Source organism: Peromyscus maniculatus, chromosome 2 (genome assembly GCF_049852395.1).
Source record: "Peromyscus maniculatus bairdii isolate BWxNUB_F1_BW_parent chromosome 2, HU_Pman_BW_mat_3.1, whole genome shotgun sequence".
Taxonomy (NCBI): domain Eukaryota; kingdom Metazoa; phylum Chordata; class Mammalia; order Rodentia; family Cricetidae; genus Peromyscus; species Peromyscus maniculatus.
Window position 1 is genome coordinate 137527371 of NC_134853.1, and position 284171 is coordinate 137811541.

Here is a 284171-nt window from a genome sequence, read left to right on the forward strand (position 1 = left end):
TGCTCAGAATGAGGAATACTTGGGCTCAGTTCTTTGGCTGTGCCTGCCTCATGTCATAGCGTGTGTGTGTGTGTGTGTGTGTGTGTGTGTGTGTTGGGGGTATATGATCTCTTCACGGGCGCCGGGCCTTCTCCTGGCTGTGCTGGACCAGTGGGTGGTCCCTGTACTGGCTCTGAAAGCTCTGACTCCTGGCTGAGCGGTCAGATGGCCTGGAGGGAAGGAGCATACGGGACCCTGTTGACACCCACGTTCATCCCTTCAGCGTCACTGGGACCCCCAGTGGTGCCTCTGCAAACCAAGTGTTCTCCAAAGCGTCCCCTCCTTTCCTCCTCCTTGTGAATGAATTTCATCGAACAGTTTTAGGAGCTGGGCAGGGGAAGGATGTGAATCTTTTAGAGTTCCTCTACAGGCTTCATTTTTTTTTTTTTCTGGCACCACTTCCTTGTCAGTTGTACTGAGTCTGGCCCTTAGTCCGATTAGTTCCCAGATTACAAAGGTCAGAGGTCATCACACTTTAAATGCCCTCCATCCTCTTCCCAAACATAGAGCTACCCACGCTCAATCAAGTCACATGAGAGGGGACACACACAATTTCCGTGTTCACACAGTCCCGGACTTTTGGTATGAGGCGGATGCTGATGTTAGCTGTGACTTCATTCCTGGGCTCCAGACTTGGGTAGCTACCTGCTGAGTGGGCTTCTCCTCTGCTTGTGTGTCTACCGTATTTAATATGTCCGAGCTGCACTGCATGCCCATCAGCCCAGCTCACAGAGGGTGGAAGCAGGAGGACTGTGAGTTTGAGGCCAGCCTAGACTGCAAAAGCAATTCCAGATCAGTCTTGGCTGCATAGCGAGACCCTGTCTTTAAAAGCCAAGCACAGAAACAAATGGCCAGGCTCCGTGTGCTTGCTTGCCAAAAACCCCAGCTACTCGGGAGGCTGAAGAAGGAGGATCACTTGAGTCCATGAGTTTAAGACTAGCCTTGGCAACTCAGTGAAAGAACCCTTATCAAGGGTGTGCGTGTGTGTTGTGGGGGTTGTGGGGGTTGTGGGGGTTGTGGGGGTTGGAGGGGGAAGCCTGGTATAGCAGAGCACGCCTTTAATCCCAGAACTTGGGAGAGAGAGGCAGGTGGATCTTTGTGAGTTCAAGACCAGCCTGTTCTACAAGTATGTTTCAGGCCAGCCAGGGCTACATAGAGAGACTCTGTCTTGAAAGGAAGGAAGGGAGGGAGGGAGGGAAGGAGGCAGGGAGGGAGGCAGGGAGGGAGGGAGGGAGGGAGGGAGGGAGGGAGGGAGGCAGAAAGGCAGGCCTGGATTCTGGCTCCTATCCCTAAACCTGTACCTTTTATTTATTTGTTTGTTTATTTTTTTAATTACACTCATGCTATTCATTAATTACACTCATGATATTAATTACATTTGTGGTATTCATTCAATAATCATATTTATGATAAGCCTGTACCTTTGGTTTCCCTATCTTGCCATCTTTGTGAATGGCATTTCCACCTATACAGTGTTCAAGCCTTAAATATTAGTACTTGATTCTTTCCCACATCCAGTTGACGAGCACGTGTTGTGGCCTGAGTCTGCACACTTTTAGACCTCTCCAGTCCTCCTCCTCTATCCTGTGTTTGGCTCACTGCACCCGCTCCCACTAACTCCTTGGCTCCCCTCTACTACCCTCTGACCTGGAGATCCTGCACAACGGGCAGATGCTGCCCTAAGAATCACCCCTGGGTGATTAAAAAAAGGAATTTTTACTTGTTTTATTTATTATTAGCATGAGTGTAAAATGTGTGTGTTACAGCACGTGTGTGGAGGTCAGAGGACACCTTTTGAGAGTTGGTTCTCTCCTTCCACCCTGGATCTGGCGTTTGAAGTCAGGTCATCAAGTTTCCAAGGCAGGTGCTCTTACCTGCTGGACCATCTCACTGGCCCCAGATTGGTATGTTTAACATGCCTATCCTGTGTTCTCACTCCCGTAGTAAAATCCCCGGACAAGTTCCTATAGCATTGAGAACACACCTCAAGTGCCTCCTGATGTCCCACGAGGTCCTGACTGCATGGGCACATGCAGACTTGAACTTCACCTCCCTCCGTTTTCTTCTTCAATCCCACCAGCTGTCAGGACCTTGTGGTGGCTCTCCCCTCCATCCCATTCCATCTCAAGCTGTTCGCAGCACTCGGTATCCCTCCTTCTGCTCTACAGCGTGGACTTCTCTTGGTTTCCTCCCGCCTCCCATAGCATTCTCTTTGCATTCTCCTGGATCTTCTTTCTCCTGGGAGTTGCTGTTCCCTTGTATCCTTGCTTAGCTCTTTGTGTTGTGTGAGTGGGCATGCCGCTTCAACTCTTTCTATAAACCAGTAACTCCTTAGACCTCATCAATCGTAGTTGCTATTAAACATCTCTGTTTGCTCTTTCTTGGAACTTCAAACCCATCCGGTCCCAAGCAGAACTATTGCCCTCATATGCCCTGTGGATCCTCTTTTCTTACGTTCTACATCTCACATGGGCTACCTAGGCATCTAAGCCTGAAACCCAAGGGTGAGTCTCAAATCTTCCTTCTCCCTCGACTGCATCTAAGTCCCTACCAGGTTCTATAACTTCTCGGGGAGGCAGTACAATTGTGTCACAGGGACGCTATGACTGTCAGAGGGCTGACATGGGGGCCTCTGCTCCCGCATGGGAGGAGGTTCAACTACCTGTCCGTGTCATTGTCCTATCTCCTCTGCGTTTGTGAAACTAGGAAGAGCCACTGTCCCCCACTTCATTTCTGAAGAAAATCAAGCAGGAACTGGCATGGGCATAGGACACAGGAAGCCGTGCAGTTCTGCTTTCTTTGGTTAAAAAGCCCTGCAGGCTCCAAGGTCCAGGACAGAGCAGCAGACTTGGCTTATAGCAGCCGGTCTTTGGGTTGGGGAGATAGTTCAGGAAGTGAAGCTTACCACGCGAGCATGAACACCTGAGTTTGTTCATTAGACTCCCTGTGAGAAGAGCTGGGTGAGCCAGGTATAGTGGCACACACCTTTAATCCCAGCACTCAGAAGGCAGAGGCAGGAAGATCTCTGTGAGTTCAAGGTCTACAGAGCGAGTTTCAGGACATCCAGGGCTACATAGAGAGAGCCTTGAAAGAGTCGGGTGAGATGGTGTATGTGCATGCTTGTAAACCCAGTACCAAAGATGTATTGATAGCAGATCCCTGGGCTGATAGCCTAACTTACTTGGCAAGTTCCAGGACAGTGATAGACCAGGTCTCAACAAAAAAGCTGAGAGCATGTGAGGAGGGACACTCAGTTTTGTCCCCTGGCCTCCAAGTGCACACACAGCTGGTATTAGATGTCTGGGCAGCTATTGCTTGGGGGACTCCTGCAGTTGCTGGTTGTGGATTGACTGAGGTAGCAGCGTGCTTTTAAACCAGACATGAGAGAGGAGGGAGTCCTGTTCGGACCACTTGCTGCTTTTTGTAGCACAAATCCTTCCGCCGCAGACAGTGTGAGGCTCCGAAATAAGAAGCCGCTGAGCAGAAGGTGGAGAAGAGAGCTGGCACTTGCGACCCTGAACCTGTGCTCTTCCTCTTTATCTCCCTATTGGTTCAGATATCCCAACCTCTGCCAGTTTTATCAAATCAGAAAGTCTGACTTTAGGTAGCTCTAGGCTTTTTGGGATTCTCTGTCTCTCTCCCAACATTGTCCAACATGATTCCATTCATATTAGCATATCAGAATGCTTTATTTTCCCTCTCCTTGATCAATGTCATTTTATTTACTTAAAATTGTTGTTTCCCAGGTGTGTGTGCCTTGCGTGCATACGTGTATACATGTTTCTATATGTATGGTTATGTGTGTGTGTGTGTGTGTGTGTGTGTGTGTGTGTGTGTGTGTGTGTGTATGTGTGTAGAGAGGCTCAAACTTGATGTTGGGTGTCTGCCTTGCTCACCTTTCATTTTATTTATTGAGGCAGGATCTCTAGATGAACCCAGCATGCCAATTCCAGCTAGTCCAGCATGCCAGCTTTCTCCAGGGATCCTTGTTTTTGTTTCTTAAGTGCTCTGGGACTACAATAGCCACACTTGCCCAGGCTCTTACATGGGTTCTGGAGATCCGAACTCCGGTCCTCGGCAAGGGTTTTATCCACTGAGCCATCTCCCTGACCCTGTCAACGTCATTTTAAGTTTGCTATTCTGACAATCTACAAATGGTATCTCCTTACACCGTGTCTTTTCTGAGGTTCAAATATCCTTAGATTCTCTGTTTCCTTAAAATCTTTTCAGAGCTCCCCATGGTCTTTTGGCTTGTCCTTCCCTGCTGGAACCAGGGGCCCTTCCCACCTTTGCCTCTCCCATAATTGGACTCTCTTCCTCCTAATGTGCTGTTTTCTAGCCCCTAAATCCAGTCCAGACTGAGGACTCCCTGCATTGTCCTGGCTCTCCCAGGCACAGAACCTCTCCAACGTCTTTGTGTTTCTAGACCTGTTCTCAAGCCCTACCTCTTGGTGTCTTTTCTTATCTTCCACTAACTAGTAATTAGGGAACAGCCTAACTAAGAAAGAGGAAGAGTCAGAGTTAAAGGCCCTCGTCACAAGCCTGGGGACCTGAATTAGATCCCTAGGCCTCACATGGTGGAAGGAGAGAACGGACTCTCACAGGTTGTCTCTGTTGTCTACATGCCTGCTGTGACTCACGAAAGCGCACACACACACAAAGGATTTTTTTCTTTTTTTAAAAGGTTGTGTGTGTGTAGAGGTGGCCCAACAGTTAAGAGCACTTGTTGCTCTTGCAGAGGACTAGAGTTCGGATTCTACCACCCACATGGTAGGTAACAACCATGGGATTGTTCCAGGGGATCTGGTATTCTCTTTTGGCCTCTGAGAACAACCCTCCTACATACAAATGAATAAAAAAGAATCTTTAAAAAACAGAAATGCAAGCTCACACTCCTTTCAGAGATACCCCTCCCCCCCTTTTCTGTGTGGTCTGAGCAATGTGATGGGTCTTGTTTTAAAAGGAGGAGGGCATGGTTTTGATAGGAGGCAATAAGAGAGATAAATTTACCAAACCGGGGAACAGAGGGGAGGGAGAGCCCGGCTGAGGAGGAAGACCAGCATTGAGACATTCCAGGGCAAGCCCCACCCTTCAGAACAGTGGTGTCCACTCCTCAGATTTTAGTTCACTCTGTTCTGTGAATGCTAGCTTCCCTACAGCATGTCCAGCGAGAGTATCTCATGCCCAAAATCTTACATCCTCAGCAGCTTGGGAATAACAGAAAAGACAGCTTGGCACCTGTGGAGCTGAGAGGAGATGGCAGCCTTAGCAACTTGAGGAAGAGGGTGAGTTCAGATTGAGGATGTGAACCCGGGGGAGGGCTCTGGTAAAAGGGAGGGAGGGGCAGAGAGTGGTTCCTCACACAGGTCATCCCAAGTGCTCAGGAGAGCCAAGCGGGAACATTTTGAGTTTGGAGACCAGTCTGAATTACATAGTGTTGTTTTTAAAAACGATAAGTGGTGCTGTTACCAAGTGAAAAGGTCATGAGACACGACAAAACCCAGTATCAGTGCTTTATTAGGAAGGTGTGTGTGTGGGGGGGGACAAAAGAATCATGCCGAGAGAGAGAGAGAGAGAGAGAGAGAGAGAGAGAGAGAGAGAGAGAGAGAGAGAGGAGAGAGCGAAGAAGAGAGAGGAGGAGTCTGTGTCTGGCTTTTTAAGGATTCCTGTGGACATGCGCAAGTAGGCTTATGGAGCTACACCACGCACGCCCTGATCACTCAGTGCACTGATGATGCAAGATGTAAGACCCAAGGCTTATCTGCTGAACTGCGCATGTATGGTCATGCAGCTGGAGTGGCAGAATCCTAACACATAGCATGTTTGAGGTAGCCTGTTTATATAATGAGATTTAAATTAATTTCTACAATTTTTATTTATGTGTGTGTGTGTGTGTGTGTGTGTGTGTGTGTGTGTGTGTGTCTGCCCATGAACTCCAGAAGAGCATGTCAGAGCCCATGGAACTAGAGTTATAGGCAGTTGAAAGCCACCCGATGTGGGAGCTGGAAACCAAACTTGGGTCCTCTATAAGAGCAGCAAGTGCTCTTAACCACTGAGCCATCGCTACAGCCCTGGATATAATTTTGGAGGTGATCTGAAAGAACTGCAAACTTTGAGAACACATCTTTCCCTTTTCTGTCCTCCTTGAACTTTGTGCCTTTGTGGGGAAGGGGAGCGTGTGCTCCGTGCCGCTCCATTCTGATTTCAGTCCTTTGTTGTAGCAACAAATTCTAATGGGTCTTGATAATAAAAACCCAGGGATAAATGCTGAAAGATCAGAGAAGCAAAGGAGCCAGCTGCTAGAGAGACTTCTTACCTTGCCAGCTCCTCAGACCGAAGGAGAAGAAGGCTTGAGCTCCTGTCTCTGCCCAGTCATATCACTTCCTGTTTCCTCCTCCCCAGTGCTGGCATTAAAGGTGTGTGCCACCACTGCCTGGCCTCTATGCTTAACTAGTAGCTAGCTCCGCCCTCTGATCTCTAGGCAAGCTTTATTTATTAGAGCACAAACAAAGTATTATCACAATTTGCCATTAAGATTTGGTGTTCCCTGACTTCCAACTCATTGGATCTTTGCCTGTTGGGGTGTTTTTATATATGGGCAGCCATACTGTCACTACCCTAGCTAGGGAATGTGAGTCCCGAGAAGGGACTCTCCGAAGGGTTGGAGTGGGTGGGAGTGTTCCCTTCCTGGTGACTCCCTCTTTTATCCTTATCTTTCAGCTTCCAGAAACAAACACTTGCTCCCTGACAGCACTATGGTAATGCACATATCATACCATAGCTCTACTGTGGCACCCTTGTCCTTCTCTTTCCAGAAGAGAAGCCAGGCTCAGAAGGAGTAAAGGAGTCGTCTAGAGTCCCTGTGAAAGTGGAGGACTGAGACTTGAATTGAGACCTGTTTGTCTCTAAAGGCTATTTTTTTAAAACAAGTATTATTTTTAATTACATGTAGATGTGTGTGTGTGTGTGTGTGTGTGTGTGTGTGTGTGTGTGTGTGTGCATGTAGATATATACATGTGGATGCAGGTGCCCACAGAGGCCGGAGGCATGGAATCCCCTTGAACTGGAATTGCCAGCTGCCTGACAGGGATGCTGGGAACAGAATTCTGGTCCTCTGGAAGTGCAGCAAGTGCTCTTAACCGCTGAGCTCTCTTTCCAGCCCCCAGAGGCTATTTTTAAAACTCCTACACAGGACTGGAGAGATGGCTCAGCAGCTAAGAGCACTGGCAGCTCTTCCAGAGGTCCTGAGTTCAGGTCCCAGCAACCACGTGGTGGCTCGACAGCCATCTATAATGGGAGCTGATGGCCTCTTCTGGCATGCAGGTGCAGTGCAGATAGAACACTGTATACATAAAATAAATAAATCTTAAAAAACAAACAAACGAACTCCTACACAGATACCTTGGCCAAAGACCACCTTGAAGGGCTTCCCTTCGCTCTACTTACTATCTAGAATTGCAAGCCGGGCACGGGGGGCTTCTTGAAGTTGGAGGTTGAGTCTAAGACCCACCTCAGAAGGGGCGTGGCACTAGTAAGTGGAAAAAGGACCAGCAGTCTCCAGAAGTATCTCCGAGGGAGATGGCTGAAGGGCTGCAACCGGAACAGTGCCCTGTGCGCTGTCTCCTGTCCTCCACAGGACACGCTGGCTCCTGAGCTGCCCTACTTATCGGTCACCTCTGAATCGAAGGCCCAAATCCAAAGAAAGAGGAGACTGTCCCATTACAGCAGCTTCGGGTTGCCAATGGAAGAAGGCCGGGCTGAGATAAGAGATACACAGCCCTGCGGAAGGAGCCTGTGCTGCCCAGAAGGCCTTGCAGGAAATCACCCCCTTCCTTGAGGGCTAGAGGGAGGGAATGACTCAGGGCAAAGTGGTGTGACTTCCGTATTTTACAGCCAGGCCTGTGGTGAGACCCCCTCGACCAGGAGCCCCTGCTTCGCCTTCCCCAGGGGTCTGTCTAATGAGGCTTTTCTTCTGGCTTTTTCCACTGGGTCTCTGGACTCAAGTCAGCACGACTGGCCTGGTCTCTTGTTCCAACTCCTGCCCAGGCCATGACCTGTGAGAACAGGGCCAGAAGTGAAGCAGAGGGAAATGAAGCTGGCGTGGGTGTGGCAGGTGACGCTGAGGATTTATGGCTGTCCTCTGCTTATAGTGCACAGTGGGGGGCTGTGGCCCTTAGAGTCCATAGTGGGAATGTGGGGCTCTCCCATGGGAGAAACATGTCTTCTTGACACCTTAGCATGTACTACGGGCCCAGTTGTTGAATTTGTAAATGTACTGGCCCCAGATCAGTTCTCTCCCGATATGCCAGAGGAGAAACATTGCCCCGTGGCTGAGGGATCCTCTGGAGCCAGGGCCTCCTGTTTGGAATGTTAGCCTTGCCACTTGCTGTCAGGTTTTAAGTCAAGTCGCTTAACCCCTCAGAATCTTCTCTTCAGTACGGTAAGGGTAATGATAACGCCCGCCCAGTAGGCGTGTTGAAGATTGGAAGACTAATGGGCGCTAAGTGCTCGGCACAGCACCGGAAACACCGAAGCGTCATGTGACCGTTATCTGTTTTTATTCTTTTAGTGAAAGACATTGATCCAGTCCTAGCTCCTCCCCCTGCTCCTAGTCTCCTGTCCGGTCCCCACCACCCTCCTCCGTAAGCGCTTCTTCTGGTTCATCACCACCACCCCATCATGTCATCTGTACTCTTGGTGTATGCGTTCACTGATCTCATTGCCGTCACTCTTTACATTGTTTTTGTAATTACAGTCATTTACGTGTTTGTTGGTGCACATATGCACGCACATGGGCCACGGTGTAGGTACAGAGGTCAGAGGACGACTTTGGGGAGTCATTTTTCTCCACCATGTGAGAGTCAGGAATGGATCTCAGGTTGCCAGGCTTCGGTGGCAAGTGGCTTTATTCACTGAGCCATCTTACTGGTCCCCTCTACCTTTTGAGACAGGCTCTCTAACTGGACCTAGTGCTCACCAACGAGGCTAGCCTGGCGGGGCCCCAGGGACCATCCTGTCCCTGCCTCTCCGGCAGTGGGACTGTGGTGTGCACTGCTACATCTGGGCTTTTACGTGGGTGCTGAGTATTGAACTCAGGTCCTCATGTTTGTGCTGCAAGCCCCCCCCCCCCCCCCCCCCGGGGCTCTTAGCTGTGTACCTTGCCTGTCCTTATATCCATACCACAGTGTCTCAGTCTTTATTGCTTTATGGTAAGTTTCGAAATCTGAAATTGTGAGCCTTCTGATTTTGATCCTTCTTCTTGTTTTGGCTGTTCTGGATTTCTTGCAATCCCATGTGGATTCTAGGATCCGTCTCTTTATTTCTATGAAGAAAGCAACCAAAATTCAGATAGAGGGATGTTGAGTCTCTAGATCACCTGGGAAGTGTCATCAGACACCAATATTACCTACGTCCTCCAGTTTTTGAGTCATCGGTCCTTGGTTCTTTACCCAGGTTTTTTCAAAGGGTGCTGGGGATGCTGGAAATGCATCACTAATTAAACCCCATCACTTGCTCTAAGTCCGTGGTTTCTCTCTGCCTGGGAAGTCTCCCGTTAAGTCTAACGGGCAAGCGCTTCACCTTTACTCCTTTTCCTATATAAACCACGTTCCACGGTGCAGCCAGAGTGATGCTTCAAAAAAATTCAAAAATTCATGCAACGAGCCCAGTTTGAAACCTGGGACTTATACAGGGACACTTGGCTCGGTCTGGGAGCGGGGGGGACTGGACCTGCCTGGACTGAGTCTATCAGGTCGATCCCGGTCCTCCGGGGAGACCTTGATCTGGAGGAGGTGGGAATGGGGGGTGGGCTGGGGGGAGGGGGAGGGGGCGGGGGGGGGGGAGAGCATGGGAATCTGTGGCTATTATGTGGAACTGAATGGTGTTGTAAAATAAAAAATAAATTAATTAATTAAAAAAAATTCAAAAATTCAAAAATGCCCATCTTGGACCAGCTGGATGGCTCAGCGGGCAAATGCACTTCTTATGCAATCCTGGCAACCCAGGTTTCATCCCCAGGATCCATGCAAGGTGGAAGGAGAGAACAGACTCCATAAAATTGCCCTCTGACCTTCACACACTTGCTGTGGCACACCTGCCCACACACATACCATGCACACACAATAGTAATAAAAATGAATAAAATACAGATCTGATCCAGACACACCTTTACTGACAGCTCTTAAAGGTTTATTTTTTTAATTTTATGCGTATGTGTGTGTAAGCCATGTGTGTGGGTCAGAGGCTATAAGAGGGCATTGAAAGCTGGGCGGTGGTGGCACACGCCTTTAATCCCAGCACTTGGGAGGCAGAGGCAGGTGGATCTCTGTGAGTTCGAGGCTAGCCTGGGCTACCAAGTGAGTTCCAGGAAAGGCGCAAAGCTACATAGAGAAACCCTGTCTTGAAAAAAAAAAAAAAAAAAAAAAAAAAAAAGAGGGCATCGAATTCCCGGGAACTGGAATCCCTGTAGCTTTGAGCTGCCTTGTGGGTGTTGGGAATCTGAATTTGGTCCTCTGAGCCGTCTCTCCAGCTCCTCTTTTTTCCTTTTCTTTCAGCATTAATTTGTTTCTTGTTTTTGCACTGGCTGCTCTTACTAACAACCCACGTCCTTGAGGCTGCCGCGGGAGCTCAGGATGGCCTGGCCTTTGTCACGACGACGTTCATGGAAGAATGCTCTCTTTGTTCCAGCTCTATGAAACTATGCTCTGATGCTGAACACACCACCCGCCACTGGTGTTCTTTCTGTGCTAGGATCTCTTTCTCCAAGGAACTCCTGCTTCATCTCTGTGTCCAAATTAAAACGTCACTCTTGCTGGAAAAGCTTTCCCGATCCCACCTCTGCCCCATGTTCCCCCGGTCCTCTCTTACAGCATGGATCACTTACCTCTGTATTTTATTGTGTGTTTACACAGTCTGCCACATGTCAAGGGCATCCTCATCTATGGGTACTTTAAAATGATTTTATTTTTGTTTATTTTAAAATGATTTTATTTGTTTGTTTGTTTTTACAACCTAACCATGTTTAACCAGGGTTTCATGAAGCTCAGGCTGACCTCTGGCCAGAATGACCTTGAACTTCTGATTCTCCTGCCTCTACCTCCCAGTGCTCAGATGGCAGGCTTATAATACCATGCCCAATTTCTATAGTGCTGGAAATTGCACCCAGGGCTTTGTGTATGCTGGGCTAGTACTATTAACTGAACTACATCCCCAGCCTTGAACAACTTTTTTTTTTTTTAAAAAAAAAAAAAAGATATATTTTATTTAAAAAATTATGTATATGTGTGTGTCTGGGGTGGAGGTGGGGTGTGTCATGTGAGTGCAGGTGCCTGTGGGGGCCAGAAGAGGGTGTTGCATCCTCTAGAGTGGAAGTTATAGACAGTGGTGAAGGGTCTGATGTGGGTGCTGGGATCCAAACTCAGGTCCTCTGGAAAAGGAGAATGTTCTTAATCATTGAGCTATCTCTCCAACCCTAGGACTGCTCTTTAAGATCCTCACCTCTGGACTACATCTCTGCAGTGAATATAGTTCTGAAGTTTCATTCTAGCACATTCCATCTCTCCTACATTACCTTCCCATTTACTACAATGAATTTCTTCCTCTTAATCCATCTCAGGCTCCAAACATTCATCCCTGTTCACTACAGATCTTGCTGTCTTTGTATATGACACTATCAGCTGCCAGCACTTAACTACGGACAAGACCCATCACTAGTCCCGCCGAAAATCTCATTTAATGCCAGCAACAGTGAGGTATCTAAAACCAGCCCCACTTCGCAGAGGAGAAAAACAAGTTCAGAGAGGGTAAATGATGTGATGAAGGCCACACAGATAATATGTGGCATGCAACCACTTGAGCCCAGGCTTGCGATTCTAGCATCTGTGTTGTTAACTACATTGTCATTCCAGGTTTATGTCTTTTTTGGGGAGGAAGGGGGATGTTCATCTGATTCATTGAAAAAGAATTCCATTTGTTTACAAAGAACCAGAGGGAGAGAGACATCTGTGGACAGTCATGAGTAGTCAGAGGAAAAGCCAGTCACCCTGTCGGTGGGGGTGGGGGATGGGACTCCTTTCAGTTAGGAGAGGAACACCTCCCCCAGCACCAGTCCGAAGGAATCCACCTCAATTGGCTGAAGTTGGAGGGGCCTCTGCCTCCCTCCTTTTAGACCAATTAGCTGCCTGTAAGCTGGTGACCTTCCAGGGAAGGTGGCCCAGAAACTAAGAGAGAGGGGAACACAAAGACCCCCAAGTCCAGCCACCATCTCTTTGGAGTAGAATGTCACTTCAAGCTGAGCCGGGACTTCAACCAGTCCTGCCATGGTCTGTGTCTGGGCAGAGCAAAGACTCTGAGGCTGGGGTGACTGCCCAGAGATGCAGGGAGACACGCTGGTGTGGAGGCTGGGAAGCAGGAGGAAACGGGAAATTGTGATGTGATTGGGGTAGAGGTGGAGACTGGTGGTGTATGTGGTCCACGGGTCCTCCAGAGCCCCCAGCACCACTTCCAAAGGGCTGCGCTATCGGACGGTGCTTCATTTCCTCCCAAGTCCAGTTTTTGCCCTTGGGATTAACTCTCCCCACCTTGGACCAAACACCTGTAAAATGTAGACACACAGGGCTACTCGGCATATTTACTTTTTCTGAGTTCAAGCGGGGGTGGGGGGGTGGGGGGGGTGGGCGGTGTTAGTAGCATGCATCCTGCTTTGGGTGGAGGATCAGAAGTGGGGTTTGGGTGTAGGGAGCAGAAGAGTGGGGGGCACATATGTGGAGGAACAGAACGAGCTGGAAGGAAGGATAAGAAGAGCAGTGGCTGCCGTGAATGGGGACCCGTTTCCCTCAGCCCCTGTGTGTTGGATCTTTTCTTTTGAGTTCAGAGACTCTCTTGAGACAGCTTGGGTCCGAGGTTAGAAGGGCCTGAAGTCACAGATGGAAGCGGTTTGCTCCGGCCAGCAGAGCCAGGTTCTGGTGGGAGTAGCTCAGGCCTCCTCAGCTGTGGCATCGATGCCCGCGTAGGTGAAGTTCTCAAACAGGGACATGTTCACGTAAGCCTGTGGGAAGAACAAGTCTCAGTGGAGCAGAAGCAGGAAGAACTCCGTGAGTTCAAGGTTAGCCTGGTCAATCCAACAAGCTCCAGGACAACCAAGGCTACTGAAACACTGTCAAAAAAAAAAAATCACTGATTTATCACTCATAAGGCTGTTGTTGATTTGATCATTTGTATATATGATTAGTTGATTCTTTCTTCTCCTTTTCTTTCTCCTTCCTTCCCTTTGCCTCTTCTCTTCCCCTCTGCTCCCCATAAACCCTTCCCTTCCCTGCTTTTGAGACAGTCTAAGCCAGGCTGTCCTTGAACTCACTTTGTAGGAAAGGACGACCTTGAATTTGAACTTCCAATCTTGCTTCTGTGCTGAGATTAGAGGTATGTGCCACCATGTCCTACCCAGGGCCTCGAGCTTGATAAGCAAGCACTAGCAACTGAGCTACACCCTAGGCCATATTTGTATTGTTTTTGAGATAAGGTCTCTCTATGTGGCCCTGGCTGTCTTGGGACTTGCTCTGTAGACCAGGCTGGCCTCGAACTCACAGAGATCCGTCTGGCTCTGCTGGGATTAAAGGCATGCGCCACCACCACCTGGCTTCAAGTCATTATTTTCATAGGCAGGTGGTGGTGGTGACGCTTTTAATCCCAACACTAGGGAGGCAGAGGCAAGAGGATCTCTGAGTTCAAGACCAGTCTGGTCCACAGAACTAGTTCACAAAGAAACCCTGTCTTGAAACACACAAACAAACAAATCCCACCCAAAAGCCTGTTTTCATATTTACACATTTTGCTGTATTTCTTCTTTCATTTTTATTTGGTAATTCATCTATTCACAGATTCAGTGATTGGATTGTGTTTATTCATATGATTATGCACTACTCACTAATTACATTTATTTATTCAGCCCTTCCTATATCATTCAGCCACCTCTCCATTTTGGGTGACCCTTCATGCATTTTCTCTGGCCCTGGACCGGGTGGGAAGAGGGGTCCCAGGAGGGAATGGGTTGATGGCTTGGAGGAAGACAGACTAGCTGTCTGGAATTTAGGGGAGGGATTTGCTGTTGAGACTAAGCAATGAAAGCTTTGGAAAGAGTGCATATGGGCCTAGTGTCTAAACCCTGCATGGGCTGAATCCTAAATCCAACCCAACTGTGGTGACAGCCTCAGCTGAGGGAGTTTGGGTAATGTGTGAGGGTGAGAGACACAGTGGCCTCATATGTGGCATCTATGAGATGGTGCTCCTGTGAACTTGGGGGTGCCCATCCCCCCTTGTCCAACCTCTTACCTTCCTGGCTTCTAGCATTCGGCCCAACTGTAGCGCGATCTGGGCAAAGGGGGGGCGCTCATAAGGTCGATCCCGCCAGCACTGCCTCATCAGCTCGTACCTGTGGATGGGAGTGGGGGTGCTGTGAGGTGAGGGACTGTCGGGGGCCGGGGCCACTCATCTCAGAGTTGAGTTCGCAGAGCTCAGGGGGTAGGGAACTCACACTTCATCATCACAGTTTCGAGGCTGCTCCATGCGATAGCCCTGGGGCAACTTCTCGTAGAGTTCAGCACAGGTCATGCCACAGTAGGGCGTGCCTCCTGCAGAGGGTACAAGACTCCCTCAGTCCAGGGCCCCACGGTAAGGTGGGATGCTCTGGAGAACAGGGTGTCAGCTTACCAAGGCTCACTATCTCCCAGAGGAGGACCCCAAAGGACCAGCTGAAATGAGAAAGATGGACATAATCACTTGTGGGAGACACATAGTTTAATCTCTATGTAACCAAGCTGTGTCACCATACCAGGTCCTGCATGTGTCTTCTCTGCTGGCATCTGGCTTTGGCCAGCTACTGTCCCTATTCCAGGGAAGGGCTTTCATAGGCCCTGATCCCCAGACTCAACTAATTAGAGTAACATTTTGTCTCTCTCTCTCTCTCTCTCTCTCTCTCTCTCTCTCTCTCTCTCTCTCTCTCTCTCTCTCTGTGTGTGTGTGTGTGAGTGTATGTAGTGTGTGATGTGTGTGTTCACAGGTGGACACTGGGCCTCTTTAATTGATCTCCGCCTTAGTCTTTGGATGGTTTCCTCTCACTGAACCTGGAGTTTGCTGATTCTGATAGACTGGCCAGCAAGCCCCAGGAATCCTCCTGCCTCTGCCTCCCCAGTGCCGGGATTGCAGTACACGCTACCTGCAGTCCCGTTTTCTTACCCCCTCCCCCCCATGTGAGTGCCAAGAATCTCAACTTCGGTCATCGTGTTTACACATCAGGCACTTGACCAGCTCAGCCAGCTCCACAGTCCTTACGGCTAACATTTTAAAGATTCTTTCTTTCTTCTTCTTCTTTTTTTTTTTTTTAATGATTTTTAGATTTAGTTTTGTGAATGAAGGTCTTGCCTGTGTGTATGTATATGCACAATACGTACGTCCCTGGTACACACAGGATTCAGAAGAGGTTGTTGGGTCCATTGGAATTTGAGTTACAGATGGTTGTGAGCCACCATGTGGGTCCTTAGAATTAAATCCCGGTCCCCTGGAAAAGCATCCACTGTTCTTAACTATGGAACCATCTCTCCAGCTCCAAACTGAGAATATTTTTAACTGACATTTTTATTGAGCACTAACTATGGTCTGAGTACTGATTAATTAACATACATGCCAATTATGGAACTCACGACAGCCCTGTGATTCAGGCTTTACTATCCTCATTTTACAGATGAAAACACTGAGGTCTGAACAGGATCTGAATCCTGACTCTAAAGTCCTCATTCTTTGGTGCATCTTGCCTGGTGAGAAGCTCTGTGCAGGTGCATGGCAGGCCTAAGCCAGGGCAGGGAGTCCTAGTGTGGCGAACTCTAGAGAGTCTTGGGGCAGAAGCAGGAAGTAGGTAGTGGTCAGAGGGGCAGTCGGTGAGGTCAGGTCAGTCCAAAGGGCTCAGGGCCAGGACAGAGCCGCTCAGAAGATAGGGCTGAAAGGTCAGCGGGTCAGGTTCAGACTGAGATGTACATACCTGGAGATAGGGGATGTGAGCCAAGATGGTCATGGTGTGTAGGAAGTGTGCCAAGATGGTCATGGTGTGTGCACGTGTGTACCTATGTGCATCTCTCTCTCTCTCTCTCTCTCTCTCTCTCTCTCTCTCTCTCTCTCTCTGTGTGGCACAGAGGGTCTGAAGGGTCATGTACTGGTAAGAGCCTCAGGTGGCCCTGATCTTACCCTTCAGACAGAAAGGTGGGCATGCTCCTTGAGTATTGAAGCCTATGAAGGTCCAGCCCCTCGATAGCTTTCCCCAGAGTTCCAGAAGAGATGCTACCAGTGGCAAATAAATCTGAGGGATACTCTAGTCAATCTATACACACGAAACTCCTTAGTCCATACACTTTATTCTTCTGAGTCAGTTCTCTCTTTACAAGCTTCTATTCTGCTCTCATGCCTAGTTCCTTTCTTGCCTAATTTCTCTGTACATTTATCTGCTGTCCCCTCTAAGTTCTATCTTAATTCTCTCATGTTAGTTCCGCCCCATCTAGGTTCTTATCCATCTGGTTCTTTCCCATCTTAGCTCCTCTCCCATCTCCTTCTTTCTCATCTTGTTCTTCCCCATCTGTCTCTTCCTCGTCTTTCATCTCATTCTTCTAGTACTCTCTTCTAGCCCTTCAATCTAGTTCTTCCCCATCTCAGTTCATTACCCTCCAGTTCTTACCCATCTAATTCTTCCATTCTCTTTTCTCTTCTCCGTCTTGTCCTATACTCTCTGAGGTTTACAGTTATATACCCGTGCAATAGCAATGTTCTGGCAAGACAAGTCACCAGGCTTGAATTCCCTCAGAGTCAAAAGGAGAGGCAATAAGATCCACACAAAACAGCAGTAATTGCCAGCCATCATCTGCAACCCAAAAGGGAAGTGACTAATGGGGAATAGAATCAACTGAGGACTAAATTCGGTTAATATCTGAGCAAAGGGGATTTTATGTGCTCAACTATATTCTTAGACGTGGTTAAAGTGTTAGGAGTCTATCAGTGACGAGTGAAAATAAAACTGCCTTATTTTCCTTTGGCCCCTTATCTGTCCAAGCAGCCTGAGTCAGCTTGATGTACCTGTTAAGTAGAAATCCTTTAGTTCTGAGTTAATAGTTAAAGATAGATCTAAAACTAGAGATAAGACTTTGGAAAGGGTAAAGTTAAGCTTAATTAGCACATCCGCCAGGCCTTCTCAAACAGATAGTCTGGATGTTTAAGTGTGTTCTTAGAGAGCACAGAGGTATCTCTGATTATCTTATCAGATAAAAGTATCTTCTTTCATCTGTCTGGGGATGGTCCTGGCCGGATGCTGCCAATGACGATAATTACAGGGAGGCTTGAATTGGGGTTCTGGCTGTGTATAGCTGTCAGTGCAGAAGGTTATCTAAATATTCCACTAGTAGAGGGGAAATGGTGCCCAATGAATGATGGAAAAGCTACAAGAGCACACGAGAAATTCATAGCAGGAAACCAAGACTCCTTAAGCCTCAGCTTTACCTCTGGAAAGACTTTTGGCTTCTTCCAGGTATGAGCTTGTCATAATCAGCTGATATCCTACTTCATGTATTTCTGCAGCCTGTAGTACTTGAGTGTTTTCTCTTGCTACCCTAGTGACTACCCAGTTTTTCTGGATCTCACTGAAGAATTCCTTGGTCTCTTACACAAAGAAAATCCTAAACACTCCCTAACCCAGTCTTACCACGAAAGTCACTTCCAAGATCAAAATGCTTCCAGGCATTAGGAAGCCTCCTAGCTTCCCTCTAAGATGTAGAAACTTCTAGAGCATTCTCAGAACTCACTGTTGCACACCTGGATTCTACCTGTTGATACCCACGTCATGCCTTCAATAACCCAAGACATTGTTGCGGTGTATCTAGGCTATGCCTGAGTATTCTCGGGGGCCAAGTCCTCTGCCCCTTCCCACCTCTCCCCACACTCACACATCACTCTTGGTGGTGTAGACACTGTAGTTGAGAGACTCAATGGCCATCCAACGCACAGGGAGACGGCCCTGGGAAGTAAAGGGTCAGAGGGCCAGGATGGAAGAAAAGGCTATTTGAGGGCCTTGCAGGGGGAGGTCCGGGCATGGGTCCTAAGTGGGAAAGGCTGAATGAGACTTACCATCGTCTTCTTCACATATACTTCCTCCCCCCGAGAAAGGCCAAAGTCTGCGATCTTGGAGGCCAGGTTCTCTCCAACCAGCACATTTCGGGCAGCCAGGTCCCTGTGGATGAACTGCAGGCAATGTCAGAAGTCAGGGAAGAGAGGGATGGGGCCCAGGAGCATGGGGCCGGTTGGAGCTCCTGTGTCTTCCTACCCACATATCCCTTAGCTGACCAGCTGACCAGGGATCAGAGGAAAGTCAGTACTGGTTCTCATGCCTCCCTTCCCAACTTGGGCCACAGTCAAGTGCAGCTAGTGTCCCTCTTTCTGGTACGGGGTGATTGATTTACCGCCCTCTCCTCCATCCCCTCCCTCTCCTCCTGTTCTTCTTTTTCTCTTCTTCCACCCCTTCCCCTCATCTTTTGAAACAGAGTCTTGCTATGTGGTCTTGGATGGTCTGGTACTTATTATGTAGCCCATAATATCTCCCACCGCTGTCTTCCAAGAACTGGGATCCTAGGCATTACCTCATCCTACCTCTCCTCTTCCAATGCCTTCTGTCCCATTTCCCCCACTGTCTTGTCCCCTCTCCCTTACTGCTCAAAGTCCATAAGTGATCTCCATGTTCCAGGTTCTCACCTTAGCCCTACATCCTCCTCAGACGTGTTTTCCATCAGCTTCTCCCTGATGCCCCTCTCCTTTCAAAGACTCAAGATTTTGCTGCCTGTACAATGCCTCCGCTCAGGCTGGAGTGGCCCCTCTGGCAGTTGTCCCCTCTCTCATCCCATTTGGGAGCCCACCCCACCCTCTTCAGTGGCTCTCCACCCCCTCCCTGCTGGAGTGGGCGCTGAAATGGCAGCCCCGACACTGTCCAGCCCGGGCCTGTCTCTTGGGTACTAGTTTGGTATCTACAACTTGCCCACTCAACACCTCCGCCCAGAATGTCTCTCAGGGACTCCAAATCCAGCACCTTCTCCCTATATGCCTCCTGTCCTCTCCTCCATCCATGTAACGTTTACAATCACTCGGCACCAGGGCCTGAGCCTAGGCCTGTGTCCTTCCTTCTCACTGTTCATACTTCCCATACCCAATTAGAACCTGCTGATTGGCCACCCGACCAGGTCTGCTCAGTGGCCTCCTCTCTCCCTACTGTGGCCCACCTCACTCACTCACTCACTCACACACACCTGCTTCTCACTCAGGTACTGCATGCCATTGGCTGCATCGCTGGCGAAACGCAGCAGCTGCCGGGAGCTGAGGGTGGAGGCTGTTCCATGCTCTCGAGCAAATGCTGGATCAGTCTCCAGGACCCTGCTCTTCCTCAGGAAATCTAGCAGGTTTCCATAGGGGGCATATTCGATAGCAATATATAAGTAACCTGGGAGGTAAGGAGACACATGGTGATGGTTTAGGTACAGGTCATGTGTTGTTATGAGCATCGCCCGATTGTAAGAGGCAGTCTGCAGCATGCAGGAAAATCCCGTGATGAGCATGGAACCTAGGGATCCCCACAAGCTACTAGTGTGGTACAGGTGATGGCTGATGACAGAGGTCTGGAAGGAATAGGCCATGAACTAGGGGCTCACCTCGGTTCTCACAGGCCCCCAAGAGGTTGATGATATTAGGGTGGTGCCCCAGTTTGCACAGAACTTCGAGTTCGCCTGCAAAGTCTCGATGGTCATTTTCAGAAGCATACTCTGTGTAAAGAAATCAGTGTCACTTTTTGCCATGGATAACTCTGGGAGGGCATGAGTTGCTAGTGGGAGCTAAGGTAGAGCCTGATGTTTGTGGGATAAAGGAAGAGAAAGAGGCTGGGGTCTGGAGTCCCGTCCGAGGACCTTTGAGCATCTTGATGGCGGCGTTCATCTTGAGCCCGTCCTTCTTGATCATGGCCCGGATGACCTGGCCGAAGTTGCCCTCCCCGATGAGGTCCTCAAAGGTGATGTCCTCCCACTCCAGCACAGGGTAACTCAGGGGCTCAGGCTGTGGCTTTGGCCGCCGGGTCAATGTCAGGGTCCCTGAGCTGAACTGCAGGATGGTCTCTTCGCCCTTCACGGGATGGGATGAATAGCAGCCAGTCCACACAAGAGATGTGAGGACAAAAGGGGGATCAGAGAGGCATACAGAGAGAGGGTTCAACGGTTAGACAGACGGACAGAGCCAGACAGAGGATGCCCTGGTGGTCAACCTGGGCCACACCTACAGAGATGGACAGTGCACAGAATCACAGGTGACAGAGTCACAGGTGGGTTCCAGGTCACAGGTGTCTAAGAAGAAAAATACAGAGGCATCAGCCTTGGGGTCTAGTATGTGGGCTTTGCTACAAGGTGGAACCCAGGGCTTGTGGGTAAGTTGCCAAATCATGGATAGGTCAAATGGACCAAAAACATTCTAATATTTAAATAGAGAATTGGAATGAGATGTAATGGGAAAAAGGAAGCTTCCCATTATTGTGCAAACCCTGCAACTAGGCTTTATTTATTCATTTACTTATGCCATCTTGGGTGAATTTCTTGAGTGTTTATTACATGCTAAGCCCTGAGCTGTAGGGGGCGGGTAGACAGATTTTCTTCTTCACGGTAGAAGAAGCAGAGGCGATCTTTGTCCCTCCTCTTGGTGTCTAGACATAGTTCCAATGCCAAGCCAGGACTCAAGGACCATAACAAAGAGGACTGCCCAGCTCCCTCTACTAAGCAGGGCTGTGCTGGTCAGAGTCGATGACAGGAAAAGGCAGCCGCTGATCGGGAGTAAGGGACTGCAATATGAGAACCTGAAGCAAGGTCCAGGTGGACCATGCAGGCAGGGGATTTCCTAAGTGAATTGATGGCAAGCTTGCTAGGGAAGTGCTGGGGACACAGGTCACATGGGTTCACATGAAGCTTGTGCAGCTGAGGCATGCATCAGAATAAACATGTACGGTCTGTGGCTACATCATATGCGGGTGCATCCATTCAGACATACATGTACACGTGAGGACCTACAGGTGTACCAGCACAGGAACACATGCACATGTACATGGGATGCACAAGTGCACTACTACATGGCACATGCAAGAGCATGAATATCTGTGTGCAGGCACACAAGCAGACATCTATACTGATAAGTGTAATGATCACATGTACACTTAAGGCTGCGTTCTCACTGCCTGGCCTCGGCATCTGGCCCTGCTACCCTCTCCCCGCCTCCCACGGCAGTGATGGCTTTCTGTGCGCACTGACCTCAGAGGCAAGGTCAACACAGCCCAGACAAAGAAGCCAGTTGAATCTCTGGACTCTGATGGGATTTTTAAAGGCACCGCAGACACCAGTGTTGAACACTGGACTCTCTATACAAGAGTTAGCCCGAGAGAGAGAGAAGTGTTTCTTCCTTTCTTTTCTTTCCGCCATTCTTGGTGATGCTCTGAGTTTCTTTTAAACCACTCTAAATAGCAAGAGCCCACGCAGAAAGGGCCAAGGCTAGCGTTCTGATTCTGAGTGGGACAGCAGTGGGAAGTTCTCAGAGGGGGTGGGACCACCAGGATGGGTGGACATGACAAGATAGGGTGAGATGCCGGCAGCCCTCCCCATCCCACGTCTGTACCGGCGCGAGGGCCAGAGGGCATGGCCTGTAAGAGGACTAACAACCCAGGAGTGTTTGAAGAGTGAGCCTCTCTCCTCCAGAAGCGCAGGTGAGGCTGAGGCTGCGGGCCTGGCACACTTCTGGAGGGTCAAAGGCTAGCTATGTGAAGGGCATGGCCACACATCGCTGCCCTTCAGGGGGTCTGGAGAAGCACGAGGGAACAGTTTCCCAAAGGAGGCCATGGAGCTTCCAAGAATAAGGGCTGGGGCCGGTGTGGTGGTGGCAGTGGCGGCGGCACATGCCTTTAATCCCAGCACTTGGAGGCAGAGGCAGGCCATCTCTGTGAGTTCGAGGCCAGCCTGGTCTACAGAGCGAGATCTAAGACAGGCACCAAAACTACACGGAGAAACCCTGTCTCAAACAAACAAACAAACAAACAAAAAAACAAAATAAAACGAAACAAAAAAGTGGGGCTGGGATGAGAGCTCACAGCAAGCAGGATTCCGAACACTGACCACAGAAGTGTAGAGATAGAGTCTGGCTCCCAAGTAAGGGAGTGCCTGTGAGGCCAGCATGGGCCCTAGCTGCCCCTCCAGGATATCGCCATGTGATCCAGGCTGATAGCACCCTCAAGGGGTGGTAAGTGAAGAAGACAATTCCAAATGGTGGCTTCCAAGCCTGGAATAAGACCTGATGAAATATGAACGAACTGTCTTCTTTTTAACTGAGACTGCTAATTATTCATCCATTAATATGAATGGGCTCATGAGCTGAATTCAGTTCTAAAAAAAAAAAAAAAAGTTCTATTTTGTACTCTAGAGGGTCACTGAATGTAGCTTTAAACTTGTGGCATGAACAAGCATGTGCATACCTATATGTACTTCCATGCATGTGGGTACAAACACATACACTAGACAGTATCATGTACCCAGTGGGCACGGGACACTGACCGATCCTGACTGGTAGGTGAAGGTGCGTCTCCGATGCAGGCAGCTTCTTCGGATGCACACCAGGGCTAAAAGGGCAGCCAGGATGGTGAGGCAGGTGGCAGAGATGGAGCCTACGACAGCCAGGACCAGCTGCTGGTCAAGGCCCTCTTCAGCCGCCCGGCTCTCTTGAGCTGGGCCCTCGCTCTGCAGCCCTAGACACAAAGGAGGACAGACTGTGGAGATAGCCTGGGTCAGGGAACCCAGAGGCCACCATGGGATCCCACAGAGGGAGAGACTGGAGATCCTGGTACCACGCTGTGAGGAGGCGTCATGGATGACTGGAGTTCAGGGCTTGGGGAAGCAACTAGAATAGTTTCCCAGGTAGGGAAGTCAGGGCTTGCGATGCCTTTGCTCCAAGTTTGGAGGTGAGGTGGAGGGGCGCATGCAGCCTCGGGGGCCTTAGAAAGAGTGCAAGGGTCTGTTTTCTCACCATTGCCCAGAGTGGACTCCTCCACGGTGTTGCTCCAGTCGCCGAGACCCTGCACACTGGCCCGCACACGGAAGAGGTAGCGTGTGCTGGCATTGAGGCCACGGACGATGGTGCTTGTCTCCTCCGGCCTGTCTACATCCATCCACTTTGGGTCTCCTGAGCCCCCAGCCACCTGAATCTCCACAATGTACTTGGATATAGGACCAGATGGAGCCTCGGGATGCTGCCATGTGAGCTGGATCTCAGAGTCTGAGAGGGCCTGGGCATGGAGTTTCCTGGGAGCTGGAGGCCCTGGGGAGGGAAGAGAGGGAAGGAAGGGATAGGTTGAGCGGGGCTATTTAGCTGTGAGGAACGATGCATTTGTTCTAACGTGTGCTCTTCTTTGTGGATCCCGGCACAGGAGCCACAGGCTACCTTCCCCTGGCTGGGCTCATCCCCATCCCCAGGTCACCTCCACCTCCAAGCTGCTTCTTCCCTTGCATCCCAAGTCCTCTCCATGTCCTCAGTAGCTTAGGCTCCCTCCACCCTCACCCATGGCCCTGTTCTTCACATGAGTCATCATTTCCTCACACATCCCCCCCCCACCCCACATGCTCCTGGTGACGGTATATCTTCTATCTCCCCCACGCCTCCTGGGTTCGCTCCATGTCCATCCCTTGTAACCTCCCTTCTCCCTAGCCCATCATTCCCGCAGTGGACCTACCGCTGGGGGGCAGAAGCACGTGTGCAGGGGGTGAGGCGGGGCCCAGGAGGGTGCAATGATACAGTTGCACATCCAGCTGGTAGTGGGTGCCCGGCGTGAGTCCAGTCAGGAGGGCGGTGCGGGCCTGGGGGGATGAGATGTTCTCCCGCCTCTCCTGTCCCCGGGCCGCGTCCCACAGGCGCAGCAGGAAGCCGTCACCCAACAGTGGCACCGAGGGTAGGGACCAGCTCACTCGTAGCCTGTCGGGACCCTCCACGTGCCAGCCCTCTAGCCACGGCTGCAGCAAAGGCTCTGTGGCCAGAGGTTAGGAAGGGTCAGAATCATTCAATGGGTCCTTGGGGGCTAAAGGGGATAATAATCCCCAGTGGGGCAGGGCTGGGACGACCTCCAGTGGGAAAGGCAGAGGTCTTTGGGGGTAGACCAAGACATATTCTGAGTGGGCACGGCCATAAACCCCGGGGGAACAGGAAGGGAAGACTCTTGGCTTCTTACCAGGACAGTCAGTGGTCATTAGGGTAGAAGGCCCCCAGGGTCCCTCTCCTCCTTCCCCTGGCCGGCTCAGCTGCACCCGAACACTGTATCCTGTCTTCGGCTTCAGGTTCATTAACGTCACGTTTTCACTGGGATCCACTGGGGGTGGGGTGGGCCACACACATCACTAGGTCCCAGCCGTGTCCCGGGGCCACCATTCCCCCTTAGCCCCCTCTTCTTTTTGAATGACCTCCTCCCTCCCTTTCTGTTTCCACCCTATCCCCTCACTACTACACACCCCTCCACCACCTAACTCAGACCCCACTCACCCACAATAGCAGACCAGGCGATCATGCTGTCCTGGGGCCGATAGTGCAGGCGGACGGAGGAGATGGGTCCATCCCCACCAAAGGAGACCAACGGGGAGACCACGAGCTGACGGCTCTGCCTGGCCAGGAGCCGAGGCGCAGTGAGAGGCACTGGGGGTACTGCCAAAAAACTGGGGGGAGTCAGGGTCCGGGAGGAAGGGAGCGCTCTGGGATCTGGAGATTATCTAGTTTGGTAGGGGGAGACCAAATTCAGCCGATGACTGGGATGGCCAAGGCTCAGAGAAAGCGGTTCTGGTCTCTGGGAAGCTTGGACCACAAGGACTTGACCATAAAGAGGCATCTCAAAAGATGCCAGGGGAGGGTGTGATGTGACCATATGGAGGCTGGGAAGCAGCTCCCTGTCCTTGTAATCCTGGGTAGAGAGAGGCTGGGATGCGAGGCAGGGACCACCAAGGTGTCGTGTGTTCCCTTCCCTCCCCTTCAGCATTCAACCTATTGATTTGTTTGAAAGACAGAACATGCCAGTGATGAGGTACCTGCTCCACACTTGATGCTTGTTATGTATAACCAGTAATTCTCACAGCCCCTGGGTCACGAACAAAGAAATTGGGGCTCAGAGACATCGCACAGCTTGCCTAAGGACACGCAGCTAGGGGAATTTGAACTAGGTCTGTCTGATCAGGCTACCTCAGATCAATCAGTTCTACCCTAAAGCAGTATTTGTGTTTCTGCCTGGCTTCCTCCACAGTCACTGCCCCTATTCCGGCCTGTTTTTCTCTCTAGATTATCGCATTAATGCCTAAACAGGTTCCTTGGCTTCTTGCAGACTGACTTTCCCAGAAAGCATAAAAGGAAAGAAAGGAGAAGGGGAGGGATGGAGGGAGGGAGTAAGGGAGGGAGGTGGAGGAGTGTGGAGGATGCAGCGTGGTCAGGTGGTAGCAGTGTGTCAGGGGCAGGTACAGATCTGGGGGAGATGAATGTTCAGTTTGGGTCCTAAGGAGGCCCCAGTGCCTATGGCTCGTGCAGGGGATCAGAGTCCAGGCGAAGCGGCTGGTATACGATGGGCCCCTGAATATCTCTCTCTCTCTCTCTCTCTCTCTCTCTCTCTCTCTCTCTCTCTCTCTCTCTCTCTCTCTCACACACACACACACACACACACACACACACACACACACACACACACGAACTTCCGCATTGCCTTCGAGACCAGAACTTGATGCTCACCTCACGGAGGTCCACTACTCGGGGCTGGCATCAGGAGAGGGGTCCTGACTACAGGGACACAGTGGCACTGCCAGAGAAGGGCTGGCACCTTGGCACTGGATGCCACTTTTAGATAACAGCAGTTGTCCTCTGTATCGGGTATACCTTCTGCCAGCCACTGTGCTAACTACTTACACGCATCACCTAGTTTAGTCTTCCCGAGCAGCCTGGCCGCTTTTACACGGTAAGAAACTGGCAGAAGGCTCTAACTTGCTTAGGTGAGAGAACTTGTAGAGAGCGGCTTGGAATCCAAGTCAGAATGGAGGGCTGAAGACAAAGATCTGATAAAAGATTGAGAAGAGAAAAGTGGGGGCCTGGTGGATGGGGTAGTAGGAGGGAGGTGATGAGGGATTGGGAAGCAGAAGAAAAAGAGGAGAGGGAAGGAGAAGGGAGATGAAAACAGACATGGGGTATGTGGGGGGGGGGCGGAAGGGGAGTAGGGCTTGGGGTACGGGACTGCCCAGGCTTATAGTGCGGAAGTGAAAAAATGCCAAGTCCATGGAGAGGGTGCTCTGCTGTGCTCTGCTGTGAGTGCCTGGTAGTTCCCTTCTTATTCATCCAACAGAATCCTGTGTACGTGTCCCTTTTGAGGAGCCGAACAGGTTTGCCTGTCTGCTGTCCCTGTGTGTCCATGTGAGGTGACTCAGGTAAAAGGGCAGCACCCCGAGGTGGAGTTAAAGGGGCCCTGGGTGCGGTGGTGAACAGCGCATGCAATGCAGGAGGCAGGGCAAGGCTGGAGGACGTCCCGTTCCTCGTGTCTTTTCCAGGTGGGACCAAGTTGTGTTCCAGCCTTGACACTGATTGGCCACCAGCCTTCTCTGCCTGGGGCTGAGCTTCGTCCTTCGAAGCCCTTGACTTTCCTGCTAGGATCCCCAGCCTGAGCAGCATCAAGCAGTGCCTGCTCAGACTACCATCCGTCCTTCAGAGCCTTAGAACACCGCTAACCTTTGACATTGACTTTGAAGCGCCGGCTGTCTTGGCCACCGGACGTGGATACACGGCATTCCCAGAACCCGCTGTCCCCAAGAGTCAAACGGGGCACCTCAAACTCAGCTGTGGTCCTGTCGAGCTCAACAATGGCCTTTGTAGACTAAGAGACAAGAGGAGACAGGCAATGGAGAATGCATGCTTCTTGAGGCAGATGGGAGTCAGTACTGACTGTTGCTGGAACACAGACCCAGCAACATCCCCTCACGGGTTCGCCCACCCCATTTAAGTCATGGCCAGGCAAGTGGGCAGGGCCTACAAGTTCTGATGGGGTTAGGGGTCTAAGGAATGAGCTGTCAAGCTGGTGAGATGGGGGAGCAGACAGTAGGTGGGGGTGACAGGGGCTGACCAGGAGCATGGTGCCATCTGGCTTGCGGAGTTCCATGCTGCCCCGTACTGGGAAGGGATTCCCTGCAGCGGCACAGTTGATCCGAGGCGTTGTCCCTAAGTTGAATTCCAGCTCGGTGGCCACATTGAGGATCTGGGGGATCCGGTCTAGAGGGAGAGAGAGAAAAGCCATCCCGAACAATCCTGAGGCAGCCATGCGACCACCAATGTGCTCCTTGTCCCATGCATCTCAGAGAGGGTCCTACGGTCTGCCCTGCCACTTACAACTGAAATCCGCAAGGTCTTGTGTGGTTCCTTCAGGCCCTGGTTCCCCACATCCAGTCAGGTGTAGGGCTCACCTCCCCCGTCTCTCCCATCACATTTCCTACGATCTTCTAAGTCTCAGAGGCAGGCCCCTTATCACCCGCCCTGCTCAAACAGTTCAGGCTGAATTCTCCTCTCTCTCTCTCTCTCTCTCTCTCTCTCTCTTCCTCCCTCCCTCCCCCTCTCTCTCCCTCTTCTTCCTTATTCCCTCTTTCTCACTGTCTTATGCTGTAGCCTAGCCTGGCCTGACACTCACTTTGCAGCACAGGCTGGCCTTGAACTCCAGACAGTTCTCTTGTCTCAGCCTCCCGAGTGCTAAGATTATAGGTATGAGCCATTACACCTGCCAACTCCTTCATTTCTGGCCCTTGGCTTCTGTACTCTCCACCCACAATGAGAGGCTCTTCCTCACCTACAAGTCTGACCATCACACACCCTTCAAGAATTTCTGTCCAGCTCTTCACATTAAGTAGCCACCCTTTGGCTTATATTCAAAGGCCCCATCACTTGGCCCATCCTGACCACTCCCCTAACCCCTCCTTCAGCTCCCTGGGCTTTCTTCACATCCTTCCCCAATCATCTCTCTTTGTCTTTCACATTCAATTCCAGATCTTGGCTCCTCCCCCAAAAGACACTCACACTGGTCAGGGTCTCCCCTAGATCCTGTGCACCCGAGGCAGCCATCCTTCACAATGTGGGTGCCTGAACGGTGAGAATACCTACCACGCCTGAACTCCCTGAGGGAAGGACTTGGGCACCACCAGCGACAGAAAGAGCAGAGAGATGCATTTGATAAAGGATCACCTGTCTTGAGGGGTCTCAGGGGCATATACCTGACTTCTCACAGTGTACTCCATGCCATCCAGAGGGGCAGACACAGCCACTGAACCGGTCACAAGTGCCACCGTTTTGACACTGGCACTGGAGGCGACAATCAGCCCCAAAATGACCAGGGGCACATGCTAGGAACAGAGGAGGTCATAGTTAAAATGGGCCAGTCAGGCCCAGCAGGGTACAGATGGGCACAAGCTATTCAGCAGGCTGGTGTGGTGGTGGTGGTGGGGGCACCGAGAAGGGAGTGGAGGGCCTGGTGTTTAGGTCAGGGTCATAGTGAAGGGTCTGGCACACTTATGCCCAGAGGAAGTGGCTTAGTCCATACCTTCCTGGCACTGGCTTCCCCTCCAGCCAGATCCACAAGAACATCCATAGGGATCCGGGAGGCAGAAAGTGAGACCCCGACAGCCTGCTGTGCCTGGGCACTGTTCCTGGCAGCTCTGTCCAAAACGGCCCTCTCTGCAGGCTGAAAACAAGGTGTGTGGTGTGTAGACTCTGTTGGGCCTCATACTCAAAGCTTCGTCTCCGTGGTTTCAGAACCTTCTCCCAGTCAGTGCTAGCTCTCCTACTTACCTTGCTCACAACGGGTACCAGTGAATCCTGGGGGGCACACACATTCGCCATCATGGTCATGACAGACACCTCCATGCAGGCAGCCTGGGCAATCCTTGACACACCCTGGCCCCCAGCGTCCAGCTCCACAGCCTGGAGGAAAGTGTTTTCAGTAGCTGACCTTCCCCCAGCTGTCCACAGCTGCTGAGGACTAGGGTAGCTCTGGGGACCCTCATGGATCCCGAGACCCCAAGGAAGTACGTATAAGGCTCACAGCCCCCCACACCACCCACGACCTCTGTCTTCTGCTCCTCACCCCGCACGATGAGCCGAAAGAAGGCACTGCCCAGGGGGCTGGCTTCGAGGTAGGTGGCACTGTAGATGCCACTAGATGGTGGCTGCACGTTCTGGAGATGCAGCTGAAACTGCCCATCATGGGCCTCATGCCAGTCAAGGGTGTGGAAGTAGGATCCTGGGGGACACAATTAGGTCGGGACCTCCAGAATCACACGAGAGACTGGTGTTACCTCCCTCTGCCCTGGTCACACCAATGTGGCCTGTGTGCATTGATCAGACTTGGGGGAAAGGCAACCACCAGATACTAGTACCCAAGCCAGGAAGCCGGAGAACATCCTCTTCATGCTCTCTGAGCCTCCCAATAAATCAAGTCCTCCCTCTCCCTCCTCTTCATTTAATAATTCAGTCCTTTTCTCATGACTCTTTTTTTTTTTTCTTCCGGAGCTGAGGACCGAACCCAGGGCCTTGTGCTTGCTAGGCAAGCACTCAACCACTGAGCTAAATCCCCAACCCCTTCTCATGACTTTTATAGGAGCTCTCTGCTTCCACGCTAGCCCTATCTGCCCACCCTCCGCTGGACAGCCACCAGGATGCTTTTATAACAGACTTGTCTGTCCCCTATTACGCTTGGGGCTCTCTCTCAGAGCTCTCCATTGCACCAGGATGGAAACCAGTCCTTTAGCCATTGTTTTCGACAGTTTGGCTCTGCTCAGCCCTCCAGTCCCACACCTCACCACACCCTGCCTGACCCCTAACATTCTTGAATTCCTAAATGCTTCTTGGCTTTCTAGAAACATCTGGTATTTCAGGCCTTTGCTCTTGCCTGCCCTGCCTCCTAGAAGGTCCTTTCTTTCTCTGTCTCTTTTGCTTTTCAGGGCTCTCTCCCGGCCTCTTCATCTAGGACCCAAACTGTTAGACAAGGATTCAACCCCCTCTTGTTTTTGCTCAGAACTCTAAACAGACTGCAGAGATTCAGGTTTCCTTGTCCACTTCTACATTTCTTGTTGGTTCAAAGCCTTCTACCCAATGAAAACGATCTTCTCTCTTAGGAGCCAAGGACCCAAGAGTCAGCCAGAAGATTATGGGGCTGAGGCAGGCATTTTGGGGACTACTCAGGAAAAAAGAGTCCTTCCATGGAGTGGATAAGGACAGGGCAGTGGGCAGGCAGGGCACAGAGCTGAGACCCACATATCTGTGTGGACTCCAGCACATGCCTGCCTTGGGTATCAAGGATCCAAACTGGGCACATCTTAGAGGGGTCAGACTTCCCTCGTGGGCACTTGTTATCAGCTGTCTTCTTTCCCATGGGGACCGCTGCTCTTCTTAGGTGGGCCATGTGACAGCACCTGCTCATTCCCAGGGGAGAGTTGAAGATGAGGGCTTAACATAGTACGTAAGAGGTAGCTGGCCACAGGTTCCTGGACCTCTTAGTACAGGAGGTGAGTGACTCAGAGCTGGAGATGAAATGGGGTCAGGTGCACCCCATGGAAGGACCCTGGAGGTTGTCCAGGAGGATGACGGGTGTATCATAGCCATTGGCTGAGTATATGGAGGGCAATGGAGGCCCTGGAGTGTCAGAACCACGCATGGGTCTACCCGTCCAACCAAATGCCCCTCACCATTGTTCTTCCATATCACGTCCGTCTGTTTTGCCTTGTGCACACGTGCGGAAAGCACAGCTGTGTCTCCTTTGTTCACGGTGTGCGTGACCTTGTCTGGAAACAGGTGGGCTGTGGGCGAAAGGTCAAGTCAGTGATCCAGGATAGCAGCCCTCCCTCCGTCCCTCCACCTCTGGCAGGCTCACCTCCCGGGCTGTTGTGCACGTAGAGGACTCGAGTGCGCCGCGTGCTGGCGCCGCCCACGCAGGAGAAGACCCCTACCAAGTCTGAGGGCTTGGAGAAGCCCCGCAGCGTGACCTGGTGGGAGCCGTTGCGCGCCAGGTTCAGGGGCTGCCCGGGTGGGAAGGTGCGCACGATGCGGTCATCCTTCTCCAGCAGCAGGGGCGGGCCCCAGGCGTCTGCGCCCCTCCCTGCCCCGGCCTCGCCAGACACGCAAGTCAGGAAGAAATGCTGCGGGTCGGTGATGCGCAGGTTGGCCAACAGGGTTAAATCCACAGCTGCACCTGGGACCAGACAACAGTGACTCCGTGGAAGACCCTGCCAACAGCCCCAGAAGCCTGCAACTCCAGCAGTAACTCGGGTGTCAGTGTTTCACTGTGCCCTCTGAAGGCTTCACTTTATCAAGGATTTCCACCCCCATTCTCTTCCCTTCTACACGTGCTTGTCCTTTGCCCTTCTGTCTCTTCATCCTACAACACAAACAAAAGCACACGTCCTTCTCTGGCTGCAGACAGATGCAGCCCCTGACAGCAGGGCTTTCATGGGAATGATCTATGTTTCTGTCTCCTTCCTTTGTCCCTGTCCGGTCCCTGCCCTGACTCCTTTCTGAACCGTCTCCACCATAACTATCCCTAGGCCACTTGTCGCTGCCCCGCCATGGAGGTGCAGGTTAGAAGAGCCACTCAGACTGGAGTGCCTTGCAGACATCCTCCTTGTTACTTAAACAATTGAGAACGATCTGATTGGCTGGGATTGAAGGTAGGCTAGGGGCAGAAATGAAGTTCCTAGCCCTACCTGGCCCAGAGGGACATAGACACAGTCTAGGTCCTGCCTTGGGAAGCTGGAGGACCAGACGTGGATACCCTCCCAGCTGCAGGTGTTGGGACAGAGGGAGGAACACCTAACCAGTGTGGGGGAGGGGAGGGAGGAGGACAGGGGGCGAATGAAGAGAGGGGCTTCCTCAGAGAAAAAACACCAAAGGGCTTTTGAAGCTTAGGCAGGGTACCTGGGTGAGGAGAAGCAGGAGGAGAAAGGTCAGGGGCAGGGAGAGGCCACCCTGCATGCAAACAGCTTGAGAAATGCACAGAATGAGAAATGTTGTCATGTGGGGAGACGGGTTGCCCAGGGCTAGTGGGACTGGAGCATAAAATTTGTACCCCACAGTGGGCAAGACCGAGGGGAAGAGCCTGACTAGCCTGCCTCAGATCTGTGACCCCAGCCCTTCCCAGACCCCTTCTTTCCTGCCCCTTTCCTGCCTGTTAACTTCAATGGAACTTAAATGCCACTTAGAATACCAGCTCATGGTCTTCGGCAGTCTAGCACAAGTACAAGAAGCTGCCATTTACTGGCCGATAGCAGGTAGGTACCCAATGCCCTTTCTCTATGGCATCCTCACGGCCTCCAGTGAAGTTGATTTTCTCTGCTGTCATCATTATTCTCGGGCTCCCTTGAGCACGTTCACCTACTCCCAGAGCTTTAACTGTCACCTTTGAGTCAGTACCTCTGGTGTGGCCTTTCAGCTCCAAAGGCATTTCCATCCGTGTTTCCTAAAGCCTCACCTCTCCCAAGTTCCCTGACTCAGAGGACAACGCCCATTACCTGAGACACCGACTTCAGAGTCATCTATATTTCCACTGTCATAATAATTAATGTTTATTGGACGTCAATTATGCATCGGGCTCTTTAGTGACGTCTCTTACTTTCCCGGTCTGACTGTCCTGGGAGGTGGGTGTTATTATTCCCATTTTATTACCAGGAAACAAAAGCTTAGAACTTGCCCGAGGTCATACAGTTAGAAACTAGCAGAGCCAGGCTGTCCAAGTCTTAAATCCTCATTGCTTAGCTCTCAGGCTGGCACACATTTCTACAGTTTTTCTTCCTAAACCTTGCTGGCCATCCCTGTCTTCCATACCACCCTTGTCCAGCCCACGTTTTTACTTACTCAGACCATTTCAGAAGCCGCCGCTTCTTTCCCAATTCATTCTCCAAAGTGATGCCACCAAGACTCAAAAACACCCTGTGACTCATTTGCCTACAATGTCCCATGGCTCCCAGGTACCTTCAGGATGATGCGTACAATCCTGAGCATCCTCGTGGCTTTCCCCTGGCCCCTCCAGCTTTCTCTGCAGAGCCCGTTCTTCCTATGGACTTTCATGCCCCCGCCCCATCTCGAACTTATTATTCTGGCAGTTTCCCCCTCTTAAGGACATCCTTCCTGTTTTCTTGGCTTACTGCGGGAGGCAGAGTAAACAGTGCTCCTCAAGAACTCTCTGTCTGTCTCTGTTTGGCCCTCATGCCTGGCCTGTGCCCCCCGCTAGACTGTGCATCACTCAAAGGCGGCCTCTGACTTCTAGGCCTCTAGTGGGCAGGCTGCAAGAATTTGTAGCCCATTTTCAGAAACCTTCTCCAAGCCTTCTGTACACAACCCCGTTTACACACAGACAAATCCACCCAGGGGGCCAGCATCATTTGATTTCTACCAAACAGGTTTGGGAGTCTCCAGACACTCAGCCAATAGAATGCTATTGGTTCTAAATAAATGTTTGATATTATTATTATTATTATTATTATTATTATTATTATTATTATTTTGAGACAGGGTCTCTCTATGTAGACCAGGCTGTCATTCAACCCACAGAGATCCACCTGCCTCTGCCTCCTGAGTGCTGTGATCAAAGCCACCGTGCCCAGCTGTCCAATGACTTATTGAATACGCCCAACACAGTTACTCCTGAGGTACAAAACAATGGCTGTTTTCTGCCCTCCCCCATAGACAGGCAGTGGTTTCTAGCACCTGCCTGAGTTTTCTCCACCTTGATCTCATTTTTTGATGGAACAAAATGATGATGATGATGATGATGATGATGATGATGGCACAGTTTCTACTTTTCCCTCTAATTTTTAAATTGTGTTAAAATACACATGCCCTAGAATTTGCCCTCAGAACAATTTGTAAACATTTAATTCGGTGTTAATAAACACATTCATAGTATTGTATAAACATCACCACCCATTTCCACAGCTCTTTTGTTTTTGTTTTTGCCACAAGGTCTCACTACGTCTCTATGTGACTAACATGGAGTTCACTATGGAATCCAGGCTGGGCTCTCAAGTGCTGGGATTAAAGGAGTACACTACCACACCTGACTCTGTAACTTCTTTCGTCTCCACAAACTGAAATGCTACACCCCTTAAACAATGCCTCTCACTTCCCCTCCCCCAACCCATGGCAGCCTCCATATTGTGAGGGCCACTGCTACGCTGTATTAGGGTTTCTTGGGGGAGGGCTGGGATTAAGACTTGGAAACCAGGGGGTTTGGGAGGCACCCAGGGTAGACTTACCAACACGAGAGGCCAAGAAGAGAATGGGGAACAGGAAAGGGGACCCCCACCAGACCATACTCCGGAGGCTGACCTGGACCAGCCAAGGCCAGCTGGGCCTGGGGTCAGTTGCCGTGGGTCTGTATGCTCAGCCTGTTCTGCTTAGTGTGCCTTGGTGCTGGGGAGGAAGAGGAAATGAGGGCTGGGGTGGGAGGGGTAGCAGGGGAGAAGGGTGGGAAGACTCACCCTGCTTCCCAGCCTGTAGTCCTCCCAAGTCCAGCGCCCACCCCCCACACAAGCCTGGGGATGGGTGTGGCTTGGAAGTCCCTGGAAGGGGGCCACTTGAGGTGTGTGTGTGTGGGGGGTTATGACAAGGACAGACCTGGGGACGGTTGGACTGACTTCTCCCATCCCCTCTGTCCCTTCCATCTGTTTTGCTGGAGCACAGGAGACAGGAAAGGGAGGAAGCCAGTGGCTTCCGCCTATTGAGGCATTTGGAGGCAGGACATTGTTCTGGGGCCTCCCCTCCTCCCAGGACACACACACACACACACACACACACACACACACACACACACACACACACACACTGAGGCTCACGTGACTCATGTGCTCCAGGATACAGACAGTTACCCCTGATCCCAGAGAGCAGGTTGCAGAAGCACAAGCCTGAAAGACACAAGGGGCTTAGGAACATGAAGACCCTGCCAGTCTATCTTACGTTCCTTTCTCATTTTACAGGTGGGAAAATGGAGGCCTGTGGTGCTTAGGGAACCCCGAGGCTGTGACAAGGCTGGGACTTAAACTTCCGGTCTGGTCGTTGGTTTCTTGGTGCTGGTTGCTCCACAGGAGACACACTGAAACACAGGGGGACACACGGGCAATGTTCCTCTGGCACAGCTGTTCCTCATCCACAGCGGCCCGTGGGCTTCAGCTCCACATCTGTCTGCTGTTACTAACCATGCCTGTTTCTGGACACCGAGGGAACAGAAGTCTACCCAGGGATGGGCCGCCACTTTTTCTTGTTTCAAGATTGAGACATAGTCCTACGATGTTGTTCAGTTTAGCGTGGAATTCACTTTATAGTCCAGGGTGGCATGAACTCTTTATGCGGCCCAGGGTGGCCTCAGACTCCTGATCCTCCTACTTTCCCTTCCTGAGTCCTGGCATTATAGGCATGTGTGCATACCATAGGACATATTCTCTAGTCAGAGGACAACTTGTGGGAGTCACCTCTCTCCTTCCTATCATTTGGTTCCAGGGATCGAATTTGGGTCATCAGGCTTGGTGCCAGGTGCCCTTTTCTGCTGAGACATCCCATAAACTCATGCGCTTGGAGGCTGACCACACCTGGGAGTAGTCCCTGGCCCTTGGTCTGTCTTACAAAGTCCCGCTGCTGCATTTCTTAGGCTGTCTCAGCAGTTTAATGCCCATGTTCCCACTGCCAGTTCCCAGGTAGAACATGCCCCATAGAACAACAGGGAGGTGCCTTCATGGAGCGGGAGAAGCTACGGGGTAGCCTGGGCTCACTGGTTAAATCTGTGTCCTCCTCACCACTAACAATGAATGAATGGGGTCGAGAGCTGGTACCAGCTCAAGCGACTTGGAGGTTTTAAATTCTCCCCCTGGGGCCGGGACTTTGTTCCCAAGTCACTTCTGGTGAAGGCTATATTCTTTTCTGATCCAGCCAGCGCAAAAACCACTTTTCTGGGGGAAGCTGGGTCCCTGGGAGGTTTGTTTCTCTGGTTAGCCCTCTTCTGAAGGTGTCTGAAAGAGCCCTGGATTGGCTTGACTCCTAGAATAGAGTGAGAAAGAATCGAGGAAGGCAACCAAAGCTTTTGCTAGGCCTGAGGCTGGGAAGATTTTCTGGACAGACTGGGAGAGGGGAGAAATGGTTGATGCCTTTAAAAAAATTTTTTTAAATGATTTATTTACTTTTACTTTATATGCACTGGTATTTTGCCTGCCTGCGTGTCTGTGTGAGGGTGTCAGGTCCCCTGGAACTAGAATTACAGAACAGTTGTGAGCTGCCATGTAGGTGCTGGGAATTGAACCAGGTCCTTGGAAGAGCAGCCAGTGCTCTTAACCACTGAGCCATTTCTCTAGCCCCTAGTTGATGGCTTAAACTCCAGCCCACCTTTGAATCTGGGATGAGCTAGCAGTTGGAGTATGCATTTGTCCAGCAGAATGTTGGCTCAGGATGCTTTTATGGAACTTGCCCTTACTTTTGGAGAAACTTTTAGGAGTTTGGATGTCATTGTGGAGAAGTATGGTGAACACTTTTCTTTTTAAATTATTATTTTTATTTAATGTGTATGGGTGTTTTACCTGCACATATGTCTGTGCACCATGTGTGTGCAGTGCCTGTGGAGGCCAGAAGAGGTGGTCAGATGCCCCTTGCATTGGAGTTACAGACGGCCGAGGCCATTATGTGGGTGCTGGCGATCAAACCCAGGTCCTCTGGAAGGGCAACCAGTACTCTTAACCACCGAACCATCTCTCCAGCCCTGAGAACACTTAGTTCTTGAAAACGTCTTTTCTGGACGGGCAAGTTTGAGAAATTATGACATAAACACATGCCAAACTCCAGGCCTTTTGTCTTCCTCATTTTCAACTGGAAAAAAACCACGGTCGTAATTGTCTGTACATCAACAAAAGGCAAATGTTGCAGAGTTTGTACACAAGCATTTGCATTATAAAACAGTGCCCTGTAAGTGTAAGCACATTTTTACATATGTTGAAAGTAACTTAAATACCATCAGTTTACAAACAGCAAGTGCCAAGTGAAATACCATCCCACCAACAAATGTTGAGTGGGTTGTGAATGCATCTGCTGTTACAATAGGAATATTGAAACCGCGAGGCATAGCTTAAATTTTCAGCCCCTGGAAAATTAGAGGCCCAAAATAATGTGAATATAAACAGACGTTCTACATATTGTCAGGTTAACTCCATAACCCTAGCAAGGTAAACTACCGAGAGAGCAAAACTAAACATCATTTCCCAACAGCAAGGCATGGCCAACTCCACACCAGGCAGATAATTCACTTCTAATAAAGCTGTTCTTCCCCATTGTGGAAATTCCGAAAGCTGTGGGCACAGAGACACTTTTGGGGGCTTTTGGTGTCATTGTGGAGATGTATGGGCTTTTCTGGGTTGCAGGCATCCAGGGCAGCTGGGCTTCCTGGCTGAACACTGACGTGGGGTTTTTGGCACACTCTCCTTACAGGGACTAGGTCTTCCTTGAAGATGAATTTGTTTCCACAATTTCAGGAAGAGATGTGCCTCCTCCTCCAGGATCCAGCACGGCTTGGCAGCCTGAAATAGAAGTGGACTTTTTCCAGGTAGAGACTAGTGGCGTGACTGTCTGTGAAGGTTCTAGCTGGAGAGCCAGGAAGGTCATGAGACCAGAGCAGGGTGGTGGAAGCCAGCACTTTGAAGTATTTATCTTGGAGACTTTTTTTCTCCGTGACTGGCTAATGGGGAAGCAAGAAACACCCTCTTAAGGTTGAACAGTTTAACACAGGTTCTCAGTTTACACTGACCAAGCTGTGGTCCCACCATGCATCCTGAATAGGCAGTTTCTGCCACATATTACTTCTTGTGTGAATTCTTTTTATTATCTCTCCGTGTGTGTGTGTGTGTGTGTGTGTGTGTGTGTGTGTGTGTGTGCCAGTATACACTCGAGCCAGAGGCCAGAGGGTATAAGGTGTCCTGATATATCACTCTCCACCTTACTGAGACTGAACCTAGAGATGGGCTGGCTGGTGGCCATGCTCCTGTCTCCTCCATCTCTCACGGTGCTTGGGTTACAAGCACATGTGTAGGTACACTGGGCTCATGTGGGCACTGTGGGTAGATCAAAGGTTCCTCACGCTGTGCAATAATTGCTAGCCACCGAGCCTTCTCTGTCTCTAGCCCTCTCCTGTGATTCCTTTCTTCTTAAATTAAAAAAATTTTACTCTATGCCATAATGTCAGAAGAGGCCTCAGATCCCCTGAAGTGGTAGTTAACAGATAGACATGAATGGCCACGTGGGTGCTGGGAATTGAACCTGGATCCTCTAGAAGAGCAACTGGTACTCTTAATCACGGAATCATCTCTCCAGTCACACTGTGACTGATTTTGATTCTGGGTTGTGACAAAACCTTCTCTCTAGCCCTGTGATTGCTGATTGATTGGTTGATTGATGATTGATTTATAAGTAGAATAAACATAGTTATTAAGAAAAAGCCAGGAAGAACTCCTTAGAGTGGGAGGGGGCTTCAGAGGATGAATACCTTCTCATTTGAACCCCACCCCTGCTCCCCTGAGCTTTGGAGACAGGATTTCTCTGTGTAACTCTGGCTGTCTTAGAACTCACTCTGTAAACCAGGCCAGGCTTGAACTCACAGAAATCCACCTGCTTCTGCCTTGCAAGTGCTGGGATTAAAGGTGTGTGCCACCACCACGTCCAGCCAGATTCGAATTCTTAAATATCTGGTCTGGTCTAAACATTTGCTGTGTATGCATTTTGCTGATCATGATTTGTATAATTCTGATGACCATGCATTTGAATGTTGCAAAGAGCCAAATCTTTACATAAGCTTCTCGGAGCTTATTCTCAGGCCATCTTTGTAAGTTCCCAGACTGGAGCAGGACCACAGATGACATTTTGGGTGGCTTTTGTCTCGCAGGGTTACAGTCAGAGGATTGTGGGGTAGATGACTGAAGTCACAGTTGAGGTTTAAATTGCTTTTGGAGAGTCTCTATTGTGTTGTGAAGGTGTCTGTGTTGTAGAGCAAGTGGAATCAAAGATCATTGAGATGACATCTCTGTTTTTACATAGAGCTTATGGCATAGAGGGAAGAGACGCATGGGCAATTCCAACAGGCCCTCCTGACGTGTCCCAGTGTCCATAGCAACACAGCGAGATTCTTCGACCCTCGGGATGGAGTTATGTGCTTCCTATGGACTGATTTCAAATTTTAGGTGGTGATAGGAAAGACAGACGTTCCAGAAATGCTAAGGTTGTAGTTTTGGCTTCCTTTGTTGCATGTGACTGTTTTCTGTCCTGGACTCCAGAGTACTTGGAAGGCCCAGATCATGGGACATCTGTCATATGCTTGTTTATTTGGGTCTGGGTCTACTTTTCTTCATGTTAGACCATCCTCCACCTTTAATCTGGTCACCTTTACCCTCCTTTCTCAGCAACTTGTGACTGGGAAGAAGGAGGACCAGAAGAACACACTGTGGCTGGGGAGGAGCTCATGCTGGAGGGATGAGGGATGAGGGATGGTTGGCAAAGGCCTATTGAGTTTGCATGTCAGATGGAGGGGAGAGAGGGTCTCTCAGGTTAACCTGGCCTTCATTCTTATATTTGTGGAGATGTCCAGGATGAGGCTGACAGTTCCTGGCTGGGTTTCCTCAGTCCCAGGGCAATGGGCCCAATGAAAGTAGCAATGGCTGGCACTCCTAATGGCCACAACCTACCAGCTTCTGTGAATTTCATTCTTAGCTGGAAGAAATAGCATATTAAGAAAAGATTTTATAGCTGGGCGGTGGTGTCGCACGCCTTTAATCCCAGCACTCGGGAGGCAGAGCCAGGCGGATCTCTGAGTTCGAGGCCAGCCTGGGCTACCAAGTGAGTTCCAGGAAAGGCACAAAGCTACATGGAGAAACCCTGTCTCGAAAAACCAAAAAAAAAAAAAAAAAAAAAAAAGAAAAAGAAAAAAGAAAAAGAAAGAAAGAAAAAGAAAAGAAAGAAAAGAAAAGAAAAGAAAAGAAAAGAAAAGATTTTATTTGGGGTGAAAGAGATGACTGAGTGGTAAGACTACTTACTGTTCTTTCAGAGGACCTGGGTTCAGTTCCCAGCACCCATAGAGTGGCTCACAACTGCTTGTAACTCCAATTCTAGGACACCCAATGCCCTCTGGCCTCTACAGGCTCCTGCACATACATGGTGCACATATACTCATGCAGGCCCATACACATACGCACAAAAAAACCTTTTCAGGCTGGGCGGTGGTGGTGCACACCTTTAATCCTAGCACTTGGGAGGCAGAGGCAGGTGGATCTCTGTGAGTTCGAGGTCAGAGTGAGTTCCAGGATGTCCAGGACTGTTTCACAGAGAAACCCTGTCCTGAAAAAAAAAAAAAAAGAAAAAGAAAAAAGAAAACATATTTTCAGGCTGGAGAGATGGCTCAATGGTTAAGAGCACTGGCTGCTCTTCCAGAGGTCCTGAGTTCAATTCCCAGCAACCACATGGTGACTCACAACCATCTATAATGACATCTGATGCCCTCTTCTGGCGTACAAGCATACATGCAGGCAGAACACTGTATACGTAATAAAATAAATGTTAAGAAAAAATAAAATAAAATAATCAAAAAGATGACATTAAAAAACCCATCTTTTCAAAAAGGAAAACAAGATTTATTTTAAAAATAGTTTTGGATGGTACAGAGAGTTCCCATCTATCCTACACCCAGGTATCCAATTGGTTTCACTAATATTAATATGGGACAGTTCCCGAAACTTAGGAACCACCGTTGGCACACCATTATTAAAGAGCATCGTTTAATTTGGAGTTCATCTGTTTTCCCTGTGTCTCATTCCACAGAACTCCACACTGCATTTAGCTGTCACGTTCCTTTGGGCTCCTCTTAGCCAAAAGTTCCTCAGGATTTCCTTGCTCAGGTGACCTTGGCAAGTTTCAGGAGCACTGCCCTAGTATTTTATAGGATGTCTCTCTACTGGAATTTTCCTGGTTATTTTGGTCATGTTTAGACCGGATCTGAGTTTCTGGGAGTGAAGTGGTCATGTCATATCAGAGGCGCACAGTATCAACACAGTGCTCGTCACTGATTTTGGTCTCTTGGTTGAGGTAGTATTTGTCGTTTTTTTTTTTTCCACTGTAAAACAGTATTTCTTCTTTCCCACCATACTGTACTTACTCAAGGAGTGGGGATTTGTGCATTTCCTCCTGGAGGCTGAAGTATTTACATAAATTACTTAGAATTCTTTAATTATTAAATTAAATATTTAAATATTCTAAATTATTATTTATTGGCATGTGCGCGCGCGTGCACGCGCACGCGCGCGCGCGCGCGCACACACACACACACACACACACACACACACACTTCCATGAGAGAGAGCATGCCAGGGCCCATGTGTGTAGGTCAGATGGTAACTTTTTTTTCTGTTTTTTTTTTTTTTTTTTCCAAGACAGGGTTTCTCTGTGAAACAGTCCTGGCTGTCCTGGAACTCACTCTGTAGACCAGGCTGGCCTCAAACTCACAAAGATCTGCCTGGCTCTGCCTTCCAAGTACTGGGATTAAAGGTGTACACCACCGCCGCCCTGCTCAGATGGTAACTTTTTTTTTTTTTTTAGATTTATTTATTTATTATACATAGTGTTCTGTCTGCATGTGTCCTTGCAGGCCAGAAGAGGGCACCAGATCTCATTACAGGTGGTTGTGAGCCACCATGTGGTTGTTGGGAATTGAACTCAGGACCTCTGGAAGAGCAGTCAGTGCTCTTAACCACTGAGCCATCTCTCCAGCCCTCAGATGGTAACCTTTTAAGAGCCAGTTCTGTCTTCCGTCCGTGTGGGTCCTGGGGATGAAACTCAGGTCATCAGGCTTAGCGGCAAGCACTTTTGCCTGTGCAAGAACCTCCCTAGTCTTGGGATTGTTTCTATCTACTCAAGGACTTAATATATTGTTTATTTACAGCGCTGTGAACTCACAGGTATTTATTTCATATTTTGGACTCCAGTCCATCACTATGTGATTTAGTTTATCACTCGGATTCTTCTGGTGTCAGCCTTTGGGTGCTCTTTCAGGGGGCTCCTCTGTCCTTTTGACATTCTCACACAAATGTAGAGTTTGCTGTTGTTTGCTCGTTCTTTAGTAACAAGGCACTCCAGGGTCATCTAGGATGCTCCTGTCGCAGTCCCGGAATCAGCCCCACACAGAGGGTGGCGTAGAGGACCAGTGGAAGAAAGAGGAAGCCCGGACCATGTGTGCAGCTTCAGGTCCAACCCCTGGAACTTAGAACTAATCATGCCTTATGAAAATAAGAAAAGGTTGACATATAATATCAGCGGGTCTCCTCAAAAAGCATCAACTTTTGAGAAAGGCTACTTGAAAGTCAAGTTTCTCCAGAGGAGACTAGCCAGGAAGGGGAGAGATGGCCTAGAGGTTGGATGCATGTTCTTCTGGGCTCGAGAGGCAGGTGGCTTAGAGTTTGGTTCCCAGCACACTTATTGGGTTGTTGTGAACTGGTAACTCCAGTTCCAGGGTGTCCAGCGCCCTTCTCTGGCCTCCATAGGCACCTGTAGTCACACGCACACACAGTCACATAGACAGCACACATATACACATGATCTTTTAAAATAGTAAAAAAAAGAACAAAAAGATTAGCCAGAAAACTCTGCGAGAGCAGTATATGATGTGTTCCATCACTATCAGAAAGTAAGCTGGAGCAGATCTTACTTGCCTGACAAATGTTCCTTTTACAACATAATCTTGACCTTTGTCCCACTGACATGTGGAGTCATGTCTCTTTTTGGGCTTGGATGCGATTATGACTCACTTACAGTCAGAAGAATGTAAACAGTGGCTAGGAGAAGGATTCTCTGGTAAAGCACTTGCTACAAAGGCGTGGGGACCTGAGTTAGGCTGTCCATCACCCGTGGGAAGCCTTAGGAAGACGGGTCTGTGATTCCAGCACTGAAAAGGTGGAAACAGGCAGAGCCCTGGTGCCCATTGGCCAGATAGCCTAGCCAAATTGATAGGCACCAGGTTCGGTGAGAGATCCTGCCTCAAAAAATAAGATGAAAGGGCTGGAGAGATGGCTCCGGAGTTGAGTCCTTACTGCTCTTGCAAGCGACTTGGGGTTGAGGTTCCCAGCACCCACATGGTGGCTCATAATCACCTGTAACTCTAGCTCCAGAGGATCCTATTTCTTCTTCTGGCCTTCGAGAGCACCAGGCATGAATGTGGTGCCCATGCAAGCAAAATGTATATACACATAAAATAAAGTAAATAAATCCTTTTTTAAAAAATCAGTGACAATCTCAAAAGGCACTTAAAAAATAAGGTGGGAAGCTTCTAAGAAAGATACACGATGTCTGCTCTAGCCTTCATGTGCCCCTGCATGAACATGTGCACACACACAAACCACAAACATGTACATACACACATCAATGGGGACAGTATGATATGTCAGAAAAGGTAAGGCATCTTCATTCATGGAAGCCCTCCACTGTAACCTGAAACTGCTGTGTAAATAAACAGTCTGAAGCCACCATGCTGTGAGAAAGCCCAGAGAGACAGAGTGGGGGGGGGGTGTGGATGCCTGGCCAGTCCCTGCTCTAGCACCTCCCAATACTGTTTAACTCTGAGTTGTTCTCTGACAATGGCCACCTGATAGTGGTACTGAATGAACCATCCAAGACCTTCCAAATTCCTGATACAAAGATACTATTAGACAATTGCTAGAGTGAGGTTGGTGGCACAGACCCACATATAGTCCCAATACTCGGGAGACTGAGCTTCATAAATCCAAGACCTTCCTGAGCTGTGGAAAGAGCTGAAGGTCAGCCTGGGCGATGTAAAGGGACCCTGTATCAATTTGAAAGTTTTTTGTTTGTTTGTTTTGAGACAGGGTTTCTCTGTGTAGCCCTGGCTGTCCTGGAACTCACTCTGTAGACCAGACTGGCCTCAAACTCAGAGATCTGCCTGCTTCTGCCTCCTGAGTGCTGGGATTGAAGGCATGTGCGTCATCCTCAACCAGACGGGAAAACCAGACCTTTTAACAAAGGTGCCATACACCCTGGCAACTCTCTAAAAAGAAAAAAAAAGTCTTTATATCACCTAGCAAGATAAAGCCCAAGTGTGTTGGAAATTTAAACATATAAAAGTAAATCTGGCAAAAGAGCTAGAAGAAAACATGGGTCAATTCTCTTATGACTTTAGGCTAGGTGGATCTTTCTAAGTAAAATTTACAATTTGACAATCTTCAATTTACTACAAATTGTTGCAGAATATTTGTTTAATTATGTAAAGATGTGTTGCATTTGTTTACCTTGCCTGCCTAAGACACCTGATTGGTCTAATAAAAAGCTAAACAACCAATAGCTAGAGGCAAGAGGTATAGGAGGGACTTCTGGGCAGAGAAAGTAAAAGGAGGAATTTAGGCTGGAAAAAAGAAAGAAGAAAGAAAAAGAGATGCCACAGAGACACCAGAGAGATGCCAGCAGCCAGTCAGCCAGACGTGGAGGAAGCAGGAAAGTAGGACATACAGAATGAAAGGTAAGTGACAGATGAATGAAGGTCCCAAGGCAAAACATAGATGAATAGAAAAAGGTTAAATTAAGTTAAAAGAGCTAGTGGGACAAGCATAAGCTGAGGCTGAGCATTCCTAATTAATAATAAGTCTCTGTGTTTTTATTTGGGAGCTGGTTGGCAACCCAAAGAAAATTCCAACTACAACAAATTTAAAAACACGAAAGGCAAAAAAATAAGAGATAAATGTCAATATATATGTGCACACACATACATACCTTATATTTTCTGCTTGATGATCTATTTTACCTACATGAGAATAAAGTAAACATTAGCATAATGATAACTCCACTTTCCATGTTTATTTTCTTGAGAAGAAAGGCAAGAAGTATTCGCTCTATAGGAGAACATTGAGGCACACTGACTGTAGGATTTAGTTTTACCTTGAAGCATTATTTTCTTGATTTTTTTTCTTTTAGTTTAGAAAAGCAAAAGGCCATTGGCTGGGTCCATTGTTTCTCAAGTGACTGAGTTCATAGGACCAGAGGACACCCAAAGCCAGAATTCCACTCATCTCTGTGAACAGGCACTGAGTAGTACAACATGGTCTTTTGTGAGACTTCTTCTTGTTGTTGTCTTTAGAACTGTTTTAATTTTTAAATTTCGTGTGTGTGTGTGTGTGTGTGTGTGTGTGTGTGTGTGTGTGTTATGTGTGTGCAGGTGACTATGGAGTCAGATGAGAGTGTCAGATCCCTTGTAGCTGGAGCCACCAGATGTGGGTGCTGGGAACTGAACTCTGGCCCCATGGAAGAGTAACAAGAGCACTTAACCTCTGAGCCATCTCTCCAGTCCATCGTGTACCTTCTTGGACTGTCCTTAGGACCTTAACCTGCTTATAAGCATACAAGGGAATGTTTTCCATGTAGAAAAGGCACCCAGTTTTCCTAGTGGTTGAACCGAGAGCCCTTTGGGTGAAGTTGTGATGCAAATTATGCAGAAGAAAAAGACTATTGGATTTGGGGCTGGAGACAGTCAGGGAGAAAGAATGGTTCTCTCCAAATTACCATCCCAAATTGGCATCCAAGGGCTTGTGGATGTGGCTCAGTATGAGCTCAGATGGGGTGAGAGCCTGGGTCCCATCCTGAGCACCCCCAAAACAAAGCAAGATTGGCAGCGATGCCTCTTCTGAACTGGAGCCAGATTGGTTCTCTTCTGTGTTGCTGGAGACTCCGCCTAGGCAAACCTGCCTGGCATCTGTGCTATTCATTTGAATAAGAAATGGAGCAAGTGTCACGTCTCCACTTCTGGGAGAAGCTGAGGTGCACTGACTCTGTAAAGTCCACATGGGAAGCTGCTCTCTTCTGCCCCATGATTTTAAAGGACATGGATAGCTCCCCTGGGTCTTTTTCCCCCTCTCCCCAATTACATTCTTATTTTCTTCTAAAGCATGCCCTTGTGTATCAGCTTCTAGAATATTTTGAAAGGTATTTAAGATATTTGTTTGTGATGTACAAACCCAAAGGTGATGTTTCTGAATAGTCCATCCTTACATTAACTTACACTCTCTCTCTGGCCTGGCGGTGGTGGCGCACATCTTTAGTCCCAGCACTCAGAGGCAGAGGCAGGTGGATCTATGAGTTTGAGGCCAGCCTGGTCTACAGAGCAAGTTCCAGGACAGCCTGGCCTATACAGAAAAATCCTGTCCCAAAAACAAAAACAAAATTCTGTGTGTGTTTACTGATGGCCACAACTGGTGTGTGTGTGTGTGTGTGTGTGTGTGTGTGTGTGTGTTTGGTGTAGGGAAGGAGGCTGTGCTGGGGATTGAACCCAGTACTTCATGCATACTATGTAGTGCTCTATCTCCATGCTACATCTCCAGTCCCACAATTGCTTTTTAAGACAGGGTTTCTTCATGTAGCTCTGGCTGTCCTGGAACTTGATATGTAGACCAGACTGGCTTTGAATTCACAGGGATCCATCTGCCTCTGCCTCCCGAGTGCTAGGATTAAAGGCCACCAATGCCTGGCCCACAAACACATTTTGAAAAGCCAGGTAAATGTTGCCTAAACAACTTCATGAAATTAACTTTACAGTTACAATTAGCAACATGTTAACCAGATGCTTAGGTGCTGTCCTGGCCTGAACAATCTACTTTATCAATAAGGTACTTTTCATTGTTGATCAGCAAAGAAAGGGGGAAACATTCTTGTGAGATGAGAAGAAAAAGAAAGTAATTCCCAAGTCCTTTTGTTTTTTGGTTAATAATTAGTAACAGTGAGACTTTCCCTTAACCTCAAGAAGCAACTGAAAATATAACACCATTGGAAAATGAGTTTTGTTTGTCTTCCAGGAAATAACTATAGAGAGAGAGGAAGTTTGTCAGCAAATGTTCTTGGGACACCAGGCTGAGGCTGTGTCCTGAGGTTAGCAAGGGAGTGAGTGTGGACTGAATGTGTGTGTGTGTGTGTGTGTGTGTGTGTGTGTGTGTGTGTGTGTGTGTGTGTGTGTCTTCATTCTGGTCTGAAAAGATGAGGCAGGTGTTTGTGACAAGCTGTGATGAGGACGTTAGACTACTTGAATCCGTTGTGTGTTTTTCCTTGGGTGGGGGGGGGGAGAAAACAAGCAAGCTAAAAACAAGCCTTTATTTGAAGGAAGCCCTAGTTAACTCAACAAGGCATTGAATGAAGTCCCTATTCTACAAAGTGCTTGACAAAGGCTGTTTGGCTCTGGGAGTCTTCGGAGGCCAGAGGCTGAAATCAACACCCACAACAGGATTCTACTGGTTTGCCTGTCAGAACCGATTCACAGTGCTAGGGGTTAAACCTGAGGCTTGTGCCCAGGAAGCACACACTCCACGTCGGAGCTTCATCCTTAGCCTTTGAGCTCTTTGGGACAGAATCTCTGTAAGTGCACCAGGCTGGCCTCAAACTTTGGATCTTCCTGACTTGTCTGCCTGAGAGCTGGGATTATATCAGCCCAATATAAAGCATAATATGCTTTTATTGACCTTGGTTGAAATAAGTTTACCCAGTAATACAAACAGTCTGATGCTAGAAGACCAACAGACCTTGGTGCCACAGCTAACAGGCCCTGGGTGTTTACAGGGTCACCATGACCTCCTGGCAGGATAGGAGGCATTCCAAAGAGATTTTTCTCCTCCCTTTGGCTACCTGTCTACTGAAATTTTCCTCTAGGAATCCCATGCTAGTGGGAGAGGAAGGCTAGAGCCGTGGTAGAAGCCAGAGGAGGACCTTGCCTCCCAGAGACTTCACACATCTTATTTTTTTTCTCTTTTTAATTGAGGTTAGAGAGTTGGCTCAGTGGTTAAGAGCACTGACTTTTCTTTCAGAGGACCTGGGTTCAATTCCCAGCATCCACATGGCAGCTCACAACTGTCTATGACCCCAGTTCCAGGGGACCCAAAACCTTCTTCTGGCCTCCGAAGGCACCAGGCATGCATGTGGTGCACAGACAATATATGTGCAGGTAAAACACCAATACACACAAAATTAAAATAAAAATGGAAAACGTGTATTTAATTTATTATTATTAGTGGGGGGCGCGGCATGGCACATGTGTGTAGGTCAGAGGGTAAATTTGGGGAGTCGGTTCTCTCCTTCCACTGTGGGTTCTGGGGATGGAACTCAGGTTGTCAGACTCACAGGGCAGATGCATTTATACTCCCTGAGCTGTTTCACTGGGCCCAAGAACTCACACAGATCTCATAATTTGCTGCACCACCTTGTAGGACAGACTGGAGCTGAGATAATGAGAATGTCAGACCACACCTTGACCAGACTCCTTAATTCTACGTACCTCTTTCCTCTGCTCAAACCTAACCCTCCTATCAGTGCCCACACACAGGACTCCTTTCTTTTTCTTTTCAATGTGGCCTCCTAGGATAAAACTTCCCCTGCTTTTACTATTATCTCCTTAATTGGAGTGTTAATTGGACTGGTGTGTATGGCTAGCTCATTGGGACTGCCAAAGCTCAGACTCGGGCCTTAAAACTCCAGTGACGCTGGAAGAGGTGGAGTTTACACCTCGAGGACTCTTGGTTATCTGAGGTGGGGTTCATTTTTTATTTCTCAGATGAGGAAACAGATGGTCCTCAGTTTATATGTAGTGAAACAGCTTTGACCCCAGTGCTTAAATCAACTGCTAAGAGTATAAGTAACTGTGCAGTAGGCCTGTTAGACACTGCTCCGTCCACAGGAAGCGGGTTAGAAGTCCGCCAGCATTCGCAGGAAGGCTACTACCTTCTGTATAGGTCACCCCCCACCTCAGCTCATAAGGATTTCGGAAGACCAATTCCTATAAACCCAGAAAGCATGGGAAATTTTAGTCTTAAAACAACAACAACAACAATGAATTCAGCTCTGGTAGGGCAGAGTGAGGCCCCCAAGAAGGCAAAAGGCAGACCAGGAGAGACGGACTGGCAAGAACTTGAAGGGCATCCTGCCTCTAAGTTATACCAGGTCACTCTGAAAACTTGGAAGCAATAGCACCCCATGGCACATGACACAAGTGACCTATTGTCCTTTTATCTCAAACAACAGCAAGCCTACTTAGCATGCAAAGCACATTTGGTGAGGGAATACTGCCACCAGGCCCACAGTGGCCATGTCCCTTGCAGGATCTGTACGCTGGAGTGCTTTCTGGTCATTCACTCTTACTTGATCTTGATATGTTGTTGGTTTACGGCAAGAGGTAGCAGCAAGACCACTGGAGTTCACGGGGTGGTGCAGGGAGATCCAGAATGCTTTGGAGGCAGCTCCCCAGGTCTACCCTTCCCTTGCTCCCCTTTCCCTGTAGGCACGGCGATGCTTTGTCTACCATCTGGCTTTGCTCCTATCCTGCAGAAGGGGCACTTGCTCAAAGTGTGCAACCTCCTGTGCGCGCGCGTGGTTGCAACCTGCTACAGCATGGGCTTCCTGTGCTCCTGGGGACACCACCTCCTTCCAGGTGTAAGTGGCACCTACCACCAGAGGATTTCTGCCTATGAGCTGTCCCAATACTAGTGGGGGCTTCAGGTAGACATCCCCTTCCCTCCTTTCCTAATGGGCTGCCATGACTGCAAGAATGTGGCAGACATAACTGGTCCCACTGCCCAGGAGCCGGGAGGCGGGCCTTGGGGCGGGGTGACATGCTGGCAGCTATGACTAGCTGGTTTACCAACTGTGGCCACCGATATGGGTTCTTCCCTCAGGGATGCAGGGGGCGGTTCCTGTCAGGATGGCTGAATTCTTCTGTTTCCACTAGGCCTGACTATTGTAAAGGGAACTAGCCAAGGGGGAGCAGTGATGTCAAGAAATGCTATACCAGCCAGGCGGTGGCGGCGGCAGTGACACTCGCCTTTAATCCCAGCACTCAGGAGGCAGAGCCAGGTGGGTCTCTGTGAGTTCGAGGCTAGCCTGGACTACAGAGTGAGATCCAGGAAAGGTTCAAAGCCACACAGAGAACCCTGTCTTGAAAAACCAAAAGAAAGAAAGAAAGAAAGAAAGAAAGAAAGAAAGAAAGGAAGGAAGGAAGGAAGGAAGGAAGGAAGGAAGGAAGGAAGGAAGGAAGGAAGGAAGAAATGCTATACAGTTGCACTGTGCACATTAAAGGTTGATGGTGAATCTCATTTATCAATCACCATGGAAACAAACCTCTGAGTTTATCTGTGAAGACCCACATTAACTCTGGGTGGCACTATTCCCTAAGCTGGGGGTCCTGGACTGAATAAAGAGGAGAATGAACTGTGTGTAAGTGTACATTATGCTCTGCTTTTGGACTGGATACAACGTGATCAGCCACCTCCTCTTCCCTGCCAGGAGGGACAGAACTCCCCAGAAATGTAAGCCAAAAGAGTCCCTCCTTCCTTAAGTTGCTTCTGTCGGGGTATTTTGTAGCATCAAACCAGGTCACTAATACCATCAGTGCTGTTTAGTTCTTTTCCCATGTCAGAGGTGGTGAGGTGGAGCCAGTAACTCCGGATGGAATTGTCTCATGAACCTGGGTGATGAATCTGATGTGGCAACTCCATGAGATAATCTTACTGGAGTTTCAGGGTTGTGTGGCTAGGGACTTCCGAGGCTTAGCCAACCCTTCCTCAGAGCTTCCTGGAACAATAGGATCTTGGGCTTTGAGTGAGGAAGAAAGTCCCAAAAGCTGTGGTCTTGAAATGTTGCTCTGGACTTGGGTCTCTTGGGGGCTTCACTGGGGAAAGATCCTTTCAGTTACCCCAGGCTTTGATTTCTTAGTGATAACCCAGTCAGAGGGCTTCTGGCTTGCTTTCTTCTTTTAAGACAAGGATGGTACTCTGGCTGGTTGACCTGGAACTCTCGGAGATCCCCCTGCCTCATCTTCCCAAGTGCTGCCTGACATGGCAGGAGCCTCATTTTCGCTCAGCTTCAAGCTCAGTCCTCAGTGGGACTTTAGCAACACTGTGAATGCTGGGACATGCACGGAATGTTGGCTAGGGCAGATCAGAATAGGAGTGAGGAAAGGCCAGCCTCCTCAGAACCCTGTGTCATCCTAAAGTTGTTCCCAAGTCCTGGGAAGGCTGGACGTGACTGGACGCATGGAAGCAGACAGCTGTCTTCCGACAGCTTCATCCACCATTCCAAAGCAGCATTACTTAAAAGCAGATCAGAGATCCCTACAAATAGAGTGGAAACTGTGAGTACCAGTTTTGTTTGGTTTTGTTTTGACCTGGTGCCAGCACGTGAGCCCTGTGGAATCCTAGCCATGCATTCATCCGACAGGTTAACCCTGAGCATCGGCCGCGGTGCCAGGCTGATGTGTATGCCTCTGGCGGGACATACATGTTCACTATTTTGCTTTTACCACCTCCTTAAAGCACCCTGCCAGCAGGGCAAGGTGGTTCAAACCTGTATTCCCAGCACTTGGTTGGTGGAGGCAGGAGGATCAGAAATTCAAGGTCAGCCTTGGCTACATAGTGAATCTGAGGCCAGCCTGCATGGGACCCTGCTTCCAAAAAAAACAAAAAACAAAAAACAAAACAAAACAAAAACCCCAAAAAACAAAAAACAACCCCAAAACAAAACAACAACAACAAACCCAGAAACAAGCAAGGGCCTGTCCAGATACTCCAGGCCTATGACTCCCAGATAAGAAGTCGTGGCTGCTGCAAGAGGGGTCAGGTCTAAGGAGAAGGGAGCCAGTGTTAAGTAGGGTGCAGGACTTCTCATCTTTTGCGTGCTCAGCATCCATGCTGAGCTTGGAGAGCACTCTGGACTTCCTTTGGGAAATATGATCATGCCTTGGAAAAGAAGCGATTGCTATCTGCCACTCAAAATGGCTGTGTGGAATTGAACACCATGGGACGATGGGATGTCTAACTCATCGGTGCCGAGGGAAGCAGCTGGGATAGCTGGGATGTAACTGGAAAAGGACTGCACAGAGAGCCAGAAGCCTGGGTATGAACTGCAGCTGCTATTGATTAGGGGTGCTTTTAGAAGGCTCTCCTTAGACCCACGGTTCAGAAGGTTAACCACATGCTTCAGATAAGAGTGAAAGCCCCATTGTTCTGCGGGCCCCGCCTCAGGACCGAATCATGGTTTATAGCCTAGGGACTGTCAGTGCAATCAATAATTGCATCCCCAGAGTAACCCTAATTTCTGGGTGTTACCATCCACCCACCTCTTCCTGTCTTCCACATAACTCCTCTCGTACACCAGTGACTGGCCCTGAAGTGTAAGGATTCCACCGCCTTTTCCGATTTCCCCACCCTCCTCCCTCTGTGCTGACCAGATCGCCTGCCCACCATGGCCATTCCCCTGCTGCAGCCAGTACCTTTGCCCCGTTCTCACTTTGTCACCCTTGCCTGGCAGATCCCCAGCCCCGGCTCAGGCCCCTTCTTCATCTTCTCCCCACCCGCTCTTGGAATGCCGGGAGAATAAACGCAATCTGCCCGTGGTAACCTTCGCCGTCAACTTGACTGGATTAGAGTCACCTGGGTGAGAACGCTAGGCTAGGCACGTTTTGTGAGGCTAGGGAGATTTAACTGGGGTGGGAAGACCCACCCAGAAAGTGGGTGGCATGGTCAGGCTGGAGTTTGGGACTAAGAATTCTGGGAAAAGGGAGACGGCAAATGGAACACTAGATTTCACCTCTCTGCTGCATGGTTGTGGACTGTGTGACCAGAACACAGTATAACCATTGGCCATCACCATGCCTTCCTACCTGGATGGACAGCGTCCCTTTCTTTAAATGGTGCCCCCCAATTAATTCTTCTTTTGTCAGGTACAGTCAGTCATAGCAGTGAGGGAAACCGCGCAGACAGCAACACCACACCGATCACACAGTGAGCCTGTCCTCTCTCCCTTCCCTGGGATGACCCATTCCCACCCTTCCTTCTCTCCTCCAGTTCAGTCTCCCTCCCCACCCTTCCTTCACAACGCTTCCCACTGCACTGGGAAAACAGTCACCAGCAAAGAGAGCTGCCTGAAGCATGCACCTCAGCCCTGGTGTATTTACCTACACAGGTCACCTTCTTCTTGTGACTCAGAGGGACTCTTTCCAAAGCCAGTTCTTTGCACCTGACTCCGCCTTCTCAGGTGACTCCTCAGGGATATCCCCCCTCCCTTCCGTATCATCAAGTTCCTTCCCGTCTCTCCTGCGCTGTCCTGATCAGCAAACACGCAGGGTCCCACAGCTCTTAGCCTTAGAAAGCAACAGCTTTTCCTCCATCGCCAGCCCCTTCCCTCCCCCAGGGTCTGCTGTGTCTCTGCTCCTGTACAGCAGAATTTCCCGAAGTAGTCTCTGGTTTGCTGTTTGCCTGCACTTGCACCCTCCAGTCAGGCTTTTATTCCCAACACACCAGAAAAGCAGCTCTGGTCAAGGTGTTCGGAGACTCCCACTTGCCCGTTTCAAAGGTCGTAGCGCAGCCCATAACCTAGTTGACTTATTTGCAGTATTTTCCAGAGCTAACCAAACCTTGGCCCTTTAAATGCTCTGTTCTCTGGCTGGGACACCCTTGTCACAGGTTTGCCTCTTACCCCACCAGCCACTCGCCAGCTCCCTCGTCTTCTGGCCTGCTTCTCCTCCCCGCCTTGACCTCTACTCTTCGCACACTTTAGTGTTTTCTCTCTCGCCTGCTCCTTGGCTATCTCGCCCAGACACAAGACGTTTTTGCTGGTTCCATGTTTTGTTGGTTCTCAGTCATACATGTTCAGAACTGCTACATCCAGACGAGTTTGTGCTCTGCATACCATATGTGATCCTGGGATGTCTGTCAGGCATCCACTGTGCCCCAGACCAAGGGTCCTGTGGGGACAGGTTCTCCTTATCCTGTCCACCACAGTCTTCCTGCTTTGGGTAAATGGCACCTTTAATCTTCAGGATGAAATTCTGTATTTCTGTTATTTTGTCAAATCCAAAATCTAATAGGCAAATCTTATTGACTTCGCCGTCAAGTTATATCTGTAATGTGAAGATTTCTTTACTTCCTCCTGGCTTCCATGAGGCCATATCTACTTTTTTTTTTCTTTTCTTTTTTTGGTTTTTCGAGACAGGGTTTCTCTGTGTAGCTTTGCGACTTTCCTGGATCTCGCTCTGTAGACCAGGTTGTCCTCGAACTCACAAAGATCCTCCTGGCTCTGCCTCCCGAGTGCTGGGATTAAAGGCGTGCGCCGCCGCCGCCACCACCGCCGGCCATATCTACTCTTGCTTAAACGCTCGCATCGGCTTTCTAGCTGGCCTCCCTGTTTCTACCCTGGCCTCCTCAGGCCCAAACTGCAGTGAATGGACCATGTGTCTCTGGGACAGTGACATTCATTTTTCTCACTTCCTTGCCACACTCCATCCAGCAGCATCCTTGCTGTTGCTTGAGCTAGCAGCCATGTTCTCTGCTGCTTGGTACCCACCATGGCAGCTTTTTCTTCCCCCGGATATTGACACGATCATGGTCTCATTTTATCCAACTTTCCCTCTACAGTGAGCGTTATGGTTTGAACCCGAAATGTCTCCCCCAGTCTCAAGTTTTGAATGCTTGCTCCCCTGCTGGTGATAATATTTGGGGGAGTTCTCAAAACTTTGAGGGGGTGGGGCCTGACTGGGAGGTCACTGGGTTACTGGTTCTGTTGAGTGCGTTATCCCCGCCCACTTCCTGTCGTCCTCTCTACTTGTTGGCCTATGTTGTAAATAGCCTCTGCTGCATTGGTCAGCTGCCAAGAACTGTCTCCTGAGACACGCCTTCCCTGCCGTAGTGGGCAGAAACCCTCTCAAACTGCAAGCCCCAATCAGCCCTCCCCTCTTGAAGTTGTGTTTGTCAGGTAAAGTGGTCACAGTGGTAGAAAAGTAATTAATTTTAAAAAATTAGAAACTGTGGGCCAGCAAGATGGCTCGCCGGGTAAAGGGACCTGCTTCCAGGCCTGATGATCTGAGTTTGATCCTCAGCACCCACATGGTGGAGGGAGGGAGCTGACTCTATCGGGTTGCCCCCTGACTTTCACAGGCTTGCTGTTGCACGCGTGTGTGCCCATGTGCACAAATTTAAAAATAAATAAATAAACACAATGTAATAATTGTTGTTAAATGTTTTAAAAAATTGTATCAGAAGTGGGGGCACCACTCTCCTTAAATCTAACTATGTGGCTTTAAGGCCTTTGGAACTGGTTTTGGGAAGGAATTTGGAAGGAATATGGTGGGGTTTCAGAAGCTGGAATCCTGGCGGCAGTGTGGACAATAAAGGCCGTGCTCATGAAATTTCAGATGCGGACAAAGACTTCTACCGTGAATTAAACTTAGAGACCTTTCCTGCTACATTCTGGTAAAGGATTTGTCTGTGTTTTCCCTGTATTCTGGAAAATTGAGTGAGACTGAGTTCATAGATAATGAACTAGTTGATTTGGCAGAGAACATTTCAAGGTGGCAAAGCATTCAGGCTGTAGCATGGTTATTGCTGGCTGATTTTAGTTTACAGTGAGAACTGGGAGCAAATAGCAGAGTGTGGGTAGGGAGAGAAAGCTTGCACTTTGTCAGAAAAAAAAGAGCTTATTTAGAGTTGTGAGTAAGCAAGCTTCTTACTATTATTAGAGAGATCAGCGCCATTAGAGAGAAGCTGTGGCCAGGTGTGGCCATGTATGGTGTTGCCCACCTTTAATCCCAGTTGTGGGGGCAGAGGCAAAAGGATCTCTGTGCCTGCTCTACAGAGCAAGTCCCAGGATAGCCAGGGTTAGAGAGAGAGACCCTGGACAGAGAGAGAGAGAAAGAGAGAGAGAGAGAGAGAGAGAGAGAGAGAGAGAGAGAGAGAGAGAGAGAGAGAGAGAGAGAGAGCGCTGTGAATGCACAGGAACAAAGATGCCTTGGAGACCTTTCAGGAACTGGTGAAACCCTACCTTTCCTTTGAAAATACAGTGCCACCATGTCATGCTCCACTCTAACGGGTCCATCTAAAGAAGTGTTTTTCCAGGCGTGCCCACCCAGATACTCTGTTGCAACCACAGTCCAATGGGGCGTGGGGACTGCTCAGACTGGTAGCAGAATTTGGTATCATCCATGTAGTGCTGTGTTATGGAGTTTGTAATCACCCCTAAAGGTTTCAGAGAAGAGCCTATGACACCAGGCAATGTGTAGTAGTTGGAGTCCCTACAGCTTTTCTATGAACCTGTGACAGTGAGTTCCAAGTCATAGCAGAGACACTAGGATGTCGGAGATGCCAGCAATGTGGGTGTCAGCTGAGGAGAGGTGTAGGTACCAAATAGAACCAGACCAAGAGAGAGGCCAATGTGCTATACACAGCAAAAGCCACGGACACAGTACTATCTAGGTCTGTTGGAGCTCATGTCATGATGCCATGTCCCTGGATGTTGGACATGGAGCTATAGGATTCAATGTTTGCCTTACTGGCCTGGCTTTGATCCTACCCTTTCGTCTTATACAAGCATTCCTCAATTTTTGAAATGGAATGTTTACTTCACACCATTGTACATTGAAAATTCATAACCTTCTCTTCTACTTTACAGGGAACTCACAGCTAAGAGATTGCTTTGGGTCTCAGTAGAGATTCCAGAAAGACTTTAGAATAATGTTGGAAATGTTAAGATTGTGTAGACACTTGAAGTCGGACTGAATTTTACATCCTAGGATTTTACACCGTAAGCCTTTAGAGACTAGGGTAGAACATTATGATTTGGATGTGAAATATCTCTCCTAGGCTCATGTTTTGAACGCTTGGTCCCCAACTGCTGGTGTTGGTTAGCGAGGTTCTCCAAAGCTCGGGAGGTGGAGTTGACCTGGAGGAAGGTTTCTAAGGCAGGTCCTTGAGGGTGCATCATTGCTGCCACTTCCTACTTTAATGTCTGCTCCTGGGTCCACCTCGATATGAACAACCTCCACCACCCTGCCCCACTCCCATCATGACTTGAACTACTGGCATATCTTCCCCAACCGTGATCCACTGAAACCATCTGAAACAGTGAGCCGAAGGATGTCCTTCCTCCTCTGAGTTGTTTCTGTCAGGGTTCTGTGGTGATATTTTATTTGTGCTCTAACAAATAAAGCTTGCCTAGAGATCAGAGGAAAAAGCCAGCCACTATATTAAGTATAGAGGTCAGGCAGTGGTAGCACATGCCTTTAATCCTAGCATTCGGGAGGCAGAGATTCATTTGGATCTCTGTGAGTTGAAGGCCACACTGGGAACAGAGCCAGACATGATGGCACAAGCCTTTAGTCCCAGCACTAGTTAACCATAGAGGTCTGGAGATCTGTACAGATAGACAGGAAGTGATAGAGCTGGGTGGAAAGAGGAAGTGATGTAGCTGGGCAGAGAGAGGAAGTAAGATGACAGGGCACAGGAAGGTATATAAGGCGTGAGTACACAGGAAGTAGTTCTCTTGGACTGAGGATTTCCTAGCGGTAAGAACTTGTGGCTGGCTTGTTCTATTCCTCTGATCTCTCAGTTTTCACCCTGATATCTGGCTCCGGGTTGGGTTTTTTTTTTTTTTTAATTAATAAAACTGTTTAGCAATTTGAGCTACAGGTTCTGGTCACAGCAACAGTAGAGTAACTGTCAGAGTGAGTCAACTCTTCCTGACTTTCTGAAGTCACGGCCTCCTGCCATGTTCCCATGAAGCTGCTGCGTGAAGCTCTTTTCTTTATTTTTTAAGTATTTACTTTATTGTATGTGTATGGTGTTTTGCCTGCATGTATGCCTGTGTACTAGGTGCATCCCTGGTCCTGTGGAGGTCAGAAGAGGTGTCAGATCCCCCGGAACTGGAGTTATGGATGGTCGTGAGTTACCGCATGAATGCTGGGAATTGAACCCAAGGCCTCTGCAAGCACAAGTGTTCTTAACCACTGAGCCATCTCTCCAGCCCCTGGTTTACTTTCCTCCTAACACTCACCATGATCTGAAATAATCTTATTTCTTTGCTGGTCTGTTGTCCATCACTGCTATGAAAATACGATGGTGGCAACATGCACAGAGCTTCTTCCTCCATGCTTGCCAAGCTGTCTGTGGAAGGTTCTACTGCATCAGCGCTCCTGGCTCAAGAGTCAGGGGGGTTGCTGTGAATTTTGCTTATTGGGTGGCTGTGCCTCTGTGGTGTGCATTCAATAAATATTCTTGGAATAAAGGACTGATGTGGACCACTTGTTTATTCCGTCTGCCAGGACCCTATGTCAGTTCTCTTCTCAGAGTCTCATTGTCTTCATCTGGCCAGGGGATGGTTAACATCTGCCTCATAGGACGGTTATGAGAACCAGACGAACTAGCCCTTTCAAAAGCTGGCACAGAGCTAGGTGTGGTGGTAGCATGCACCTTTTATTCCAGCACTCGGGAGGCAGAGGCAGGTGGATCTCTGTGAGTTTGAGGTCAGCCTGGTCTACATATAGTGAGTTCTAGGCCAGCTAGGGCTACACAGTGAGACTCTGTCTAAATAAAGTAAATACATGTATGTGGCACAGATGTTATTACATCTATACAAAATATCCAGAAAAGGCAAGTCCATAGAGACGGAAAGACCGGGGTCTACTGGAACCTGGGGCAGGGGACAGGAAGAGCGGCTGCTTACTAGGTAAAGACGTCCTTTGGTGTGAGAAAAGGACCATGTCGCTAGAGTTTTCCTGCTTGCCCACAGGGACAAATCTTTGTCACCCGCCAGTCCCACAGCCGCTCAGACCCAACCAAGTAAACACAGAGACTTATATTGCTTACAAACTGTATGGCCGTGGCAGGCTTCTTGCTAACTGTGCTTTTATCTTAAATTAGTCCATTTCCATAAATCTATACCTTGCCACGTGGCTGGTGGCTTACCGGCATCTTCACATGCTGCTGGTCATGGCGGCGGCTGGCAGTCAGTCCTTCTGCCTTCCTGTCCTTTTATTTCTCCTCTCTGTTAGTCCCGCCTATCCTTCCTGCCTAGCCACAGCCGATCAGGTTTTATTTATTGATCAATCAGAACAACTTGACATACAGACCATCCCCCAGTACAGCCAAGTGCAGACCATCTCAGACACCTGTACTCAGGCCCATGGTCCTAATCATCCTCTATGCGGACCTGCTGGGTAACGCCACAAAGAACCCAAGAAGGGCTCCCACAGGACATACAGAACATCCCACAGCAGGACCACGATGACAATAAGCACTGCACAGAATTGTGATCTCCAAAGCTGTGGAATTCCATGCTTGTGAACGGCTGACCATTGAGGCTCTGAGAACTGGGTTATGTTACAGAAATATCTCCATTTAAAAACAAGCGCATGGGATGGGGCAGCAAACAACAACAACAACAACAAACAAACAAACACGGTGCCTGGAACATGGCTGGTGTTGATTAGGTGTCAGTGAATGACATTTTTTTTTTTTTTAAATAAAATACAACCCACTTTTCCTGGTTCCTCCTTGTCCCACCTATGATGACAACTATTTCCTTCTTCATTCCTCATCTCAGGCTTTCCATGTTGTCTCCCCCTTTCATGAGATTCCTGCTTTTCCTCAGCCTGCACCCCAATCCCTGCCCACACCCATCTTCCTCCCAGGCTCCTCACCTGTCAGGTCCCAATTCATTAATTGATTTCAGAAATATTCATCGTTATCATTACAGACATTGGGGATATGCTGATAACAAGATAATAATAAGATACCATATCACAGCTCAGAGCTCACTGAAGGTTTCCAAAAAGAAACCACAGCACTGGGTTGTGGGAGCAAAGGGCCAATGCAATAGAGGGGTGTGGTGATATTGTGTCCCCCAGTTTATTGTGCACCCTAATAAGCTTACCTGGGGTCAGAGAACAGAAGAGCCACTAGATAGACATAGAGGCCAGAAAATGGTGGCACACATGCCTTTAATCCTATCACTTGGGAGGCAGAAATCCTTCGGGATCTCTGTGAGTTCAAAGCCACACTGGAAACAACCAGGCATGGTGACACACGCCTTTAATCCCAGCACTTGAGATCTCATGTCTTGCTTGGGAAAGACACATGCCTTTAATCCCAGAAAGTGATGGCAGGAAGCAGAAAGGTATATAAGGCATGAGGACCACCAGGAACTAGGCGCTTTTAAGCTTTTAGCAGCAGTTCAGCTGAGATCCATTTGGATGAGGACTCAGAGGCTTCCAGTTTGAGGAAACAGGATTGGCTGAGAAGTTGGTGAGGTGAGGTTAGCTATGGCTTGTTCTGCTTCTCTGATCTTTCAGAATTCACCCCAATACCTGGCTTCCAAGTTATTTTTTTTTATTTAATAAGACTGTTCAGCAATTCTTCTACAGAGGGGAGAAGAGGATGCATCACCCAGATCAGGGAGTGGCGGGGGAGTTTGGTCTAAAGGGCTGGGACCCTCAAAGTGAAGAGCCTAAGAGGAATAATTTTCTGGGGAGAAGCTGGAGATAGACGTGGGGCAGGAGTTGGAAGTGTCGGTGGGGAAGCCAGGGTCAGAGTGTGCAGAGCGTAGGAAAAGGGTTCACTGCAGGGTCTGGGCATTGGAAGGTGAGCAGAGCTGGAGCACAGTGTTGAGTGGGAAGGGGCAGAGTGATATGGGAAGAGTAACATGGCAAAAGGGCTGTTCCCGGGACTCCAGCCTAAGGCACTCCAGGCCCTGCATACAGACGTCTATACTTTAGACAGTTTCACCATGCCCCTGCTAAAACAAAGCAAAACAAAATGAATACTCTGGAGACAGGCTGAGTGTGGTGGCACATGCCTTTAACCCCAATGCTTAGGAAGCAGAAACAGGTGGATCTCTGTGAGTTCAAGGCCAGCCTCCACTCATAACGAGCAGCCTAGGTCACACAGAGAGACCCTGTCTCAAAATAAAATTAAACATACAGGCATATCCCAAAACAAAGCAACAGCAACCAAAACCTTCTGAGACCAAGACATCTTGGAAAGGAAACAGCTGAGTGATCTGTTGCAGATGCTAGCCCCAAAGGACTTATGACAGGTTGCCACACCCCCTACCAGCCATACTAGGTAGCAGTTGGGGTGGGGATGGGCAGGGGAGAAGAAAAGCCTATGTGAGCTAAAAAGCCACAGCACTTCATAATGAAGATTAAGACAGGCATTTAAAGCCGAGCTATGGAGCTCGCCTTTAATCCCAGCATTTGGGAGGCAGAAGCAGGCTGATCTCTGTGAGTTCAAGGCCAGCCTGGTCTACAGAGTGAGTTCCAGGACAGCCAGGACTGTTACACAGAGAAACTCTGTGTCAAAAAGCAAAAACAAACAACAACAACAAAAAGACAGGCATTTAATTTAAGGCATTGAATCCACACTGACTGTAGGTAAGAGGGGAGGGATATTACTCCCAACTGGGAAAGGCTTTGGGATAGGCAGGTTGTCTGCACGGAGAAGTAACCATTGTATCTGGATAAGCTTAGGGCTGCAAGCAGGATGTCTGCCCCTCAATGTTTTAACACATATTCCAGAAGGTAAAGCAGATGTTTGCTCTTGTAGGCCCCTAGCCTGTAACTTATTAACCCTTCCCACGCCTGCTGTCCTTCCTTCCAGCTCAGCCCTGTGCCAGTAAACTGAGGACATCTCAGAACCTTATCATCCACTTTGCAGCGCCTCTGGGAAGCCCTCTCTCCAGCTGTGCCCCACTGGTCCTGGATCCTGGCACACCCGCTCCCCAGTAACCATTGCACAGGCAATCCTTTCTCCTTAAATTATCTATTGATCCTGTCCAGCTCCGGGTACTATGCTGAGTACAAAAAGCCCAGAGAACCTCAGAGGCTGTCTTCCACCCTGGGAGAACATCCAGGTAGATAGAGGAGACAGCCTAAGCAGGAATAAGGCCAAGATCCTGAGAAACACCGATACCAGGGGTGTCCTAAGCTGTGCTGGACAGCATAGAGGTGACCCCTGGGCTGTATCTTGAAGGACAATGGGGCACCAGTCCGAAGGATCAAAGGTAAAGGGAAGCTAAGGGCCGGGGAGGTGGGGTCAAGGGAACCATGGGACTCAGATGAAGTTTTGGACCACACACACACACACACACACACACACACACACACACACACACACACACCATGTGCTAGCACTTTGCAGGGAAGTTTGGCACAAGCTTGGTCCCTCAGGCTCTGCCTGGGAAGACAGCTCATTGCTCTCGCCCCATAGAACCATCTGGCTCATTGCCTTCGCAGGCCTGTAAAACTCCCAGCTTCAACTTTGGACTTTGTACCGGCACTAGAAATCCATTTGTTTATCAGGGCTGGTAGCGGTGCCTGCTGAGGTCTGTTCTGTCTCTGAAGGGACAGGCTGGACCCTTCTGCACTCCAGTTGCACTAATCCACAATATTGGAGGAGGGAGCAAGCCTGCTCCCCCTCAGTACTTGGTGAGGTGTCAGATGAGTCTTCCCTGCTGAGGGCGCTGCAAATCCCGGTTGCGGCCCCGCCTTGCCTTCACCTGCACTTCCGCCCCGCCCACCCCGCTACAGTTCCCGGAGAGTCAAGCTTCTGCTCTGGCCCGCCCACCTGTCCAGGTTCAGCAGTCCCAGCCGGAAGCCACCTCCACGGGCTGTGCACAGTGTCTGAAGGTGGGAGCCGAGAGGGGGGAGACCTTGGGGGTGTGGGAACGGGTACTCTGGTCTCTTCTGATCCACAAGGGCTCCTGTGTGCAGCAGAGAAACTAGATCCAGCTGGGGGCGTGTGTGTCTGTGCAGATCAGGAGGGCTGTGTATTGCTGTGTTGTGGGTCCAGAAGTGACAGCTGGAGGGGGATGGGCTGTGAGTTCAGGGGCATTTGGAAAGTGACTTCGTGTGTATCTTTGGAAAGTATTCCAGGGCAGGGCGGGGGAGGAAGGGAGCAGGTGTAAAACCTTTGAAAAGCCTAACTGAACTCACTGCAAGGTATAACAAACTCTTGTTTCTTGAGTACTGAGTGCCTAGGGAGAGGGCCACAGAAGATAACCTAAGACTGCTTGCAAATGAATGAATGAAGCAGGGATGGCTCCTTCCTGAGGCTTGCCTCCCCCCCCCCCCCAGGTACTTCTCTCCTCACCGCCTTCATTCACTCCACAAGCTGTGCGCTGAAGCCCAGCTTCTCCCTGCCCCCAGCCGGTCTCCCGGAGTCCTCTGCCTCAGGGAAGTGTGTGGGGCCGGTGGTGGCCAGTTCTGACTGGATGCTGAGGAGGCAGAGGCCACCTATGGACCCTGGAGTAACCTCACCTGCAGGGAGGGCTGGTTTGGCAATGAAGGATGAAAACTCAGAGAGCTGAGGGGTAGATGAGGTGTGTGTGTGTGTGTGTGTGTGTGTGTGTGTGTGTGTGTGTGTGTGTAGGGTGGGGCTCTGTGGCCTGAGGGCCCCATGATGGCTTTTGAGTCCCCCAACCAAGAACAGGACATATTTGGCCTGTGGGGAGCAGTGAAGGAGTTTCCTCGGGTGATGGGCTCGGAGTTGGCTCTGGGAAGTGGATTGGCGGTGGTTACACACCTGTTAGGAGATCTTGGCTGGGGACTGCGTCTCCAAGGACAATGTGTCGGTAGCTTGGACACGGCTGTGGCGGAGGGTGGGAAGGAGGGCTGAGTTACTGGAGAAAGAGGTGGGTACGTCACGAGTGAGGGCATCCTTTGGGGTGTCACACAGAGGAGCCAGTGTGGCTGAATACACCCCTAAGCTGGGTGCTTCAGTCTCTTGCCTGGCCACTCTGCCCAGGGACACCTCTGACTCTCGCCGTCCTCTCACGGACACTGCCCAGCCTCAGCTGTCTTGCTCTTCCTTTCCCGGCCATGCTTCAGGGTCATGTGCGTCTCCCCATACACTGTTGACCTCCCTCGGAGGTGTCCAAGCCTAATCCTATACATGTGATCTTCTCCAGCTACTCCCTTAGCTCAGATGCTCCTCCCCCAGGGTTTCCCCGCCCTGAGCGCCATGACCCTCGTCGTGAGCTTTTTCTACTCAGGTGGTCCTCTGCAATTGTTCTTAGTATAAGCCCCACTGTGGTGGCAGAGTGTGGGACCCCTGTGGGTAGGGGTGAGTGGACAGGGCACTGGAAGGACAGGGGTGTATGGTAGGGGGGGATCCTGACACAGGAGAGGAGAGGCAGGGTGCCCTGACTGTCTGAGGACGACCTACTGTTCCGGGGTCCACTCCAGAGCTGGATAGCACCCCACAGTTGCTATTCAGCGGCTTCTGTCCTGACTCCTATCAGCTTGCCAAGCAATGTACCAGACTACGCTCTGGTGTCAGAGATCTGAGTTCAAACTCTGGGGCCTCGGTTGCGTCATTTTCCATTTGGGGGCCTCTGTGCTCTCATTAATAAGGCAGAGATAGTGTTCATACTTACGTAGTGGGATTTTGTGAGCACAGTGCTAGTACCTAAATCCTAAGGTGTGCTTACTAAGGGCATTAGAACCTCCTGTGTCTGCCCCTTTTAGAGCTGGCCTCATTTCATGGCAGCTCCTGTTCTCTTCCATGGACCAGTGGTGTGGGCAATGGTCCTGTCCTCAGCACCCTAACCCTGACCCCTGCACCTCTGTATTTTTCAGGACTTGTGCCCCAGGGCTGCCTGGAGCCTGGGGTATCCCTGGATTTTTCTGACAGAGGCCAAGGCTCACCAATGTCCTCAGGCCTCTCCATGACAGGAGCAAACCAAAGTGAGTGGTAGAGAGGCATGGTGGTTGAGGTTGGATCGGGTCCCTTCAGTTTCGCCCGGGGAGCCCCATCTGGGGACCTTTTGTAACCCTGTCTCTTTCCGTGCAGCCGAGTCCTCAGAGTATTATACCGCACCAACCATGGCCCCTGGACTGGGCACCGGGGGCCGGGCGTGGCCCGTGCTGGTGGGGGTTGTGCTGGGGGCGGTGGTCCTCTCTCTACTCATCGCGCTTGCTGCCAAGTGCCACCTCTGCCGCAAGTACCGTGCCAGCTATCAGCACCGCCCACTGTCGGGAGCGAGGAGCGGGAACCACCCACAGGTGGGTGAAGACGACGATGACGACGGCTTCATCGAGGACAATTACATTCAGCCCGGGGCCGGCGAGATGGACACAGCGGGCAGCCGGGACCACTTCGCTCTGTGAGCCCCATCTTTGGACACCCCCCTACTTCCCTCCATGCCCGGCACTTGAAAGACAGTGATGCCTCAAGCCTCAGGGTCAGAAGTGGCCAGTACGGAAAGCTTGACCAGGACTCTGTTTTCCGATACTAGTCGCCAAAGTGACAATTCTGTTTCTCAGTAACTCTTCGGGTGGCTCCCTGCCGCCCCAGGATAAACCCTGACGGTGTATGAATGTGGGGAAAGGCCCCGGGAGCAGGCCTCTTGATTTCCTTGCCTTGCCTCTCTCCCCGCTACTTTAAGTTTTTACTGTAGTCACCCCCCTGCCAGGGCCGCTTTGCCCTTCATCACGATGGCAGCCCTGACCTACACGTCCCGGGATTTCACACACGCCCCAGCAGAAGGCCGTGCCAAATTTCTTACTGAAAAAAATTTTCATGTCAAAATTAAGTATGTGACTTGGTTTTAATATGTCATGTTTTTCACAGGAATTAATAAACCTATTTTCATTTTGGATTAACATAAGAAGTCATTCCTTTTACATTTTCTCTGATTCTAAACGCATTGCTCATAGCTGGAAGACACTGCCCAGAATCCCTCTCCTCCAGGTACCGCCAACGAATATCTCGCTGGTCACAGTTTATTTTACTAAAATGATCTGCTTGCCCCCCAAGACAGAGTTTCCCTTTGTAGCCCTGCTGTCCTGGTCACTCTGTAGACCCCTCTGGCCTCAAACTCACAGAGATCCACCTGCCTCTGCCTCCCGAGTGCTGGGATTAAAGGCGTGTGCCACCAGTGCCCGGCTTAAAATAATTTTTGCTAGGCCAGTGAGATGGCTCAGAAGAGGCTTTGTTGCCAAGGCTGACAACCTGAGTTTCATGCCCAGGAGCCACATGGTAGAAGGGAGAGAACTGACTCCCAAACGTCTTCTGACTTTCATACGTGTGTGGTGGCTCGCTTGTGCCCAGGCACAAGATAAATCAATATAAAAGAACATAAAGATAACTGACAATTTCATACATGTGTGTCATGGATATTGGTTCTATTCACCCCACTCCCCTGCTCACCCCCTGCTACTCCCTCTGACACTCTCCCACCACGTCACCTTCCTTTTTTTTTTTTTTTTTTTTTTATAAGCCAGTGGATTTAATGTTGTAAATGGTTGTATGTGTGTAGATGTAGGATTAGTACCTGGATCATGGGTGTTGTCATAGTAACTACACCCCTGAAGAAAAATGACTCCCAGCAACTCTCCCTCTCCAGTATCATTTTAATCCTGAGACAGCTGGAGCAGACCATGAGCTCTCGGAGGCTTCAGGTTCTGTCTTATTCTGTCATCTCAGATTCTCACTCAAGGTGATCTTAAATGAACACACTCAGCCCTTCACATCCAAGGGTTTTGCATTCACAGACTCGGCCACCTTGGAGGAAAATATCTGGTGAAGATGTCCACAGAGATCCAAATAATTAAGCTTTGAATTTGCCATGCACCGCTGTTTTGTCCATGAAGATGGAGCGATGTGAAGGCGCATTCTATTAAGAGTCAAAGTGGAGCTGAAGAGACGGCTCAGGGGTTAAGACTACTTACTGCTCTTCCAGAAGATCCAGATTCAGTTCTCAGCACTCATATGGCAGCTCACAGCCATGTGTAACTCCAATTCCAGGGGATCCAACACCTGCTTCTGGCCTCTTCTAGAATTGCATGCACTGGAGGTGCACAGACTTGTGCAGGTAAAACATCCATACACCCAAAATTAAAATTAAAGCCAGCAATGGTGGTACACGCCTTTAATCCTAGCATTTGGAAGGCAGAAGTAGGCCGATCTTGGAGTTAGAGGCCAGCCTGGTCTACAGAGAGTTCTAGGATAGACAGGGCTGCGCAGAGACACCCTGTCTAAAAAAACAAAACAAAACAAAACAAAATTTAAGAATGAGAAATACTTCAGAGATGATTTAAAGTAGATGGGAGAATATGCATGGGGTATATGTGAATATTGTACCATTTTGTATAAGGTGCTTATGTATATGGATTTTGGTTCTGTGGTACAAGGTTCCAAGGGACAGTGGCATTTGTTGAATGACTGAGGAGTGAATGTAGAAAGGTGTGGAAATGGAGGCAAATGTGGAGGAGTCATCAAGAATCTTAGTGATGGGAAGGCCGGGTGTGCTGGTGCATGCCTTTAATCCCAGAATTTGGGGGTGAAGGCAGGTGGATCTCTGACTTTGAGGCCAGCCTGGTCTTCACAGTGAGTTCTAAGACAGCCAGGGCTAATGTAGAAAGACGTCGTCTCGAGAAACCAAAAAAGAAAGAGAGAGAGAGAGAGAGAGAGAGAGAGAGAGAGAGAGAGAGAGAGAGAGAAAGGAAAGAAAGAAAGAAAGAAAGAAAGGAAGGAAGGAAGGAAGGAAGGAAGGAAGGAAGGAAGGAAGGAAGGAAGGAAGGAAGGAAGGAAGGAAGGAAGGAAGGAAACTGTGAGGCCCACAAGACGGTCCAGAATGGAAAGTGTTTGCTGTGTGAGCCTGACAGGCGGAATTTGAGCCTTGTACAGGTCCTGCGCAGTGGTTCTCAACCTCCCTAATGCTGCGACCCTTTAACACAGTTCCTCATGCTGTGGGGACCCCCGACCATAAATTTATTTTGTTGCTATCTCATAACTGTAATTTTGTTGCTGTTACGAATTGTAATGTAGATACCTGATATATGATGCCAAGGGGTAGTGACCTGCATCTTGAGAACCACTGGTCTAACGGAAAAACTGACTCCAAAGAGCAGTCCCCTGACCTGTACACACACGCAGTGGCACATCTGTAACCAAAACAAAACGAACAAAACAAAACAACAAAGTGACTGGGAGGGAAGGATGGCTCATACAGGCCACCTTGAGAGGGGAGGAGCTTGAGAGGGGAGGAGCTTGAGGGGGAGGAGCTTGAGGGGAGGAGCTTGAGAGGGGAGGAGCTTGAATTAAGCTTCTTTCATTATAAGCAGTAGAAAGGAGTCTGGGGAAAAGGATCCTGGCATAGAATCAAAGGGACAGCTGATTTAGGAGGCAGGAAGCAGGTTGTCCTAGCCTTGTGGCTAGTGGCTGGCATTGTATCTGTAATGCTCTGTCATTTAAAGGGACGTTGATGTGACTGACTCTCCTCGAACTTCCAAAACCTTGAGGAGTCTAAGTTCCAAGGAATCAGGCAAGACACTGGTCCAACTTGGTCATGAATTCACCACTGATCTAATCAGCTAAGACTTGGGGGATGCAAGGGGCAGGGTCCTGTAGCACACATGAGATTGGGTGTGGGGAGGTGTTGTCTGTTTGTCCCAGACAAGGGGCCATCCTCACAAGTCAGGTAGCTCTCCTGCCTGTGTCCACCCAGTGAGCCTTTGAAGGGAAAGTCCTCAGAGAAGGAAATGGGGGTGGAGGAAGTGGCTGATGCAGGGAGGGGCTTGAGAAAGGCAGGGATTTCAGATGGGCCACAGTGCGTGTCTGAGAGTCCCTAATCAGCCTGAAGCTGGAGTGGACTGGAGCGATATTTGCTCCGCCCATGACCTTGGGCTATATGGCCTGAAGGAGGTGGTGCTTCTTGCCAGTGTACTCAACTTCTTAAAAGAAAGGGAAGAGGCTTCTCGAGGTCCCAGCTCCCTTCTTCCTGGTGTGATTCAACTGCCAGGTGGATTCGCTCCTGGTCAGATCAACGGACGACTGACTTCAGCTGCCTACTCGGTTCTGTATTTGTGAGTGTGTTTCTTCAATTTATAACTTAATAAATTCCCTAATACTCCTTAAGCAGACTCCCATGGATTTCTTGTTTTAGTGGACAATACTGGTTAGGGCCTCAGAAGCGCAGAGAGAGAGAGAGAGAGAGAGAGAGAGAGAGAGAGAGAGAGAGAGAGAGAGAGATCCAGTTTAGAACAGCTGAGGCTCATCTGTGTCTTTTTTCTTCTTCAAAATGATAGAATTATGATAGACAAGCCCTTGGAAGCCTAGTGAGACAACTGTTCAGGGTACTTGACTCATGCAAGTAGGACGCAAACCCGATGATGACCTGAGTTCAAACCCTGGAACCCACGCAAAGGAGGAAGGAGAGAACCAGCCCCACAGAGTTGTCCTCTGACCTCCCTACGAGTGCCGTGTCCCAGCACACACACGGACAAACTGGTAAAATAAATAACTTAAGGCATTGTGGTTGCAGGGCAGAGAGGGAGCCGGACGAGAGACCAGTGCTTGATGAGACTTAGGGCCCGGCATAGACTCCAGGAGCAGGAAGGGGCAGAGTTGACCCAAGTCTCTGACACCGAATCTGGGGAGCTGCCCTGGTGTCTGGCTTGGCATCTGGCTACAGTAACAGGAAAGCAGGTTGGGGAATGGCCATTCCTTGTCAGAGGAAGGATTTCCAGGGGGAATACCCAGGACAGAGGGTTCACCTGAGCGCCGTGCAGCCTGGGGACTCGGGCTTGGAGGCGTCAGCAGTGTGGTCCTAGAGAGTAGCAATGTATGAAATTGTGGGAGAGGGCAACGGAGAGGAGGAGCTGAGGAGGGGTGTCTGGCAGGCACGTTGCAGGGGTTGGCCTGGAGTGGGGAGGAGGAGCTAGAGGAGAGAAGTCCGGCTCATGGGCTCTGAGTTGTCAGCTGTTCCCGAGTTCAGAGATGCTTTGACTCTTGAAGACTTGGGAAGAACACAGGCTTCCGAAGCCTGAGACCCTGAAGGAGGCCTCCCGAAGAGTGGGCCCAAGGGGCTATGGACACATCCCGGCTTCTAACACGCTGTAAGCATGGTTTGACCTCCTCCCTCCCCTCAGCCTCTTTGAGGAGGCACTGCCCTGAGTGTAGTTCTGGGCCTGAGAGTAGGTCAACTGCCCGCATCCTTACATAGGCTTCAGGACATGGGTTGGAATTCCTGAGGAGCCAGGAGGTGGTAAGTGCCTGATTCAAAATTAGCAGTTGTTTTTCCTGCCCGAAGCACTCAGGTTCCCCAAGCCTGGCTTCCTCTCAGAACCTGTTGTGGGATGCCAGGCCTGGCTGAGCAAGACCCTGAAGTCACAGAACCTTGGACCCTGTCCTAGGGCCTCACTGGATTCTCTGGGGGCAATCGGTTCCTGTGTTCCGCATGCTTGGTTCCAGGCGCAGGGGGGAAACTTGACCTGGGTCATAGGCTCCGAGGGACAAAGGTGCTGAACCAGAGAGAGAATCATACCGTTAACCGGACCCCCTCTTTCTCATCCGGCCTCTTCTGGCTTCAGGTCCTGCCCCCAGCTTGCCACTGCCCACTCCTCACCAGTGGCCACTACTTGCCATGCCCCAGAGCCTCCAGATGAGACCTGGTTCTGGAGGAGAACCTAGCTTCTTGGCTGCCTTCAAAGGCATAACCGTGTCTCTTATGCTGTGTGAGGGAGGGGTTGTGAAAGCCGTGGAAGAGTTTAAGAAACTCCCAGGCTGGGGAGAAAGCTTATTCAGTAGAGCTTACTGCACCAACACCAAGACCTCATGTTTAAGTCTGCATCTCAAAAAACATAAAAAGCTGGGCATGGTGGCACACGCTTGTAATCCCAGCACGGGAGAGGCGGAGACAGGTGGATCCCTGGGAATCGCTGTCCAACCAACCGATTCTACTCTGCAAACATCAGGCCAATAGAGACACTGTCCCAAAACTCATGGTGAATGACTCTTGAGGACGCTTGAGACTGATCTCTGTTCCCCACACAAAGGAGCACACATGTGCACCCATGCATGCATAAACACACACACACACACACACACACACACACACACACACACACACACACACACCCTTCTTAACAGCATCCTAGCAGTGATTTGAGAGCACAGGTTAATTCAAATCCAAGTTCTGACACTGAGATGCTGTGTGACCTTGGGCAAGCTATTGAACCTCTCTGTTCCAATTCTCAGTAAGATGGATATTGTAATGGTATTCACTTCATATTGTTGGTGAGACTGAATTCTATATGTAAAGCTAAGAGTAAGTGCTAAGTAGATCCCTGATGATTGGCACTCCACAATAGTTCCCTACAATAGGTAGCCAGCGTTCATTCTCGGGGAGGAGCTTGCTAAGTCTCTTCCCTTGTCATTCGCTTCTTGCTGGAGATTTGAAAGGCGGCTTCCTAGGAAGGACTCAGAAGATCCGGTGAGGACAGCAAAGGTTTAGATGAAAACCTCCAATGCTGTACAAACGTTAAAATGAATAGCAAGAACAGCATCAGTATTGTACTTCTCCCAGCAGCTCTGCTGGACAGACAACCCTACTGAACAGACCGACAGGCTAAGGCTCAAACATCTTAGCTGCTACTTGCTGGCTGCATCCAGCAACCCATGCCATGACCCATAATCTCACCTGGAAGTATGAATAATGCAGACTCGGAGAAGAATACTCTTGGTGGGGGCATCCCTACTTGGCCTTCCGTACTTGGCCAGGGCATGTAGGCCCAGGAGATTCAGGGTATATGCTCCAGGTTGGGAGAACAGGATGGCATGGGAAAACTGGCAAGCCTTACCAGGGCGACTTCCAGGATTACATCCAGGGCACTGAGCCTGAGGGTGTGTGTGGAGGCTTCCTGGTGCCTGAAGGAAGCTCCTCTAGGGCGACCAGGCGGTCTGGGGTCTTGTGTAGGATGTGACTAGACCAGAAGGGGCAGTTTCTAGAGAACATTCTCACAGTGTCCAGATGTCTAGGAAACGTGCATGAGGACGTAGAGCTTGACTGCAGCCCCGGGAGGGAGGGTATCACGTTTCTTTCTCTACCTTACCTGCTGCAGGTGTTTTGCTCAATGCCAGTTTGGATATTTATTTTCTTTCTCTCTTTCTTCCTCTCTTTCTTTCTTTCTTTCTTTCTTTCTTTCTTTCTTTCTTTCTTTCTTTCTTTCTTTCTTTCTTTCTTTCTTTCTTTCTTTCTTTCTGAGACAGAGTCTTACTATGTAGCCTTGACTGGCCTGGAACTTGCCATGTAGATCAAGAGGGCCTTGAACTTACAGAGATCTGCCTGCCTCTGCATCTCCCCGCCCCAACTCCCTTTGGTTCTCTTTGTGCCCAAGTTTGGACTTTGAGATCCATCATGTCGACCTCTCCCCAGCACAGCAGTTTCCCTGTCCATCATCTTCACCATCGAATGTCCCAGTGAAACTCCAGCCCACAGCCAACAACCCCTCCCCATGCCCGCAGCCTGGCCTCCAGCCATGCCCGATGAGAACTCAGTCTATCCTATTCTAAAAAGATGTATAAGATGCAAGAATATGTAGAGAGATTTAAGGCTCCCCAATGTTGAAAAGTTTACTAGGTGAAAAGGTAATAATAGCATTCTGGGCATGCTCTGTTAGCAAGGAAGTCCCTCAGGCTAGAGAGACCAACACCATGTAGTCTTTACATCCTGCTTTAGGGTCTCCGAGCTGGCCCAGCTGGAGGGTCTGTTGTTCTTTATATCCTATTTTGAATCGATGGTCAGTCCCTCCCTCCTCCATAGCAACCCTTTAAAACGGCCTCCACCTTACAGGGAGAATGGCCATTGGCCAGGGACTCCCCCAGTTTTCTGCTTCAAACCCACAAACTCACCTTCATCACACTCTTCTTTATCTTTACCAAAAGGAGTAACAACCCCCCCCCCCCATCTATCCACCTTGTGCCCTGGGGCTGCCTGCCTTGGCTGCTCCAAGGCTGACTTCTATCTATCTTGCATCTTGAGGTGATCACTGCTTAGTCAACCACATCTCTCCCATCTGGGTTCCTCTGTGGGTCCTACTTTCCCAGCATCCCTTGCATCCTGCAGCTTTATCCGACCAGCCTCTAAGTCCCAGTACCTTACATCTGGACTGTGCCTTGATTTCTTAACTAGTTCCCTGGCTCCACTTCTGCCCATTGCAATCCACTATCTGCAGACATGTGCTCACCTGAACACACAGTTCTGAGCAGGCCATTTCTTCATTCAAAATCCTCACTACGGCCTGGGAGACGGCTTCAGTGGAAAGTGTTTGCCATGCAAGGCTAAGCACTAGAGTTTGGATCCCCGGTGCTCAGTGGAGTCAGGGAGTCTCCAAGTCAAGCTGCTGACCAGACTAGCAACCTCCAAGCTCAGGGGTAGACCCTTCCTCAATTTATAAGGTGGAGAGAGATGGAGGAAGGCACCCAATGTCAACCAAATATCCCCATGTTCACGTGTACACATGTACACATGCATCCTTTCACACACGGATGCAAAACACATATGCATACTACCAAACTTGAAACAGCCCTTCCCTAGCTTCCTCTCAGCCATAAGAAAGTGGCCCATGCCGGGTGGTAGTGGCGCATGCCTTTAATTCCAGCACTTGGGAGGCAGAGGCAGACGGATCTCTGTGAGTTCGAGGCCAGCCTAGGCTACCGAGTGAATTCCAGGAAAGGTGTCAAAGCTACACAGAGAAACCCTGTCTCAAAAAACAAACAAACAAACCAAAAAAGAAAGAAAAAAAGCAAGCAAGGAAGGAAGAAAAAAAAGAAAGTGGCCCACCTGTTAAGAGACCCCTGAAGCCCTCGCCTTGGCACCCCCTCTCTGGCCTTCGTCCTTACCTTTCTTCAGCCTCATACACCCTCTCTGCTGTCTCGAAATTGCTAAGGCCCTTTGCTTTCCTGTCTGGGCTCCTCTTCCCAACCCTCATCCCCCAGGGTCAGCTGAGACCTCAACTCAGCACTTCTGGGATATTTACCCATTTCTTCTTTTCCTCCCCAGGCTAATCTCCACCTCCACAGAGGAGCCAAGCCGGCTAACTAACTGGAGCCACAGTCCCCCTGATTAAAATCTTTTCATGTTTTTCAGTGTCTTGAGGACAAAGTCTAAATTCCTCCCTGGGCTCTCAAAAGGGAGGAAGAGCGAGCGGCTGCCTCCCGTAATCTCTTGTAGTGTGTTTGTGCAGTGGCAGGGGGCTGAGTCAGCTGTGGAGCCTGGGGTGGGAGGTGCATCCAGGGCAGATTTCTCCAAGGACTGTTCTCTGCAGGGTGTTGGGTGGGGTAGGAGGTAGGGGCAGGGGATGCAGAGGGAGGGTGGGTTCATCTGCCGAGGAGGTTTTACCGAAAGCAGGGGTGAAGGAACCTGACAAAGGGCGAGAGTGGACCACAGAGTCTTAACCAAAACTCAAGGGAGGTGAAGACAGTTCCGAGTGTCTTCAAGAAGAGACAGCTTTGGAGAGAGCAGAGAAGCTAGTGGGCTGCTGCTGGTGATGCGGCTTAGCAGAGGCTGAGTGAAATGTTTGAAACAAGGCAGTGGCGGGCAAGGACGGGCTGCAGGCCTGCTTTGGTGCTGGAGGCAGTAGATGTACTGCTGGCTGGCTGCATTACTTGCCTCACATCATGGTCGGGTGGGTCGATGGCCGACCTCTACAGCCTTATGGAGCAGGCCATCTGGGGCACGCGCTGTGTTCTCTCCCTCACAGCCTTCCCTGGGAGGCTGACACCATTGCCACATGCTCAGTGAGATGTCTAAGCTGTGTGCCCCCTTCCTGTTTTCCAAGCCTCTGTGTTTCTGAACTCCTTCAATTTCTTCCCCGCCCCCTACCTGCCCAGAGCTGAGGACTGAACCCAGGGCCTTGCACTTGCTAGGCAAGCACTCTACCACTGAGCTAAATCCCCAACCCTCCTTTAATTTCTTAAAAGAAATATTGAAGAGAGATGAGGCCTGTCTCAGCCAGCAGGAAAAGGGACCCCTCCCTCGCTTATTCCAGGTGGAAGGATGTCCTGTGGTCCCTTGCCTCCCAGGAGTTGGCCTGGGACTGCATCTCTTGGGAACCCAGGAAGATTTCTCAGGGAGAGAGTTGAAGGCCTCAGGAGGGAAAGGCTCCGAGCCAGGTGTGCCCTGGCTCTACTTCCCTTGCCGGCTAAGGGTGGGTCTCGCTGACCTTGTGCATACATTGCCATCTGCCCAAGCCGCAGCGCTTCGGTCTCAACAAAAGCACCTGCTGCATGTTAGGCTGCACATTAGGTCCATGTGGGGGACAGGGATCAGTAGACAACCAAAACCAAAACTCTCTGCAGGGAGGAGCTTGACCCTGACTGAGTCTCTCCAGGCACATCATGAGCTCTGGGTTAGCATCGGCAGCTGAGGATGCTTTGGGCTTCAAAAAAGAGCAAGTCACCAATTTAAGGGACAGGGTCAGGGAGGGCTCTCTAGAGAACGTGGCTTCCCAGAGAATGGGGTCTTCAAGGATGAGGATGGAAAACAGGACAAACGCTGGGACGGGTGAGAGAATGTTGAAAGTGTATGGAAATAGTTGGGTGGGGCCGGTCCAGGAGGCAGAGAGAACAAGACCACGTGGCATTAGGAAAAATTTTAAGTTAAAGATTTTAAGGTAGATATTTTTTTCATTTTAGTTTTATGATGATCACTCTGGCTCATATGTGTGTCTGTGACAGAGGTGGACTTGAGGAGTGTGGATAAAGCTACACAACCAGGACAAACACAAAGAGGTCCCTTCTGAAGAGTGTGGAGGTGCGTGTTGTCAAGCAGATGTCTATGAGGGGCTCAGAGGAGATGTATTGTTACTGGCCTTGGGGAGGAGACAATGAAAGCGCCTCCAATGTCTGGGACCATGATGAGGTCTCTGACTGGGATGCAGAGTGATTGGTGGCACCTTCAGACCAGACAGATGTAGAAACCCCCAAGGTAGACCGCAGTGATCCCATTTTGAATGTGCGGAGGGATGAAGCCCCATGGAACATCCAGAAGATGGGTTTCTGTTGTTCTGGCATTCTGGGGCATGTGCTGTCTTCCTCCCCTGGCTCTGCCCACCTTGCCCTTCTCTCAGTCTGTAGCCCCCTTCCCCTTGTCCACCAGCCCTGCATCTCTCCAGGAGACACGGTTTGCCCTGTCTACTGAAAGCTCCGCTGTTAAGTCATTACGAGTTCCATCTTGTCCACTTGGCAGACGTATGCCTCTCCTGAGAGGGCACAGGGGGCTCAATGGCAGACCAGGACTTACTGGTGGTTGTGGCCTGGCCTGCCCACGTGAGCTGCCCCGAAGAGGCCCGTTCTTTGCTATGGGGATGGGTCTAACAGCCGGTGGTCAATCAAGGTTGTCTCCTTCTATTATGGGAATGGAGCCTAATTATAGGTCAATCTTGGTGAATAAATATTAGCAGAAACTTTCTTAGCAAACCTAAACTTCAAGTGTGATACAGAATTTTCTTTCTTACAGTTTCTAAGAAGCCTGGTTAAAGTACTACTTATCTTCAAATTGTACTGCTAAGCTTTATATTGGAGGCAACGCTCCTTAGCTAAATTCTACTTTGTGTAACTTAATATTTCCCAAGCGAGTTTATTAGTAAATCCTTTATAGCAGTGGTACTCAACCTTCCTAATGCTGCGCCCCTTTAATACAGTTCCTCACGTTGTAGTGACCGTCCCCCCCCAAGTTATTTCTTGGCTACTTCATAACCATAATTTTGCTACTGTTATAAATCATAACGTAAATATCTGACATGCAGCATATCTGATATGTGACCGCTGTGAAAAGTTCGCTCGACCCCCAAATGGGTTGTGACCCACAGGTTGAGAAATGCTGCTTTATAGCATCCCTTCTCCTACTTGAAGTTTCTCCTGCATCAGCATCTTTTAGGAGGCAGGTCTCTGGTGTCTTCACAGAATCTGCACTTTGTGTAGCAGGAAGTGGTAAAAGCGGTTACCTATGTTCCTGTTACCTGGAAATGCATTCCACAGGAAGAGAGATCCCTTCCACAGTGACTCCAAGCAGGAAGTAACTTTCTGCCTGAGAAGGGCTTGAACACCTCTTCCTGCCTGGAACCCAGAAGCGGGCCAACTGGTACAGCGACCACACGGATTGCAGGCTGTCCTTGTTTCCCAGGTAGGGGAGGAAGACACACCCTCCAAGCCATCCCTCAGGGAATCACAGTAGGCAGACTATATAGGGTAGGGGGCACATTTCTAGAGAATCAGTCACCAATTCCGGTGGCTAAATCTCCCTTTGACTTAGCAAGTGAACAAATGTGAAGGACTGGATTCCCCTCTCTCCCCGGGTCTTCCCACTCTCCCCGGGTCCCCCACTCTCCCTGGGTCTTCCCACTCTCCCCTGGTCTTCCCAAACCTGTGGAATTCTCTTGTCCCTCCCCCCTTCTCACATGAGAAAAGAAGCCCCAGGTCTGGCTAAAGACAACATCATGGCACCATAGCCTGAAGTGAGTGGGCTGTGGGAGTGGGGAGTGAGGGTCTCTGAGGTGAGCCGGTGAGGTGAAGACAACTGTAGTCACCTTTTTATTGCACATTTGCCAGGACTCCAGTCATCTCATTGAGGATAGCATTTAATCCTAACAAATCAATGGCAACACTCTTCTAAGAACTGAGGCAAGAGAGGCTAAGTCACCTCACCCAGGCCCCAGCTGCTAGGTTATAAGCTCAAAGGCATTTCCGGTCCAGGTCCATCTCATCAGGGAGCCATTTCCCTCTGCTTTGCCAAAAGTCACTCTCTCTGAAGAACAATCACTGGTCTATTCATGGGTATGCAATGGTCACTTGTGTGCAGACCCTGGATGATGTCATAGGGCAAGGCTGGAGTTGTAGGGTCTTAGAAATACAGGTCAAATCTTCAGGAATTCCAGATGTGCCCAGAGACCCCAGAACAAAGCAGAGAGCATGACAGTCCTCAGACACAAGCATTCAGTCCCAAGGAGGCATCCATCACTCACCTTCTCATGGTGTGGATGTGTGGGTGCACATGAACTCTTAATCACATACATGCGTGCAATCCCACGGCGGGGGGCACACATATATGCACGCACCTGTGCACGTCCCAGGTTCTGGGGACACTGAGTCAGGTTCATGGGAAGAAGGGCTCCATCTCCGTCAGATGAGGCTGGCAATGCTGGAGGTGGTCTCGTGACGCTGGCCAGAGGACAACTGTCCCGAGATGCTAAAGATGCTGCTGCTGTTACCACGGCGGCCATTTGGGGTGGAGGGTGCAGCCACACAGATCGGGGGGCAGTGTCCACTCACACCCACCTGATACAGCAGCAAACCCAGCAACAAGACTGAGCCTAAGGAAGCCAGGGTGATGCCCACAGACAGCATGGCAGCCAGCGGCCGAGCTGGAGCCGGGGCAGCAGCCAGCCCAGCCAGGGTCAGGCCGGTGACCAGCAGCACAAAGCCACTGACCAATACCACGGCGGCGTCGGCCCCTCCGCCGCTGCGCAGCAGGGCCACGTGCTGGGCCTGGCGTATACAGTTCATATCCTGCACTGCCGAGCTCATCAGCTGCTTCACCAGAACCAGCAGGGCCAGCAGGCAGAGCACGGTGCCCACAGCTAGTCGCCATTCGCCAGAGCGGCTGCTGGTAGAGGACAGCAGTGCCACACCGCCTGCCCCGCAGCCAGCCACAAGGCCCACGGCCACGGAGAAACAGAGCAAGGAGCGCCGGGGCTGCTGGGACCACCATAGCTCCACCTGCTCTGCCAGGACCTCTGGGGGCAGCCCCCTGTCCACCGAGGCTTCTTGGGACATGGCTTGGTCAGGCAAGGTTAGGTTAGAAGATCAGTGTTAGGGCTCCGAGGATGTTTATCGTGGCCCGGTGTCTCCATCCCCTGGTTGGCTTGGCAGCTAGAGGCCCAGTCTCCTCCTCTCGGTCCGGGCTATGGTTACCATCACCTGCAGGACAGGAAGGACCACATGGTATTTCCCACCCATCTGGCCCTTACTCACAGTCTCACCTGGATGTCTTAGGGAAGAGCCCCGAGAATCTTTGCCAGGGTCCGCAGGACCTGCTCCTGAAGGCGGCAACCCCAGCACTGCACCTTGGGAAAGCACCTCCCCTGACCCCAGCAGAGTTCACGCCATCATCACGGGGTTCCCCCCTCCCCTTCAAGGAATCCCCTTGCCCAGCCCCTGACCTCTCTAGCTCTGGCTGTCTCCATCCAGGCTGTCGGAGGGAGCTGGTGCCACAGTGGATGATGGGCCGGACAGTCAGAGATAAAGCCTCATTCAGGATCCCACACTCACATGGCCTCAGCTGTCACTGCTGGGTCCTGGATGGGAGGAGTTGTGGGGAGGGGAGGCTGGTGACTTAACCCTTCTGGAACCAGCAGGCTGACCCTGACCTTTCTCTCCTAGGGCTGTATCCTTCCTTCTCTGTGGGTTAGCACCTGACCCCTAACACACTTCTTCCTCTAATCCGACTCCATCTCGGTCTGGCAATAAAAAAAAAAAATGCAGGCTCCAGACTTCTCTTTCCCGTGCTGATCTTCCTGCTGGGCCAAAGACATCTCTGATGCAACAGGGCCCAACCCGAGTTCCTCATCGTACCCTAACCTGTTTCTCCTGTGTTGCTTCCTCAAGATGATACAACCATCCCTCAGCCCACCCAGGGCTCCTCAACTCCCTTGGCTGTTCCCATCCGGGCCCTCAGGGGCTGCCTCTCGCCGCCTCTAAGCATGTCTCGATCCGGTCGGTCCTCAGTTCTCGCCCAGACCCGGCTTCCCCCTCCCTCACTGACCTGATTGCTCCGCACTGGTCTACCCCGGCTCTACCCTCCACATGTTCGCTAAGGCAGCCAAGGAGGGCTCTGGATTTGAACCTCAGCCTAGTCCTTCCCACCGTGGGAATGTGGGGAGGGATCTAACAGTGTTACTCATTTAACCTGTTCCCTAGAGGACAGGCAGCATGACTCACACCAGGTAAAAATAAAGCTCGCGCTGCCGGCCAGGAGCCCAGCTTCCTGCAGCAGGAGAGGCCGATCCTGTAGGAACCAGCTGCGAGTCCGGCGGGGCCTGGAGTGGGACAGGGAAGCCCCAGTTCACGTCTTAGAGCCCTAATCTGAAAAGCGAGGAGAGAGGAGTTTATTCTGAGGAGGGGGAGAGCCATCTGACATCTTCCTTTCAGATTTTTCCATGGGGCAAAGGGGTAAAGAGATTCTCGGGGTGAATCAGAGGGGCCTAAGTCCTGGAGACCACATGGACCACACAGCCGAGAACGGGATTTTACTCCAAGGAGACGGAGCTGTCTTCCACTACCCCTCGGTCCTCCGCAGGGGTTGCTCAGCACGCAAAGTGGGCGTGGCAGATGCCCACGCCCCCACGGGCGGTGGGGGAGGGGCCATGGGCGGAGTCGGTCCCATCGTTTCCCAGCACCGTGGCTTGCTGGCCTGCAGGTGCTGGCACAGGCCTACCCGGGAACGACCCCAAGGTGGGTGGAGGTTCCCAGTAGCAGAACCAGTGGAAAGGTGGGGGTGGGGCGGGTGGGGAGGTGTGGGGGCACTCACGAGAAGCCTGGGCCGTGCTGGATCCGATTTGGGCAGGCAGGGCCCAGCAGGTGGGGCGCTCAAGCTCCGTTTCCGGGGAGACGCTTCACCTGCCTAACCTGCATCCAGGTGAGCTGGAAGGAGGGGGATTAACAGGTGCTGTTTCCAGGGCAGGGCCAGAGCCAATTGGCTGACGTGGCCCGGCGCCTTCTGTGGGGCTGAGACATTCCTGGAAAGGGAGGGGCCCTTGTCTGCTGCTGTTGGGTCTGGAACACAATATGCAGACGCGGTCGGCAGGAGAAAAGAATGCTGTCCCTCTGCCCCGGTCTGAGCCCCAACCCACCTCCCCCAAATCCAACCGCACTTTATCTTTAGCCCCTCCCTGAATACCTACCGTCAAGCCTGCACGTAATTACAGTCCAGGCCTGCCCAGTAAACTTTGCACTTTGAGAGGCTGAGGCAGGAGTATAGCCCGAGGGATGCACCACACCTAGCCTGAAACCTCAGCTCCAACTCCTCACTCCAGCGGATTCTGGACTTTAGTTCTAAATCCCAACTGTACCCCCTCAGCCCCAGTCTTGACTTCTATCCTTGAGTCTAGCCCCTCAAAATCCAGCTCTGCCTCAAAGTCAGCCTCAGCACCGTAGTCCAACATCAGTGATACCCCAAACCCTGCTCCATATCTCCATCTTGAGCTCCCCCGAAGAAGACCTTGGTTTCTTTTCCTTGAGGCCTCAAGTGGGTGCCAGGGTCAGCCTGCCCCATGGGTGGGGAGAAACCTTTCAGGTGGAGCTCCCAGAGTAAACACTTCTTGGATCAGTTCCACATCCCTTTCAAGGCACAGGAAGCCCTTGCCCTCCAGCCAGGGTGTCCTTCGGTTTTATGGACTGTCCTCCGCCTGCCCCCCTTTGACCTGGCTGCTTCCGCTGCACTCCCGGCCTGTGCTTCCCCTACAGTCATCCAGGATTGCTCTTCCTTGTTCTTAATTGCCCCTTAGTTAGTTAGCTTTCACCTCCCCAACCCCGTTTTGTATCCCAAGCCAGTTCAGGGATAGCAACCAGTTTACTGACAACCGTGACCTCAGCAGCCAGCACTCTGTAGCCTGTGCATGCAAGGTGATCGATAAACGTTTGTTGAGTAGTTGGTGAAATAATAGTGTGAACTGGTGAGAACACCGCCTGCTTTTTCAGAGGACCCGGGTTCAAGTCCCAGCACCCACATGGTGACCCACAACCGTCTGTAACTCCAGTTCCAGGGGACCTGACACTCTCACACAGACATACATGCAGGCAAAACACCAATGCACAGAAAAAAAAAATTAAAAACAAAACAAAACAAAAAAACCTGCCGAGGGGTAGTGGCAGGCAGATCTGAGTTTGAGGCCAGCCTGGTCTACAGAGTGAGTTCCAGGACAGCCAGAGCTACACAGAGAAAACCTGTCTTGAAAAACCAAGGTGTGTGTGTGTACCAACAGGTGCCTATTTTGAGCCTTGAGTATTTGGGAGGAAACCAGAAAGACAAGTTGGGCCCCGGCTATATGGGCCTGGAATGCCTCAGGGACGCATCTGGACAATGCAGGATATCACAAAGTGTTCTGAAGTGGAACAGGGACATGGTTTAGGCTCTGCTTCTAATTGCCAAATCTGGTTCTCAAATACCATGCCCCAAGTTGCCAGAGGGTGGCTGGCTGCAGGTGTTGGACTGTCACCTGTGTCCTCTCTACTCTAAATATGTGTTAGTATGTTCTTCTCTCTTCTTTTGATGTGTATGAAATAAAAAAAAACTCAAGACAAACAAACAAACAAACAGACAAACTGAAACCAAAAGGAAATCCAAGTTATCTCTTCCCATGATCTGTTTGTAGAATAACTGCCTGGCCTGGCTTCCTCTTCGTTTTGTCCTGTGCAGAACCCGGAGCCTCATAACTCCAGAACAGCGTGCTTTGTGTGTATATGTATGAGGTTATTTATGTGATTTGAGCCTTTCTGATAGACTGTTTCAAAAGACACAGGTAAAATTAACACATTAAGATGAATGTATTTGGGGCTGGAGAGATGGCTCAGAGGTTAAGAGCACTGGCAGCTCTTCCTGAGGTCCTGAGTTCAGTTCCCAGCAACCACATGGTGGCTCACAACCATCCAAAATGAGATCAGTTGTCCTCTTCTGGCCTGCAGACAGAACACTGTACATAATAAATAAATCTAGAAAAAAATGAACGTATTTGCTGGGCTGTGGACATGACCCAGTGGCTGCTCAGCATTAGGTTCCATCCCTAGTGTTGCAAAAATATGTGTATTTGAATTCTAAAATATATTTTATTATGGGAGGTATTAATGCACTCTTTGATAGTCTTTTATTGTACATACAAAGTGTATCTCAGTTCAAATTAGCTACACACCAAGTACCCAGGAACCACCTCTGCCTGGGGCTGTGTCTTCAGTGGGAAGCACAACTCTGGGTGGCTTTCCCCTGAAGAAAAATTTAGGGCTGGCTGACTACTGCAGGGCAGGCTGAAAATGGGGGACATTGTATGACATTGTGGGTGTTAATCCTGCCACTTTGCAAAGCTTTGTAAATATGCCCCCTTTATAAGAAACAGGCTGGGGAGAGCAGAGCTTGCCAGCCTGGATTTGCTCTGAACAATTGGAATATCCTGGTCCCTAGGAAAGTCCAGTCTCATGCTGACCCGATGTCCAGCTGTCCTAGACAGAGCTGGTGCAAGGAATCCCTGAGCATCTCCTTCCTCTTCATTTTCCCTTTTGGAGTCTGTAGAGGAGGAAACAGAGCCCAAAGCTTCCTCAGTTCAAACACTGGCGGGTGGGGATGGGGGAGTCGATGGCTCAAAGTTGGCGTTGAATTCTGTTCCTAAAGCAGCGGTTGTGGGAACAGTTCACAGGGGGCAGGAATGGCAGGTCAGGAGGTAGGGGTGGCAGTGGGCATGCAGGGGGAGGTGTGGGTCTGAGGGGAAGTACAGGGGAAGAACAGACGAGCTAAAGGCCTGTCTCCGTGCCTCTGTGAAGGTCCCACCTTCCCCTGGGCCCAGCCAAAGGCTGAGTGAGCCTGTTATGGTAATGTCGCTGCTTCCTTGAGTCCCTCCCGTGGGCAGACTGGGTCCTTCTAGGATCTTTGAGGTCTTCTTTGATGGCATCCTCCTGCCTCAGAACCTGTGTGCATTGGTGGCTCCCTCCTTCCCTTCAGGAATGAGCTCAAATGTCACCTTTGGCTGTTAAAATCTGTTCCCAGGGGGAGATGTAAGCTGTGACTGCCCCTTCTCCTGAGGTCCCAATGATTCGATTCCAACACAGTTAACTCTAGAAACCAATAAGTTTATTGGGATTACTTCCAGAGCATAGGCAACCAGTTAGTTACTAAAATGTGTGTGCTTCCACCAAAAGGCCGCACTGGAACATCTTTACCCAGCAGGGATGATGCCTTTCCTACAGCTGCATAGATGGGGTCCCCTGTAATAGGTCCCCAGATCTTAGCACAACTGACTCCATGATGGAAGTACCATTCAGTCTATAAAACTCAGCAGGTAGACAGCAGCCAAGATGAAAACAAAGACCTAATCCACCAAAGTCCATTGTTCTGGGAGTCTCTAAATGTCCTAACCTTCCTTTTTGGCTTCTGTAGTTCTGCTTCTGACTAACTGTTCTTGTTAACTGAAGTAGGTCAACACAGGACATGGTTTTTGTGCTTAAAAGCTCACTCTGAGGGCTGGAGAGATGGCTCAGAGGTTAAGAGCACCGACTGCTCTTCCAGAGGTCCTGAGTTCAATTCCCAACACCCACATGGTGGCTCACAACCATCTGTAATGAGATCTGGCTTCCTCTTCGGTGTACATAATAAATAAATCTTTAAAAAAAAAAAAAAGCTCACTCTGAGAAAGGCTTGGGGCTACACTGGGATCCCGAACACCCAGTGTAGTCAGTGGCTGGTTAATAAAGACTTTCTATTGGCTCAAACCCTTGTCTGAGCAGTCTCTCTGGTGGATACCCCACAACATCCTCTTCAGTAGTCTCCCTCGGCCTATGTACTTTGCCCTTCCCGAAGGCCACATGTAATTAGGACAGAGATGCACACATACCAGAGTTGGTGTGGAGTGGCTGATACTCAGGTGAGGGCCCTGTGACTCTCTCTGCTCCCCTATGGGGAGCTGTAAATGGTGAACAAGCCCAGCCGGGTTGATATTTTCCAAGTGGCTCACCTGAACTCCCAAAGAAGTTGGGCTCTGAGGATCGTCCTGTACAGCCCCATTTCAGAAGAGTTCCCTGGCCACCCTGTCTAAAATCACTATCTCCCCCAGCAGTTCTCACCCCATTATTTCCTGCATTCCCCTGTCCTTCCCCTTATCACCCCCGCCACACACACACATTACTGTTAGTTTCCCTTCTAGGTTTCTATGCCTGTTCACAGGTAAAGTACCTGTACACTCACACACACAGCTGATAAACCTTTAAAAAAGGGACTGGAGATTTCATTTCTGCTTGGGGCCTCTAAGGAGCAGTTTAAAAGCCTTTCTGCCAGCTGAGGTTGTGTTGGGATTCCTGTTTGCACAGAGGATCCTGGATGAGAGGAGATAGGCTCCAGCTGGGTCCCGGGCCCTGGCTCAGGTCCTTCTTGAGGCTTGGGTCCTTATCTGCCAAAAGTAAACCTGTGAGACCCTGGCAGAGCCAGAAAACAAACTCCCCCTCTCTTTGCTTAAGCTATCTGGAGTTGTAGCCAAAGTTCTCCTGGAGCCTTCTGCTAGAACGCATAGACCCAATTTTAACACTACTACATTAATACACTCAGCATGTCCCTTAGATATTTGTTTGTTTGTTTGAGACAGGGTTTCTCTGTGTAGCTTTGGAGCCTGTCCTGGAACTCGTTTTGTAGACCAGGCTGGCTTCGAACTCACAGAGATCCACCTGCCTCTGCCTCCCGAGTGCTGGGACCACCACCGCCAGGCCTATGCTTAGGACATTCTTGTTCACTCTTGATGCTCCTGTCCTGTTCTACCACGTGTCACTTAATAGGTGAGCAATAAATACCAGTTCTCGTAAACCTGCCAGACACAGCAGGTAATCAGTAATGCTGGCCCCTCCTGCTGCCTGGTATGCGACAAGGTTATGTCCTTATAAATATGCCCCCCAGTGGGGATCCACTCATGGCTGCCTTTCAGACATAAAGCATAACTGTCTTGAGTCTCTGATGGTCTTGGGGAGCTCAGGGAGGATGAGCCCCACTCCCGATCCTGAGATGTCAGTTCTCTTTCCTTTCTGAATCCAGAGCAATAATTGTCACGAGGTGCTACCTGGTCATACAGCTATTCCCACGCCTGCCTGTGCCCCTCAGTACCTCTTGGGAACAGCTGGTGAGTAATGGCTGATGCACAATGGTTGGCCATGCTTTGTGGAAGCCGTGGGGAAAGGTAGGCACTGACGCCAGCACAGACTGTGGGGTGGAGTCTTTTGTGTTAAGAGGACGGGGTGGCAGAGAAGGCACGTCTGAGCAGTTTCCACTGGCTATAACTGATGCTGAGGTTCTAGAAGAGTGGGGGGCTGGGGGTGCACACTGGCTATCCAAGGCATAGAGAAAAAGAATGATTCTGAAGTCTCTTACATCGGGTGACGAGCTTCTCCCCAAGTCACTAGCTGTCATACTCACTGAATAAGTCCCCAGAGCTCAGTGATGGAACTGCAGTCAGAAGAGCAAGAGCTGAGTTCATGTGCCAGTGGGTGACTGGCTCGGCCTCTCCAGCTGCTGTGGGGGATGGGGGTGCCTGCAAGGTTCAGTCTCCCAGGGAGGGGTCAGCCAGTGGAAGCGACCTCGAGGAGAGGGTGATTGGCATGAAGGAGGACCTTCTGCCTCCCCATGAAGTCAAGACAGGCAAAATGGAGGGAGGTCTGAGATGTGGCGGCCAGGGGACCAGGGCCACCCGCAAGCAGGTATAGGAGCATGGGAGGCAGGAGGCAGAGAGCTAAGAATGAGCCTCTAGCCTCAGACTCTGACGCTATGTTCCTCCCCCTGCAGCTGAGAAAACAAGGCACTGGCTCAGGCTCTAGCTGGGGGTCTGCCTCAGCCTCAGCTGCTGCTCTGGTCTTCCTTCTCTTCGTCTTCTGGGCAGCAGCCACATAAAGCTGCTGCATATGTTAGTTAGCTCCTTTGGGGGCATTTCCTGCCCCTTCTTGTAAGATTTTCTGGGAGTCACATTCCAACACCCCCCAACCACCTGGCCTGTGGGTTTTTACAGGCACAATATATGAATGAACTCTCAGACTTTGGAGGCCACTGGGCAGCAGGGTCACCATCGTGGCCCCGGCTGTGCGACTCTGTGCCAGGCACTCTCAAACTGTCTTGTAGGAGGACAGGTGATGTCTTATTAAGGACATTTCCTGGTGACGTGCTTGTCACTGGAATACCAACCTCAGTGAACTTGCTTCTGGTTGCCAGAGCGCCGCTTTCCTCTGCCTTTTCCTCCTGTCCAGGCCATGCTTCCTCTCCCTTGGCTAACTCCCACCAGTCCTGAAATCCGAAGAGTTCGTTCCTCTCCCTTCCCTCAGCCATCTTCCTGGACCAAGCGACCAGACTCTCACACTTGTACACCTACAACTTCTCCCTACCCAGGCCACCTGCTTCCACTGTTGGATCCTCTCCGTCGATGCCACACATCACACCCAAGGGAGCTTTAGATCCAGGGATAGCAGCTCTCACGGAATTCACTCAGCAGGAGAGGCGGACATGAACAACTAGACATCTGAGGCCTAGTGAGGGCTACGAAAGAAAACAGTATGGCAGGTGTGACTTAGACGGCAGGAGAGGTCAAGGGCTGACTTTCTGAGGAAGTGACATTGAAGCTCAGATGTGAAACTGTCATGGGGACAACAGCATTTCAGGCAGAGGAAGTAGAGTGCAGAAATATGGAGATCCAGGAAGACTGGCCTGTTAGGGAAACCGGAAATAGAGCAGTGTGGAAAGGGCCTGGGAAGCCGAGGGCAGTGACTTCTGGACTCTGGTCACCCTCCTTCATGTGTCGTCAAGGTCAGGCAGGATCTGGCCCTGCTGACCCCTGTCCCTGCTCTATCCCTGTGTCACGTCAAACCACTCTGTCCTGCAAAAGGTGTTAGCCTGGGTCAGACAAGCTTGATTTGCAGAGGATTCCAGTGGGCAAGGGACAGGATGGCTGTCACGCTGGTGTGGAGGAACTGGTGGGTGGGAGGGTGACCAGTAGAGACAGAGCCCCCCAGAGCATGCCCTGGAGTCCTTTACAGGCTTGGCCGGGTAGCTTCCAGCTGGGAACGAGGACAGCAACGTTTCTGGTCTGGCTCTGAAAACAACCAGGAGCAGTGTCTACAGTGATGGCAAAGCAGCCTGGGGAAACTGAGGAGCCTGGGAGAGGCAGGCTTCATGCAGCCGGAGGGGCCCACTAGCGGGACTGTGGGCTCATACACCTGTATAGATAACTTCTCTGCAAGCAGACGCCGGGGATGTTTGAGTCACATGCCTTCACTCATTACCGCATAAAAGGAGTCTCTTTCCTGGTACCTACATGTGGCTACGTTCCTGGGATGGGACCTGGAGGCATTACTAGAGAGAAAAGTCTGAAGTGTCCCCAGAAATGGAGGAACCACTTAAGGTCACACCAAACACAGATGTAAAGGCAAGAGAAAGAAGGGCAGGACGCCCCTCGTTACATTTCAAAAGGAAGAAGAGAGCGGAGGAGACCCTATTTGGTCCTGACCTGGCTGGGAGAGATGATGGCAACAGGTGAGTTACCTGAGATGCGAGCATTTGGCCCTGTCTCAGCTCAGGCCCGTGGCGGGAAGCTGGCCCCAGGTCTCGCTCATCTCGGAAGTGCAGGCTGCCCAGTTCCCACGGTGCCCAAACAACAGTCCCCAGTCCTCAGGCTCTCCTCTCCCTTTCCCATGTGCTCCCACCCGAAGCAGAAGTTGGACGGGGTCGCGAGCAGACACCTTTATTCTGACCCTGCCCCCAACTCTCCAGGAGGAAAGAGGTTGATGGGTGGGACTCAGGTAGAAGTCTGGCTTGGCGACAGACACACGGTGCTTCAGGCTGTGCCTGGAAATAGCTCACCAGAGGTCACTTGGTGTGCATTTCAAAATCTACTTCTGAGTCGATGAGGGAAGGGAGCCGGACTCCAGCTATGGTGTGGAAGCCGGGGACCTGCTCCTGCTCTTGGATCTGGTCTCGGAGGCGGCGGATTTCCAGGCGCTGCATTTCAATGATTCTCCCGGTTTCCTCCTGTTCATTCAGCCTCATAGTCGGAGTGATGTCGGCTGTGTCCTTGCTGACCGCTGTAAGAGACAAAGCAGGATCACTGTGGCCTCCAAACACCCACGGAGCATCCACAATGGGAGAAATAAACAGACTGCGTCCACGTGGTAAGTCTGACCTGCCCATGCCCATGGCCTCACTGAGGCCAAGTACATTTCCCCTGGGGACAATGCTGGAATCCAAGCCACCAGTTCTCGGGTAAAGATGGTGCTTCTGTATACAGAGTCCTCTCCTCCCTTTGTGTGGCCACCTGCTAGTGCTTCCTGCACCTTGGATCTTGCCATAGTCCCTCTTCTGGGGTTTGCCACCATCCTGGGCATCTTCAGAGTCTATGGCTTATCTCTGGCCTGGGTCTCAAAGGGCGGGACTCCCCGCAATAATCTCGGCCTCCACACCATGTCACCTTGCCCTTTCTTCACTACCCAGGGTCCTCTCTGCTGTCCATCTCCCATGCCAGTCCACCAGTCTCTGACCACAGACTCATTGTTCGTACAGCATTTCCACCCTAGCAGAGACTGTCTTTTCGTAATCCCTTTCTACCCACGAGATGGGCTCCTAAACTCACATTCTTCTCTGGCCACTTAGAGCACCGTGAGTCCCCCCCCGCCCCCCCCCCGCCTCCATTTTCTCAACCCCCCCCCAACCCCCAGCCTTCTAATTGACTTGTTCTTCCATTTCATCTATTGGGCCCCGCCCACACCTGAGATAGCCCAACCCATCTGTGTCTGGCCTGCCGTGTGCTACTGAGGAAAGAATCACATGAGGCTCAACACTTGGGCTCCAGCTGATTGTTTATAGCCTGCAAACTTTCCATTCCCCACAGCAGCACATCTGAACTCTGACCTCCACCCCCTCTCTATCAGTCTTAACAAATGGTACTGCCCATCCCACTTCCTGCTGCCAGCCCTTTCTTGTAGCTCTGAGGGAAAGACTAGAACAGAATGGATGTTGGCGACTAAAGGAGAGACAGTTTCCTCAAGGAACCAGTCAGCAGTAGCCAGTGGTCAGCCTCGTCTTGGCCTCTGATTGGTGTGATGGGGTCCGCATTTAAAGAGCAATTGGTTGATCTTGCCCTTCCTAGGTCTGGTCCTGTCTCCTGCCTTTACGTCTAGACTTCCTTTTCTGCAGTCTCAAGGCTCCTCATCTCTTAGTGTTTTTTTCTCCCTAGGTATCAACCCTTTGTCTTCCTGATACTGGTTGTTTCTGGTAACTACTGCCCTCAGAGGCATGACCTCTACATCAGCTCCTGTCTCCAGGTTCCTCCCAGTAGCCTTCAGGTACAGCTACGTAACCAGTCACCATCTGGCTTCCGGGGAATGGAGGTACCTGTGAAGCCATAGTCCTGGAGGCTCTTGGTGTCTGCCTGAGAGATCCAGCACTGAGATCTTCTTCTGGCCACCACAGGACTGGCCACACGAGCACATCCTTTCCGAAATGCCCTCTATGTGTTCTAAGATTCTCGCTCCAAACTGTAACTTTAAGGCCCTCCAGGATGTTTAATCACTGAATGAGGTCACTGGACCTCAGAGGCCGGCAGTGGCAGGCTCTTCACAGAGGCGAGGAAGGGTCACCAGACCCACAGTTGGAGGCTGACCCAGAATAGTCACCTTCTGAAACATGCCTAGCTTGGGCCATATTGTCCCATGAACGTTTCTAGGTGTGCACCATGTGGATGACGGCCCAGTGGACACCATGTGGGGCTTCTGTTACGTCTCCTGCTCTGTCTCCCACTCTGGCTTGTGAGTATCTCTGGGGCCTGGTTTGTGCTTTTCCTGGTTCTTCCCCACACCCCCCACTGGTCTCTTTCCATTTCTCTGACAGCAAATTGCCTGTTTGCCATATTGTGGTTCAGTCCTCCCGGGGCCCCCTTCTTTGGGGTATAAACCCCTGCCTCTCCCACAGTTCCAGAGAAGTCAGCTCTCGCCATGAGACTCCGTCTACCCTTGTCCCTTTCTCACATCCCCATCTCAGAACCTGTCACCTTCCAGACCTGGTCAGTGTCCCTTCTGCTGCTCCAGGGCTTCCTTCCATAGACAGATAAATTGATTTAAACAATTAACTGATTATTGTCACCCCTATTGTTATCCTCAGGGTTGCAGACTGAACCCGGGAGCCACACACGTACGGCAGAGATTCACCACGGAGCTACATTCTCCTCCCAAATCTGACTTGAAAGGATGGAAATTAAGTGGTCAGGGATACAGCAGGACTTCCTCCCACCTCCTCTCTAGACTCTGTATCATGTTTCTTTTCTTTCATTTTTTTTTTTCAAATTTGGTCTATTTTCCCTTTATTGGTTTGGAAGGTTCTCTCTTTCTTTCTCCTTAGCCCTCCTTTCTATCACCTGTCTAGTTTCTAAAAAGTTTAATGAGTTTATATAACACAGAGAATGCATACCAGGGATGGCTAAGTTAGAATTGCCAGAACCCAGGAAGCACCATATGGGAGAGTGAGTGTGTGTGTGTGTGTGTGTGTGTGTGTGTGTGTGTGTGTGTGTGTGTGTAATCTCAGAACCACAGGGAGATGGGACTAGAGACAGGAGAGTCCCTGAGAGCTAGCCTGGCACACACAGTGTCGGGGAGGTTGGGGGGGGGGAGCAAGTCACCCTGTCTCACACAAAGAAGGCAAGAACTGTGAATTGAGTTGTCCTCTCACCCTGACGTCTACATGTACTCTGTGGTGCATGTTCACCCAAAGTCACGGACACACAAAATGGTTCTCCTGTTGTGAAACAACCAGAGACATGGGATGGTTTGGTTCCAGACCTGGCTTTGATGCTTCTGCCCAGTATTTCAGCTCTTCTGATTTGCTCTTTGGATCCACAATTCAGCTGTCATGCTCCCTGTGTTAGGTCATTACTGGGGGCTCAGAGTCTACATTTTGCCTTTGTTTCCCTGGTGATACATATCTGGGGGATTTTAGCCACCAAGCCTCAGCACTCTGAAAGGACTATGTCACCATTTCTGGCTCTCACTGTTGCCATTGAGAAGTCACATGTTACCTGGCACTGTTACTCCTGTGTCTCAGCCCTTGCTCTTCTCCCTGACTGCATTAACCCCTTGTCTTTGGTGTTCTGTGGTTTTGATGTAGGTTTGCTGTTAATTATCCTTTCGGGAACCATTAGGATTCCTGGAGCTGATGGTCGCCATCTTTCATTGATGCTGAAAAACTCTGTTGCTCCTTTGGTAACACCCATCTTCTAGAGACGCCACTTAGACAGTGCCGGCTTGCTCCCTTCCATCCGTGGCTCTCAGGACTTCTCATCCATCCCTCTGGCTGAAACACGGCCACCGTCTTCTTTCTTATATTCTCTCTATATGGGTGTGTCTACCATATGGCTCCATTTGTTCATTGAGTTTCGATTTATAATAATTATAGTTCTCAGTTCTACTAGCTATTTGTGGTTTTTAAATATAATTTGTCTGTAAAATTTTAGAAGACTCTCGCTTATAAAAAAAAAAATCACTGGGTGGTGGTGGTCCATGCCTTTAACCCAGCACCCGGGAGGCAGAGGCAGGTGGATCTCTGAGTTTGAGGTCAGCTTGGTCTATAGAGCGACTACCAGGACAGCCAGGGCTACCCAGAGAAACCCTGTCTCAAAAAACTCAACAACAACAACAACAACAACAACAACAACAACAAATTCCTCTTTCTATTTCCTTAAACATAAGGCATTAAATCGTTTTGTTATATTTTGCTCATCTATTTCTTCATGTGTGTGCACATGTGTGTGCATGCTGAGTCCTTGCTTGCACAGCGTCAGTGACTTGGTCTGGTTGGGGTGACAAGGACTGAAGAAAGGACAGACAGACAAAGAAAAGCCAGGATGGGGTGGGGACTGGGCTCTCTGCTGAAGAAGCTTGGTGTTTACTCTGCAGTTGAACAGAGAGGCTGCATTATTAGCTACGGCTCAGCAAGGAGCAGTCTCCGGGCCGTGAATATCCGGGTGGGCACGGGGAGAAGAAACTACGGAGGACATTCCTTTCTTCTTTGCACACACTGTCAACACTTGCACTTGCACCAGGAGGGAAGCTTTCGCCATTTCCCATGGGGCTGAGGCTTTGGGGTTCTGTCCACATGGACACAGCCCTTGACATGGTCTATGACATGTCCATGTCCATAGCCACAGCACATATTCATTCAGGACTTCACTTACTCAGGGCTTCCTCCACTCCGTGTGTGTGTGTGTGTGTGTGTGTGTGTGTGTGTGTGTGTGTGTGTGTGTGTGTTTCCATGCATGCCACCACACACAATAGAGGTCAGAGGTCAATTCTGTCCTTCCATCATTTGGGTCCTGAAGATCCAGCTCAGGCCAGTCCTTTGACCATCTTGTGGGTCCATTTGAATAGTCTGACTTTTCATCGTCTCCGTTGGTTTTATCCTATAGTTAGCTGTTTTGATAGTTCAGCATATGTTGGTTTTTTTCTGTGGTCTTCATTTTCAGTTTAGGGTTTAGTTTCCTGGGCCTATGAAGTCAGGGGCACTCATCCCAGCTTTCCAGTTGTCCCTTACTTCCCTTTTGTGCCCCCTCTGTTCACAGCCCATTTATGTCAGTTTACCTGGTTTTTAATAGCTACCTTTAGTTGTAAATTCTAGAGATGCGGGTTTAGCAATCGACAAACAAGCAGGCCTATCTGCTAGATCTGTCAGCTAATTGTCTTGCAAATTTGAAAACAATATAAATGTTGTTAAACCTAAGGTAGTGGTTAGGGAAGAACAAGCTCTCCTGTTCAAAGGATTCTTAAGACACCAGCCGCACCGGCTGACGCCCTAAGCAACTTGAAGAATGTGTATTTTGCTCTGACTTGTCTTGGGAAGGGGGCGGGCGCACATTTCAAAATCCAAGGTCAGACTTCGGTTTTGCACAATCGAGGTCAACAACTGGTATTACTTGTCACCAATTGTCACAAGTGAATGTTCCTTAATAAAGCTGTAGCAGATGAAGGATCTGATTGGCTTGCTTTCCAGCAGTTCATGGTGTGAGTGTTGGGCTGGGGTGTGCTGGGGGCAGGTACTGAAGATACAAGAGCGGCAGGAAACGGTGCTTCCTGGAGTTGGGAAACGGACTCCTGCACATTCACCAGATTTTGCTCTCAACTTTTTATATGTCTGGAAATCTCCATATTAACAATATAAAGAGCTGCCTGTGGGGGTGGGGGAGTGGGGGAGGTGGGGATGTGGGGGGTGGGGGGTGTCCCAACTAAAGAGTTTTCAGGATGCTTTGGCGAATCTGTAGTATTTTCTCCCCACTTCCCTCCCCCCCTTCTCTTTAATCCCTTCTCCTGCCCCTCCCCCCTTTCTTTCTGTGGTGTTTGCACGGGTGTGCACAGGTGGAGTCCACAGGAAGGACACCCGGTGTCTTCCTCTAATGGATTTCCACCTAGTCCCTTGAGAAAGCTCTCGCTGAACCTGGAGATGGTTGTTCTTTAGCTAGGCTGGTAGCCAGCCATCCCCAGGGATCTTCTTGTCTTCCTGTCTGTGCTCACCTCTCACTGGAGTTAACCCTTCCGCTTCTGGCCCTTCGAGTGCTGGGATTACAGGTGTGCACCCTTAGGCACAGCGACGTTTGTGGTGTTTGTGGTTTTCTTTTTCTTTCCTTCCTTCCTTCCTTCCTTCCTTCCTTCCTTCCTTCCTTCCTTCCTTCCTTCCTTCCTCCCTCCCTCCCTCCCTCCCTCCCTCCCTCCCTTCCTTTTTTTTTGAGACAGGGTTTCTCCGTGTGGTCCTGGCTGTCCTGGAACTCACTCTGTAGACTAGGCTGGCCTTGAACTCACAGAGGTTACCTGAGTGCTGGAATTAAAGGTGTGTGTCACCACACCAGGCCAGGTTGGTAACATTTTAAAGAGAAGTTTTGCAGTTGTTCACAGGCTTATCTGAGCTTTATGCCCCCAAAAGAAGGTGGCCTCAGCTTTCAGAAACTGGTAGCTCAGGCTTTGGGGAGTAAGCTGTGTTCTCATGTCCATGCTGAGGACTGAAGAGGGCGACTTTGGGTACCACGCAGAGGATTTACGTGGTCCCAGCTGTTATACTAACTTAAAGGGACCACAGTGCAATACAATTGTATACATACATATATACATGATGATTAACGACAAGGATACGTGTGGTCCAGGAACTGTGAGCCACTAGGCGATCTCAACTTTGTGAGAACGTTGGACAGTACCCTTATACTAAGATGGCCGTGGGGACAAGGCACCCCAATCATCTGTGTAGTTCATCACAGATCTCATGTAGTCGCGTAGCACAGGGCTATTACACAGATCGCAGAAACAGCAGAGGGAGTTCCCGGGGCATCTGCAATCGGAAGGCGTTTGCTCGGGGATGCTTCAGCTCGTCAGGTCTTTATTCCTGACTAGCAACCACCAGAACATGAGGCATGTCCGCTTCACTGGGTTACTCTTCACAGAGATGCCTTCCATTCTTGGTTCGTCCTGATGATTAGGTACAAAGATGACTTCGGGAATATATCTTTACTGCCTGAAAGCCTGTGGAGACTGGAGACTTTTTGTCAACCTTTCTTTCTTAGAGAGCCGTGGGATACCTTTCTCATGGAGTCTAGTACCAGGAAAAAGTTTGTTTCCCCAGGAAAAAAGCAAACCAGCCAACCTCTTTCTTTCTGCCATACAGTGAGAGAATTATGTAAACTACACTCCCTTTTTTTTGTTTTGTTTTGTTTTGGTTTGTTTTGGTTTTTCAAGACAGGGTTTCTCTGTGTAGCTTTGCACCTTTCCTGGAACTCACTCTTTAGCCCAGCCTGGCCTCGAACTCACAGAGATCCACTTGCCTCTGCCTCCCGAGTGCTGGGATTAAAGGCGTGAGCCACCACCGCCTGACCCCTTTTGTTTTGAGACAGCGTATGGCACTGTAGCCCAGGCTGACCTTGAGCTCATGGCAATGCTCCTGTCTCAGTCTCCGAAGTGTGGGGATTCACTATCATACTACCTCCCTTTCTGCCTGGGCTACCAGATGGTCAGAGGCCAGTTAACATGTCATCGCGGTCACAACTTATTGAACATTTCTTATGTAATTTCCCTCTCCCTTTAAACAGTTCCTCATCTTTTTGTCTTCATTTTAATTGTACAGGTCCCTTACCCACAATTCTAAAATGTAGAGGAAAAAAAAAGATTTAAAAATGGAACACTGTTTTAAATTCCTGAAGCTCGGTTTGAATATTCACATGTCACTGTAGAATACTAATGTGTTTGAGTTCAGGGCACTGCCCCAGACCCCGTGGGGATGTTACATAATATACAGCATGTTCTTTCTAAACTCTGCAAGATTCTGAGTTCTGAATTACAGCTAACCCTGAGGATTTGAGGACAGGAGCCTGTGGCCCTATGAGTGAGAACATAGATCCTCTAGAGAGGTGGTGTGTGCCATGGAGAAGCTCCGGAAAGCCACGGGTGGATGTGACCTGATATTGAAAGAAGTCAAAGGGAGACCTGCTCATGGCCACCAGTGGGCCTTCCTCTCAGCGCCCAAATCCCAGTGGCGTTACCTGTTTCTGGGACTTCTTGCAGTCGCGCTTTCTTGGACAGTTTCAGGGCTGATTCGAGGTCATAGATTTGGGAGCGGGTTAACTTCAGCTCTCTGCGGAGCTCATTAATCTCCTTGATCAGAGAGACATTTTCCTTTAGAAAAGAGAGGAGGCAGTGAGTGTGACGCACAGGTGCTCGGTGGGGGCAGGGTGTGCCCTCCTGGGCTTGAGAACCAGGAACCCGGACCTAAGTTCATCTCTGGATCCTGCACCTGCAGCGTGTCCCTGCCCTGCTCATTGCCCAGCCTTTCAAGGTCCCAGCTAACTCGATTTCTGTGGACTCAGCACCTTTTCTACCCAGCTGTTTTCTTTCAAACATCCATAGCAATGCTTTCTTGGGTGCTTTGAACATACTTTAATGTGATTAAGCACAGGAAATCCTTATAGATTTTATTACTATCACATGGTGATGGTTCTGGAAATTGAACCCAGGGTCTTAGGAATGTTAAGCATGTGCTCCACCACTGAACTATACCCCCAAGCCCAATAATCACAATTTTACAGAAAAATAAACTGAGGCATCAGAGAGGTTATGTAAGTGGCCTGAACTGTACAGCAAATAACAGAGCCAGGATGTTCGTCTCAGCAGCACTCGATCTAGCATCCTTAAGTGCTGTACGAGCCTCTTCTCACACCTGCGTTTATTTGTTGAAACTGAAGGACATCTGTGGTTTTTTGTTTTTTTTCCCCTGAGACAGAGTTTCTCTCTGTAACAGCCATGGCTGTCCTGGAACTCTTTTTGTAGACCAGGTTTACCCTTAAACTCACAGAGATCTGCCTGCCTCTGCCTCTCAAGTGCTGGGATTAAAGGCGTGCGCTACCACCGCCCGGCTAGGACATCTATTAAGTTCTTATGTGCAGCAAAAGACACTTGTCCTCAGTGCCATGCTGTTAGTGAGCAACACAGAATAATAAGCAGCTTGTTATCACCTGCTATATCCCCTGGAGATTGACTTATTTATGTTTGACCAATATTCATCTATTTAATAAGTCTGTCCTGAGAACCTGTGCTGGCTAGTTTTATATCAACTTGACGCAGGGTAGGGTCATCGGAAGGGGAACCTCAATTGAGAAAATACTTCCCTAAGATCTGGCTGTGGGTCATTTCCTTCACTGGTGATTGATGTGGGAGGGCCCAGCCCATTGTGGGTGGTGTCATCTCTGAGCTGTTGGCCCTGGGTGATATAAGAAAGCAAGCCGAACAAACCATGGTGAGCAAGCCAGTAAGCAGCACTCTTCCACAGCCTGTATATCAGCTCCTGCCTCCAGGTTCCTGCCCTGTTTGAGTTCCCATCCTGACTTCCTGCAATGATGAACAGTGAGTGATGTGGAAGTACAAGCCAAACAAACCTCCCTAACTTGCTTTTTGGTCATGGTGTTTCATCACAGCAACAGTAACTCTCACGATTCTGTGAACAAGTGAATCAAGATCATGAGGGGGAAACCTGCAAAGATGACCAAACCAAACTAGTGGGAACTCATGAAAGTTGGATCAATGGCTGTGGAGCCTGCATGGGACTGGACTAGGCCCTCTGCATGGTGACACAGTTGTGTAGCTTGATCTGCTTGGGGTAGAGGGGAGGGCTGGCGGTAGGATCAGAATCCATCCCTGGTGCATGAGGGGGCTTTTTGGAGCCCACTACCTATGATGGGACACCTCTCACAGCCTTGAGGCAGGGGGAAGGGCTTGGACTTGCCTCTACTGTATGTGCCTCCCCGGGAGGCCTTGCCTTCTTGTGGGTGGGAGTGGGAGGTGGGTTGGGGGAGAGGCTGGGGGGCAGGAGGAGGGAAAGAGGGGGATCTTTGGTGTATAAAATGAATGAAAAATTTTCTTAATAATAATAAAAAAACCCAAAAACCAGTAACCCTCACTAGGACAGTATCTGTCATGGGCCAGCCATTGAGTTGATCCTAGGGTATATAGAAAGTGGGATCTGCTCCCTGCTCTTGACTTTATAGTTTAGTTAGGGTAGGAACATATTTGTGTGGCTCTGGCTTGCTGGTGTGGAGGAGTAAGGAACACAGGAAAGACACTTATCTTGTCTGAATGACAGCTGGGCTCTTAGGAGTTGACCCCAGGGCTGAGGCTGAAAGGAGTTAGCAAGTAAGAGGGTAGGGAATGTTCCAGAGAATTGAACAATAGGACAAGGGTACAGAAGTATGGCATCGGCAATAATCAGGGGGACAGTTTCTCTTTTGTCCTTTTCCTGCACCTCAAATCTCTGCCTTCCACTTCATACTTAACACAAGAGTCCTCAGTTATCACTAGGGAGGAGTCCCCATGCCCACGAGTGCAGAGTGACCGGTCACTTTGCTCTCAGAGTCCACGCCTCAGTGTTCAGCTTGGCTCACACATAGTCCCACACATGCTTGCAAATAAATCACCCCTACATTGTTAAATGGAACTGCTGGGTCAGCGGGGCTGGTGCCGTTCCTGAGAGTCTGTTTCTCTTTTCGTGTGTGTGTGTGTGTGTGTGTGTGTGTGTGTGTGTGTGTGTGTGTGTGTGTGGTGTTCTTGTACATGTATGTGCATGCCTGTATGTGTGTGTGGAAGCCAGAGAAGGACATCAGGTGTCCCGCTGAGACAGTCTCTCACTGGGCCTCGACTAGGCTCGTGGGCAGCAACCCCCAGCTACCCTTCTGCCTCTTCTCCTCACAGCACTGAGGTTACAGGCACACAAAGTCACACACCAGCATTGTACATGGGTGCTGGGGATTTGAACTTGAGGTCTGCACACTTGTGTAACAAGTGCCTCACCTACTGAGCCATTTCCCCAGGCCAAGTCTCTGCTTTCCTAACTGGCTGTGCCTGTCTACAGGCCAAGTCCAGGCAGGATGGCACTGTTTGGAAACACTGGAGCACCTCTGGGTGGGGTTACATCAGGAGTGGTGGGGGTGGGGCTAGAGCTGGAGGATCTCAAGCTTCCTCACAGATCCTCTAGAGATGCCCCAAATCAAAAGATAGCCCCCAGAGACTCTTAGTCTAAGCACAGATCTAGATCTTTAGAGTTTTGGCATACCACTACATTTCAGCACTCCTCACTTTAAAATTTCCCTCCATGCTGGAAGCGATGACCAGCGCTTGCTGCAGGGCCTTGCTCTCCAGGCCAGGCTCCGTGCCTGTTTTTCTGAGTTGGCGGGCTTTCTCCATCTAATTTTTTATGTTTTTTCAAACAACCCTGGCTCTGGCGATGGGTCACCCATATTTCCTTTCCAGATGCTGTCTAGTAAAATTCCCTGCCAGTCTCCCCTGGAGCATCCCCATGCCAGCTTTATAGCACACTGTGATTGCTTCAATACATTTTTATTGGACGCTAAGACCCAGGGCATTGCTTTGCATGTGAGATGTGCTCAATAAAGGCTTGTGGGCTGGAGAAGCCGGTGGTGGACATGGAAACAGAGGGGAGGGGCTTTGAGAGGCACGAAGAACTCCCGGATGTACTCACAGGCCTGGGAGCCAGGAGGCACTTTCTGTACCCCTTAGCTGGCTATGTTTAGTTTTCCTTCTGCCTCATTCTATTAAGGAAGACTCATAACCAGACAAGACTAGAGACATAGGTGCCCCTTTCCAGTCCTCTCAGGGTCCTCTCCGGGCACATCCACCATTTTGTCACCGAGTCCCATCAGTTCTGAGCCTGAGCTAGTTTATGATTTGTCTCAGCTGTCAGCAGTTTGTTCTATGACAGGGATGACTCCAGACAGAGCCTACGTTCTCCCCACCCCCTCGCCAGCCCCAACCCTATGACTGGGGTTTCTGGATCTGGTACCCTTTGGTATGAGTGTTGGTCTTTGACACCTCCATGATGGGCCCCCAGAGTATGACTCCATCTTTCCCCCCTTCATTTTAATCTTATTTATGTATATGGGTCTTTTTTCCATGTATATATCTATATACCACATGCATGCTTGATGCCTGAGGAAGCCAAAAGAGGGCATTGGAGTCCCTGGAACTGGATCTCCTGGAACTGGAGTTACAGACAGCTGTGAGCTGCCATGTGGGTGCTGGGAATTGAACCCCGGCCCTTTGGAAGAGGAGCCAGTGCTCTTAATCACTGAGCCATCTTTGCAGCCCCGCACCATGCCATCTTTACTGGAGGGTGACTGAGGCCAGAAATCAAATGTAGCCCAGCACCATGCATCTGCTTGTTCAATCCTTCATTTACCCGTGACCCCCAGGGTCACAGTTCCTGATAGCTTTCTATGAACATTGTGCTAAACATGGAAGCCTCTCTTGGCTGTAATGCAGAGATGTCATGAGAATCGGAAGCATGAGCCTAAGTCTGAGAGGCGGGGAGACGGAGTGGAGACGACTTTTCTTAGCCAGGAGCCTCGAGGGAGCAAGTAGAAGGAAGGCTCTAAAACTTTGATGATAAAAATGCTGCTAAGAATATTAGTAATGGGGCTGGAGAGATGGCTCAGCGGCTAAGAGCAGTGGCTGCTCTTCCTGAGGTCCTGAGTTCAATTCCCAGCAACCACAAGGTGGCTCACAGCCATCTATAATGAGATCTGGTGCCCTCTTCTGGCATAAAGGCATATATGCAGATAAAGCACCATATATACTAAATAAATAAATAAATAAATAAATGAATCAAAAAGAAAGAAAAACTGTGAGATTTGGCGGCAGGCATCATCTTGGCTGCATCCCTGCATGGTCTGCATGCATCATCTTGGCTGCATCCCTGCATGGTCTGCAGGCATCACCTCATCTCCCCCTTCAGTATCCCTATGGGGAATGTATTCTCAGATTCACTGGGCTCTGACGTCATTAGGACAGGGATATGGCGATTTGAGTGCTGCTGTGGCCACCTCCACAGGGCCCGGTTCCCACATGTCTACTGCCTTCCACACTCACCCGCTCACCTCCTTCTTAGGCCACCCTTGTTCCAGTAGCTCAGATAGAACGATGGCCAACGACAAGCTGAGGTCTTTAAAAACTGTTTTCTAAGGTAGCCTATGTTCTGAGAAACCCAAAGGTCACAGTGAGGTCAACTGTGTGTGACTTTGTAAATTAAAAAAAAAAAAGAAAAGAAAAGAAAGAAAAGTGCACTCAACAAGCTTGCTAAGCTTTCTCTTCCTCCTGGCATCCTGGCCAAGATGGTCTACAAAACCCCTTCCAGTCTTCCAGACCTTCCCCAGCCAGCTTACCAGGCCACAGAAACGATCTGACCAGTTCTAAGTTTGGAGAATCCCAGAGCAGTCTGCAGACACTAAGGTCTTTATGACAAGGTAACAAGGGCTGCCTTAGGTCCTTGGAACAGAATGATGATGCCCTGGCTGAACTTTCTGATCTTGATGGTAAGCCGAGAAGAGAAAGGGAATGCCCATAGCTCCCCCTACTGGCTGCTCTGCGTCAACACCTTTAAGGGTAGGCTGTTGTCTCAGTGTGGGAGAAGCTGGCCACAGTGATCTTGGAAGTCTTCTATCTGTTAGTAGGATCACCTAACTGCACAGATAAGCCAGCCTGTTATCTCCCCTGCTTTTCCTACTTTCCTCCTGTTCCTGACCCGGCATTTCAATTCCTCATCTCTGCTCTGAAATGCCTTTGGCATCTCCACATCCCCCTCCCAAGCTCTTCATTTGTTTACCCCTAACCTGACAGCCGACTAACAGGATCCCCCGTCACTGCTTCTTTCTTCTGGATACTCTGCCAACCGAGTCCACCTTTTGGAGACAAAGGCAAGTGTATCTGAGAGGCACTCTGACCTGTGGAGAGGAGGAACCTCACCGTTCTTGGCAGAGGGTCCTTTCCAACATGCCCCCAGGCTAAGGGCTGCTGCTCAGGCGGACTCTGGCTGCTTCCGATGCCCTGCAAAAGTGTGGACTCTGGATTCCTGAGTGCCCACCCTCAACCCCACCTCTTCCTCTGCTTTTTCTCAAGCTGTTGTCTCTGCCTGGAAGGAAGGCCCTTCTCCCAGCTGATCCCCGGTCACCCTCCACACCCCTGAGGCCAAACTCAACGGCCTCACTCCTTTGAGTCTTCAAGGAGCATGTTTCCTCTGCCGGCCCACACCACGGCATAAACGCAATAGTCCATGCTCCCTCGGCTCTCTGGGCGCAGGAATGCTTTGTCTATCTTGGAATCCTCCACAGCTGACACACAGCTTGTTGTGTAAGACCTTGAAAAATGTGAAGGGGGTGAATAAAGTGTGTGTCCGAGGTGTTTGTATCGCATAGCAACTCTTATTTCTGTATTTGCATAAGCATGCCAGGGAACAGTGTGGGGAGGCCCTGGGCTCCTATCTGAATACACAAATGAGATGCTGGCCCCATTTTTCCCCCAGTTGTTTTCCAATGAGTTGCTCAGCCACTGTGCCTGCCCTGGCTTTCCTTCGCCATTTTGGAATAAAGTACCGGGGCCCTGGTAGCCACACAGGAGTTCCAGCAGCTCCAAACCACCACGTACTGAGGCATTCAGGGCTCCTAGCCACCACCTGTGTGTGTGTGTGTGTGTGTGTGTGTGTGTGTGTGTGTATGTGTGAATGTGTGTGCATGTATGTGTGTGCATGTGTGTGTATATGTGTGTGCATGTGTGTATGTGTATGTGTGTGTATATGTGTGTGCATGTGTGTATGTGTGTGTGTGTGTGTGTGTGTGTGTGTGTGTGTGTGCATGTGTTTTGTGTGTCTGGAATCAGTTGTGCTTTTCTTTCCCACCTCCAGGCTACAGGCTTCTTTGGCGCATGCAAGATGGACTTTTAGACTCATTCATTTATTTCCACCGTAGCTCTTGAATAATTTCTTTGCTGGGAGAAAGGAAAAGAAATGGTATTTCCTGAGCCCTAATTCTGCACCAGGCAGGTGGCTGCTGTTTGTCCTGGCCAAGCCTACAGTAGCACCACGGTTGGTGTCTTTTGCCCCATGTTGCAGACAAACAGAGTGGTCTCTGGAGGCCCACAGTCTCCTGGCCAAAGAGCAGCGAAGCGCTGTTGCCTGGGTCTGCTCGGATACTGTGTCCATCCACCTCCCGCACCCTGGGTGAGAACATAGTTCCTAGCTGGGCTGTGCCTGCCTAGGCCCTGCAACCTCCTGCAGCTCTGGCCTAGCCCTCCTGTTCAATCTCAGGATCAAAGAAGAAAACAGTTTTTTAGCACCCAGGACAGTAGTTCTTTAAAAAGAACAGTCTTTTTCTTCTGGACTGGGCATGTAGCTCAGTGATAGAATGCTACTCGGTATGCACAAAATCCTGGATTCGATCCATAGCCCTTGGGGAAATAAGACCTTCCTAACTTTTCCAAGCTGAGTCTTACCCAGAGCCCTGATAAAATCTGCGAGAAGTCTCTGTGTGTGTGCATGTGGTGGTGCTGGTGGGACCCAGAGCCCTAACCCCAGGCTCCCTTCCTGTCCCCTGATGCTGTCTCAGAGTCTTTTCTAGATCCATAGAAATCACAGCACACAGGTTTCTTCTTCTTCTTCCTCCCCCACTCCACCCCCCGAGACAGAGTTTTCCTGTGTAGCCCTGACTGCCTTAGAACTGGCTCCATAGACCAGGCTGGCCTCAAACTTAGAGATCTACCTGCCTCTGCCTCCAGAATTCTGGGATTAAAGATGTGCGCCACCATGCGTGGCTAACACACAAGTTTCAATGCTGTTTAAGACAGGAGACTTCCAGGGATCTAGCTCACAGGGGCATTGCCTGAATCTCCTCTGCTGCCCACTCCTCCCCTGGTCCAGCACTCTAGGGGGTGAGGGTGGGGAAGGAGCCTGGTGTTTGCCCTAGCAGCCTTATAAAGGAATTTATGCCCTATAGCAAGCTTGTGGTCTCTCCTCCCCTTCCTCCCTTCCTGGGACTGACTTGTTGCTTTGGACTTCTGTTCTGTGTGGAGGGAGGGGCCAGCCCTGGGAGGACCTCAGGCCTGTGCGGCGGTGGCAGGGATCAACCATGCCACCAGGTGACAACTGCTGACACCCTGGTCTCACTGCCTAGCTTCCTGGGCACGAAGCCCATGTTTTGGGTACCCCAGGCCCTTAGCAAGGCTGTGTGTGCGGTTGCTGGCACGAAGAGGCCTACCAATCACATCCATTCCTCTTTCTGGGTCTCTGGAAGCTCTCTCGGTCCAGAATGGAAATGGTTTGCAAGAGCAGAGAGAAGGCGAATGGCAAGGGACCAGCTGTGCCTTGGTCTGGCCTGAATTCCTGTGTGCCCTCCTGGTGGTGTGTAACTTTCCAAGCTGGCATCTGGCTTCAATCCAAACTGCACCCTGTTCCCATTCCGGTATTTCAATCAGGACATTAAAGAAATGTAACCATAAAAGTATGTGCCCTGTGTGATTCCGATGTTCTCTTTTGATATAACTTCATATCAGTTGCCTCAGATGATACTGACACCCAGAGATCTATCTGGCGAAAGCATCTCGGTGGGCGGGTCCAACAGAGTGCGTGCAAGAGTGGGGGCAGGAACGGGGCATGGCTCCCTGAGCGCTCTGCCGAAGGATCCTGGGAGCTGGGTGTGGGGAACTCACGAGACACCATCACTGCCAACTCTGTGGGTGTGGTTCAATCTGGACCCAGAGATAAGGGTAAGACCTGAGGCACCAGAAAGGGAGATGAGGCCGGTGGAGACCGGCCAGATCCATCCCAGTAGGTGGGGAGAACGGGATAAAAGGCAACAAAGTCAGGTGTCTCCAGAGCTGGAGGAGAGAAGGGGGCGCAGGAGTCAGGAGAGCTGGGACCTGGATGGATCAAGGGTAACTGAGGAGAGGCAGGACACCAGCTTGTTGGGAATCGGGATGAGATGGCAAAAGGAACGGGCAGAGGCAACAGGGCCACCAGTGGGGCATGGCGATGCCCAGATGGGCTTCTCGGTGGGCCCTGGGCTGTAATGACAGCCAGGACGGGCTCTGGGGAGTCAGACAAGAGGAGCCGTGAGAAAGCTGTGGGTTCCTGGATGTCTGGGGAGCCTGGATGATGGGTGGTCTCAGGCAGCGGAGAGATGCGTCCATTACCTGCATGATGCGGACGTAGTCGGTACGATGCAGCTCACCCTCCTTGACCACTTTCTTCTTGAGGGTGGCGAGGTTTCTCTCCAGGTGCTCCCGCTGGCGGGCATACTCCTGCTGCAAGTCTGTGTTCAAGCCTGCAATTTCCACCTGGTGGACGGGGGAGACTCAGCAAAGGAGGGAAGATGTGAAGGACCGTGCAGGGCAGCGCGGGTGGGGAAGGGCGGGGCACGCAGAGCTCACCATGTCTGCCCGCTGCACGTACTTCTCAAAGAGACAGCGGATCTTCTCCTTCAGCAGCCGGGGCTCCTGGATGTACGCCACGCAGTTGTGAAGGTCTGTCTTAAACCGCCGGACCAGTGCTTCCAGGTCCCTCTCCTGTAATCAGATATTTACTCCTGGGACTGCAGGGTACTCTCCACGTGGAGGGGCAGGGGCTTCAGGAAGAGGCTGATGACACAGACGGGGACCGGAGTATCCTCATCCGGGATTGACACCTGACTGTTGGGGACCACCCTGGGCACAGAAACCCAGATGGGTGGTCAGCCCAGAGGGAGCAGTTCTGGAATTCTTGTGCACTTGCCTAGGCTGGGTACCCTGCCTGAATGGCTGCCAAGAAGACAGGGCTGAGACCACACACACAGGGCATCCCTATTGCTCTGGATTCCACTAACGGCCTCAGGCTTACAAGATGAAAGGAAGCTCATGTGGCCACACTTTCCTTTAGAGACAAGAAAGATGTATCACTCCCTCCTACAGATCCTTAGCCAGGGCCACCCCATGTCCCTTAGGACCCCACCCAGCACTTGATAGTGGGGAGCACTGCTGTGAATGGATGAGAAGCCCCTACAGACTGCTATACACTGGACCAGGTGCCCATCTTTAGCCATGCTTTCCTTGACAGCCACCTTCTCTGCCCTTACCCAAGGGGGTGTCTCCCTTCTCTCCATTCCCATAGACCTTTATCCACTTTACATATATATATGAATGTATATAGTCACATATACGCATAGATATGCAACTTCTCTGTATATAACTTTCTATCTATATATTTTATGCACAGGCTACAATTCACTTCTCAGCCCTCTTGGCTAGCCGAGAGCAGGGCCACGCCCTCTTCCCATGTGCAGCCCTGCAGCTTTTGTGCACTGCCAGGGTTGCCGTGGAGGAGGATGGGAAAGCTCAGTCTGATTTGGAAAAAGCTTCAGGTGGCCTGTGGGAAGAGTACACAGTTGTAGCCTAGCCGGGGGCCGGAGGACCGGGGTTCCCCAGGCTGGCTCTGAGCGGACAACTGGCTATGAGTACGGGGTGAAGTTTCTTTCCCTCCTCATTTCTCAGCCCGTACTGTGCTTATTTACAACATAAGAAGACTGGAATGGGCCAGATGTGTAGCAGGCACCTTTAGTCACAGGTTAAGTGTTTCTGAGGCCAGCCTGGGCTATACCATCAGTTTCAGGCCAGCCTGGGCTACAGAGTGAGACACTGTCTCACGACACGCAGGGACTGGAGAGAAGGCTCCATGAGGAAGAATGCTTCTTGTGTAAACCTGAGGACCTGGGTTTAGACCCAGCATCCCACGAGCCTAAGACCCCAGCACTGTGAAGTGGAGACAGGAGGATTGCTAAGGTCCCTGGTCAGCTAAAGAAAATGACAAGCTCCAGGTTGAGTGACAGATTCAGTCTCAACGAGATGAGGTGGAGAGTGAGAGAGCAGGGCACCTGACTACCTCCTCTGACCTCTGTGCATGGGCATTGGTGTGTGTGGGCATGTGCACACACACACACACACACACACACACACACACACACACACACACACACACAGCAAGTAAACATGACTGGAATGGATGCTCTCTAAGGTTCTCCTAACATCAACAGTTTTGGGGTGGTCAAAGCATCCAACCACTCCATTAAGTTCAAATGACCTTTTTAAAATCGTGTTCTTCCCCAGGTCCAACACACCCAAGGCTAAGCGTGTTCCTATAAAACAGAGGTTCTCAATCTTCCGAATGCTGCCACCTTTTAATACAGTTCCTCAGGTTGTGGTGACCCTCCAGTCATAAGATTATCTTCATCGCTCCTTCATAACTGTAATTTTGCTACTGTTATGAACTGTAACACAAGTGTCTGATACGTGACCCCTGTGAAAGGGCGTCACGCCCCACAGGCTGAGAGCCACTGCTGTAAGACCAGCATTGTCACCCTCCCATCCCTACACGCAAGCTGTTTTACAGTCGCAGCTGAATTTGGACACGCAAATCTGTTAGGGCCTGGAAGCAGACAGGTCCGTGGGCAAGCGCGCGAGTTAAAACGGGATGTGTCTCTTAGCAATGGCTGGCTCTGTCTCGAGGAGGCAGCTGCCCGTTTTCAGGCAGGTGCCAGACTCTGAAATCCTCGCACCTTCTGCTGCTCTTTGCGCATCTCCTGATCCGTGGCTCTCAGTTTCTGAAACAGCTCCGTGATGTTCAGCTCCAGTTGCGTGTTCTGCTTATGGAAACGCTCCAGCTCGGCTTCCATCTATAGCGAACCAGGGGATGGAGGCAAGAACCAGGAAGTCAGGGATGGAAACCGCGTTTGAGAGCAGTCATCTCTCACTGGGAGTTCCCAACACAGTATTTCTTCTCTAGTTCCCAACCCTGTCCTCTTGAATGAAATCTCTTTCCCTACTGCCTGCCATCCTAAAAGCACCACTGATATCACGTCCACCGGGGTCCTCAGTGTCTGTGGCCAGGCTGTGAAGTTTTCCTCCTAGTTGCCTCCCTTTTCCCTAACCTCGCAGATTCCACTTTTCTTAAATTCTTTCTAAGTCAGTCAGTCTAAATTCTGGTTTCTTAACTCCTGCTCAAGGCAGATCCCTCCAGAGAAATACGTCCTTCACCTGATTTGGAAGGTAACATGAATGGAGCTCAACCCTCAGGGAAACGGAAAGGTGGGGCTTGTTTCTAAAACAGAGACCAGAGGGACCAGAGTGGCATATAGGCATCTTTCAATCTAGGGCATAAAATAGGAGAGAGCTGAGAAGACACCCAGTCTGATCATTAAAGGGTCAAAAAAGTACAACCTAGGGCCGGCCCCTCTTCAAAAAGATGGCGGGAGACCCCAGCGAGCATCTGACGGTTTGCTCTCCCTGGTTGGATCTGTCATACCCAGGGCACAGCTGGTTCAGATGAGAGTGTCTGTGGAGAAAGCCAGTCCCACTCAAAGCAAAGGGTGAGGTTTGATGGCCACCCCAATCTGATGGCACTAGTACTCATGGTAGGACTATGGAGGCTCACTGGCTGTTTTTAGGGGATGAGATGTTTGTTGTTTTGTGTGTAGGGTGGAGGTAGGTGGGATGGCCCCCCAAATCTATCCCAGGTTCTATCATCACATTTTAAAGTCTGGGAAACTTGTAAGAAGCTACCTCCATGTTCTTGGACACTTAGGAATGTCCTTAGCATAGGAGGCATTTTTATTAGAATAGCCCTCGGAGGTAATGCCTGGCATCCGGTGGACTCTGTGAACATCTGATGAAGGAGGGAAGGGCAGGTACCTGTGCTGGGCAAAGAGAGTAAGAGTGAGGTGGCGGAGGCAGGGGTGGGGTGGGGTGGGGTGGGGGTGGCGGTAGGAACTACCCACCTCTGGAAGAGGCATGGGAGGCTGCAGAGAGCCTCCTTGCAGAGGACACACAAGGATGGGGCTTTGCACAGCTAAAGCAAGAATGAGCAGCACTGTCAGCAGGCTGGGAAGGTGGTTCAGTGGTTAAGAGCACTGGCTGCTCTGGCAGAGGACCTGGGTTCGGTTCCCAGCACCCACACGGTGGCCCACAGCTGTCTGTAACTCCAGTTCTAGGGGACCTGACACTTCTTTCTGGCCTCTGTGGGAGCCAGGCACACATGTGGTGCACATGTATACATTCAGGGCAAAAAACTCTCACACATAACATATACAATTCAATAAATCTTTTTTAGAAAGCAACGAGTGCTGTGGGAGGCTACAAGTACAGAACTGGCGTGGAGGTAGTTTCTGGGTCCCAGAAGTCTCAGTCTACAGGGATGAGAGAACTGAGTCAGAGGTGGCTATGTAATGGATCAAATGTTATCTGTGACTGTGGCAGAAGATGCCCTAGGCAGAAAGTGCCTGTGTACACCAGGCCCTTGAGCATATGTGCCTACCCTGGGAAGGGGCACTTCAGCTGAATGTTATAGAGCAGGGTTTCTCAACTTGTGGGTCTCGACCCCTATGGGGTTGCATATCAGATGTCCATACTTATCAGGTAGGCAATATCCAGATATTTACATTATGATTCGTAACAGTAGCAAAATTACAGTCATGAAGCAGCAATGAACTAATTTTACGGTTGGGTCGCTACGACCTGAGGAACTGTATTAAAGGGTGGCGGCGGCATTAGGAAGGTCCAGAACCCTTGGTGTAGAGAGAGGATTGGAGGACAAAGTAGGAAAGAGACTAAGCAGGCAGCCAGCAGCCTGCCTACAGAGGAGCGGTGTGTGTGTAGGGGGTGGGGTAGCCTGGTGCATTTCTGCAGGCTGGCGGCGCTGGTCCAGATGACTGCAAGATGGCACAGCACTGGGGAGGCTGAGGGGTCCACCACACTGGGGTCACTGAAGAACCTCACCAGGATCAGCGCGAGCAACCGGTGGGGGGTGGGGTGGGGTGGGTTGGGGTGGGGTGGGGGCCCAGCACAGAGGTTGGTTCTATCAGAAGAGAGAAAACTAAGCCCAGGAGACTAGCTAGGCAGCTGTACGGGGCTCCAGGGAAGGACGACAATGTCCTAAGACAGCGACATGGCAGTTGGAAGAGAGAAAAGGGGCCCCCAATATTCAGGGCCCCCGAAGGTCACGTCTGAGTGGCACAGCCCACCGTACCTCTTATCACCCCTAAGCCAGCAGTGACAGACTGGCTTAGGGTGGAGGCGGCTTGGGACGGCATTCTTTGCCCTTCCTTTTCCTCCCCAGGCAGAGCCTCACGTGACTTCAAGGCTATAAATATGAACTGTCAAATATGTAAAGTGTGAGTGTCCAGCTGGAAAACCAGGAGACGAGCCCAGGGTGTGGGAACAAACTTCCCTTTCCCAGCACGGACGTTCCATCCACTTTTCCATGTTATTGGTTGTGACAATTCTCAGTGGGGAGGGGTGGGAGAATGGAGAAGCGTTTTGTCCCCCAGCGGACATCTGGCAGTGTCTGAGATGTATTGGATCATAACCCCCCCCCCCCCCCCGTGTGTGTGTGTGTGTGTGTGTGTGTGTGTGTGTGTGTGTGTGTGCGCGCGCGCTTCTGGCACACAGAGAGAGCAGAGATAAGACAGATAAAGCCCTCTACAGCCCCTTGCGGTGGAGAAACGGCACCCCGGAACACAGGTAGTTCTGAGAAACCCCACACTAGAAGAACGAATCAAATGAGTTGAAACTAAAACCACAAGAACCCTGGAAGAGATTCTTTTTCTCCACAGAGAGAAGCTGGGGACGTGTATATGAAGAGGGTAGCTCCGTCAAGGTTGGTTACTGCTCATTCACAGCGATCTCTGTATACAAGGCTAGGGCCTGAACCTTCCTTCCTGAAGGAGAAGTGAACCAGATCTGCAGTGGGTATTTCTGAATGTGTCACTAATCCCTGAAGGAAAGGCCCACGGTTAGAGGTTCCCGCAAAGAGCCAGGTCCAGATTTCATCCCTGAGCTATCGGCATAAGGAGTGGGCATAGGGTGTGTGGGGACGGACAAGCTAGGAGGGTCCCTGCCCGATTCATTTCCCAAACAAGCATGGTCTCCGGTTAGAATCGAGGTCAAGCTCAGCCCCCATCACTGCCAGGGACAGTGAATGATCCCACGGGGGTGTTGATAGGGAGATTGTAGGACAGAGCCCTCGCGGATGCCCTGATGAAAGAGGTCTGAAGGAGCCAGCCATCCTCCCTCTGGCCTTCCACAGTGCGGACACACAGAAGTCACTGTCTGTGAGACACAGACCCTCCCCCACACAACCTGCGGATGGCCTGATCCTGGACTTTCAGCCTCCAGGGCAGTGAGAAAAATTTCTGTTGTTTGCAAGTTCCCCAGGCCGAGATATTTTACTACTGAGAGGACAAAGACAGTTGCCATTCCTTGGCCCTGAAGTCACCAGCGTATGGCAGGAGGGTCCCAAGAAGGCAGCTCTGTGGTCACCTGTGGGTGGAGAGCACCTGCAGACAGCATGGGGAAAGTCAATACCATCCCCTCTAGACCCCCATTTCTGGGCCTCTGCTTGGTGTCTTTGCTGGGCACACCATGTCACCATGGCCTATAGACACCTAGACAGGTAAAGATGCGCACTCCTCCAGCGCCAACATCTAGAGAAAGTGGAAGGAGAGTGGGACCCTTCTTTGCCAGGGAAGGCGTCTTTGAAGAGGCGACAGCCGAGCTGAGACAGGAAGAAGCTGGTCACAGGATGATCCAGGGGACAGTCTTCCAGGCAGAGGGGACCCTACCACTGAGATCCTAAAATAGGAGAGCTTGGCTTTTAGGTGCTGACAGGAGGAAGCTGGTACTGGAGCAGGGCAGGGAAGCCTGAGATGCGGCTAGAGAGAGGTGCAGAGCCTTTGGATTGTCTTCTAGTGGGATGGGACACCATTGAGGACTTCACTCTGTGTGGAGGCCAGGCTGTAGCCCGAGCCACATCCAGATAAGAAATGGTGGAGGGGGCTGGTGAGACGCCTCAGCAGGCAAAGGCTCATGCTACGTCTGGGGACTTGGGTTCCAGCCCTGAAACCCACAGGGTGGATGGAGAAAACTGACTCTCGCAAGCTGTCTTCTGGCCGCTACATGAGGTGCAGTGGCAAGCGTGCCCCAGCACTTAAGTAAAATGAAAACAAAGTTGTATTTCTTTTTTTCTTCTTCCCTTTTAAAGCAATGGTGGAGGCGTGGACCAGGGTGATCGCTGCAGGGGAGAAGTATTGGCTTTGAAGTCTTATTGGATGCGTGTTGGTGATGCTTTTGGACATGGGGGTTGAGAGGAAGAGTCAGCAAAGACTTTTTTACATTTCCATTTGACTGAGAAACAAACTGGACAGAAGGGGAGAGAGAAGAAATCAAGAGTAATTTTGGCGGAAGATATCAACAATTCAAGTTTAGGTCATCATGGCCTCCAAATCCTAGCTGGTTTGTATCCAGCAGGAGTCTGGTGGGTCAAGAGAATGTCACGAGAAAATGTGCAAGAGACCAGGGCTATAAAAGGCACACATCTGGGCCACTGGACTCTAGAAATCCGTGTCCAGCCAGCCTGACTTCCAATGGCTCTCCTCTCCACCGTTATACTGTTTGTTCCCCAGAACAGATTCAAGAGCCTCTGTCAGAAGTCCAAACACCAGGCCCTGGCCTAGGGCCCCAGCAATATCCCAGGTTTGAGAAGCAGTGCATGGAGCTATGGTAGCAAGAGTAGCTTTTGGCTGAGTACACACCGCCCCCTAGTGGACAAATGTTCTGCATCTCCCATTTGTCCCTACAGTGAGACTACGCCCCACCCTGTGCCCCGACGACAACAGCCCAAGGAACCCAAGCTACATTCCCATCTAACTTGCTTTGGGAAGCTGGAAGTGAGCAATAGGGTTGGAGGGGACAGAGGTCTGAAGGGTGGGGTGTGTGAGCGCCGGCCCTCACCTCCTGGATCTGCTCCTTCATCACTTTGATCTCATTCTCCCGAGGCTCTATCTGCTTCTTCAGCTCCTTTATTTTGTAGTCGAGGACAAACTTGAACTTCTCCAGCTCTTGGTTCTTCTTCTTCAGATCATAAATTCGCTTCTCCTGGAAGTGAGAGGAGAGAGAAGGAGAAGTGAGTAATGGCACAAGACGCTGTCCCATGGAACCCCTCTAGGGTAGGAAACACAGAGCCTGTGCAGGAGGCACAGAGTTCTGGCCGGGGGTACAAAGGTCGGTACAGGCTGTAGCACCGACTGGACTCCACAGAACTCACTCACTCACTCACTCACTCACTCACTCACTCACTCACTCACTCACTCACTCACTCTTGTGTAGGTTGTGGAGGGTGGCGTCTAAGTTCTTCTGCACTGTGGCCTTGGTGTGACTCTGCAGCAAGCAGAGTTAGTTCCCCTCTCTTGTCTCTCGTAGGATTTATGACTTGCTTTGGTAACCCAAAGAATGCAACGGAAGGAATGTTGTGTGGCTGCCAGGGCTAGGTCAAACAGACAGACAGCTCCCCGCCTGGCTCCCCTGGGACAGCGGGGCGTGTGGAAGAAGCAGCCGCTGTGGGCATGCATCTTCCTGCCTCTGGCTGTTGGAGGCACCCCCAGTTTTCCCAGCTGAGTCTCCAGACATTGGAGTCAGAGACCAGCCATCCTGTTGAACCTTGTCCAATTCCTGCCCCTGAGAGGACAGCATCACAGCTGTTTGTTCGGATCACTGGGTTTTCAGGTTGTCACCGGAGTGCGGGTCTATCAAGCAAACCTGGACAGGATGACATTTTCCTGTTACAGCTCTGAGAATGATCCACCCCCTATCCTTAAGGCAACAAAACAACCCCCCAAATAATAATAATAATAATAATAATAATAATAATAATAATAATAATAATAAAAAATAAAAAACCACTGACTGGTGGGGCAGATAAACAAACACAACCCCAAAATGCGATGTGTGGCGGAAGGGAGAGGGACATGGGCATCGTGGCGTTTGTGCTGCTGGAGGGGGAGGGGAGAAAGGCAAGGCTTTTGCCTGCTGGCTTCGAGAGTTCAGAAGTCATCTCGGAGGCTAGGAATTGCTAAGCTCAGCCTAGGAGCCAAACTTGACCGCTGCCTGGTTTTGGCCATTGCAATTGGAACATGGCCTAGTACATTGGGGTCTGTTTCGTACCTGGGTGGTCTCACATGTGGTACCCAGAGCTGATTAGTTGAGACAGAGACCATATGGCCTGGAAAGCCTGAAGTATCTACCATCTAATGCTTTGTAGACCTCTGCTGTGGACCCGGGGAAGCTCCTGAAGGTTTTTCAGTGGGAGAAGGTCCTAACCACACCTGCACCCTGTCAGTTGGGCTGCTGCGGCCCTGGGGTGGGAACTGGGGAGGCTGCTGGACTAAGAGGGGTTATGAGTTTCTGCATTCAGAGCACTTGGTTTCTCCATCCCTTGAGAATCTGAAGAGGGCTCTGTCCCTTCTCCAGAGCCCACACCTTATACAAGACTTCCTGTGCAGAAACAGTATGCAGGCACTATCTCACCCAATCTTTACAAGTTCCCATGCCCCAGGAGAGAACAGGATGGCTTTAAGAAGTTGCCTCAGGCACAGTACCTTGTCAACAGAGGGGCCTGTGCCGGAACCTACTTATCTACCACTGAAACCCAAGTTGGGTCACAGGAGAATTCTGTCGGGTGAGGCAAAAGATACAGAGTGGATAGAGAGGTGTGCAGGGGATCTGGGTTTGCTCAGGAGGATAGCAAATCCTGGGTGTTGAGGTGGTGTGCCCATAGAAAATATATGTGCCTGTTAGCTGAATATTCTGCACAAAAGGCATTTCCATCTTCCTGGGTTACCCAATAGTTATAGGACCAACACTATGGGAGTCTCCTTCTGATCAACAATAGCAATACACTATGGGCAGTGTGGCAGGTGAATTACCCTCAGCCCATAAAGTGGGCCATCCTAGGATGCCTGGATCAGTGGAGAGCAGGGATCTGGAAACCAGGTGGCTCAGGTTCTTACCTGAGGTCTGTCCCCTACAAACCGTGAGACCCTGGGCAGTAAACTCAGCCTCTTGGCACTTGGCTTCACGAGACACAACCTTGGGATACTCATGCCATGAAGTTGTTGGTAGAACTGAGTGTGATGTGCTGGCACGGATTAGCTCCATGCCAAACACACAGCGGGCACTTCACAGACCGTTCTTCCTCCACCAAATCAGGTAAATGATCTCTGAGAAGCCAGGACCCTTCCAGCCCTGTCTAGGTCTCTCTGGGCAGTGTCTGGGGAGGGCGGAGCGCAGCCCTTACCTTGTCTTGAATGGTCTCATCCCTCTCCTGGATCTCTCTCTTGAGGCCCTGGATGTCCTTCTCCAGGGACTTGATGACACCCTGCAGCTTCATCTGCTCCGCCTTCAGGATCTCGATGTCATTGGTGCGCTCTTCGATTTCCTTTTGCAGGCTGCTGAACTGAAGATGTGGACAGTAGCAGTGGAGATCCTGGGGGGCTTCGAGTTGATTCCCGTCCCCCACCTCAACTGTGGATGGGCCGGCCCTCCTCCGGGGAGCTAAGAACCCTCGCCACTCAGCATCCATGGGCATTGGCGAGTGGATTTTGTTACTGCGGTTATTTTAATTTTTGGGGGGCCAGGGGAGGCAGCCTTTTTGTAAATGGAGAAATAGTTTTTGTCCATACTTGAACATTTCATCCCTGCACACAATGTACCGTGGTCGTCATATTCACCCTCATCTCTTCCTCCTAGCTCTGCCACATACTTTCCTTCTCACAACTTCCGCATTCAACTCTCCTCTTTCTTTCTCTTTCTTTCTTTCTTTCTTTCTTTCTTTCTTTCTTTCTTTCTTTCTTTCTTTCTTTCTTTCTTTCTTTCTTTCTTTCTCTCTCTCTCTCTCTCTCTCTCTCTCTCTTTCTTCTCTCTCTCTCTCTCTCTCTCTCTCTCTCTCTCTCTTTCCCTCCCTCCCTCCCTCCCTCCCTTCCTTCCTTTCATTTTTTTTTTTAAACTGAGACAGGTTTTCTCTGTGTAGCCTTGGCTGTCCTGGTACTCTCTTTGTAGACCAGGCTAGCCTTGAACTCAGAGGTCCACCACCTCCACCTCCCTCGTGAGGCATGCACCACCACTGCCTGAGCTGTTTCCCTCTGACTTTAAGGAGACACGCTCTTTTTGTGTAGCCAGACTGGCTGTGAACTCACAACCCTCCTGCCTTAGCACCTAAGTACTGGGACTACGGGCATGCGCTATTACTCCAGTCTTGTTTGTTTGTTTCAGAGAGGGAGTTTTGGGAGAATTTGGGACAGTTCAGTATTTTTCCAGGTCAAATGAAGGATGCGAGTATCATAAGGATGCCTAAGTCTAGTCCTTGCAGGAGAGAGCAATCCAAAAAGCTTTAGAAAGAAGCTTTCTAGATGGATTCAGATTCTTCCAGACTACACTGACCTTGAGAGTTTGTCAAGGTCACAGAGATGAGCTGCTGTAGCCATGTCCAAGAAGGCAGAGCCTGATTACCCCGGGAGTCACTAACATTTCGACTTCTAATGGGAAGCTTTGATTCCCAATGGGCTCGCCCTGAACTTAGCTTCTCTGTGGCTAACCAGCTCAGAAGAAATGAAGCAATTCCACAAGGATCTGTGAATCCCATCCTCCCTCTCTGAGCCATCAGAGAACTAAGTAGCTGCCTCACCTTGCAAACAGAGCATCTTACACCCCCCACCCCCAGCCCTGCCTTACACCTCCTTATACTCCCCCTTCTAAGGAGGAGTCTGAGCAGGAGCTGCCTGAGCCAAGACGTCTCCAGGCGTCTCATCCTCGGATATTATTTCCACTTCCAGCAGATCCTACTTGTCCAGAAAGGAAAAGCCAGAGCATCCTGTGCACAGGGAGCCCATGAAAGGAAAGGAAGGAGTCAGGTACGGTGGTACATTCCTGAAATCCTAGCACCTGGGAGGAAGAGGCAGGAGGATTGTGTGTTTGAGTACTGGGTTCCACAGTGACATCTAAGCCAGTCTGGGCTACACAGTAAGATCCTGTCTCCTGCCGATTGCTCCCCTAAGGAGGAGGGAAGCCAGCTGTGGTCCTTTCTGAGGGTGGAGCCCCTTTGTTCTGGAGGTGGGAGCTCTGTCTACTGGCCCCTTGCTCCCAGCCTCCTCGGTGATGCTCCCAGGGCCCACCCGAGTCACCGAAGGGCAGCCCCACCTTCTTCCTCATGATGCCGGTCTCTCCCTTGAGCCGAAGGTTGGATTCCTTCTCGTCCCGAAGCTTTCTCTCGTACTTGGTTTTGATGTCTTGGATCTCTCTGTCTTCATCTTCTTCAATCTGCTTCTTGGTTTCCTCAAACTCCCGAAGCTGCTGTCGGACATCTTCCTGTGCCTGGCTCAGAGGGAGGGACAGAAAGAGGTGCTGGGAGAGGGGGCTGGAGGTGCTGGGCTAAGAGAGCCTGGGACGCCAAGAGCACAGGAGTCTTTCTTGTGGAAGGGAAGAGAAATCAAATTACAGAAATGGAGGCCACTTCCTTCCTGTCTCCCTTCTCTCCTGACCAGGTCAGGCCTCAGGGTCCACCACCTTCTCTACCTCTTACCAGTACCCCATATCCTGCGTGCCCTGTTGTATCCCTGCTTTTCACACAGCACTCAGGCTTCAGGACCCCCGTCCCCTTTTTTTTCAAGACAGGGTTTCTCTGTGTAGCCTTGGCTATCCTGGAACTTACCAGGCTGGCCTCGAACTCAGAGATCCGCCTGCCTCTGCCTCCTGAGTGCTGGGATCAAAGGCGTGCGCACTGCCGCCCGGCCCAGACATTTTTAGAGAGCTTGGACCACTGAACTGTATTTGTAAATTTGGTTACGCCCCACCCCCCAGATGAGCACGCCTTGAGGGTAGAAACCTTGTCTGCTCTGCCCACACTGGACTCCCAGGGCACAGTGCCTGTGGCACACAGCAGCTGCCAGGCAAATGGCTTAGCAAATGAGTGGTTCTAATTACCTCCCCACCCCAAGCCGATCCATGCTGCCCTTTTCCTCCGAAAGGGAGGCAGAGCTCGGCTCCCCGGGATCACCTCTTCTAGAAGGCTCGTTTTCTCCTGGAGTTTGGCCTCGTAGAACTCGGTCAGCTCCTCCAGGGCCTGGCTCTTTGTCTCATCGTTGTCTCGGAGCTGTTTTTCGTACTCCTCCTGCATCCTCTGGGACTTGAGCTGCAGCTCCTGATACTTCTCATATTCCAGGAGCAGCTTCTGGTTGTTGCAACACTCTGAAGGGAGACAGGAGGGTCTGCGTGCCGTGCGGGCAGGCCGTGCGGGCAGGCTGCAGCAGCCTTTGGAGCACGCATGACCCCCCCCCCCCCCCCCCGAGTGCTTTCCTGCTCCTCCCTTGCCAGCTGGAGCTCACCTCCACCAGACCCAAGGTTCAAGCCTGCCTAACTCCCGTGACTGCCCTGCTTATCTCTCACCAGGTGGCCAAGCTCCCGGCACCCAACTCTAGACAGAAAAATCATTTCCATGAAGGTCCTGGTAGGAGGCATTTGAGGGTTCAGGGTCAGGAAAATGCCCGAGTATGCAATACAGGTTTTATAATTCCATTTTATAGATGACCAAGCCGAGCCTTGGTAAGGCTGGGTGATACCCCAGAACATATAGCAAGCCAGTGCTGAGACTGGAACTCTGTCAGGCTCCAAACCTGAACTTGCCACTGGCACGTTTGTATTTTGAGGAATGGGCAAATTCACAGAAGGAAAAACTGTGGTGAGTTTCAATAAAGTAGTGCATTCATAGACAGAGCCGCGTTCCCTGAGCCACGTGTCTGGGGGCCATCTTTCAGATGGTGGGTCCTAAGCTGCCTTGCCTCAGCAATATGGCTCCCTCTTGTGGCTCACCCAGGTCTTGCAGCTCCCGGCTCTGTTTGTCCAGGAGCTCTTCTATGTGTTCTCGGTGATGGACGTCCTGTTTTTCTTTCTCTGTTTTTAAAACCTGAAACAAAGAGTCACCTTTTCTCATTTCTACACATTTGTCAAAGGCACCAATAGGACAAGAGCTGCTTTTACTAGTAACATCTTCATTCATAAATTTTTCCGCAAGCCCTGGCTTTGCACCAGACATTGCTCTGTTGAGCCATGACCACATGGGCATCTTTTATCCACATCCTATTTGGCTCTGAAACGCCTATGCTTTTCTCTTCATGCACACGTGGTAAAATGGATTCGTCAGCAAAGGCTTTTGGTTTGGACATGGATCAAGTAGATTTTTAAGGAGAAAAATCAGGGGTTCATTCCAATCATCTACTGCTGATAGCTGGGTATGGTGGCGCATACCTTTAATCCCAGCACTTTGGCAGAAGCAAGCAGATCTCTGTGGATTCGAAGCCAGCCTGGTCTATACAGTTCCAGGCCAGTCAGAGCTACATAGTGAGACCCTGTCTCAAAAAGCAAACCAAACCAACCAGCTAAACAACCAACCAACCAACCAACCAAACAAACAACCAAACAACCAAACAAACAGAAAGCCCCAACAACAGCCCCAGTTGTATACTGCTGGCACATTGCTCTCAGTTCAGGATGCTTATGTTTAAGTACTGACCTCAGCCAGCCAGCTCCTGGCAGGCTGAGGATACCATCCTGGGGCCTGGCTTTGTGTTTGGCTTATGAACAGCATGGAACTAACACTTGACACCTGGCTGAATGAATTATAAATAAATAGATGAACAAATTGAACAGCCAAGGGCTTTTCAACCAAACAGACCCATGAAGATAGGTGACCAGTACAACTACTCCTTGAGCCAAAAGATGGGGAGTTGTAGATGAGGGGGCCTGGCAGACTTGGCATAGCATAAAGACAGGCTTACAAAATCTGGGGCCAAGCCTAACTACAAACTGTTAAGACAGATTTTATTTTTGACAATCTAGAAATCAACACACCTGCTAGTCCCTTCTCTTGCAATCTCGTTACTTCATTTTTTTAAAAATGAGTTTTCCCTGGTCACAAAAATAACAAATTCTCACCGTGGAGAATCTGGGAATTCCAAAAGTGTATTAGAAACAAAACGTGAATTATCTAGAACAGCAGCGTTGTGGGATAATCATACTGCTACCTCTTGCCCATGCACCTGTTTTACCCGGCAGTACCATTCGCTACGGAAAGCTTCATATTCTGTCTGTTGACCATGTGTCCCATACATCTCCCCCAGCAGCCGGGCGTTACAGCTGGGCAGTATGGATGCCTTTAGACCATGCAGCTGGCCCCACACTCATGGGAAGTGCTTATTGCCGAGGCTGCGGGTTCCGGTTCTCCGGCACACCTGGTTCTTGGTCTTTAAGGACTCCATCTCCTGGATGAACTTGTCTGTCAGCTCCTTGATCTTCTCCGAGTAGTTCATGTCCTTCAGGCGCAGCTGATACTCATTCTCCATTTTCAATTCTTCCACACGTGTCTTCAGCTCCAACATTATCTGGGCCTTTGGGAGGAGGAAACAGAATTAAGAGTGCTCACCGTGGGGGGTGGGGTCAGAATACCTAAACCTGGGACCTTGGCTTCAAATGTAGTCAGGCCCTGTTAGAACTTGTCACCATTTCTGTTACAAGATATACAGATGACGTGAGGACACACACGAGACTCTTCCTCTAGCTTTATAATATGTGCTCAGTGGTCCCACTGTGTGCCAATGGCTCTCATGTGTCTTTCAAATTGGCATAAATGTTACCTGTTTGGTGAGGCCTACTTGGACCATCTATTTAATCCTGCTACCCTCTGGTCCCCATTCTCAACACAGAATTATTGACTCCCCCCTTTTTTATTCTTTAATTTTTTTATTAAGACATTTTTTATTCATTTTACATACCAGTCACAAATCTCCATCTTCCCTTCTCCCACCCTTCCAGCCTCCCCCCCAACCCACCCCCTATTTCCTCCTACAAGAAGGTAAGGCCTCCCATGGGGTTGACTTCCCTTCTTAACCCCATCTTATGCTCTATCTTAAATTATTTCTTCAGATATCAGCACTCGGTAATTATTAAATGATTTGCCCATTATTTTCTTTATTCTGTTGTCTTTTTCTTTCATTAGAAATTTAAGCTCCCCACGGCTGATGTCTTTGTTGGTTTTGTTCTCCAATGTAGCCCAAGAACAGGGCTAAAACAGAGTCGGCAATCAAGATACTCTCCTTCTCTGTGTGTGGTACTTCAAGTCAAACCCAGGGCCTCACGTCAAGAGTTCTACATTGGGCTCCACCCCAAACCCAAAAGATACGTGTTGACTGCCCCTGTGAAACCCACAGCCTACTGAGGCAGCCAACTAAACACGCGATTACAAGCTGTGACTGAGTGGCCAATGACGTGAACACTGCCCTCTCAGGTCTTTCACGCCTCTGCTGCTGTTACCACGGTTACTTTAGCACAAGTCCCCGTTCTCCTGGGCTCCAAAGTCTAGTCGCTAGTGTTTGTTCTTTCCATTACAATGGAAGTTTCCTGAAAGTCCTGAAATATGCAAACCCCTCATTTCCTGAAGAGCCAATGCTGAAGACTGGGAGAGGACACAGATGATTTCTTCTTGCTCACCTTGATTACATCCCACACACCCTCACCATGTCTTTGCTGCTCCGTTTCCCTCATTTCCACGACAGCAAGGAACACGTGACATTTGTTTCTGTACTCCTAACTGGAACCTGGTATGGACTTGGCATGTGGGAGGCACGGAGAGGAGGGGTGCCCACTCCGGGTCCTCATGTGGTTTGGCACCAATGGGAGGGAGAGGGAGAAGAGTCCGAGCTTAGAGACCACTGGTATAGGTCAAGTACAATGAACGGATGTGGCACTAGAGGGCCCCGGAAGGGCGTCATCTAGCCTCAAGCTGGCTTTGGGGTTATGAGGACTTTTTGATTTCGGTGCGTAGCACAGAATGCATTAGAGGTGAGGTGACCAGCTGGAATGTGACCGCAGAGTTCCGGTGAGAGGTGGTAGGGCCTTGAGCTGAGGTGGGCGAGGGAAGCATGGAGGAATGGAAAGACTATAGAAAGAGATTCTAGAAAACGTGGTGCCTGACTGGCTCTGTGGCGGCGAGAGAGGGTCATGTTGGAAGACTCCCCAGGTGACCGGCTGTACCAAAGCGCTGGGTTTGGCCTGTCTGGCTTCATGATCCTTTCTCCCGAGCCTAGCAACAGTACTGTCAACACTGGTAAATGTTCAGCAGGCGGCTCAGTGGCCCCAAGGCCCGTGATGAACTGGTGAGACATTGTTGCAAATGGTCCAGTTTTTGATGCGGGATGTCCGAGGTGCTTGTTCACTGGCCTTCCATATTCTATTCCTACCATGCTGCAGAGTATCTTTCCAGGGTGGGAATCTTGTCATGACTCTTCCTGATGTACGGTCTACCTGTGGTCCTTCCCAGCAGTTTCCAGTCTAAGACGTGCCAAAGGCCTCTGTGGTCTCTCTGATTCTCTCCAGCTTTCTCAGCAACACACATGCTACTCACAGCTGCTAGGCACATCTTCCCAGAGGGCTACCTCTTTACCCCTCCACACACTGCTTGCTCCATAGGGAAGGCCTTTTCTTCTGGAAGGTGCTGTACAGGGCTTGCTTCCTCTGACCCAGCCTGGGCTGGGCTGGGGTCCTTCCCCTGCGTTCTTTCCCTGTTTCCTGTTCCCCGGCTTCCCTCCCAGGCTGCAGGCCAAGGGACCCCCTCTGTGTCTTTTATCTCCATCGTTTCAGTGATGGGGGGGGGGGCACGTTTCAGGCACACAGCAGTTGCTTCTGTTTCCAGCACGTGGATATCCATGTGCATCTAAATGACCGAGTGAGTGAGGAAATCCCTGGCTGAGAGACAGTTGCTTGGAATGTCGCCGAACAGAACGACAGGGAGCTGGAACCAGGGAGAATGTGGAGTGTCACTTCAGGGACATAGAGAGACAGGTAGGAGAGGGTGGGGAAGAGGTTTGCAGAGGTTCATCCTGATGGACGTGAGGGAGGAGGGAGGCTCAGGAAGTGGGATACACACACACACACACACACACACACACACACACACACACACACACACACACACGATGTTTCCACTGTGGTCAGGGGTCAGGGTCAGAGTCAGCCCAGACACGGTCAGACTTGGCGATCATCCCTGCACCTCCTGTCTGCCTTCTCTGCCCTCTGGGAAGAATGAGAAGAAAAGAAGACGGAGCAGATTATGTTTGTCTGCCACAGGGAGGCGAGGCTCTCCCTCCCTCCTTCCTTCTCCTTTGCTTTTCATAGAGAAGGTTCCAGGGTGTTCTGGAAGGGCTGTCCAAGAAACAGCAGGGCCCTCCATCCTGCTGGGCCTGGGCCGCATTGTTCTGGCAGCCTGTTGTCTCTCCTCCCCTGACTGTGAGCCCCCAGATCACAGCATCCCAGTCTGACTTTTCCAAACACTCATGCTGGGCTGGAGAGATGGCTCAGCCATTAAAGGCTAGGCTCACAACCAAACACTCACGCCCAGAGCCTAGCCAACCACAGGGAGCGCACTCAGCTACTCAGATTTTTTTTTTTTTTTTTTTTTGAGTGGTAATGACTGTGTAGCTCTGGGATTCTCTGAGAGCCAGACATTCAGCTTCATTCATGAGCTGTGCCCAGGGCTATGCACTCAGATTTCAGCAAAACATTTACTGTGTTGAACTTACCATACCAACAGGAGGGAGGTTCCCTTGGTGTAGTGACTGAAAGCCATCTTCAGATTCAATCTGGAATCAAATTCTGGTCCTACTATTTACCAGTACAGTGAGTTGGGATCCAACACTAAACCTCTTTGAATGAGGTTGATCCATAACCCCTGAGTCATGGGGGAGAACAGTTTCTTTTTCACAGAGGTATTTGGAGGTTTCTTTTTTTTTCCTTTTTTTTGGGGGGGGGGATTTCGAGACAGGGTTTCTCTGTGTAGTTTTGTTGCCTGTCCTGGATCTTGCTCTGTAGATCAGGCTAGCCTCGAACTCACAGAGATCTGCCTGCCTCTGCCTCCGGAATGCTGGGATTAAAGGCGTGTGCCACCACCGCCCCGGCTCTTTTTTTTTTTTTTTTTAAGATTTATTTATTTATTATGTATACAGCATATATGACTGCAGGCCAGAAGAGGGCGCCAGATCTCATTACAGATGGTTGTGAGCCACCATGGGGTTGCTGGGAATTGAACTCAGGACCTCTGGAAGAACAGTTAGTGCTCTTAACCTCTGAGTCATCTCTCCAGCCCTCAGAGGTTTCTATGAGAGATATGCCACCAGTATGGTACCTGCTCCATGGCAAATGCTCCTTCCTTCCTTCCTTCCATCCATCCATCCATCCATCCATCCTTCCTTCCTTCCCTCTCTCCCTCCCTCCCTTCCTTCCTTCCTATGTAGCCCAGGCTGTCCTCAAGCTCATAATCTTCCTGTCTTAGCTTCCTTTGTGATTGGATTACAGATGTGAGCTACTGTGCCTATTTGTGTGCATACACTTATGAATGTGGGTGTTCATGCATGCTCATGGTGTGTGTGTGTGTGTGTGTGTGTGTGTGTAGTCCAGAGGCTGACACTGGGTGTCTTCATCAGTTGCTCTTGAGTTTGTGTTCTGAGACAAAGTCTCTCGTTGGACCTGGGGCTCATCAATTCAGTCAGATTGTCTTGCCAATGAGCTTTGGGTCCTCTGGTCTCTTCCACCCCTAGCTCTGGGGTTATATACACAGGCCTCTGTGCCCAGCTCTGTGCTAGGGATCCAACCCCAGGTCTTTAGCTTGCCTGACTGAGCCATCTTCTCCCAGGTCACGTGTTTTAAAATGAAGGTTCAATGCACTGGAAATCATTACAGTTCACAGCTTCTGTAGCATGAATCCTAATTGGTCTTAATAATAAAAATACCCAGAGTCAGATATCAGGGTGAAAGCTGAAAGATAAGAGAAGCAGAGTAGCCAGCCACTAGAAAGACTTCTTGCCTCTAGGAATCCTCAGACTGAAAAGGCCGAGCTCCTGTCTCCACCCCACCTTATCACTTCCTCTTTCCACCCAGCCATATCACTTCCTATTCCTCCTCCCAAGTGCTGGGATTAAAGGTGTGTGCCACCACTGTCTGTCTGGTCTCTAGGGGCTAGCTCCGCACTCTGATCTTCCAGGCAAGCTTCATTTGTTTGAGCACAAACACGATATCACCACAAGCTCCAACGTGGGCATGTGGTAGTTTAATCTTATGAATGTGTACTGGTTATCTTTAATAACCGTCCCTCGCCACGGTTCCCATTCTTACACTGCACACAGCTGGAAGAAAGCAGGGTCACGGGCCTTGAACACAGTATAAGTCAGGGTGATCACGGTGTAGAAGGACAGGAAGTGTGAGGGTCGGTGCAAACAGGTTGGCTTGCCAGCACGATTGGAGCTGTGAAGGGAGCTGTGACTGTCTGCACCAGACATGGGCGGAGCCAGTCCTGCAGAGGACGTCAGATGCTGGCCTGAGCCCTCTGCATGTCGTCTGCTAAGGAATTCTTTGTCCTCCCCACCCCCAATGAGACCTGGTTCTTACCTTCTCCTCCATGTCTGTCTTAGTCACCAGCACCTCTTCGGCAAAGCCCACCTCCCTCTCTCTCTTGATTCCCCGGCCTTCCTTATCAAAGACCCTCCAGGTGAACAGGCAGCCATCCTCAGCAACAGTCAACAGGAACTGGTCATCAAAGGTGAGCAGCATCTGTGGAGGAAAAGAGCACGGAGAAGTTTTCTGGGGTTGTGGAGGCCCCGGAGGGAGCTGGCCACTGCACAGGCTTTGGTCCATGCAGCCCCACACACTTCCCTGGGCATGCATCCTCTTTACCAGGAGAATTAGACAGAAGCACCTTGGTGCATGAACAGATTTCTTCGTTGATGAGGGAATATGAAGGAGTCAGTGTCTGGGGAGAGAAAATCCCCAGCTCACTCAAAGGCAAAGACTCAAAATGTGAAGCTCTTATGGCATCTATCATATGTAGTCAGGGATGGTTTCTTGGGGCCACTGCGTGTAGAGGGGGAGGGGATTTAGTTGAGCCTGTGCTCTTCTTCATCGTGCCTCTGGATGTCACACATGTCTCATTATCATTTTCAGTCTCTGCTTCAGTATGGTTCTCACTCTGCTAGAGGTAACCATGGGCAACCATGGATCTGTCATTGTGACTAGAGGTCGCTTTTGTCTGTCCCACCTGTAATTTGTCCCTTATCTGAGGTAGTCCCTAATTGAGTTTGGGGACAGAGCAATCGTTCTCCTACCCCTGTGAATTTGATTTTAATGATCTTATTTTCCTGGGCTTTGGGTTTCTGGTACTGTGGCTGCTTACAAGAGTCTTTGAAAGCTGAGCTGGCTTCTTGACTCCCCTGGAGAAGACTGATTTCCTTTTTTTTAACTCCCAATTTTCTGCTGTGTTTGTTTACTCCTTAAGACCGAGGGCTAGCCTCTTTCAGGCACAGCCATAAAGTAAGGAAGGCCAAAGGTCTACAAGAGGGGAGCAATGTCAATGTTCACCTGGACTCTATAAGAGCACCACATGCTCTTTACCATTGAGCCATCTCTCCAGCCTCGAAAAAGCATTGCTTTTGAGGACCATTCAATCATATAGAAAAATTCTTACAATAATGTTGAAGTTTTAAGAGGCAGGCTGTGAAAGAGTGACCGTATAGTATGATCTTTATTCCAGACACATGTATAATATACACGAGGGGAGATGGTGTCAGAATATGAACGATGATGCTATTATAAAGGCCTGACTTCTAACATAAACATATATTGCTTCTACAATAAAAATGATTTTTACCACAATTTTTAGTAGATCTGAAGGGAAGATGGACTATATCATCACACTTCACTTTGGACACAATTCCTGGGCTCAGTACAGACATGTGTCATTTTATAATGAAAAATCCTTTTCTCATGTGTACAGTATCTACAGGTAAGTGTGCCAGATTGAATGAGAATGGTCTTAGTTGGTGGACCTATTTGGGAAGGATGAGGAGGTGTGATTTTAGTGGAGGAGGTATGTTATTGGGAGGTTTCAAAAGGCTCATGCATTTCCCATCACTATTCTCTGCCTCGCGGTTATAGATCACGGCGTGAGTCTCGGTTGCTCCTTCATGCTGCCATCACCGACTCCAACCCTTTAAAACCGTAAATCACATTAAATACTTTTGTTTAGAAGTTGCCTTGGTCATGGGATTTTATCACAGCAACAGAAAAGTAAGACACTGAATCAATATCGAATTCAGGACATAATTAAAAATCTTTCATGTCATCTAATTTCAGATAAAGGAGGCATACCTTTTCTCAGGACCTGGTTTTCAGGGGCCTGTGTAATCACACACACCCCGGCTGTGAGTGACTTTTACGTTTCTATTAGCTCTGATTTATTGGCATCTAGAGAACTCTTTTTCATTCACTTTTTGTTATGGCAAAATGTATACACTATAAAATGTAGCATCCTGACCATTTTTTGGTGTATAGTTTATGATGACACATTTGTGAAGCTGTGGAGTTATCACCACCATCTAACCATAATTTTTTGTTATTTAAAACTAAAACTATGGTCTGCAGCTGGGCGTTGATGGCTCACCCCTTTAGCACTTGGGAGGCAGAGGCAGGTGGATCTCTGTGAGTCTGAGGTCAGCCTGGTCAACAGAATGACTTCCAGGACAGCCAGGGCCACACAGAGAAACCCTGTCTTGAAAACAAAATAAAATAAACAAACTAAACCCAAACAAACCTAAGACCGCACAAATTAAACAGTAATTCCCCTTTTTGGTCCCACCCCCGAGGGTATAGAATGACAACCACCATTCTACTTCCTATCACTTTTGATATCTTCTTTTTAAAAGTATGAATCAAGGTTTTATTGGTCAGTTTGGGTGAGTCACAGATGGACATAACCCCAATTCACCATTCCACACACTCAAACCCCTTGTCAGTGAGCAATAGTGCACTGTGGAAAGAACCCAAAGGCCTCAGAACTGACAAAAGCTATGGCCAGCAGAACCAATGCCCTAGGACTAAATCCAAAATGGAAAAGTCTTCACGCAGCAGTGGACATCCTGCAGATGCCGGATCACTGTCTTCTCTAGCTCTAGGTTGGGGTCCAACAACCATGTGTCATAAAGACCATAGTCCAGAAAAACTGAAAACACCCTGGAGGGGCCAAAGAGTCCTGTTCCCACAGTGGGTGGAGTGATGCTGTATTTGCCTATTTGGAATTAGCATGTTTTATGTAGTTCAGTTTTCTAAAAACGCATGCATGTTGTAGCATAGTGCCGAGTTCCCTTCCCTTTCAAGACTATTACTCCATTGTATGTGTGGAACACATTTGCTTAGCCACTCATTTGCCACTGGACACAGGCTGCTTTCTTATTTTTGCACCTTTTTCTTTTCCTCCAGTATGATTTGAACCATTTAGCTATTAAACATAGATATTACTTCACAAGAAAGGGGAATAGGACTATTTACAAAGCATGCCTATGTTATTGTTCCTAGGGGTAGTCTTCATATTCTCAGAGTTGGTTCTAATCTCTTGGGGGGTATGACTTTTTGTCTGGGAGCAGTGGGCACCTGAGGGTCATTAGTAGGCAAAACTCACTGCAGCTGGGAAATATGATGGCGACCTACAGCACCCATCCAAGGGTCCATTATTGGGTGTAATTTCATGTCAAATGATCTTTAGGTGTGACCCATTACTTTCTAGGATAAATTCCTGGTAGTTTCAACATGGTTATTAATATCCATCTGATGGGTGCCCAGTGAATTGGCGACAGACAAATAAATAAACAGAGAGAGAGAGAGAGGAGAGAGAGAGAGAGAGAGAGAGAGAGAGAGAGAGAGAGAGAGAGAGAGAGAGAGAGGAGAAACACTGAGAAGTTCACAGGGTAGGAAAGTCTATGAGGCAGAGCCTGGGCTGGGACTTGGTGGGGAGGCACCTCTCACCTTGGTGATGGGACCAGCATGAGCCTGATACTCATTGAATTCTTTCTGCAAAGGCAGGGGGTACTTCATGGCACGGATCGTTCCCACTGAAGTGCCCACAAACATCATGCGCCCGGAATGTGAGAGGGTGATGGCTGTATAGACGACGTCAAATGCTGATATCTCTCGAAGGATCTGGAACACAGGCAGGTCTGTTCAGTGGGAGGGGCTGAGCGATGCCTCCCAGTGTCTCAGTGTCACCTTTGGGGTGGGAATTCTACTAACTTTTCCCTCTATTCCTTACAGTATTTGGTATAGTGTTCAGCACATAAAAGGCCCAAACCAACCACTTCTTAGTTCCTTCTCCTCTTCCTTCTCATCGTCATCACTGTGGTACTGGGATTGAAACTCAGGCCTCGCACATGGGAGGCATGCCCTCCACCACTGAGCTACCTCCCCAGTTCAGAGTTCCTAATTTTTATTATCGTTTTATTTTTTTTGTGACAGGATCTCACTGTGTAGCCTTAGGTAGCCTGAAACTTCTTAGGTAGACAGGGCTGGCCTCACAGAGACCCATCTGCCTCTGCCTCCCAAGTGCTGGGATTAAAGGCGTGTGCAACCGTGCCCGTTTGGAGTTCCCAAGTCTTATGTGGTGTGTGTGTGTGTGTGTGTGTGTGTGTGTGTGTGTGTGTGTGTGTGTGTATGTGTGTGTGTGTGTTCACACTAGTGTGAGTACATGGAGGCCAACATGACATCAGGATCCTGGTCTATCACTCTCCGTTGTATATTCCTTTGAGACAGGGTCTCTTCACTGACCCTGGAGCTGGACAGATGGCCAGCAAGCCCCGATGACCCTTTTCTCTCTGTCTTGCCCCCCTGCCCAGCCCTGGGGGTACGGGTACACATAGGCACAGCTGGGTGCTGGGACCCCAACTCAAGTCTTCACGCTGGCACAAAAGGTGCTCTTCCCCACGGAGCTGTCTCTGTAGCTTTGGTTTCTTGACTAATAACCAGTCGTGGGTGTTAGAAACAATACAAACGGAATGGCCAGAAACCTTCTCATGGCGCCATGTACAAACACCGTCTTATACCCTTTCTCTGCTGTAACTCATCTGGTCTCCCCAACCCCTGAGGACGTTACCCTTACATTTAAGTCAAGAGAAGATGAGTCACGGAGGCTGGAAGTAACTTGCCTCAACTCCTAAGTGTGGTCAGCGGCAGCCTGACTCCACTTTTAGCTCTTGACTGCAATGTTGTCCACACACCTCAGAGTGTGAACATGATGGCAATCATACATTTATCCAGGGGGCATTTATTCATGTCCAAACTATGCTCTCAGGGAACTCATTTATTCCCCTGCTCACGGCTGCTTATTCACCCACCCACTCACCTATCCACACATTTTTAATGATTGTGTGTGTGTGTGTGTGTGTGTGTGTGTGTGTGTGTGTGTGGCAGTATGCAAGCTACTAGGGATGTCAAGGGGAGGGACCATAGCCTTGCCTTGGGGAAACATTATTCTGGCCCAGCTTTGTACAAGCTGCTTAAATACTAGGATCAGGTCCCTGGCAGTACAAAGGAGAGTCACTCTGTGTTAACTAAGCCATATTCCAAACCTGTCTCAGATTCATTTGCTGCTGTGGTAGCCATGAGCCTCCTCCCACAAGGTGCCAGCCCATGAAAGAAGCTGCAGAAAAACCTAAGAAGCCAGAGATCAGCTGTCACTGGGCCAGAGAAGGGCACAGGCCACATCTGTAAAGGGCCCACACTGAGCTCTTCTTTTGCCCATATGTCCAGGAGCCAAAGGTGGTAATATAAACACATGCAGGTTAGAGATTTTGAAAGAGCACAGGGACAAGCCTGGGTGATGGCAGCTAACCACAGCAGTGACTTATCTCGGATAAGTGCAGAACAAGGGCAAGCTCAGTTTATAGAAAATTATATCTTAATTAAATTTGTGTATACGCATGTGCAAAATGGTGTGTGTAGTGGTGGTGGTGGTGTGTGTGGTAACAGTAGTGGTGCGTGGTGGTGGTGGTATGTGTAGTGGTGTGGTGGTGATGGTGTGTGTGGTGGTATGTGTAGTGGTGTGGTGTGGTGGTGGTGGTGGTGGTGGTGGTGGTGGTATGTGTAGTGGTGTGGTGGTGGTAGTGATGGTGGTGGTGGTGGTGGTGGTGGTGGTATGTGTACTGGTGTGGTGGTGGTAGTGATGGTGGTGGTGGTGGTGGTGGTGATGGTGGTGATGGTGGTGGTGTGTGTAGTGGTGTGTGTGTGTGGTGTAGTGGTGGTGATGTATATGTGGTGGTGGTGTGTGTAGTGGTGGTGGCTATGGTGTGTGTGGTGGTGGTGATGGTGTGTGTGGTGGTGGTGGTGATGGTGTGTGTGGTGGTGGTGGTGATGGTGTGTGTGTGGTGGTGGTCTCTGTAGACCACCTGTGGGAATCGGCTCTCCCTTTCCACCATGGGGATCCCAGGGGTCCCTTCAGGTTGTCAGGCTTGGTGGCACACGTGGCGCGTGCCTTTACTAGCTGAGCCATCTTGGTGACCTCAGAGTGTTTTAGAGATGCTGCCGATTTCCGTGGTGTGGGTAAATGGGAAGTTACAGAGGCAAGCAAAACAGAAAGGGCAAAGGGACCCACAGCTGATCCATTCAGGAGGATCAAGGGGTGATGAACTGAGCTGACCCCACAGAGGGCGCTGTCCCATGCAGGAGGGGCCTCTCTCAACTCCTTCTACCAGAAGCTGTGGAGCCTGTCATCAGCGACACTGTGGAGCAGCCAGAGACAGGGAGAGTGGACTCACCAAAGAATCAGAGATCTCCTTGAGAGTCTGGTCTGACCCAACAGCGAAGATGACTTTGCCGTCAGGGGAGACAGTGATGGAGTTGTAGCTACAGGACTTGAGCACACATTCCGTCTCTCTCTTCCCTGTGGACAGGTTCCATTCATACACAGCGCCGTCTGTCCCAGCAGAAATCAGTTTGCTGTCATCTAAGTTCCACACTAGTGAACGAATCTGCAAGGGATACAGACACAACTGGATGAGAAGAGTGTACACACACGCGTGCGTGCACAGACATACACACACATGTGCATACACACATGCACACATGCACACGCACACTCGGAGGCGATAAACCTGAGGACTCCACTACACTAAAGCAGAATGTCTGTGCCTGGTAGAGGTCTCTCTGTAAGCACAAAACATGGCTTCTTGGCCACATTAACATTCTGTTTTCTAAGATGTAAATGTTGTAAATGCTGAAACAATAGACTCTCATTCCCTTTTCACTTTATGAATGCAGACTGACTTATATTAGTTTCCTAATATAACTTTAACTTATGTGAATGCATGGTTTGGCTGTGGTTACAAGCATCTGCAGAGGTCAGAAGAGGATGTCAGATCCCCTGGAACTAGCTGGAGTTATGGATGGTTGTGAGCCACCACGTGGGTGCTGGGAAACGAACCTGGGTCTTCTGTAAGAGCAACAAGTGCACATAACTGCTGAGTTATCTCTCCAGCCCCCTTTGAGAACCCGTTTAGTTTTGAAATATTCACAGGAAACTGCAAACAACAGCTCCGAGACTTCTAGAAGGAGAGACTTCTAGAGTCAGGGTATCAGCTAGTTGCTCCAGTGACCTAAGTTAACTGGTAAAAATAATCAGAACAACCACTTAGGGCTGGAGGCGTGAGTCAGTTGGTGAAGCACTCGCCTGGCAGGCATGAGGACCTGAGTTTGACTCCCAGGACCTACATTGGAAAAAAAAAAAAAAAAGCCAGGCATAATGGTCCACTCTTGTGACCTCAGCGACCAGGAGACAGAGACAGATGGATCCTTGGTGCTTGCCGGCTAGCCTAACCTGCTAGGTGAGTTGCAGGCTAGTCAGAGAACCCATTTCAAAACCAACCAACCAACCATACATGCACATGAGCACCAATCCAAGTCCCCGGAAACCTGTTTGAAGGGCATGGGACAATGGAGAAGCATTCATCCAAGAACATGTCCCCAGTCTCTGTATGAGGAGCTTGTGGTGTCTGTACCACCTGAAAAGCCACTGCTGTGGACTCCGGGCAGCAGCTGCCGAGGTGACATGCCACCTCTGCTCTGGGAAGGAAAGATGGCTGACATTTGTTATCCCCAGGATGCAGAGGTGCAGACAGGCATGACCATGACAGTTGGTTCCTTTCCCTCAGCCAGTCTCACAGGGAGCAGCTCCACTCCAATTGCAGACAGGCCAAGAGTAACGGTGCCTGACTGCTGACGCCCCAGTGCGCTTATTGGTGGAGATTCCTCACTATGAGGACCAGGTGAAGATCAGGGGTTCCTGCCACCCTGCCCCTACCCTGCAGCTTCCACTCAAAGTAGGGGTGCCACTGCTGGGAAAGCAGGTTCAGGGCGTGGTGGTGTAAGGGCTTTGCATCAGGGAAATGCAGCCACTGAGACAGAGCACTCCGTGGCAGCCAGGGACTGACTTTATTTACAACAGCTTCTGGAGACCTCTGTGCTTATGGGCACATCTGAAACAGTGGAGATCTTGGTGAGAGATCAAAGGGGAGGCTGGTGACTATGACATAGGAAAAAGCCAGCAGAGCGGCTGAATTTCAATAGCGAGATGGTGGGAATCGCTGGGGGCTATAAGGCTGTGTGCCTGTGGCGGGGTGCATCCACTGGGCAGCGATGGGAGCAGGTTGTAGGAAACGCAAAGGCATTTTCTAAGCTACCTGAAGACCCACTGACTCAGGCAGAAGTCTCTCTGGGACAACAGGCTTCCATACAACATCTGACCACACACTGAATAGTGAGTTCCTTCACTCAAGGGCGCCTTCCAGGAACCCAGGCTTAACATGTAAACTGGCACTCACTCTTGGCAGCATGGAAGACTATGTTCCTGACTAAGGCTGTGCCTTGTCAGGCAAAACCAGAGAGGGCACATCCAAACTGCCCATCTCTGCAGACCATGGAGCCGAAAACCTCGTGGCCTAAAGCAGCTGCCCCCCCCCCACACACACACCTAGGAGTGAAGGCTAAAAATCCAAGCAGCTAAGTGGGTTTATGGGAAATCTACATGGGCTTATGGGGAATCTAAGTGGACTTATGGGAAACCTATAATTAACAAGTGCCTTAGGCCATCCACAGGCAAACCGAAGGCTCAAATCGAAAAAGAAGAAAAAAGGTAAGAAAAAAATTCTAAGTACGGACATTAAAGGCTGCCCACTGCATAGGAAAAAGGCTTTACAAAATTAGTTCCTCCACTGAGCAAATAAGCAGTCCGTCATCTTACCAACTTACCCGCCTACCACCAGCTCTCGGGAATATAGATCTAGAATTGCTGCAGTATGGTGCCTAGAATAGCCAGCCAATAAGAAGCCAGGAAACACACACGAAGCAAACCAACAAAGCCCTCAGAAACACCGTGCTCCAAAAAGAAGATGACAGGAGTGAGCACGGAGGTGTCCTGGAAGGTGCCCGGACCAGTAAAGACTCAGCTGATGTAAACACATCCAAAGGAGTGCAGAAGCCACGCTTGAGGAATTAAAAGAAGCGGCGATGCGTCTCATCAAGTTGGCGATGCCAAAGGGAGAGAGAGCATTTTTAGAAACTCTAATGGACACCCCAGGGTTGAAAAGTGTAATTGCCAAAGTGAAAATGTCCCTAGAGGGGCTCCACGGAAGATCTGAGCAGGGGAGCGTGAAGGCAGATCAAAAGCCATCACGCAATCTGAAAAACCAGAGATGTTTAAGAAAATCTAACGGAGACCAAGAGAGTCCTGGACAACCATCACGTACACCAGCAGATGTGGGTCGAGAGTACCAGGAGGAGAGAGAAGAGCGTCAGGAAAGAGTTACAAATAAGTATGTAATTATCTGAAAGCAGTCAAAACTTGCTGAAAAACATGAACGCACGCATCCAAGGACTACAGTACATTTCAAGTAGGAGAAGCACAAAGAGATGGACATCCAGACACACCACAGTCAAAATCCTGCAAGCCAACAACATGAAAACCTGAGAGAAAGTCAATTGGTCTATACTAGCAACAGCCCAAGATACCATTTGGTTTTTGTCAGAAAATCTGGAGGGAGAGCCAAAGGCAGTGGGAGGTGTTTAAAGCACTGATAGTCACAACAAGAACCATCACTTTCTGTCTAGCAAAACTAAATGTCTATTTTAATTACGAAGGACACATTAACGAATCCCCAGATAAACACAAACTGGAGAACTGACTGCCCGAAGACCTGCCTTTCAAGAAATGCCAAAGGAAGTTCGTTAGACCAGAGGTAGTTGATCTCTGATGACAATATGACATCACACCAAAGAAACCACAGTGATAATTTCATAAGGCACTGAGAGACAGCATGATTGCAGAGTACATTTTCTTTACTCTCTAACATATGGAAAGTTCATATTAAAATTTTTACAAATTTTACAAATTCATCTGTTTCTTTCAGCTATTTGAAAAGACACAATAAAGTCACACAGAGTAGCGATCAAAACAGTGTATTATAAACCAGGTGTGGCAGCACACACCTTTAATCCTAGCACTCCAGAGACAGGGGGAGGTGAATCTCTGTGAGTCTGGGGCCAGCCTGGCCTACAAGTTCCAGGCTAGCCAGGGCTACATGGTGAGACCCTGTCTCAAAACCGCCCAACCACCCAACCACCACAATGTATTATAGGATGCACAACAAAAAAAAAAATAAAATACAGGCCAGTGAGATTGACTTTTAAAAATAAAGTACAGGGCCAGTAGATGGCTTAGGGGGTGAACATGCTGTCAGTCAACTCTGACAACCTGAATTTGATCCCAGGGACTCACATGATAGAAGGAGAGAATTGACCCTCTTCAGATTTCCACACTCATGCCACACACACCCCCACACCCAATAAAAAGTTAAACAAAAATAAATAAGATACATACACTGGAGCTAAGCCTAACAACATCTGAGGTGAAAGCGTCTGAAGCTGTTTTCCTGTTAGCCTGTTAATGCAGTGGATCACACTGGTTGGTTTCCCATGTCAAACCAGCCTTGCATTCCCAGGAAAAAGCCCGTGGGTCACACTCTGTAACAACTGTATGCTGGTAGGTTTCGGTGTTCTGCCGTCTTGAGATTTCTCAGTCCGTGTTCACCAAGGGTATAGCTCTGCAGTGTCTTTCTTCTTTTGGACTGTCTTGTCTGTTCTTTGGTAAGGGTAAGACTGGCCTTGAAACTGATTTAATGTGTTGTGGGGAAGAAACTGTATAGAATTGGCCTTAAGTTCCCTTTCAATGCATAGAACACCTGCCTGCACCTCTCCTTCTGGATCTGCCTACCTCTTCCTGCATCAAAAGCCATAAACTCACAGCATTACCTCTAACTTTGGTTGAACACAGACTCATCCCCAGCTTCCCCTCTCTCCAATTTCAGTCTATGCATTGGGGGTCCTGTAAACCTTTCCAATTTCAGTTCACCTGTGTGTCATGACACCTGATACCCATGTTCCATCTCCACAAACTTTTTTTTTTTCAAGACTGGGTTTCTCTGTGTAGTTTTGGTGCCTGTCTTGGATCTCACTCTGTAGACCAGGCTGGTCTTGAACTCACAGAGATCCTCCTGGCTCTGCCTCCTGAGTGTTGGGATTAAAGGCATGTGCCACCACCACCCTGCCCCACAAACTCTTCAGTGCCTCTGATACTCCATCTGTCTGTGGGGTTTATATTCTCTTTTTTTTTTTTTTTTTTTTTTTTTTGAGACAGGGTTTCTCTGTGTAGCTTTGGAGCCTATCCTGGAACTCTCTCTGTAGCTCAGGCTGGCCTCGAACTCACAGAGATCCAGCTGCCCCTGCCTCCTGAGTGCTGGGATTAAAAGCATGCACTACCACTGCCCAGCTGGGTTTATATTCTCATATGCAATGGCTATCACCACCAGCCCTGTCTGGGTAACCCCTACTCACTGCTCCCAGGACCAAGCCTTTGCAGATATCACAGCTTATATTGAGCCTACCTCTTCAGCACCCACATACTTTTCTTTCATTGATCCAGTTACAATTTGCCTTTGCAGGTATTTTGTGAGCCCTGTCAGGAAAGGAGACCCCTTTGGCTAGCACAGTACATGTCTCAGTGGCCCTTGTCACCCTGGCCACTGGCCACTGACTTACCTTCCCCGTGTGGCCTTTCAGGTTGATGATGTTCTCCAGGCTCGTGGTGGTGAAAATGTGAATCACATTCCCGTTGACCGAAGCAAAGAGGTGACCTCCGTTGCTAAAGGCACACTACAGGGAGGGAGGGGGCAAGAAAGGGGGGCATCTGAGTGGAGCCCAGGGCTCTGGGAGGGGTGGGGGTGGGGAAGTGCTGCTTCCAGACACCACCAACACTCCTGTAGCTCATGGCACCAATACCTTGATGCTGCCTTGTCTGCTGGTCATTACACTGCTCTGTCCCAGAACCGGCCCCACGGTGTCTGCAACGGCACCGTTTCAGGCTGGGGAATGGGATGCTCTACCATCACTGTCTTGCTTCTTCAAGCCACCTGAGGGAAAGCTGATGGGCTGTACCTGCATCCCACTGTTGACACTGCTTCCCTGGCTCCCTCACAAACAACCTCACTTTTACCCTCCCAGCTGGGATGCTCATTTTGGGGTTGCTTTTCTTCTCTAATCTTAACCAAGATGCCCAGCCCTATCACAGATGGAATCCCACAAGGCTTTAGGTCCAGCATATTATTTGGGTGGCTGTAGAAAAGCATGGACAGAACCACGCACCGGCTACTGTTTTACATCTCCAAAGCTCCTAAGACAGACTTTGGTCCCACGGTCTTTACCTCCCTGCATCCTCTGACAGAATATTCTTTGAAAGGACGGATGTCATCGATGAGCAGATTCATAAGACGGAGTTTGTCAGCAAACCCCACCACGATGAAGTGTCCAGAGGGGTGAAGGCTAATGGTGTAGGCCTCTTCTTGGTATTCCTTAAACAGCTCCAGCGTGCTGTGAGAAAGGCCATTACTGAGTTATGAGCTGAATCTCTAACCCTCTCAAGCTCCCCCATTTTATTTGTTTTTGTGTATCTGAGTTATTTTATTGCTTGCAATCACTGTTTTCGGGATTCTGGTTGCTTGAAGATAACGCTGGGCACTGAGAACAGCCAACAGGAAAACTGGTCAAATTACCATCTAGTACTGAACACACAAGCCCAGCCGCGAGTTCAAGAATTACAAAGAATATTAAGTAATTTCTCCCAGCGGTCCCTTGTACACAAGAGTAAAGAAGAATTTGGGTGCAGTTTGGGTTTGGAGATCCTATCATTTTAGGGGGCTGGAGAGGGTTGGGACAGTAAGGAGGAAAAAGAGGAGGAGCCAAAATCTGGAGAGAACGCTGCAGCAAGAGGAGCTGAGAAAGGGATGGGACGGGAGAGCGGGAGGGACAGAGGCATTAACGGATGAGGGTGAGCTAGTGTGGAGTGTTTACCTCTGTTCCTAGAGTCTAGTAGAGGTCTGGCGTATAGCAAACATTTAATAAACCAGAAAGTAATTTTCTAGCCCACACGGGATTGGGAGACAGCTGACTAATTTGGTTTTTTTTTTTTTGGTTTTTCGAGACAGGGTTTCTCTGTGTAGCTTTGCGCCTCTCCTGGAATTCTTTTTGTAGACTAGGCTGGCCTCGAACTCACAGAGATCTGCCTGACTTTGCCTTCCGAGTGCTGGGATTAAAGGCGTGTGCCACCACCACCCGGCTAATTCGGTTTTTAGAACAAGGCTTTTCCAGCTGGAAGCTTCTAGGTCATTGCATTGGAAACCTCTCTAATGAAAACACTGCATAAACAGGCTTAATGACTGGCATTCTGTACACACGGTAGTAGCAGAGCCTTGCCCTCCTTACTTTGATTCATAATTCCAGACGCGGATGGAGCGATCCAGGGAACAGGTGGCAATGAGGGGTTTGCGGATGCAGGTAGCTAGGCCAGTGATGGACGCCGAGTGCAATGGGTACAGCAGGTACTCGAAATGGGCAGGCTCTCCCTGGAGAAACCACACAAAATGAGATCCAGCAGGGGGAGCCGAAGGCTGCCTGTGTCCTTCAGCGTGAATTAGTATCTGGCCTGTGCACACAGAGATCATACTAAGGCAAATTGTTTCGATGTTCCATATGGTTTTCCTAAGATACTGTTATTTTAAAATATTGGCGAGGCCATGGAACCTAGAGGAGAGCCTATTACTGCCTTTTTTTTTTCCTGAATCAGTATAATCTCTAACTGTATTCTTCTTCTTCTTCTTTTTTTTTTTTTTGGTTTTTCGAGACAGGGTTCTAACTGTATTCTAAACACTGACCCTTATACCCACAGGTAAGTGCGGCTATCACTTGGCATCAAAGAACCTTCTTTTTGCAGACAATGGAGAACATTACAGAAACCCACAATGGTCAAAATGCAGAGAACAACCGACCATGGTGTGCCTGCCTCCACCTATACATCTACAACCCAACCCCCACACCTGAGGCCCAGGGAATAGCACAGAAAAGGAGGCGGAAAGACTGTAAGAGCCAGAGGACCAGGATGTGTGCTTTGAGACAGTCTCTTCTTAAAAAAAAGGGGGACAGTCTGGGTGTGGTGGCACACGCCTTTAATCCTAGGCAGAGGCAGGCAGATCTCTGTGAGTTAGAGGCCAGCCTGGGCTACAGAGTGAGTTCCAGGGCATCTAGGGCTACACAGAGAAACCCTGTCTTGAAAAACAAAACAAACTAGATGGACAAACAAAAACTGACAGGAAGGGAGATGTAGGGGAGGGACCTGGGAGGACCTGGGGGGAGAAATGGGGTGTGAATATGATCAAGATTTGTTGAAATCTTTATGAAGTCTTCGAATAGTTACTAAAATATTACATACATATATGTATATATATAATTTTAGGGGCTGGAGAGATGGCTCAGTGGTTAAGATCACAGGCTGTTCTCCCAGAGGGCCTAAGTTTGAGCCCCAGCACCCACAAGACAGCTTGCAATGGTCTGTAACTCCAGTTCCATGGGATCTGATGCCCTCTTTTATTCTCCTATAGCAACACACACACACACACACACACACACACACACACACACACACACACACACACACGGTATAAAGACATACATGCAGGCAAAACACCCATATAAATAAATAAAACTTTAAAATTTTCTTATTTTAATGACAACACAAGCCTAGTGTCATAGGCTTTAACCATCTGATTCTGTGGGAACATTTGTGCGGCTTCTAACTTTGTTACTTGAGAGTACACTACAGACTGAATGTCCTTACATGTCTTTGTGTATCTCTCATTACTACCTTAGGATACATTTCTGGGGGTGGAATTCTCGGTAAATGCTGTGAATGTTCTCAAGCATCTTAATAAGCAATGCCCAATTCCTCCCTGAGGAGACTGTAGCATGTGATCGTTGGGTGTTACAAATGTCTGTGAATGAGGTGAACACACGCTAGGTCTGTTCCCACGCCAAGACAAAGAAAGGCTGAGATGACAATTCCCACCCACTCTTGTACTCTCCCACTCATAAATCTCCACACTCCCACTTCCTCCTGCATCCCTGTCTGAGACAGAGGTGCTGTGCTTCCCGATTCTTTCTGCCCTCGGTATGTTTGTCAACAGTGTTTCTACCGGCTAATTCTTAGTAGCTTTTAAACATACTCACACACGCCCCCTTTTTTCCCCACAAGGGAAGCAATTCTTTTCTCCCTCTAGGCCCCGGAGCTGTGGAATGACAGGGAGCCAGCCCGGCAAGCTCATCATGGTCTCCCTCAGAATCCCCAGCCAGGATCCTCCAGTGGGGATTTAGTATGCTCTGCTTATGCTCTGCAACGTGTTTACTTTCTGAATTTCCACGATAACTATTTCATACTATTTTTTCTTTTCTTTTTTTAAATTTATTTATTCCATATGCATTGGTGTTTTGTCTGTATGTACGTCTGTGTGAAGGTGTTGGATCCCCTCAAACTGGAGTTACAGGCAGTTATGAGCTGCCATGTGGGTGCTGGGAATCGAACCGAGGTCCTCGGGAAGAACGCCAGTGCTCTTAACTGCTGAGCCACCTCTCCAGCCCCATATTTTCTCTTTTCAAACCTCACGGTTTGAATGTGACATGCCCCTCACAGGCTCATGGGTTTGACTACTTGGTCCTCACTGGTGACACTCTTGCAACTGTGTCCATATCTGTTTGATTTTGTTTATATAAAGTATCCAGAAAAAGCAGATCTATGATGTATAAAATAGATCAGCACTTGCTTAGGGTTGAGGTGGGAGGGAGGTGGAGGATGGCAGCTAAGGGTACGGGCTATTCTCTTTAGGAGGTGATGAATGTGTCCTATAACTATAACTATAACTATAACTATAACTATAACTATAACTATAACTAACTACAGTACTGGTTGTTCAGCTCTGAATAACAAGGCTACTATAAACCACCACTGGGCTAGAGACGGAGCTCAGTGGGTAGAGAGCTTGCCTGGCATATCCATGAAATCCTGGGTTCGATCCCCAGCACGGTATAAACGCGAGAGGTGATGCCTGCACAATAGAGGTAGAGGCGGGAAAACCAGAACCCCAAGGCCATTCTTAGCTACCAGGGCTGTTTGAGTCCCTGTCTCAGAAAAAGCAAAGACAGCAATAAAAACATCCCCCAAAATATGACTGAAAAGGATATGTTAAAATCCTCAACTGATGGGCTGGAGAGGTGGCTCAGAGGTTAAGAGCACCGAATGCTCTTCCAGAGGTCCTGAGTTCAATTCCCAGCAAGCACATGGTGGCTCACAATCATTGTAATGAGATCTGGTGCCCCCTTCTGTATACATAATAAATCTTAAAAAAAAAAAAAAAAAGATTGGGGTTGGGGATTTAGCTCAGTGGTAGAGCGCTTGCCTAGCAAGCACAAGGCCCTGGGTTTGGTCCTCAGCTCTGGGGAAAAAAAATCCTCAACTGAGGTTATAGGTGGTCTATTGTCTTCCCTTTGTATATTTGAGTCCATGCTGCTAGGGAACACAGGTCTAAACTGATACTTTACAGACTTTGAAGTGTGCAGCGAACAGGGTGAGCATCATCTTCCATGGTGCTTTTTTGTTATGATGTCTGGAGTGTTTTATGGTAGTTTCCTTTGCAGCTCCAAAACAATTGAAAAAACAACCACGAAGATGATATAGAAATCTTTGGGCCCTGAGTAAGTATGGTAGTGGATTAAATTCCTTGAAAGCGCAACTGCCAGCAGGTATGTGGGGTTTGGATTTGATAGACAACATCAAGGCTGCACTCCCATCCCCCGACACCACAGCGCTTCTGCACACTCAGCTTTTCTGCTTGCTTGTATGAACAGCGCGCATAAGCCACACAGTTTTGCATGAAACCCTATCCACATGGTGAGCATCCCCTGCTGGGCATCCCAGTGCGGACTGGAAGGGGACTGATGCCCTTGGAAGAAGCTCACCTTGCTGATCTCTGTCAGAGACATGGTGATGGTGTAGAGTTGGTTCTTGCTGGTGCTGGCGATCAGGGTTTCTTCTGACGGGCTGAAGCACAGGCACAGAACGTCCTGTTTGTCTGACTGACTTGGGTCATTGCTTTGTGGGTCCATAGGGATCTGCTCAAGGCACAAAACAGTCATCAGCCATTCTCAGTCATGGTCCCACATTGTCAGCGTGTCCCTGGCTACAAGGGTTCCAGACTCCTGACCCGTCTACCTCCCTGATCTTGCTTGGGTCTGGAGAGGGAGGACTGGCGTGTCTCTGCTTCCATCAGTTTTAAAGAGCACCACGTATTCCTTTTGCAGCAACTAGCATCTGAACAGTAAGAGAGCCGCACACGTGGGAATGAGTGGGCCAGGCATCCCAATGTGAGATCCCCATGAAGTGCACATTTGTTTAAACCCACTCCAGCTGCTCACCTGTCAGATGCCCAATGCATGGGCTCACTTGGTACCCCGCACACCTGTGTGTACTTCAGGGCATCAAAGGGATGTGGTGGCCCCTCTACAATACGGGCTGGGTAAAAGGGTTCAGGAGAAGAAGGGGCCACTGCTGCCTCCAGCAGTAGGCTTGGAGGGGAGCTGTTGTTCTCAATGAGACATAATAAAATCAGATTTCCTTTCCCCTCTATAGTAGCTTCTGTTAGTGACAAAATGTGCTGACTGGCCAGCCTACTCAGGTCTTAGTTTCTGAGAGAAGTGGTTCTCAACCTGTGAGTCATGACCCCCTTGCGATAGAATCTCAGCTATTTACATAACAATTCATAACAGTAGCAAAATTATAGTTAGGAAGTAGCAATGAAATAATTTTATGGTTGGGGGTCACCACAACATGAGCGACTGTATTAAAGGGTCACAGCATCAGGAAGGTTGAGAACCACCGGGTTAGAGCCTGTGACATTCCCTGACAAATTTTTTTGGGGGGTGTCTGCTCAACACCAAAGCCTCCGCCCAGACACAACTCCTTGGTGTTTCTACACTCTGTGGGTCCCTGGGGCATGGGACACTGGGTCCTTGTGCATGGCTTCCTATGCTTGGATATAGCCTGGCCCTTCTTCACATGTCCCACATCCCTCACTCCACCAACAAGCCTTCCCTGAGCACCCTGGGATATGGAGACACATATCTCCAAAATGTACCAGTAGCACCTGGGGGCCCCATCTTGTCACATTTATCACACCATGCAAAGTAGAATGGGAGCTTTCGGCTGAGGACCCTGTCCAGCTGTTTCACTACTGTGTCCCAGTGTGTGCATAAGGTCCTGGAGTGCAGCAGGCATGCGGTGGAGTGATGGATGCAATAAATGGGTGGAAGCAAACATGGATGGATGCAGTGAATGCATGGGTGTGGCCCTGTTCTCCAAACACAGTAAGTTCCTGTAGAGAAGGGGTCACACCTGACTCCACCATCTCAGCCACCAAACATGGGATCTGTCCCCATGGTAGGTGCACAATAGATATGTGTTAAATGAGCAATGGACTCTTTCACCTTCTTTATTCTCCTTATTCATTTTCCCTCCCTCCCTTTCTCTCTCTCTCTCTCTCTCTCTCTCTCTCTTTCTTTCTCTCTCCCCTTGCTTCCTTTGTGTAAGGTGTGTGTGTGTGTGTGTGTGTGTGTGTGTGTGTGTGTGTGTATGTGTGTGCACCAATGTGTGTTCATAGATATGATGGCCAGAAGTTGACACTGGCTGTCCTCTTCTGCTGGTGGCCACGTCAGAGGAGCAGTAGATAGCAAATGACTTCAGCAGTTCAGCCCGCCAGAAAGCAAAGTACCAATGGGTGAATCTTCACTAGGCAAGGCCTGAGGGCTCTGGCTCAGGAACATCTCTTGCTACTGCTGTGTCTTTGCATGTTTGCCGCTGCTGTTTTTTGTTTTGTTTTGTTTTGTTTTCTGGTATCTGACAAGGTATGAATGGGTGTGTGGGGGGAATCCCCCATTGCCTTTAATGTAGTGTGATTATCTCATGGAAATATCCCGTTCTACTGACATTTTTATCTGTGAATTACTATGAAGATGATTTCCTCCTAAGCTGTACTGTTTAACTGAAACAATGATTTTATACAATAATAGTGTCAGTGTAAATAGAATTTTGATGATTGAAATGATTGTGACAGAGGTTAGTTTAGTGGGAAAATTAGTAAAGGTAAAGGCAGGATGTGGTGTTCTCCTCACCCCAATAAAGCAGGAACTGCAGAGGACAGAAAATAAGAACAAGGAAGTGTCACACAGCTAGGACTTATGAGTTTCTCTTGAGGAGCCATATAGACTGTGGCTTAGGTCAATGGTTAAGGAAAACAACCGTGTCCCAGAAGCTAGGCTAGCTCAAGTTCCTCTCATCTTAATGTTGAGAGATGTGTTCGTAGTTTTCAGTGTGCATAACAGCTAAAACAAAGCTTTAAATAATGACTTAAGGTTAAGTTAAGATGTTTTTGTTAATGGCTTTGAGATAGCAAATCTTAGGGAACAATTTAAGATTTAGAAAGGCACATAGTTGAGTGAGGAACTCGTTGAAGTCTAGAAACAAGAACAAGGACAGCCTGGTTATTATTAGCTGCTGTGCCTTTCTTGCTAGGATGGGTTGGTGATCAAAAGTGATGACTAATTTCTTGTACCCATTTCTGCCCTCAGCTTCCTGATATAAAAAAATTGTTAATGAGTGGGTATGTACTCTAAGGATTGAAAGTAGAGCTGACTGGTTGTTTTTCATATATAAAAGTGCTGTGGAATAATCTTGTACACTGTAAAGATTTGTCACTCAAATTGGTTTAATAAAACACTGATTGGCCAGTAGCCAGGCAGGAAGGATAGGTGGGGTAACCAAACTAAGGATGATGGGAAGGAGGAGGCAGAGTCAGGAGTTGCCAGCCAGATACAGAGGAAGCAAGATGAGAATGTCGTAGTGAAGAAAGGTACCAAGCCGCATGGCTAAATATAGATAAGAATTATGGGTTAATTTAAGTGTAATAGTAATAAGCCTGAGCTATTGGCTGAACATTTATAATTAATATAAGTCTCTGTGTGGTAATTTGGGAAGCAGCTGCTGGGTATTTGGGAGTTTCTGGTTGGGCAGAAAACTTCTGCCTACATAAAAGTTTAGATGTGATTCTTTTAAGATTTTTTATAAGATTACAATTTAAAATAAATAATAAAGTGATTGACCCTTTCCTTGTAACCATAAAATGCAGCCTGCCAGTAAAAGAACTGGCTGAGAAAAACACCTTGCTTGCTTACACTCTGTTAATCTATAACAAATTGCTTGGACACGAATGTATGCGGGTTCTTGGGAATAATTTGTTTTTCACTTGTGATACATAAAATGTTTAATCATGTAAGGGAAATGAAAAGCATCTTATTTTTCACCAGTATTCATTATAGTCATTCACTTGAAAAATAGAACGTAAACCACATTGTAATTTTTATATTGCCTGGGAGATTTTGCTGGGGTACATAGCTGTAAGAGAAAAATTAATGATAAAGGATAAATCTAGATAGAGGTAAGAAAAGAAATAAAGGGATGAGAGAGAGAGAGATGATAGAAAGACCCTCAAGGGGTGTGTGTGTGTGTGTGTGTGTGTCCCTTTTTTACCAGCCCCAGAGAGTTAAGTTTTATTCCCCCAGTTTGCCAACTCCATGGCTCCCCCTCAATCCCTGAGCTACAGAAGGCTGGTCTCATAGCAGCACTCCTCTATTGCTCTCCACTGGAGTTTTGGAGGCGGAGTCTCTCACTGAACCCAGAGCTCACCGATTGGCTAGGCTGTCTGGCCAACCAGCTCTCAGGATTCAACTGTGTCTGGCCTCCTCCCTCTGCTTGGGGGTTATAGGTGAAAACTACTGCACCTGCCTTTTGTATGGGTGCTGGGGATCTGAACTCAGGTCCTCAGTCTCAAATAGCAAAAGCTTTGTCTACTGAGCCATCCATCAAGCCCCTATGTTTTCTATATTTTTTTCTTTTAGGGATGCTATCCTAACATGGGGGGTTTCACTGAAAACAGAGATGGTGTCTCTAATTGTGACAGTAGGAGCGAGATGCTAGGGACTGGGTAGTGGGCTGTGTATGTCAGGACATGCTGAGCATTCTTCCTCTGTGTGCACAGTGGTTTCCCCACCGGTCTCTAAGCCTACATCCCAGCTGCTTTACTTTGCTCTGGTTGTGGATCAAAGGCCACCTTCCTTGGAGAGACAGTGCCCCGATGGTTCTGGAACAGAGCCCCTCCAGCTTCTGGGTCTCTTCCTGGCTGGAGTTTCTGCCCTGTGTTGTTCTCATCTGACACACTGTTCATTTTTGCTTCTCTGCTTGTTGAGTCCTGAGCTTGGGCTCTTCACGTGCTGACTCCCCGCCACCCCCCACCCCCCCACCCCTCACCCTTCCTCCGCCCGCATGCCACACTGTGTGTCCAGCCCCCAACACTGAGCCTGCCAGGCTCAGTAAACATTTGATAAATTCCTGTGACATTTCTTTATGGGCTAAGTAAACTCTCACTGCGTCAGCCTGTGCCTTCTCCCTCCCCACACTCCTCTTCGTCTCTCCAGTTTCCCTATTTCTGGCCTCTTTCCCAGGCTTCCCACTTCAAAGCCTGGACATCATTTCTGGGCGCTCATTGAGAACACTCCTGCCTCTACCCAGAATTAGTCTTCACAAGGGCAATCTTTCTTCCCCTTGCCCCTGCTACCCACGGCTACGATCTTAGGCCTCACTAGCTTTGGGTTATACCAACCAAAAAGCTCTCCACTGATTCCTGGCTACAGCCATGTGGCCACTGCCATTCTTTGAACGCTGAGTACCCAGCAGGGCATGTGGGGATCTACACAGCCTCCCGTCTCATGCCTTTTACCTCTACCTCTCATGGGGGTTATCATATCATGTCTAAACAGAGAAACACAGCTTTGGAGGTTCAAGAGCTCATTTCAGTCAATAAATCACAGAGTTATTTCTGACACCATGTATCCATGGGCAGATCAATTTTTCTTAAACATATTCCTTTCCACCCCAAATCCTTGTGGACTGCTGAAGTATGTTCCAGACTGGCATTTGCTACCTTTCACTGGCCACGGTGCCCCTCTTTTCCTCTCAAGTGTCATGAGCCCCTTTGTACAGGGCAGCAGGGCATGTCTCCCCTAGGCTGCCAGGGTGTCCCTGCTGAAGCTGCTGTCTCCACCTGGAGTTCCTGGTTATGTCCTCTTGTCAGGTGTCCTCCATGTTCTAAGATCCCTCAAGAGTAGCATCAAACACCAAGGAGCCTTCTTGGCTCTTCCCCAAGCTGCTCTACTATGCCTGTCTCCACAGCTTTCGAGGTTGAGGACCAGGACAGTCTGAGACTTTCCTTGGGACCCTGATGTATGGGAAAATAACTCAGTTCTTTGTCTAAAACCAGGTACATGCCAGCCAAGGCCAGTAATGACCTAGGACCAGGCCTTGGGGAAACCACAGTTTTCTGGGTCCTGAGAACTTGACCCTTCTGAAGGCTGTGGTCATCAGTCCCAAGGCTGTTGAGTGCTTGATCTTTGATGCACTTGAGATATCCTGTGTTTCATTTGTGCGACATTGCTTGACTAGCTTCCTGTTGACTTCATCCCACTGTACAATAGTTTTCTGTTGACTCTGTCCCACGTCCCCCTGCAAGCTGCATTTAAGATGCCGCACTCGTTAACAAACTTGCTTGCATGAGCCATCAGCATAAGAGCCCCTGATCCCAACTTTCCCATCCTCTTTATTTTCTCATCTCCTGGTCCTCCCCCTCAGGACTCTGTCATTGAAGAACAACCTGCTGGTCCAGGTCATTTCTGTATCATTTATGCCATAAACGTGTGTGCTGGGCAGTGTGCTTAATATTGCGGATATAATAATGGAAGGGTTGTGGGATATCAGAGTTCAGGGAGGAAGTCTCTCTGCATTAATTTGACACATTTCCCCATAGGACTTAAATCCAGATATTGCTACTTCTAAATCCCAATCCAGTTTCCTGGCTCCTGAATTTCTCAGGACGGGGCTCGCTGACTGTGTCTCCCCAGTCCTTCCTGATGAAATGCTCTGTCAGAGCATGGCTGCTGAACAATGCCCTCAAGGACCCCGTTTGCTTTCTCCTTACCCGGATTTCCCTGCTCTCTCGGTAGAAGTCCTTGTCTTCCACCTTCTCAAAGAGCAGCACCCTGCCTGGCCCAGCCGAGCAGGCGAACCCCTTTGAATAGGCAGCGATGGCAAATACTTGGGGCATGGACATGTGGTGGGGGTAACTGGTTGCCACCATCTGTTCGAAGGAGGGGACCGGGGAGCTGGGTGGTGGAAATTCGATCAGGCTGGAAAAGGAAGAGAGCACATGATGTTTTTTGGAGACAATCCTAAGGAGAAGCAGTAAGCTCTGGGGGGGTGCGGCGGGGGGAGGGGGGGAATGGTCGGTACACAAATTTAATTCCAGGACACAGGCAGGTGGATCTCTGTGAGTCCAAGGCCAGCCTGGGCTACATAGTGAGTTTCAGTATGTAAGCCACATAAGGAGACCCTGTCTTCTGAGAGAGGGGGTGGGAGATATCCTTGGTTGTGAGTGATGCCACCCATGGATCTCCTTTCCCAAAGCCAAATGCTGCTGTCTGGCGTGGGAACTCCACACGGCACGGTGAGTATGTCTGCTGGACGGAGGATGGGGGTTACCAACTTAGTTTAGAAATAAGTGGATCAGGGGACTGGGTGTAGTAAGATAATATAACTGCCTGGCAGAGCTGAGATTTGAACCCAGGTCTCTTTTTCCATTCCTTTAGGCATACAATAAATATTTATACCTGCTTATAAATGTTAATTTAGAGTTATAAGGGCTCCGTGAAACCACAGTGTATAAGATCAGCACAGCCCTTGGCCCCAGAAGCTTCAAGTCTCAGGCTCATGTGCTAAGGACTGGTAAGGGGCAGCTAGGCATGCCACAAAGACCTAGCTACAGGCAACACAGGCTTTCTGAGGGCAGGAACTGAGGAGGTGCACCTGCCCGAGGTGAGCAGAGGCCAAGTGCTCTTGGTCAGGCACTCCGGGGCAAACGGGAACCGGTGAGCATGCGTCTGTGTATTGGGGTAGTGAGCAGACAGAACTGCACTGACTGAGCCCACAAGCAAGAAAATACATTGGTCATGCAGGGAACCCAGAGATGAGAGCTGATGTTCCTTTTCAGGAGGGGAGACAGGCAGTGCTGCTGGGCTGAGCTAAGGGGCCTCTGTGCTGGGAGTCCTGGACCCACCAAAATACTGTGCATATAGCACACACAGACACGTGTCTTCATAAAATGTTGTTATAAAATTCCAAGATGTAGTGGCATATAAGGGATGATCTGAACTACCTAATGGAAGTAGTCATTACGAAAGGGGGGAATAATTCCATCAAGACTTCCTTAGGAAGTCATTCTCAAGCCACAAAATAAAGAGATACCAACCAGCATGGGGAGGGATTGTGGGAACTGGGGGACCAGAAGTTACTGAGGAGGAAGAATCCATAGGGTGCCAGGTGGCGGGGAGATTGGGCTCTTGGCTCAGAGAGAAGGAAATGGAATTCTGGTCCCTGTCAGAGATCTTAGGTCTCCGTCCCCTGGTCTGTAAAGCTGGCGTGATGAGGACAGGCACCGTGAAGGACAGGACTCCCACGGCTTTGTCAACAGTGTCTGACACATCCCACAGCAATTCCACTATGTGTGAGAGGTGACCACTCCTGTCACAGTGAAGATGGAACCACCCCTCCCCGGCAGCCTTCTGTCAGATCTACTGAGTCCACTTCCTTACCCCTCTTTGCTCATGGTTACCTCCCTTTTGCCTGTCACCGCCTGAGGGCCTGTCAAGTCGCCTTGCACGCCGCAAGGGCTCTGAGGGCCTTTATGTCATGAATTTGGTAAATTAGGCAGCCAGCCATAGAAAACATGCTTTTGAAAAAAAACACCTACAATTTTGAAGACTTGTCATACTGAACTGTGTATAAAACGAGACTAGGCATAAAAATAAAAAGAGTTGTATGTAGGCCATGGTCATCGTGGCCAGGTTTGTGCTTGAATAGAGATGGGTGCTGAAAGAGAAGGAAGAAATGGGTATAGCTGGTTTTCAAGGTGAAGGGTGATAAGCGGCTTAAACAAGATTATTTTTAGTTTATGTCTGTGGGTCTAGCTCATATGTATGTAAGTGTGCTGCATGGGTACATGGTGCTTGAAGTGGCTGTCCCCTCTCATAACAGGACCCACTCTAACAGGACCCGTTGTCCACCCCCCCAACCCCCCTAGTTTGCTAAAACCTCGCCCCATATTACCCCACCATCCTATCTATGTTGACTCATGTCTGGCTTCAATCAGACCCTCAGGAAGTATGTCCAGTATGGTAGCCAATTAGAGTCCTACTTGGTCACAAGCAGGAACTGTTCTTGCTATTTTCAGTCCAACAGACCCCTGACACAGCAGACAGACAGACCCCTGACACTGTAGCCACAGTTGCTGGCCAGATGTCATGAGCCAATCATAAAATGACTCCTGTACCAGTAAGAGTCCATACCCAATCACTTAAAAGTCAACTTAACCACAGCTGTAATTACCCTAGTCCTGCATAAAAGGAGCCTGCAAGCTTCTCTTGGGGTTACCATTTTGTCAGACGGTTTTACCCCAGCATGCTGGAATTTTTATTCTCAAGAAATTAAATGCTCTTGTTGATTACTTATGTGTCTGATGGGCTTTTTGTGGGACTTCTTATGGACCCTGACAGTGCCCTCAGAGGCCAGAAGATGGCGCCAGATGTCCTGGAATGATTGTGAGCTGCCATACAGGTGCTAGGAACCAAATCTGTGAGAGGCTTTGGAAGAAGCTCATTTTACGTAACTTGGGCAGAACAATGAGGGCGGGCACTAGCCCAGCAGAGGGCACTGTTACCTCTCTGACTTGTGGATGATATCCAGGCTCTTAGAGCTAGTGGGCTCCTTGACCATTATATTCGTCTCCCAGCGCTGATCTCCAGATTCAAAGAGACAGAGCCTGCCGGTGTCGGTGCCAGCGATGATCCTGTCATCAGACACCCAGGCATGGGCTAGGTAGTTTGGGGATTCTCCCCTCTGGAAATTGGTTTGCTTTAGGGTTCCTTCAGCAAAACGGAGCAGCTTAAATAGCCCATTTCCAGTGACACAAACTTGAGTATTGTCCTGGGGGTTGATGCTGACCTGCAAAATGTCAGGAGACAAAAGAAAAAAAAAAAAGACAGTCTGACTCTTGATGCAATTATTCCCACTTTACCAGTTAATACTCACTTTAGGTAGTTCAGAATGTCTCGTACATATCATAGAATCATGGAATTTTATATTTGATAAAGATACATATCTATATCTACTGGATGGGACTATCAGTCAACACACTTTAAAAAGAAAGTAGAATAAACAATCTTTTTTATTTTTGTAGCCCAGGCTGGCCTTGAACTCACTATGTGGCCCAGGCTGGTCTTAAACAGATACTCCTCCTGCCTCAACTTCCCGAGTGGTGTGATTGCAGGCATGCACTAACATGTTTTCTGGTCTGAGCAGAGCTCTACTCTGTGCCAGCATGAGGGAATGCAGTTCAGTTGGAAGCAGAGACATGGGGTTGAGCCGGTGTATGGAGGCCTGTCCAGGGGGAGGAAAGCACACATCTGGAGGGATGATGTGGTCTTCCACCAGATGAATTTCCTGCAGCTGGAGCCCTTATCCAACACACACTAAGGGCAGTTAACATGCTGTCCTCACTAGACAGAGAGCAACTTGTGGTACATTGTGCCTAGTCTCTGTGTAGGTGCCGAGGGGGCACCTAGTAGATGCTCATTGGATCTACTACAGAGGAGGTTCTCTCTGCTCTGGGGAGGGCTCACCACTGGGATACTATGTCCTGGATGAAACAGCCTTTTGGTTCTCCCTGCCTCTGCAATTCGGCAATCAACACTTTTCTCTGTATTAAGAAGGGATGTGAGTGTTTTGCTGGTGGTGCCCTGGCTTACGCATCAACCTTTGAGAAATGAATGATGCATGCTTAAAGCTCTGATGAGCTAGTATCTCTGACCATGGACAGTACAGACTTCTTGAGCTTGTGAAAATGAATACATGATGCTGGACAGAGATATAAAATTTTGGGACTCCCTGCCTAAGCAGTCAACCAACCTGTTTCCTAGTGGCTCATTTTGTTCTGAAACCACAATAGAAAATTCTATTCTCCACACAACTGTAACTTCATTGGCAGTTTCTTACACATCTACCTTTTTGCTGGGCATGGTCCCATCTACCTCTAATCCCAGCACTTGGGAGGCAGAGGCAGGGGAGATCGTAAATTCATGGCTAGCCTGAGCTATGTAGTCATAACCTGTTTTAAAACCCAAACAACACCCCTCCTAAACAAAATAAAAACCCAAATCTATCAATTTATATGCCGTTCCTGAAATCCTCCTGCTGCCCAAAGGGGCCAGAACCAAGGAGAGTAAGTTTTAGATAGCACAGCTGGGTCTAGCCTGTGCCAGGCAGTAGTTCCGGGCCAGGCGAAGGAAGACAGAAGACAGCTGGGAAACAGCTGGCTCTGCCTCTCACCACTTCTGCAGTCTTAGCTGAGTTACTTGGCCTCTTAGGGCCTCAAGTCCCTCATCTCTAAGATGGGGTAATAACCACATATTCCTATGTGCTTCTCATGAAGCCGGGTGTTACAACGCATGGTAGAAATGAGTATAAAGTGCCAAGTAGAAGTCTGGCGCTTACTGCTTTACAACGGGGAAGGCATGTGCCATGCAGGGGGTACCTGGTAGATGGGGTTGTTCTGAACATCAGATCTAACAATGGCCATTACTTTCTGCTTTTCCCATAGCCAATAGACGAGGTTTGACTCTGGAGGCGACGTCTGGGTCAGCAGGTATTTAGAGTCTGGAGAAAAAGCCATGCTGATAAACTTTTGAACTTGGAAGTCAAAATTATTCAGGACTTTGCGCTTCCGGCAAGGGATGGATGACAGCTCATAAATAGTGATGGTAGGTTTTTCCAGCACAGTCTCGGAGATAGCGAGGTATCGCCGATTGGGACTGATGGACAAGGCCAGCATGCCCTGACTCTTGTCTGAGCCTGCAAAAGGAGGTAAAAGGGGGGACTGAGGGCAGACAATGCTTCCATCAAGGTCCAACCAGGCTTAGCAAGGCGCACCACCGACAGAGGAGAAAGGTGTATGATGTGCAAAGATCAGTCCTGGGCCACCCCTTGGTTCAACTGTATGCAGGCAACTGTGGAAATGACTGGGATGGGCACCTCACTAGGTGAGTGAGGATGCCAAGGAGTCTTTTCTGAGTCAGGACCAGATAGGATGGAGGAAGCTGCCCGTGGCAGGAGAAGCTCGAGCAGTGAATGGCTGTAGTAGAGGGTGCATATGGTGGGGAAATCCTAAGGAGATGGATTGCTGGGGCACTGTGTGGGAGTCAGGGGCGACCAGGGATGGGCCGACAAGGGTGGGGTAGGCTCCAATCCTGCAGGCCTTCACACCTTGAGAATCCAGCATTGGGTACTCTACTGCAGAGGCTGGATGCTAGCTACTCAATTGCTCAGTCTGGCAGTTAGGCAGACGCGGAAGTCTATGATGGAGCTTTGTGCTTCCTTGATAAGCAGGAAGATGTGCATACTGTCTTCCCTTTTCCTAGCCAGAAACCCTGCCAGCGTCTTGCGGCCACGCAGATGAAGTGAAAGCTGTGGTGAGGATTAAAGTGTGACACTTCATCCAGAAGCCAGTGCAGGGCCGCAGCAGGCCCTACCACGTGGGCCGTGGGCATTTTGCTCTCACGGGTCTCTTCCTTCATTAAAAATGATAAAAATAGGGCTGGTGACTTTTCCACAGGACCGGAGTTGGGTTCCCAGCACCCACATCAGGTGGCTCACAATCACCTGTAACTCCAGCTCCAGGGGGATCCAAAGCCTCTGGCCTCCACAGGCACACCCCCCACCCCCTGACATGCACATGCCTCCTGTGCATACATGTACACATAATTATACATAAAAAACAATAAAAATCGGGCTAGCAAGCTGGCTCAGTGGGTAAGAGGGCTTGCTGCTTTAGTCCACACTAGGATCTTCACAAAACTCACGTAAGGACACCGTTCTCAACATACCTGTTCTTGCACAAGGCATGGCTGTGTCAAGTACCTGCCCAGAAATCTGATGCCCAGAACCCACATGGTAGAAGGAAGGAACAAATATCTACAAGTTGTCTTCTGACCATCACATGCATGCCATGGCAAGCAAGTGTACAAGCACGAACACATACACACATACACACACACACACACACACACACACACACACACACACACACTGAATAAATAAGTGTAACAGAATTGAATAGATATGTATATTATGTACATATATATTCATATATTTGGTGGTTGCACTTACATACACAGGAATATAATCCAGGCTGGATTTGCTATCATATAATGATTATTGCCATATTCAATTTCTTCTTATATTAATACAAAGTAAATCTTTTCAGAGGCCCCCAAGTATTGTGGGCCCTAGGCACTGTGCACAGGGGTGAATCACTGTGAATGTGGGTCCCAGACAGGGCGGTTGAGTGGGGTAGAGGAAGATGCACTAGCAGATTATGGGAGTCCCTCTGTGATGGGCTCCACGCTGCTGATTTGCAGCAAGCTAAGGAGGGGTGAGTGAGTATATTGTCCGCAGCACAACTGCCCCGCACACAGAACTTCTGCAGGGAGCCTGGTGGGACAGCTGTGTCGGAGAGGAGCGTGGCTCCGGGTTACTGAGAGCCTTGCACAAGGCTTAGATTGCAGTTGGGAGGCCACAGGAGCCACTGGGAACCTTTAGGAAGGGTCAGATGTGCACTGTAGGAAAATCTCCCCAGCAGCCATGTGGATGGCAGTCCTGAAGGCAGGGAAACTGGTCAGCAGGGGAAGCGAAGAGCTAGAGGTGGTGGTAGCAATATGCTATATGACGGCAGCAGGAACAGTGCGCATGTCAAAAGGGGTGATTAGGGAAGTGTAAATAGGTAGAACCGGTAGAATCCAGTGAATGACATGGAGGTTTGTGGGCCCTGTGGAGAAGTGGGACACCAGGAGAGGAGTACAGGCTGGACAAGTTAGACTCTGCTGATTTTTCCTTAAAAGGGCCCCTCTGAATCACTGAACTTTAACTGTGTGTATTTGTTTCTAGCTTTTAATGATTTGATTGATTTACATTTAAATTTTCAATCTATCCTGGGCCCATGATGAGAAAGGATAATTACTGAGACTCTAGGGTCTAGAGAGACAGCCCTGAGGTTGAGTGTGGCCTGCTCTTCCAGAAGAACTGGGTTCGATTCCGTGTCCCTGAGTTGGGAAGCTCAAACTGCGTGTAACTTCAGCTCCAGGGGATCTGATATCTAGCCTCTGCAGGCACTGCACACTCATGCAGACACACACACACATACACATTAAAAAAAAAGAAGTATGAGTCTTTTCCTGGAACTCACTTGGTAGCCCAGGCTGGCCTCAAACTCACAGAGATGCGCCTGGCTCTGCCTCCCGAGTGCTGGGATTAAAGGCGTGTGCCACCACTGCCCAGCTAGAAGTAAGACTCTTAATGGCTTCCCATTTCTCAAAGACATGACTGGCTAGCTTAGCACTGAATCCTAATACCACGTGTATGTTAAAGTCACATATTTATATACATATTTACTGGGCTTCTGGGATATTTATGCCTGGGTCTCATTGCTTTGGTAATAAAATGTCTTTAACATGAGTTTGGATATCCAGCAAGGAAAGAACATGAGGAAAGAGGAAATAATAAAAATGGATTTTGGATGTGTACTATGAACTCCATAGTGTGAATATTTGGGGGTAAAAGGATGTAGAAGTTGAGTAAGGTTTTGAAGCTGAGGGCAGAGGCTGGGACTGAAGCAAGGATGGGAGGGAAATGGCATAAAGCCAGGGACACGTTCGTGTCTGGAGGAGGCAAGGGAACGTGTTTACACTTGTGCTTTCTACCCGGCTGCACTGTGGGAAGCGTTTTTCCCCCTCATTGACACAAGCCTGAGTACTGGAAAGTACGCTTATCTCTGCTACAGCATGGAGCTTGTGGAGGGCAGGGACCATGGCTTTCTCGCTCATTCATTCATTTGCTCATCCAGGGACTGAATACCAGCAGGTGCTTGGCATAGCCATGCCTTGTGCAAGAACAGGCATGTTGAGAATGGTGTCCTGAACTGAGTTTTGTGAAGATCATAGTGTGGACTAAAGCAAAATGTCTACAGCATCACTAGGCAACAGAGTCCTCCAGGACCGTTGTTGTGACATGGTCACTGATGGCAATCCTTCCATGTGGCCCATGACCAGACTTCTTGACTGATTTTAGCTTGTCAGACATACTGCACTCAGTCCAGTTAATTCACTTATCCTTGAAATACCTCCATCTCTCATCCCCCTTTCTTGGTTCTTCTTCTGCTAGTTTTTCCACGTCTCCCTACTGTAACTGGAGTAGTCTCTGAGCTAACGGAAGCCTGGGAGTCCAAACTGCCCCTTACATTCCATTTAGTTGCTTCTGTGTGTCTCAAGCAGACATGTCTCCTCTCTCAGCCCTTTCTCACTCTGGCTGCTCAAGTGTAACAACCGTGCTTCTGTGTCTGTTTAGGAGGAAACCAGTCACGCCTAATCCAAAACAGACCCCGGACTGCCCCCACCCTGCCTTACACATCCCCTTACCTGATGTTATCAGTCCCCTCTCAAGATGTCTGAGATCCCAGAGAACTCTTAGGTGAATGAGAAAGGAAAACAGGAAATGGGACACACACACACACACACACACACACACACACACACACACACACACACACACACACAGACAAAGAAGACATTACAAACATCTAGGGAAAGATTGTGTACCACAAAAATAGGATCCCAGTGGCTAATTCCTTAGCTACTATAACAAAGCAGAGGCCAAAAGACAATGGAATAAAACCTGTACCCCCAAAATTCTATACCCCATTAAACTAGCTTTTTAAATGAAGATGAAATAAAACATTCTCAAACTAACAAAAACTTGGAGAATTCAGCGCTATGTCTCATCACTAAATGTTGATGGAAAAGGATCCCAGCTGGACTATATGAATTATACCAAGCAACAGTGGCAGAACCTAGTGAATATGAGAGAAAATATACTCAAATATTGTCTGTATATATAAAATGATGGTTGGTTTAGTGTTAGTAAGGCATATACAAAGTTCTATATTAGATACCAAAAATACATGCTAGAAAATCCATAATCTGTTCACTGAGGGCAAAAGCACAGAAAACTGGGAAAAAAGAATTTATTTAACCTGATATAGGACACTGACATTTGTTCATAGCAAATATCTTTCTTTATAAGGAGATATGAATAGAATTTCTTTATGACCAGAAACATAACGACTAGGAGCATTTTCATTGCTTCTACTTAACTCTCTCAAGATGCTTCCCAGTACAGTGACACAAGGTAAAGAAACCATTATTATTGTAGATGTGTCTATAGAAAAGTTACTGATAGTCCAGCAAATATGCTGGACATAAAAGATAATAAATTCAACTCCCCCCCCCCCGTGTGTGTGTGTGTGTGTGTGTGTGTGTGTGTGTGTGTGTGTGTGTGTGAGTACGCACTTGCCATGGCACACTTGCAGAGGTCAGAGGACACCCTGGGGTGTGGGTCTTCCATCCTGTTTGAGGCAGGGCCTCTTTGCTGTTCACTGCTGTGCATGCCAGGCTAGCTGGGCTACAGGCTTCTGTGGCATCTCCTATGTCTATTTCCCATCTTTCCACAGAAGCAAGGGATGTCAGATGTGTGCTATCACTCCTGGCTTTATGTGGGTTCACTGAGGTCCTCACACATGCCCGGCAAGTGCTTTACCCACTTTGCTATGTTCCCAGCCCGTCAGCTATACTTAATATGGTTTATTCTTCCATAATGTTTACATGGTATTTGATAACTTTTTTGGAGGGGAGTTGAGACAGAGTTTCCTTGTGTAACAAACAGCTCTGGGTGCCCTACAATTCACTTTGTAGACCAGGCTGGTCTTGAACTCAGAGTTTCTCCTGCTTCTGTCTCGTGAGTGCTGGGATTAAAGGTGTGTGCCACCCCTGTCAGGCATTTGATAAGTTTTACTTCATTAAAATTAAGAATTATTGTTGGGTAATGGTGGTGCACGCCTTTAATTCCAGCACTAGGGAGGCAGAGGCAGGTGGATCTCTGTGAGTTTGAGGCCAGCCTGGTCTACATAGTGAGTTCCAGCACAGCCAGGGCTGTTACACAGAGAAACTCTGTCTTGAAAAAAAAAAAAAAACAAACCAAACAAACAAACAAAAAAACCTAAGAATTATTCTCCATCCCAAGATACCACGAGGAGGAAAAAGCACAGGCTGCAGAAGAGAATTATTTCTAACACACACATCTGACAAAAATGATTAGCATACAGAGTATACAAGTGTGTCCATAACTCAATAGAGCTACCCCTCAAAACGAAACTCACAAAAATAATAGAAAAGTTAATAAAAAGCCATTTAACCTAAATCGAAGCAGGGATATTCCATAAACATGTGAAAAGATACCCATCTTAATTAGCAATATAGACATGCAAGTTAAAACAATACATCCCTTGGCCGGGCGGTGGTGGCGCACGCCTTTAATCCCAGCACCCGGGAGGCAGAGCCAGGTGGATCTCTGTCAGTTCGAGGCCAGCCTGGGCTACCAAGTGAGTCCCAGGAATGGTGCAAAGCTACACAGAGAAACCCTGTCTCGAAAAACCAAAAAAAAAAAAAAAAAAAAAACACATCCCTTTTTTGATAACTATAATCTCTCTCTCACACACACAAATCAGGAAGTTGAACTGCAAGAGCTGGTGAGGATGGGTAAGGGACACTTATGCATTGTCAGTAGCAACATAAACCAATACGATCACATTTCTCTGTAATTTTAGTTCTGGTCATGTGTCCTGGAACTTCTTTGCAGACATGTGTGAATGCAAGAATGGTTAATGGTGGTATGTTTCTTTTTTTTTTTTTTTTTTGGTTTTTCGAGACAGGGTTTCTCTGTGTAGCTTTGCGCCTTTCCTGGAGCTCACTTGGTAGCCCAGGCTGGCCTCGAACTCACAGAGATCCGCCTGGCTCTGCCTCCCAAGTGCTGGGATTAAAGGCGTGCGCCACCACCGCCCGGCTGGTATGTTTCTAAATAACAATTAATTGTTATTTCTCACATGCCCCTCAAATCTGGAATGGCTATAGAGTAAGTGTGTGTGTGTGTGTGTGTGTGTGTGTGTGTGTGTGTGTGTGTGCAATCCCAATGCAACAAAATGAACTCAGTTCTATGTGTCAAAATGCATGACTCACAGAAGCTGAACAAAAGATGCTAGCAACATTACACACAGACTATGATTCCATCTGTATAAAATAGGAAAATAGTGAAAACAAAAGTATACTTTGTATACACAGTGTGGTAAATGCAAGACCCAATGTAGTACATGCGTGACCCAAGATGGGCTGGCCGGGGTGGTGGGTTGGTGGTGGGGTGTACTGAGAGGAAAGCAATGGAGAGATGCTGGAAATGGCTGATCCTGGGTGTCTGTGTGCACAGGTCTTCGTGTAACAGTAATTCATTAATGATTACATATATGTATTGTGGTCTTTCATATTTGCTTATGAATGAATAAATGAGTGGGGGAGATGTCATGAATATCATTGGCTGGCTGGACCAATGTAAACAAAAACAGGGGTCAGGTTCTAAGGAAGATAATTTGTGACTTAGGATAAGATTTCCAGTGCGTCCACCGTACAGGGACTCAATGAAGGTGCTGCGCTCTTGAAACTGTTAGACTCAAAAAGGGGTTCTGGTGAGGACAAACCCAGCTGCAGGAGACTACAAGAAAAACACTTTTTAAAGTAACTTCTGTGAAGTCACAGTGAAGAAATACTTTTAAAATCAGTGTTATTTTGCATGTCATTTTGACTACCTGTGTCAGGTTAACCCATTATTAAACAGTGCAAATTGACATTTATTTTGTCTCCATTTATAAAAACTACATGTATATCCCAGCTGTCAAAAAAAGACCTCCCTAATCGTCAAGACTGTGTGGTCCTGTGTAGCACATGCCTTTAATATTTGTGACAAGATGGGAAGGGTTTCTTTTTCTTTTTACCTGGAATGAATTTTTGCCATTTCTGATCCAGATTGTACTTCACACAGTGATTTCCTGAAGGAAATATAATGATCTGTTCATCGAAGAAGAAGATATTGTTGGCCACGTGGGCACGAAGACCAAAAACATGCAGCGCCTGAGCTACCACGGTGGACATGGTACCTGTCAGAGAATGCTGCTGAAGATGATCAGCAAGCAGGTGAGAGTGGAGAAGTGCATCGCATCTCCCCGCCCCGCCCCCGGCCCCGCCCGCCCCGGCCCCGCCCGCCCCCGGCCCCGCCCCGCCCCCGCCCCAGTCCTGAATTCCGCCTTTGGCCCGCCCCTCCCTGAGTCCGCCTCACCCCTCTATCGCCCCGCCCCCAGACTCCTCTCCTCGTTGCTCCGCCCCCAGACTCCTCTCCTCGTCGCCCCGCCCCCAGACTCCTCTCCTCGTTGCCCCACCCCCAGACTCTTCTCCTCGTCGCCCCGCCCCCAGATTCCTCTCCTCGTTGCCCCGCCCCCAGACTCCTCTCCTCGTCGCCCCGCCCCCGCGGCTCCTTCCACGCTTTGCCTTTCTCTCTTGTTTTCTCAACGACCCCAGGCTCTTCGAAGGACCCCAGAGAAACCTCTCACCTCTCTCTTCACGACTCTGTGTTACCAGACCACGCAGGGATCCGCAGGTACTCCTTCTAAAGATCCGGAGTAACTTAGGCACGCCCAAACGCCACAGCAGTTCCTATAGCAACGAGAAACCGGAAGTGCGGCTCTGCAACCGGAAGCGGAAGCCCGGGTCGAAAAGCCTGAAGCGAGTGGAGAAGTTGTTGGAGCTGGTGTGTCTTCAGGGCACGTGGAGTGACGGGCTCACCCCGCGGGAGTGGGAGACCGCGAGATGGATACCCCTCCGCTCTCAGACTCGGAGTCGGAAGAGTCCCTGGTCTCAGACCGGGAGGTAGGCGGCAGCGGGGCTCGCGGGGCAAGGCGTGGGACGGGAACTCTAGCTCTGTGGTCCTGACGCGCCCGGGTCTGTAGTTGCAGGATGCGTTTTCCCGCGGACTCCTGAAGCCAGGCCTCAATGTTGTTCTAGAGAGGCCGAAGAAGGCGGTGAATGATGTGGTGAGCTCGCTTGGGGGTCGGGGTCCTTGGAATGGGGTGTGCACAGCGCCGTGCTACTTGGGAGACAGATGTACCCTGTGCCTTGACCAGGCGGTCGGCTTCATGTGCTGGTGTTTGAGCTTAGCACTTTGGGCTTGAGAGAGACAAACTCCTGTTCTCATTGCACCCTGTCTGACTTACCTAGAATGGTCTGAAGCAGTGTCTGGCTGAATTCAAACGGGATCTGGAGTGGGTGGAAAGGCTCGATGTGACCCTGGGTCCAGTGCCGGATGTCAGTGAACCTCAGCCAACACCCCAGAACAAGGACCAGAAGAAAGGTGTTAATCCAGAAGACGACTTCCAGAGGGAAATGAGTTTGTATGTTGTGTTATGGGTCCTGTGATAGAGAATCACCGGAAGGGGAACGTAGTATGCCTGCACCCTCAGAGGTTCTGGGGTTAGCACGAACCTCAGAGTGGAGCTAGGGTTCCTCCTGCTTGAAAGACTAGCTCCTTGGCCATCATTTAACCAGAGCCCTGCTTGAGGGCTATTCCAAATAACTCATTTAAAGTTTGTGTGGGTGCATCCAGTCATTAGAACAGACTGCCTAGGGACGGGTTGTGAATGGACTTTCTGTAATGATTGGGAAAGAGTTCATAGTTTGTGTGTTAATGGTACCTTTAGTAAGCCCCTCGTTTTAAACACCTGATTGGCCTTTAGAAGTATTTCCCCCTTAAAAATGAGTGTCAAGTGAGATTTCTGTTACATATGAAATTAGTGGAGTTTTATCGAAGCTTTTGTTCGTTTTGTCTTGCTAGTGCCGGTGGGATGTCCATAGTCCCGAGACCGGTTAACTCCTGAGAGGCAATGAGAAATGGAGGCCTTTCTTCCTCCACCCCTCATTTCACTCTGTCCTGCAATTTCAGCTACCGCCAGGCCCAGGCCGCAGTGCTGGCCGTCCTACCCCGGCTCCATCAGCTCCAAGTCCCCACCAAGCGACCCACTGATTATTTTGCAGAAATGGCCAAGTCAGATCAGCAGATGCAAAAGGTAAGAGACAGGCAAGTTTTCCCTCTGGAAAGCCAAGTATGTCCATTCAGCTGGCTCATTTCCTGTGGTCTTTAAAAAGGATTTGTGCCGGCTGTAATCAGTATTTTAGATATGTAATTTATTTTACTTTATTTATTTATTTTTTTATGTGCAGAGGTGTCAGGGTGTCAGATTCTCTGTAACTGGAGTTACAGACAGTTGTGCTGCCAGGTGGAGGCTGGGAATTGAACCCAGGTCTTCTGGAAGAACAGCCCGTGCTCTTAACTGCTGAGCTAACTTTTCAGCCCCTGTAACCAGTACTTCTAAAGGAGAGTCTTTGCTGCAGAGGCACACCAGTTACTTAGATAAAATAGGGAGAGAAGAGCTGGAAGTAAAGAAGGCTTGAGTATTTCCTTCCTGGCAGGGTTAGTGGCATGGTATAGAGACACAATAGTCTTGTAGTTCTGGGCTCAGCATTGCCAACAAGAACACTGTTGCTTGTAGACAGGGTTTTCTTCTCTGGGCCTCTGTTTTCTAGAAAGTGAGGGGTTGATGTATGGCTCAGATAGAGTGTAATTTAGAGTTGGGAGACTTGGTCTTCATCTAGCTTTGGGAGGAAAAGACTTTGACATGGAATCCAGGATGTATTTAAATTGTTCGTTTGGTCTCAGTCTTCATCTTAAAGAATTCCAGGTGGCGCCCCAAGAAGCTAACCCAGAGACAAGCCCAGATAACACCTGACAATCATGCTGACGACTGCTTAGGCTTTCAGTAAAACGTGTGTGTTTGATGGCAGAGGCGAGGAATCAGTGTGCAGGATTGTGATTACATGTGTGGCCCGTTAGAAGAGGGCACTGAAGTTTAGCCTTAATCTGTAAATAGGGCGTGGGAGATACAGGTCTTGTCTGACAGGCAGGCAGCTTTGTGTAATAGAACAAGCATGCTTGAAGAGGCAGGGCCGCTTTTAAGCTCTGGCTGCACCCTGGCACTTTCGGTGCCTGAATAAAGGCTCAACTTTGGGGCTGTATTATCCACCTGTGGAAAACTAGGAAAGTACACACGCTGCACGGCTTTCAGAGTTAATGGACTACTGGAGCCTTGGTCTAGTGTGCTCCGTACAGTAGCTGACAACATCCTGTCTTTTAGATCCGACAGAAGCTGCAGACTAAACAGGCTGCCATGGAGAAATCTGAAAAGGCCAAGCAACTTCGAGCGCTTAGGAAGTATGGAAAGAAGGTGAGAAAGAACACCTGCACAGAATAGGACAAGGCAGGAATGCCAGGTCGGGTGGCTGTGGTGTGATCTGGTTCTGGCCCCCTGTGAGTTTGGTCCTTACTGGTTTGGGTCTTACTAGTGAAGTGGGTCTGCTGGTTTCCCTGAGCTCAGGTTCACTCAGCACCATGGGACACCATGGCCCACCCAACATAGTAGGCAGCAGCTGGTGCTCTGATTGGTAGTCTTTGGAGTTGTGGTTTGGGATGCATGCCTGACCACAAGGTGTCTGTCTCACAGGTGCAGACTGAGGTCCTTCAGAAGAGGCAGCGGGAGAAAGCACATATGATGAATGCCATCAAGAAATACCAGAAAGGTTAGTGTCTGCTAAAGGTAGGGGAGCCAGGGTATCAGGTACTTTAGAGCTAAAGGAATATAGTGTCATTTAGTGCTTTGCAGTCATCTTGCTTTTAATCTGCTGGGCTTAGGTCTGGGGAATGGTGTAGGGAATGAGGTGTGCTTCTTAAGGTGCATTTAGGGAATAGCAGCCATGTCTTGAACGGTCCTAGAAACACAGTGGTGCTGATGGAAATGCTTCTTCCTTCACAGGCTTCTCTGATAAGCTGGATTTCCTCGATGGGGATCAGAAGCCTGCCGAACGCGGTGCAAAGGCAAGAGCTAAGGGCCAGCAGATGAGTAAAGGGTAAGGGCTTCAAGGTTGGTTTGTCTTGTCATGGCTAACAGTCAGTGCGGTGAGGGGGCTCCCCAGGGAAGGCCTCCCGGATAGAGTACCGTTGCTCAAGGGGTAGAGACTTTGATGCCATGGGATGGACCTGTGGCCACAGGAATGTTTGAAGGGGGAAGTTGGTACTTGGATCATTTGAAAAGAGCATCAAATGACTGTGTTACTTCCTGACTCTCAGAATGATGGTGGGCAGTCCAGCCCGAGGACTCAGGTCCAGGTCCAGCCGCTCATTAGGAGGGAGGCTTCGAGTACCTCCTTCGTTGTTGCTTTATTTACTGTGAGGCAGTGGTGTGTGCCTCAGTGCTATGAAGATTGAAAGGGGGTTGGGGGCTCTCTGCCCCTTTTCAGTCTCACTTTCTGCACAGGTGGGCACACATTTTGAAATCCTAGCACAGTCTGGGGATGGCTTCCCGGTGGAGGACCGTCCCACCTGAGTCTAATGTGAAGGCCGTGAACATCTGAGCAGGAAAGTGGGAGAGAAGTGTTTGAGGAAGAAAGAACCAGCAGAGCCATAGAGAGGCATAGTGAGCCAGTGGGCTGTGTGTGAGGGGCAGCCTGTGCTTGCCCTCACCGGAAACACTGTGAGGCCAGCAGTTAGTTAGGGAGCCTTCGTCCTGTTGGGGACAGACACCGGTTGGCTCAGTTTTTTATGACCAGGTCATGTGCCCACTTTGAGAAGGTGACGGGTGTGTGTGTGTAAATAAACGGCAGCCAGGGAAGCGGAGGCTTGACTAGGTGACAGCACAGCAGCCCCGCCGGGCAAAGATAATGGCTCAAAAGTGCCGGGTGCAGGGAAGAAAAGTGGGGTGAGGGCTGATGAAGATGTCAGAAGAGCAGGGTGCTGGCCAGGTAGTGGAGACCCCAATCCTGGCATTTCCACAGGAGCTGGAAGAAGCCCAGGAGGGGAGGTGTGGTGGTTTGGCTAGGCTGAATTTGGCGTTTTTTTTGGGGGGGCGGGTTTTTTGAGACAGAGTTTCTCTGTGTAGTTTTGTTGCCTGTCCTGGAACTCACTCTGAAGACCAGGCAGGCCTCGGACTCACAGAGATCCACCTGACAAGTTTTAAAGTTTATTACATCTGAGTACTAACTGTCGATTTGTCCTCAAGAAGTAGAGACAGCTAGGGCTGAACTAGCAGGATTGCGTTCAGATGGATGCCAGCAGTGGAAGCAAGAGGCTGGATGGTGCTGATGGAGCCTTTTCTGGGTTCTCCTTCTCTGGAGTTACTTTTTTTTTTTGTTTTTTTTCGAGACAGGGTTTCTCTGCGTAGCTTTGCGCCTTTCCTGGAACCCACTTGGTAGCCCAGGCTGGCCTTGAACTCACAAAGATCCGCCTGGCTCTGCCTCCCGAGTGCTGGGATTAAAGGCGTGCGCCACCACCGCCCGGCTTGGAGTTACTTCTTAATAGATGAGTTTGCCTAGGTGGTTTGTAGAGTGAAAATGTAAGGCCAAGAAGAGACCTGGGACAGTGAGTGGTACCTAAGAACTTTGCAGAAATGAGCCTGCGCCTGTCATCAGGTTTACGGTGCAGTTATCTGTGGGCGCACCTTTTTCAGGCCCAATGCCAAACGACGGTACAAAAACCAGAAGTTTGGTTTTGGTGGAAAGAAGAAAGGCTCCAAGTGGAACACCCGTGAGAGCTACGACGACGTCTCCAGCTTCCGAGCCAAGGTGGCTCACGGCAAGGGCCCCAGGAAGCCTGGGAAGAAAGGGGCAAATGTAAGTGAGGGGTCCAGGTTGGGGCCAATTCAGTCTGTTTTCAACTCCAAATCTGTTCCTCTTGGTTCCTTTTCACCCTGACACAGAAGGCCAAGTACTGTGTGACTACCTATGATTTTTTTGTTTTGTTTTGTTTGCAGAAGCGACCAGGAAAACGAACAAGACAGAAAATGAAGAGTAGAACCCGCTGAACAGCATTGTTTTTTCTAAAGAACCAAGGAAAAGGGGAACGTACAGACTGCAGAACTCTCAGAGCTCTTGTCTTTCTTTTTGAAGAAAAGTTGTTTACTAAATTAAACTTATGAAAGATACTCTTGGGTCAAAAGCAGAGACTAAAAGAGTGAGAAGTTTGCATATTAAAGAATATTGCTGATTATTGGTGATGCCTTTCTTTGGTAGCTGCCCGTTGAACCTACACTTCTCACTTTTCCTCTCTTCCACGTGGTCTTGGCACAACCAGTCCCTGAGCTGTCAGAGCCAGCCCTGGAGAGGAAGGTCTACTGCGATCAGATGGCCTCTGGCATGGCCCCTGGCTTTTCCTCACCTTGCATTCTCCACTTTCCTCCTTTGGTCCTTTGTGGCAGCCAAGGTCTGCCATAAACGGACACTTGGTCTGTTTTAGAACATCACGTTATGTCCTGGGCCTGGTGTTCCCTGCTTTGTGCTTTTTTTTGTGTTCCATTTTTTTCAGTATCTTTTTTAAGAAAATAGGTAAACTTATATCTCCCATTTCTGAAACTGCCTTTAGTTTGACTTATGTGAAGTATTGCTTAAGATGGTGAGGGCCCTACCCCTTTGTCCTGGAGCCTCCTGTTGCCATGAGGAATGAGGGGCTCCTCCCATTCTCTCATCCTTCCCTCCCAGAGCTCCTCTGATATGGGAAGCCCATGTTTATTCTTTGATTAGGCTTCTTGGAAAGATTCGGGCTTCGCTTTTATTTATTTATTTGTTTATTTATTTTTGAGAGAGGGTCTCTACATAGTTCTGGCTGTCGGGCTTCGCTTTTATTTCATTCATTCATTCATTCATTCATTCATTTATTTTTGAGAAAGGGTCTCTACATAGTTCTGGCTGTACTGGAACTCGCTCTGTAGACTAGACTAGCCTCGAACTCACTGCCTCTGCCTCCTGAGTGCTGGAATTAAAGGCATGTGCCACCATGCTTGGCAGATTCAGGCTTTTCTCCCTGCCATCTTATCATCCTCGGAACTTCTGCTTTTCCACAGTTGCAGTGTCCAAAAGCTTCCGGGATGGGAATGGTAAGTTTGAGAATGTTTTCTACTGTTTCCTTCATCCTGCCTGAAACTGTCTCCTTCCTTGTACATTTGCTTCCCAGTTTTTGTTTTGAGACGAGACGGTCTCATGTAGCCCAAGCTGGCCTCAAACTGATCCTGATGGGATCACAGGCATGTGCCACCCCCCCACTCCCCCCCCCCCAACCCCCCGTGCTCAAATTTGTTACTTTAATATTTATGGCTGTAGTGTATGTGTGTACAGTGTTCGATGAAGTTAAGGTAATTAATGTTTTTGTCTTATTCATACTGCTTTGTGTCCAGAGATTCCTACTAGTTCCTAAAATTACATGACTGTGGATTAGTCAGCCCCACTGTGCTGCATATACTTGAGTTTACTATCTTTATAGCCCTCTCCATCCTGTCTCTCTTTCACATGCAAAACATTGCCCACCTCTCAAGTTAGAATCCTAATACTGTCCATTCTATATCCAGTAGTCCTTAAGTAGTCCCTTGTTTAGGATTACTCTGCTGGGGTTGTGTAGTAATCTACCTTGTTGTTCTATTAGAATATCTGAGTTGAAGTACTTTATAAAGAAGGAGTTTATTTAGCTCAGCTTTGGAGGCAATTACATCTGCTCAAACTGATGAGGGCCACATGGCCTGATGGTATCATGATGACGGGAGATTTTACAGGAAGACAGGTAGTGGAGCCAGCATTATTGTTCTTTAACTGGCTTTTGTAAGAACTATGTGACAAGGAGGAGGAGGACTCCAGGGGCCATCCATCCAACTACACAGCAAGCCACAGAGTAAGAGTAAGATTTACAGAAATAAGGGGAAAGCCCAGAGGCAAAAGATAGACAGGATAATTAAAGTTAAAGCTGGCTAGAAACAAGCCAAGCTGAGTGGCATTTATAATTAAGAATAAGCCTCCATGTGTGATTTATTTGGGAACTGAGTCGTGGGCCCCCCCAAAAGAGCAGAAACAACATTTTGGCATCCAATGAGGGGCTCAAATTTTCATAGTGCCTGAAAAAGCTTTAAGAAAAAAATAAAGGGAGGAGAAAGAGAAGTAGCCAGAGAAGGAGGAAGTCTGAAGGGGCCAGCCACCAGCTATACAGCAAGCCACAAAGTAAGAGAACAGGAAAAAGACCCAGAGGCAAAAGGTAGATGGAATAAGTTAAGGAAAGCTGACAAGAAACAAGCCAAGCTAAGGCTGAGCATTTATAATTAAATATAAGCCTCTGTGTGTATTTATTTGGTAGCTAGGTGGCGGGCCTCCCAGTGAGCAAAACAACCAACAACAATGTGTACCAATTCCACCAATGTCAGTGCCCCTAGGACCTGATACTTTACTCTAGGACTCTTAAAGGACTTGCCACCTCATCATTCCATCATGGAGAGGACCATGTGCCTTTAGCACATGAGCCCTTGGGGGCAGATGGTGTCCAGACACGGCAGGCAGCTTTTCCTAATATCTGATGAGCTGGTCTGAGTTGGAGATGCTGAGATGCTCCTGAGAAGCTTCCACAGATGTGGCATGTGGGTGCTCAGGCCCCTTCGGATGCTGGTCCTCACTCCGTGTTAAGAGGGGAGTAACCAGCTTGTCTGCCCTCTCTCTGGTTCTGAAACTGCTTTGTTTTTAAGGAAACTGAAAACTAGAACCACATGTATTATTAAGCAGAAACTTTTCATGTTTTCTTATGGCATCGTGGTGCACATGTGGGATAGTTCTGGTTTTACATGCTAGTGAATTTCTAGAACCAAGTAAGTAGTTTTGGTGAGCTCATTTCAGCTAAAAATTCTGATCACACAGGTGTGTTGTCAGAAGACCCGAGTTGACAAAACTGATGAAGTCTAGTAGTAGTTTATCACCTAGTTATTCTGGTTATTCTAGAGCCGCAGAAGCAGAAGCTTGGAGTTCTGTGTGGAGCATACTGAAATTTAGGAAAAAAGTTTGCAGTGATGATTTATGGATGCTGCACCCTTTTAAAAGGTTTAGAAATGATTAAATCCTTTTTTATTGAGCAAAGGCAGCCGAGTCCATTGTACTAGTTCAGTATCTTCTATAGGACTGTTATCATTTCCTCTATCATCCCAGCCCTCAGAATAAAGCAATTAGTGTGCACAGTAGTATCCATATCACTTGAAGTGTGAATATTGTCATATGCATTGAAAGTGAAGTAGTTCCCAAGGCAGAGTATTTGTACTTTGTGCTCTGCACAATTGCAGTGTGGATGAATTTCACTTATCAACATGTTAAATAGCAGCTGGTTGATAATGTTTCCCATTTTCATCACTTAAGTGTTGCTGGGAGTGGTTTTGTAAAGTAGAAATCGCTTGTCAGTTCTTCAGTCCACAGGGTCACTACCTAAAAGACTCGTAGCTTGGTGATCGATCTGTGTCTGTTACTCATTTTAAAAAAGCACATGAACAGCACAGTGTGTGGATCTGTTGCCTTCTGGTCCCTGGTCATAAACTCACATGTAATTTGAGTCTTTAGGAGAACTGACCTGCAAAGACAAATGTGCGCACAGAAATGAAATGCCAAGACTGGTATACCGCTCAGAAAGCAGCAGTGTCACAGTAGAAATAGCTGATGTGGGATGTCATTGCTAGACGTTCTAGTTGGGAGACATCCACCCAGAGAAACGTGGTAGAGAACTTCATGACACGAGCATGATGATGCTCCAAAGAAAGTAACAGTGGCAACAGACTTAAGACCCTCCGAGAGTTCACGACGTCGAAACCATGGTTAAGATGTCAGAAGGGAATCCAGAATGGGAGGGAGAAAGACAATTTGCCAAGGCAGAGAAAAGCAGCGTTGGGCCATGAGATGGCTTAGTGGTTAAAGGTGCTTGCTGCCAAGCCTGATGTCTTAGATTTATTCCCAGGGACCCACATGGCAGAAGGGTAGAATAACTCCTTCAGGTTGTCCTCTGACCTCCATATGTGTGGACACACATACACAATACAAAATGTAATTTCGAAAAGAGATGCTTCATGGTAGAGTGCATGCTTATCACCTGCTGGGTCCTGAGTTGAGTTCAAACCGGAAAGCTTACTCAGTGTCACAAACTGTAGTAAGACAGATACCTTTTCTCTTTACGAAGATGAACATTTGGATCATAGTGTGCTGTTTTTAATTACAGCCTACTAAATATTAATTTTACAAAATTTTTCCTGCATCTAACAGTCAGTGTTAAAAAAAAATAACTTAGCTGATTTTGTAATGGGTCACAGAATAATTGTAATTACTTTCCCAAGGATTACAATCATTTCATTATTTTAGCCACTACTGTACAAAATGAAGACTATATTTTAGGTGATTTGGGGAAAGGTAAAAGCAGAAATATGGTGACTCTATGGGAAGGAACAGATCTACAGGAACACAATGATCACATTTAGAGGCTAACCTTAGGATAAAAATTCTCAGTGGGCTGGAGAGATGCTTAGCAGTTAAGAGCACTGGCTGCTCCTCCAGAGGACCTGGGTTCGATTCCCAGCACCCACATGGAGGCTCATAACTTTAGTTCCAGGCATCTGATGTCTTCTGGCCTCTGCAGGTACCAGGCACACACACACGGTGCACATAACATACATGAAATCAAAACACCTATACACATAATCTAAAAAGTCAGACTCAGTTTATATCATAAATTGATTCACCTCCACACCTCAACTCCACTATTTAGGCACTGAAGTGATTGGAATGCTTTGCAAATTGAAGACTGAATGCCCAACAGGACCTTGCAGTGTTTTTAATTCAAGATATTAAGTAGAAGTCATTGGCTGTGGGTCTCTGCATCTGCCTCCGTCAGTCACTGGAGAAAAGCTCTGTGATGACAGTTAGGGTATTCACTGGTCTGATCACTGGGGCAAGCCAGTTCAGTTCAGGCCCTCTCTCCACTATTTCTAGTAGTTTAAGCTGGGGTCATCCTTGGGGATTCCTGGCAACTTCCCTAGCACCGGGTTCTAATCATGGTATCTTTCTCATTGCTTTCCCACTCCATCCCTGTTCTAGCTCGGCCATCCCCTTCTCTTATGTTCTTATCCCCTATCCCCTACCCTCCATTGCCCACCCCTTACCCTCATTTTGCTCATGTTGATCTCATCTATTTCCCCTTCCCAGGGCGATCCATGCATCTCTCTTTGGGTCTTCCTTGTTAGCTAGCCTCTCTGGATTTGTGGGTTGTAGTCTGATTGTCCTTTGCTTTACTTCTAGTATCCACTTAAGAGTGGGTACATTACTATGTTTATCCTTCTGAGTCTGGGTTACCTCACTCAGAGTATTTTCTAGTTCCATCCATTTGCTTGCAAATTTCAAGATGCAGAGATCCACAGCCAAACACCAGGCAGAGAGCTCCAGGAGCCCAATCAGAGAGAGAAGAGGGATTCTATGAGCAAGTGCATCAGGATCATAATGGGGAAACCTGCAAAGACGACCAAACCAAACTAGTGGGAGCTCATGAAATGGCTGTGGAGCCTGCATGGGACTGGACTAGGCTCTCTGCATGGTGAGACAATTGTGCAGCTTGATTTGCTTGGGGGGACCCCTGTGGTAGAATCAGAATCCATCCCTGGTGCATAAGGGGGCTTTTTGGAGCCCACTACTTATGATGGGACACCTCGTGCAGCCTTGAAGCAGGGGGAAGGGCTTGGACTTGCCTCTACTGGGTGTGCCTCCCCTGGGAGGCCTTGCCTTCTTGTAGGAGGGAATGGGGGTGTCAGTTGCGGGGGGGCGGCAGGTGAGGGAAGAGGGGGATCTCTGATTGATGTGTAAAATGAAAAAAATTTTTTCTTATAAAAAAAGAAGTCATTGGACCTGAAATGTGTACATGTGAACTGACTTTCCAAATCAAATTATACCTGGCCATGGCCTGCCTTGCTACTGTCCATGTTGGTGTTGACATGCTGTTGACATGTTGACATATGAGTATGGTGTTGCTCTGGATGATGGTGGCTTTGATGATACCAGGAGGGTAAAGCCTCTTTTGGCCCAACAAAAAAAGGACACAGAAAACAAGTAGAGTGGATGCTTGGATTTTGTTTCTGCTGAAACTGCAAACAAAAGGAAGATGAGCCTCTTCCTTCCCAACCTGAGAACAATGTACAGTATTTCCTGTGTGATTCAGGTGACAGAAGCATGGCTCTGTGTAGCAGCTAGAAAGATCTTGGACACCATGCTGGATTCCATGGTGTGTACCAGTCTGCAGTTGTTCACATAGGGGCCTCTGTGGTACAGAATAAGGCTGACCCTTAATCAAACCATGTATGTTCGCGAGTCCATGTCCTGTATTCTCAGAACAATTAAGATCCAAGGATGAGATCTGCCTATTAGTGTGTTAGTTACTTGTCTCATTGCTGTGATTAAAAAAAAGAAAAAGAAAATTTAAAAGCCTTGACAGAAGCAACTTAAGAGTTTAATTTTGGCTGATAGTTCAAGGATACAGCTTGTCATGGCAGGGAAATCATAGCACCAGGAGCCCGAGGCAGCTGGTCACATTAGAAACACAGTTAGGAAGCAGGGTGATGAATGCTGGTGTGCAGCTGGTTTCTCCTTTTGGGAAGGGTGCTGCCCACATCAGCGTGCATCTTCCCATTACTACCAAGTTAAGGTACTATTCACAGCTAACTAGACAGTCTCGCACAGGCATGTGCAGAGGCTAGCCTAATCTAGATAACCCCCACAGTCATGCCAGATGAGGTCAGAGTCTGTCGAGCGGACAGTATTCACAGCAAGGTGAGAAAAGCTTTCAGAAGCATTTTTTGAGGTTCTGGAAGAGATCATTGACTGTTTCTTCTTTTCAGTCAAGTCAAAGGAAAGTGACTAAGACAAGTATATTCCAAAGTTCAGTAATTTTCACCTTTCTCCAAGCTTTGCATGTAGTTCTGTAGTTAAAAATGTAAAACTATTTGTCTTGTAATTCAGATTTACAATATCACATAGGAAGAATCTGAAAATATTGATGGTGTTTTACTCTACTTTTGGATGCATTTATCATGGGGGTGGGAGTATCATCAGAATTTTATATATATATATATATATACATATATATATATATATATTTTTTTTTTTACAGTGAGGACAAAGTTATTTGAATTACTGTGCTGTCCCATAGATGATCTTTTTCTCTTGGAGAAGCAAACAGACAGGCAAAAGGGAATCATATTTTTCCATACAAATTTGTTTGCTGATACTAAAAAAAAAAAACCCAAAACCAATAGCCTTTTGGTGCTCTGAAAAATCTAATGTCTTCATCCTAAAAGGTCGCCATTTCTTGTAGTTGAAGTTTCTCTGGTTCTGCCTGGGCCCCTGCAGTTCCATAGCCCCTCAGACCCACGTAAACACACAGAGGCTTATATGAATTAAAACTGCTCAGCCATTAGCTCAGGCCTACCACTGACTAGCTCTTATACTTAAACCCAGCCCATTTCTGTTAATCTGTATGTCACCATGTTTTCCGTGTATGCCTGTTGCAAGCTGCTCCCTGGATGGCGGGCTGGCGTCTCCTGACTCAGCCTTTCTCTTCCCAGCATTCCTTTAGTCTGCTCGCCCCGCCTATGCTTCCTGCCTGGCTACTAGCCAATCAGTGCTTTATTAAACCAGTGTACAACAGCATTATCCCACAGCAATTTCTTCTAGGTTCATCAGAGCAGCAGAACTTTGTCGCTCAGCATTTCATGGAACTAAGGCATTTCCAAACATCAGGACCACCCTGTCCTATTCTTCCGATTGTCTACATTGAAAGCCACACCCGTTGACACCTTCCTCCTGCTGCTGTCTACTAGAAAGCAAGCTCCAGGAGATGAGCTGCATCTCCATCCTAGGGCATCCAACACACACTCGGTGTTTGACATGTTTGGTGAATGGAATTGTTGAAGGAGTCACACAGAAAGCTGACACAAATATTACAGAAATGATACTGTGGCAATAAACATAATCAATATATTTTAAGCGAATATAAGGGAACATGCTGAGATGCCCACTCAGCATGGCTTCCCATGTCCCCATATTGAAGTTGGGGATATTCTTCCTGAATAGGGTGAAGGGTTCCCACCCAAGTCGAGGCTTCTCAAGCTTCTTCTGTCCCCAACCATCATTCTGAAACCAGCTAAGACACATCTTACATGTCCACAGCACCTGGATCTAATGTTTTGGGGAGTATAATTTCTTAGATTGTCTCCAGTGTCCCTTGATGACATTGTCCCCAGGTTTATAATGAGCAGGCACGGACTACTTCAGACCTCTTTCAACTTGGACAAACAGTCTATTATCTGCAGAATCCAAAAGGGTCTCAAGCAAGGCTGGCCCAGCAGCCAGCCACAGTGGTCCTTCCTGTCACGTGAGATGAGCTTGCCACAGTTGTCTAGGAAGGTGAAGGATGTGACATGTCCATGTGTATTCTTTCCACCCAGGGAGCCAGGGTTTTACTCTTGAAGAGAAAGGAGAAATGCTGTGTTAAATTACTTGTACTCTACTATTTTTCTAAGTTGCCTGACTGCTTAACTTAGATTTCTATCCACCCTCATCCCACATACAATCTTCCTTCCTCCACAGCCCTTCTTGTTAGTTATGGAGATTTGATCATTGACCAAACTCCACTCAGGCTATCCTGAACTCTTTGAACTAGGCCATACTTTGGATTTTAGTGTTCATCTCTGCCATGTCTAAGACTGGCAAAAATCCCATTAAGTCACTTACTCCTTGCTTATTGTAAAACCTGGACTTACTCAGCCTTTTATCATCATATCTTAATGCAGTAGCCTTATCTCAGAGCCTGTACCCAGGATGAGCTGTGCAACAGATGAGAAGGCCAGATCCTGGGCTTGCTGGCAGTTGTGAGAACTGGAGAAACGTACGTAGCCTTGTGGCTCTCAGGTTAGAACTTGACTCCTTGCCTCCTGGAAGACTTAGACAAGGTATCCATTCTACACCTATTGAGTGACACATGACTGATTATGGTGCTGGGCATTAAGAGACAAAGTTCAATAGGACACAGGACCCAGAAGTCTAGAACAGCACTGTTCAGTACAGTGATTGCTGGGCATGTGACTCCTTGAATTTCAAGATGAAACACAATTAAAAAATGCAGTGTCTGGGTGGGGAGACAGCTCAGCAGGCAGTGCTTACTCCGCAAGCACGAGGACCTGAGTTTGACCACCAGAGCCCACATTTTAAGAGCCAGGCATGGGTATAGTATACACTTGTAATACCGGTGCTTGGGAGATGGGGATGGGCGTATCCCTGGGATTTGCTAGGCAGCCAATCTAGCTCACTTCGTGAGCTCCAGGTCAACGAGAGACCCTGTTCCCCCCAAAAGATGGACAGAGCCTGAAGAATGATACTCAAGGGTGTCCTGTGCCTTTCACATGAATGTACACATACATATACCTCATATATAAATTTGCGCTCTCTCTCTCTCGCTCTCTCTCTCTCTCTCTCTCTCTCTCTCTCTCTCTCTCTCTCTCTCTCTCTCTCTCTCTCTCTCTCATTCTCTCTTCCTCTCTTTTTCTCCAGTTCTTAGTCACACCAGCCATGTTCCAAGTGTTCACTAATCACATGTAGCTAATGGCTACAACACAGATATAGAACATTGTCACCATCAAGGAATGTTCTCTTGGGTCAGAGTTTTTGACCAAGTTATTTGAGCACAAAACACATATCTGTAATATCTCTAATATGCCCAGCACTGTGGGAAGCTGTGCTTGGCTGTTTGCCGGCTGACCCACATCTGTAGGACCCTTTCGTTAATGTCATTACATAAACTTGTACATCATCCAGACATGCTGATGACATCACACCTGCCTGGGCTATGACAGCACCTTGTCATTGTGAGAATACCTGATTTCTCACAGTGTCCCTGGGTGAACAGGAAAATGGCCTTCATTTTTTAATGACACCACTTTGTTAGTTTGGGGGCATCTAACAAGAATGTTGGTGCCCTGAACACTGAGTTTCTTCAGCTTGGGTCCACTAGGCTTGGGTCCAGACAGCTTCAGTGCTGAGCCGGGAGGAAGCTCAGAGAGACAGAGTGGTCAAAACTGGAGTGATGGCCCAGGGGTTGAGAGCATGACTTATTCTTGTAGAAGAACTGAGTTCAGTTCCCAGTGTCCACACGGCAGCTCCCAACTGTCTATAACTCCGATTCCAGAGGAACAGATACATTCTTCTGACCTCTGTGAGCATCAGGCACACATGTGGTACACATACACACATTGCAGACAAAACACACATTGCAGGCAAAACACATGTATCAAATAAATCTTTAACCAACCACAAAATTTAAAAGAGAAAGTGCTCAGAGACTCTGAAGCTCCTCTATCTCCCCCGAGCTCTACATTTCTGTTTCCCAGGTCCCCTGATAAAGACTCAGCTAGCTAAGAGCCTAGTGACACTATGTGACTGGCTTTTGCTTACCCAGAGCCCTTCCAGGCCACGAGTGCATTTTACAGTCCTTTATTCCTTAGGATTCATTCTTGTCTGGACACTGAATACGGTGACACTCCTAGTGTCCTCAGTGGGCTGATTTCTCTAGAAATTTCTGGGTTCCTGCTTAGTTAGGATCAGATGCCAAGACCCAGCCAACAAGCAAATCAACTAGAAGATGTAAGATAAAGTAACAAGCCTTTGGTATTAGGAACGAATTGTACTATCCAGGTATTAACCTGAGAATGAACGCATGGGTCTATATGTGTGTCCCCTTCTGGTACCCTGTTATATACCACTTGTCTGTGGTGGCACCAGTATGACATCATAATTATTATAGTATTTAAATTACAGCTTGGGAGATTATGTTGTATCTGGTGGGGAAGAGTTTTTTTTTTTCTCAAGAATTTTGACTATTTTTTAATACTTTGTATTTCTGTTTAAATTATAATGAATTTTTCCAGCTTTGCTAAGATCTGTTGGGACTGTTGGGGTCCTCATTCAGGAATTGTGGCACATGCCTGTAGTCCTAGCACTTGGGAGGTAGAAGTGAGTGGATCAGAAGTTCAAGGTTATCCTTGGTTACATAGTGAGTTCAAGGGGAGCCTAGGATAACTGTATGAGACCCTGTAGGTAGGACAGGACCCAGTACCTGCCTCTAGACTTTACCGCCGATCCCTCTTTGGGATAGAGGCAGCTGATAGGTGCTACTCTCAGAACCTTGATTTCATCACAATGGGGGGCCCTCCCTTTGTGGCAGGAGCTATTTCCTGAGGGCAGGTGGTCTCTGGTCTGATTCTGAAGTCCAGGATGAGGGAAAATGGACTATCAGACTCTGAGAGGAATTAGACCAAACTAGAACAAAATGGGAGTCCCCATCCATCTATGCCAGGAGCTCGAACCCCTTAGTCCAGGGTAAATCAGGATTTGCCCTTCTATATTTCCCTTCCTCTCTATGCTCTACCCCGACTCTGCTCCTGCCGTTTGAACTCTGGTTAAAGCCCAACTTTGCTGGAAATGCAGCTGATTGAAGGCAGCTGAGCAGGCAGGATAAACGAAGAACAGAGTTTCTGGGAAAAGGAAACCCTTAGAGCAGTGGTTCTCAACCTTCCTAATGCCGAGACCCTTTAATACAGTTCCTCATGTTGTGGTGACCCCTATCCATAAAGTTATTTCATTGCTACATCCTAACTGTAGTTTTGCTACTGTTATGAATCATAATGTAAATATCTGACATACACCCTCCAAAGGGGTAACAACCCACAGGTTGAGAAACAACACATTAGAGACACAGTAGTTAAGGACCAGAGCCTGGCCGTAGAGGTACCATGACTAACCAGGGAGGTGCTCCATATTGGCTCTGGGGTCCTGCATTCCTTGTCTACAAGGTCAAGCTTCCAGGTGCCCACAGTCCTGGTCCTTCCGAATGGCAGCCGCAGGAGGGAAGCCTCTCCCCAAGAGGAGCTGGGTGGCTCACCTGAGGTGGTTGGGGGCGGGTGGGTGGGTCGAAGGTGGGGACTAGAGAGAAGGGAACTATTCAGTAGGGCTGTTGGGGGGAGTAGGGACGAGGATAGAGGAGTAACAGGAGAGGGGAGGGAGGTGGACAGTGCGCTTGGCTGAGAGTCTGGAGGTGCTGGGCATAGAGATCCTTAAGGTGGGGTAGTAGGAAGGGGCTGCGAGAGGAGGGAAAGAGGTAGGGCAGAAAACGGAGAGGGGCGGGTCTTGTTGGAGCGCAGGCTGAAGGCTGGAAGACTGGGTGGTCAGGAGAGGAAGGCGGCCTTGACAGTGACGAGAGGACTGAGAACCGGATGAAGAGTGCGGCTGGAGCTGAGACGCGAACGAACGAGGGAACTTCCTGGTCATCTTTTCATAAGAGCCCCGCAGCGTCTCACTTCGGCACAGCCAGTGTCTGAGCCAGTGTCACACCTGCCCTGGCATTTGTTTGGCGCATCACCTGACGCATCATCCATTGTGAGCTTACCCCCCGCCCCTTGGAGGCAGTGAGTAGGTTCTGCCAGCCGGGGAGTTGGCCCCGTTGCCTAGATCTCAGGGATGGTGTGAAATAGCAAAGAGAAGAAACGGGGCTGTCACCTTAGTCCCTTCCTGTTCTCCAAATAACACCCATTTTTGCCCCTAGTAGGTGAAGCTTGGCCAAAGGGATAGGACGGAGCCAAGGGCTAGAGGCTGGCAGCAGCAATCCTCCTGAGGGTAGACTTGAGAAAATGGGAAAAGCTGAAATCGTCAGCTTCATCCAACCTAGACTCACCTGAGAAGAGTCTTAATGAGGGGCTGTCTATATTCAGTTGGCCTGTGGGTGTCCTTGTGGGGATTGGTCTTAACTGATGTGGGAAGACCCACCCCACTCTGGGCGGCACCATAGTCTAAGCACGGGGTCCTGGACACTGTGAGAGCGAAGAAATAAAGCTGAGTGCAAGTAGGCACCGCGGAGCCATCTCTCCAGCCAGCTCTGTTGTCTAACTCCTAACTGGAATCACAAACCCAAGGAGCAAGTCGGTAGGATGACTGCTGCCTCCTGAGCATGCCATGACTGCATCTGCACTTTCTCACTAATTGAGATGTCTACTCCATGTCGATGATCAAGGGCTTTCCCATACTCTCTTGTTTCACGTGGCAACCCTCTTAACTTCCCATGCCTGATTTCTTTGTTCACCAAGCAAATCCCAAGCTCCTTTGGTCTCCTGAATGCACCTCTACAATACTCAGAATTTCCGTCCTTGGCCTGGCCCCATTCCTTCCCATCTTCATAACATTCAGCTGTGTGCTTAAGCTGTCCAGCCGTGTGACAAGCAGTCTTGGCTCTGTGTTCTCACTTACTGTCCTTGCCTCTCCTGGATTAAACTACAACCTGGATGTTCCTGAAGGGGGCACTGCTCCCCTTGCATTTGTTAGTACCTCCAGCGGGGATTCAGGGTAATGCTTCGGTGGGGGTGGGGGTGGGGGCGGGGTGGGAGCGGGAAGGTGTGATCTGTAGTTTTGACATGGATCTTCCAGCACCATTAAAGCTACAATCTCTGCCTTCCCAGTGGAAAACCAAACCTCTTGGTTTTCCAGTACCCACCACCTTTTGCTTTGCGCTGTCCTGATCTGGTCTGCTGCATCCTTTTTCTATGAAAATTGTAACGCTTTCTCAGTTTTATTCTTGCTGTTTCTTTAATGCCCATGTAGATGGTCCTTTCTCAGGCTCTGGCCTCTCCTTTCTGCGATTTCTTTAAAGATAATTTATTATTTTATGTGTATGAGTGTTTTGCTGGTGTGTATGTGTGTGCACCATGTTCATGTATGGTGGTCCTTGGAGGTCAGAGATGGTGTCAGATCCCCTCAAGTGGTGTTTGTTACAGATGGTTTTGAGCCACCATGTGGGTGCTGAGAACCTAACCCAGGTCCTCTGCAAGAGCAAGCAGTAAGTGCTCTTGATACTGAACCATCTCTCCAGCCTGATCTGGGACCCCCTTTTGAAGCCCTGCCAAAATGTAGTCTCCGTACTTCGCAGGTCTGAATCTCTCCCCTGTGTTCACGTTGCAGCTGGGCTCCATTGTCTTCTTTGTTTTGTTACAGGATTTCTGAATATAACTTGTTTTCTTTCTCCCTGATTTCTCTGAAGACACTTCTATTGGATAGGTTCTGTACATCTGCCAAGAGGGAGCTTGGTACCTCACGCTGCTGAAAAGATTCTATGTTCTCTTTGGCTCATCTATATAGGTTGGCATGTTTTTCTTTCTTCTTATTTATTTATTCATTTATTTATTTATTTATTTATTTATTTATTTATTTATTTATTTATTGAGACGTAGTCTCATTTGTCCCAGGCTGACCTTGAAATTGCTATGCAGTGTCAAAGAACAATCTTGAATTTCTGGTCTTCCTACCTCTGCCCCTCAAGTTCTGCCTGCAGCAGGATTATAGGCATGGATCACCATGCCTAGCTTGGTGTTCTATTGCTATGATGGCTCAGCCCTTAAGAACACTGGCTGTTCTTCCAGAGGTCCTGAGTTCAATTCCCAAGCAACCACATGGTGGCTCACAACCATCTGTAATGAGATCTAGCGCCCTCTTCTGGCCTGCAGGCATACATGCAATAAATTGATAAATCTTAAAAAGAAAAAAGACTCCATGACCAAGGCAACTTAAGAAGAAAACATTTAATTAGGGGCATGCTGACAGCTTCAGAGCATTAGTCTGTTATCATCATGGTGGTAAGCATGGCAGCAGGCAGGCATAGTGCTCGAGAAATAACTGAGAGCTACATCCTGATGTGCAGGCAGCGGGTGGGTGGAGGGGCTGGGCCTGATGTGGGCTTTTGAAACCTCAAAGCCCACCCCTAGTGAACACTTCCTCCAACAAGGCCACACCTCCTAATCCATCTCAAACAGTTCTACTGGAGACCAAGCATTCAAACACGAGCCTATGGGGGCCGGTCTCATTTCTCATTCAAACCACCACATTTGGAATGTTAGTTTTCAGTTGACAGGGTCTAAGCTGGGGCTGGAAAGGTGGCTCAGTGGTTCAAGCACTGGCTTCTCTTCCAGAGAACCTGGGCTCAATTCCCAGCACCCATATCGCAGATTACAACTGTACCTGTAGTTCTAGGGGATATACTTTCTTCCGGCCTCTGTGAGTACTAGGAATGCACACAGTGCAAAAACATACATGCAGGCAAAATATCCATACACATAAAATCAAATTAAAAACTGAAAAAAAAAACCTAAGGTGAAAAGGGAACACAGACCCATACCATGTGACTGGCTGCCCTGTCTCAGAGTCCAAGAGAGTTTAGATAGTGTTATTATCATCTCCATAGATGCAAAAAACACATTTTAAAGACCAACTAATTATCCATTCATGATAAACTTGTACAACATTGGAAATAGGAATTTCCTTCATCTGATAAACAAATTTTCTATAGAAAACATAAAGCATGGCATAGTGCAGTCTGGAAACATTTCCTTTTGAGACTTATAGTAGCAATAGGGTCAGTTAGCGCTTCTACATGTCATTATATTGATGACACCCAGGGGTGCAAAAAGGCAGGAAAAAGAAATAAAGATTGCATAAGAAGAAATAAAATTGATATGACCGCATACACTGAGAACCTAGAGAATGTAGAGGTTATGAGGCATAATTGAATCACTGTCACTGGATTAAATTCAAAATAAAAACTCAATTGTAGTCATTCCTATTTGTAATAGACTAGTAAGAGTCTATTAGTTGATTGCTAATTAAATTTAACTGGTAGTTAAATTATTAATAGTCAATTTGAAAATAAAAATTGAAAAAATCATGCCACTCAAATAGTATTTATTTAACATCTAGAAATGAATAAAAGGAGAAATATACCAGACACTGTTATGGTTTGAAGATGAACTGCCCTCCATAGCTTCATATGTTTCATCTAGTGATCTCCAGTCACCAGTGCTGTCTTGAGGTGGTGGGTCCTGCCTGGGGGAGGTGGGAATGGGTCCCATACCCTCTGACTCCTGATCCTTTGAGATGTGAGGTACTTCTGCCGCGTCCTCCCACCTCCACGAACTCCAGCATATTTTCCATGAGCCCGAACAGTTCCTTTCTCCATTTAGTGGCATTGAGTGGCTTCTGTCACAGCAGTGAGAGAAACCACCGATATAACTCGTCTCTCCAGTTGCTGTAGTTCAAGGACAACTGAAGACGATCCAAACCGGTGGGGAGATGTGCCATGTTCACTGACTGGAAGACGATCCAAACCGGTGGAGAGATGCACCGTGTTCACTGACTGGAAGACGATCCAAACCGGTGGGGAGATGTGCCATGTTCACTGACTGGAAGACTCAGCATCACAAATAAGAAAATGGGATTTGCTCAGATTTTATAGCTTTGATGAAACAGCAAACAAATAGTGGATTTATTCATTTATTTATGGCATTTGAGTTGGAAAGTGACGGGAAAGGACATCCTGACTTTAGAGTTATATGAAAATGCAGTTAACTAAGACAAATTTAAAGTATATTATAGGGTTTCTTCTAGGGCTTTCAGACCTACAAAACTAGAGCCATTAAGACAGCGAGGAGGGGTTTGGGAAAGGCGTCCTGTGGTTGTAAAGAGACGTGTGGAACTCTTTACAGATCTGGAAGAAGACAATGGAGGAGGGCTGAGAGAAAATTCCTATTTCTGGAAAGAACATGCAGTGTCCAGGGGCCAGAAAGAAGACCACCTAGGCAGAAAGCAAGGGCAGCTCCTGAGCGAAACTGTGGCTGTTGAGGGTCATGCTGGCATTGCCTGTTTTGCCTGTTTTTTTTTTTAAATCTTATGAAGTGGAGGACAGTTTACCAGGTGCATGTGTGCATGCATGCGTGTGTGTGTGTGTGTGTGTGTGTGTGTGTGCGTGTGCACAAGCACAATGTGTATCTCTTTCATCCATGTCTCCTGGAATAGAGTGGCCATTACAACTTTTAGCATTTTTTTGAAGGTTTTACCTACAGTCTACTGTGCCTCCTTCCCTTAATGTGACCTTCTCTAAAGGCTCTTTTTTTTAGGTTCCTGGCTTCTACTTCTGTGTCTCAGGAAACAAAGACTTGAAGGTAGGAGTCACATGTGAGAGCAAACATATGTTGCGTGTCTCTCTGGGCCTGAGTTGCCTCACTTATATTATAAGTTTTTCTAGTTCCACACATTTGCCTATATATTTCACCATTTTCTTTTTCTATTGTGTGTATGTACCATATTTTTCTTATCCATTCATCTGTTGAAGGACATCTAGTGTGATTCCATTTCCTAGTTAATTGTGAGTAGAACAGCAATGAACATGGATGTGCAAATCTCTGTAGTAGATGTAAAGTCTTCTGGGTATATGTCCAGGAGTGATATAGCAAGGTCATATAGCAATTCCACTTCTATTGTTTTTAAACCTCCACACTGATTTCCAAAGCTGCACTAGTTTACACTCCCACCAACAGTGTGTAAAAAGTCCCTTTTCTCCCCTTCCACACTAATCTGTCATCATTTGTTTTTTTTTTTTTTTTTTTTTTGTGATATATATTTTTTATTTTACAATACCATTCAGTTCTACATATCAGCCATGGGTTCCCCTATTCTCCCCCCTCCCACGCCCTCCCTTTACCCCCAGCCCACCCTCCATTCCCATCTCCTCCAGGACAAGTCCTCCCCCGAGGACTGTGATCGACTTGGTAGACTCAGTCCAGGGAGGTCCAGTCCCTTCCTCCCAGACTGAGCCAAGTGTCCCTGCATAAGTTCCTGGTTTCAAACAGCCAACTCATGGAATGAGCACAGGACTTGGTCCCACTGCCTAAATGCCTCCCAAACTGATCAAGCCAATCAACTGTCTCACCTATTCAGGGGGCCTGATCCAGCTGGGAGCCCCTCAGTCTTTGGTTCATAGTTCATGTGTTTCCACTCATTTGGCTATTTTTTTTTCAATAATTGAGTAAAACTGAAATTTATTATATGCCACAGTCGTCCTACGGACCTCCATGCTATATATATATATAGCCTCTATGGTTCTATGGGTTGTGGTCTGATTGTTCATTTTATATCTAGAATCCACCAATGAGTGAGTACATACCATAACTGTCTTTCTGGGTTTGGGTTACCTCACTCAGGATGATATTTTCTAGTTCCATCCATTTGCCTGCAAATTTCATGCTTTCATTGTTTTTCTCTGCTGAGTAGTATTTATTCAATATAGTACTAGAAGTTCTAGCTAGAGCAATAAGACAACAAAAGGAGATCAAAGGGATACAAATTGGCAAGGAAGAAGTCAAACTTTCACTATTTGCAGATGATATGATAGTATACATAAGTGACCCCAAAAACTCTACCAGGGAACTTCTACAGCTGATAAACTCCTTCAGTAAAGTGGCAGGATACAAGATCAACTCAAAAAAATCAGTAGCCCTCCTATACACAAATGATAAAAGGGCTGAGAAAGAAGTCAGAGAAACATCACCCTTTACAATAGCCACAAATAATATAAAATACCTTGGGATAACACTAACTAAACAAGTGAAAGACCTTTTTGATAAGAACTTTAAATCTCTAAAGAAAGAAATTGAAGAAGATATCAGAAAATGGAAGGATCTCCCATGCTCATGGATAGGTAGGATTAACATAGTAAAAATGGCAATCTTACCAAAAGCAATCTACAGATTCAATGCAATCCCCTGTCATCATTTGTATTCCTGATGACGGCCATTCTGACTGGGGTGAGATGGAATCCGAGAGTAGTTTTAATCTACACGGCCCCAAAAGCTAAAGATGTCAAGTACTTTTTAAAGCATCTCCTAGACATTTGCATTTCTTCTTTTGAGAATTTTCCATTCAGTTCCATAACCCAGTTTTAACTGGGTTGTTTGTTTTTTAATGCTTAGTGTTTTGGGTTATTTGTTAAGTTCTGGACACTAATCCTCTGTTGGCGCGTGCCTGGCAGGGATGGCTCCCATCTGTGGGCTTCAGTTTCCCTGGCTGTACAGAAACCTTTCATTTTTGTGAGGTCCCCGCTTCTCTCCCCTCTCCAGAGATCACCTCCTCCATTTACTGTTTGGTTCTTTAGAAGTTCTTTAATGCCTGCAGGATGGATCTACATAACTAACCCTCCATTCTGTAGTTATTATAACTTTCTTTTTTCCTGAATCTTGGAGATTATTTCAATTTTTGCAAAAGGTCAATTTTCCCACTTAGTGTTTCCAGCACTAAATTAAGTTGATTTAATTTTTAAATACAGGGTCCAATATAGCTCAGGGTGGCCTCAAATTCATTATGTAGCCAAGGATGACCTTGATCTCCCAATCTTCTCAACTCCACCCTGTGAGTGCTGGGATTACAGCCATATTACCATGTCTGCTTTTTGCTTTATTTTATTGTGCTTCCTGTCTATTTGTCTCAGTCTATCTTTTTTTTTTTTATAGTAGTATGTTTTTTTCTCTTGCACCTGGTTGGAATTATAGAACAGCTTTTTAAAAATACTTTCTTTGTCCTTCAAAAATAAGGTTTTTCCCTCTCAGTCTTTGGGACATTACTTCTCCTTCACAGGTTTCAGCTGTATATTAGTGGTAATGGTGAGGGGCGGGGTGATGTCATAGTGAACCCGACTAGTATGTCTATCACAATCATGGGAATGTTGGCCATAAGGATGATGATGGGTTGGGTGGTAATGCTGAGGATGATGATTCAGTAGGGGAAGACAGACAGCTTTAGGATGATGGTGGGTGAGTACTGATGAGAACTCAGATGGGAAGACAAGGCTATGAGGATGTAACTTACGTTGAAAATACCAGGGCCGTGGTGGTGGAAGAGAAGGCACCTTGGACATGCGTTTGCTACCTATATACACACTTGGGATGGAGTGAGGAAAAAGTTAGGGAAAGTTTCTTCAGGTTCCTCCAAGGGACACTGTCTGTGCCACTTCTGCTTGGCTGCTGGTGTGGTCCCCACTGCCTAATAAGCTGAAGTTCTTAATGTTGTTCCTCTCATTTTCTGAAGCACAGACGTTAACAAGCCTCCCAGGAATTCTTAGTTCAGAGCATCTCAACTGCAGCATAATTGGTCCAAGGTGGAGGACTCCTGGGGCAGGAGAACCGAGGAGGGACTCCAGGAACCACTGTGGGGTGAACTGGGAGACTCATAGCAAGAGGGGAGAGGAGCTGAGACTTTCAGCTAACATCACATTAGTTTAATTGGGATGGATTAGAGGTGGGTGGCTTTCGGTGTAATTGGCAGTTTTTGTATCCTCCGGGGAAGTGCCAGGGTAATGCAGAGCTTCTGGGAGATTCTCGGTGACTCAGAGTCTGGGCCTTGTAACTGCACCTGCAAAGTGACACACTCAGTATCCGCAGGCAGTCCTTTCAACTCAGGAGGCAAAGGAGGCTATCTCAGAAGCTCCCGCCCCCTGGAGCTGGCCTTGACATCGCAAGTCACTTACTCAACATCAGGGACTGGCAATGGGCTACTTCTGAAACCCCTGAAATTTTTATTGCCTTTATTTGTAATTTTTAAAAAAAATTTCCTCCACACAAGTAAATAGTAATGGAATCATTACAGTCTGCCAGTTCAATCCGTGTCAACACTAATTCTCACACCAGATTTCAAGGCTGCCTTCAGATTTTTAGAAATACTCGTTTTTTTGTTTGAGACAGACTCTATTATGTAGCTCTGGCTCTCCTGAAAGTCACTGTGTAGGGCAGGCTGACCTTGAACTCACAGAGGTCTGACTGCCTCTGTCTCCGCCCCTGTCTCCTGAATGCTGGGATTAAAGGCATGTGCCACCATGCCTAGCCTTAGAAATACATACTTTAACATTACATTGATAAGAACATGCAGAAATAGTTTCTTTCTTTTTTCCCCACCATAGAGGCATGCAATGGCTTATAACAGTGTGACATAAATGTAAGTGACAGGCACATAGCGTCTTTGCTTCTCACCAAAGACATCCGTACCTTTAATAGATTCTCCCGGGAGAGTGCTTGCCATTCTTAAAGTCTCATCACAAAGAATGTCAGTTATTCAAACCAACCCGTGAGTTGAACCAATTTGTCACCGCCCCTGTTAGGATGAAGCCAGCACCCAGCCAGGGCCCCTTGCTGGCAACAGTTTCATGACCACAGGATCAAAAGTGATCGTGATCCGCCTAGTATGGTGACACACGCCTGTCTACACAGCAAATTGGAGCCCAGCCTGGGCTATAGGAGGCTCCATCTTAAACAAACAAACGGCCATGCTAAATGACCATCAGGTCACATTGCCCCCCCCCCCCCAACATTAACTTTGGGAGGGGAAAGAAGAAAAGTCATTTTTTGAAAATAAAAGTGGAAACTATAATTAATAAAGGGTTAACATTCTAAGAAGAAAAATCTATCAATTTATTCAATATGTTATATTCCCCATCATTGCTGAAGTGGGAAAGCAGTCACTTTTTTTCATGTTTGAACAACCGTAGGGGGAATTCCACTGATTACTAATGAGGTGGGGCATCTTTGTAGGTATTTACCAGCTATATTCTTACTGTTTTATTGGCTTTCTGCTCATGTCACTGGTCTGCTTTTCCTACCTGTTTTGGCCCTTTGAAGTGTTACTTCATGTTATTAATATCTGTCCTTTCTGTGTCCCATATACTGCATATATTTTTAGACATCAAGTGTAGGCATCTTGCCTCTCTTCATATTATATGCTGCAAATATTTTCTCCCAGCTATTTTTCTTTTGAAATATTTTGTGTTTTTTTTTTTTGTTTATTAGATGGGTCAGTCTTTCCCTTTTTCTTCTTTTTTTCTTTTTTTTAAAGATTTATTTATTTATTATGTATACAGAGGAGGGCACCAGATCTCAATACAGATGGTTGTGAGCCACCATGTGGTTGCTGGGAATTGAACTCAGGATCTCTGGAAGAGCAGTCGGTGCTCTTAACCTCTGAGTCATCTCTCCAGCCCCAGTCTTTCCCTTATGGCTGTGTACCTGCTCTTACCTGGATTTACAGTCTACACCCTCAATTTATAAGAACATTCTAGGGGCTGGCTCAGTGGTTAAGAGTATGTAACACTCTCCTAGAGGACAATTTCGTTCCCAGCACCCATGTCAGGCAGCACACAACTACCCGTAACTCCAGCTCTTTGGGATCAGATGCCCTCTTCTGGGTCCATGGGCACCTGTACTCACACACAGACACATCCACTCACACTTATACATAGTTAAAAATAAATAGAGCCGGATGGTGGTGGTGCACATCTTTAGTCCCAGCACTTAGGAGGCAGAGGCAGGCAGATCTCTGAGTTTGAGGCCAGCCTGGTCTACAGAACAAGTTCCAGGATAGCCAGGGCTACACAGAGAAAGCCTGTCTTAAAAACCCAATATATATATCCAATGCGTCTCATATTTTTCACTTTCATTGGGAATTCACTTTTAACATGGTATAATATTTTTGCCTTATTGTTCTAGTAATATTAGTTGACTAACATATTCCTTACTCAAGTGATTTAAAATTACATCATTACCTTTAGCAAATGCTTCTGGTAATTATGACTCTATTTTGTACTTTATTATTTTATTGATCCATCCATCAGTTCATGTTACTAATAGGGAATTTTATTTCTTTTTTAATCTTGTTTTCCCCTTTGACTACTTAAAGATAGTTTTTAAAGGTATGTTAATTTTATGTGTATGGATGTTTTGCCTGCATGCATGTCTGTGCACCATGTGCATACAGTGCCTGTAGTAGACAGAAGAGGACATCAGATCATCTGGAGCTGGAGTTACAGAGATTGTGAGCCGCCATGTGGGTTCTAGGAACCAAACCCAGGACCTCTGTAAGAGCAGTGAGTGCTCTTCACCACTGAACCATCTCTCCAGCCCCACTTTTATGGACTTCCACTTAGTAATACCTTTAAAGTCAGCTCATCAAGTTCCATAAATAAACTTTTGAGGCTTAGAAGTGGTTTGGAGGTAATACATTTGCAGAAGTGACGTCTTTACAGAGTGGAAACTTTTCATTCAGATGTCTGCTGTTTTCATTGGTTAGTAGAACTTTATAGCACTCTTCATTTAAACCTTAAATGTTTGTCAATGAGCTTATTTCTATAAAGTTTATATTTTGTAGCTATTATTGATGGTAGCCTTTTCAATCATTGTACTGATGGTTCAAAGATATTTTAGATATTTTTTTTTCTCTTTGTCTTGTATGTGATTTTATCTCTTAAATCTTTTTTTTTCTGTTTTGGTTTTTCAAACAGTTTCATGTGTAGCCCTGGCTAGCCTGGAACTCACGTTGTAGACCAGTTTGGTCTTGAACTTATAGGGATCCACTTGTCTCTGCTTCCTAAGTGCTGGGATCAAAGATGTGTGCCACCACACCCAGCTTTCTTAAATCTATTCATGTATGTTACATGACTATGTTTTCTAATTTGGAATCCTTTTCACACTTAATGGGTGAGTTATACTTGGATATATTATTATTTTAACATATGGATAAATTTTGGATAATATTTTATTAAGGACATCTATATCTAGTATTTGTTTTTAAGATTTATTTTTAATTATGCATGTGTGTGTGTGTGTGTGTGTGTGTGTGTGTGTGTGTGTGTGTGTGTGAAATGCACATGGGCATAGGCATTGATGGAGGCCAGAGGCATCTGATCCCTGGCCACTTGATGTGGGTGCTGGAGACCAAACTTGAATCTGCTGTAAGAGTGGTACATACTCTTATTCTCTAGACTGTCTCTTGGCTCTGTATCTAGTATTTGTGAGATAAAGTTGGCCTTGAACTTTCATATCTTATGCTGTCTTTGCCCAACTATACCAACCTTATGATGAACAAGAAACAGCATCCATGCTTCCTGTGCTCAAGAATAGTTTGGGTAGTATGGGAAAACTTGTTCCTTATCTGAGCCCCAAGACTCATTTTATTATAATTAAATAATTAAGTTGTTTTGTTTTGTTTCAAGACAAGGTCTCACTATGTAGCCCTGGCTGGCCTAAACTTTGTATGTATACCAGGATGGCCCAAAGTTCCCAGAGATCCTCCTACCTCTGCCTCTCTGAGTGCTGGGAATAAGGTGTGAACCATTACACCCAGTATGAATTAAGTTTTAAGAAGCATCTCCCCATGTGGTACAGGCTGGTCTTAAACTTGGGCTCCTCCTATCTCAGACTCCTATCTAAGGGTTTTTGAAGTGTGGGTGCTTGGCTGACTCTCTCCTCAGCCGACTTGGGGCTTCTACTTCTTGGGACAATTTGTCCAGTTAAATTTCATTTATAAAATCACACATTTTATCTGTATTTTCAAATTTTATATAGTAACTTCTCAAAAGTAAAAATGCCCCTCGTCTCTGTCACCCTCCCCCATGTGTTACTTGCCCATTGCTTATACTTTTGAACATACTGGTGTTAAAAACCCCTTTTTTATATTTCATTAGTTTATGCATTTACTTTTATTCTCTTTATTTTACTTGGTATTTATTTAATCGCTTTTATAAAGTTTTTAAAGGTGTATGTATTTTATGTGTATGAATGTTTTGTCTGTTTGTGCACTATGCCAGCTGATGGTGTCTTAGGAGGTCAGAAGAGGGCATAAGACCTCCTGAGGCTGGAGATGCAGACGGCTGGAGATGCAGGCGGCTGGAGATGCAGGCGGTTGTGCGCTGCCCTGTGGGTGCTGGGGACCGGACTAGTGCAGCCAGTGACCTCAACCACAGAACCCTCTCTCCAGGCCCTGCTTTGACATAATTTTAAAGCTGAAACTTGTAGCATTAATTTTTACTTAAAATGCTCCCCCCCCCCCAGTAAGCACACTGACATCTATTCATTTCCCCTAAGTATTTCTTTGGCTATATTTTACCTTTTTTTTTTTTTTTTTTTTTTTTTTAAGATTTATTTATTATGTATACAGTGTTCTGCTTGCAAGTGTCCTTGCAGGCCAGAAGAGGGCACCAGATCTCATTACAGATGGTTGTGAGCCACCATGTGGGAGTTGGGAATTGAACTCAGGACCTCCGGAAGAGTAGTCAGTGCCCTTAACCTCTGAGCCATCTCTCCAGCACCCCCCCCCCCTTTTTTAATATATAGACTAGCTGTTGTTGTTGTTGTTATTTGTTGGCATATACTTTATAATTTCAATTTTTGATTTCCTTTTAATTCCAAGAGTACTGTAAGTAGTTTTAAGTTTTCTAACCATATATTTTATTTTGATTACATGCTACTTTGTGTGTGTGTGTGTGTGTGTGTGTATGTGCCAGTGTGTGTGCTGGAGACTGAACCCATGATGAAATCCACAGAGCTCAGCACAGAAGGTTGCTTTTCCAGCCTTCAGCCTACATGTTGATATTCTGTTAGTCTGCCTTTCAATACTGAGATTTTAACAATGGATCACTACTTTTCTGTGCCTCCTATTGGGCTGTCTGTACAATGCCTTCCCTTAGTTCTAACGACTCTGACTATTGTGGATATTTTAATTGTCTCCCTGATATACAAAGAAACACCAACCCAGTTGCTGAGTGGAGGCAATGAAAGCTGAGAACTTGGTCTCATTTCGAGGAAGGAACCTCAGTAGCATAATTTCACCACAAGTCATCCTGTCATCTAAGCTCAGAAGGTTTTTTTTTTTTCTTTCTCTCTTTTTTTCTTTTGGTTTTTCAAGACAGGGTTTCTCCGTATAGTTTTGGTGCCTGTCCTGGATCTTGCTCTGTAGATCAGGATGGCCTCGAACTCACAGAGATCCGCCTGCCTCTGCCTCCTGAGTGCTGGGATTAAAGATGTGCACCACTACCTCCCGGCAGAAGCATTTTATTAAACTGTCATCTTGAAGTGCTATATAATTTTTAACTCATGCACAAATGCATAAGAATTGTACATAATGTTGAGTGTCATGTGTTGTTTCGATATATGTATTGAAATGCTCAGATAAGGTTAAACATGTCTACCTCTTTATCATCTGTTATTTCTTCAGGGCAAACTTTCCATATTTTTCTGCTAGAAGTCTGAGACACACAAGACATAACTGTTATCTCTAGTCACTATGATGCCACATCACCCAGAGCATTCTAATGCTGTTTAACTGTAACTTCATATCTACTGGCCAGCCTTCCCCTAGCCTTCCTTCTCTTCTTCCTTCTCTTCAGCATTTCCCTCCCAGCCTCCATGATTGCTTTCCCTAGATTGCACATGCGAGTGAATTCACACACACACACACACACACACACGTCTTTCTTTGCCTGGTGTATCTCTTTTGACATGATGTTCACCAGTTCCATTCAGTTTGATGCAAATGATAGATTTCCTCCTTCCTATGATAGAACAGTATTGCACAGTGTTAGGTAACACATATCCTTCATTAATTCATTAGTTTACAGACATGTAGGCTGCTTGTAGTTTCGGGACAGCTGTGAACAGTTCTGCAATCGTCATGGAAGTACAGCTGACTGTGACGTACTGATTATATTTCCACTCGTTATATACTCAGGGGTGAGGTTGCTTGATCATGTGGTACTTGTATTTTGAACTTGTTGAGGGATCTGGATACTTTTGTCCACAATGGTTGTGCTAATTTTCAACCCCATCAGTAGTTTGCAGGGGTTCCCTGGCCTCTATGTTCTCAGAGCTAAAAACTGCATTTATGTTCATTCCTTAACATTAAAAAAATTTAAAGGCATACCCATTTTGATTATTTTATGTGTGTGAGTGTTTTGCTTGCATGTGTGCATGTGCACCAGTGTGGCCAGTGCCTTCGGAGGCCAGGAGAGCAGAAGAGAGTAATGGATCCCCTGGAACTGGAGTTACAGATGGCTGTGAGCTGCCTTGTGGGTTCTGGGAACTGAACCTGGGTCCTCCAAATGAGCATCCAGTGCTGAGCCCTTTTTTAAAATTTAAAAATATTTCTTTTGGTTTTTGAGACAGTGTCTTGTGTAGTGCAGGCTGCCTCCTACTTGCTATGAGGTAGAAAATGACCTTGAACTCCTGATCCTCCTGCTTCCATCTCACAAGGGCTGCGATTACAGATATGCTCATGTATCTGGTCATTCATACATATTTTTAATTAATCGTCTTTAAATTTTCATACTTTTTACAATATTTATTGATCATATTTACTGCCCCTGCTCTTCTCTCTAATTCCTCCCAGGTCCACCCGCCACAGCCCTCCAACTTCATGTCCCTTTCTTTCTTTTTCATTACCCACCAAGTCCAGTTGGTGCTCCCTGTGTGCTCACAGGTGTGAGGCCATCGGCTGGAGTATGGCCAACCTATAAAGGACCACATCCTTAAAGAAAACTGGCAGTCTTACGTTTTTTATTTTACTTTTTTCTGTATTGTCCATTTCTAAAACATATTAAAATAATTGTTATTTCTGTCTTATTTTTAAAATATTCTCTATTGGGCTGGGCTGTAAAAATGGCTCAGCACTTGGTGCTTTTGTAGAGGACCCAAGTTTGGTTTCCATATGGCAGCTCACAGGCACCTATAACTCCAGTTCCAGGGGATCCACTGCCACCTTTTGGCCTCCATGGACAAAAGGTAAGTACATGGTGTGCATACATACATGCAGGCAAAACACTCATATACGAAAATAAATCTTAAAAAATTAAAATTACAGCTGGGTGGTGCTGGCGCACGCCTTTAATCCCAGCACTTGGGAGGCAGAGGCAGGTGGATCTCTGTGAGTTCGAGGCCAGCCTGGGCTACAGAGTGAGTTCCAGGAAAGGCACAAAGCTACACAGAGAAAAGTTGTCTTGAAAAACAAAATAAAACTTAAAATTGCATCTATTAATGTATGTGTGCTCGCACGTGTGCCATGGCTCACCTGTGAAGGCCAGAGAATCACGTGCAGGAGTCAGTTCTCTCCTCCCACCTTGTGGGTCCCAGGAACTGAACTCACATTGTCAGGCAGGGCGGCAAGCACCTTTACCGGCTGAGTCATCTTGCCAGACCTTGCCCTGTTCTTTTTAGTCTTCATATTAAAGATATGAATGGTTTATATGCCATGTTTATAGTATTAGAGGATTTCAAATTTGTCTGCATAGTAACTCCTCTTAGTGAGCTTTATAACTTTTGATATTTTCTTCATGCACATTATTACCTATTTAAGTTTGATGAACTTCCTTTGGTATTCTGTGTAGGACACGTTTGGTGTTAATACATTCTCTCAGATTTTGTTCGTCTTGAAATGTCTTTATCTCACTGTATTGTCTAATGGAGAGCTTTTTGGGTACAGTTTTCTTGGCTGGCAAGTTTTTCTCCTTAGATCCTCATCCTACTCTCTCCTGAAGACTTCTATCAGGTGAATGAGAACACCTTCATGTGTTATTTGATTTCCTTTTCTGTTGGCATCTTGAGAATCCTCTTTTTATTTTTCACTTTGGAGGACTTCATTATTATATACATGTAGGCAGAAAACTCACACATGTAAAATAAAACAAATCTATAAAATTAGAAAAGAATTTCTGTTCAAAACATAATCTCTTGAACAGCACCCTCCCCCCTGGGCTCCATATCCCGGCCCACAACTATGGCAGAAGACTCCTGCTCTACTGGAAGCCACTCTGGTACTAAGAACCCCAGGCCCACAACTCTAGCAGAAGACCCTTTCTCTGCAGAGGCTAAGCTGGTACTGGGAACCTCAGAGACAAAGCTGGTACCAAGAACCCTAGAGGCCACACAGGCTGCCCAAACCCCAGCAGAGACACCCTACTGAACCTGAAGACTTGCTAGTCACCAGAACCACAGGCCACACAGGCCAAAAGACCAGAGAGAAAACAGAGACCAAGGCGGGGGGGGGGGGGGGGGGGGGGGGGAATCACTGAACAAAGATAAACTCAGAAATCGGCACCTAAACCTACAATTACCCCGAACCCAGATGACCAGAGGCCAGTGTAAGTACACAGTCACCAATAGCCAGGGCAACATGGCACCACCAGAGCCCAACTACCCTTCCACAGCAAGCCATAGATGTTCTAACACAAATGATGCACAAGAAAGTGACCTTAAATCCAATCTTATGAAGATGATAGAGGCCTTTAAAGAGGAAATGAATCACTTAAGTAAAACACAAACAGGTGAAGGAAATGAATAAAACTGTTCAAGACCTGTGTCTTAGAGTTTCTGTTGCTGTAAAGAGACACCATGACCATAGCAACTCTTAGAAAAGAAAATCTTTAATTGAGGTAGAGGCTTACAGTGTCAGGGATTTAGTCCATTATCATCATGGCAGGAAGCATGATGGCGTGCAGGCAGACAGGATGCTGGAGAAGGAGCTGCTACATCTTGATATGCAGGCAACAGGAAGTAGACTCAGAAACTGGGTGATACCTTGAGCATAGGAGACCTCAGAGCCTGTCTCCACAATAGCACACTTCCTCCAACAAGGCCACACCTACTTCAACAAAGCCAAGCTGCCAGATGAAATGATTACCTAATTTGTTCTAGTACAATAAAATTTTGGGAGTTAGAAATTGAGATAAAGACCTGAAGAATCCAAGGAAAGTGGAGCAATTGGCAGACCCTCTTTCCACATTCTCTGGAGTCTCCAATACCAGAAATCCCCTCCCACCTCCAAGTCTCCTCCTGAGTCTCTTCCTGTCCTTTCTAGCTGCTCTGCAAAGCCCTCCAGGAACTGTATGGCTAATCCCGGTCGGCCAATCGCTGACTCCATTCTAGACTGAAGGTTGTTCCATTGGCCAATCGCTGACTCCATTCTAGACTGAAGGTTGTTCCATTGGCCAATCGCTGACTCCATTCTAGACTGAAGGTTGTTCCATTGGCCAATCGCTGACTCCATTCTAGACTGAAGGTTGTTCCGTTGGCACAGTGGAATGGCTCTATGGACAGTCCTCCTGCAACAAAAGCCACACCTCCTAAGAGTGCCATTCCCTTTGGGGGCCATTTTCTTTCAGACCACCACAACCTGAAAATTGAAATAGAAGCAATAAAGAAAACACAAACTGAGGGAATCCTGGAAATGAAAAGTCTAGGTACATGAACAGGAACTACAGATGCATCTCCTGTAACCAGGCAAGACTTCCAGCAGAAGGATTGGGATACGAATCCAGCCACAAAACCACTGACTTACAATTTGTCCTGCCTACAAAATGTGCTGGAGTACAGGTGGGACAGAGATTGTGGGAATGACCAACCAATGACTGGTCCAGCTTGAGACCCATGCCACAAGAGGGAGCCCATGCCTGACACTGCCTTGAGGGCCAGGATCCAGAGACTAGATAGTCCAGAGACCCAGGACAGAACCAAAACATGACTGGGAAAAAAAGAAAGAAAGAAAAAAGTCAATGAAATGATTTCTAATGATATTCTACTATACCCATAAATTGGTACCTAGCCCAATTGTCTCCAAAGAGGTTTCACCCAGAAATTGATGGAAACAGATGCAGAGACCCACAGCCAAATGTTATGTGGAGCTTGTGGAATCCTGAAGAAGAGGTGGAGGAAGGATTGTAGGAACCAGAGGGGTCAAGGACACCACAAGAAAACCCACAGAATCAACTAACCAGGGCTCATAGGAGCTCACAGAGACTGAACTGATAACCAGGGAGCCTGCATGACACTGACCTGGGCTCTCTGCACATAGGTTAGAGTTGTGTAGCTTGGTCTTCTTGTGGGACCCCTAACAGTGGGAGCAGGGACTGTCTCTGACTCTGTTACCTGCTTTTAGGACCCTTTTTTCCTACTGGGTTGCCTCATCCAGCTTTAATAAGAGGGGAGATGCCTAGTCTTACTGCAACTTGATACGGCATATTTGGTTGATATTCATGGGAGGCCTGCCCTTTTCTGGAGAGAAAAGGAGGAGGAGTGAGTGGGGGTGCAGAGGGGAGGTGAGATGTGGGGAGGGACTTGAAAGAGAGGAGGGAGGGGAAAGTGTGGTCAGAATGTAAAAAAATTTAAAAACACGAAAAATAAAAACAAAACACAATCTCTCTGTTAAATTTCTCTGCTAAGAGCAATTATTATTTCTCTATGTTTTCTCGATGCTCATTGAATTTCCTTAAAGGTGAACTTTCTATTCTAGAGTTTGCACATATCAGTTGTTATATGGTTGATTGCTGGTGAAGCCATGGTTCCTAGAAAGTTTCAGACGCTTTCCTAATTCCAGGTGATCGCTCTGGATCTTTGCCTTCTGTCATTTGTGTCTGTCCTGTCTCTGAACCTGTGGACACTACCACCACATCAGCACTAGGTGGCAGGATAAGTCCAGGACTGCCTTGAATAGGCGGTGGCTGTGTGGCTGCTACTGCAGCGCTAGGGTGCACACTGGCCAGCTTTGTCTCAAATCTACAGCTCATACGTTATCCAGGATGATGAGAGGGAGTATCTGCAGAGGGTGTTCTGACCCTGGAAGCTTCTTTGTGAGGTCAGGATAGGCTCATGTGTCACTGTCACTGGCGAGTGGCCAGGCACCATGGGATTCTGCTTCACTTTGGGCTTCGTCATGGAAGGGCCACCCCCAGGCTCCCATGTCTGTGCCTTGGTGGCCAGCCCCTTTTGTTTTCCAAAGAAGATAATTACACCCTCTGTGTATGATGCCCGCGGTTGGGAAAGCAATGACGTGGGCAGCCTCATGGCCATCAGTGTCACAAAATTAAATCATATTCAGAACAGAGAATCAGCACAACATTGCCCAGGATTATGTCCTATGGTATTATGGGCTGTATGATGCTGTGGTAGACTTGTGGCCTAAGACCACTGGAACCTGCCCCAGGTGATGCTGTCTGAGGGACAAGGACAAAGGGTCTCTAATTGGCTGTGGGGCCAGTCCAGAGTCTCTGTCAGCAGGGTCTAACCCGTGGGCAGGAGGCATCACAGTTTTCCAAGTATTAGGTCTTATCAGCTTGTCCTGTGCTTCCTTCCCTACCCTACCCACTCCCCAAGTTGATTTTGGTTAGTGTTTTATCACAGCAACAGAAAAGCAACAAAGACACATTCCCACAGGCCAATATGATGGAGGCAACTTCCCAAACATATTCACCGCCAGTGTAAACCAAGAATCCAACCCATGTGGTGCGGTGGTAACTTGGGGAGAATGTGGAACCTGGAGGGGATATGAAGCAGAAGAGTGGTCTGACTGGATGAAGGATGGTCCCATGGTGAGTGGCTGGGACTCAAGGTTGGAGGGCCATGGGGTAGGGCTGTTCTCAGCCTCCAGAATTGGATGTTGGAGTTCAGACTTGTTCAGGTCTTGGGGGAATTCCAAGGTCTAAGAAGCTCATTAGAACAGTACCAGCACTACTCTCCTGGGGACCAGGGCTCCCTGGGGAAGAGTTTCAAAGGAGAGCTCTTTAGACTCCTCACTCACTCCTCACACAGAGCATAAGAGCAGGTAAAGAGTAACAAGGGGACAGGAGGCACCAGAGTGTCCCTTCTGTCGGGACACTCTACACTCTACCTCGTCTCTCTACTGTCTGCAGATCCTGACATCCACATTGTCCTGGTACTTCTCTGTGCATTCATTTCCTCCACCTTCCTACCATTTATTGTTCTCTCTCTGTCTCTCTGTCTCTGTCTCTGTCTCTGTCTCTCTCTCCCCCTCCATTTATGTCTGTGTCTCTCTCCACACGCCCATCAGATTTAAGGTATGCAACATCTCCCTCAAGACCTTTGTTGCCAACAAAGACCTGGAAATGGAGTGTGTCAGGGAGGCGGTGGCAGATAGGTGATGGAAAAGGCTCACTGGACACCATGTCGACAGCATATAGCATAGAAGGAGAGTCTGAGGAATTGGTTGAGAATTACTTGAGGATCTCTTTTGATGTCTCCATGCAGATAACCGTCATCTAGTGATTTTCTCCATTATAGCCAGGATAGTACAGGATAGTACAGTACATTTTGCAACCTGTTTGCACCCTCTTCTTTCCAGATTTGACACTGTATTGTGTATATACTAAGATGCTCAGGTCATTGTGAAAAAGTATTTTCTTAAATCAAGATTTCTAGTAAATGCTGTTGGATGGATCTTAGAAATGAGGCAATGGAGAAGTTGTCACAGTACTCTGGGCATTGGAACAGGACCAGGTGAAGCTAGACAATAAGGGCATTGCAGAAATAGTATCCTTAATTCTTGAAGTTGGGCTGAACCTCAAGTCCAATTTTGCAAGTCCTATTATCTCTTTTCTTCTTTTAATAAGAGCATTGACTCTGCCATGAAGTCTGTCCCCCTGCTTCTCTCTCTCTCTCTCTCTCTCTCTCTCTCTCTCTCTCTCTCTCTCTCTCTCTCTCTCTCTCCTCTCTGTGTGTGTGTGTTCTAACATTAATCATCCCCTAATGATTCCATCTTGTAATTCTGTTCTATTGAGGATTGGGGTCTCAACATATAAACATGGTTGTGGGGGGATACACAATGTGAAGTCTGTGATGTATCTGGTTAGATAGATTCAGTGTGAAGCTCTCAACAGAAACAGGAGTTTCTGAGTTCTTTATTATCTATTAACAGCCCTGAGTGTGAAGAAGTTTTCTCTAGTCAAGGTGAAACATGTTGCTCTGGTGACATTTATGCTCAAGTTTAAGTCTGGAGGCTGTGCCAAGTTAGTCTCCTTCATGCTTCTAACAGACTCTTCAGATGCCTCTGTGGAGACAGATGTAGAGACGTATTTAAGCCCAAGGCAGGCTGGTTCCAGGTGGTGCTTCTGTCAGGAGATGGCTTTGTTCATAGTTCTATTGCTCATTGTATTTGTTTTCCAACTGAGCACGTAAGAATGTTATCATGGAAAAACTCACAGTCATCTGTAGGTTTGCCAGCATCCTCCTTAGCTTAATTTTTGCAGAGAAAAGCATCCCTGATTAGAGTATCTCACCTTCTTTCCTCATGCCACAGCCTGTCCAGCATCTCTCTAAACATGGGTTTCGGGCACAGTGGATTTACATTACTGATGTGTTTGTCCCACTGGTGAGGAAAGGGGTCAGTCATCCTTATGCTTTCAAAACAGCTCCTAGGGTGGAGTCAAGACCGCCTGCTTTCACAATTTAATGAGCCGTATTGGGCACAGTAATTGACACTGGAGATACAGAAGTGCACAAAACAAAGCCTCTGTCTAGTTAGGGCAGCAGACAGTATTGGATAGATGCATTTTTGTAAGAAATATAATCAAGGAAAAGAGACCGTGAAGGATGGCTGCACTCAGGAAAGCTGTTGAGAGAAAGGGTTCTCTACTGAAATGACAACTGGAGGACGTGGGAAGGAAGGGCATGCAGCTCTACCCAGAGATGCTGATGAGAGAAGTGCAGGGAGTAGATACTGATCCATGGGGAATACCTAGTCAGCACTGGAGGGAATGGAGTGGATTGCAAGTAGCAGTTTTATGACATGAACAATGGGAACATCAGTGTAGCTGTGAGCCCGAGTAGACCACATGCTAAAAACCAAGAGTGCATTTGGGGGCATGGTAAGTTTGAGGTGACTGATTACTGAGTATCCAAGGAAGGATTTCAAGTAGGCTCTTGTCACCTGACGTTCAGGTGAAGGGTCTTGTTGAGAGACATAAATATAGAGATGTATTTAAGCCCCAGATTGGCTGGTTTCAGATGACTGCTCTTGTCAGAGACAGATTTGTATATGTTTCTGTCACATGTTGTATTTGTTTTCCTAGTGAGCACATGAGGGATGTTGTAGAGGAAAAACTCAGAGTCATCCATAGTTATGACACAAGTAGACTTTAGAGTCTGCAATCTGATGGCAACATTTCAATGCTCTGCATCCATACTCATCTTTACCTCTCCCCAGTCAGCCGTGGAGGAAGGGGCTTCCTCTGATGATAGTGTGGTCCCTCCTTCTCTAGTCTTTATCTACCCTTCCCTGACTCATCAAATCCATGCTTCATCATTGGTCTGTCTGCTCTGTTGTGTTTCAGACTTCCTCATTAATTCCCATCACTAGATGGGCCATGATCCTCACATCATAACAAGCTGCATTTCCTTCACCATGAAGCTCTTGACTTAAGACTCCTTTCTATCCTGTGTCAGAGTCTCAGAAAGCCAGCCTGGACTCGTTCCTCTTAACATGATCTAGATCTAGTTTTCCAGAATTTCCTAGGTGCTAATGTGGCAGAACTCTGCCTCTTATCTCACTTGATACATACACACATTGGGCCACAAAGACCTTTTTTTTGAGGACTTTGTCTCACCTTGGGTATTTGTATCACATGACATCCTTTGTTGGCTCCCAATACCATGCCCTTCCCTGTGTTTTCTCCTTGAGGCTAACCTTAATGGTTTTCTAATGTTCTGCATTCATCTCTCTTCCTTCATACACTCCCCTGTGGCCCCATCACCTCCAATTGCTTCAGCTCTTACTAAAAGTGCTTACAACACTGATTTCTTCCTCAAAGCTGTGTCTTCCATTCTAGATACAGATGTCCACTGGAGGCTAGAAGTTCCATAAGCTTCCTAAGCCACAAACTAGATCCACTGTGCATCTCATTCAGATTTCCACTCCTGTGTTGTTTATCTCAGTGAATGGTACGTACATCACCCACATCCGCACTTAAGTATGCCCCCTTCTCATCCTTGGAATCCATCTTTGATGCCTCTCTTTCTCAGCATTATTTAATCACAGATCTAAGACTCTCCTCTCTAATACCTGCTTTTCATGTCTATACTCCCAGCCTTAGTTCCCATTCGTATCCCCTCCCCCACAATGTATTCTCCCCACTATTGCCAGATGATTGACCCCAGATAGAGAATTGATACCTAATCTATTCTTCCCTCCATCATTGTAAGGTCCACCACTTTTAGCCTGTTTTGCAGGGCATGATGGTCCCTCCTTGCTCTGCTCTCGCCTACCTTTCCTGCCCTGACTCTTGTCTCATTTAGCTCTTGCTTCATGATGTTACAAGTGATGACCCTCTACACAGCATGCCCTCTAGACATCCCTATAGGTGGCATCAAAGATGGGAATCTTACCTATCACAGGAAGTCTTCTGGAACCTTGCAAATTGAATTAGATGTCTGCAATAAGAAGGGGAGACAGTACACATTTTTGCCCTTTAGTTTGTCAGTTTCTCATCCTGTAGCCTATGGCTTCAGTCACCACCAGAGCACACTATCAACAAGATAAGGTAAGGAGGGAGGAAGCCCCAAACTGATTGGTACCATCTTGATAATATCTATTTTCTATTTCTCATGAGTGTTTAAATTTCAGTTGCAGAATTCTTTTACTGTTTTTAGTTTTTAAAAATCCAGCTTGGCCGGGCGGTGGTGGCCCATGCCTTTAATCTCAGCACTTGGGAGGCAGAGGCAGGCGGATTTCTGTGAGTTCAAGGCCAGCCTGGTCTACAAAGTGAGTTCCAGGACAGCCAGGGCTGTAACACAGAGAAAACCTGTCTTGAAAAACCCAAAAACCAAAAATAAACAAACAAAAAAACCCCAGCTTGATCACACAGTTGATTTGTATGCTACATTTACATTTAATGTAGTTTCCGTTGCAATTAGGTTTGAGTTTAATCATTTTATTACTTTACTGATATTTGTCTTAAGCATTCATTTCTTTTCTCTTTTAAGATTAATTTTCATGGGTGTGTATACATTGTACATGGTACTGGGTTACATAATATTCCCATACATGTGTATAATGTACTTGTAGTATATTTTCTCTGTACCCTACTTTCTTTTTTCTTTCCTTCCTTCTATTAGCCTCATTTATTTTCCTAGACAATTGTGCTTCTACTCATATAATTTATAAATACATGATTTTATGTATTTGTATAAAATATAGGAACCAAAAATGAGAGAAAGTGTGTGATGTCTGTCTTCCTAAGACTGACTTAATTCACTTCATAGATTATCCCTAGTTGTATTTATTTTCTCTAAATTACATAACTTCAATCTTTTTATGGCTGAAAAATGTTCTATTGTATATATTCACCACATCTTCTTTATCCATTTTTCTGCTGCTGGATACCTGCACAGAGCTTAGCTATTGTGAACAGCGGGCCAGTAAGCAGTAATGTGAAAGTGTCTCTGTGATGTGTTGCCTTAGAGTCCTTTGGGTGAGATCCAACAGAGGTATAGCTGCAGCACAGGGTAAATCTCTTTTTAGTGAGCAATCGCCATGTGGTGATATTTTATTTGTGCACCCCAATAAAGTTTACCTGGGGATCAGAGGAAAAATCCAGCCACTATATTAAACATAGAGGTCAGGCAGTGGTAGCACACACCTTTAATCCTAGCATTTGAGAGGCAGAGATTCATCTGGATCTCTGTGAGTTTAAGGCCACACTGGGAACAGAGTCAGACATGGTGGCGCACGCCTTTAATCCCAGCACTAGTTAACCATAGAGGTCTGGAGGTCTGTACAGACAGACAGGAAGTGATAGAGCTGGGTGGAAAGAGGGAGTGATATAGCCGGGCAGAGATAGGAAGTAAGATGGCAGGGCACAGAAAGGTATATAGGCGTGAGTATACAGGAAGTAGCTCTCTCTGAAGGCTGAGGAGTTGGTAAGGTGAGGTTGGCTGTGGCATGTTCTATTCCTCTGATCTCTCAGTTTTCATGCCAATATCTGGGTCCAGGTTTTTTATTAATAAGAACATTTAGCAATTCAAGTTACATCTCCATATTGGTGTCCACAGAGACTGGGTTAGCTTACATTTGTCCACAGCCTCACTAGAGTTTGTTTTCTCACTGGCTGCCTTTCTGACCAGGGTGATGTGACACTGGACTCTGGTTTTGTTTTGTTTTGATTGCTTCAGCTATCTAGGCTATTTTGTGCTCCCATGTGAATTTTGAGGTTGTGTGTGAACAACAGCACGAGGATTCTGAATGGGATGGAGGATTCTGAGTGGGATGGCGTTGACGCTACACATTGCTTTTGGCAGCCACAGCTATTAGTTCTCCTGGTGCATCACCAGGGGAGGTCTTTCTATTGTCTGACATCTTCTTCAAGGTTTTTTTTCAGTGTTTTAAAGTTTTCATTAGGACGCCTCTCACTATTCTAACTTAGGTTATTATCCCTATTATTATTATTATCTTTCTTTGGAGTTAACCAAGATGTCTGAATATTCATTAAACTTTTAATAATTTATGTAATTTATAATATTTTGAATTCTGTTGTTGTTTTTTGTTCTTATTTTAGGTTGGTACACTTTATATTTTTCTTTTTTTTTTGGTTTTTTGAGACAGGGTTTCTCTGTGTAGCTTTGCGCCTTTCCTGGAACTCACTTGGCTGGAGAGATGGCTCAGCCGTTAAAGGCTAGGCTCACAACCAAAAAAATATTTTTAAAGGGTTTTAAAAATACAGTATATGAGGTGGGATGAAGAGATGGACCTGGGTTCAGATCCCAGCACCCACATGGTGGCTCACAACCACCTGGAACTCTGGTTCCAGGGGGTCTGATGTTCTCTTCTGACCTTCATGGGCACCAGGCACACACATGGTGCACATACATACATGCGGGCAAAATACCTATACACATAAAATATAATAAATCATAAAAAAGAAAACCAGACCAATTTTTAAAAAATTGTTACATGACATGGATAATGTTTGAGAAATTTTGTCATTTGTGAAGATTATGGGGTATAGTTATACAAACCTGGAGGGTATACAGATCAAACACTTGAATAGTAGATCAAACAATTGAATCAGGACTTGACTGAAGATTGTGATAACCGTGAGATGTGTGAGGCTGCCACAAACGTAACACAGGATTCCCTATGACACAGTGTGTGCTCTATGACACAGCATGCCCTATGGCATGCATAGTCTGCCCTCTGAAGCAGCATTCTCGCTGATATGTTACGACAGTATGCTGTATGACACCATCTGCTCTATAACACAGTGTGCTCTTTAAGACAGAGTGCTCTCTGATACTCTAGGATACAGCATGCTCTGTGACACAGTGTGCTCTATAACACTCTGTGACAACGTGTTCTATGATGTATCATATGCTATGATTCTCTGTGACACTGTCTGCTCTGTCATACACAAACACATAGACACACAGATGCACATAATACATAAAACATATATTATAGTTAATATATAAACTAAGAATAGAGTCTTCTATACTCATTAAAAATCTTATGTGCTGTGCAGACACATTCTTGACTCCTTTCTCATCTCTGCATCTCTGCCTCAGCCTCTCTCTCTCTGTTTCTTCCTTCCTTCCTTCCTTCCTTCCTTCCTTCCTTCCTTCCTTCCTTCCTTCCTTCCTTCCTTCCTTCCTTCCTCCCCTCCTCTCTCTGTCTCTGTCTGTCTGTCTGTCTCTTTCTGTCTTTCTCTCTCTCACTGCTCTGTTATTTTTGTTGCTTTAAACAGTCAATATTCTTTCATCTTGGCTCACACATCGACTCTATGCTTTTCATTCTCCCTTTCAGTTCTGTGCTCCACAGAGGACCATTTCCCTTCAGACCAAGGAAGTTCTTTGGAGCATCTTTGGCTATGGGTCTTTGGTCATCAATGACCCGCTTTCATTTGAGAGGAAACAACTTTGATTTCTAAAGGGCTCATTCACTGAGTCCTGGGTTGGTCGTTTGCATCCTTCCTCAGTGCACATTCTTCTTCATCTTTCCTCTCTTCCCTTCCCTCTCTCTCCTCTCTTCACCACGTTAAATGTGTTACTCAGTTACTGTCTATTTTCTGTGAAAGGACCTTAGCCCGTCTCATCATAGATCATTTGAAGAAACATACCCTCTCTTCTTAGGCCAATTTCAAGACAACATTTGTTTTGTTTGTTTGGTTTGTTTTCAGCCATTTTCCTTTATATTTGTCTTTCTTGGTGTCTAGGCAGCATCTCTATGTTCCATAGGTCAGGGTGTCTCTTCTATTGGGAAAAACCATAGGCCATCATTCTTTTTTTTTTTTTTTTTTTTTTGTTTGTTTGTTTGTTTTTCGAGACAGGGTTTCTCTGTGTAGCTTTGCGCCTTTCCTGGAGCTCACTTGGTAGCCCAGGCTGGCCTCGAACTCACAGAGATCCGCCTGGCTCTGCCTCCCGAGTGCTGGGATTAAAGGCGTGCGCCACCAACGCCCGGCTAGGCCATCATTCTTGACTGACTTGTCCTTTGTCCTTTGTCATTTACCCACAGTCCATGAAAATATGTGATTTTGACTTACTGATATGGTACTACTTATTTCCAATGATAGTTATTCTCCTGCTGTTCAAGGGAGTCAGGCCAAGAGCCATGTCTCTCAAGTTTGAGGGTGCCCATCAAGCTTTTGGAGTTGTTCAAATAAAGTCAGTTTGGGGATGGTCCCAAAAATGAAGGTAGACTTTGATATTTGATGTTAGTTGCACACAAATGTTGTATTCTTAAACACCCAATTCTTTCAATAACATCTTAAGCTGTGTGGACCATGAATTAAAAGACATTACTTTTTGGGTATACCTCATTCTTTTTGCAAATTCTGCATTTTGAAATGTGGGGATCATAATTTGGCATCTCAGAATAAGCTGGAATTGCATGATAAAAAGGAGCATGCTGCTTCATATTAAATGGAAATTCTCTTTAAAACTCTGGTCCCCCACTCCGTGGGACACCTATATGTACTTGGCTTTGCTCTTCATGTTTGATGCACCTGTTGTATGACTGGCAGCAGGGTTAGCATCTGAGGACTTCTCTTTCATGAGTGACATCTCTGCTCTATCTTTGCAGCAGGAGAAGGATGCAGGACTTCCTCTGGAGAAACCACAGCTCTCTTACTGAGTTTGTTCTTCTAGGATTCTCTAGTGACACGAAGATAAATGGCATTCTGTTCGGCGTCTTTCTTCTCCTCTACATCATCACCCTCCTAGGCAATGGGCTAATTATCACCTTGATACACATGGATTCCCGCCTCCACACACCCATGTACTTTTTCCTCAGTGTCTTATCCATTCTTGATATGGGCTATGTCACCACCACAGTGCCCCAGATGCTGGTACATCTGGTCTGTGAGAAGAAGACCATCTCATATATTGGATGCGTGACTCAGATGTACATCTTCCTGATGCTGGGAATCACTGAATCATGGCTTTTTGCAATCATGGCTTATGATAGGTATGTGGCTATTTGCCATCCTCTCAGATATAAAGTCATTATGAGCCCTTTGCTGCGTGGGTCGCTGGTAGCCTTTTGTGGGTTCTGGGGTATCAGCTGTGGCCTCATATATACGGTTTCTGCTATGATTCTTCCCTATTGTGGCCCCAATGAGATCAACCACTTCTTTTGTGAAGTACCTGCTGTCCTGAAGTTGGCCTGTGCAGACACCTCTCTCAACGACCAGGTGGACTTCATCCTAGGCTTCATCCTTCTCCTGGTCCCACTCTCCCTCATCATTGTCGTCTACATCAATATCTTTGCTGCTATCTTGAGGATCCGTTCAACTCAAGGGCGGATCAAGGCCTTTTCCACCTGTGCCTCCCACATCACTGTGGTCACTATGTTCTCGATCCCATGTATGATCATGTATATGAGACCTGGCTCTGAGTCCTCCCCAGAAGAGGACAAGAAGCTGGCCCTCTTCTATAATGTCATCTCTGCCTTCCTCAACCCCATAATCTACAGCCTTCGTAACAAAGATGTGAAAAGGGCCTTCTTCAAGGTGGTAGGCTGCGGCAAAGTGTCAGGATGAAGGCTTGGGGGTCGTGAGACTAGTAGCCACAGCACACGTGAGGCCTGGTGGCATGTGCCTTTACCTGCTGAGCTGTCTCACTGGCCCCATATTTTCTTAATAATTTATAAAAGCCCCTTCTTTGTCAACAATACCATGTAACTGTACTGCAGCTATAGGCCTCTTCATTACTTATATCTCATTTTGATTCATTATTTATGCAGCAGTCTGGCTCTGGTTGGTAGATAAGGTAATGCATTTGAGAAGACTGGGAACATGCTCCCTTGGCAAGGGCCCTGGATTCTCATGAAGGGGCAAGGGTATGTCATCAGTCTTGATGTTAAACATTCCAGACCAACAAAGTTGACCCCTCCCTCCCTCCTTCCCTCCCTCCCTCCCTCCCTCCTTCCCTCCCTCCCTCCCTCCCTTCCTCTCTCCCTTCCTCCCTCCTTCCCTCCCTCTCTTCCTTCTTCCTTCCTATCTTCTTCATTCCCCTGCAAGGGGTTTGATGGTCAGCACGGACCTGGGGAAGAACTCAAAGGGTTCATATTAGCTTATGGCACCCCGCTAGGCCTCCCACAAAGGGAGGTGCCTCCTCTTTCTTGGGTGCAGTAGTTTCTGCAGCATCAAGTAAAGGCAAAAGCCAATAAATGTGTTGGTGCCTAGAAATGCAGCTTAAGAACAGTGAAACCCACAGAGATGATTTGTGCTTATATAGAGCCTGAGTGAAAATGAGGAGAGTGTGGGAAGGAAGGACCCTCCATTCGTGAAATAGCTGATTTCAAACTCCCAGTTGGGTCCCTTTCTCTCCCCAGACCCAGGATAACACTACACCCACTCTCTCTACTTCTTCTTTCCCTCACCTTTCTAACCCTTATGTGGACAGAGTCTTTTTTTCTTTGATAGCATCAAGACAGGCTGAAAGTTGCCAGAATGGACTTTATTTAAACAAGGAGAAATGAGAAAAAACAGAAGCAGACATTCTTTTCAAAAGCACAGAGACGTTTAGCAGTGGCCTTCCTCCATAACATCTGGAGATGCTCTAGGGGGCAGACACAGGTTTGCTTCTCAGCAGAGTCTCTTTGAGTTTCTGCATCTTCCATTTCCCTCTCTTTTCCTTTACTCTCTCCAGCCACCCTCAGAACCTAAGAGGATCACAGCTGATTGATGTGTGGTGGTTCATTGCTCAATAATGAATATAAAAAATTAAATATAAGGGGCTTGAGAGATGGCTCAGTGGTTAAGAACACTGGCTGCTCTTGCAGAGGACTTGGGTTTGATTCCCAGTACCCACATAGTGATTCCCAACCATCTGTGATTCCAGTTCCAGAGGAATCTGATGCTCTCTTCTGGCCTCCATGGGAGCTGCATGCATGTGGTGCACAGATCTAAATGCAGGCAAAACACCCCAACACAAATAAAGTAAAAATAAAATAAGAATTTAAAAAGAAGTGTTTGAAAAATAATAACATTTGCGGAAAGAAACTAAAATATGCCAGCCTCTGTAGCAGGTATTTTCATATATTATCTCATGTAATCATTGCAATTGAGTTAAGTGACTTGCAAAATTCACATACTTAGTAATTGATAAAACTTTATTAGTCACTTTCCTTGTTACTGTGATCAGATATTTGACAAGAGGCAGCTTAAGGGAGGAAGAGTTTGCTGGGGCTTACATCTTGAAGGGGCATAGTCCATCGTGGTGGGGAAGGCATGTGGCAGGTGGCTCCATGAAAGCGACAGTGTGCAGCTGGGACTCCGCATCTCCTGACATCTTGGTGGTACAGGATGTGAGGCCATGTCATAAAACCCAATGACCCACTTTCTCTAGCTAGGCCTCATCTCCTAAAGGTTCCACAACCTTCCCAAACATTGTCACCAGCTGAGGACAAAGTGTTTAAATACATGAGCCTATGCGGGACGGTTCACATTCAAACCCAACATTAATCTTTCTAGCCCTGCTCTGTCGGGCAGTAAAGCCCAGGTTCTTGACTGCTGGGCCCTTCCTTCATAGTCGTCTGTCTCAGGGAGCATCACTCACTGTAGATGTCTGAGCCCCCTGTTCCTCCCCGACCTGAGCAAGGGAGAAGAGCTGTATCTTTATGGAGTCTGGATCCTGCTTATCTCATGGAAGAGTTTCTGGGAAGGCGGTGACTGTAAGTCCTACTTGGTTCAGCTCCCCAGGCACTTAGCTTTAAAGTTTCATTCCGGAGCCCCACTCCACCCCACCACTTTGAGGAAGGCCCTTTTCACATCCTTGTTCCTCAGACTATAGATGACAGGGTTGAGGAAGGCCGTGGCGATGTTGTAGAAGAGGGCCATTTTCTTGCCACTGTTTGATAAGGAGCCAGAGCCAGGACTCATGTACATGATGATACATGGGATGGCGAACATGGTGACCACAGTGATGTGGGAGGCACAGGTGGAAAAGGCCTTGATCCTTCCCTGGGTTGAGCGGATCTTCATGATGGTGGTGAAGATGTTGGCATAGACGATGCCAATGAGGGAGAGTGGAACCACAATGACATTGAAGCCTGTGATGAAGTCCACCAAGTCGTTGAGGGATGTGTCGGCACAGGCTAACTTCAGAACAGCGGGGACCTCACAGAAGTAGTGATCAATTTCATTAGGACCACAATAGGGCAGTCGCATAGCAAAGTAAGTATAGCACAGGCCACCCACCACACCGTAAGTGGCACAGATACCCACCATTAGGAGACACATCCCACGGCTCATGATGACCTTGTACCTGAGCGGGTGGCAGATGGCCACATACCTGTCCACAGACATGATGGAGAAAAGCCAGGACTCAGTGACCCCAAAAAGGAGAAAGATGTACATCTGGGCCACACATCTTGTAAAGGAGATGGCCCTCTTCTTGCTGAGAATATGAACCAGCATCTGGGGCACAGTGGTGGTGGTATAGCACACGTCCAGCGTGGAGAGGACGCCGATGAAAAAGTACATGGGTGTGTGGAGACGTGAGTCCTGGTGGATGAGTGTAATGAGGAGACTGTTGCTCACGAGGATCAACAGGTAAAAGACTAAAAAGAAAGTGAAGAGCAGAGGATTGGTCCTGGGGTCAGGGGTGAAGCCCAATAAAATGAATTCTGTCACGGTGGACCAGTTGACTTCCTGCATTGTGAGCTCTCCTGTTTAAAGAGGTTCCAGATATGTGATTCATTGAGCATCTCAGGGATGTGCAGGGCATCTCTGTACCCATTGTCCATTTACACTGACAGTTTCAGGAGCCTTTGGATTGGCAAGTGGGGGGTGCTGAGACATAATTCCCATTTGTAGCTTGAATGATACTGGGATTTGGCTCAGCATTTCCTAAGGGCTTTACTGGTGCAAATGGCGGGACAAGTCCAGGGCAGCCCTGTAGAGTACTTTCCATTCTGGTCTGAACCTATGATCTGTCCACTTCTCCCAACACAGCCTCGTGTCCCTCTGCTACTCCCCCTACTTTCCATCTTGTCTTGGGACTACAGAAGTTACTGAATCTTACATGGATAAAGATTAGGATCAGGGTCGAGACTTTACATGATTCGTGTTAAAGAGTTTTGTTTTTTAAAATCACCATTAGGATTTAAAAGGTTGTATGTGACTGGGTGGTGGTGGCACACACCTTTAATGCCAGCACAAGGCAGAGGCAGGAGGATCTCTGTGAGCTCAAGTTCTAGGACAGCCAAAGCTACACAGACAAACCCTATCTTGAAAAAAAAAGGGTGTGTGTGTGTGTGTGTGTGTGTGTGTGTGTGTGTGTGTGTGTGTGTACGCCACATGCATGGAGGTACCCACAGAAGCCAGAAGAAGGTATCATGTTCCTTGGGGCTAATGTTACAAGAAGTTGTGAGCTCCCATGTGGGTGCTTGGAACCAAACTTGCATCCTCTGCTAAAGCAACAAGCACACTTAACCCCTGCCCCACACCTGGCTGGAATGTGAGCTCTGGAGCTTGAACTCAGGTCCTCAGACTTGCATGGCCAACACATTACCAGCTAAGCCATCTCTACAAGCCTCCATACCCAGTCATAACGGAACCCATGGGATGTCCTGGTTCCCTAGCTTCCTGCCAACTGTCTGCTTTGTGAACCATCACAGAGACATGTAGTATGATCTCTCCAGAAACTATCTTGACTTTATTTTAAAAAATTGAACAAAGAATCATCATGTCTCAGGCTAAAATTGCATGGCAGAGGCCATTTAATGGGATCCTGCAGGCTGTATATAAGCTATAGACATATTTTGTCTGGATTGTCTAGTTTTTACTTTTTAATTAACTGCTAATGTTTCTAAACAGTTGAACTTATACATACAAAACTGGACCTTCAGGATCACATATTAGACCTGGCCTTGTTCGGCCCTTGTTTCTACACTCAGAAACAGCCTGGAAAGAAGTATCTCTGGCTTTCCTTTGGAATAGGGTGTGCACTTCCCTATTCTCAATTCTTATTTTTTTTATAGACTAGGTTCATGAATTGATATTGCCTGCTTAGCCCCTATAGCATATGGATTTATCATCTCTGTCCTAGCGATGTGCTAAGATTATGTGCTGCTATGATCACTGTTACACAATCTTCAGAAATTTTTATCTGATTTATATTTTTTGAGACAAATTTTTTGTGTAGCCCTGGCTGTCCTAGAACTTACTCTGTAGACCATGATGGCGTTGAACTCAGAGATCTGCCTGCCTCTGCTGGGAGTAAAGGGATATACCACCATACCCAGCCTATCTTCAGAAAATTTTAGCTGAAGAAAAGGTGGGTAAGTGAGTGGAAGATCAGATAGATGGCTGGGGACAATCAGACTGGAGAAAACTGGTGGAAGCTTCCTTTAGTTTTCTGGGGACCCTCTGCTGAACTGCACGGACATTTAACACTTTCTGTTCATGCCTCAGGTTGGACTTGGGATGGGGGACAGGGGCCCCAAGAACCCAAGTGCCAGCTCTCACCAGATGCCTTCTGTGACTGCTCCTTAAGAGTCCACTTAAGGCTGAAGCAGGCACATGGGTGTGGGAAAGGAGGGGACTGTCACTTCTTGCCTGGCTGCCCCCTGACAACACAACTGGGAATGCCCACTGGCCTGGGTGGGCATTTGCTATGAGGCTTAATTAAAGTCTTCCAATATTCAGAGTTATACATCCTCAATTTTTATAGAGCTTTTGAATTTTTTTTCTTATTCAAACTTATGAGCTATGCAGCATCCCATCTCCCCTCCTCCAGACAAGCATGGCCCCACGTGTCTCCTCTTACTAGGTAAGGCACTCCTTGAATCTCAGTTTGATCACTGCTAATGCAAGTTCCTCATTTTACCAAAGCCCAGAGATGGGGAGTGATTGGACTGGAGCTGTGTAGAAAGCCAGTGAGTACAGTGAGCATAAAGCAGACTGTCCCCCAGCCCAGAAAGCGAGGATACAAGTGACAGGTCTCGGACTGCTTGCCCCCGTGAGGAGCTTGCCTGGGAACTGGCTTCGGCTCTCGCTTTCTTTGGCTGGTTTGCCTTGGGTCTTAGGCCTGGTTGGTTGGCCTCTCTTAGGCTCAGATTTTGACTCTGTCACATCTAGGCTTGTTGATGAGCTGCTGTCAATGAAGAGAGATGAATTGTGTGGTTGCAAAGGTTTGGTGGAGGATGACTCTCTAGGCTGGAGTTGGCTGGTGCTTGGGTCTGCTAGCCTTGGTCCCTTGCCATGAAGGAATGGAAAGCAGAGGGTTGTCTGTGTTTTTACTGCGAACCCCTGTGTTCGTCTCTAGTGCCTCTCCTGCAATGCAGGCTGGGATGACAGCTGACTTTGCCACTTGTGGCTCACACTCTCAGCGGGTCATCGTGTCTTATCTACAGAGAGAATGTTGACTTTCATAATGTCTGGTTCTAAATGTGTTTTCTCCCCTCTTCCCTGATACCAGCCATTTCCTCTATTGCACACAGACACACAGACACACAGACACAGACACAGACACAGACACACAGACACAGACACAGACACACACACAAAGTAAAAACAGGTATTTTTTTTTTTAAAAAAAGAGGAACACAGGCTAAAGGAGGGACAGTGACATTAAGACCTTACAGGGGACTTCTGGAGGGACCGAAGAAGGCACACAAACAAAAGGAGAGAGAAGGGAGGATGGAGAAGGAAGAAAGAACGTCAAGACGCTGAGCAGGCACAGTATGAGGGTGTTGAGACTGCACAGGCTGTCAGGGAGAGAGACACAGAGACAGTGAGCTGAGAGTTGTGAATGGTTGTTTCTAAGATGAAAATTAAGGCAGAGACCGGGGGAGATGTCTAGGAAAGTAGAAAGAGGGGAAAGAGGAGGAAAGAGTTCAAGGCTAGACGAAGAATACAGGAGCAGGCAGGGGGCTACAGATAGGGGAGGGCTGGGCAGAGATGCAGACATGGACGAGGATGCAGGGGACCAGACCCTAGCAGGAGACTCACAAGGAGAAAAGCCATGAGAATCTGAGAGGGTGCTGGAAGAAGAGAGATGTCTAGGAGTTAGGTGAAGGAGAGGACCGTCCTACAGGCGAAGCTAGAGACACAGAGAACCCAGGAAAGACATTCAGAGAGACAGAAAGGCAGACAGAGTTGACTCAAGACCCAGGCAGAGAACCCTAGAGGGGCAGGAGGGAGAGATGGGGGACACAGGCCCAGCAAAGGGAAGTAGCAGTCGAGGGTAGTAGACAGTGTGTGAAAGCCAGCAAGCGGGAGGCTGGGAGGACAGGCCTGGGGATGGAGGGCAATAGACAGACTCAGAGGGAAGAGGAGGCAGAGACAGGCAGCCACATACATTCACACAGACAGGAAAAGGGGCAGAACCAAACACACACGGCCAGTCGGCCAGCAGAAACCGTAGGTTGCCCTGGACTCCTACCTGGAGCTCCTGGGCAGCACAGCTTGGGATGGAGCAGCTGCCAATTCTCCAGGAGGACTGGGAACACTCCTGTCCTGAGCATATAGTCCTGCAGGAAAGAAGGTGTGGGCGGTGCCCCATCAGACTCTGGAGGCCACTCCTGAGTGGCACTTGGCCCCAGGGATCCAGACAGGACAGTTCCAGCAGCCATCTCTGAGCCAGAGGGAGAGGCACTGGGCTCTGAGGAATCTCCCTCCCTAGTGACACCCGGGCCACTCCTTCTTCTGGGTTCTAGGATGGCTTGAGACTCAGCTGGCACAGGGTGGTGGATACTGGGGACATTGATGCTAGGCTCAGGCAAGGCCCCCAGACCAGGGCTGACCCAGTGGCTCCTCCTTCAGGAAAAAAAAAATCAGGAGACACTCTGGGAGCTCTGGCAACACAAGAGAAGACATTGCCCTTTCTCCCTGCCAGGTGATGTACCCATGGCTTTTTTCAACCCATTAGGATAGGAGGCAAAATGTCTAGGGTCCTTGAGCTCTCTTAGTCTACAGGCATATTGTAGACTCAACAGCAAAGGTTATGGGCTCGAAAACAGGGACCATGCAAAACTAACATTACTAGTAGATGAGTGGTTTTTATTATCAGTAATCAGCTACAGTTCTTAAACACTCACATAGTCACATAGAAAGTAATTGCATTTACTCTGGAACCTTGAATGCTTGTGCATCTTAATCTTAATCTTATAAAGCAGGGAGTCCGTGAGGGTCTTAAACTATCCAGTGGCCCCTCAGGTCTCAGCCCCTTGTGTCCTGACATTTCGGGCCACTTGGTGAACAACTTTTCCCTTCCCTTTGAGAAGCACAGGGGTGGGGTGGGGTGGGGTCAGAAACTTGGGCACAGATTCAAGATAGAAACTGAAAAGAATTTTCATCTTGCAATTGAGTCAGAGTGAGACAGCAGGGAGAACCTTGGAATGCTCACTCACCTTTGAGGTCTTTGGACAAAGGGTAGGGAGAAGCCCATACTCACTTGATAGCAACAGAAATGGCAGACTCCATCCTTTCTGAGCATGAGAAACTCATTGGCTCTCAGAGGCCCAGGGGCCATTTGTGAGGTGGCCAGCATGGATTTCCCTTTCCCTGCCTGCCAAGTTCTCAAGCAGTCAGGAGACTCTAGGTCTCCTCCCTTCTCAGCAGCAGGGCCTAAATTCCACAATAAAGCCGTGGGCCATCAGTGTCCACACAGCCGCTTCAGCCGTCTTTCTAATACACCCCTGCCTTTGTTCCTCCCCCGATGAGAAACCTTCACTGATTCCCATGTACAGAAGACAACCTCAGCTCCTCTGTGGGTGGCCAGAGCCCTTCCTGGGCATATTCCTGTCCAGCTCTCCAGTACCACCATTTTGCCTAGTTCTTTGATTGGCACTCCACTCTGGGCAGCCGGAACCACCTGTATTTGCCCCACTCCTCTTGGTTCCTCAGCCCTGGCTGCCCTGCCATGGCATGCAGCCTGTAAGACATCTGTGCACACCCCCAACCCCAGCCCACTGTGCTCTGGTCTAGGAAGCCTTCCCCTGCAAACAGGTGGCCGTTCCTTTCCTGTGTCTACGCTCATGCCCTCTGCATCTCCTCCCTGACATCAGCTCCATGCTTACCTCCCCTCCTCACGAGAGCCTTGCAGTACCACTTTCCATGTTCCTCTCTGCTGTGGTTTCACTGGTCACTTGGTTGGTTCTAGAAGCATTTATATGCACCAAAGGTGGATCAGCGTTAGAGACCAAAGATGATCAAGACTTGGCCCCCTAGCTCTGCTCATGGTGAATGTAAGGACTGGCTGGAGAATGGAGAGGGATACAGGTGCCCAGAGGGCCTGGCGAAGGGCATACATGGGCTTCTGTAATGACACAGAGGGTCCCATTGACTTTTCCCCCACAGACAAGGAAAGAGTTCATTGGACAGGTGATGCCTGAGCTGCATCTTGGAAAATGAACGGGAATTTGTTATGCACAGAAGGAAGAGAAGCGCAGACTGAGTACAGGGAACAGAGTGCAAAGATCCAGAGAAAGGAAACACGGCCATGTATTCCCTCCCCATGACCACTGTTTGTATTGTTGTCACCTGTGCTGAAAGCCCCAGTCAATGGACCGTATACCTGAACATAGGGTACACTTGGAGGGCAGAAGGAAGCTGGATGTGAACAGAACCCGAGCGGGATTATCCCTGGTGCAAACCATCTTGGGAAGGAAAGGGTTAGAATAGAATTTTGGCTAGGTCAGGGACTCGTGGGTAAACCTCCATCCCTGAAGCTCCCTGGAGCTTTGTAGGCCCGTCTTACGGTAGTGTCTGCTGGCTCAGGTCCATAGCCCGTTCTCAACCTTACAGCTTGCTCCCCACGGCCTGTATCCTCTCAAGTCCTGTCTATGTGCCAAGAATAATTTCCTAGCCAAAGACACAGATAAACATATGGACATTTTTTTCCTGATATAAAATTTGGTGACAGAGAAACATCAAAAATCAAAATGGAGTGTAAAAAAGCAAAGATAGTGAATGATTTCTACAAGTAAAGAGCTGAATACAATCTGCCATGTGAGTAACTAAACTCCATTGCTCTTCATTAAAGACAACCTGAAAAACGAAGCATGATTTCTGTTCACAAGACAGCATGGGACCCACTTCAACTCCATATCTGCAATGTCCGTCTTCTCATTAAACACCCACAGTCCTTGTGGTATATAGACACCTGTGAGTGAAGATTGAGTTCAAGTGTTTCTAGCCATCCTGGCAAACGTCAACCCCTGGAAGAGTTGCAGAGTCCAAAACTGGCAGAAACAAGAGAAACCCAGAGTGCAGAAGGGCAAACACAAGATTTGGGAATTGGTTTAGCCTCCCAGTGGGTGGCAGTGAGGCAGGACAGCTTGTCTCTCTGCCAGCCTCCTTTATAAAGGGAAGGCAATTTAGCTGAGCAGAAAGGGTTATTGTGAGGAGGACAGCAATGAACACGTGCCCATGTTACGACTCCACTCAGCTTGGAATGTGCCAGCCCCATAGTCTTCCAGAGGCTGTTCACAGCTTGTACATGATGGATGGGCAACACATACCGGGCAGACACTCTGGACACAGGGATGAGTCACATCCTACCTGAGGCAGAGCAGGCGTTTATTTCTTAAAATTTCCATTTAAACACACACACACACACACACACACACACACACACACACACACACACACACACACACACACGCACGGGACTGTGGAAAGCAAGCTGCAGATAAAGGAGGCACATACTAATGATCCCCAACTCACACTGCTCTAGACGTGGGCCAGCCATCACTGACTGATCCCCAGCTCATACTACTCTAGACATGGGCCAGCCATCACTGACTGATCCCCGGCTCACACTGCTCTAGACGTGGGCCAGCCATCACTGACTGATCCCCAGCTCTCACTACTCTAGACATGGGCCAGCCATCACTGACTGAACTTGAAGCAGACCCTTCTCCAGTCACATCTTGATACATTGCCTTGACTTCAGCCTTGGGGAAGAGCCTGAGCCAGAGGCTGCCCCTCAGCTGGACCAGGCTTCCAGATTCTCAGAACTGAGATCATGTCTGTCGCTTTAAGCCACCACACATCAGAGGAATTTCAAACCTAGCAATGGGAGAGTAGTTCATCACTTGATGCCTCTGGCACAGTCATTTGTGTGGCACTTGTTTATTGTTCATTCAGTCCCTTTCTGAGCCTGTTTATGCCAGGCACTGTAACGGGACTTATAGGAATTCTGTGTTGAACAAGACAGACACTATAAACTTACTGATTGGGACTAAGACAAACAGTGCACATTTAATTAAAAATGAAGTTCACGAACACTGTGTAGTTCTGTTCACTTAGAAATAAAGCTGAAATGCTTTCTCTTACTACTACACTGCACCAGGGAGCTCATAACGTCCTTTAAAAAAATAAAATAAAATAGCCAGATGTGGTGGCACACACTAAGCACAGGCAGTTGGAAGGTGAGGCAAGCAGATCTCTGTGAGTTTGAGGCCAGCCTGATTTACATCGTGAATTCCAGGCCAGCTAGGGTTATATAGTAAGACTCTGCCCCAAACAAAGAAACAAACAAGATATACTGAATGTAAGCCAATCAAAACCAAGCAAATTTTGCTGATATTTTAACACATTTTAAAGTTTCTTTTTATTTACTAGTATTTCTTGACTCTGAGAGTTGATAATCCAATGAGCAAGAGGAATTGTAATACTAAAGGAACATTTGAGCAGCTTGCTCATCCATTTCAGCCTGAAAGGGGGAGGAGCTTATAAAGTCTCACCCAGCCCTGAGGGTCTCTGGGCAGTTAAGGATCTGGCATTTTCTTGAGTGGTATAGCCATGGGTACCCACATTTCAGTAAATACTCCCACTTACGTGATGCAAGCAACTCTAATTAAACTCAGCGGATTGAAAACAAACAAACAATAACCCCTCCCCCCAACCACCAAAGTAGGAGCAGGAGAGGGAGGGGATGAGAGAGGATAAGGGTATGTGTGAAAATTACCAGCCTTCACTATACACATGCATGAAATTATCAGAGAGTAAGATTTTTGTGTGTGGTCACATGTTCTTCTGAGCCTAACAGAGAAGAATTCTTTTTTTAAAAATTCATCTATTTGTTTTACATTCTGGATGCAGCCCCCCCACCAATCCTCCCCTCCAGTTCCTTCTCCTCCATTCCTCCTCTCACCCCTAATCCCCTCCTCTTCTGTCTCCATCCAGGAAGTGGCAGATCTCCCAGGAGTATCAACAAAACATGGCATATCAAGTTTGCAGTCAGACTAAGCACCTCCCATGTATTAAGCCTGGGCAAGGTGACCCAGTATGAGGAGTAGGCTCCCAAAAGCCGGTTAAGAGTCGAAGACAGTCCCTGCTCCCACTGAGAGGAGTCCCACAAGAGGACCAAGCTACAACTGTAACATATATGCAGAGTGCCTAGGTCAGTCCCATGCAGGTTCCCTTGTTGTCAGTTCAGTCCCTGTGAGCCCACATTAGTTGATTATGTGAATTTTCTTGTGGTGTCCTTGACCCCTCTGGCTCCTACAATCCACTCTCCCCTCCCCCCCTCCGCTCTTCTTCAGGATTTCCCATGCTCCACCTAATGTTTGGCTGTGGGTCTACATCTGTTTCCATCAGCTGCTGGATGAAGCCTCTCTCATGACAATTGGGCCAGGCACCAATCTGATCACAGGAGATGGCCAGTTCAGGTTACTTATCCACTATTGCTAGGAGTCTTAGTTGGGGGACATCCTTGTAGATTCCTGGGAGATTCCCTTGAACCAGGCTTTTATCTGACCCCCAAATGCCCTCCCCCTTTCCAGTCGTCTCTTTTAGTACTCTGTCCTCTGTCCTCCCAACATAATTACGATTTATAAGATAAACTTTATTTATTTATTAGTGTGTGTGTGTGTGTGTGTGTGTGTGTGTGTGTGTGTGTGTAGATATGTAGATGTGCATGTGTAGAGATCTGAGGACAACGTTTATAGAATTGGTCCCCTCTTTCTACCTTATACATGGGTTTGGAGGTGGGACCCCAGCGGTCAGGTTTATGTGTGAAGTGCTTTTTCCTGTTGAACAATCTCAATGATCCTAGATAAACTATTTTTAAAACCTTGAATACACCCAAGAGCTGTAAAAGAGACTAAGAGTCCTGAGGTTAAACTCCAATGACATGAGAGGAGCCAGCTGAGATACATGGGTACTTGGCCTTGGAAATATTTACTAATTCTGGAAAACTTGAGTATTCTTTAAAAAATATTTATGTGTATGTGTATGTGTACGTGTACGTGTACGCGTGAGTGTGTGCCACATGTGAATGCAGTGCCTACAGAGGTCAGAAGAAGGTGTCTGGTCCCCTGGAGGTGGAGCTACAGGCTTTTGTGAGCTCCTGACATGGGTGCTAGGAACCAAACTCACGTCCCCTGGAAGAGCAGCAAGTGCTTTTAACTGCTGAGCCGTCTCCCCAGCTCCTTGAATATTGCTTTTGTGTCCTTGTGTGATACAGGGGATAGAACACAAAACCATAGCACAGGCACAAATGTGCATCCGAAGACACATATGTGCCCATAGACACATGAACATGCATACAAACGTGCATAACACACATGCAAATAAAAATGAAATATCAAACATAATTTGTGAATGCTGCACATTTAAAGAAATAGAATGGGAGCTTGAAAATATTTTCTCCAAATAGAAACTGTAAAAGGAAAATAAGATAAAATATGTGAGAAAAAAGCAGTCTCTCTCTCATGAAATAAATAATGTAAAAGTTATAAAAGAGTGCTCTTCAGCAATAAAATAAATCAACATGTATAAACGTCCAAAAACAGATCATCGAGTGGCTGTTGTAAGTTATAGAAGAACGCAGAGTGAATATTTCACCTTAAAATTCGTGAAAGGACTTGTTTAATAATTTTATGCATGTTATTAAAAAACGTTAAGTGATTATTTCTAGTCTGTAGCAATGGATGGCTTCCTTCTTTTATTTCCAGTCTGTAGCAATGGATGGCCTTCCTTCTTTTATTTCCAGTCTGTAGCAATGGATGGCTCCCTTCTTTTTGTTTCTCTTGTTTCACAAAAGTCTGAAGCAAATAACCACTTTTGTAATAAAAAACAAAGAAACAAGCAAGCAACAGACTCAGAAGGTATTCTCAGTGCACGGAACAGACAAAAACAGGCAAACAAACAAAAAACCTACACTCAAAACAAGAAACTGGGAATCCAAAGAGGCAAACAGCACTTACCACCTGTCAGTCACTGTAGGTGCCTTGCATGTGCCCCTTATCTAAGCCTTCTGAAACTTGTGAGGCATATACTGTTTCCTTCTCCATTATGGATGAGGAAACTGGGACCTGGGGAAGTTAGATGACTTGCCTGTCATCGCTGAGTTACTGTGGATGCAGCTGGAATTGAACCCTGAAGTCTGACTCTAGAGCTGGGACCCTACATAATTCTCCCAGTGATCTCATGGGAAGACAGGTAGGGAAATGCAGATTAAACAGGAAGCAACACTCACACCTATAAGACATCTCTTCATCTATAAGACAGAAACATTACATTGAAGAACACCGAGGACTGGTGGTTTTAGCTGTGACTTGCTATAACTACTTAGAAGAGTAATATGGGAATGTCTAGTCAACCTCCTTGACTCTAAAATCTGCAGAGTTTACTTCTGTTTATAAATCTAGAAAGATATATGAGTATCTTGGGTGGATAAATGCAGACTTGGTTAAACTGTAAAAATGGAAATAAATATACAATAAGAGGGAACTGGGTCAACAAGACTTGGTCTGTTTGGATGCTTGTTGATGAGCTGAGCTGGATGTCATCATCAGGTGACAGAAACATGACCTTGAGTTCAGCACTTCTCAGTCATACTAATAACTGCTACCATTTATATTTTTGACACATATAAGAATAATTCTATGCATTATTCTTGGATTCAATAGCATCCAAGCAAAAGTTTAACAGAAGGTTTAAAGATAATTTAAAGAAAATCTGTTCAAAGCCAGTTTAACCTTGTTATTGTCTAATTTTCTTTAAAATTATTTGTTTATTTTAATTTCATGTAGATGGGTGTTTTGCCTGCATGTATGTCTGCATACTGCATGTATGTCTGTGTACCACATGCATGCAGGGCCTGCAGAGTCTAGGAGAGGGCTTCAGATCCTCTAGAACTAGAGTTACAGATAGTTGTGAACCACCATGTGGGTGCTGGGAATTGAACCCAAGTCTTCTGCAAGAGCAGCCCATGTTCTTAACCACGGAGCCACCTCTCTAGCCCTGTCTGACTTTTTTTAAAGAAAGAAAAAGTAGATTGGACAAAGCAAGACAAAAGATTAGTGTGTCTACCTTTGTCTCTCTCATCTATACGTCAATAGCTAAATAGATAGATAGATACAGATATACAGATATATATATATATATATATATATATATATATATATATATATATATATATATATATATTGGTTTTTCGAGACAGGGTTTCTCTGTGTAGCTTTGCTCCTTTCCTGGAACTCACTTGGTAGCCCAGGCTGGCCTCGAACCCACAGAGATCCGCCTGCCTCTGCCTCCCAAGTGCTGGGATTAAAGGTGTGTGCCACCACCGCCCGGCCAGATATATTTTTAATTTTATTAAATATATATTTATTTTCTCAAAAGTGAGATTAAAATATAAACTTTAAATAGACCAAAGAGCTAGGGAGATGGTTCAAGGGCTAAGAGCACATATTGCTCTTGTAAGGACCTGAGTTTGGTTCCCAGCACCCATATCAGGTGGCTTACAACCACATGCAAGTCCAAAGGAATCTGACATCTCTGGCCTCTACAGACCCCTGCACTCATATGACACACACACACACACACACACACACACACACACACACACACACACACACACACAAATTTAAAAATAATAAAAATAAATCTCAAAATTAAACCCACCCAAGTAAAAGTAATTTTCACCAACTGAGCTCAGATTAGATGATTTTGTTGCAGCAGTTTTACAGATAGATCTAAAACCACACTAGCTTTGACTTTGTGACATCTAGTACCAAAAGCAGTGCCAAATATTAGGGGCAAAGAGTTCATCAGACAGCAGCCCAAGGCTGTGTACCTTCATAATCTACCTCATGTCATTTTCAAACCCAAGTTCCTTTATATGTAGAAAAGCCTGTGTCCTGTTAAACACTTGGCTGTGCTCATGCTGAACTGACATGGACTTCTAGAAGTAAGGAGAGAGTCCAGGAAAAAATAAAGCAATGTCCATGAACTCCAAAGACAGCCTTTTAAAAGCAACCCCTTTGCCTCCAGTACTTAACTGAGTCTTTGGAGGAAGCTGAAAACTTAACAAACAATGGTGGGACTTTCTGTTTAGGAGTGGCCACAACCTCTCCTGGCTGGCTGGAAACTCATGTGGTTCAGAAACAATTTCTTTAGTATGCCAAAGGAGCTCCATCTAGTCTTCCTGTCCTGGGTCACTGGGCTGTCCCTCTGTCTCCTAGCACTTTCAGAAAAGCCCCTTTTACATCCTTGTTCCGGAGGCTGTAGATGATGGGGTTGAGGAAGGCAGAGACAACATTGTAGAATAGAGCCAGCTTCTTGTCCCGCTCTGGGTCATACCAGGAGCCAGGCCTCATGTACATCATCATGGCTGGCCCATAGAACATGGTGACCACAGTGATGTGGGATGCACATGTAGAGAAGGACTTGAGTCTCCCCTGGGATGAGCGGATTCTTAAGATGGAGACAAAAATGCATGCATAGGAAGCCAAGATGAGAGAGAGAGGGATCAAAAGTAAGATGAAGCCCAAGATGAAGTCCAACTGGTCATTGAAGGATGTGTCTGCACAGGCCAACTTCAGGACAGCAGGGACCTCACAGAAGAAGTGGTTGATCTTGTAGGGGCCACAGTAGGGCAGACGCATGGTGAAGACAGTGTAGACCAGTGCACCAGTGATGCTAATGGACCAACAGATTGTGACCATCTTGATACAAACGAGGCGGCTCATGAGTAGAGAGTAGTGAAGGGGGAAGCAGATGGCCACATACCTGTCGTAGGCCATAATGGCATAGAGAACACACTCAGCGATACCCAGGACCAAGAAGATGAACATCTGGGCTACGCAAGCACCCCAGGAGATGGTCCTCCTTGGACACACCATATTAACCAGCATCTGGGGCACAGTGGTAGTGACATAACTCATGTCTACCAAAGAGAGGATACTGAGAAAGAAGTACATGGGAGTGTGGAGGCGAGAGTCTAGGTAGATCAGAGTGACAATGAGGCCATTGCCCAGGAGGGTGATCATGTAGAGCAGAAGAAAGAAGATGAACAGGGCCACTCTGATCTGTGACTCACCGGAGAAGCCAAGGAGGATAAACTCGGACACTGAGCTGTAGTTTTCCTTCCTAAGGATCTGCATAGTGATCTGGCTGTTACAGAGAGACGAGCACTTTGCTCTTCTGTCTGTGGCCTGAGGGAAGGAACCAAAGCAGAGCCGCACACACAAATTGCTTCCAATGATGCAGTCAAACCTGTGCTGAGCTGGATGGAAGGAGTATCAAAGCTAGGGTTGCTGTGACATCGGGCAAGGAGTTGAGAGATCTGACTGCTCACTGGATCGCCCCTGGGAGCCGCCTTCATCCACGGAAGACAAGGAGTTAAGTGGCTATTTTTGCAGTAGGGAGCTCAGTCGAACCATGACCACTGCCAGTTCAGTCTACCAGGGATGCACACTGGTCCCAGTGGGTAGGCAGATCCTTCTGCTAGCAGAAGGTTAAAATTATGTCTGACTGTCTGGGTTATCAGGGTGCCTGGGGTACTACCAAGCCAAAGCTCTGCGGTAGCCGCAGAGGTCACAGCAGAACAGAAGCTGTGGAGGAGACCAGTGGAGTTCTTAAAAAGCTGATTAAAAACAGACAGGGTAACAAATGAAAGTCTACTACTGGCTTTAGGGTATAGCCAAATCCAGGTAAAATATATTAATTTAGAAACTCATATATTTATTGATGAGGTTATAGGCAATCTTATCAATAGATTGAAAATATTAGGCAAATTAACTCAAGACAAAATTGCTACAATTGTGTTTGATGATGTAAATGTTTTATAGCATATTAGAGATATACTTGGGGCTGGGTATGTAGTTCAGTTGGGAGAGTGCTTCTCTAACATGCCCTAGGTGCAGTAGCACCCATAAACCTGGCATGGTGGCACATACCTGTAATCCCAGAATCAGGAGATGGAGACGGAAGGACCAGAAGTTCAAGGTCATCCTCAGCTACATAGTGAATTGAAGGCTAGCCTGGGATACATGAGAGCCTGTCTCAAAAAAATAAAATAAAATAAATGCTTTTAACTGAAGCCATTATATTATGATCTTAGTATGACAACATTGTATTTGCCTAATAAATATTATGGCTTAAAATGGAAAAGACAAGACATATTTGACTGGCACAGGACAGGGACCTCACAGCCTGTGCATCTGAGGCAGTGATCCTGGGTTCTGTCTTGCTGCTCCCAGCTTCCCTGAGGCCCATTCAGGCTTTGTTTCCTAACTTGGATATGTGAGATTTTCTGTTGCCTTTCCAGGACCAAGCATTTAATCAGATTCTCCTGAGTGGCCCAGTGGTAGTCACTTACCCAGCAATGTGACCTTGGGCCAATCCCTCTGTTGGTCTCAGTCTCCACAACTGGTAATCGGAGATGAAGCATTTGCAGCACAGATTTATAGCGAGTTGCATGCGGGATATGGTGTTGAGACATTTTGTAGAATATAAAGTGAGACAAATAAAAGGAGTTAGTATGAGAGAAACACGCTCAGAAATCAGAAGTGTGATGGCTACTCCTGGCTTTGCCCCACTGTGCTGTGTGATCTTGGGTGACTCCACACCCCTCTCTGAGCTTCACAGAACCGCTATTGAAACCGAAGGTATTAAATATGATGCTTCCTTCAGCTTGGTTGTCTTTGATATCAAGCTAGAGACCCGGAAACATACCAGTGCCCTGAGCACCAGGGAAGGGCTGAGATGGGCAGGGCTGTGTGGGCAGGGATTTGTTCTAGGAGTTTGAGAAGTGAGCCCAGAGGACTGGTAGGTACCTAGCATGTGGACTTAGGGTCAACACACTTGAACCTGGTAGCCTCTGGAAAGGCAGCCATGCTAACCACTGGACCAGCAAGACTTTTGCAGACCTGACAGCCTCTTTATCACCTTCTGACTCACGGAGCTACTCAGATCCTTTGCTTTTCATCTATTAAATGGTATTATCTCTTCCATAGTGGAAACTCCATGACATATATCGGATTTACAGAAGGTCATCAATAAATCCTGATAACTTAGGTAACATGATGTTGGGTAGACGGAGGAGCAGGGAGAGGAGATACAGAGGCATGCCTGCATATCTAAGTCTTGGAAGGGCAGATCTGCATACCCAAGGGTGAGGACTGGTGGACACGGGATGATGGTGGAGGTGGAGCAGACAGGCATAGATGACTAAACACGCAAAAGAAGATACGTGAGACACGTACGTGTTCTGAGCTTCAAGGAGTGTGAGGAGTTGGATAAAGGAGAAAAATGTCCCAGGTAGGGAAAGTGTGTGAAGGTAAGAGGTGGCCTAGCCTAGCTCAAAGCCTTGGGCCGTGAGAGGGGAGACTTTCAGGAAACAAGAATTGGTTTAATCAGAGCAAATGACCACCTTGACATCCACAGTAGGGCAGGGAATGTGAAGATGCCTGAATCCCCCTTCCAGCTGAGCCACACTCCAGACCTGAACCATCTCAGAGACCTCCCACTGGCCTCTTCCACACCCCAGCAGGTGCACCATCACTTAGCATACCCTTTCTTGTGTCTCTCTGATGGAACTCAGGACCTTGCTCAGTGTCTCTGAGTGGTTCTCAAGTTGGTATGACTTTCCAGCAGCCGAGGGAGACCCCTGAGTCAAGATGTTAACAAGATGACCAGCACTGGGATCCTGTCTGGACAGCTAGAGATTTGGGACTTCCGACAGCTGGCTATCTTAGTTCTTTTTCTTTTCACCCTTTCCCACGGTGGCTCTGCTGGCACTTTCCCTGGTTCTTTGTGTTTCCCCAGATCTTGTGCCCTGCACAGTCTCCTTGGGGTCTCCTGAACCTTACCTGACTGGTCCGGCCTTCTTTATTTCATGTGTGTACTGTCTTTCCAACCAGGCTGTGGGGTGACACTATGTACTATGTCTCTTTTAGATAGTTGCACAGCATCTAGCAAAAATGAGTACCTGTTAAGGGCTTGGAGAGATCGTGGGTTCAAGACTGAGTTCACTTAGGGAAAAAGATATGTAGGAGTTAATCCTCTCCCGGGCAATGGCAGTGAATCAGACAGACCTATCTCGGCATTAGGATTCTCTTAGTTAACTGAGTTCTGCTCTGCCTTCTACGAAGTGCCAGGGCTGGGACTAACCCCTGGGTCTTGAACAGCATAAGTGGCTTAACCACTGTGCTTTCCTGCCTCTTGCAAAGGTGATGAACGGGCAATAACCTCAAGCCCTTTCGCCAGGAAAGCACCCTGCTCACATTCGTTCTCCACCCCCCACCTGCCAGTGTCCCCTGCTCCTTCCCAGGCTCTGAGTTTCTGGTAGAGAGGAAAAGATCTTCACCCAGCACTCCCTCCCTCCCAACCCCCTGCCCTTGCCTTCAGTCACCTTCAATGACCAGCCTGCTCTATCTGAGCAGCTTCCCTCGCTCCTGTGGCAGCAGCCGCCTCTTCTCTCTGGGTCTGTGGGTCACAAGAGGAAGCAGTCCATCCTGCTCTGCTCACACTGACGCTCTACAGGAGAGGTCCACTGTTCTCCTAAGTGTGCAGGGCAGGGCTCCAGTGGCCAGACCCAGAGGTGCTCTTTTGTCAGATGAGACTGGAGAGTGAAGTTCCAGCCCCCGAGAAGCCCTGGGGATTACTTGCCCATGCCAGCAAACACAGCACAGGGCCTCTGGGTTGGATGAAAGATGCAGCCAGGAAGTCTAATGCCCCTAAGACATTTCAGGCTTGGCTCCTGGAACTGGGGAGCTGGGCATCCCTTGGAAGTTTCCATTAGGGACTGAAATTTCTTCCCTTCGAGACTTCAGAATGTCTGCAAGGATGGCCATGGGAACCAAGTGGTCAAAAGGCTGGGCAGATAGACATCCCTCCTCTGACCCAGTCTGAAGACTCCCGAATGCCCCCTTGAGTCCTACTGTAATTCCAAGAGAGAATAGCAGTTGTCTGGCCTCATTAACTGTTGCAGAATAATGATTACCACAAAGGAGCCTGCCTTGTGGATGAGGGGCATGGGCCAACAGTGAGCTGCAGTACCATCTAACTGGCTGGTCTTGGCTAATTATCTGGTAAGGATTCCTAAGACTCAGTGAAAATCATAAACTATGAACCGAGATGAGATTAACACCCTGAACACAGTGTGTTTAGGAAATGGAGGAAACTCTCCTTTCCCCTCCTTTTCCTCCTCTTCCTCCCTTCTCTCTTATTTTCCCTCCCCGTTCTGACCTCCCCTCCTCTCCTTTCCTTTCCTCTCCTCTTCATCCTCTTTTTCCGTTTCCTCTTCCCTCTTCCTCCTCCTGCTCCCCACCCGTCTGAGGTCACCCAGAGGCTGGAGCCTCGAATCACACCTTTCTGAAGTCCACTTCCATCTATTCTGGCACACTTGTTTGTCTCCCAGCAGAGTTTCTCTTTGTCCACTGCTTAGTCATGGTGGGCTAACTTCTACTTATGCACTAGGATTCCATTTGTGAAAATTCTGCTAAGAGTCTCTCAGTGTGTTTACAAGGGATATGAACCTGTAACTCTCTATCTATAATGTAGTTTCTTGGTTTTGTATTAGACCAGTGCTAGGCTGACAGACTGAATTGGGAACTATGTGTTCTTAAGTTTTCTAGGAGAGCTTATACATACTTTGCAGTGTTTATTTCTTTCTTATTTGATTTGTGGAGTTCACGAGCTAACCATACAGGTTTAGAATTCAGGCTGTGGAAGTGTTTTAATATGCATTCAAATTTTAAAAATTTAAGCTGGGTGTGGTGGCACAGGCCATTAGTTCCAGGACTCAAGAGGTAGAGGCAGGTGGATCTCTGTGAGTTGGAGGTCAACAGGGTCTACATGGTGAGTTCCAGGCCAGCCAGGGATGCATAGAGAGACTGTCTCAAAACAAAGAAAGAACGAAACGGAAAGTATTTGTGACTACTCAGGTGATCTAATGTTTCTAAATAAACTTCAGTGCTGAGTGTCTTTCAGTGAGTCTGTCCACTTTACCTAAGCCTTAATTTATGAGATTAAGGTTGCTCTTACCATTCTCCTTTTTGTATCTGTAGACTCTACAGTGGTGTCATCCTTCATATTCCTGAGACTGGGAATTAGCATCTTCTACCTTTATTTCTTATCTGTCCAGCTAGGGGGCTGTCAATATTATCTGTCTCCTCAAAATAAAAACACCAGGTGCTGGAGAGATGGCTCAGTGGTTCAGAGCACCAGCTGCTCTTCCAGAGGACCCAGGTTTGATTCTCAGCACCCACATAGCAGCTCATAGCTGTCTATAACTCCAGTTCCAGGAGATCTGATACCCTCTCCTGGCCTCTGTGGGCACTAGGAATGCAAATGGTGTACAGACATACATACATGCAGGCAAAAGACTCATAGACATAAAATAAAATTTCAAAACAACGAAAAATCAGCATCAGCTTTTACTGTCATTGTTTGTTCCTGCTCCATCTCAGTGATTTTCTCAGCTTTAATGTTTTTTCCTTTTCTTTGTATTTAACTTATTCATCTTTATCTAGTTCTTCAGGCAAGAACAGGGGTAATTAACAGGAGACCTTTTTTATTTTCTAATGCAAGTATTTTAGTGCTATGAATCTTTTTAACTGAAGACTGCTTTTCACCAGAGCACTCAATTTTTTTTATATATTTTCATTTGCACTTGTTACAAATGCTAATTTTCCTGATTCATAGTGCTTTATATATTTTTTCAGTTATGTGGTTTTGGCTTCCAGATAATTGGAGCAAAGTACGTATCTTAGTTACCGTCAAGGTATATGTCTGAGTTACTGTTCTATTACTGTGAGGAGACACCATGACCAAAAATTTATAGAAGAAAGCATCTAATAGGAGGCTTTCTTACAGTTTCAGTGGATGAGTCCATGACCATCATGGTGGGAAGCAGACAGGCATACACTGGAGAGGCTTAATTCATTGTCATCATGGCAGGGAGCATGAAGAATGCAGGCAGGCACATCTGATTCACAGACAGCAAACAGAGTAAGACACTAGGCTTGGCATGGACTTTTGAAACTTCAAAGTCCACCTCCAGTGTGGTGGCTATTCTTGGTTGTCAATTTGACTACATCTGGAGTTACCTAAAACCCAAGTGTCTGGGTATACCAGTGAAGGATGTTTTCTTAATTAAATCACTTGAAGTGGGAAGACCTGCTTGTAATCTGGATCTTTTGAGATGAGAAGATCCACCTTTAATCTGGGCCACATCTTCTGCTAGCAGCCTATGTAAAGAAGGACATGGAAGAAGAAAACTCTTTCTGTTTGCCTGCTTGCTCTTCCTCTGCCTAGCAAGTCCATTCCTTTACTGACATTAAACCCTACATTTTCAGGATTCTGGCATGTACTGAAGACTGCCTGAGACACCCATCCTCCTGAATTGAACAGCTATAGGATTCTTGGACCTTCTATTGGTAGACAGTCATTGCTGGTCTGGCAGGACCATAGGTTATAAACTGCTTTAATAAATCCCCTTTCCGTGTGTGTGTGTGTGTGTGTGTGTGTGTGTGTGTGTGTGTGTGTGTGTGTGTATGTGTTCCTATAGAGAACCCTGACTAATAGACCCAGTGACATACCACCTCCAACAAGGCCACACCTGTTCCCTCAAGGCCACACCTCCTAATCCTTCCCAAATAGTTCCACCAACTGGAGACCAGACATTTAAATATGATCCCATGGGGCTTATTCTTATTCAAACCAACACATCATGTTTATACCAATATCTTTCAGTTTTTGAATGTCTTCAAAATTTATTATTTGCTTCAGTTTTGAACTATATTCCATAGAAATGTAAGATTCTAGTGTGAAAGCTTTGAGGGGAGAAGTCTATTTACTTAGTAAAGCTCTTGCCTTACAATTCGGAATTCAATCCATAGATCCCATGTAAAAATGGTGGGTGTGATGACCCATGCTTATAATCCCAGTTCTGGAGAGGTGGAGAACATATCTCTTGTTAGCCATCCAGCCTAGCCTAAATGGTGGGCTCCTGGCCAGCGAGAAGCCCTGTCTCAAAGGAAGCAGATAGTGTTCCTAAGGGTGATGCCTGAAGTTGTCTAGCCTCCACATGCATTCACACACACATATGTACACACACACCCTCACATCCATACACTTCCATTTTAAAAGATTCTTGTTTGACATTGTTTCTTCCCCCCTATACTGTTCAGAAACTTAGAAACACTGCTTAATGGTCTTCTGTTATGGAGGAAAAATCACTTGTCACTTACCTTTTGTCCTCTGAAAGTAATCAATCTCTCTCTCCCTCTTTCTCTTTCTCTCTCTCTCTCTCTCTCTCTCTCTCTCTCTCTCTCTCTCTCTCTCCCCCTCTCAGTTATTTTAAGATGATCACTGGCTTTAAGCAGTTTGCCTGTGGTAGATCTTCTCATGTTTTTCTCCATGTTTATTTTTTATTTCTTACGCTTTTATTAATTCTTTGAGAATTTCATACATTGTATTTTGATCATAATAATCCCCTCCCCCATCTCCTCCCAGACCTACCCCCCCATTTCCTACTTACCAAACTTTGTGTCATTTTTTAAAAGCCCACTGAGTCCCATTACTACTGCCTATGTTCTCTTAGGTGTGTGGCCATCCACTGGAGCACGTTACACATAAACATAACCAAAGAAATGAAAGACTTATACAATGAAAACTCGAAGACACTGAAGAAAGAAATTGAAGAAGACACCGGAAGATTAAAATACCTCCCATGTTCATAGAGAGGTGGGATTAGAACTGTGAAAATGCCCATCCTACCAAAAGCAGATCACAAGTTTAATAATAGCCCCATCAAAATTCCAATGTAATTACACAGTCTTAAACTTTATATGGAAACACAAAATACCCAGGATAGCCAAAACAATCATGTGAATTTCCCATTGAGCTTTATTGGGACCCATGAGGCTATAATTTCAATCATATTTTTGGGTATCATTTTCTCAAGTACTTTTCCTTTTTGAAGACATATTAGACCCATATTAAGCCACTTAACATTGTTCCACAGTTTACTGGTACTCTACTCATTGTTAAGGTTTTTCATCTTTTAGTTACCAGGCCACTAAATCTATCTATCTATCTATCTATCTATCTATCTATCTATCTATCTATCTACCTACCTACTTACTTACTTATCTACTGTTTTCAATGCATCCTGACTACAGTTTCCCCTCCCACCACTCCTCCTGGTCACCCCCTCATTCCTTCTCCCCCAGATCCACTCCTCCTCTATTTCCCTTCAGAAAAGAGCAGGCCTTTCAGGGATATCCACTAAACATAGCATAATTTTTTTTTTCTCCTGTAATGTCATCTATCCTTCATCTCCATGAATTTTCCATCTAATACACTGTAGTTTTCACCTACAAACATGTAGGTCTTAGATGCTGTGGTAGTTTGAATGAGAATGGCCTCCATAGGCTTATATGTTTGAATGCTTGGTCCCCCGTTGGCAGAACGGTTTGGAAAGGATTAGGAGGTGTGTACTTATTGGAGGAAGTGTGTCACTGGGGTTGGGCTTTGAGGTTTCAAAAGGCTTAAGCCATTACCAATGTTCTCTCTCTGCTTCCTGCTTGTGGATCAAGATGTGAGCTCTCAGCTGTTCCTGCAACCTTGTCTTTACTCTATCATCATGGACTCCAGCCCTCTGAAACCATAAGCCCAATTAAACACTTCTTTTCATAACTTTCCTTGATTATGATGTTTTATCACAGCTATAGAAACACCAACTGATACAGATGCCGCTCACCTTTAATGTGCTCAGTCTTTCCTGCTGCTTCTTAAACATACAGGGTGTGGACACAATTTCTCTGTGCTGTCTCTGTACATTCACCCCATCATCCTTCTACTTTTTCAGTTGTTCTAGCTGAGTGATTGTTCTCATTATAAATTGTGTCATCTTTCTCTGTTCTGGATAATTTTGTACTGGATATCAGACATTTGAATCTTATTACATTAATTCAGTTGTGTAAGTGTCTTAGTTAGGGTTTCCATTGCTGTAAAGAGTCACCAGGACCATGGAAACTCTTATAAAGGAAAACATTTAATTGAGGTGGCAGCTTACAGGTCAGAAGTTTAATCCATTATCATCATGGTGGGACATGAAGGTGTCATGGCAGACATGGTACTAGAGAGGGAGCTGAGAGTTCTACATTTTGATCTACAGGCAGCAGAAGGAGACTATGTGCCACACTGGGTGTATCTTGAGCACTTGAGACCTCAAAGCCTGCCCCCACAGTGATACACTTCCTTCAGCAAGGCCACACCTCATAATAGTGCCAATTTCTATGGGTCAAACATTTAAACACACGAGTTTATGGGGGCCATTCCTATTAAAACCACCCACCTCCAATGTCTCTCATTATCAGTTAGGAATCTGTGCTTATCAATACTACGGCAAAAGAAGCTTCCTTGCCCATTGTAGCTGGTGGCAGCTCAGATCATGGATTTCCACGTGGCTTTTGGTGGCAGCATGGATCACAGACCTCAATGTGGCCTCATCATGGCTTTCAGCAGCAACATGGACCATGGAAATCTTTTGAAGAGACTTAATCCAGAAAGTGAACCATTCTTTCTCTCCAATATCTTGTTGTTGCTCAGAGTCTGGGTGATCATGGGGTTGGGCAGCATGCCCGGGCAGGATATGTCGGGGGTTCCAGGTTGCTGTACACCACCCTGCCCTTGGCATTGGCTGCCCTGCTGGTATCCTGGGCATGGCCACTGTGCTTGCAGCCCACCACAGCACTGTGGCCCTGTGCTCTCCTCCCCACTGCAAGGCGAGCAGCAGCTGTGGCTCCATGCCTCAGGCCCAGGCATGTGGGCCCAGTGGTGGCACCAGCCTAGTTAGTGGGTGGCACTCCCACCGTGGTATCTCCAGTTCTGCTTCCCTCAGCCGAATGCACCACTCCATTCTGCCATCTTTTTCCCCAATTCCATGAAACTACTTTAAAAAGCTTCTTCCCATAAGGCCACGGGTGCTGGCAGCTGCTGTCATCCTCCTATTCCACATCTATTTCTGGATTCTTAATAAATAATAAATAAATAAATTCTTTAATCTTTTTTTTTACTTCTGAAATGCAATTAATTAATCATTTGTAAGAGTCTTGACCCTCTGGAGTATTTTTCCTTTGACTCTCTGGAGTTTTGTGTTTGGCTTTTGTTAGGGGAGGACCAGAGCTGCAGTGAATATATAAGAATATATAAGTAGATGGTAAATTAATTACCACGGATCATGTCTCTAAAAAGGTAGAATTGGCTGGGGAGATGGTTTAGTCAGTAATGTACTTGCTGTACAATCGTGTGGACCTGAGTTCAATTCCTAGCATCCATGTGAAAAGCCATGCTCACCCATATGAGCCTGTGATAACAGTACTGGGAAGCAGTGATGGGGATCTGGGGGCTTGCTGGCCAGTCAGTGTAGCCAATTGGTGAGCTCCAGATTCAGCATGGGACCCTTTCTCAAAAAAAAGTAGGAGAGTTAGAGAGGAAGATAGGCTGATATTAACTTAACAGCCTCTATATGTGCACACACAGAAAGGTCTGCTCGCAGACAGACACACACTTGAACACACATTCATAGATCATATCCACATCCACCCCCCAACAAAAGTAAATAAAATAAAAGGCCTACATTAGAATTTGCCCACAAAAGTAAACAGAAAACCTCAATTAGCAATGGTATAGATGTGCACACAAATGAGTGACCAGCTACTTGTATTAGCTCATGTGGACCAATGTTAGTAAGAAAGATACTGTTGACTTTTGAGCCATGTCCTTAGAGACTCAAGATGGCTTGCTGGACTCTTAACTACTACATCTGTATTCATGATGAGAAAAAAAATGGGGGGAGATCTTGAAGGATGGAGTTGGACCAAAGTTACCCTGTCTCTGTCATTAGGAAACCAATTCTTTTCTCAAAACTCATTAGTAGAGGTCCAGTGAGATGGATGGTTCAGCAGATGAAAGCGCTTTCTACCAATCCTGATGACCCACTTTGATCCCTGGAACCACATGATGGAAGGAGAGAACCAATCCCAACAAGTTGTCTTATGACTTCCACATGTGTGATGTGGCATATTCACATCCTTACACATATAAACACAATACCACACACACATACACACGCAACTAACAATCATATAAACAATAAATAAATGTTAAAAAATTGAAGTTCATTTGTGGAATTTCCCATTAAGTCTCATGGGACCAGACCAAGTGCCTTATCTGCCCTCCTACCAGAGACTCTTGAAGAGGAGAAAACAGGGTTGTCACTTTGGCTTGGACTCTTAGTGATGTGTTGACTGCCCCCCCCCAAATGTCAGCAAATGTATGTTGCTTTTGGCAAAGAAAAGCTAAGTGGATAGTTCTCCAACTAGAGTCAGTTACAACAACATTAAATGTGAAATGCACTACCAGCCAAGTAAGAAGACCCGCTGTCATTCAGTCAGAGAAAAAAATCAGAGCGCATCCGTAGTCAAATGGAAACTTTCCTTGCTGTATGGAACCGAGGAGCAATGCTTTGGTCTTGCCTTTCTGTGTTTGTTAATTCCCTTGATGAGTGTGGGTCACACCTGGAATTCAAGAGCAGGAGAGAATCTAGCAGAGTTCAACCTGGCCATGAAGGAATCATGGTGGAATGATCTCAGGACTGAGAATCTATGCTTTTTTTTTTTTTTTTTTTTTTTTGGTTTTTCGAGACAGGGTTTCTCTGTGTAGCTTTGCGCCTTTCCTGGAGCTCACTTGGTAGCCCAGGCTGGCCTCGAACTCACAGAGATCCGCCTGGCTCTGCCTCCCGAGTGCTGGGATTAAAGGCGTGCGCCACCAACGCCCGGCTTGAGAATCTATGCTTCTTAATTGATCTCTAACATTTGTGACTGGGGTTGAGACCTTGGAAACACCTCAGGATTCCTCAGAAAGTTGGCATCTGGCTTGGGGAAGCCATCCTGCAGGTGAGCTAGACATCAGAAAAGGTGAGAGCAGACCACCTGACCAGGCTAGAGACTCTGGTGGGCTTGGCTTATCTTTCCACCTCACAGAGTGCTTGGGAAGCACCTGACAGTCATATCTGGATGGCATTTCAATGACCTGACGCTTGACCTTGGACGAGTCCTCTTAGCTCTCTGATCATCAATGCCCCACCTCTATGGAACACCGGCTATATGCCTCTTTTCCTTTTGGTTCCTAGGAAGGTATGTATTATCAGAAGCCCCAGAAGTCCCTGCCCCTCCCCCTACCAATTGCTACTTTTGACTCTAGAGTCCACTAGTCAACTGCCTTCTGTCCTAGATACTTCTACACGTGATTCTGTCCTGTGTGAACTAAGAGTCCCCATGGCTTCCTGTCCCTGATCTGACTTGTGCCGGATCATGATCCTGGGTTGAGTACTGGTTGGGAACACAGCCTCTGTGGTCACATAAAACTGCTGACAAAATTCCTGGCTCCCCATGGGCCACTTTAGGCTCCATGATTCTGTTTCCATGCCTGTAATGTGGGGATGGCCATACTGCAGAGACTCAGGATATGTCAGATATTGGCCCACAAGTGTGACCATGGGATGGGAAACATAACTCTAATTTATGGCGGAAAATGGGGCTCTGGGAAGCTATATGGCTTACTTGGGTCACAGTGACCAAGTCTGTGTGACTACTAAGCCTGGGTTCATCCATTACGGCAGTCATTTCCCCAGAGGCTGTTCCTGGAAGCCCTTAGCCATGCAGAAGGGAGGGGTGATCCCTGTGGCTGCCAGGAAAAGTCTGCTGGGGTTGCCCTCTGGCATTAGAACTGTTGGGTGGAGGCCAAGACCCAGCTTGGGAATTCTGGGCAGGATCAAGACAAGAAAAGCTTCTCAAGAGGAGGAGATTCAGATGGTACCACACAGCATCCTAAAGAAAGGTAAGGGCAGGTAAGAGTTACCATTTTGCAGAGGGGGATCCTGGAGGAGAGAGAAGGGTGGGGTTGGAGGGTGGAAAGAAAGAATATAGGGGAGGGGGGAAATAAAGAGAACTCATTATTGATGCCAGAAGGAGCCAGTGCCCGCTCTCAGTTCTATACAAGAAGTTTTTTGAGGGACAATCATAGCCACCTAAGCTACTTCAAGAAAGAGTGAGACTCCTGTCTCTGGGGGTCTGGGAGCATCCTTTGGTAGTGAGATATCAGAGAATATAGATGCTCTCATAAGGGCTGGATGTTCAAGTCACCTTCAGCTCTGAAGTCTAGTGAGTCTGAGGCTGTCCAGAGAAGATCTGTGTGGGTATCATTGGGAGCTTGGAGAGGGGACTGCAGCTGGAGAGGAACACCAAGAATCTGCTTGCCCCGGACTCCTGCCCTGCCCTGGACACCTCAGACCAGACTCCTTCCCATACAGGGTTCTGCGGAGGGCTGGGGCTCCTTTCATAGCAGGACCAGAGCTGGGGGCTGGGGCTGCATTTTACTCTGAAGGTAGCTCCTGCTCGTGGCATTCAGACAGGCTACGGCTTTTTGAGTAGCGAGGCAAGCAGTGCTCCTAAGGGAGGGGCATGCGATGGTGGCGGCTGCTGCAGCCAGCCACTTGGGTCACACGGGGTCATCTATGGCTTCTAGTTTCCAGCTCTTTTTAGTCCATGGAGCCTCTTTCCTTGCCTATGATGCTTCATTTCTTGTTTACTGTCTCTCTGTGGAAAATGGTGCTTGCTGGACTTGGCCTCTGTGTCTCTGTTCTGTCCAGTCTGAATCTTTGACCTGTACCCTGGCCAATTCTTGCTGCCTTCAGGTCAGGGTCTTTGATCTCTGCATTAGTTCTTTTTTATTTATTGTTATCTCAGATCCTCCAGATAATGCCAGGATTCCATCCCATCTTTCCACTGATACTGCACACCTGAGTCCCTTAATGGACACCCCTTGTTTACCGTCACACCCCTGAGCCCAGATCACTTTCCTCCTCCCAGATGATACTGTGGACTCCTACCTAGAGGTGACAGGAGAGAACATTCAGGGAAGGACCAACTCTACCAAGCGGCCCCTTCCTCATGAGCTGACTGGCAGGAAGAAGACCATAGCACACAGGGCGATCAACATGTGGTTACTCACCTCTGTGCCCTGACAGTCCCGGTAGCCTGTGAACAAGTCTGGCATCATCCTCTCACTATTTGCTCACCTTGACCTGTTTCTGCTCCAACTTGACTAGTCCCACTTTCGGGACAGAACTTCTGCCCCTGCTGCCCACTTCCATTCAGCTTCCGCTCTGGAGGAGGCAAGGGTGACCTAGCCAGTGAGCGAGAAAGATAAGTGGGGAGAGAGGACCTGTTTCTAAGCAGGTAAGCCATATGGTCTTTCCACGGATGCTGCTTCGTTACAGTGAGCAAAGGCTCTGCTAGGCTACACCTGTGGCTGTGGGAAGATGCGCCATCTCTTTTTCCCATCTATTGAGTGGACACAGCCTAGGGACAGCCTCACATGCTTGCAGGCATGCCGGGACATCTTTGTCTGCTTTTTGCGGTAGACAGTAGAAAGGGCCATGACATTAGCATCCATTTCTCCAACCCTCTTTCTGTGGACTTGTGCCCGGGATAACTGTGGATAAGTAGGACCCGCAGCCTCAGAAGCCCGAGTCTCTGGCCCTAAGTCTTGGATGCACAACAGACCCTTTCTTGTGTTGCTGGTGTATAGACAGAACCTTCTTCTCAGAGGTTCATGACCCCAGCACAGGTAGGGATTAGGGGGCTTTGTTGTTTGTTTGTTTGTTTGTTTTTTGTTTTTGCTTAACTGCTGGGGAGTAGGAGAGGAAAGTATACAATGAAAGCGAGTGTGAACATTCCTTGGTCTTTGTTCTGGCTTCCCAGCGTCTTCCAGTACATAGATCACAGCATAAGCGTTTTTAAAAAATTTTATTTACAATTTGATTTAATATTATATATCAGCCACGGATTCCCCTGTCCTCCCTCCTCCCGCGCCCCCCTCTCCCAGCCTCCCCCCAGCCCCCCCAGCCCCCCCTTCCCATCTCCTCCAGGGCAAAGACTCCCCTGGGGATTCAGCTCAACCTGGTAGATTCAGTCCAGGCAGGTCCAGTCCCCTCCTCCCAGGCTGAACCAAGTGTCCCTGCATAGGCCCCAGGTTCCAAACAGCCAGCTCATGCACTAAGGACAGGTCCTGGTCCCACTGCGCGAGACAGCATAAGCTATTACTGGTCTTTGACATTCCAGACTCTGTATTCAGTCAGGAGACACAGAGGAAAATCAAATCACATTCAGGAGGCGAAGCTTCTCTTGGGGGAGGGGGTGGAACGGGACGACTCTGACCTGCAGGATTTCCAAGCTGACCGAGCTTGCTCTGAGCTAAGATAGGTCCCAAGAGTGGCCCTCCGGGCAGCAGGAGACCTGACTCTTTGTCTCAGCTCAGCTCCAGACCCCACCGTGCTCAAGGGTGTCTCCAAACAGAAGTTGATCTCCACAGTTCCTCCCTCCCTGGACTTGCAAGGAGGTTTCTGTGAAAGCCCTCATAGCTTCCCACCATTTCTCTAAGGGAAAGAGCCCACAAGCCTGCCTGGGAAAATAGGACCAAAAACAAGGGAAGCAGCGAAGCCAGGATGTTCCCGCAAGTCTTTTCCCTGTAGGCGAGGAAACCGGAAGTGGCCCAGTCAGCGTTTTTGTTTCAGGAAGTGTGCTCTGAAGGCTATGCAGAGAGTGACCTGAGTAGTGAATGACAGAGATGAAAGAAGAAGGTGGAGGAGGAGAGAGAATGGGGAAGAAATACACTGAATGTCTGAGGTGGACATTGGCAGGGCTCTGGAAGAGGGACAGAGGGGTGAATGAGGCAATGAACCCCTGGGGAACCAATGGGATGCAGGAGATGGAGCTGCAGCTGAGGGGTTTCTCTGAGTGTCTGAATGGTCTCATTGGATTTCCTCACAGATGGGCACATGTGTCAGTATCTGTACATACGTGTCTGTGTATCTATATGTACATATATATGTGTGTGCATATGCGCAGATAATTAAACTAAAATCAACAGAAGTTTCTTTGCCTTCATGATTTGCCCCTTTCTCCTAAATATCAAGGACAGAAAGCATTTCAGTAAACTGAGGACTCGTTCTGGCTGAGTTCTAGTGAGCCATGACTTTGCTGCGGATAGGAAACCCTGTTACTGCCAGAGCACGGGAAATTCCTTTTCTCCCATACGCCTCTTGGCCCTGAGTCTCAGTTTCTTCACCCATAAGACGGAGGTAACAATACCTACTCTATATATCTCACAAAGTCAGCATAAGGTTTGAGAGCAGGATCCCAAGGCATTTTGCAAGGCATAGCTCCAGAACTGAATTCTGTAGCCTTGGCTTCTTGTGATTGACACTGATGATGTTCCTTGTCACCCTTCATGTGAGGGATGTCTACTTCCTAAGTCCCGAGAGTCGGGGAGTTGTTCCTAAGTTGCTCACCCTCAAGTAAGCTGTGAATAAGTAGGACCCGCAGCCTCAGAAGCCCGAGTCTCTGGCCCTAAGTCTTGGATGCACAACAGACCCTTTCTTGTGTTGCTGGTGTATAGACATCTGTCCCCACTCACAGCCTGTTCTCACAGGTCAACCAGGCATAGCACTCCCAAGCACCAGCTCCTTGAGGCAAATCTTACTCAGACTTTTGTGTAAAAAAGTGGAAAATGGGAAATGGCAGCATATTGTCCCACTCTAGGCCCCAAGGCAGAATATTCTGACGTCCTTGGCCTACTGCCCCATGGGAAGAATGTTGGTTGCAAACAAGATAACTTTATCCCTATTTTACAGCTGGGAAAACTGAGTCCTGGGGAGATTAACTAATAGCCAACATCACATAGCACCAGGATTCAAGCAAGCCATCGGTCTGTGACACACCCCTCCTACTCTGCCACGTGGTTTTTCCCTATAAGGCCCATGCAGCTGAAGCAAGCACCATTATTCTTTGTGAATAAAAAGTGAGAATTTAATTAATGACTGATTCCCAGCTACCTAACAGTATTGGATGAAGTCTGAGGAGGTCTTGGAAAGGTGCCTGGCCTGTAGGAAGGCTGAGGTATGTGAGATCTTGTGTCAAAGTTAAGAAATCATCTAGGAGACTGGATGTAGACACAAGATTCTTGTGAAGCCTCAGATAAGGCGGCCCAAGAGCAAGCAGGCTATTGCTTGGAGCCAGAGGTGACAATGACATCAGTCTGCACTGTTCTCAGGCATCAGCAATGCAGATGACACCCCCCAGGTGTCCTTTCCCTGCTCACATAGGGAAACTGAGGCTCAGGGGTGTGTGTTAGGATCAGAAACAGCTGAGTCAGTAAGGTGGCTTTTGTAAAGAGAAGAAACAGGGGGTAGACATCCGGGAGAGTGGCAGCTGACTGTGGACATCCTGGGTGACAGAGTGACTTCATAGGGTACTTGTGTAGCTTGGACTTGTGTCTCAGTTTGTGCACCGACAACCATTTAGAGTTTTAAAAAAATTCATTTCTACTTTTTAGGTATTAGAGTTTTGCCTGTATGTATGTGTGTACACTATGCATGTGTCTTGTACCCACAGAGGCCAGGAGAGGGCGTTAGATCCCCTGAAACTGGAATTACAGATGGTTATGAGACACCATATGAGTGCTGGGAATCCAACCTAGGTCCTCTGAAAGAGCATTGGGTGCTCATAACTGTTAAACCATCTCCTCCTGCATGGAGTTTTTACACCAGTATTGATCTCTAACCACCTGACGGGCTGAAGGAAGCTTAAATGCCTTAATAGGAGGAAGACTTTGGTAAGGAGAATTAGGTACAGCTTTTCCAATACTTATATTTCACAGCAGAGGAAACTGAGGCTGAGAAGGAGAGCTCCTGTTGGTTTAGATGCAGAGCCAGTGCTGTCCATGAATCTCTGTTCTTCGTAAACTTCCTGGGAGTGGTTCCAGAGGACAGCAACAGGTAAAGCGGACAGTCCTGTGAAGAGGGATATAATGGAGTTTCATAAAATTTGAACATTGACCACTATCTCTCTGAACACTATCCCCAACTCTGGTGCATGCCTTAGCTCTTCCCCTATGTGAATTCCTGCCTTCTTTTTCATTAAGAATAGAGTGTAATGCAAGGTCCCAACCAGACCTTTGTGACAGAATTCATTCTTCTGGGCTTCTCCCTGAGCCCCAGGACCACACCTCTGCTCTTTTCAGCCTTTCTGATGATTTACCTGATGATCATTTTGGGCAATGGCTTGATCTTCATCCTCATCTGCTTGGACTCACACCTCCATACCCCCATGTATTTCTTCATCGGCATCCTTTCCATGTTGGACTTAGGCTATACCACCACAACTGTGCCCCAGATGTTGGCACATCTGGTCAGCCAGAAGAAGACGATCTCTTACTCCAGTTGTGTGGCTCAAATGTACATTTTCTTGGTGCTAGGTGTCACCGAGTCTTGGCTCTTTGCCATCATGTCCATAGACAGGTACGTAGCCATCTGCCACCCACTCAGGTACAGGGTCATCATGAGCCCATGTGTATGTGGGATAATGGCCATTTTCTGTGGACTCTGTGGTATCGCCTCTGCTCTTATCTACACCATATTTGCCATGCGCCTCCCCTACTGTGGGCCCAACAAGATCAACCACTTCTTCTGTGAAGTCCCCGCGGTCTTAAAGCTGGCTTGTGCAGACACTTCAGTCAACGACCAAGTAGATTTCATTCTTGGATTTAGCGTCATACTGATCCCCCCTATCCCTTATCCTTGTCATCTATGTTAACATCTTTACTTCCATCTTGAAGATCCGTTCAGCACAGGGGCGACTGAAAGCCTTCTCCACCTGTGCTTCCCATATAACCGTGGTCACCATGTTCTGTGTGCCCGCCATGGTCATGTACATGAAGCCTGGTTCTAAGGCTTCGCCAGAAGAGGACAAGAAGCTTGCCCTGTTCTACAATGTCATCTCTGCTTTTCTCAACCCTGTCATCTATAGCCTCCGGAACAAGGATGTGAAGAGGGCTTTCCTTAAGGTAACAGGCTGGGGGAGACCCCCAGAATGAGTCCCTAGAAGGACATGGAAGCTACTCACACTGTATCATCACTGTTCAAGAACTGCTATCACGTGATAGCAGGACCCATGCACACTCCCCCTTCTGCCTCTCATTTCAGCTCTGTACAGGTTCTTAGGGGACCATCCCTTGCTTTGCTGGTGGAACAGGGCACTGTGAAATGTCTCCCAGGCACATCAGTTCTCTCCTTCCCCCTTGTTCTACAGGGCTTACATGCTTCATAAAGAAGGAGATGTCTGAGCCATTGAAACCTTTAACTAAAATAAAGGGAATGGGCTTGGGAGGATGCTCCGTGACCGTGTCTTAAGAAAGGCTCACTGCCTTGTGGAAACCATATATAATGTGAACTGGATACAGGTCAGGGACATGGACTTGAAGAATTCCCGGCCCAAGAGGAAAAATGAGCTGAAACTCATTCTCTGCAATCTGGAGACAATAGGGATGACTTGAGGCCAAGTGCAATCTGGTCCCACAAACCTCCTCAGATTCAATTCAGGCCACCTTTTCTCCTCCTTCATGTCACATAAATTTGACTCTGCCATTGACTTTGTTATGAATTGACTATGAAATGCCCATTCCCCAACAGGTTCATGTACAATGGATAGGCTTTGGGCCTCTGACTGGATCAATGGAATGACTCCTTGATGGATTCATAATATGATGGTGTTGTTGGGAGGTGAGAAAATGTAGAGGTAGGGTGTAGGAGGTGAAAGTAGTTCATGGGGACATGTCCTTGGGGGCTACATCATGCCCTGGCCTCTTTCTGTATTCTCATTTTTCTGATCCCTGCTTGTAATGAGTTGGACAGAGATGCTTCATCATGCCCTCCTCTTTGCATGCCTTCACATGCCCACAGTGAACTGGATTCTCTGAAACCATGAGCAGAATCTACTGTTGCTTCCTTAAGTCGCTTTTCTTGGGCATTTGGTCACAGAAGCATAAAGCTAACTCACACAGAAAACCTTGAGTGATATGCATTCTCTTTCTTTACCTTGACCCAACTCTTGCTTACTCCTATTGTCCATCAGGTTGTTGTATATACTAAGATTCCCAGACTTTCCATGAGCCCCAAAGAGCTGAGCACAAGCCTTACAACCTTGTACTTTCCTCCCATGAGAAAGACTGGCATGGTGGTGAGTGCCTTTAATCCCAGAACTTGGGAGGCAGAGGCAGGGAGATCTCTGAGTTCAAGGCCAGCCTGTTTACAGGGCAAGTTCTAAGACAGTCATGGCTGCACAGAGAAACCCTGTCTCAAAAAACAAGCAGCAGCAGCAGCAACAACAACAACAACAACAAGGCAAATAGTCCAACATCTTAGCTCTCAGCTGGAAATCAAGTTCTGCGAAGCAGTAACCACAGCAATCTGGGTTACTGCTGCATCCTTAAGGTCCAGCATCATACTTCATGCTTTCCACCTTCAATGAAGGTGTTGTGGGTCCTAGAATGAATACTACACTGTGAAAAGTTGATGAATTAGAGGTAACAAAATTTGGGAATCAGCACTTAAACACTTAAAAACATTTAAAAACACTTAAAAAACACTTAAAAAGATTGTTATATATATTAATTTAATAAAATATAGATCAATGGAAAACATGTAAAGTACTTATGAAACTTTACAATGTTCATAACTTGGGTTTTGAAATTTCACCTCTAGGACTCTGTTCTGTGGGAATAATCACAAGTGCAGACCAAGTTTTATATATAAGATATTCATTATATAATTACTAGGAATAACCATCAATATGACTTCCCAACCTCATAAAACACTATGCAAACAGTATTGTGTACTGTGTCTGAGGAAGTAATAAACACCACTGGAAAGTGGGTCTGAAGAGATGGCTCAGCAGTTAAGAGCATTTGCTGCTCTTGCAGAGGACCTGGGTTCACTTCCCAGCACCCACATGGTGGCTCACAACAGTCCAGTTCCAGGGGATTTGAGCCCTCTTCTGGTATTCATGGACACTAGGCACACAAGCAGTGCCCTTACATACATACAGGCTGAACAGTCAGACATATAAAAAATAAATGTCTTTTAAAACTATTACTGGAAATTGTATATGATATTAGGTAGAAATTTAAGAATTCTTAATTTTATTAGATAGCAATTAAAATTCACATAAAATTAACTTATGTATTACCAAATATGTTGTTATGATTTGGATAAGGAATGTCTCCTGAAAGCCTATGTGTTAGAATTGGTTGCCCCCTGGTGAATTTTGGGGGAAGTAACTGGATCATGAAGGGTCTGAATTCAAAAATTTGTAAGACTATTAGGAGGTGGTGGATTCTGCTTGGAGGACATGGGTGCTGGGGTGTGTCTTTGAAGGGTGCATTTTGTCCTCACACTTTCCTGTTTCCTGGCTGCCAGGAGGTGAAAAGTTTTGCTCCATCACAGGCTGTCTGTCATGATGTTCAGCCTCACCTGAGGACCAAGTGACCACTGACTAAAACCTTTGAAACTGTGAGCCAAGATCAACTCCCCGTCCTCTTTTTGCTTTCCTCAGGCAGTTGATACAGTAAGGGAACACATACTAGAACACATACATAACATGTTTTAACACACACACACATCACTGAAAGAGAGACACACACATATACTCATATATATAATATATAAACATACACATATACATATATACACACACACATACTAGACATCAGTGAGTAGAGCAGTAAGATTAAAATGATTTTCAGTCATATTTTACTATCAAAGAATTTTGCAGTCATCACATGTTAGTTTTATAATAAAGGGAAATAAACATTGGTTGAAAATATTTGTTGTAAATAAATAGTGATGAGTACATAAAAAGATGGGAAGTTTCAGTTTGGATCTAAAATGTCCCCTCGAAGGCCACGCTCTGTGGTCTTGGTTACTGGGTGATGGACCTTTGGGAAGTGATTGATTCCTGACAGTTCTGACTGAATTGGTGGATTAATCCGTTGATGGTTCATAATTTTATGGGCTATGGGGAGGTGTTAGACACTCAGGAGGTGGGGGACAGTGAAGGGAGTGAGCCCTTCTTCACTTTCTCTGTTTCCCTGCTACGATGAAGTGGGGATCTTTGTTCTACTGTGCGCTCCCTGCCATGATGTTCAGCCTTTCCTCAGGACCGTAGTACCAACTGAGGGTTGAGTGTGCTGTGGGGTGTCACTCCAGAGGATGGTGACTCTAATGACACACCGTTTGAACCAAGAAAGACATAAAACACACAAAAGGACTGGAAAGATGGTCCGGTGACTAAAAGCACTTGTGGTTCAACTGTGAGAACCTAGGTTAGAACCCAGCACCCTCATTAGGCAGCTCACAAACACCGGTAAATCCAGCTTCAAGGGATCTGACGCCTCTTCTGGACTCTTTGGACACATATAAACATGTGCATGTATTCTTGAACAGACACATGAACATACCCATAAATTTTGCTATTAAGAAAGTAATTCCAAACTCAAACACTTAGAAGGAAAATTGACAGCTGAGTAATACTCCATTGTGTAAACGTACCATATTTTCTTTATCCATTCTTCAGGTTGGGGACATCTAGGTTGTTTCCAGTTCCTGGCTATTATGAATAAAGCCACATGAACAGAGTTGAGCAAGTGTCCTTGTGATAGGATGGAGCATCCTTTGGGTATATGCCCAAGAGTGGTATAGCTGGGTGTTGAGGTAGGTCAATTCCCAATTATCTGAGCAACCACTGTATTGATTTCCATAGGGGCTGTACAAGTCTGCACTCCCACCAGCAATGGAGGGGTATTCCCTTTGCTCTACATCCTCACCAGTATGAGCTGTCATTTGTATTATTGATCTTAGCATTACAGAAGCTTTTAGGTCCATGAGGTCCCATTTATTAATTGTCCATCTTAGTACCTGTACCATCAGTGTTAAGAAGTTATTTCCTGTGCCAATGCATTCAAGGTTATTCCTCAGTCTCCCTTCTGTCTGGTTCAGTGTATCTGGTTTAATTTTGAGAGGTTTTTGATCCACTTGGACTTGAGTTTGTGCAGGATGATAAATATGGATCTGTTTGCATTCTACATGCAGACATTAAGTAAGATCAGCACCATTTGTTGAAGATGCTTTCTCCCCCATTGTGTCTTTATACCTTTTTAAAAAATCAGGTGTCCATAGGTGTGTGAATTTGTCTGGTTCTTCAGTTCAATTCCATTGATCAATGTGTCTGTGTTTATGCCAATACCATGCAGTTTTTTTTTAAATTACTATAGCTCTGTAGTATAGTTTGAAACCAGGGATGGTGATACCTCCAGAAGTTATTTTATTGTACAGGATTGTTTTTAGCTATCCTGGTTTTTTTTCCATATGAAGTTGAGTGTTGTTCTTTTAACGTCTGTAAAGAATTGTGTTGAAATTTTGATGGGGATCATGTTGAATCTGTAGATTGCTTTTGGTAGGATAGCCATTTTTACTATGCTGATCCTATTGATCCATGAGCATGGGAGATCTTTCCATCTTCTGATATCTTCTTCAATTTCTTCCTTCAAAGACAAAGTTCTTATCATACAAGTCTTTTGCTTGCTTGGTTAGAGTTAGAGCAAGATATTTATATTATTTGTGGTTATTATGAAGTGTGTTTGTTTCCCTGATTTCTTTCTCAATCCATTTGTCATTTATTTATGGGGGACTACTGCTTTTTTTTAGTTAATTTTATATCTAGCCACTTTGCTGAAGGTGTTTATCAGCTGCAGGAGTTCCCTGGTAGAATTTTTGGGGTCCCTGATGTATACTATCATGTCATCTGCAAATAAATATGCTTTGACTTCTTCCTTATTTGTATCCCCATGATCTCCTTTGGTTGTCTTATTGCTCTAGCTAGAACTTCAAGCACTGCATTGAATAGATACAGAGAGAGTGGACAGCCTAACAACTCTCTACTGAATGACTACTGGGGTCAAAAAATTCCTGATTTTAGTGGAATTGCTTTGAGTTTCTCTCTATTTAATTTGATGTTGGCTATAGGCTTGCAGTAAATTTCCTTTGTTATGTTTAGGTATGTCCCTTGTATCTCTGGTCCCCCAAGAGTTTTATCATGAAGGGGTTTTGTATTTTGTCAAAGGCCTTTTCAACATCTATGAGATGATCATACAGTTTTTTTTCCTTCAGTTTGTTTATATGGTGGATTACATTGACAGATTTTCATATGTTGAACCATCCCTACATCTCTGGAATGAAGTCCATATGATCATGGTGGATGATATTTTTCATGAATTTTCTTGGATTCAGTTCCCAAATATTTTATTGAGTATTTTTGTACCTATGTTCATGAGGGAAATTGGTCTGTAATTATCTTTCTTTACTGAATTATTGTGTGGTTTGGGTATCAGGTTGTGGCCTCCTAAAATGAATTTGGCAATGTTCTTTCTGTTTCTATCTTGTGGAATAATTTGAGGAGGATTGGCTTTAGCTCTTCCTTGAAAGTCAGGTATAATTCTGCATTGAAACCTGGCCCTGTGTTTGCTTGCTTGCTTGCTTATTTATTTATTTATTTATTTATTTATTTATTTATTTATTTATTTATTTATTCATTCATTCGTTTGTTTGTTTGGAGACTTTTAATTATTGCTTCTATTTCCTTAGAGATTATAGGTCTATTTAAATTGTTTATCTTTATTTAACTTTGGTAAGTGGTATCTACCCAGAAAATTATCTACTTCTTTTAGATTTTCCAATTTTGTGGAGCACAGGTTTTTAAGGTATGACCTAATGATTCTTCAGATTTCCTCAGTATCTGTTATATCCCCCTTCTTTTTTTTTCTGATTTTGTTTATTTGGGTATTATCTCTCTGTCTTTTTGTGGTGGTATTGTGTTCCCTGAAATATTGTGCATGCTAATAAACTTATCTGGGGTCAGAGAACAGAACAACCACAATATTAAACATAGAGGATAGGCAGTGGTAGCACACGCCTTTAATCCTAGCATTCCAGAGGCAGAGATCTACCTGGATCTCTGTGTGTTCAAGGTACAGACAAGCATGGTGACTCATGCCTTTAATCCCAGAAAGTGAGCCTTTAATCCCAGGGAGTGATGGCAGAAAGCAGAAAGGTATATAAGGTGTAAAGACCAGAAACTAGAAGCTTTTGGCTGGTTAAGCTTTTAGGCTTTTGAGCAGCCATTCAGTTGAGACCCATTCGGATGAGAACACAGAGGCTTCCAGTCTGAGGAAAGAGGATCAGCTGAGGAACTGGTGAGGTGAGGCGGCTGTGGCTTGTTCTGCGTCTCTGGTCTTCCAGCATTCACCCCAATAACTGGCTCTGGGTTTGATTTCATTAATAAGAACTTTTAAGATTCCTGCTATGGTCTTTTAATTAGTTTGGATAAGATTTTGTCTATCTTGTTGATTTTCATTAAAAAACCAACTTTTGTTTTATTGATTCTTTGCATTATTCTCTGTGTTTCTATTTTATTGATTTTAACCCTTGGTTTGATTATTCCTGACATTTACTTTTCTTGAGTGTGCTTACTTCTTTTTGTTCTCAAGCTTTCAGGTATGCTGTAAAGTTGCTAGTACAAGATCTCTCCATTTTTTTATGTAAGCACTTAGTGTTATGAACTTTCCTCTTAGCACAGCTTTCATTGTGTCCCACAAGTCTGGATATGTTGTATATTCATTTTCATTGAATTCTAGGAAGTCTTTAATTTTTTTTCTTTATTTCTGTCTTGACCCCAGTAGTCATTCAGTAGAGAGTTGTTAGTTTTCATGAATCTGTAGGCTTTCTGTTGTTTCTGTTGTTGAAGTCAAGCTTTAATCCATGGTGGTCTGATAAGATGTGGGGGGTGGGGAGATTATTTCAATTGTCTTGTATCTGTTGAGACTTGATTTGTGACTGAGTATGTGATCAATTTTGGAGAAAGTTCTGTGAGGTGCCGAGAAGAAGATATATTCTTTTGTGTTTTGGTTAAATGTTCTGTAGAAATCTGTTAGGTCCATTTGGTTATAATGTCAGTTAGCTCCAGTATTTCTCTGTTTAGTTTTTGTGTAGATGACCTGTCAATTGGTAAGAGTGGGGTATTGAAGTCTCTTATTATCAATGTGTGATTTAAGCTTTAGTAATATTTCTATTACAAATGTGAATGCCCTTGTGTTTGGGGCATATGTGAAGAATTGAGAAGTCACGTTGGTGGATTTTTCCTTTGATGAATATGAAGTGTCCTTCCCTATCTCCTTTGATTAATTTTTGTTCAAAGTCTACTTTGTTAGATATTAGAATGGCTACAGCAGCTTGTTATTAACTCTATTTATTTGGAAAATCCTTTTCCAGCCCTTTACTCTGTCTTTGATGTTGAGGTGTGTTTCTCGTATTCAGCAGGATGGATCCTGTTTTCACATCCATTCTGTTAGTCTGTGTCTTTTTATTGAGGAATTGAATCCATTGATATTGAGAGGTATCCATGACCAATGACTGTTAATACTGGTTTGAAAGTACTTGCTTTCTGTGTTTATATGGGTATAGTTAACCCCTTTGGGTTGGAGTTTTTCTTCTAGTACCTTCTATAGGACTGGATTTGTGGACAGATATTGCTTGAACTGACTTTATCATGGAATATCTTCTTTTCCTTCTATAATGATTGAAAGTTTTGCTGGGTATAGTAGTCTGGGCTGGCATCTGTGGTTTCTGAGAGTCTGCAAGACATCTGTCAGGCCCTTCTGGCTTGTAGAGTCTCCATTGAGAAGTTGGGTATAATTCTATTAGGTCTGCCTTTATGGGTTACTTTCTCTTTTTCCCTTGCAGCTTTTAATATTCTTTCTTTGTTCTGTAGGTTTAGTGTTTTGATTATTATGTGGTGAGCAGATTTCCTTTTCTAGACCAATCTATTTGGTGTTCTCTAAGCTTCTTGTACCTAGATAGGCATCTCCTTCTTTAGGTTAGGAAAATTTTCTTCTGATTTTGTTGAAAATGTTTTCTGGGCCTTTAAGCTAGGATTCTTCTACTTCTCCTATTCCTATTATTCTTAGGTTTGGTCCTTTCATAGTGTCCCAGATTTCCTAGATGTTTTGTTTCAAGAACTTTTTTAGATTTACCATTTTCTTTAACTGCTATATCTGTTTTTTTCTATTGTATCTTCAATGCTTGAGATCCTCTTTTCCATCTCCTGCTTTCTGTTGGTCTGATCCTTACATGTATAGTTCCTGTTCAATTACCTAGATTTTTTTCACTTCCAGAATTCCCTCAGTTTGTATTTTCTTTATTGCTTCTATTTCCATTTTCAGGTCTTGAACACTTTCATTCATTTCCTTTAACCATTTGTTTTTCATTAGCTTTCTTTAAGAGATTTATTCATTTCTTCTTTTTTGTTCACCGTTTCCTTAATTTTAAAAAGGGATTTATTCACTTTCTGTTCAAGGACCTCTATCATCTTCATAAAGTTGGTATTAAGGTCTTTTTCTCATGCTTCAGCTGTATTGGAATATTCAGGGTTTGTTGTAGTAGGATAGCTGGGCTCTGGTGGGGACATATTGCCCTGGCTGATGTTGGTTGTGTTTTTATGCTGGCATGTAGGCATCTGGGTTTGTCATGATTATAGATCCAGGTGTTGATTTCTGGGTTTGCCTTGGTTTCTGTTTCCTTCCTGGGCTTCTGGATGGTGTGGCCTTGGTTGACAAAGGGGTCTCTACCCTAGTTGAGGGATGATTTCTGGTGGCAGGCATGGTCTCTGTTAAAGCAGGGAGTCTATGCCCCAGTTGGGGGCTGGGATAAGGTGATGAGATGGGTAGGGGATCAGGGATAGGGTAGGTGGGCATCAAGAGAGTGTTGAAGGTCTCCAGGTGAGTGACCTATCTAGACTTATAGTGGCCAGCAGGGACTCTGTTATAGCAGGGAGTATTTGGATAATTTTTAATGGCAGAAATCATACCTTTCTTAGCCCAAACTTTTTTTTTTTTATGGGTTGTGGTCTGATTGTTCTTTATTTTATATCTAGAATCCACTTATGAGTGAGTGCATACCATGCCTGTCTTTCTGGGTTTGGGTTACCTCACTCAGGATGATTTTTTCTAGTTCCATCCATTTGCCTGCAAATTTCATGCTTTCATTGTTTTTCTCTGCTGAGTAGTACTCCATTGTGTATATGTACCACATTTTTTTCATCCATTCTTCCGTTGATGGGCATCTAGGTTGTTTCCAGGTTCTGGCTATTACAAATAGTGCTGCTATGAACATAGCTGAGCATGTATCTTTATGGTATGAATCAGCATTCCTTGGGTATATGCCCAAGAGTGGGATGGCTGGGTCTTGAGGTAGTTCGATTCCTAATTTTCTGAGAAACCGCCATACTGATTTCCACAGTGGTTGTACAAGTTTACATTCCCACCAACAGTGGAGGAGTGTTCCCTTTGCTCCACATCCTCTCCAACATTGGTTGTCATTGGTGTTTTTGATCATAGCCATTCTGACAGGTGTAAGGTGGTATCTCAGAGTTGTTTTGATTTGCATTTCTCTGATGATTAAGGATGTTGAGCATTTCTTTAAATGTATTTCAGCCATTTGTGATTCTTGTTTTGTGAATTCTCTGTTTAGCTCTTTAGTCCATTTTTAAATTGGACTGTTCAATATTTTGATGTCTAGTTTCTTGTGTTCTTTATATGCTGTGGAGATCAATCCTCTGTCAGATGTGGGGTTGGTGAAGATCTTTTCCCATTCTGTTGGCTGTCTTTTTGTCTTATTGACTGTGTCTTTTGCCCTGCAAAAGCTTCTCAATTTTGAGAGGTCCCATTTATTAATTGTTCTCAGGGTCTGTGCTGTTGGTGTTTTATTTAGGAAATGGTCTTCGGTGCCAATGCGTTCAAGAGTGCTTCTTACTTTCTTTTCTATTAAGTTTAGTGTAACTGGATTTATGTTCAGGTCTTTGATCCACTTGGACTTGAGTTTTGTGCATGGTGACAGATATGGATCTATTTGTAATATTTGACATCCAGTTATGCCAGCACCATTTGTTGAAGATACTTTCTTTTTTCCATTGTATAGTTTTGGCTCCTTTGTCAAAAACCTGGTGCTCATATGTGCATGGATTAATGTCAGGGTCTTCAATTGTATTCCATTGGTCTGTATGTCGGTTTTTATACCAGTACCAAGCTGTTTTTATTACTATAGCTCTATAGTAGAGTTTGAGGTCAGGGATGGTGATGCCTCCAAGGGTTGCTTTATCGTATAGGATTCTTTTAGCTATCCTGGGTCTTTTGTTTTTCCATATGAAGTTGAGTATTTTTCTTTCCAAGTCTGTGAAGAATTGTGTTGGGATTTTGATGGGGATTGCATTGAATCTGTAGATTGCTTTTGGTAAGATTGCCATTTTTACTATGTTAATCCTACCTATCCATGAGCATGGGAGATCCTTCCATTTTCTGATATCTTCTTCAATTTCTTTCTTTAGAGATTTAAAGATCTTATCAAAAAGGTCCTTCACTTGTTTAGTTAGTGTTATCCCAAGGTATTCTATATTATTTGTGGCTATTGTAAAGGGTGATGTTTCTCTGACTTCTTTCTCAGCCCTTTTATCATTTGTGTATAGGAGGGCTACTGATTTTTTTGAGTTGATCTTGTATCCTGCCACTTTACTGAAGGAGTTTATCAGCTGTGGGAGTTCCCTGGTAGAGGTTTTGGGGTCGCTTATCTATACTATCATATCATCTGCAAATAGTGAAAGTTTGACTTCTTCCTTGCCAATTTGTATCCCTTTGATCTCCTTTTGTTGTCTTATTGCTCTAGCTAGAACTTCTAGTACTATATTGAGTAAATATGGGGAGAGTGGACAGCCTTGTCTTGTTCCTGAATTTAGTGGTATTGCTTTGAGTTTCTCTCCGTTTAATTTGATGTTTGCTGTTAGCCCAAACTTTTTTAATCCTATGGTAAGTTTTCAAGTTTGTTCTGATTTTTGCTCCAAATTCTCATTGTAAATCTAGCTAAAAGATTCTAGAAACCGCCATGCCACAGATGGCTGCTAAGCTGCCCTCAATATTATCTTTACCAGACTGCCTGTTACTTTTAAGTTCAGCTTTATACAAAAGCTCAAGAAAGAGATAAAACAGACAATTTCATGGCCAGAATGTGGTATTCATGGCCCCTAATCCAATTTTCAACACAGTTCTTCCCATCTGAATCTTTGTGACCCTTGCTCTCACTGTCCCCATTCTTGTTGAAATTCTGGTCCTCTGAAATACTGCCAGAAACACACACAAGGTTTTTCTTCACTATTGTAGTATTTCTTTAGAGCATAAGCTTCCAAGTTCTGTCGTAAACTAGTTTCAAGGACATGTAAACTACAAGTCGGGTTTGGTCACAGAAATGAGACCTCACTTTTTTTTTTTTTTTTTTTTTTTTTTTTTTTTTTTTAAGACAGAGTCTTGCTGTAGCCCTGGCTGTCCTGGAACTCACTATGTAAACCAGGCTGGCCTTGTACTCACAGAGGCCTGCCTACCTTTGCCTAGGATAAAAGGCATGTGCCACCATGTCCAGCTTGACCCCCAAAAGTTAGCTTTATACTGCCTTTTGCAAAGTTATGACCAAATGCCTGAGACAACAAGTGAAAAAAATAAAGATTTATTTTGTCCCCTATTTTTGGAGGGTGTGGTCAGGCTTGTTTGGTCCCATGAGCATGGGCAGAACATTGTGGCAGTGGGAGTGTGTAACAGGAAAGGGTCTTCACTTTGCAGAAGACAGGAAGCAGGGAAAGAAGTAGGAATCTAGAATAGGTGTAGCCTTTAAGGCATTTCCCCTGTGGTTCACTGCCTCTAGGCCTCGCCTTCTAAAGTTCCCATAACCTCTTAAAACAGTACCACCATCTAGGAAGCAAGCATTCAGCACATGAATCTATGGGAGACATTTAATATTCATCTTTTAACAGTTTATATAATGATCAAGAGATGAGTTCACCTAGAAGAACAAACCTAAGTTTTGAACACTTAATTTTATAAAACAAATAAAATCACAGCTAAAAATAGAGGTAGGTTATGGTACCCTAACAGTAGAAGATTTCAGTTTTCTATTCTTATAAGTGGATACATCACCAGAATGAAAAAATAACAAGGTAACAGAGTTAAACTACACTGTAGATCAAATGGACTTAAAGAACATTGACAAACTTGTCTTTCCAAAGGCTGTAAAGTGTACATTGAACTTTTTCCAGAATAGATAAAATCCTAGACCACAAAGCAAGCCTTAACAAACTTAAAAAAATACTCTTCTCTCTATTTTATAATCACAGTAGAATTCATGAAATCAGAAGTCCATGGTTCTAAGAATACTCTAGATATTATATAATTCATAGAGATTATACAACATACTTTTGGATGAACAGTGGGCATTGTGGAAGTCAGAAGGGATTTTCTAAAAAATTCCTTGTTATAAATGAAAATGGAAACACAGCATACATAAACTTTTGTGTTGCAACAAGAGCAGTGTTAAGAAAGTTTATGGCAATAAGCACCTACTTCAAGCAAACAGATTTCAAATAAACAGCCTAATAATACATCTCAAAGTGCCAGAAAATAAAAAACTAACCCACCCCCACAGTAACCTATGTAAATGGGAAGAGACAGAGGCAAGCTTGAGACCATCTCAGCCCATAGTAAGGCACATCAATAATGGGAGAAGTGAGAAGCGTTACATCACAGGATCAGGATTCGTGGTGCCTGTGTCTCATTCTGCTTGCATTGTGCTTCTGTAATTATTTCTGGAATCTGATCCTCAGTTTCCTCACCTCTAAGGTATGATTTGGGGAATCAATATTTAGTTCCAACATTCTTTTTCTGTGGAGGGCCTAAATATGCCAAAAGAGTAACTGAAAATTGGGTCCTGGTGTAGCTCCCTTGCTGTCTTTACCTCCAGGTGCCAAAATGGAGATGTGAGTACAAGGACCAGTCCCTACATCCCTCCAGGAGTTCTGGTCTCACCTCCAGCCTTGAGTTTCCTTTGGGATGCATGTATCCTTTCTCTGCATGATGATTGTACCTATTTGGAATCTTCTTCTGAGTAATGGGATCCCTCAGGACTGGAAGGCCCTTGAGAGAATACTGGGATTCAACTTGGCTGCAGCCATAGAGACTCTTTGATTCCTGATACTCATGAGCTTCATTAATACAACAGTCAGGTATCTTCAAGGGAGCCGCTGAGACTCAGTAGCTTTGGAGAGTGGCTGAAGTAGGGCCCTCTTCCAGCCCAATACTTGGATTCTGGAACTGTCTAAGGTAGTTGCAAGCCATGGGTATGAAGCAGGGGTGTACACTGCACCTGGAATCAGGAAGGGAAGATAGGTAAGGAGCTTGAGGGATAAGATAAGCCCCTGAGAAGGCAATTCCCGCCAGTTCACTACAAGCCGTTGCTCCAACACGGTGATACATCAGGATGGCACTGGAATAGCAGAGTCCATTAAAGAAAGGTCTTTGGTGATGGCAGAGGTGGATTTTGTCTCTCAGTAGCTGTGCACCATCAGGCAAGTTACTCTCTGCCTCATTCCCCTTTTCTAAACCTTCAGAATAAAAAGAACTTGTAATGATAAACTAACATAATAGTGATAAATACTATTTTAGATGGTCTGTTGCAGTCACCACATTGAACCAGTTTCCAGGTAATGCTTTAGTTAATTATTATCAACACCCATTGAGATGAGTTCTGACTTCTAGATGAGGATGGAAACACAAGGAATTTAGATACTTAACCCCAGGCTATTCTGCTAATTATCAATCAGCGCTAGCACCCAAGCTTGTTCTATTGTCCATGCTGTTAATGATATCCTTTGATGTAAGGTAACCAGGTCATGCTCAGGGAAAGTTGCTTCTGTCCTTGTCTATTCATCACCTTAATTCCATCTCACTAATACTGAAGGAGAAGCTCATCTGAGAAAGATTAAAAACTCTCATCATGTTTATGATAAATTTCTCCAATAGCCAAGGAGAGAACTCTGGTTGTGTTGATAGTTAACAACCTGGTAAAGATCCTCCAGGTGATGGAGCAACCACTGGACAAGATGTCCATCATTGTAGATAACTCATTATTTTAGCATGGGCATAATTTCATAGTCATCTGTCTAAGACTTATTACCGCTGTTCATGCTACATGCTAAGAATTAGAGACAGATGAGAGAGGTGAGAATTTTCAAATTTAAGGAACTCTACAGTTCAGTGTGTGTCATCATGGCTATGAGCAGTAATGGAAGTGCCTTCAATGTCCAACCAGACGACAGAGGAAGAACAGGGTGGGAATCATGAAAGACTGCCATGATTAGAATTTTACCAAGAGAAAGAAACATGAAAGAGTTACTCATTCAACATGATGAGTAACCAAATAATAGCGGTAATAATAACTGATGTTCAATGCCATAGTGTCACATATACCCAAAAACTCAGTCAGTATTCATGAACCCTTCAAAGTATGTACTATTATCCTAGTTTTGTGAGTGCTGAGACAGGGCCTAATGGTGTTCTCTAGTTTGTGCTGTTGACAAATGGTAGACTTTAATTCAAATATGATTTTCTTTTACTTCAAAGCCTCTCCTGCCTTCTTGATATATACTGCACCACAGCTTTGTGAAGTAGGCCCAGTTGAGAGGTCAGCACATGAGAAGGTCTGTCTTGAGTGGCAGCCAGAAAACCTTTCCTGTGTTAAATTGCAGGTGCATGAATTGGAGAATGTTCTGGGAAACCAGTGGGTGTCGCTTACATGATGGACCTGTTTCCTTAGTTTTAAGATTGTGTAATGGTAGGTAGACTTGGTGATTTAGTGGGGTGATATGGAGATTGGACTAAGTGGTCAGAACCAGACTACACTTGGACCCCACCCCCCGCATCCCTAGAGCTGTAGAAATGCAAGAGAAAGCCCCTGAAGGTCAGCCTTCTATCTAGCCCTATAGGAATTGAACTTCAGAACCAAGGACAGCGCTGCCACCCCTCACAAGGCTGGTGGCCAGCCTGTTCAACATACAAATTCCTACTAAGTGCCAGGCATTGTTGTAGAATCTGCTAACACTCAGTGTGATACATGACACATCAAGAGAAGAAAGCTCCTGTATTCTTGCAAGGGAAATTGAAAAAACACTTAAATTATGTATTACATTAGAAAGCACTATGAAGAGAGGCAAATAGGAGGTAGGAATAGAGGATGAGATGCTCCATTTTGAACAGGGTGGTCAGGAAGGAATTAGACACTCTCTGAGAAGACCACACTTGAGCAAACACTTGTAGGAAGCGAGAGTGTGACCCACAGAAAGATAACCACTAGCAGAGGACACAGAATTCTAAAAAAGTGCAGAAACAGCAGTATTCTTTGAGTGAGGAACAGCAAAGGGGTGTGTGGCTGGAGCAGGTGGGGTAGTGAGAGGTAGGAAGTGGGGACTGGGAAGTGTTGAGTGATCTTGAAGCCTTCAAAGGACTTTGGCCTTTCCCAGGGACCCAAGAAGCCACTACAGGGCCAACAAAATGGCTCAGTGGGTAAAGGAGCTTGCTGCTAAGCTGCCTACTCAAGTTTGATACCCCGGCCCACTTTGTAGAAAGAAAAAGCTAGCTAACTCCTGTAAGTTTTCCTCTGATCTTCACAGGTATACTGTGGTGCATATGTGACCACACATAAATGTGCACACACACACACACACACACACACACACACACACACACACACAGAGAGAGAGAGAGAGACAGAGACAGAGACAGAGAGACAGAGACAGAGACAGAGAGACAGAGGAAGGGAGAGTGAGTAATACTTTTTAAAAGAATCCACCATAGTGGTGGTGGTTGTTACTTTAAGTCGGCATCTCATTCTACAGCCCAGGTTGGTCCTGAACTCACGCCTGCTTCCGCCTCCCGAGTTCTGGGACTGCAGGTGTGTGTCATCCCAACCAGCTTCACTGGAGTATTTTAATAGAGGATTTACATGATCTGTTTAAAATGCTCATTCTAAATAACTGGATGGAGAGGACTGTGGGGAAAGAGGAGGAAACATGGGAGTATTCAGAGGATGCTGCAAAACTCCTGGAAGGAAGAGACAACTTAGGTAATGGTAGATATGGTGGATATGGTGGGAATGGTGGATATGGTGGCTATGGTAGATATGGTGGCTATGGTGGATATGGTGAAAAGTGATCTTTTCTTTCTCATATTTGAAAAGGCAACTAACAATATTTTCTGATGTATTGCACATGAAGTGTGTGAAAAAGAGAATGTTTGAAAGATCTCGGGGCTCTTTTTTCACTTTAGTCCCCTCCAGGGATGAAATCACCACTCACCGAGTGGAGAAGATGGTAAGAACTGTTCTGCAGAGGGGACTGGGAGTCTGGGTTAGAAAATGTCAGATACAGCTTGCTCATCCCAGGGGAGATAGATAGTAGAAACCGGCTGGATCAATAGATCAACAGATCTAGATGGATCTACATTTTAGATTGATCGGCATCAAAAGTCTGTGTTGTTAGCAGTTGAGTGCGGATTCAAATCCAGACCCCACTGTCCCCTGTTCTATAACATCTGGCCTCTAACACAAACACTGCAATCATCTCCACCTCCATTTTAGACTGAATTCTGCCCGTGGTTTTATGGAATGTGATTTTAACCTAGGTTGAAAATAATCTGCTCTTTACTTTCTGTGCAGAATCTCAGATACTGTAATCCTGATCCAAAGTTTGAGCATTTTATATGAAAAAAAAAAGACCCTTCATTTTCCAATGTGAAATATATGCTTTCTGCCCTCTATCATTGACTAGGCAGGTCAGGTTTCCCACACAATGACATCTAAAGTGGATATGCATTGTATTTGGGACCTTTGCTAAACTCTTTGTGAAAATGGATGGTGTGGGAGACAAACTTCAACTTCACATGGTGAAAACATAGGACTTGGAGTTTGGTTCCTGGCTCTACCACATCCCAGGTTTCAACTCTCTAATTCTTTGTAAAGGAAAAAAGTGGTTCTGACCTCAGTGAGTTGTGGTGGAAATCAGATAACATCAAATGAAACCTTTATTTTTACAGTAATTCTTGATAAATGGCCATCTCCCTTTTCAGGATCTAGAAAAGAATTTGGAATCCCCAAGTGGTGGCATTCTGTAGCAGGCATTTAAGAACCAGCAAAGGGACACAGATAGACTGGTCAGGAATATCCTCTGTCGCTAGCCTGCCAAACTCAGATTGAGGATTGAGTCCATGTTAAAGTGAAGATCCACCTGCACCCGCCCCTCACCTCTCCTGTGAGAGACAGAGCTGTGAAGGGTTCCTCACTGCTGATTAAGAACAGTGTCCAGACTCACAGCGATTCCATTCCCAAGTCCGTGTCTTTTGTCTTTTGGGGAAATGTTAGAAGACAGAACTCTTCTCTGGCTTTCAAAATTAGAGTCCCAGTGGTTATCATTGTGTGTTAATTTATTCTGCACAGTTGTACCCCTGCAGGAAGGCTTGGGAAGGTAGGATGAGGGGGCAGAGCTTCTAAAGGAACAAAAGTGAGGGTTGTTTGTTTTGTTTCGTTCCGTTTGTAAAGTATCAGGGAAACTTTATTCAAAAGCAAATTGACAAGGAATGCAGATCAGAACTAAATATAATGCCACTCTTGACAGAGGGCCACACTCAAGGGTACTCAAGGAGGCCACAGTGTTTTGTCTTGAAAATGTATGACATGTGGGTTCTGTACAAAATCAGAGAGGAAGAAGGGAGAGGGATAAGCTGAGTGCTGTGGTCGTGATTTTTCCTTTTTCTTACTTTCCTAGGCTTTTTTTTAAAAACCTGTTTAAAAACATTGCCTCTTGAAGTCTTGAAATAATGGCATTAGGGAACAACAGGCATGTCTAGCCTCCTCAGTTTGACTGCTTTATGGTGTGTGTGCATGTGCATGTGCGTGCGTGCGTGCGTGCGTGCGTGCGTGCGTGTGTTTTCTTCTAAGTAAGACTTCTGTTCTATACAGCTTCTCATAGGAACCTTGGTTTTTATCAGGGATACTTAATTGGACAACCTGAAAAGTCTTTAGTGGAATTTCTACTAAGTAACTAGAGCTAGGCAAGGCCAATTTGGATAGACTACTCTCCAGACATGAGGAGGAGGGCATTTTACCTTCAACTCCCCATCTGTGGATTTCACATAGCATTCTGTCATGGAGATTGCAAAGGACTCAGTTATATATCCTCTTCTCTCCTCAGAAGGAAGGCCATGCACAGTCGAGGCTGGAGAAATCACAGCTCTGTAACTGAGTTTATCCTCTTGGGCTTCTCCAGAAACCCCAGAACCAACTGGATCCTTTTCTTCCTCTTCCTCTTCCTCTACTTATTTACAGTCCTGGGCAATGGGCTCATTGTTACCCTGATTAGGATAGATGCTCGTCTACACACACCCATGTACTTCTTCCTCAGTGTCCTCTCCCTGCTGGACCTCAGCTATGCTACCACAACAGTGCCCCAGATGTTGGCAATTCTAGTAAGCAAGAATAAGACCATCTCTTACACTGGGTGTGTAATCCAGATGTACATTTTCTTGACACTAGGCATCACTGAGACCTGGATTTTTGCAGCTATGGCCTATGACAGATATGTTGCTATCTGTTATCCACTCCATTATGGAGTCAAGATGAGCCAAACCTTATGCATAATGCTGGTGGCCAGCTCTGCCCTTTGTGGTCTCATCTGTGCCCTTGTCTACACAGTCTTTGCAATGAATCTTCCCTACTGTGGCCCCAATGAGATCAACCACTTCTTTTGTGAAATCCCCGCTGTCTTGAAGTTGGCCTGTGCAGACACATCCCTCAATGACCAAGTGGACTTCATCCTGGGTTTCATCTTGCTTTTGATACCATTATCACTCATCCTAGCCTCATATATTCGTATCTTCATAGCCATTCTAAAGATCCGTTCCACTCAAGGGCGGATGAAGGCCTTCTCCACCTGTGCTTCACACATCACTGTGGTTACCATGTTCTGTATTCCATGCATGATCATGTACATGAGACCTGGTTCTGAAGCCTCCCCAGAAGATGACAAGAAGTTGGCCTTGTTCTATAATGTCATTTCTGCCTTTCTTAACCCCATTATTTACAGCCTCCGGAACAAGGATGTGAAGAGGGCTTTTCTCAAGTTAATTGGAAGGGGTGAGGACACTCAGTAGGCCATGGAACAAGGCTGTCTGCAACGCCTCTGGTTCCTTGTGTTTGCCACCCACAGTTTTGCTGAAGTTCTTGGAGTAAATGAGAGAGGATTCTCAGGATGAGGGAAACACAAGAAAAAACTTTTCACATCAATTTGCTAATGGATACGTTAGGAAAAGACTCAAAGAATTGTGCCCAAGATTTAGCCATATCATTGACCTTCTATGGCTTTGGAAAAGTCACATGGGTTTGGAACAGTCACCTCATTTTTTTGGGATTTAATTTCCAGTTGTCAAGTGTGTTTGATAATATGCATTATGTCCAAATGATACTAACTAACATTACATTTGTGTAACAGTCACTCAGTGCTTTATTTTTTTTCTTTTTCTTTTTTGTGGTGGTTTTCATTTCCTCCTCCTTTTTCTTCTCCCCTTTCTCCTCCTCCTCTTCATCCTCTTTTTCTTGAGGTGGGGTCTCACTACATTGCCTAGGCTGGTTTTGAATTCATATGCTTAAGTAATTAGATTCCTGGATATCTGGAAATACAGATGTGTTCCCCCCACTTGACTGATAAGTATTTATTATTTTAATTCGCATGTTAACTCTAGAGGTGTGTTCTATCTCCTTCATACAAATAAAGACACTAAAACACAAAAAACACTAAATAATTTTCTGGGAATATTAATCAATAATAATTGACTAATAAATAATCAAGCTAGAAAGTGACGTGGCTGGTTTGAACCTGGGGACTAGTTCCAAGGCCCAGGTTCTTATGTATTATACGATATAACTCTGAAACATCTGAGAGAAAATCTGAGGCTTAGCTGAGACAATGAATGGCTATGACTGAGGCAAGATAAAAAGACTTAAGAATATTACTCTAGCTAGCTGGGCATGGTGGTGCACACCTTTAATCCAGAGTGCTACTCTAGAGGCAGAGGTAGGTGGATCTCTGTGAGTTTGAGGACAGTCTTGTCTACACAGAGAGCTCTAGGACAGCCAGAGTTATATGATGAGACTTTGTCTCAAAAAAAGAAAAAGATTCTTATTCTCAGGTCATAACACCAGGGCAGATCCTGGAGTCTAGAGCTACACTGAGAAATCAACCCTTCCTCACCAGAGTTCTGCAGCCTGAGCTAACAGTGCAATAGCAACGTCTCAATCCATGTTTCTTGGTGGGAGGCGTTCCTCCTATGTCCATCCTCCTCGTTGTTTTGAGTTGATCAGCTCTGCTCTCAGACCTTCCCTTTAATGGGCCTCTCTCCCATTTCATCGTGTCTGCTCCAGTTGTAGCTTCCAGGCACACAGACTTTTACTTACAAAGGAAGTAAATTCGGATTCAACAACTGATTTCCCCTTCAATTTTCTCCGCTGCCACAGACAATGGGAAGGACCCTGGGCTTTGACCTTGGCTTAATTTATTGAGATCTAAAGAAAAACCAGTCACACTCTCTAGAATCCAGTCCTCTTCTGACTCAAGAGGGATGATGACACGTTCTATCAGCTGTCTAAAACTAGAAAATTGTTTTAGACCTCTAATGGGAAGAGACTTTGCATTTAAATAATGATATGCATGACCACTCCAGAGCCATTCAACTATCAACAGAAGCTTGAGTTTCTCAACCTCGGATGTGAAGAACAGATTCATTGTCCAGTTAGGTGTTATGGGAACAGTCATGGTAGCAATTGAATGCACATACACATACAGAGTCATGCTTCAGAGAGAGGGAGAGGGAGAGAGAGAGAGAGAGAGAGAGAGAGAGAGAGAGAGAGAGAGAGAGAGAGAGAGAGAGAGAGAGTTTAATGGGACACACTCATGACATTAGCTGCCATATTAATTAGGAACCAAGCCACTTCTGGTATTTCAAATCAAGTCAAATTTCTGTCAATAGCTGGAGAGATGACTCAGTGGTCTAGAACACTTGCTGCTCTTGCAGAGGACCCAGGTTCAATTCCCAGCACCCACATGGTGGCTCACAACTGTCTGTAACTCCAGTTTCAGGGGAACTGATGCCCTCTCCTGGCCACTGAGGACACCAAGTAAGCAAGTAGTGCACAAATATGCATGAGAGCAAAACATTCATATATATGAAATAAAATTAATAAATATTTTTTGTATTGGATTTTTTCTATCATTCTAGTTTAAGGCAAATTATTAAAGTACTTAGCAAAAAGTAATACAAGCAAATCTTTTAAATCAAGCATTCTTCACATAAACACAAGATCAAATTAAAAACATCCTAACTGCTTTTAACTGCTTTGAAAGAAGTTTTGTTTTTTTTGTGTGTGCTTTTTATTGTTTTTGGTTTTTGTTCTGTCTTATTTGATTTTGTTTGTTTTGACTTTTTTTTTGGTTTTTGTTGTTGTTGTTGTTGTTATTTGTTTTTTGAGACAGGGTTTCTCTGTGTAGCTTTGAGCCTTTCCTGGATTTTGCTTTGTAGACCAGGCTGGCCTCGAACTCACAACGATCTGCCTGGCTCTGCCTCCTGAGTGCTGGGATTAGAGGCATGCGCCACCACCACCCGGTTTGTTTTGACTTTTTTGAGAGAGAAATAACATGAAGTTCAATGGGTAGGAGTTGGATGACATGAAAGAATAGGATCAAAATAGATTGTATAATTTTTTAAAAATAAAAAAATAGGAAAAACTAAAAAAAAATTGTCTGTAGATCAAGAATGGCTGAAATGTTACAAAAGACCAATAAATGCTAAGTGTGCTTTGCTCCTTTACTGTTTTCTCCAGAATAGAAAGCAACTGTGGCTTACACTTCTGCTCATAGCCCCCAAGCACTAAAGAACAGGGCTCTGGGGTGATGTGGGACCGCAGAGGGAGTCTCCAGGGCGGGTTTACGGCCTGAAGGACTCAGCCTCCAAGGGGGACAGCCCTGGGTTTTCTACAGATAGAAATAGTTGTCAGCAACGCATGCTCATTGTGTTTCTTGGGGACTTATTAAGAAAAATGCTCTGGGGTCATTAGAGGGGGCATGTGAGAGGCATCTGTGGAGTCGAAACAGGCTTTCTCCTCGGAGTTCTCAAAGCACTGAAACCCAATTTCCCCACCTCCCAACATGACCCCTGTGCTTGGGCTACCACCGACCTCTCAGGCGTCTGCATAGGCGGGTCCAATAGATACCCACACGCCACACTTTCCTGATGTCTTTTTGCCTGTTTATAAAAATGCCTTGTGGGTTTCTTCAGGAAGTTTCCTATTTGTTTCCAGATCTTAAAAGTTTAAGAATGCTTAATACCGTGGACTAAGCATTCAACTCTGGTCTTAGAGGCAAAAAGGACATTAACCTGTACAATGGAGACTTGTTTAGCATAGAACCAAACATGACCAGAAAAAACAAAGTCAATGAAATGATTCCTAATGATGTTCTTCTATAATCATATATCAGTGCCTTGACCACTCATCATCAGAGAGGCTTTCTCTGGCAGCAGATGGGAGCAGATGCAGAGACCCACAGCCAGACATAGGGAGAGAGAGTCTAAATTGGAGTTCTCCATTGGGTCCCTCCCCTCAGAGCTCAGAGAACCATGCAGAATAGAGGGGGAGGGAAAGTTGTAGGAGTCAGAGGAGATGGAGGACAGGAGAATATGTCCCACAGAATCAACTGAGCAGGGTTCACGTGGGCTCACAGAGACTCAAGCACCGAGCATGGGACCTGTGTGGATCTGCAGCAGATACTCTTGTGTAAATGTTATGATTGTTAGCATGGCGTTTTTTGTGGGATCTCCTAACAGTGGGAGCTGGTGTACTTCTGCCTCTTTTTACCTGCTCTTGGGACTCTCCCTCCTACTGGGTTGGCTTGTCCAGCCTCGATATGGGGGCTTTTGCCTTGTCTTATTGTATTTTGTTTGGTCCTGTTTGGCTGTTGTCTCCTGGAGGCCTGCTCTTTTCTGAAGAGGAAATGGAGGGGGAGTGGATCTGGGGAGAGGAAAGCTGGGATTTGGGGGCCTGGGAGGAGTGAAGAGAGGGGAAACTGTGATTGGGTTGTATTATATGAGAGAAGAATCTGTTTCCAATAAAATTTTTAAAAAAGGAAGAATGGAAGAAATCTTACAGAGTACAGCCTGCATCTTGGCCTTGAATCCCTTGAACAGAAAGAGCTGCTAAGATGTATCAAATACATTTTTATAAAGTTATCTCAAATGCAAATGGCTTGGATGTCTTTTCTCCAGTTCATGGTAAAACAAAATAAAACAAAGTAACAACAACAAAGCAAAATTATTTCTTAAAAAAAATCATAACCCACTCAAAATTGAGACTAGAAAGGGACTTCCTTGCTCCAATAAAAGACGTCTACAAAAACCCCCATGTAACTTCACACACAAAGATGCTGAGGTACATAAGACCTTTGTCTAAAACAGGGGGCTGGAGAGATGAGTGCTTGCTGCTCTTGCAGAGGATGGGAGTTTGGTTCCTAGCACCCATCCATGTGGCTCACAGAAACCTGTAACTTCAGCTCTAGGGTACCTGACACCTTCTGCCCTCCATGGGCATCAGTCACACAAAGAGTTCACATATATATGCAGACATTTACACACACACACACACACACACACACACACACACACACACACACTCCACATTTTTAATCCAAAACAAACAAACAAACAAACAAACAAACAACCCCCCCCCCAAAAAAAAAACTTCATCCAGCATTGTGGAGCATGCCTTTAGTCCCAGTCTGGTTACATAGTAAGTTCCAGGATAGTCAGAGTTATGTACAGAGACTCCATCTAGAAAAACAAAGAAATGAAAAGAAAAAAAGAAAGCCAAAGTTTTCATTGGTGCTGGAGAAATAGCTCAGTGGTTAGGAGCACTGACTGTTCTTCAATTCCCAGCACCCTGTGGCATATTACCACTGTCTATTGCTATAGTCCCACAGAACCCAATGTCCTATTTGGTGTTCAGATGTACATGTAGACAAAACATCCATTTACATAAAATACACATTTTTTTGATTAAAGAAAAAGATCTCTTAGAACTAACTAACAAATTTGGCAAAATGTTGCAGGCACAAATAATACCCATTTCAGCAAAAATGATCCTTACAGGGAAATTTTAAGCTATAAAATTCTATATTGAGGAGGAGGAGGATTCCAACTCACTAACCTTAAGAAAGAGTATATAAAAGAAAACCACCAAGGTGTGATGGTTCATGCCTGAGACTTCAGCACTTAGGATCATGACGTAGGATTGCTGGGAGTCTGAGGCTGGTCCAGGATACAGTGTGAGATCTTATACCATCAACCAAACACAAAAGAGGACAAGCAGGAAGCAAACTATCGAGAAGGCCAAGATTCAAGCAGTAGTAGAATGGGGGGTGGAAAAAAATCAGAGAAAATGAATGGAATAAAGAATGGTTTCTTCAACAGATCAATGTAATTGACAAAAGTGAGACTGGCCAAAGGAAAAGGAGAGAGAGGAGATCAATTATTAAAACCTGCCGTGAAAGAGGGAACGTTACTAAGGGGCTCACACAAAGATTATAGGGGAATACTACTACTAATGTACTCCAGCAAGTCAAGTAGCCTTAAGGTGTGTCACGTTTAGGAAGATAGAAAGTAGTAGAACTGCTTCAAAAAGGAATAGAAAGTTAAAATACAGCACACTAGCTGATTTAATTAGTAATTTATCCACTTCCCAAAGAAGAGCTCAAGGACTAGGTGGTTCACTGACTGCTGCGGGCTGCAGGAATATCATAAGAACTCAGCTGGTTATGGCAAAGTCACTACCTAGAGGAATCAGGGAATTCCTCCAGAGGAAGCCAAATCCCAAGGAGTTTTTGGTGTTACTTGGCTTGTTGTATATCAGCTGTATTCTGTTATGAAAATCATGTGTGCCTTCCTAGTTTTCCCAATTGATTTTTCCCTAAGAAGGGCTAACAATGTGGACTGATCACTCTCTAGACATACACATTCCAGGTATTTGGAGAACTGCCTTAGGAAAGGCTTTCTCTGGAATCAGATATCTCCCCTAGCCACTTTCAAGGACTAAAGGAGACATCACCCAGGTGGTCACCCAATTTCCGAGGATTAACAGTGATAACAACCCACAGGCGAGTCTCCTGACTTAAGGTAAATTCCACAAGGGGACACCGCCTAGGTCAGGTAGACATTAAGTAATAGCTTTACACAATTTAGCTCAGACCCCTCCTTTCTTACAGCCTTACTAACTTTATAGACCTCTAACTACTTACCTAACCACTTCTAGGAATATTTAGATAACCTTCTGTGCTAACAGCTATGCTCAGCCAGAACTCCCAGTTCAAGCCTCCCTGTAATTATCATTATTGGTAGCATCCGGCCAGGTCCATCACCGGATGGAGGAAAGTACCTTATCAGAGATACCTCTGTACTCTCCAAGAACAGACTTAAGCATCCAGGTTACCTGTTTGAGAAGGCCTGGCGGATGTGGCAATTAAGCCTATTCTTATCACCCCTCCATTTGACCCTGGAAGCCTGGCTTTGCACTGCTAAGGAAATACTGCTTGTAATTGTATATATACCAGAACTCCCAGGGCAGGAGGGAGGAGAGAAGAGGGAAGAAAATGGAAGAACGAGATGGGTAAGAACTTGAGAGGAACAAACTGAGATGGGGAAGAAGTAGATTGAAGGGCTACAGGAGAGTACTAGAGAAACGAGATGGAAGATGAGAAAGAGCCAGATAAGAGAGAAGGAGACGGGAGAGGAGATGATATGGGAAGGAACAAGATGGATGAGAACCTAGAAGGGACAGAACTATATGAAGGAATTAAGATAGAACATAGAGGGGACAGTAGATAAATATAGAGAAATCAGGCAAGAAAGGAGCTAGACATGAGAACAGAACTGAAGCTGTGTATAAAGGATGTTATGCCAGAGGAATTAAAGCAAGTGGACTATAGAACTCGGTGTGCTGAGATTATATTTCCTGATAATAGTCCTCGCCGTCAGTAGTTCTCTCTCCTGAGCCCCTGGGATGTATAATATTGAGGCTGGTCCCTGTAATATTATACAAGAACTGACAACTCTGCCCAACTTATAAAGCTCAACACCAATCCTTCTAAACCTCAACAGAGACAAAAGAGAAAGTAGAACTTTCCAACACATCCCTCACCAAAACCAAGACATCACGAGAAAAGACAACTATAAATTGACATCTCTCGTAAACATTCACCAAAAGCTCTCAAGAGCATGTAAAATAATTTTATCTAATAATGTAATAAATATTGTCAAGAAAACTTCTGCAAGGTCATATAAAGGGCATGTGAAGGTCATTAGTCAGACCTAAATCACAGCACTTGTGATTTATCCACAGATAATTGTGGTTTCCACCCTTCATCACAGAAGCTCCTCTGCAGCAGACAGAGACCATTACAGAAAAACACAGCTGGTCAAAATGCATAGAGCAACTGACTGTGGGTGGTCCAGCCCAAGTTAACACATCTGCAACACAAACTCTACACCTAAGACTCAGCATAGTAACATGGGAGAGGGGGTGGAAAGATTGTAAGAACCAGAGGACTAGAAAGTTGCTATATGATTGTCTCAGCATTGACAGGGAAGCTTCATCCCTGATAACTCAATGATAGGGCTCCCTGTCTTATTTTTAATAGGATCTCTCACTAAAGTTGAAGCTTGCCAATTGGCAAGGCTGAGTGGCCAAGGATCTGCTTGTCTTTGCCCCCAACTACCAAGGGTTACAGATGTGATACCCAGATTTTACCTGGATTCCTGGAATCCAAACTCAGGTCCTCAGGCTTGCTCAGCAGACATTTCAACAAATAAGCCATCTCCCCAGCCCCTAGTCTTATGTTTTATATACCTTCTGTGCCATGGGATATTCCAGGGCCCATCACAGCCTTTCTAAGCCCTGAGCACATCTTTCATCACTTTATCCTGGCACCCAAGGTCCTCACACCCAAGACCCTTGACTTTCTCAATCCAAGGTCCTTTGGAACCCATGGCATCTTCATATTCTATCTTGAAATCCAGTGGGGACAGATTTATGAGCATTGGTTGGAATAAATCAATGGGAACATCACATCCAGCCTAAATTATATGCATATTTTATCACATTTACTTCGTATGTGCTCATAGTTAACCCTATAACTGCCCTATACTATTATTGTTTCATTTTGGTGTTGTGGAAACTGAGGTACAGAGGGTTGGCGTCTCGTCAACTATTACCATATTATTAAGTGGTATAACCAGGATTTGATTGCTGGTCTTCCTGGATTTTTTGCTCTCATTAGAGTATTTCTCCATTACCTCATCTTGGCCCAGGCTTCATGAAGGAACCTTCTGTTGCTTAAGTCATATCACTTTCCCTCCAGAAAGACAAAGCATTTCAGGGCTACAAAATTTCAGGACACAACATAGCCCAGTACACAGCAGAGCATGATAGAGAATGAGATGCTTCGGAGGCTGAGGGTAAGAGCTCTAGTGATTGACCCCCACAGGCCCTGGGAAACACATTCATATTTTTTTATGATTCATGGAAAGCTTCCCCAACAGGTATGTTCAGCTGTCATTCTTACAAGTCTTCCCTGTGTATGTGTGCATATTCACATGTATATGCAGATGCATGTGACATAGGTCTGGATGTTAACCTTAGTTTGCTACCCAGGTGCTGTCCACCTTATTTGGAGACAGATTCTCTTGTTGGCTTGGAGCTCACCAATTAGGGTAGGCTAGCTGGAGAGCAAACCCTAAAGATCCCACAGTCTCTGCTTCCTCGTCTGTGTGAATACAAGTACACATCACCATGTCTGACTTTTACATGGACGGGTTCTAGGCATTAAACTCAGCTCCTCATGTGTGGGCCACAAGTCATTTATCAGCTAAGCCCCCTCCATAGGCCCTGGCCTTGCATTTACTCCACTTGATCTTCACACATCCATCTCCACTGGACAGCAAAGAAGGAAAAGGGAAGGACTCAGGAACAGGGCACTTGGGGTTGGGAGGATCAAGGATGTTGGCTATGGGGCCTTCTGTGCGAAGGGAAATGGTGAAATGTGTGCTCTGGGTCTGGGAGGGCTTCAGTCAGACCCAGAGGACCCGAAGGCCCTGAAGGCTCATTAAGAAGCTACAGCTTCGTCTTCCCTGAGGACTGGGAGCAGAATGTTAAAGGAAAACCTAACCCATTCCTGGCTCAACCTTCACACAGAGCTCGCGTCAGGTAAGGAAGGGAGAGGCAGAGGTAGTTGCCTGAGATACACAGTCCACACAGTCCTACCTGATGTGCTCCATCTGTCCCCATCACCCCTACCCCATCTTCCATCCCCAACCCCAACCCCATCTGTTTGCACTACAACTGCCTGCTTCCAACTCCCTTTCGCTCACATCAAGAATTTCAGCCCTGGCTTCTGTTCTCACTGATGTCTGTGCTGCTCTGGTCACTGATGTCTCTGTGTGGCTCTCTCTGTTTCTTTGCATCTCTTTATTTGTTGTTATGTTATTCAGTTACAACAGAGAAAAGCGGAAGGAGGAGGAGGCTGTGTCTGTGGAGACGAAGCAGTAGTCTCCCCTCAGCATTCTAGGATTTGGGTCCTTAGATTGAGATACAGGACTGGTAGTGACGGTAAAGATGGAGATGAGAAATTGCAGTAATGGCTTTAAAAAAAAAAAGCTTATTTGAGGCTTTGTGAGAGTCCGGAAGCTGAAGGCAGACCCTGGAACTAGAAAGAAGCATGCAGTCTTGTTGGAGAAGGACAGAGAAGCAGCAGAGTGGAGCCTGGCATTCTAACCATTCCCTCTGGGTCGCCTCTGGCTTAGGCAATTGTAATTGGGCTGATTCCTTTACCTATCCCTGGTTATTCTACTGATCTCCCTTCTGTACCATCCTTCTCACTTTCTCCATTCTGCATCATAGTCTGGTCAGTTTTTTAAAGTAGGGACTGACAATGAGATGCCTATTAGGAGTTTCTGCTGTAGCTCCGGCATCGGGTTTAGAGGAAGCTGGAGGACAAGGAAAGAGACAAATGTGGCAAAGTCCTCTTTCCTTCCCTCTGGAGCATGCTGGAGACTCTCCTACCCCATCATGAGCAGGACTGGCCACAGTGCATTCTTGCAGGTGGCTGTTTAGTTTTTGTTGATTTTTTAATGGCACCCAGAATCCAAGGACAGCTGAGTGCATCTTAGAGCTGCCCCCAGTAACATCTTATTACATTAAAACCTTCCTTCTTGATGACTCCCAGCTTCATCTCTTGGAACCTCTAAGGGTAAGACTTATCTAAACCCACATAAAAAAGCTCATCTGTGTCTCCACGTGACTTGTAGAGTTGTAGACTTACAGAGTGAGAACTCTGGTTCTGGAATGCTCTTAACTTTTCAGTTCTATAGGAGAAATGTCCCTCTTTGTTTCAACTCTTCCCACACAATATTACCTCCAGATCCTTCTTTTTGGCCTGTTTGATTTGTCCACAGCCCCCTTAAGGTATAGTCCAGGAACGAGAATGCTGTTCAGCATATGGTCTGGCTATGGCAAACACAGACCGTGTCACCAGCTCTGATATACCAGGATCCTTTCTCAGTGATGTAGCCTCATGCTGACCTGGTATTTCCCAGTAACCTTCTGTCTCACCTGGGCTTTCTATACTTGAATTATTCTTTTCTTTGAGACAGGGGCTCACTATGTAGCTCAGGAAGCCCTTGAATTCTCTATGTAACCCAGGTTAGCCTCAACATCTTGTCTCAGGCTTCTGAGTGTTGGGATCAGAAGTGTGTGCCACCATGGCTGGCTATGGTTGGATGTTTTAGTCAAGTGAGGCAGGGAGATTTTACACTTGTTCTGTAACATCTTTATTGTTGGCATCAGCCAGGGGTTTTATCAAGTTGAGGCAAAGCATTTGATTTTCAACCCCTGGGTCAAATGTTCCTCACTTTGTACACAAGCTGCCATGAAGAAAGAGTCCCCGAGTCTGGTCTGTGGGAATGTAGATTTTGAGTTTTCTGACAATCACAGTCTCATGCATCTGCATCCACCTCATCCTTACCTCTGTCCCTTCATTCCTATCTGCTGTGGATATCACTCTATATAAATAAAACACTGATGGCCAGTGACCAGGCAGGAAGTATAGGCGGGACAAAGAGAGAGGAGAATTGGGGAAACAGGAAGAAGGAAGGGAGACACTGCAGCCACCGCCAGGACAAGCAGCATGTGAAGACGCTGGTAAGCCACCAGCCACGTGGCAAGGTATAGATTTATAAAAATGGGTTAATTTAAGATATAAGAACAGTTAGCAAGAAGCCTGCCACGGCTATACAGTTTATAAGTGATATAAGCGTCTGAGTGATTATTTTATATGTCGATTGTGGGACTTCGAGGCTTGGGGAACCTGGAGAGAAGCCCTCCAGCAACACCTATCCTGCTGGACCTGCCACTCATGAAGCTTGTTTTTCCTCATAGTTCTCACTACAGCACTTCTCTCTCATTTTGTTATCTCATCTTTTGGGGTACACATGCTCTGACCTCTTTTTCCACCTTTGCTAAAACTCTCTCAACCTCAGGTCTTGATCCTGACATCTCATCTCACTCATTTGCAGCCTAGTCCCCCCATCAGAATCCAGAGAGCTCTGACTTCCTCCTCAAAGCATGGAAGGTAGCTACTGTTCTGTCTTAAGTCAAAGTCAACATTATAGAGTCCAGCAGGAAGACTCTTGCTTTGGGGGTGAGTAAGGAGAGGAAGAGGCAGAACTGTTGAGTAACTCATCTAAAAGAAAGTGTCAAAATCTTCTAAAGGATCGATAAACACAGTTACAGGTAAAATTTACTAAAATCTTCCCTTGTTTATGAAGTTGTGGTCCTCCCTACATCCCCGACTCTCTCAGATGTTTGAATCACCAAAGACAGGGCTCTGGACAGGAGACAGGCCTTCAGACAGGAGGGGGAGTGTTTCATCCTCATCCCTACTCTGTAGCCACACCAGGGGGATGAGAAGCAGTGTAATATGTAAGGGTGGGTCCCAAGAGAAGGGGAAGCAGGTGGCATTTGGGGAGACGATGGAAGGCAAGGCAAAGCAAGGAAACAATGTGCTGGGGCTCTGGCCTGAGAAGCTAAGTATTCCAAATTTAGACTTCAGTCTCTGAACTGGCATCAACCCCATGGAAGATTGAGGTCTTAGAATGGGCAACACACCTACATGTGCATTCTAAGCTGTCCTGCTTGGCCCGTTTCTTTCTGCAGTGGAAGAAGAATGCAAGGCTTCTCCTGGGAGAATCACAGCTCTGTGTCAGAGTTCATCCTTCTGGGCTTCTCCAGGGATTTCCAAGTTAATGTAATCCTCTTCAATGTCTTCTTCTTTCTCTACCTCTCTACACTCGTGGGTAATGGACTCATTGTCACCTTGATCCACCTGGACTCCCGCCTCCACACACCCATGTACTTCTTCCTCAGTGTCCTGTCCATGCTGGATATGAGCTATGTCACCACCACAGTGCCCCAGATGCTGGTGCATCTTGTCTGCCAAAAGAAAACTATCTCTTATTCTGGGTGTGTGGCCCAGATGTACATCTTTCTGGTGTTAGGCATCACTGAAGGTTGGTTGTTCTCTGTCATGGCCTATGATAGATATGTAGCCATTTGCCACCCACTCAGATACAAGGTTATCATGAGGCCTTGGCTGTGTGGAGCAATGGTGGTCTTCTGTGGACTGTGGGGTGTCAGCTGTTCTCTAGTCTACACTGTCTTCACTATGAGGCTGCCCTACTGTGGCCCCAATGAGATCAATCACTTCTTCTGTGAGGTCCCTGCTGTTCTGAAGCTTGCCTGTGCAGACACATCCCTCAATGACCAAGTCGATTTTATCCTGGGTTTCATCCTTCTCCTGGTACCTCTTTCCTTCATCCTGGCCTCTTATGTCTGCATCTTTGCTACCATTCTGAGAATACGCTCAGCCCAAGGTCGGCTGAAGGCCTTTTCCACCTGTGCCTCCCACATCACTGTGGTCACCATGTTCTGTGGCCCTGCCATGTTTATGTACATGAACCCTGGGGCCAACGCCTCCCCAGAGAGGGACAAGAAACTGGCCCTGTTCTACAATGTCATCTCTGCCTTTCTCAACCCTATAATTTACAGCCTTAGAAACAAAGACGTGAAGAGGGCTTTCCTCAAAGTAACAGGCTGGGGAGGGGCCACTCAGTGAGACCACCAAAACACAGAAGGCCACAACTGGACCCCCCAAAACAGTCTGTGGCCCTTAAACCCTATTGCTCCTCATCACACAGGGGGTGGGCAAGAATCTTTCACTGATGGTTAAGAGAGATGATGTGCAAATGTAGATTCCTGTATGACCTGCTCATGTTCTAGAAGGTGGGCTATTCTTAAGCATCAAGGGACCCACCCGGAGACAGAGGGCCAAGTATCTGCTTCATTTCTGTTCCAGGGCCAGCAGAGGCTGTGACACAAGTGAAGAATCATTAGCATCCACTGTTGAGTGACAGTGCCTGATAATGGGGCATAGTAAATCAACTCAGGATGCCAATACAAGGGATTGACCCCGAATCAATAACTTCATGTCACCTCAACCAGGAGCAAGAACAGTTTTCAGAAGATGGAAAGTGACCTCACTTCTCCATTCATGGTGATAGAATGGAACAGCTAAAGGAAGGAAAAGCTCATATTGGCTTGCAGTTCTAGAATATGATCTGTTATGATGGGAAGATGATGTTGACAGGAGACTGAGGCAGATGCTCAAATTGTAGGCACAGTCAGGAAGCAGAGGAAATCGAATGTTCATGCTCAGCCTGATATCTCCTTTTTATTCAGCACAAGACCTTGGTCTACAGAATGGTGTTACCTACGGTTAGGGTGGGTCTTCTCACCTCAGCTAACCTAACCTAGGTAAGCCCTCACAGGCTTGCCTAGAGATCAACTTAATATAGATGATAAACCGTCACAGGCATCGCCAGAGGCTAACCTAATCCAGATATACCCTCACAACACACTCAGAGATTGTCTCCTAGGGGATTCCAGATCCCATCAAGTTGACAATATTAACTATCACATTAGGAATAGGATATAGAGGGACTGGAGATATGGCTCAGTGGTCAAGAGCACTGGCTGCTCTTCCAGAGGATCTGGGTTCAAATCCCAGCAAGCACATAGCAGCTCACAATGGTCTGTAATCCCAATTCTAGGGGACCCAACAACCATGGCAAAACATCAATGCACATAAAATCAAAGTAAATAAAATTTTAAAAAAGGAATAGGTTATAGGGATTGTTCATCATCAATGCATCACTCTCCTGAGCCTCAGGATATATGATACACCAGATCCTTCAGCAGACACCCTCTCAATTCACAGTTGACACATCATCTGACTTAAATAATCAGGATTACAAGCTTGTACCTTTTAGACCGATGCCTTGTCTGTAAAATTGGGATGATGGTAATAATTATAGCAAACAATCACCTTATGGGACTGTTGTGAGAGGTTAAAATAGTTGAAGTTCTCTGCATGACGCTTGGCATGTTGAATCTCTGTAGAAACATCACTGTTCTATTCTATTCCATATCTATTCCTAACATCCCAGGTGTCAAGCAACATCTGAGACTACCCCAGCCCAGGGAGAGCAGCCACTCTGCTCTTAAGAAAGGAATAGCCAATGACAAGCTTAGTGTTTGTTTGTGTTCCAGTCTGCTGTGGATTTAGGGAAAAACTCATCAACTCGAGTCAATAAAACTCTGAAGAAAATATGACAGTCCCTCAAGATGTTGCCTGAAGACACTAATGACAGCCAACTGGTGCTGCTCAGAGGTTTTTTCATTAATATCCCATGTGATAGAGCTTTTAATAAACCTTTGCTCAAGTCTGAACTGGGCAGCAGTGGTGTTATTTAAGTATTTGATTTTAAAAGTTGCTGTGCATGCCCAGCACTGAGAAGACTAAGACAGGAAGATCGCTGGATATATTTTCTAGCAGTACAAAAGCCCAGCTTATGGCCCCATAAAATCCCTGGCACCTTAAAGGAGGCATAGACAAGTTTGTGAGTCTTGGGAAACTGTTGACTTCTCAGAGTCTGTCACACTCAGGGAGACAGGCTGGATTTGAAGAAGGTTTTTCAGGAGACTTTACCTATCTTTTGTTTTGTTTGGTTTTTTGTTTTTTGAGACAGGGTTTTTCTGTGTAGTCCTGGCTGTCCTGGAGCTCACTCTAGAGACCAGGCTGAACTCTAACTCACAGAGATCCACCTGCCTCTGCCTCCTGAGTGTTGGGATTTAAGGTGTGTGCCACCACCACCACCAGGGGACTTTACCCATCTTTACAAGATACACATTTTCCCCCTTCAAGTCTTCCCACCAACAGGGGGGAGGAGGAAGGCGTTCTCAGCATTTGTTAATCTTTGGCATCTCACAGTCCTTACAAGCAATCCAGACTTTTCCTGCCCCAAATTCAGCCAGCTGTGGCTTTTGAGATACCAAAGGATCAGAGCATAACAGGTTATTCCAAGAAATGCCCCAGTGGGACACTATCAAGTCAGAATCATTGAATCTCCATCAATCAACAGTATTACATAAAATACTGAAGACTTCAGTAAAGGTAGTACTGATTCCATCCAACCAGACACAGTGAGGACGGTTTGAATTCAGGAAGGACAGTGACAGGAGAGCACTTGCTGGATGTGTTTTGGAAATCAGGAAAGAAGTGAGCTTGAAGAGAGATGCTGGGACAATGGGAGAGAGAGTTGGCAGGAACCGTATAGAAAGACACACACACACACACACACACACACACACACACACACACACACACACACTGCAAGGATGGAGAAAAGTAGTAGAAATATTAGAGGAGTTGATTGTGTTGCCAAGATAAGGATGATGCATTGGGAGAGCAAAGGGGTTTAATTAGTCCAGAGGACAGAAATACTCAGAATAAGGATGGGGCGGAACCAGGGGGTTGCTGGAAGAGAGTGGGAGAGAGGAAATTCAGATCTCAGGGAAGGAAATGTCCTATTTACAAAAGTACCCACCAAAAAGTGCTTTGGTAAAGAGATCAGGGAGCATTCTTTTTTTTTTTTTTTTTAAACTGGGCCATGTTTCAAAACAAAAAAGCAAAGCAAAACACCAATGCCCAAGATATGAGGACTAAGAATTCAAAAACAAAGACTTTTCATTTGCTGGCTGAAGGATGGAGAAGGGGTCCTGAGATGCAGCTCGGTGGCAAAGTGCTTGCCCAGCATGCATGAGGCACTCAGTCTGGTCCATAGTACTAAAAAGAGACAAGGGGGCTATTTGCTCACAAATGAGCTTGTCCACTCTGAGTCACAGATACACAGGAATGCTGAGTGAAGGAAGCAGGAATGGCCTTTGTCAAGGACTAGCTAGAGATCTCCCAGGAGCTTGAGTTTTACCTCCTAAAACTGCTTTCCTTTGAAAGCAAGCTCTTCCTTGGGCTTTGAGTACATGGCAGCTGGTAAGAGTTCTTAGCCTTTAAATGGGGGTGGAGAGGTGGGTGGTGGGGGAACAAGATACATCTAGACAAAGGCAATCCTCTAGTTTGGTTCAGGACAGAATAGTTCCCAAATATTCAACATGTGCACACACAGAGCTGAGGAGGGTCTCACAACAAAGGAGATAGGCACAACATGAAGACAAATATGCCCAATATTTTTTATCTCATTTCAGCTACCCATTGCACATCAGCAGGCCAACAGCAGTAGCTCCCTGGCCCTGCAAATTAGCCTAGGCAGATGTTATCTTAACCCCCACAGGAGAGATGTCACCTACTGCAAAATTAGTGGGAAGCTAACAATGTGATGCTCAGCTGTGTGATCTCCAGAATTAATGATTTCAGTCAGCCTAGCTGGTGAGGTTAGAGTGTGTACAGGGTTTTCCCCCAGCAAAGTGAAGTGAAGACATTTGGAATTGACCTTAATTTTAGGGAAAGGGATTTCAAATAGAAGCTTCGAGAAGTAGTTTCGACCAAGACTAAGGTCAGCCTGAGAGTGAATACATGGGGTGATGGATGCTCTGTTGGTGAACATTTTGGATGGTAATGGCAAGAAATGGTGCACACAGAGTTCAAATCCCATCTCCTTTGCTTACCAGCTGCAGGGCTTTGTCTAGAGACCCCTAGACTCTCTGAGAACTAGTTTAATAAGCTTCAAGTTTCCCTTCAGTGAAATGAAGGTTTTGTTTTCAAATGTTAGAGAAACTATCTTTCTGTCCCAATCAGGAGGAAGAGACTGTCCAACCCATTGATATTAGAGATAGATAGATAGATAGATAGATAGATAGATAGATAGATAAAGAAAGATAGATAGATAGATAGATAGATAGATAGATGTATGTAAGTATTTAGATACTTTAACATTTGGGCATTGGTGGTGCATGCTTATAATCCCAGAACTTGGGAGATAGAGGCAGGAGGACTCACGGGTTCAAGGTCAGCCTTGAATAAATTATTTATTATAAATGATATCGAGGACCTGGAACTAGAAGGACAGACGGAGGGGAGGGTACAACAATGCGCACTTCCGCTCACCAAGGCTGACCTGGCTACAGTTGCTGCTGAGTGCCAACAGCACAGATCAACCTGAGTCCCAGATATTATTGTGGGGCATCCAGCAGAGAACACCTCGGACATGGGTTTAAGCCAATAGAAAGTTTTTAGTAGCCAGAATCCCAGTGTAGCACCAAGCCTTTCTCAGGGTGAGCTTTTAAGTACTAAAAACACATTTTGGTTTGACATACTTCAGTTATCAAGAAGGATTACGATTATCCAGAAATGGAATTATAGAAGCCAAAAAAACAAGATTAGTACATATAGAGACTTTCCCAGAACTATGGAATTTGTTGGATTAGGTCTTTGCTTTCATTTTTGGCTGGTGGGGTAAGTGCTGAGTTTTACAGACTGAATGGTACTTCTATCATGGAGTCAGTTGTGGGGGTTTGTTACAATATGGTACCATTCTCTAGGATGACCATCCAGTTACCTGGTGGCAGGTCGTCTACATTGGAACACTTCTTTCATGGATAGGAAAACGCTTTGTCCTTACTGAAAAACTTATTCTGGTTATGGATTTACCATTCTAACACATAATGCTTCTGCCAAAACCACCATCTGTGGACTTACAGAATGTCTTGCCCCACCATCATGGTATTCTACACAGCATTGATTCAAATAAAAGAAGCACAGTTAACAGCCAGAGAAGTGCAACAGTGGATTCATACTCATGGGATCTGCGGGTCTTACCATGTTCCCCACCACCCTGAAGCAGCTGGTCCGATAGAATGATGGAATGGCCTCTTGAAGACACAGTTACCATACAGCCAGAATGGGAGTAGCCTAGAGGGCTGGGGCAGCATGCAGTATAAGCTGTGGTCCAGCTAGTCCACCAATGGCTGTCTCCCAGTGGAAAGTCTAAGAATCCAGTAGTTGTTTCAGTTCAAAAGGCTGGATGTCTCAGCTGGTCTTCAATGTATGTCAGAATCCTGAAGAAGTAGGCTGTAATACCAGTGAAGAGCGAGGGCAAGAAGACAAAGATCAAAAACTTCTTTCTTCCGTGTTCTTTATACAGGCTGCCAAGAGAAGATGTGCCTAGACTTAAGGTAGGTCTGGTTTAAGGTGGATCTTCCTATCGCAATGATCCAATTAATTAAAAGTCCCTCATAGTTGTGTGGCTCAGGCTCTGGTTGACAAAGAAATTTGGTAATCAGCCAGGCAAGGCCACTCTGGGTCTGGTAGGCAAACTTACACCCACTCCCAAAGTGTGGGTAAGGGAGCACATGGTTAGCAATGACATGAAGCTGGCTGCCACCAGGAGCAGAGGCCTTCACAGTGGGTGGCTCAATCAGCATCTCAGCATCCGTATGGACCTGGCCTCTGACCTATCCTATAATTCATCTCTGCCTCTCCTGCATACTGTACATTACTACAGGGACCTTCCTCCAGTGTGTGTGTGTGTGTGTGTGTGTGTGTGTGTGTGTGTATGTGTGTGTGTGTGTGTGTGTGTGAGAGAGAGAGAGAGAGAGAGAGAGAGAGAGAGAGAGAGAGAGAGAGAGAGAGAGACAGACAGACAGACAGACAGACAGACAGACAGACAGGGGTGGGTGGCGTGTGTGTGTGTGTGTGTGTGTGTGTGTGTGTGTGTGTGTGTGTGTGTGTGTTTTAGTGTGTAGCCCTGGCTGACTGGCCTGGAATGCTGTATGCAGACTAGTTTGGCCTCAAAGTCTTAGAGATCAGCCTGTCTCTGTCTCCATAGTGCTGGGATGCACAGCACAACTCCCAGCAGCCCTCAGTTCTTTGAATAAGGGGAAGTCATTTCCTAAATTGAAGCTTATCCTTACTTCTCCTGTTCTTTCCATAGTTGGCTCCTTCTATCCACGAGCATCAGCTAAACATGAGTTCTTTAATGTCAACACCTTACTTGTTCACTCTTTGTAATCACATTTCTGTCCTCCATTTTTCTCTATCAAAGAACCCTGTCTGTTCACTTAGGAAACTGCATCCCCATTTCTAAACACCTAATTTGATGTCTGTTTCCAGCTCATACCTTGCTGCTAGTGGAAACAATGTTAACCTTGGGTTTACTTTATAAATCTGCCATCCCAGAGATCTATTGTGAACTAGGTTAAGAGGAGTGCCCATGTGAGTCTACTTGGAAGACTAAAGCAGCTGAAGTCTGGAGGGCACAGCAGTAGCAAAGGTCACATCCACTCAAGAAAAATCAAGCTCACCTACTGCTGGACTTCCACCTTTTTGTTCCATCTGGGCTCCCAGTCTATGAGAGAGTGCCACCTATACACATGGAAGATCTTCTCCCTTGGTTGACTGATCCACATGCCCAACATCTGTGGAAACACCACAAAGGCACACTGAGAAATGTGCTTACAAATTTTTTTGGTGTCTCTCAACCCAATGACATCAGAGGTCAGGGGGCAGCATGAACAGGATCCTCTGAGCATTCTCTTCTTCTTCCTAGCTGTTGATAGTTACTTTCTTACTGTGTTCCCACGGGGGAGAGGGCAGAGAGACAGACAGAGAAGGCCAGACTCCAAATATGCTTTGGAAACAAAGTCAAGGTGTAATTTTATTGATTAATAAAAGTGAGATTGAAGAAAAGGAAACTGACCAAAGTCATTCATGTACTAACCAAGTCAGCAAGGTTGAGAGGAGAACCCAGGTCTATCGGGGACTATGGGGGTCCAGCCCCTCGATAGTCCCCTCCCAGGGTCCGGGAAGAATCTACAACCAGCTGATAATTAATCTTTGATGAAAAGAAATGAATCTATGTACATGAAACTCCTTAGTCCATAAACTTTTTTATTCTGTGACAGTTATAAGCTTATATTCTGCTCTCATATTTAGGTCACCTTTAGCCTGATTTCTCTTTGCACTTGTCTGCGATCCCCTCTAAGTTCTATCTTAATTCCTTCATCTAGTTCTGCCCCTTCTAGGTTCTCGTCCATCTTGTTCCTTCCCATATCATTTCCTCTCCCGTCTCCTTCTCTCTCATCTGGCTCTTCCTCATCTTCCATCTCGTTCCTCTAGTACTCTCCTGTAGCCCTTCAATCTACTTCTTCCCCATCTCAGTTTGTTCCTCTCAAGTTCTTACCCATCTAGTTCTTCCATTCTCTTCTCTCTTCTCTCTGTCCTTTCATGCCCTGGGAGTTCTGGTATATATACACTTACAAGCAATATTCCCTTAGCAGTGCAAAACCAGGCTTCCAGGGTCAAATGGAAGGGTGATAAGAATCACATAGGGAGGCAACAACAGTTAATTATCACTTGCAACCCCAAAGGGAATGAATTAACTAAAGGCTAAATTCAGGTAATATCTAAGAAGAGGGCTCTTATGTGCTCAACTATAATCTTAAACGTGATTGGTAGAAAGTGTTAAGAATCTATAAGTTGGTAGGTCAATGGGAGAAAATAAAACTGTCTTCTTTTTTTCCTGTAGCTCCTATCTGTCCAAGCTATCTGCTGTTTTTCTGCAGGGTGGGGGGAAGTGTGCTCAGTCGCTAGGCAACCTGTGTATAGCTAGATGCCTCTGGTGATAGTTAAAGGGTGATCTGGAACTGGTGGTAAGGTTTGGGAAAAGAGGAAGTAAGGCTTAATTGGCACATCCGCCAGGCCTTCTCAAACAGGTAGCCTGGATGCTTAAGTCTGTTCTAGAGAGTACAGAGGTATCTCTGATAAGGTACTTTCCTCCATCCGGTGATGGACCTGGCCGGATGCTACCAATAATGATAATTACAGGGAGGCTTGAACTGGGGTTCTGACTGAGCATAGCTGTTAGCACAGAAGATTATCTAAATATTCCTAGAAGTGGTTAGGTAAGTAGTTAGAGGCCTATAAAGTTAGTAAGGCTGTAAGAAAGGAGGGGTCTGGGCTAAATTGTGTAAAGCTATTACTTAATGTCTACCTGACCTAGGCGGTGTCCCCTTGTGGAATTTACCTTAAGTCAGGAGACTCACCTGTGGGTTGTTATCACTGTTAATCCTCGGAAATTGGGTGACCACCTGGGTGATGTCTCCTTTAGTCCTTGAAAGTGGCTAGGGGAGATATCTGATTCCAGAGAAAGCCTTTCCTAAGGCTGTTCTCCAAATGCCTGGAATGTGTATGTCTACAGAGTGATCAGTCCACATTGTTAGCCCTTCTTAGGGAAAAATCAATTGGGAAAGCTATGAAGGCACACATGATTTTCATAACAGAATACAGGTGATATATAACAAGCCAAGTAACACCAAAAACTCCTTGGGATTTGGCTTCCTCTGGAGGAATTCCCTGATTCCTCCAGGTAGTGACTTTGCCATAACCAGCTGAGTTCTTATGATATATTCCTGCGGC

At 47.2% G+C, this 284171-nt stretch overlaps 11 protein-coding genes, 1 long non-coding RNA gene and 1 pseudogene across 27 annotated transcripts; 7 read left to right on the forward strand and 6 right to left on the reverse strand.

The window, feature by feature from the left end:
• Positions 1–11319: 11319 nt before the first annotated feature.
• Tie1 (tyrosine kinase with immunoglobulin like and EGF like domains 1) lies at positions 11320–34801 on the reverse strand. The gene is made up of 24 exons (XM_006994085.4): positions 34780–34801; positions 34419–34575; positions 31043–31360; positions 30858–30968; positions 29258–29413; positions 28963–29094; positions 28715–28855; positions 28389–28517; positions 27254–27399; positions 26863–27007; positions 24655–24813; positions 24347–24484; positions 23855–24145; positions 23152–23442; positions 22683–22873; positions 20013–20223; positions 19761–19871; positions 19362–19552; positions 18193–18306; positions 18012–18082; positions 14743–14783; positions 14567–14663; positions 14365–14464; positions 11320–13084 (listed from the first exon to the last, which is right to left on the reverse strand). The coding sequence occupies exons 2-24, from the start codon at positions 34474–34476 to the stop codon at positions 13013–13015; spliced, it is 3414 nt and encodes a 1137-aa protein (XP_006994147.2). The 5' UTR covers positions 34477–34575; positions 34780–34801; the 3' UTR covers positions 11320–13012.
• A 27200-nt stretch (positions 34802–62001) lies between these two features.
• C2H1orf210 (chromosome 2 C1orf210 homolog) lies at positions 62002–65637 on the forward strand. Its single transcript, XM_015987623.3, has 4 exons — positions 62002–62028; positions 62308–62653; positions 64604–64711; positions 64818–65637. The coding sequence occupies exons 1-4, from the start codon at positions 62002–62004 to the stop codon at positions 65132–65134; spliced, it is 798 nt and encodes a 265-aa protein (XP_015843109.3). The 3' UTR covers positions 65135–65637.
• An 11679-nt stretch (positions 65638–77316) lies between these two features.
• Positions 77317–79690, reverse strand: Tmem125 (transmembrane protein 125). Of its 2 annotated transcripts, XM_015987615.3 has the most exons (3): positions 79570–79690; positions 78968–79102; positions 77317–78725 (listed from the first exon to the last, which is right to left on the reverse strand). In XM_015987615.3, exon 3 carries the CDS (start codon positions 78579–78581, stop codon positions 77928–77930), a length of 654 nt encoding a protein of 217 aa, XP_015843101.3. In that variant the 5' UTR covers positions 78582–78725; positions 78968–79102; positions 79570–79690; the 3' UTR covers positions 77317–77927. The 2 variants fall into 2 exon arrangements, with proteins under 2 accessions (XP_015843101.3, XP_076421038.1); XM_076564923.1 differs by lacking the exon at positions 78968–79102 and having other exon boundaries at positions 79570–79665.
• A 108-nt stretch (positions 79691–79798) lies between these two features.
• LOC143271971 (uncharacterized) lies at positions 79799–91087 on the forward strand. 5 transcript variants are annotated; one of them, XM_076564925.1, is made up of 6 exons: positions 79888–80258; positions 85585–85669; positions 87948–88062; positions 88570–88697; positions 90248–90329; positions 90682–91087. In XM_076564925.1, the coding sequence occupies exons 1-6, from the start codon at positions 80136–80138 to the stop codon at positions 90692–90694; spliced, it is 546 nt and encodes a 181-aa protein (XP_076421040.1). In that variant the 5' UTR covers positions 79888–80135; the 3' UTR covers positions 90695–91087. The 5 variants fall into 5 exon arrangements, 2 of the variants coding, with proteins under 2 accessions (XP_076421041.1, XP_076421040.1); XR_013049305.1 differs by lacking the exon at positions 79888–80258 and adding an exon at positions 80333–80442; XM_076564926.1 differs by lacking the exon at positions 90248–90329 and having other exon boundaries at positions 79799–80258.
• Positions 88257–160955, reverse strand: Cfap57 (cilia and flagella associated protein 57). Of its 10 annotated transcripts, none has more exons than XR_013049303.1 (23): positions 160820–160945; positions 160208–160382; positions 152816–153132; positions 150944–151227; positions 148151–148358; positions 142029–142181; positions 138450–138589; positions 137393–137558; positions 136731–136844; positions 131399–131611; positions 128619–128792; positions 125214–125375; positions 120011–120166; positions 118593–118686; positions 117781–117971; positions 116925–117098; positions 115027–115185; positions 112686–112829; positions 107459–107575; positions 105303–105437; positions 105066–105209; positions 96086–97299; positions 88257–88610 (listed from the first exon to the last, which is right to left on the reverse strand). XR_013049303.1 is itself a non-coding variant. In XM_042271756.2 (23 exons), the coding sequence occupies exons 2-23, from the start codon at positions 160362–160364 to the stop codon at positions 88396–88398; spliced, it is 3750 nt and encodes a 1249-aa protein (XP_042127690.2). In that variant the 5' UTR covers positions 160365–160385; positions 160820–160955; the 3' UTR covers positions 88257–88395. The 10 variants fall into 10 exon arrangements, 8 of the variants coding, with proteins under 8 accessions (XP_042127690.2, XP_042127692.2, XP_042127691.2 ...); XR_013049302.1 differs by having other exon boundaries at positions 160208–160385; positions 160820–160939; XM_042271756.2 differs by having other exon boundaries at positions 96086–96218; positions 160208–160385; positions 160820–160955.
• Positions 160956–160994: 39 nt separating this feature from the next.
• Positions 160995–166356, forward strand: Ebna1bp2 (EBNA1 binding protein 2). Its single transcript, XM_042271764.2, has 9 exons — positions 160995–161135; positions 161216–161299; positions 161484–161656; positions 162205–162328; positions 163454–163543; positions 163820–163895; positions 164129–164222; positions 165818–165980; positions 166121–166356. Exons 1-9 carry the CDS (start codon positions 161076–161078, stop codon positions 166169–166171), a joined length of 915 nt encoding a protein of 304 aa, XP_042127698.1. The 5' UTR covers positions 160995–161075; the 3' UTR covers positions 166172–166356.
• A 7783-nt stretch (positions 166357–174139) lies between these two features.
• Positions 174140–178617, reverse strand: LOC121827346 (uncharacterized). The gene is made up of 2 exons (XR_006069588.2): positions 177983–178617; positions 174140–174651 (listed from the first exon to the last, which is right to left on the reverse strand). It is a non-coding gene; the product is annotated as an uncharacterized LOC121827346 (long non-coding RNA).
• Positions 178618–206727: 28110 nt separating this feature from the next.
• LOC102925137 (olfactory receptor 2A12-like) lies at positions 206728–207675 on the forward strand. Its single transcript, XM_006994090.3, has one exon. It carries the CDS (start codon positions 206728–206730, stop codon positions 207673–207675), a length of 948 nt encoding a protein of 315 aa, XP_006994152.1.
• A 2181-nt stretch (positions 207676–209856) lies between these two features.
• On the reverse strand, positions 209857–210795 carry LOC102924820 (olfactory receptor 2D2-like). Its single transcript, XM_006994089.3, has one exon. The coding sequence runs from the start codon at positions 210793–210795 to the stop codon at positions 209857–209859; it is 939 nt and encodes a 312-aa protein (XP_006994151.3).
• A 12737-nt stretch (positions 210796–223532) lies between these two features.
• LOC102925450 (olfactory receptor 2A12-like) lies at positions 223533–224480 on the reverse strand. The gene has a single exon (XM_006994091.3). It carries the CDS (start codon positions 224478–224480, stop codon positions 223533–223535), a length of 948 nt encoding a protein of 315 aa, XP_006994153.1.
• A 17831-nt stretch (positions 224481–242311) lies between these two features.
• Positions 242312–244626, forward strand: LOC102925759 (olfactory receptor 2A2-like; annotated as a pseudogene).
• Positions 244627–260932: 16306 nt separating this feature from the next.
• LOC102926070 (olfactory receptor 2A5-like) lies at positions 260933–262487 on the forward strand. Of its 2 annotated transcripts, XM_006994093.3 has the most exons (2): positions 260933–260943; positions 261468–262487. In XM_006994093.3, the coding sequence occupies exons 1-2, from the start codon at positions 260933–260935 to the stop codon at positions 262405–262407; spliced, it is 951 nt and encodes a 316-aa protein (XP_006994155.3). In that variant the 3' UTR covers positions 262408–262487. The 2 variants fall into 2 exon arrangements, with proteins under 2 accessions (XP_006994155.3, XP_006994154.3); XM_006994092.3 differs by lacking the exon at positions 260933–260943 and having other exon boundaries at positions 261460–262487.
• A 12084-nt stretch (positions 262488–274571) lies between these two features.
• On the forward strand, positions 274572–275519 carry LOC102926577 (putative olfactory receptor 2B3). The gene has a single exon (XM_006994094.1). It carries the CDS (start codon positions 274572–274574, stop codon positions 275517–275519), a length of 948 nt encoding a protein of 315 aa, XP_006994156.1.
• Positions 275520–284171: the final 8652 nt, after the last annotated feature.

Coding starts and splice junctions, on each gene's coding strand:
- LOC102926577 (XM_006994094.1), top strand. CDS start 274,572: ATGCAAGGCTTCTCCTGGGAGAATCACAGCTCTGTGTCAGAGTTCATC.
- C2H1orf210 (XM_015987623.3), top strand. CDS start 62,002: ATGGGGCACCAGTCCGAAGGATCAAAG. Junction 62,029..62,307: donor ACCAGTCCGAAGGATCAAAG/GTAAAGGGAAGC, acceptor TACCGGCACTAG/AAATCCATTTGTTTATCAGG. Junction 62,654..64,603: donor GCTGTGCACAGTGTCTGAAG/GTGGGAGCCGAG, acceptor TGTATTTTTCAG/GACTTGTGCCCCAGGGCTGC.
- LOC102924820 (XM_006994089.3), bottom strand. CDS start 210,795: ATGCAGGAAGTCAACTGGTCCACCGTGACAGAATTCATTTTATTGGGC.
- Ebna1bp2 (XM_042271764.2), top strand. CDS start 161,076: ATGGATACCCCTCCGCTCTCAGACTCGGAGTCGGAAGAGTCCCTGGTC. Junction 161,657..162,204: donor TTCCAGAGGGAAATGAGTTT/GTATGTTGTGTT, acceptor CTGCAATTTCAG/CTACCGCCAGGCCCAGGCCG. Junction 165,981..166,120: donor CTGGGAAGAAAGGGGCAAAT/GTAAGTGAGGGG, acceptor TTTTGTTTGCAG/AAGCGACCAGGAAAACGAAC.
- LOC102925137 (XM_006994090.3), top strand. CDS start 206,728: ATGCAGGACTTCCTCTGGAGAAACCACAGCTCTCTTACTGAGTTTGTT.
- Tie1 (XM_006994085.4), bottom strand. CDS start 34,476: ATGGTCTGGTGGGGGTCCCCTTTCCTGTTCCCCATTCTCTTCTTGGCC. Junction 24,485..24,654: donor CGCCTGGTCTGCTATTGTGG/GTGAGTGGGGTC, acceptor CCCCACCCCCAG/TGGATCCCAGTGAAAACGTG. Junction 14,784..18,011: donor TACACCACCAAGAGTGATGT/GTGAGTGTGGGG, acceptor TTCTCATTTCAG/CTGGTCCTTTGGGGTCCTCC.
- Tmem125 (XM_015987615.3), bottom strand. CDS start 78,581: ATGTCCCAAGAAGCCTCGGTGGACAGGGGGCTGCCCCCAGAGGTCCTG.
- LOC102925450 (XM_006994091.3), bottom strand. CDS start 224,480: ATGCAGATCCTTAGGAAGGAAAACTACAGCTCAGTGTCCGAGTTTATC.
- Cfap57 (XM_042271756.2), bottom strand. CDS start 160,364: ATGTCCACCGTGGTAGCTCAGGCGCTGCATGTTTTTGGTCTTCGTGCC. Junction 125,376..128,618: donor ATGCTGGTCCCATCACCAAG/GTGAGAGGTGCC, acceptor TTTCCTCCACAG/ATGCTGCTCACCTTTGATGA. Junction 118,687..120,010: donor CCTTAAAGACCAAGAACCAG/GTGTGCCGGAGA, acceptor TCTTTGTTTCAG/GTTTTAAAAACAGAGAAAGA.
- LOC143271971 (XM_076564925.1), top strand. CDS start 80,136: ATGCCCACGCCCCCACGGGCGGTGGGGGAGGGGCCATGGGCGGAGTCG. Junction 80,259..85,584: donor TACCCGGGAACGACCCCAAG/GTGGGTGGAGGT, acceptor TTCTGAATCCAG/AGCAATAATTGTCACGAGGT. Junction 88,698..90,247: donor AAACAGACTGCGTCCACGTG/GTAAGTCTGACC, acceptor GAACGTTTCTAG/GTGTGCACCATGTGGATGAC.